Source organism: Danio aesculapii, chromosome 7 (assembly GCF_903798145.1).
Source record: "Danio aesculapii chromosome 7, fDanAes4.1, whole genome shotgun sequence".
In the NCBI taxonomy this organism is placed as follows: Eukaryota; Metazoa; Chordata; class Actinopteri; order Cypriniformes; family Danionidae; genus Danio; species Danio aesculapii.
In genome coordinates this window covers 58387734-58676091 of record NC_079441.1, presented here as the reverse complement: position 1 = coordinate 58676091, position 288358 = coordinate 58387734, and the positions used below count along the sequence as shown (strand labels likewise).

Genomic DNA, 288358 nt, shown 5'->3' with positions numbered 1-288358 from the left:
CGGTGTCTTTGCAGCGCTCCATCAGTCGCACAGGTATCCTCCATATAGCAAAAAACATCATTCTTAAAAAATTATTCGCACAACTGGGGCAGCACTCATATCTTTAATGGAATTTATTTGACTGTATGATTTAGCTTTTACTTATACTGTACTGGTGATGCAGTGGGTAGTGCTGTCGCCTCACAGCAAGAAGATCACTGGTTCAAGCCTTGGCTGGGTCAGTTAGCGTTTCTGTGTGGATTTGCATGTTCTCCCTGCGTTCACGTGGGTTTCCTCCGGGTGCTCCGGTTTCCCTCACAGTCCAAAGACATGCGGTCCAGGCTAAATTGTCCGTAGTGTATGAGTGTGAATAAGATTGTATGGATGTTTCCTAGAGATGGGTCGCGGCTGGAAGGGCATCCACTGCGTAAAACATGTGCTGGATAAGTTGGCGGTTCATTCCGCTATGGCGACCCCAGATTAATAAAGGGACTAAGCCGACAAGAAAATGAATGAATGATTATGCTGTACTTAAAGGGACAGTTCACCCAAAATTAAATTTAACTCACCATCTAATCACCCTCATGTGTTTCTAAACCTTTTTCAGTTTCTCTCTTCTCTTTAACACAGAAGAGGATTTTCTGAAGAGTGTTGGCAGTTGCTAGCCTTTGACATCCATTGTCGGAAAAAAAGATACTATGAAAGTCAATGGTTACCAGTTTCTGACATTCTCCATAATATTGTATGTGTGTGTGTGGATTTCTCAGAAGAAAAAAAATCAAACAGGTTTTGAGAAGTTGAGTGAGTTTACAGTAACAGCATTTTCATTTTTTCAAAATTACCCTAAGAAAGTACTGGTTACTAAATGGGTTAAGGTTAGGTTCTGGTTTAGGAGTAATGATTAGTTATTACCCTGTTTAAGTATATTAGTCAGATAAGAGCATAATATGTGCATGTACTGTAGGCATGGGGCGATAGCCGGTCATAAGGTTTACAGCGGCTTGGAAAAGTCAAGGTTTTAAAACCGCTAAAATGTTATGTTATAGCCTTCCTATGGTATACAGTGGGAGAAATAAGTATTCAACATGTCACCATCCATATCAGAAAATATATTTCTAAAGGTGTTGTTGACTTTCACCAGATGTTGGTAACAACCAAAGAAATCCTTATATGAAAAGAAAACAAATCTAATTAGTTTACAAAGTAAGTGATGTGTAATAAAATGAAATGACACAGGGAATAAGTATTGAACACATGAAGAAAGGGAGCTGTAGAAAGGCAGTGAAAGCCCAGACAGCAGATGAAATCTCTCAGTAGTTCTTCAGCAACCCTCATCATTGTAAATGAATATTAGCTGCTTCAGTCCAACATCTACATTAGGTGGATGATGAAAATGAAACCAGGGTGGACATTTCGGCAAGACAGCGATCTAAAACATAGCCAAGGAGACTCTCGGATGCTTTCAGAGAAAGGAAATTAAGCTGTAGAATGGCCCAGCCAATCGCCTGAAGGTAATCCAATAGAAAATACAAATTAACGATCAGCTTTAATAGATAAGACCCACAAACCCATCTAGATTTTGACACTCTGTTGAAATCTGTGAGAAACTCACACCTGGGCAATGCATGAGACTTCATTCTCCATATGAGAGGTGTCTTTAAGCTGCAGTACCAAACAAGCCTTTTATATAAATGCATTTCAGTAGTTTAGTACGTTCTTCTTGTGTCATTTCATTGTTTTTAAACTTTTTTTCTTTTTTTTTGTATTTTGTTTTATTAAATTTTTATATTTGTATTGTTTTTTATTTTTTTATTTTTTATTTTTTTTTAACCAAAATCTGGTTCAGTTCCTTGTCAACTGCTCCTTTAGAATATTCGTCCCAGAAAAAAAAACATGACGTGTTCAATATTTTTCAATAAAAAATTATATTTTATCATTATTATTTTTATTATTTTTATTTTTGTAAGAATTTTTTATGTTTTTTGTGACGATTTTATTTAGTTTTTTAGGGCAACAGTATCTCCATGTTAAAAGTTACTGGTCCGCACATGATTCAGCAAACATCTAAAAAACAAATCGCTTATGCACCAGCATCCAAGCATGCTATAGCCCAGAACAGTGCAGTGACTGACTTTATATCCAAAGAAAAGAAAGCTCTCCATAGATACCTTTTCAAGTTTTAAAGAAATCTGTGTGTTTGAAACTAATGAAGACAGCAGAAGTCGGTCATTTATTTTAATTATTTAGCCTGACATGTTTACTGTTCTGAAATGTTTGGAATGTTTCTTAAAATGAAAATGTATTTATGAAAAGAACATATTTTCGAGGATTAATCACAATACCATGATCTTTTTATCCAAAGTATACCATTGAAATCTTATACCAGCCCATGCCTATGTGCATGTGAAACAGGACTGCATAAGTGCTACCCTTATCTTTTTACCTGAATTAATTGACAAGTTCACAGCAGTACCTTTTTTTCTGACAGTGTGCTTTAACATACATATTGTAATTAATTGAAATGATGAAAATACAGAGCCTGACTAGTGTGCGATATATATTGTGTAATAGTATGTGTCAACAACATTTAAAGACTCCCTAAATCATTTATACAGTACATATTTTTTTATCTAAAATAGGTTACCTAAATAATTAGAAAACATTAAAACAAGCTAAAAATTCTTCGGGGATCAGGTATTTATTTTCAAAACAAAACACGAATGGAGTTGAGATAAACTTTTCCTGCCATAATTAAACATTTTTGTCTGGATCAAAAATTATTCCAAGACTCAGGAAGATTCATTTTAAAAGATTTTAATGTTTTTTCAGCAAGGGAACAATACAGAAGAAACACAAGAGGTTCCATTCTGGTTGCTCAAAGGGTAGTCCTTCGAGCGCAGTTTTTAAACAGGCATACAAACAGATGATGAAGCATTGTCTTTAATCATTGGTCTAAACAGTTTGTTTGGTAGAATCCTATTGATCATATAATCAAATCATTGTCAGCACAGTATTCCTGCAACTGGCACATTCTAACCATTCAACTGATTGAAAACTACAGTTGAGCATGTGATTATATCAAGAAGCACATACATTTATAACATTACCTTTGGGTTTCTTTAAAAGTATACATATACAAATAGAATATAACGATAGTTTATAGTATAATATAATATAATATAGTGTGTGTCTTAGGGCTTCTTAAAACTCCTTGGCAGTTACGGGTATAAAAACGTGTAGTCTGTGTAAGAGGAAAAAGAACTGTGTCCACCAGATGGCAGTGCTGTTTCAGAAGTACTTCATGCTGTCGATTATGTTGGTGAATGATAGCTTTGAATTTTGTGAAAGCTGCATTAGTGGGAACCAAGTCTTAAATAATGTAATAAAAAAGTATTTAATGACTCTAGTCTGTTGTTTCAGATGCGTCCGCTGTGAAGCCGTGCTCTCCGACAGGTTCTGCTCCCAAACCCAACAGCTTCTTATTCCGCACATCTTCACGCTGCAATGTCAAAACTGGTACACACACACACTAATCAACATAGGAGTAAAAACCTGTAATGTTTTTTTTATTGTCAGTGATATATGTTGTAATTCTCTCTGTGTCTGCGTGTTTATCAGGATCAGGGAACAGTTTGGCAGAGTCTGGCCGCAGTGAATCGCGCTCCACACTCAGATCCCCTCGAGAAGAGAGAACCGACATCCTGCAACTGCGAAAAGTAAAGAGACTTCCTGTATTTTTCTTTTCTTCTCTCTCTCTCTCTCTCTCTCTCTCTCTCTCTCTCTCTCTCTCTCTCTCTCTCTCTCTCGCTCTCTCTCTCTCTTCTCTCTCTCTCTCAAATTCAAACTTGTTTTAATGGCATGACAAATGTTACATTTATATATTACATTACATTAAACAGAAGATTCAGAAACAAATGACATAGTAGTAGTAAAAAAGAGAAAGAAATAACAGTATATTTAACAGTCAACAGTGTAGGATAAAACAATAAGAATAAATACTAATAAACAGTAAGTATTTTTATCAATCAACATTAAATCTATATCCAATACAAATCTATATCTATCTGTTTATCTGTCTGTCTGTTTATCTATCTATCTATCTATCTATCTATCTATCTATCTATCTATCTATCTATCTATCTATCTATCTATCTATCTATCTATCTATCTATCTATCTACCTGTCCGTCTATCTACCTGTCAATCTATCTGTCTTTCTGTCTGTCTACCTGTCCATCTATCTACCTGTCCATCTATCTATCCATCTGTCGGTCGGTTGGTCGACCTCTATTGATCTATATATCTGTCGGTCGGTCGGTCTACCTCTGTCTCTATCTAAAGGATCCACAATTGAATAGAACACACACACTCAAAGTACAATCTGTTTCTTTCAAAAGGCTAAATGTATTCTTAGCCGTCTTTGTCAAAAACTGGTTAAAAAAAAAACCTGGTATTATCAACATCCAAACTAGCAGCTTGCATACAAAGGAATTAACTTTAAAAGATTTAACACATAAAATGGCAAATATCACTTTAGACATACAGTTAAAGTCAGAATTATTAGCCCCCCGTTTATTTTATCCCCCAATTTCTGTTTAACGGAAAGAAGATTTTTTCAACACATTTCTAAACATAATAGTTTTAATAGCTCATTTCTAATAACTGATTTATTTTATCTTTGCCATTATGACAGCACAAAATATTTGACTAGATGTTTTTCAAGACACTTCTTTACAGCTTAAAGTGAAATTTTAAAGACTTAACTAGGTTAATTAGGTTAACTAAGCAGGTTAGGGTAATTAGGCAAGTTATTGTAGAACGATGGTTTGTTCTGTAGACTATCGGAAAAAATATAGCTTTAACTGTTTTTACTCTAGCCGAAATAAAAGAAATAAGACTTTCTCCAGAAGAAAAAAATATTGTCAGACATACTGTGAAAATGTCCTTGCTCTGTTAAACATCATTTGGGAAATATTTAAAAAAGAAAAAGAAAATTAAAAGGGGGGCTAATAATTCTGACTTACTGTGTTAACTGTAATTAACACATTAGCAAATAACAATAGGAACAGTTGTTTCTGATTTTTCTGACCTGATTTGGGAGCTCCTGAAAATACAGTTTTGACAGACAAAGATAGGGACAAAGACACTCCAAGTGAACGTTCCTAAATATATTCCTAAGTTAGGTAATGTTTAACTTTATTTGTTAGTCAAAATCATTAAGATTTAATACTCAAATATTCAAATAATTGTACGAATAAAGTAATGAGAAAAGGATAAACGTTGATTCTTTCTGGGATGGTTTTTATGACAGAAATTTGACCCCATCATGAGAAACTGTAGTTTGATTTGATGTGAAAAAAAATTGGTTGCTCCATATAGGTGGGAGTGACAAACTGCAAGGTTTTTATATCTTTTAAATGTAAATCTACTCACTGTTTTGAGGCACACTAGCTTATAAATATCCTAAAAAATAATAATACTGTTACTAACATCTAAAAAACTTTATTTTAATTTCATGGGAACTTTAAGGGTTATCTGTGTTTTCCTCCTAATAGTTCTATCAGATAGATAGATAGATAGATAGATAGATAGATAGATAGATAGACAGACAGACAGACAGACAGACAGACAGACAGACAGACAGACAGACAGACAGACAGACATTTTCCCAATAATCTCCCTTTTTCCATGTCTCTCTTGTAGACTTTGGAATCTCGTCTGAAGATCAGTCTTCCTGAGGATCTTGGAGAGGCATTGTCCAATGGCACAGTTCTCTGCCAGCTGGCCAATCACGTGCGACCTCGTTCTGTGTCAATCATCCACATCCCCTCACCGGCAGTGGTGAGTTAATGCTTGGATTTAATTCTTATTACAGTTCATCTAAAAATGAAAATGACCCCATGATTTATTCACCCTCGAGCTATCCAGTGTGCATATGGCTTTCCTGATTTACTCCAATACAGTTAATATAAAATCAGGGTTAATAGAGGCCTTCTGAAGTGAAGCCATGCAAGAAATATATCCATATTTAAAACTATAAACCACAATCAGCAGCTGTCATATGTGCGTAAATTAAATTTTTAGGTGTACCGCCTCTTTAAGGCCAAAAATGCAATCTTGTATCTTCTACAACAAGCCCTCTATTTGAATCTTCAAGTGCGATCCTTATTTATCCAAATGCGGAGAAAGCTGATCCCAGATCAACCAGATTAGGCTGTAGTCGATTTGCTTTCTAATGAATGTTTGTGCAATTTTTGTCTGTGTTCAGCCAAAGCTGAGTGCTGCCAAGTGCCGCCTCAATGTGGAAAACTTCATTGCTGCATGTCGCAGACTGGGAGTCCCTGAGGTAAACATAAATTTCATCTTTTATTGTTTGCTTCCTTTATTATACTCCGCATTATTTGTCTTTCTGAGATGTGTTGCTGAGCTGTTTGTAAATGAGAAAGAATCCACTTCACTCTCTGACGTGACCGCTCTGATTATAATGCTTTTTTTAATGTTGTTTTTCAAGTGCTTCAAGCTCGATTTGCTCTTTTTGTTCTCTCTTTGCCATTTTTTTTTATCTTAAAGGGATATTCAGCTCAGGTAGTTCATTACATTTCAGACCCTTCTGACTTCCTCCTTTGGAATTTCAACGTGTAGAAGATTCACAGAATGTCTGAGGATCTCACATATATAAAATGAAAACAATTATAGATTGGCGTGTCAGGCTACTATGAGTATAAAAACACCATAAACTTGATTAAAACATCATATACGTTGAATTATTGTGCAATGTATTGGCCGTTCATTAATAGTCCTACTTGCTGTATAGTCACCACTCACTTGTATGGAAAAGAGGACATTGTTAGGGCTGCTCTATACTGTATATTGAAATAAATAGGCTATGTGATATGACTTTGATTTAATTAAAGATATGTATGGTCTGCTGTAGGGCTGGGCGATAATGATATATATATTTCAATATAAGTTGTGAACGCTTCCAGATTTAAGAGTATCCCAACAATGACTGAAGCCACAATAATTAGAGGGTCCATTAAACGGCATAACAGCCAATAAATTTTCGGTGGCCGAATCGGTACATCTCTATCAACACAGTTTTAGATTCCCATTGTTGCTCATTTCTGCTGTGTGATCGGCTCTTAGATCAAGATAGAGTAAAAAAGTCCAGAGCTTACCATTGTTATTGACATACATTTTATCGCGATTCAATATAATATTGTTTATTGGCACAGCGCTAGTCTGCATTTTTAGAGTTAGGTTTATACAAGTCATAATACACTGTTTTTTGCATCTTGGTTTATACTAAGTAAACCCATATGCTCTGAGGAGTTGAAATACTTTATCATGAACAATGAACAAAATTATGCACTTTGTTCTAAAACTGCAGCGCATATATTTATTTTCTGGTAAACAACAAAAATAAAAGCCTTTTTTAACTATTTAAATTTGAGAACTTACTCTCTAAAAATGCTGAGTTGTAACCCAACATTGGGTTTGTTCATATTTGATCTAATGTTGGGTTACAACAACTCAGCATGTTTTTTAAATTATAGATATTAAGAAATTGTATTTATTTTAATATTTTTTAAGACATCTTAAGCCCTTGATCGTTTTTTTCTTTGTTCTACAATACTATAGAATTGCTGCTATGTGCTCTCATTTGTTTTACATTTTTTTATTTAAAGGTGCAGTAGGTGATCTGGTAATTATCTATTTATTAGCATAACTTTGAAAACACAGTCCCTCCCCTTCCATCCAAAGCCAAGCCTTCTAAAATCATGAACGCACACATTAAAGATGACAGTATCATTCGCCAGTTAGAAAACTTTATAGTACTTTATAATACTGCAACTCTGAACAAAAACTGAATATTATATCTAGCATGTTTTCATTTGTGTAGCAATCAGAACTTACATGCAAGGATCGCTGGTCTCATTCTCTCACGCGCTTTGTCCTAAAGACACTACTGTATTACACTTATTACTAAGCCATACTTGCATGCTATTTCAAAGCGAATAATCAGGGCAGCATGGTGAACAATATAGGGAGCGCGTCACTGGCTGTCAGTGATCAAAAATTACCCAATGTGAATATAAAACAACTTCAGCTCATTAAAGCAGGCTAGGCGGAATAGCGCTGTTTACTGAAGTTTTGTTGGTAAACTAAATAAGAATCTACATTATCAATGCTGTAAAGGGAAACTTATGAAACTGAAAATTCGCTGAAAGATTTCAGTGGCTGAACAACACTTCTGTGCATATAACCCATTCGTAAAAATCTATGAGTGACTAAAGTAGTTTAAAACAGAATATTACCTGTCTAAAAGAAATACATCAGCCATGGTGTCGTCCTTCCTCCAGCATGCAAAATTAACTCCAATGTTGATTCAAGATTTTTAAAACTTTTGATTCAGCTTTTGTTTTTACCTAGAATGATCTTTTTGAAAAATACAGTGTTTAACAAAACCACTTTAAACCACTTGTCATAAGCTTTTTGACAGAATCCTGGAATATTTGTGTTTTCTCATTTATTTCATAATTAGAAATTGTATTAACTTACTAGCAAAAAACTGAAACGATTAAAATCTTCTTGAATTTATATCTTATATGAAATAGGAAATGAATCTATATATGGGCAATATCACACGAGTAGCAGTGCAATGTGGCTGTATATCTGCACTCATGGGAGGCGTGTGTTGACACGAGGCTGCAGGCCAAGTGCCTTAGCATCCCACCAGTGATGATATACAGCCATATCGCACTGCTACTCGTGTAATATTGCGTTTATACAACAGTTTGAATGCATAATCTTATGTATAAAAAAGAAAATCAAACACGGCGAGTTTCAAAACCCTTTTGTATGAGGAACTACAGTACTTCCACTATTTATTCACATCTGCAGCTGATGTCAGAACAGCGGAAACCATTGCTACTTCAACAATGTCACTTTAGAGCTTGTATATGAATGATTCTCTAGCATAATGTCTAAAGTGATGACAAAACAGCTGATTTTGCTGACATTTTAAGATTATAAAGCTGAATGGGATAAAATGCCATCACTCTAGAGATATTTCCCAATATTCATCTGTTGTAATCCAGAGGTCACAATAATTAACCCCGAAAAAGCCAAAGCAGCGCAATCACTACCAGATTACTGTTGTGTTTGCGATAGGAAAAAACACAAATAGCATTTCTTTCTTTCTTTCTCTCTTTCTTTTTTTCTTTCTTTCTTTCTTTCTTTCTTTCTATAACTCAGGGTTATACAAAGAGTGGCCGACACAAAATACATACGTACTGATATATGAGTCTCATCTCACACTCAATACTTTACAATTACTATGGTATAAATACAGCACTACAACTTACAAAAAAGAGAGATTGACTTAGAATATCACTTACCTGTTTAATAATGATTTGATCAGTTAGAAATTACGCTGTTTTCCTCCTCTAAGGACTTATTATGCGGTCTCTGTCGCCATCTTGTGGCGGAATGTCAACCCTCTTTTCTCTGCTCAGTATGACAGGCTGATGGATGGCGATGCACTGAATCTCTGAAATTATAAATATATCAAATAGGCACTATCCTTATAAATAAACTGCATAGCTGCAATCTAAACAACTACATTCTTACCTTAAAAAGACTCAAAAGTACATTATGTTGTCCAACAGCTGCAATATTTGTCAACCTGTAGTGAGTTTACTGATCTGCAGTATCACTCTATGTGAGTAATACAGAAAGGTGAAGAGGCTGTTCGAGTTTTGATATTGCAGAATATTGTACGGCTATCAGCCAATCAGATTTGAGAACCAGACAGAACTGCTGTATAAAATAAAATATATAAACTAAAAAAGTGTTACATTCCGTCATTAAAACATCTATTAAGGATTGAAAATAAATAACAAATAAAATAAATAAAAAATGAATAATGAACAGCTTTACTAATTTTTATTTCTACCTTGAATAACAATAAATGAAATAATTCTTGATTAAAAATCATATTTTAGTATTAAAATACTACTGTGACTAATGAGCTTATAGAAGCTGGGGATTAACCATTACAAAATAAGATATCACTCCAACAAATTATTTTAGCAACTACAGTTAGACTAGAGCAGCTGTGGTTGTCTAATAAATTAGTTGGTGGCCTAATCAATTTAAGCACTCTAAATATTCAAGTAATTTTGTGAAAACTCATGTATTTGTTCCATATTGCAATTCAAATAACAGAGAAACAAAGCATCGTTCGGCCCTAGTAGGTCTCATTTTGTGTTCCATTGAAGAAAGGAAGTCATACAGGTTCTGATTCAGCAAAACAAAATGACGATCACAGAGTTTTTAGATATTTGAGTGAACTATCCCTTTAAATGGTTAAGCTTTAATGTGTTTTTCTTTGTCCAAACATCTTTGTCTGTCTTCTCTGCATTGTCTCTGTGTTTCTCAGATGGAGTTGTGTTTAGCGTCTGATATCCTGCGCAGTAAGTTGCCTGCAGTTCTCCGCTGTGTGACTGGGCTCCTGGCTAAAGCAGGAGACGAGGAGGTGACGGAGGACAAGAACACCACCTCTCCCTCTGTCTCTCCTTCCTCCCCCTTTTCCACCGGCTTCCTGCTCTTCTACTCTCTCCTCATGGCTTTGCTCTATCTGTTGTACTGCAACCTTATAGCATAGTGCGAGCAAGGATCTCTGTGTAAATACAATGGATTTTAAAGTCCATCTTCTTTGTACTGTGTACACTGTTACATACATCGTTGACAAGACCTAGAACCGACAAGATTCTAGTGGCAATTTGTGGCTTTGGAATTATTGAAGAGATGTAACTTCAATATTATGATTGGTTCTCTGGATTTGCTATAATTGATATTGACGTAATTGATGTTGATTTGTGTTTAATAAATTAAAAGAAAATTTGCATTTATTTTTTTAAAAACGACAATTATACTATTATACTATTTGTTCAAAATATTTTTAGCCATTAAATATTGTATATGATCTGGTATTTGATTTGTTTTCAAGAAAAAAAAATGCTCTAAATGATCATACTTTTCTAAAATGCTGGAATTTTGAATGCGCATTATCAGTAGGATGAACATTTTACTCAACATGACAACTATTAAAGGGAAAGTTCACGCAAAAGGAACATTTAGCCTTTATTTATTCCCCCTCAAGTGCTTTCAAACTTTTATTCTGTTGAACACAAAAGTAGAAATTCTGAAGAAAGCTGAAAAACTGACTTCTATAGAAGGAAAAACAAACACTGTTGAAGTCAGAGATGATATTTTTTCCAGCTTTCTTCAGAATATCTACTTTTGTGTTCAGAAAAAATAAAAGTCAGTAAAAAATTAAGTCAGTAAATGATGAAAGAATTTTCAGTTTTGGGGGGAACTATCACTTTAAGAGCAAATCCAGAGAACAAATACCTTTTGAAGTGATCTTGTCATTTCCCCCATAGCTTTGTATATATATAAAATTATAAATCCTTTAGCCATAATGTTCCCCACAGATATTTATATGACTCACAAACTTGGATTGTGCTATAAATACTGAAATAAAAAATAATAGTAATACAGGTTAAATGCAAATATAATAGGGCTTGATCAAATATCCACAAATTTTCTGCACCGCTAAGATATAAACAGCTCATAAATAGCCAAATACTCATCTTTTATATAGAGAACGTGGACATTTTATAGATGTGGACTTTATTCATGAAGGGCTTTTCCACCCGATTGCCTTAGCATCACGGTTGATCCCAGGATAGCTTATAGCCTACGTCTTCTATCAAGAATGACTGTCTTTGTAAGAAATGTTGTTATCCTAAGAGTTTTAAAGGAGCGGCACAAAACTCCATATCCTATTGGAAGGGCTTTAAAATGGCTTGTATTTGCTCTGCACGTCCTCATCAAAGTGCCTCAGAAGCTTGTAGGTTCCTCCTGGTCACACGGCAGTGTGAATTAGCTTATAGCATCCGGTAAATAAGTGAACAGTGTGGTGACGGCACTTCTCAGACGAATTTGGTTTAATTCACACGTTGTAGATATCTGTTAGGGTCATTTTTTCCTGTTTTCTATTCTGTTTTTTCTCGTCTTGTCGACTGTGACCACCAGAGGGCAGTGCCGCTACTAAACTGTCCCACACTTGTTTTGACGGTACTAATATGACTCGAAGCTGTGTTAACGCGTTTGTTTTCGTTTTGTTTTGAAAGCATCTTAATATAATTCTTGTATGTGAACTGTTCAGAATTAAGTTATTGTGTCAATTTATTTATATGTGTTTTCTATGTTCTGCTGAAGTTGCATTTGGTGGAAACAGTCTCACTCATTTGAATAACTGATTCATCCATTAATGATCGTTTTGAGTTGAAAACAGCAAGACTTTTGGAGGACAGTGATAAATATGCATGTTTGTCATGGTTGCAAAATTCTGATAAGCAGATGTTACAAATTACACCTCTTTTTTTCGTTAATTGAAGATGAAATGGTTTGCGAGTTGTGCTTCTCCACAGGCCTCTTCAGCTGCTGTTTTCTGATTTCAAATGTGGCCGTAGTGGTTTTTCTAGTCCTGTAATGTGCCATGAGCACCCATCTTTCCCCGGTGCTGTATGCTGATGTTGCTTTTGTATTCTGTGCCTACTTAATGTGATTTAGGAGCTTTGCTGACAGTTTACTAACGAGCAGCCGCTCATCTGGGGAAAACGATAAGAGGAGAGAGAAAGAGAAAGACTGAGAAGCAAGGGTAGGTGAAGGGATGCCTTATAACTAGTTACCATCCCTCACCATACAACGTCTTAAGCAGTTACTTTGTTCAAATGTATGTAAGAAGGGTTTTATAACATCCTTGATGTGGATTGCTAAAGCTAATCGTAATAGACACTTCATTTAAAATCAATCTGCTCTGATAATGAACTTGGCTTTAGCGTAGATGAACTTCCTCACATCAGTTCTGTGAAATAATAATGAAATATGCTACACGTTGAAGGCTTTTACAGAGGATGACTGACGATTTAACCTTATACACACACACACACTAGATTCAGTTTAGAGGGCACTAGATCTACATGAATGTTTCCGTCCACATGTTACCTATAGTGGAAACTGTTGCAACACACGAAATGTATTTTGTAATATTTATAAAATACTGTGTATTTAAGAAGTTAAGTTTATATTGATATAAAGTTTTTTTTTCTTTTGTCTGTAAAGAAATTATTAAAAAAAAAGGAAACATTTATTTTTGTATGTGTTGTCTGCTGCTTTACATGTGCTTTTGTCCAGTGTTGATCCCTGGCTCATGATTAATTCTGCTTTAGTTCTGTCTCTCTGCTGAGGGTGAAATCCTCACGTCAGCTCGTCTCTGTAGCTTATGAGGCAAGATATTCTGTGCCCTTTGCCAAAAGGTAAGTGTTGATCCTTTTGTGTGGGTGGTGGAAAATGGAGAAAAAGAAAAGCATGCACTGTACACACAATGGGGTCCAAAAGTCAGAAACCATATTTAAAATCCTTTCTTTCTTTCTTTCTTTCTTTCTTTCTTTCTTTCTTTCTTTCTTTCTTTCTTTCTTTCTTTCTTTCTTTCTTTCTTTCTTTCTTTCTTTCTTTCTTTCTTTCTTTCTTTCTTTCTTTCTTTCTTTCTTTCTTTCTTTCTTTAAGGACACCTATTTTACCCATTTTTCAAGATTTTAGATAAGTCTTTTGTGACTCCAGAATGTGTCTGTAAAGTTTCTGCTCAAAACACCCATCAGATTATTTGTTAGACCTTTCAGAATATTGGGATTTTCTGCTCTAAATACAATGGAGCTGTTTTTGTTGCCTGTGCCTTTAATGCAAATAAGCTAGTTCCTCCCGCCCACTGTCCCAACATGCATGTCAGAATGTGCCTCAATCTCCGCCTCTGCTGCGTCAGATAAACAGCACAGTGACAGACATGAAGGAAGCAGATCTCACGTAACGTTTGTGAGAAATACCACAGTAAGAACTTTACCAATGATTATTTGATGTATTTGTTGAATTAATTCAAGCCCTTCTGCAACGAGTCACACACCATGTCTTTACAAAGTTCACGCACACACACATAGACACACATACGCACAGCGTGCGCGTTTAATTGATATTTTTAGAAAGCTATACAATATTTTATTTGTGCATATGCATTAGATTAGTCAGTACTGAAGCCAAATCCAGAGCTTTTCTAACAAAATAACTTACGATAACTGTCCAAAAACTAGTAAACCCATATTTATGTTATAGAGAAATATTGAATACAAAATTTAAAAAGAGGAAAAATCAAGAAAAGCAGAAAAATGGAAATATTGAGTTGAAATTTTGTAGTTTGTAATTTATTTTTGCAATATTTTGCTTGAATGTAATTGTATTATCTTTCAATTTCTAAATATGTTTGGTGACTAAAATGTTATTTTAATAAATATATCTGTTTAATAAACTTTTGAATGCACCAAAATACATTGCCTATTCACTGAGAAATGGAGAAAAATCCTCATTATCAAAATGGGCTGTGCTCAATTATGCTGGGAACTGTACATGTGAAAGATAAAACTAGTTATAAATGTCTTTAATATCACTTTGGATCAACCTTTTAAGCAATTCCTTAAAAAAGAAACAATTTTACGAGTGCAAAAGTATTCACCCCCTGAAGATTTCTTATTTTATGCAGCCATTGATTGATTGATTGATTGATTTTATTTGACAATTCTAACAAAAATATACAAACAAGTCCAGTTAGACCAATTCATACATTATTTTAAAAACTGTCGAGGATAAAGTACACAAAAAAGCCACAGGCTTATTTCCATTGTGGTCCTCGATATTTTTTAAAATTAACGAGCAAATCATAAATGGAATGCAAACATCATCAGCTCAGCAACTCAGCACAGTAAAATTCTCAACATCAACTATAAAACAACCACTTTTTAATTTCCCTTTTAAAATCACTCTCAATTTGCATCTCTTTAAAAATCATGGGCAAAACATTCCAAACAGCAGAGCTAGTACACAAAAAAGAATTTCTACCTGATTCACTCTTAAATCTATATGGATAAATATCCCTGCTACGTGCTCTTGTAGAATGACAATGAACCTCACTAACTAAAACGTAATAATTAAGAAAATATTTTGGGACCATTTTCTTTAAAATCTTAAAAACCATCACTAATTTTAAAAATTTTACTCTATTCTCAACTTTTCAAATATTAAATGTTAACAAGGTAATAGTGGTCATTTTTTTCACAATTACAATTGAATAATTGCTCATTATTCTTTTCAAACACTTTGCCATTTAGACCAAACAGTTCACACTGCTGAAATTTATACTCTGCAGAATTACCCGTGCCATGAAGTGCTCTTCTCAGGGATTCTCACATACAGACTAATCAACACATAAAATGCATGAATGTCATTGCTTCGAGCAATCTGAGTTTTTAAACCATCAAAGTCTTTTTTTTCTCCTCCACACTCGCCAGTGTTACGGTCTGCAAGCACTAATTAGGACACAATATCAGAAGCGGCTGAAATCATGTGAAGCACTTCGTCTGCTGCAGGTGGACTTTAATCAAGCAATTATTTTGGTTACTTCTGAACTCATTAAAGTATCAAAGCAAGAGGGTGAATGCATATGCAGCCATTTGTTTTTAGTTTATTAATTTTAATTATTTATTAATTAAGTGGCCAGCTCATTTTTCACTTTGACACACAACGCGCTTTGTGTTCATGGTGAGAACAGTTGTTCATTAACCCTCTATGGTGCTGCATTGCATCCTAATGGTAGAACTTTATCCTCACTGAACAGAAAACAGCAGAGAAAAATCACTTCTGTAGCCTAGACATTTTTCAAAATAACATTGTTTTGGCATCTCTCTACCATTAAAGAAAATCAATTTTAATTTCAGAATTGTCCTCAATTTTTCTCTTCTATAATTAGTTTTCTTTCTTTTTTTTAAGGAATTGATGCTTTTGTGCATTTGGGATGACTACAAACTCATCATTTGCAGTACTTTTCTGTAGTTAGTTGAATACTACACTTTACTTTGTATCATTTCTCTATAATATGATTAGTTTTTTCAGAACCCATGAATTACATCGTAATTGAGTTCTGCTTCAATATAATTACACTAAAATCATCTAAGCAAATCAATAAATAAATCATTTAAGTAATACTTGATGCCCAAAGCAATAAAGTAGTGTATCACTGTGTTCTGCTATGTGGCTATATTAATACTTTGTTTATGAGATTGTAAACTATATTAGAAAAGGTGAAAATCTATGAACATAAAAGATTCATTTAAACTTCCTAGAGATGCAGCAGAAATACAGATACTGAAGAAACGTAATATTGCAACATGAGCATGTGTTGACCCTCAGGAAACAAGCCTTAGAGAGAGAAAAAAAAAAAAAAAAAAAAAAAAAAATATATATATATATATATATATATATATATATATATATAGTTTAAAGTCAGAAATGTTAGCCCCCCTTTGAATTTTTGTTTCTTTTTCAAATATTTTTCAAACGATGTTTCTCAGAGCAAGGAGATTTTCACAGTATGTCTGATAATATTTTTTCTTCTGGAGAAAATCATTTTTTAAAAACCATTTAAGATACAAATTATTAGCCCCTTTAAGCTTTATATTTTTTTCGATAGTCTACAAAACAAACCATCATTGTACAATACACACACACACACACACACACACATATATATATATATATATATATATATATATATATATATATATACACACACACACACACACACAGGTCAGTTAAGGTCAGAATTATTATCCCCCTGTTTATTTTTTTCCACCGATTTCTGTTTAATAAAGAGAATTTTTTCAACGCGTTTCTAAACATAATAGTTTTAATAACTCATTTCTTATAACTGATTTATTTTATCTTTGCCATGATGACAGTAAATAATATTTGACTAGATATTTTTCAAGACACTTTTGTACAGCTTAAAGTGGCATTTAAAGGCTTAACTAGGTTAATTAGGTTAACTAGGCAGGTTAGGGGAATTAGGCATGCTATCGTATAACAGTGGTTTGTTCTGTAGACAATTGAAAAAAATGCTAAAGGGGCTTATAATTATTGTTATTATTTTTTAAATACAGCTTTTTTTTTAAGCAAATAAGACTTTCTCCAGTAGTTTATTCTGTTGACAGTCGAAAAAAATAGATTAAAGGGGCTAATAATTTTGACCTTAAAATGGTAAATAAATTAAAAACTGCTTTTATTCTAGCTGAAATAAAACAAATAAGACTTTCTCCAGAAGAAACAATTATTATCAGACATACTGTGAAAATTTCCTTGCTCTGTTAAACATCATTAGGAAATATTTAAAAAGGAAAACATATTCAAAGGGGGGCTAATAATTCTGTGTGTGTGTGTGTGTGTGTGTGTGTGTGCGTGTGTGTGTGTGTGTGTGTGTGTGTATATACAATCAAACTATTTTTTTCTTCAAAAATTGTTTTACAAAGTAAGCATTCCTATTTGTTAACTAACTTTAACCTATAAAGACAGATTTGTGATTTCAAATCAACAATGACACATACGTTGTTATTATTATTGTTGTTACTATTATTAGTATTATTATCATTTATTTATTGCTGCTTGTTCAAACTACTAATTTAAAATGAGCTGAATCAAAAAAAAATTGACAACCTATTTGTTTTATATTCAATCCACTTTGTAAAAACGATTAACTTAACAACTGATTTGTGTTGAACACAGCATTTTTCACAGTCTATCTTAAGGTTGTATACAGTAGCACAATAGAGGGTTAAAACACTGTGCATTCTATAATATTCATTGTTTAATCTTCAGTGCTTCTACGGTTTTTTGGATTAAATCAATGTGCTTGCTTATATGCTGTATATAATACAGTATACTGCATGTGTAAAATACAGGCTGAATACAGCAATAAGAGCCTTTTATCAAAGGCAGCGCATCCATAATCTATAGTTAATGTATACCGTTAGGCTTGACTGATCTTAATAATTGGAATGCATGATGGATTTTGAAGATGGTGAAGTGCTGGCTTGTTCTGCTCGCTGACTTGCTGTACTTCACCCTGGGATGAAATAGCATCCTCTCTGTGAAGTGTTATAACTGCATGGCTGCTTCTCTGAGAGACCGTGTCCTAAATGCCGCTGCTCTGCCATACAGCCAGCAATTCAAAGAAATGATTTTGCCATGGAGTGTTACGCTGCAAGCATGTCCTGTGTCCGTGTTTCACAAGTGCCTCTTGTTGCCACTTTGTGTATGTGATCTTTTCTACACCTGGAGAGTGTCTTGCATGTTGGGGTCTTTTTTTAAAGATGACCATCCTCATAGGTGCATGGAAAGCTTTTTATATAGAGTTGCTTGTTTACCCAGAATGCACGTCCACCCTCTTAGTTTTGCAGATTTTAGGGCCTGCAATGCAAGAGCCAATAATCCTGGTGCTGTTTGTGTACACTGTAAAAGTGATTAGTTACTTAAAGTGAGTAAACCAATTGCCTTAAAAGCAACAAGTTGACTTAAGTAATGTAAGTAAACCCATTGTAATTTGGAACTGTTAAGTTGACTTAATTTTTATAATTATGCAAATTGAAGTAAACTAATCACTTTTTCCAATTCACCTTTATTATATTTGTTTTCTTTTTCCAGCTTTTCATATCTAGCAAACTGACATGCAGTACAGTAAAATAAATCTGCTCCTCCAGACTCCAGTGTGTCTGCTAAATTCAAAACAGGCGATAATTGTAGGTTTTATAGACTTAATAAAGCACCAAATATGTAATATTGTGATAATTGCAGTAATTGTTTGAAAACAGACGTGCTAAAATAGTCTGACACTAAAAAGGATTAGTTGACTTGGTTAGTTAGACTTAGATAAGTGAGTACAATAAGCATAATTATAAACATCAACTTGTTGCTTTTAAAGCAATTGGTTTACTCTAAGTAAGTAATCTCTTTTTACAGTGTACATACATTTTTACTTTTATTTTTAAATAAATTTCACGTAGTTACATCTGTAAATAGCTTTTGTAATTACATTTACAATTACACTTGTTGACCCATCCCTTATACCTTTATCCACCCTTAAACCTATTCATACCACCAAACCTGTCCCTAACTCTAAGTTTATTAGCCCCATAAGTCTTCTAAAATATAATATAAACACAATAAGTATTGTACTTATTTTTAGATGTAAATATGCAATGATTTTCTTACTTAGAGATTTTCTCTTGTTTCTAGTCCAAACATCTGAAAATTATTTAATCAAGAATTATATTATGAAAATGTTTTGTTTTAAGGAATAATAAGTTAAAAATTAAGTGAATTGTCCTTGAAAAAGGGATTATTAATCTCCCAGTGGGGTAAGTGAAGTAAATTGACTATAAAAAAGCAGGTTTTGCTGCTTGTTTAAACAACTTAATTAAAAATAGCTAAAACAACACAATTCTGGAGATTTTTTTTTAGAACAACTTAATTGTTTAATGTTCAATCAACTTAAGTTTGTACAAATGATTAAGTTAACTTAACCAGTTTGTGTTGAGACAACATGAAGAAACTGTGTGGAACCCAGCTTTTTTTACGCTGTATTTTACTTATTATTTTCACTTAATTTTGACTTATTATTTCTGAAAACAAAACGAGAAAATGACAAGAAAATGCTTCATTTAAAATTATTTAGATGTTTAGACTAGGAAAAAAATCAAAAAATAAATAATTAAAAGAAAATAAATTGTAATGCAGTTTGTGTTATTGTTTATTTGAGTTTTTGTTTTTTTTTATTGTGTGTAATCTAACTTATGTTGTTTTTTCCCCCCATTCTTCACAAAATCCCCCTAGGACACACTGTGTCCTGCGCAGCTGATTCTGGAGGAAGAGGGGCTCACACGTGTGTCTCAGACGGTTCAGGCGCTGTTGGAGGTGCCGTCAGGATCCCGGCGCTCATCCCGTCAGGAGTCACTCCAAAGCATGACTCAAAATCAAGAAGCCAGCTCATAGTATTATCAAGTGATTATTTACATCACACATTATTGTTCAAAAATATCATATTACATCAAATGATCTCAGTCTTAAAGTAATAGTTTACCTGAAAATGATCATCATTTACTTATTACAAACCTGATTCACTTTATTTTGTTCTGCTAAGCAGTGAAGACAAAAAAAACATTTATTCATTGCAGAGTATGGAAGAATAAAACGGAGTACAGTACTACATTATATGATCCAGAAACCATGACATGTTTTTGTTCATTAGCTTATTTAAAATAAGTTAACCATGTTTTAACTTCATTTTTACATTTACAGCTCCTTAAAAAATGCTGGGTTCCACACAATCCCTTCTTGTTGTCCCAACACAAACTTAATCCTTTTTACAAATGTAAGTGGATTGCACATATTCCAAAAACCTTAATAATTGATAAATAAAGTAAATAAACAACACAATGGGACAACTTAAGTGTTTTATGTTCAATCCACTTAAATTAGTTAAGTTAACTTAAAGGTGCAGTATGTAAGTTTGACACCCAGTGGTTTAACTAGGTCTTGCATTCCTGGATCAAAACACACAGATTGCAGGCGCAGGTTGCCAGACTATCGAGACTAAAAACTGATTTAAGGCTGATTTAAGTTGTGTTCTAAATATTAGCAACGGTAAACGATATAGAGAATATTTTAATGTTCAAAGGAGTTTTTGTCCTAACCAATGCCTGGAAAATATATTTTGCAAAACAGCTATTTTTTGCAGCTGAACTGAAAACTTGTTGACAATAATCAGCTCCGATACACCTCATGTGCTTTATTCAGTGTTTAAGGCTAATAATGTGAGTTTGAAGGCCATTTTACATGACATTTATTGCCATACTATTGAAAGCAGTTCACCTCAGATCTGGACCATCTAAAATTGAAACCATCTGAAATTGAACATTAGAACTGTGACTCAGTGCAAACCAACACATATTAGTGATTCAGCATCTACATTTAATAATGTTAAAGAGCTTTAATATGTATTGATGAGATTATAAACCTTACCATTTCGCTAGAGTGCAGTGAGTGCACAATTCTGTGCTTCTGAATGGCTGTATTTACATTTCTGTCGTGTTTCATCTGGTGCAAACAGCCACATTGATTATCACTCCAAATCTTGTCACGAAGCAGGTTGTTAGGACAAGTGGTTACAATGTAACCTGCTCACCTAATGTTTACGGTCGTAATATTTATATTATTTGGCAAGTAATAACCTTATGTGGAACTCTGAATCTGTGTCTCATTTCGCAGTCTGCTACTGTCCACCGGAGGTCGCATTTTAGTCATGGACACATGCTTTGAGAGCCTATCTGACTGAATGCATGAAATACGCTGTTTTCCTCCAAGGCAACCCGGGGTGCTGAAATATAGTTGGCTAAACGGGCATTGGGTGGGTTAAAGAGACCAAAATAAAGACAGCTGTTCTGGCACGTAACGCACATTTTCAAAGCAGAATATCTGACTTCAACATTGTTTTTCAGAATAAACAAGAATTGTCACTTAGCATGTTTCTGAAATATCTGCAAACATATTATTGTATTTTTGTGCGTTAGAAGAGTCAAGAACTTACATACAGCATCTTCAATAAATTAATAACCTTGCAAAACCTAGTTAAACCACTGGGTGTCAAACTTATATACTCTAACTTTAAGTTAACTTAAATAATTAAAGTGGATTGAACATAAAACACTTAAGTTGTCCCATTGTGTTGTTTATTTATCAATTATTAAGGTTTTTGGAATATGTGCAATCCACTTACATTTGTAAAAAGGATTAAGTTTGTGTTGGGACAACATGAAGGAATTGTGTGGAACCCAGCATTTTTTACAGTGTATTGTCAACACAGCACAACTGGGATTACAAAATATCAAAACAATGCCATATTGTATGGCTTTTGTTTGTAATTTTCAGATAAACGACACCAAAAAGTAAAGCAACGCATGTCTTTACTGTTTACCTAAAGCGATAGAGAAAAGAATGAGAAATGACTTACTGCAAGAGCGCACTGGTGGAGACAGATAAGTGTACATTTAAACCATCAGTGTTTCAATAGACTGTATAAAAATAGGTTTCTACACAAAGGACTACATATTAACGATCTAAGTGAATGGTCTAAACCACGCAAGCACTTAGCAAAAGTGGTGTCAGACACAACCTATCTTAAAGATGGAAGAAAATGGTCTGTATACCTGGCGCATGGTCTAAAAGTGTTGTCCTTATTCTCCCTATGAGTTATGGCTGTGTTTTCAGCATAACCGGCATTAAACCAATCTGAATATTATCCCGCATTCCCTTAAAGAGCGAATTGCAGTGGCGTCATTGTGCATTTGCTATTTACCTGGCAGATTTTGAAAGCAGAAAATCAGAATGCTTTTAACTAACTACCCAAGGTATAGTTTTTTTTATATGTAGACAATAATAACCTTTTATATTTTAATACTTTTCTTTCATTCATTCATTTTCCTTTCAGCTTATTCCCTTTATTAATCTGGGTAAATTTACCTTTATAAATCGTAAACTTATCCAGCATATGATTTATGCAGCGAATGTCTTTCCAGCTGCAACCCATCACTGGGAAACATCCACACACACTCATTCACACACATAAACTACGGTCAATTTAGCCTACCCAAATCACATATACCATGTCTTTGGACTTGTGGGGGAAACCTGGAGCAAACCCACGCCAACACAGAAAAACATGCAAACTCAGAAACCCCAATTAACGCAGCTGAGGCTCGAACCAGCGACCTTCTTGCGGTGAGGCGATTGTTCTACCCACTGCACCACCATGCAGCCTATTTTAATACTTTAATTTTTGATATTTAAAGATGTTTGAGTGTCCCTGTGTGTGTAATAAGCAACACGTAGGCATGTTGTGGAGGTACCTACACTGGAGAAAAAAAAAAGATTTCTGCAAAATTTTTGCAAACAATTTATTTGGGTTGAATTTAAACACAAATTAAATGTAGTAATGTTCAACTTAATTTGTTTGTTTAAATTCAACCCAAATAAATTGTTTACAACCACTTAATGTAAAAAAAAAATAAATAAAATTAGTAAATCCAAGTAATCATATTTCAACCATTTTCTTAAGTGAACAGGTGCATATCACTTCACACTCTCTTTAAATAACAACGAAAACCTGTGGTATTGACCTTAGACCAGCTTTTAGTTGTTCAGTGGCATGATCTATTTCAGCTGCCTCAAAACAACAATGTGCCAACAAATGTGCCTTAAGCCCTTAATGCACCTCCTTCTCAGAACAGAATGCCCATGGGCGCACAAATGGGTGCAAATGCTTTTGCTATTTGAACAGAATAGGCACAGAACGAGAAACTTACACCTGTGGCTGGATGAAAATATATATAAAAATGTCTGTATTGCGCTAGGTGTATGAAAGGGTGCAAGGACTCTAAATGCTCTCTGATATTGAATGCAATTCACACTGAGAATTGACAGGAGTTGAACATTCAGTTTCTTGTCAGTCACTGAAACAGAACGTTCAAGCTTATTCGTGGAGAGATTATTCGTGGTGACTGGTTAGTTTCACTTTGGTCAATAAGTGTCCAGTTTTCAATACATGATTGATGCAGCCATGAAGACAGATGTTGACAAGTGTCAGCATGTTTATTGTCTAGCACAGGGGTGCCCAGGCTTGGTATCCTGCATAGTTTAGCTCCAACTTCTTTCATCACACTTGCCTGGAAGTTTCTAGTATACCTAGAAATAGATTGATTAGCTGGCTCAAGTGTGTCTAATCGGGGTTGGAACTAAACCATTGCTGCAACTCAATTCGTCTACGTATACTACGTTCTAAAAGTACGTACCTTTTGTGAATTAAAAATATATACATTTGAGTGTGTAACAGAAGAGTATGCAAGCTTTGCAACATACTACTTCCTCGTTAACAGATCGTTATGTTGCTTAGTTATGAGCCCTGTCAATTCTTCACATTTCTGTCATATTTAATTTCCTACCTTATTGGAGATTCAGCTGTGTTTTAATCTGCCATTTATGAGTCTTTCATGCAGAGAAATCTCCTCAGCTCTTTGGATACCTCTGCATTCAAATGTTAATGACCAAACACCTCTTTATATAAGTTCAGTATTCTTGTTGCAGATGAAATATAACACAGAAAATGCGATAGAAGCATGTTCCAGTGGGCTAGATGTTAATTAACAGTCATACAAACATCTTTACCAAAGCCTCTCTACTTGATGCTTGGTCTCGAGCGTGTGCCATGTTTGTAGTTTATTTATACTTTTCACCCGTGTTTGTAGTTCTAATCAAATTTATGTCCAACGCGCAATGTATTGTGGGCAATATCAGCGGTTAGAGTATGGATACTTCTAAACATCGACTGTTTCTCAATATTTGTTCTTCAGCGATCGTGCATCCTCGTGTTCTCATGTAAGGTCATAATCAACTGCCAAAGTTCAGTTACAAAACTCAAGACCGCAAGAACGGAGGACGCATAAAAGTTCCCGGATGTGTTCTTGATATCAAGGATGCACCTTGCAGACTTGAGCACTAAACTTGCTTTCGAAGTCCAAGAAAGTCATTAAAATCTGTATATAAAATCTGCACAGTATATTTGCAAGGTTTTTGTGCATGTTATGTATATTGAAAAGGGGAAAAAAAACAGTAAATTATTGTATGAATGCTGTAATGTTTAAATCATTTTCTGTTAAAAATGCTTGAAGGTCATGTGACCATCAGGAAGAATGCAGCATCTCATTTCTCACAGGACACGTTCTCTGTTTTCATGGTCTCCTAAGTTCATTCTTCCGAGGTGACCTGGCAAGATTGGTCTTCACAAGAACACAAGTGTGTTCCCTGCATTCTTGGAATTGAGAAACAGCCTTCGAGCTATCCCGGAAATAGTAAACCATCCTGGAAACTTCGGCATAAACATACTATGATTTGGGACATAATCAAATGAAAAAATGACTGAAAATTTAAACCGAGGGTCACAATGTGGCATCGTATCAGTATTTTACTTTCAGAGTTGTTAAAACAGTAGCAGTCAGTAGCCCACCCAGTGGATCTATTTGTAGTCACGCACTGCTCACCTATAATAATGGCAACCCCATAGTTCACAATAAATGTTGTATCTATTTTGTTTTTTAATTGCGTAAATCTTTGATTGGGTTTCAACTTCTCAACAATCATAACATAATGTTAAAACAGCTATCGTAACATTATTTATCAATATGTGGCTCTTTTTGGATTTCAGAAGCTATAGAAATTAAAAATATAAATCAGGAAATACATTAGGACCATTGCTTTTGTTTACATCCCTCAAAATGGTCTATATGTAGTTCAACAAGTCTTGATATATTTAAGGTGATGTTTAAATAACTTGTATGTAACTTGTAAACTTTTTTATACAAATGTAGACCATAAACAGCCTTTAACATTATAACATTACTACAAATTTGATGGTAGTGAAGACCGGCATTCCTTTGACTAAAAATGAAAACCAAGAGGGTCACAATGTGGCATCGTATCAGTATTTTACTTTCAGAGTTGTTAAAACAGCAGCAGGCAGTGGCTCACCCTGTGGATATATTTGACGTCACACACTGCCCACCTACAATAATGACAACCCCCATAGTTTACAATAAATTTCATTAAGAGACATCATTTATGTTATAGACCATTTCAATGTGGTGAGGTTATTGGCCCATGAACATTTCCTGCTTGTTATCAAACCATTTCATAACTGTAACTAGAGGCAATTCAATCATAGCTTCATGTTAAAACAGATATCATAACATTATTTATCAATATGTGGACACTTTTGGATTCTTTGGATAACCTAAACAAGTCTCGATACATTAAAGGTAATGTTAAAATGACTTGATTCAACTTTTTCATACAAATGGGGACCAGAAACAGCTTTTTCTCTCTTTAAAATATATACTTTTTGCAGTCAACAATTCATACAGGTTTGGAAATACTTGAAATGGTGAATAAATAGAATGATCATTTTCAGGTGAACTGTCCCTTTAAATGTGTTTTGCCTGTTACAATGCATGTACAGAAGACTTTTTGTAAATTTACAGGACAAATCCATTGTGGCTATTGAAGCAGACAAAATAAATCGCAATAAAGCAAATTTAACCGAGAACCGCTTGTTTGCTTCAAATTTATGCAGAATGTCTGGAAATTGATGCCTCGTTACTGAGGTAGTTGCCCGTTCTTGTGTAATCATTTTGTTGGTGCTTCCTCATAATTGAAAATTAATTACGTTTGTAATCTTGGCTTTATTACAATGCAAATTTAATTGGTTTTTCTCAGGTAATTACTCTTGCGGAGCGGCAAAGGTGGCAGTAATCCTGCGATAAGCTAACAACAGCTCTCAGCTCCGATTGTGACATTTTGTGCACATTTGGAGTGTTCAACAAATAACGTGGCTCCCTATAGCTCTGCCACGCCACACTTGTTTAGCAATGGTTGTATGTGAAATGATCTATTTAATTTGCTATGAATTAAAAAGTAGTTTAAGAGTCTAGCTAAAAAGGAGAAACAGCCATTTAACCTTTTTGTGTTATTTCGACTGGAACTAATGTTTGAGGAAATGAATCTCCACACAGTTGGGAATAAAATGAGTTGATTATGTTAAATATCATATTAAACAAAGCCTGAAAACCTAAATTGCTTGATAATGTGATTTCAGCAGTTCAGTTGAAGGGACTTCTGTGGGAAATGACCTGGACACTGATACGACTTGAAAACATTACATTTTCTGTCTTTGAATGATTGTGTTTTATATAATTGCCGTATTTCATGATTCACTCTGTCTCACTTGTGATGCTGGATCACGGTAAGATGTGTTGATTTTCTTGCTATAGTTTGTAATTGATTGCTCGCCTTCACCGTTCAGACCCCGAAACAGCAAAACAACCTGCAGCATGTTATTCTTCTCTTTTAGGATTGCATCACAACTGGGGTTTTAGTACACAGTGTTCAGCTTTCAATGGATGGTGATGTTTACTTCCACTAGAGAGCATGGCATATGACTAATTTTGCTGTTTTTTGAAGTTGCAGATATATTTGCTTCAAAATACCACAAAGATGAAACATCCCATTCTGTTGTCTGCATTAAATTACATTTACAAAAGTATGTAATTTAGCATAATATATACAGCTGAATTCAGAATTATTAGCCCCTCTGTCTATTTTTCAACACATTTCTAAACATAATAGTCTTAATAAATCATTTCTAATAACTTATTTATTTTATTTTTGCCATGATGACAGTAAATAATATTGTACTAGATATTCTTCAAGATACTAGTATTCAGCTTAAAGTGACATTTAAAGGACTAGGTTAAGTAGGCAAGTTATGGTAATTAGACCATTAGTCTAAGTAATTGTATTATGATGGTTTGTTTTGTAGACTATCGAAAAAACTAATATTGCTTAAGGGGGCTAATAATATTGTCCTTAAAACGGTTTTAAAACTGTAAACTACTTTTATTCTAACGAAAATAAAGCAAATTAGACTTTCTCTAGAAAAAAAAAATATTATATACTGTGAACATTTTCTTGCTCTTTTGGAAAATATTTGAAAAGCATATAAAACAAATTCACAGGAGGGCTAAGAACTTTGACTTAAACTGTATATGTGTATATATGTAGAGTTGAAAACAAAACCTTGTCTTGTTCTTATTAAAATATATAAAATAAAAAGTAAACATAATTCAATTTAATTTATGTTTATTTCTCTAGCGCTTTTACAATGTAGATTGTGTAAAAGCAGCTTCACATATAAGATTATAGTAAATTGAAACAGTGTACTTCAGTTTTCAGAGTTGAAGTTCAGTTTAGTTCTGTTCAGTGTGCTATAATTTCACTGCTGAAAGTCCAAACACTGAAATACAAATTTATTGATTGCCAGCTCCACAAGTCCCAAACCAAGCAAGCCACTAATTGACCAAAGTGAAGGAAAAAAAAAAAACCCAGAGAGAAACCAGGCTCAGTTGGGCATGATCATTTCTCCTCTGACCAAACCTCTGTGCAGAGCTGCAGTCTAGATGCCGGAGGCTGGAGAATGCTGGACGTCCATCATGGAGAAGCTGCAGTGGTGAGTAGTTCACCAGCAGGTGTTCAGGCTGGCCGACGAAATGAAACACTCTGAATTCATATTTAATATTAGTAAATATCCTAATGACAATTACGTTAACTCAATTTTTTTTTAAAGATTATTATTATAATACATTGATATTTTGAGGTTTCACTGCAGTCCTGAATATGTTATTAAATGATTCTCTAAAACTGACCTGATAATATTTTTGCTATGCAAGCTATTGTTAGACCGAATTACATTTTGTTAAACATTTTTTGGGAAATCCTTTCTGTCCACAGCAGATACAGCCATCTTTCTAAATATGTATGTTAATAACTTTAATCAAGAGATAATGAATAGCAGCATTAAGACAGACCTATTTACAGTCTTTGCTATTTCTATAAAGACACTATTATGGAAAATGTAGAAAGGTAGGTTTCACTGAACACACACACATACCTGTATAAGTTTAAGAAGGAAATAAGTACAGTGAAGAATCCTTCATTGCATCCTAACAGTCATAATGTACGGTACATGGCAGTACATTGGGTTCAACTGATAATCAGTACTTATTAAAATAAGTGAAGTTTCACAAACTAATTTCGAGAGGAGCACGTGATATGATTGTGATATGATTTGGAACCCCCCCCATCCTTCCCTTCTCCCTCCTCCTCTTTCATGATCGGGCAACACAGTGGCTCAGTGGTTAGCACTGCTGCCTCGCAGTAAGAAGGCCACAGGTTCAAGTTCTAATTGAGCCAGTCGGCACTTCCTGCGTGAAGCTTGCATGTTCTCCCTGTGTTTACGTGGGTTTTCACCGGGTCCTCCGGTTTCCTCCCACAGTCTAAAAACATGTACATAAGTGAATCGTAATACAGTCACAAGCACTTAACGTAGAAAAAGGGGGCACTCGAGAAACACCTGATCTCGTATCCCTCCTAATGCTCATTGACCAGGCGGGAACCTCTGGCTCATCTATCTCCGAGCTCAGGGTTCTCTCCCGGGACAGCATGCCAAACCTGCTATCATAGTCGAGCATTATCTAAGTGTGAACTCTTGAAACCTATTTTATACTAAAAACAAGATTGTTTTATTTACAACAAACAAAATGTTCTGCCCATGGAGTAAGGCAAAACACCTTTGATTTTGACTTCTTATTTCTGAAAAAAAAAAAAAACATTTCTGAACATTATAGTTTTAATAACTGATTTATTTTATCTTTGCCATGATGACAGTAAATAATAGTTTACTAGATATTTTTCAAGACACTTCTATACAGCTTAAAGTGACATTTAAAGGCTTAACTAGGTTAATTAGGTTGACTAGGCAGGTAAGGGCAATTAGGCAAGTTATTGTATAACAATGGTTTGTTCTGTAGACTATCGAAAAAAAATATATAGCTTAAAAAGGGCTAATAATTTAGATCTAAAAATGGTTTAAAAAAAATGGATTCTGGCCGAAATAAAACAAATAAGACTTTCTCTACAAGAAAAAATATTATCAGACATACTGTGAAAATTTCCTTGCTCTGTTAAACATTATTTGGGAAATATTTAAAAAAGAAAAAAAATCAAAGCGGGGCTAATAATTCTGACTTCAACTGTGTGTGTGTGTGCGTGTGTGTGCGTGTGTGTGTGTGTGTGTGTGTGTGTGTGTGTGTGTGTGTGTGTGTGTGTGTATATATATATATATATATATTACTAGAAATTGCTTCTTGATTTAAGAGTTTTTAGATATTTGTAGTGTACTGGAAACAAGACAAAAACTCTGAAGCATTATTTCTTATAGTGTGGACTCATGTAAGGATGATCAGTGGAAACCGCATACACCTGAGCACAATTTTGAGTGTCATGGCAATACTTGTATACCTATTTTAAAATATTTACGTATGCTTAATATTTATTTATTATACATTTTTATTATTATTTTTATTATATAATTAATGTTATTATTATCATTATTTTATATTATTATTTATTTATATATTTATAATATTTATGTTTTATTATTCTTCAAATTTTCAAACAAAATTCTTTCAAGTTGTCATTATGGGGTAACGTTTGTAGAATTTAGAGGAAAGTTAAGAATTTAATTAAGTTTAGAATAAGGCTGTGAACGTGGAAAAATAAAGCAATGTTAATTCTTTCCAGATGTACTGTGTGTGCATGCATTTTCATGTTTTATGTTTTCTCCAAGTAAGAACATTTTTAAGCCATTTTATAAGACACATCATGAAGCCTAGAGGGAGCCTTTGAATGTGCTCAGAAAAAAAATATTTACCAGAATACATACAGTACAGTAAACCTGCTGTTTATTGATGTTTTTACTGAATGGCTTAAGAAGAATAGTTTTTATTTCTGATGTGTGGAATGCATGCAGTTATAGTACTGTAAATGCTGTGATTTTCAACAGCTTTCAACACATTTAAATAGCAGGCAAAGGTAAATAAATATCGTATGTTTAGGCTCTTTTCTCCTGTAAAACAGGTTTGCCGACCAAAGTGATTTTTTTCTCCTCTTGGCATGGATGTCTGAAGATTGTGTCATTTATATGTGGGTGGTAGTTCACTTGCTGAGCTTTAATGCTAATTAATGTTCACCAAATGATATACATTACCTGGTATGAAAATAGAACACAGGGTTTATTGGTTAGCACTGTGTTTTTGAATATTCAAGAATAATTCATGCCAAATGGAGTAAACACAAACTGCTTCATTTCCTTGGCTCCACGTGCAATATAAAAAAGATAAAATCAGAGGTCTTCAGCATAAACTTTACTATGCTCATCCGGTGACAAAATACTTTAATTTTTGAGGATTTGAGCATGATTCATATCTGAAATATGCCTGCGACATTATAGCTTCTAGGTGTGCATTTACTGAATAAAAGCGGAATAACACCTAGAGAAAACACTTAGTTAAGAGGTTTTGAAATGCCAGAGATGATTATATGAACAGACAGTTGATATTTCATTTGAAGTGCCTATTTTGAAATAGTATGTACTTAAATGTGCTCAATAAATATTTTTTTTTCTCATGGATCATGTCTACTGGAAAATACACAACTGATTTTGAGTTTATCTTGTTCAAGTGCTTTGTTGTCAAAAGAATAGAAATTAGCTGACAACCCTACAGTGGGGGAAATCAAATCCGTATTCAACATGTCAACATTATTAATAAAGGGGTGGTCAACTGCGATATCATATTTTAAACTTTAGTTGATGTGTAATGTAGCTGTGTGAACATAAACAACATCTCTGGATATAATATGCTCAAAGTTCAATACAAAGGGAGACATTGGCTTTTACAGAGTTAGCTTAGCAAAGCCTGCTTCGAATGAAGTTTGGGGACTACAAAAAATATATATCTCCAGCCTAATTAGATCATAAACGCTTCAGATTAGGTGCATTCACCAGGCGCATACACCCCGTGCTGCTAAGGGGCGTGGCCAGAGGTGCTATAGTGGTACAGCAGAGAAAGCTAAACATGCCGTCCAAACGCTGCTATTTCCACAGAGCTTCTTCTGTTTCTGTATTTGGGCTTCCAAACGACACAACACAAAGAGAGAAGTGCTTACAATTGAATTTAATTATATTCCAGAGAATTATATAAAATATATAGCTAACATTTGACAAAGGAGAGCTGCCAGAAACTCTCCCAGTTCAGTGCTGGATTCAGCTAAAAACTCCTCAAAGAAGGAGCAGCTTCAACCATAATAGCAGAAGCTGTAGATAGTGAGCCACAACCTATAAGTGTTTTTATTTGTTAAAATTGATGTATTAAAAGCTCAGTTTCTAGTGTAAACTGTTGCAGCAAGGATGTAAACAATGGGAAATGCTGTTTGGCACCGCTAACAATTTAGCTACATGCTCATATTTATCTGTCAAACCCACAATCTTCACCAGCGCAGCAGTATTTCCATGCGGATGCTTTCCCTGCGTTCTACTTCTCAAATAACCAACGATATAAATAACCAAAAGATATGTGATCGTTTCATATTATAAATATGTGAAAGACACAAGAGCAGGAATGAGGTGTCCTCTGATATTTCTGTCAGAGAAAAAAAAAAGTCAGAGGAACTAGGAAATATGACCGTCGTTTTCATGTTAGCAGAATATAATCAAAGTAAGATATATGAAAAAAAAGCATGATTTTTTACAATACACTCTAGACCCCCCCCCCCCTTATGCAGTAATTCCCATGAAATTGTGACCAGATATTGGTAATAACTCAAGAAACATATGAAGAGTTCAGATGTAAAAGCCGCTAAACGCCACTTCCGCCAAAAATGAGCTAATGACATTGAGTGAAGTTTTTAGGCACGTACTATATGCTTAACAAATATTTTTGCTTCAAATCATCTAAATTGTAGCGTTAGTGCATTCAAACAGTGTAACATGCCTTCCTAACGTTTTTTGATGCTACTTTGTGATGCTACTTTGAGTCTGACATTAAACGGCAACACTGTTTCACAAAAGAGGAAGTTAAGATGCCTTTCTTTTATCCCGCATAGATACTATGAGGATAAACACGAGATGAAAAAGAGATCAGGATCTTGAGTATGGTGAGGATGAATGAATCACAGCTTCTAAAAGTGTTTGAGAGGCATCACCTTTTTGCCCAGTAGGCCTACCTTGTGTTTTATTTGCTAATGTAAGCTATTTTTGAAAAAAGATGAATGTAATAAAACTATACATTATTTATATTACCTCATATTACCTATAGCTTTTTATATTAATGGACAATGCACAGATATTGATGTTTCACAATGTTTTTACACTACATTATTTGAATTTAAAAGGACTACAATGTTTGCAATGTTTACATTACTTACATAAAATCTAACAACTGATTTTTAGAATTTAATTAATGTTTTCCTTCTGCTTTACCCCTGGTTTATCAGGGGTTACCAAAGAGGAATGAACCACCACTTACTTGACAGATTTATGTATTTTTATGTTTGATAAAATAATTTCTAAAAGCATCTTTAGTGATTTTTCAGCTAATTACACTGTCTTGTCCCAATAGGTGGATTTTTTTGCAAAAAAAGCACAAGTGGATTTAGCTGGTTTTGATGCAAAAGAAAATCTACCTTGTTAAGAACCAAAGATTTGTCTAAAGTCACATTTTTGAAAAAAAAAAAAGATATTTTATTTACTAGCTAATAACCTTTTCCTTATCTATAAATTGAAACTTCTGAACCTAATCAAAAGAGAAAAATGTTAATTTACAAGAAAGGAGGTCTGATGGATTTAGAGGGTTTTACATCTGAACTTTTCATATACAGATTTAAAAAAAAAATAAAAAGCATAATACAGTTTTTAAAACTGTAATAAAAGTGAATGATGCAGGAAAAAGTACTAAACAAACTAACTGAAATTGTATTTAATAATGGGAAAGCCTTTGTTTGTAGAGGCAGAATCTGGATAAACAAATTAATGATTCACATTGCTTGTTTTGGCACATTCTCATAAATATTTTGTACATCTTAAAAACTTTGTGTGGGCTCTGGAGATTAACTGGGCTATTCTGTCAACTTTGTTTTCTTCGCTGTCCTCTTGGAATGACCACCTGCATCCCATCATTTTTATCCTGCTGTATTCATCTTAAAAAATTCCCAGTACACTCCAGAACGCTTTTATAAAACAGGAGCTTTTATTGTAGAGCTAGAGAAATCCCTCAGTTGACCTTATGAATGCTTATTTCTCCCTGAAAATGCATCTTTACCCCTGTGAGCTGTTTTCATCCACTCTGGGATGATGTTGAGTCTTCATTTTACCACAAATTTCTCTGTTTCAACAAATGCAATGATTTTTGGTGACAAATTGTTTTGACACATATTTTGATAGTGAGCAACATAGTAACATAGTAAGCCTGTTTCAGTAAGGAGGTTCAACCAACTCCTTGCTCTGAGTTTAAACTTGAACTCTCAGTTGACTTACCAAGAGATTAAAAACGAGTTAGATCAATCAAGTCTGACTAGACTTTGGAGTAAAATTCAGAGTAAAGCTGCGGTCACACTAAGGTTTGAGCTTGCGAGCGATCGGTCCATATTTAAAATTTCTGTACTGAGAGGTCATGTTTTGATCTTCGATTGGTCTCACGCAATCACATGATGCGATTTCACAAGTCAGAGTTCACCAAGCTTGATCTTTCCAATGCAGCGAAACTTATCACACAAGCTTGCATTTCCGGTCTGACGCATTCACGTGCGTATGAAAGCAAGTCTATGGAGAGAAAAGTCTAGTGTGACCGCAGCTTTAAGCGCACACACCACGACTATAAAAAGGCGTTAACAATGGAGCGCAACTTGTGGCACAAGCTTGCATTTCCGGTCTGACACATTCACGTGCGTATGAATGGAAGTCTATGGGGAGAAAAGTCTAGTGTGACCGCAGCTTTAAGTGCGCATACCATTACAATAAAAAGGGCATTATCAATGGAGCGCAGATATTACGAGTCACCATGGCAACATCTGAAAAAAGAGATTTTTTTCTCCAGCTGAACTTGATGTGCTCAAAGTTATAGAAAATATGATCATATATTTAAAAAAAACAGAGCAACACCACTGTATCGGCCAAACAGAGACTGTTAGCATGGGAAAATTTTGCTGCTCAAGTTGATGCATAAGTTTGCGTTTAATGTATTTAAAGTATTTAAATGTTGCAGTACAATAAAAAAAAAAAAGTTATGTAATGTAACGTTTCTAGACTATTCACTTGAAAAAGTTGGGAATTGGCCGTAATTTTGAAGATATTTCAGATGTAATAGCATTAAATTACATAAAATACTGTAGGCATCTGCATAGTTTCTACAACAAATCTGACAAAACAAGAATGCATATAACCTTAGCTTAATGTTCAGTGGAAATGTTTAATTTAAAGTTTTCACTTTTACACACTTTGATCAGTTTAAAATAAAATTTCTAAAGTTGAGTTTTTAATAGATGTAAAAGTGCACTAGTGTGTCTGCCCTTATTATTGATCAAGTGGCAGAAGACATTTAGCTCTACTAAAAAATAGTTTTGATAATGAGTAATAATCCTATTAATCTAGTTACAGAACATGTCCCTGTTGAAGGTCAGTGGTTGAAGTGAATTTAACTTTGTTCTTTGTGTGACTGAAATGTAGTCAATTGCCATCCAAATGTTTCCATCCAAAAATGCGAATCAAATTTATTCGCAAAACTGAAATATCGCATAAAAGACGTGCGAATAAAACAGCGTTTCCACCAAACGAGTCAAAGAGAACAAAATCACCACTTCCTGATGAACTGGCGCCAAATATCAACAGTAAAAACAGAATTTGCTGCGGTAGAAGAATCGGCGTGAATCTGTTCTTCATTTAATAAATGACTTGCGCCTCAAAAGACAATGCCGACACACAATGACAGTCCTGGAGTTAATTATTAATACAATAACACTAATACTGAAATGGTTAAGGTGTTTTAGAATGACCAAAACAACACTTTAGATGATTTACAGTGGGTTCAGCCTGCTGGTTTGTCCATTCGCACACATTTTCATCATCACATGGTCTCTTACAACATAATTACATGAACTTTTTTAATGCACATTCTGGAATTTGTTTAGTAAAAGTGTTTCCATCATAGTTTATGCTCTCCTTTTCCTATAGAATAAATCTTTATCCTACTCAGTTATGCGCATATGTTTATTATGCCTATTTTTTAATTTATGCGCATTATGGAATTTCCACACAAGGCTAGGGCAAGAAATACTGCTTTGCCTTTAAAAAAAATAAAGGGGGGGGGGGGGTGTTGACTGACAGAATCTCAGAGTTTAGAGAATAAAACTAGCTTCTGACCAGGTTAGGTTCACAGAGTAAGTTACCTCTGTAACTGACTCGGAGTAAAAGTTACATGTCTTTCAGAAACAGACTTGACCTACCCGGCTTTCTCTGCCATTTTGAAACAGAAAACCCAAAGTTTCTCTTATTTCACGGTTAACACACTCTGACTTTTCACTTACCCTCCTTTCTGAAACGGGGCCCAGTATGTAGTAGCATAGTGTATTCATATAAAATGTACGCACACACACTATAATTTGCTGTGTTACTCCACAGACCTCCAAATAAGAGCCATACTTTTTTTTGCCCATGATCCCAACTGATAATCAACAGTAAAAAGGTAGTAATGTTACTTCTTCCCAACAGAGAAAAGCACCAACAATCAAGAGTGTTAATCTGTGACATGCTGTCACAGATTATAATGGAAGTCAATAGGGCAAAAACAGCCACTAACATAATGAAAAGGTAAACTAAATTTGTAAATTTGAACAATACACAAGTGTTCAACATTACTTTGCCCTAACATAAACAAAAAAAAATAGTTTTGCTTCTTGTTTACTTATTTAAAATAAGCTGAAATTATCACAATTCTTGATTTTTTTATTGCAGACAACCTAATTGTTCTATGTTCAATCCACTTAAAGTTAACTAATTTATGTTGGGACAACATGAACAGTTGTGTAGAACCCAGCATTTTGTACAGTGTAGACATAAAACATAATGCACAACTTTGATTCAGATCTTAAAGAATTGTTGGGATAAATTATTCAGGTCAACTGGAGTCTGTTTCTCCTTATTATGAGGTTCACATGATCTTGGATCTGGCCCGTATACAGAGCAGTTGATAATCACTGATGAATAAAAAGTAAACACTGACTCTTGCAAAGATCCCAGTGACAGACCAGTGCATTGATCATGTTGGCTAGTCTGAACACATGCCTGGTGACATACTGTATGTGGACCTGCAACTTCTCCACAATGGATGCCTATCGTTCTCAAGCCAATGGATTTTAGACAGCAGCTCTGCCCTTTAGGTTTGGCAAGAGGAGAACTGCTCACCTCAGCTGAACCTGGTTTCTCCAAAGGTTTGTTTTTGCCTTCTGTGTATTAGTTTTGTTACCTTACCTCTGTTGCCTCTGGCTTGCTTGGTTGGTGGTGGAGCTGTTCAGTGCATTACCCTTCAGCAGTGACATTTGTACTGAACTGAACTGAATAAGTTTTATTTTAGATAGAACTATATCAGCATTCGAACATAACTCTCTACCTGGTATGCTGAAATGTTCTATAATCTGAAATATTATTATTGCTTCATCACCTATGTTAAGCTGCATAGACACAATCTACATTGTAAAAGCACTACATAAACACTTCAACTAAACTAAATTTCAAACTATACACTTTCAACTCAATTCTTCACATGCTTCTCATTTTGCTTCTCTTGATTTTTTTCTCTTTTTTAAATTTGTATTTAATATTTTTCTATAACATATAAATTTGAGTGTACTAGTTATTGGACCATTATTGTAAGTTATTTTGTTAGATAAGCTCCAGCTTTGGCTTCAGTACTGACTAATCTAATGTATATGCACAAATATAATATTGTTTAGCTTCCTATTAAAAATTTGAATTGAAAAAATAGACTTCTGAGGGGTGTACTTATATATGCTGAGCACTGTATATTGTTTAAACAGTGTTTACATGGTCATACAGCAAGTAATACAACAAGCATTTTGTTTGGGCTAGCTTTTGCAGCTGGACATTGCTTTACAATGCCCTTGATGGGTAAGTGGGGGAGTGCCTTTTGTCTCTCAATGTGAATTATTCATAACCATTGTCATTCACGCCTAGAGCTGAGATCACCCAAAACAGACTTAACAAATTGTAAATCTTTGTAGTGTTTTTTTTATTTTGAATGAGAGAACAAGATAATTTTTACATAATTGTGAAGTAAATATTCTAGTCTTCAAGACTGGTTACTCAAAAGTCTTGTTCAGAAAATTCAGTGTTTTTTTTTATTATTTCAGCTACATTGTGTTCTCCAAAACCTACTAACCACTTACCATATATGTTTTCTAAAAAACGCAAGCATGTACATCAATATTTCTCACAAATTATTGTAGAACAGTTTGTGCTGAATACAAAAAAACATGTTGGCCAGTACTATGTAATAAGTAGCTGAAATAAGCACAAATGCCAGGGCATGTCAAAACATCTTAGGGGCCCCAAAATCACCTCAGACCCCTGGAGGTTAATGATCATTCTGGATTTTTGTTGAAATATGTGCAAATTTTACTGTTTATAACATCAAAGATTCTTCAAAACAACATTTTATTATGCATTCACTACTTAGGCAGGACATGGAGATAAAGAAACTAAAGAAGATACAATCATAATTATTAGCCACCCCCCCCTCGAATTATTAGCCCCCCTGTTTCTGTCTGTTTTTTCCCCTATTTCTGTTTAACAGAGAGACTATTTTTTCAACACTTTTCTAATCATAATAGTTTTGATAACTCATTTCCAAAAATTTATTTTATCTTTGCCTTGATGACAGTACATAATATTTTACTAGATATTTTTCAAGACACTTCTATACAGCTTAAAGTGACATTTAAAGGCTTAACTAGGTTAATTAGGTTAACTAGGCAGGTTAGGGTAATTAGGCAAGGTATTGTATAATGATGGTTTGTTTTGTAGACTATCGTCTTATGATAATTTTGATAACACAATAGGACATTATTTAGTCTGTTTATGTACATTACCTATTTTATTTTTTAGGTGTTTTAAAATCTCTCTCTATATATCCTTTTAACTGCTTGCTCTACCAAACCATTAATCTTGTTTTTACTGCTTTAAATAAATTAATTTAAAGCATGACTGTTTTAAACAATGGTTTACACACAGCAAAAATATAATAATCAAACAAACATAATCCTGTTGCACTACTTGAGTGACATCACTGTCGCTGTTACGGTAGCCTCGCTGCGTGTGTTTGGAGCTGTCACGTAGATTCGCAATTTACATTTTTATCATAAAATACCTCCACATTCACTAAGTATTTGGCTCTCCTACTTAGGGTGAACAAACCCTTAATGCATTTACACAAACAAATCTACTTTATAAACATTCTGTCTCTCGAGCATCCGCTTGTTGTTTGTAGCTTTAGCCTGCTAGCACCGCTAGTCAGCTAAAGCTACCGACATCTTTCATTCACTAATTTTCTCACATACTGGCTTTGCTCTTCACATTGTACAATATCGCTTGTGTGTCTGTCCTTGAGTGCAGGAGAAGCATTGATAGAGGCGTTGGAGCTGGAAGCAGTGGAGTCCCACATTCGCGACCTCGAGATGAAGCGAGCCCAGCTCTGAGAACAACGGGCCTTGCTAAGGTAAGTGTGTGATACAATCACAACACTCCATCTATCTCAACCCCGCATGTTTCTCTGTCCAGGCCCAGCACACTGAGGACGCATTTTGTCCAGGTGTCGTGCAAGCCAACACCCGGTAACCACGGCCCCTGGGTGCAGCCGTGTAAGGTGCTTACCAGGTCCCGGGGCAGAACGTCTCCTCCTCCCATGTTCGAGATCACGCACCACGCAGAACATAGTTTCTAGACCACTTCCTACCTACCGCCGAGGAAATGAAAGGTTCAGTAGACTTTTTGCTCTGAATGAATGGCTATTAACATGGTGTAAAGAACAGAAATTGCTCTTTGCCAATAACTGGAATCTTTTCTGGGAGCGTCCTAGGCTTTTCCGTGCTGACGGGCTGCACCCCAGTCGAGCTGGAGCTGAACTCCTGTCAGACAACATCTCCAGGACGCTACATTCTGTCTGAATAGTAAGTAAAAATTCACAAATTTGACATTTTAGCCATATAGACCCTTGTTCATCCCACTTAAATAACAGAAATGCATATCTAGCTAACCCCATAGAGACTGTGTCTGTTCCTCGTATTGTTAGATTAAGAAATAAACGTACTGTGTGCTCCAGAAAAAATCTATTAAAAATCAAACCAGAAAAAACACTAAAAAGTGAAAATACAAATTTTTTGCTTGGTCTTCTAAACATCAGGTCACTAGCACCTAAAGCACTTATCATAAATGAAATAATAACAGACATCTTTTCTGTCCCACTAATTCGTTCCAAGACCAGAGACGAGATGATCCCAAGGTTTTCTTATCCTGGACCAGGCCATATCCTGAGCATCAGCTGTGATGGTCATGAAGGAGCGGAGAGCATGAGACTCTTCGCTGTTCGCGATTCCTGTGACGCTCCAAGGAAAGACGAGTCTGCGCTGAGGTCCAGCCTCCGGCGCCTTGACTGCAGCTCTGCACAAGACGTTTGGCCAGAGGAGAAATGAGAACTGAGCCTGGTTTCCCTCAAGGTTTTTTAATTCTTCACTGTCGCCAATTGGTAAAGTTTTTTTCCTCGCCACTGTCGCCACTGGCTGGCACGGTTCAGGATCTGTAGAGCTGCGCATCGATGGATTTCTCTTCAGTGTTTGGACTCTCAGTAGTGATTATTAAACCACAATGAACTGAGCAAAACTGAACTGAACTGAACTTAAACACTGAAAACTGAACTACACTGTTTCAATTTACTATGATCTTCTATGTGAAGCTGATTTGACACAATCTACATTGTAAAAGCGCTGTACAAATAAAGGTGAATTGAATTGAACTGATTTTGGTTTTATTGTAAAAAAAACAAAACAAGAAAGCTTGTTAAATGAGAATCTGAAATATTTTGTGGCATACTTCAATAAATAAAGATGATTTAGTGTTCAAAAATGTTTTATTTTGATTATGTTATTAAAAAAATGGTCTTACACTTCATATTTTTAGATTTTTCATAGTATATATATTAATTCCGGTACTTTTACAATAAACGGACATATCTACCATTTGGTAGAGACTGATATTTTAGAAATTATGGGATGTGTTGAAAACAAATGCATTGAGTGTGTTAACTAGTGACATTAGGTTAAGAAATGCAATCCAAACATTTTTTTCTTAGTGGGGCAGTTAAATGGTTAAAGGGCCATGAAACCCCCCTGTCTCAGCAGGGTGTTTTCACACCTCTAGTTTGAAAAAAGTCAGAAAAGTGTCAAGTGGCGAAAGAGGGAAGGGTTTTTTTTTTTGGCTGCTTTACAAACGCATTGGGGAAAACTGCAAATACAAAATGTGTTCTATCTCCTCAAACAAGTGTTTATGTTCTTATATGACGTGGTAAAATTTAAAAATGAAATTTTAAATATAGAGCTTTATTAGCGGATAGCTGCTGAGCGCAATGACTTGCTCTTATGTGCTGAAACACTTAACACTTTCCTTTACTTAAGATCACTGAACAATATGCAACATCCTTAAATAAAGCGAAATTACCTATTAGGTGTCATATAGCCTAGGGAAAAATATATATGTTTTAGGTCTCTCCAGTGTGTTTGACGACATCTGTCAAAGCGAGGATGTTATAAAATACATTTCATACCGACCTATTGTGGTTTTATATTATGGATGGGTGCGCTCACTGCGCTGGGTCCCTCCGTTAGTGGCGAGACCACTCGATGCACGATGCCAACAGTCGGTCGGTGAGTAAACAAATATAATGAATGGAAATATATAGACCTGTGCTTATAGACATATAATGTAATTCTGTACAGTAATGTGTCATTTGTTTGTTTCGGTTGTCTTCATTTTAATCGTTTCATGATAATGCGAAGGTGTGCTTTATCTGCCTGATTCCCACTGAAGTGGGCGGGTTGTGTGACGCTTGATTCGGGGGACGTTCTGGGGGCGGGGTTTGCATGACGCGCTACGAGCTACTAGCCCGAAAGTGGAAACGCGACATGGTTTCGGCCTCACTACTCAACCTCCCGGGCCCAATAAAAGCCCTGGCTCGCACTGGCCCGACAGTGGAAATGCAGCTATTGACTACATTTACATGGACATCAGTAATCAAATTATTTGCCTTAATCTGAATTAGACATTAAAATGATTAAGGTGTTTACATGAGTTGCATTTTGGATGTTCTTTTCATGATCCTGTTTCACATGTCATAGCACATATTATTCGATTAGCATCATTGTCACCACGCTATCCACATTTCCTCTGGAGTTTCTTGTAATTTCGGGTTTTATTCTTAATTTGTTGACAAACTGCAGCTTGGCACTTTCACTTTCATTCAGGGACATTTCATGCATGCCCCCCCTGACTGGAACAGAAACTGCGTCTTTTTTTAAAAGAAGACGAGTGGCAAATCTGGATTTCACTATTTCCATATGTGAAAATGTTGTCAAGTTTTAGCAGACCACTGTAATCCACACATGTGAGTCCAGCTGAGCTTTCAAAGGAGGGAAATGAAAACAAAACCTTTGTTGCAGCACATTTATAAACGCAACACTGACGACCCATGTCTCCAAACAATTCTTCTTCTTCCACTTGTTTTAATCATGGTTGGCAACACAACGTGGTGTCTCTCTGCCATCTGAACAATGCAACCGGTAAAAACAGCCTTCGAAGCTATCTCATACATATTAATGAAGTTGCACCTCATACCCAATAGAGCGCGCTGATTGGTTCGAACCAAATCTTTCTCATGAGTTAATGCTGAAAACTCAAAGACGCCACATTGTACTGGCCGATACAGACATTCTACATGCTGGAATTTACACAAGGATCTCATGGCCGTGACGTAGCTTCAACATTTATTTTCAAACCGAAAGAAGGAATTTGTTTGAATTAATGCAAAAACAACCAATTTTCACTTTTTTGTGAAATGTGTGTATCCTAATAGTGTAGTCCTAATATTTTCAGCAACATATGTCACATATATGACTGTCAACATCTCAAAAAAGTGTTTTGGTGTTTTGTGACCCTTTAAAGCAAAGTCTTGCACCCTATTTGAACCAAAACATTCTTTTATGTGCACTAGTCGAATCCAACATACTCCTTACCTCTATCTTGAAAACAGCCGAAGAAAAAAAAAAACAGTCCTTTGGCAGACTGGAAAGGGAATCTTAGTAAGAAGTGGAAAGGGAAAATGAATCTGAGAAGTGACATATTCTGAGCTGCTATCTGAAGGATTAAAGGTCTGATTCAGTGGCTGGGGAGAGAACAGCAGCTATTGAGATCAATTCACTTCTGCCACTTCTTGAGCGTTTGAGCGAGAGATTTTACGTTTCTAAAAGGCAAACTGTCACTTATGTTCTGCTCCGGCTTTCAAAAGCACATGAATTCACATTTGGCACTGAAGCAGTCGCAGTAACTACAGTGAAACATTGTTGGAAATTCCACATTCCATGCCATTTGATACAAAGCAGCGGTAAATGAAAGGCTGACAGGCTCTATTGTCATCACATGCTTTTTTATACATTCAGCCTCAATTGGAGTCCAAAAGCTGAGCTGTGCCGAGGTAGACACACCAAATTGATTACAGGCGGCCTGCATCAATTATTAATATGAGTACTTTCTTCAAAGTGCATCTTTAATATCGAGCGCACTCTTCCCAGACTCACCTGACCAACATCAGCTCAGACCTAACCGTAATCAGCACACTTTCGCAGGCATATCGCCAGATGTGACCTTGATGATGTTGTAATGGGAAATTTTTGGTCTTGCACACGATCAGCAGGATAAAAGAGCAGCAGTCAGGCTTGATCAATATTTCAACGTAAATCGTAGCACAGCAATGATGCTTCAATACTGTTGATGGTTTCCCCTCAACAAATGTAATTAAATTCAGAGTTAAGTGCCCTGTTTGCAAGCTTCTGAGGAATTACTGCTGTAAAATCTCAATGCGACTGACTTGTGTGAATATCACTTTGCTTCCATTTGTAAGCACCGACGCGCTCGACTCTCATGTCCAACCCAATATGCAGTGACATTTCTACTTGTTCTAGGTTGTAATTTGTTTTACATTCTTGTGTCATGTTCTTTTCCGTCGAATTGAATGCTACTGCGTTACGTTTCAATTACACTTTGTCCTATTGTTCTCTGCTCGACTCCATTGGATTACGCTCTATTGAATTACCTCTTACTCGGTTCGGTTTCAATCTACCCTTGTCTTGGGAAGCTGAAGAACAGACTGTGGCCTATGGCTCTTATGGACTCACCAATGATCTGTTCACATTATCAGGGTCAAGTCTCAGAGCATATGGCTTTCTAGCTTTCTCTCCAAGTAGCTTATATGGGTCGGGGTCTTATTGTTCCTACTTTTGTAAGTGGCTTTGTAGGATTTGGTATGAATTAAGCGGAATCAAGTTTTTAGTGCTAGGTAATGTCTGTAGGCAATGGTTTATCTGTGCTGGGCAGCTGCATCTGTTTAGTCATCAATGTTTTGCAGGATTTTGACAATAATAATCTGCAAAAAAAGTCATGGTGGTACAGCATTCAGATGCACAAATGTTGATTTGTTGTTGCAAAATGCATTAGTTTTATTTGATTAACTATGGGCTAATGCACAAACTTAACAAATGCAGCTAGTTTTAAATGTGTCTGCCTCTTCACAATAAAAGACATAGTGATATTAGTTTGTCCCAGATTAAAAATAATGAGCTTCCTGAGTACTTTTAACCTTTAAATTGAATTTATTAAAGAGCCCATATTTTACATGAAATAGGGTCATATTTTGGTTGTAAGGGTCTCCAACAACAGTCTAATATGCATGCAAGGTCAAAAAACACTTTCATGGTCTTATAATCTGCATTTATCTTTACCTAATTATCCCAGCGACTCCCATATGAATCGTTCAGCGATTCATTTGTTCCCAAACCCCTCCTCAGCGTGAAACTAATCTGCGCTGATTGGACCGATGGCAGCCTGCTGCGATTGGTCAAAACTGACAGCCTTCAGCGCGAGACAGAGTGAAATGCCCAGCAGCTAATCAACAATATAAAAGTAGTCACAGTGCACACACGCTTCATAATGTAAGGCGTGAATTTTGGCTGCCAGTGGGGGAATGTAAATACAGACGATGGACTTGAAAATATAGACGACTTACTATTTTATTGAGCAAAAACTTCAAGAACTGGCGAGGAGATCTCCTATCCCATCACAGTCTACCTGCTCTTTTCACACAGACACACACACAGACACACACACACACACATTACCCTCCACCTCAGAAGACACAACCACAGGGCCGGCGCGTCCATAGAGCGGCAGAATAGAGAGGGCGGCGTCCGCGACAGCTCCCTCGCCACACGAGTCCTCAGCAGTTATATCCATGCCTAGGGTGGCAGAACAGGGAGGCGTCGTCCTCGACACCTCCATCACCACCCGCGTCCTCAGTTATATCCGTGGCATTTGGTTGCCATACCTGATGGATAAATGTCAGTATTTGATGTCAATATTATGTTGATTTAAGATGTTGACTCAACGTTGGATTTTGGTCACTTTCCAACACAGCCTAAAATCAACCAAAATCAACGTCTAATGATGTTACAGCTTGACGCTGTGTGAACGTTACCACTATGGTGTCTATCAGACGTTGGATTTTGGTTGCCATACCTGTGGAATAAATGTCAGTATTTAACATCAATATGACGTTGGTTTAAGATGTTGGCTCAACGTTGGATTTTGATCACTTTCCAACAACACCTAAAATCTACCAAATATCAACATCTAAAGATGTAACAACTTGACGTTGTGTGAACGTTACCACTATGACATCTATCAGACGTTAGATTTTGGTTGCCATACCTGAGGAATAAATGTCAGTATTTGATGTCAATATGACATTGGTTTAAGATGTTGGCTCAACGTTGGATTTTGATCACTTTCCAACAAAACCTAAAATCTACCAAATATCAACATCTAAAGATGTAACAACTTGACATTGTGTGAACGTTACCACTATGACATCTATCAGACGTTAGATTTTGGTTGCCATACCTGAGAAATAAATGTCAGTATTTGACCTCAATATGACGTTGGTTTAAGATGGCTCAACGTTAGAGTTTGTTCACTTTCTGACACAACCTTAAATCAATCAAATATCAACGTCTACTGATGTTACAGCTTGACAGTGACTACGTTTACATGGACACCAATAATTCGATTTTAATGCAATTAAGACAATACTCTGATTAAGAGTCTACCATGTAAACAACAATTTTTTATTAATTTAATCAGATTAAGGTCATAATTGAACTAAAGAGAAATCGAATTAAGACGTGAAGTATGCAGATTTTAGTCGCATTATTGAAGTGCAGTACAGACATGGAAACACCTTAATCAAACTATTACCATCATGTAGGGTTTTTCGTCGAGTTTTGCGGCAGGATAGTGCACACACACACCCACACACACACGGCTGTTTGACACTCTTTGCACCTACCGAGTCAGTGCAGACCACAGACACCTGCATAGTGAAATGCGAAGGTTTTATTTCTTCTATTCAGCATGCGGTATGAACTTCCATTAAAACAACAACCTTCCTGCAGTTTATAGTTGCATCCAATATCTTGTTTGTCACAGGGGGGCCTGCCCGAATGAAAGTGAAAGTGCCAAACTGCAGTTAAAGTCAACAAATTAATAATGAAACACCCGAAATTACATGAAACTCCGGAGGAAATGCGGATAGCAATGACGTCAATCTAAGTATGTGCTATAACATGTAAAACGGGATCATGAAAGAAACATTCAAAAAGCAACTCATGTAAACGCCTTAATCATATTATTGTCTTAATTAGATTAAGGCAAATAATCCGATTACTGATGTCCAGGTAAGTGTAGTCATTGTGTGGATGTTACCACAATGATGTCTGTCAGACGTTGGATTTTTTTTGCCATACCTGATGAATAAATGTCAGTATTTGATGTCAATATGACGTTGGTTTAAGATGTTGGCTCGACGTTAGAGTTTGCTCACTTTCCGACACAACTTAAAATTAACCAAATATCAACGTAATTTCACATCGTTATTGGACATCAAAATAACATGGTCCATAATGTCGTGTTTTGATTTTCTGTCGTGTTTTGTCTCATATAAACAGTCAAATTGCTCATCAATGCAAATATCGTCACGTAGTGTGACACAGGGTTACATTGTAACCTGCTCACCGAATGTTTAAGCTCATAATATTTATATTATATGTTAATTAATAACCTCATGCGGAACTCTGAATCTACATCTCATTTCAGAGTTTGCTACTGTCCACTGGAGATCATGTTTCGGTCACAGACACATGCTTTGAGAGTCTTCTTGACTGAATGAATAAAATACACGGCTTTCCAACAAGACAACCCCGGGTGCTGAAATATAATTGGCTAAATGGGCATTGGCTGGGTTAAATGACCAACAAAGACAGAGGTTCCAGCACGTAACAATTAATTTTTAAAGCAGAATATTTGACTTCAGCATTGTTTTTCAGATAAACAAGAATGTTCACCTAGCATGTTTCTGAAATGTCTACAAACATTTTGTGTTTTTATGCTTTAGAAGAGTCAAAAACTTACATACAGCACATTTAAGCCCAAAGTAAAATTCGTTTTTTATATGTTAATGGTCATCAGAATAGCTTGCATGTACTGTTTGCACACTTCTGGGTTTTTGTAACCACTCATAGTATGTGCAGGTACTTGAACATTTAATTTGTTGATATAATTAAAGTTAGTTTATTCCAAAATTGGCAGCTGTGCCTCAGGGTTTTTAGTTTCACAAAATATCATTCATATATTTTTCTTGGAAAAAAATATTTTTGAAACAAATTTTGTTTGCTATATTTTGTATCCTAATTTTAATGTATATTTTGTTGGTCAGTTATCTATAAACAAGAATAACGAATATCATTTGAAGTGAGCACTTCAAAACAAGTCCGCTGTAAAAACACGAATTGCTGTGAGATTGTGTTGGTTTTTTAAATAAAATGATAATCTAGCCTAAATAAAATTAAAGTGAAATATTCCGTTTCAGAGAAGCCTATAATAAACTGTTTCACTATTAATGACAAATGAATAAGCAGGAAATGCTTTTGCAATGTCTTCGCAGCACTTAACATGTTCCCAGATTACCTTGGAAGAACTCTGTTGGAAGGCTGAGAGAACTCAAAAACTCTTTGTGAGAATGAAGATGTCTGCATATGTGTGCCAGTTTGTCAGATAAAATTGCTTAAAACACCTTAATATTTTAGAAAAGGCAGTTAAAATTGCTTAAAACACCTTAATATTTTAGAAAAGGTAGTTAAAGTTTGCATAACCATTGATTGATCTTATCCACCCGTGACCCACACAAAAGTAAATATGCAGCCTATTTTTTAAATTACCTGACCAGAGCAGGCAGCACCCGCTGATATAACAGAGAAATTATGTGCTCCTATTGCACCAGCCTGATTATAAAGTATTTTACATTTTGTCAGTTTACTGGCTAATTCATACGAATTTGTTCAGTCGTACGAAATTGTACGATTTTTAAAAAGGAGGCATGGCAACTAAGCCCACCCCTAAACCCAATCGTCATTGGGGGATGAGCAAATCGTACGAAAATGTACGAATTAGATCGTACGAATTCATACGAATTAGCCACTAAATCAAAAAGTTACGAATTGCCGTGAGATTTTGTTGATTGCACAGTGACATGCATGTGATGGAACTCGTCGTGAAGAATGAGAAAAAAATTAAACATGCTAGACTTTCTGCGATGGTGTCATGAGGCTTGGTATCAGTTGTCGTGAACTGTGCCACATTACTCAAGAAAAATTTATTAAATCTTGTGTCACGCCCATTTGTCATTTCCGAATCCCCACGACACCCTACGTCAAGGAAATCATGCCAAAATCATGACAAATTCATGTGATCTGACCGAGGCTTAAGACTGTCTGGTCTCTGGTAAAGTAGTAAACAGAGTTTGTTGCCATTTTTTGAAAACTAATTTCACACTCCTCACACATACAATGATTCAACAAATGGCGATTTAATATGTTCAGTCAAGGGGAAACAAACTTTGACCAACAGCAACAGACATCGACAAGAGCAACACACTGATCCAACAAACATTTAGCTCTGCAGTGTGAATTGGCCTTTAATTAGCTTTATGCACAGTTATCTTTGAGGACAAAAATCTGACAAATATCTTGAAATTCAACATCTGAACAATGTCTTTAGGTGTAGTAACAGTAGTACTGTACAGTACAAGCAGAATAACGGACTCTAGTCTGGTGAATTATTGGGAAAGGATGCACAGCAGAGGTATAATTACTCCTCTGCTTCGCATCCTGTAATAATGCATCCCAACCTTGAGTGATTGAATTCTAATAATTCAGTGAAGCATTGTCAAGATTCCTTACTTAATGAAACTTCTAATAGTGTATAGCCATGACTTATTCACAATAGAGCCACGCATATCTTACAGCTTTCTTAATTCCACCGAAATGCCACTGAAATGTTACATTTGTCTGTATTTTTACATTTGTAATTTTGTTTAAACCCCACAGACTGCAGAAGCATTTTAATGTCCTCCTTTATTAAAGAGCGGACGGGTGCTGATATTGAGAGTGGGTGATTCGCTCCTGTTTTCTACTACACTGCTCAATTTCCTCCCCTGACTTAACAGCTCCTTTACCTTTTCCTACATAATTAATCACACACCATCTCCCATAGACATGAGAGGGATGGACTGAGGGCATGTAGGAGAGCGAGAAACTAAATTTAATTAAAACCAATACAATGCAACGCACAAGAGCACAGTGTGAGAAGTGTCTGCTCAGCACCCTGAATATGGCCGCGACTATGCAGGATTCATTTCATGTAAAAACAAAAACTGAGGCGGAAAGGCTGCTCGTCAATTTAGAGCGATGAGGGGTTCTGCTGACAGCATAGTTTCACTTCCTCCCTCCCCTAAAATGTACCAGCCGTAGCTGTCAGAGGAGCTTTATCGGTCCATATGAGGGGGTGAGGCAGGTCTGACTGTGTGTAATGAGCTGCAAATCAAATGGAAATCTCTCAAGGGTTTGAGATTCAGTTGCAGTGAAGCCCTGTTTCATGCCGGTGGGGTCATGTGGTAACAAAAATCCAGCAGCGATTCGCTTCTACGTCTTAATATGGAGCTTGGAATTGCACAGGTTAGAGTCGCTGGGTGGGGAAACTGAATCATTACAAATGTCATGCAGATACAGTCTGCTTAAGAAAAGTATTATTTATATATATCATTTTCAAGGCTGTCTGCTGAAGAGGCTACAGCCAATCCATCAACATTCAAAATCTATAGCTGATTTAGAGTTTTAATGATTTTGGAGACACTCGCCAAGTCAAATTTTATAACCCCAAATTTATAAAACAATACAATAAAGAGAATGTAAGATATTAATTCAGTTTTTACATTTATTTCATTGACTACAGCACAAAGAAAAAAAAGGTAACACTCTACTTGAAGCGAGTGTTCCTGTCATGACAACGTATAATTATGAACGTAAAGAAGATTTTATGCATGCTTGTCATTATTTCAGTTGCTGTAACGGGGCTGTGATGCTGACAACAGGGGTGCGGATCCAAATGCAGGTTTATTAGCGAGGTCAGGTAAGCAATGGTCAACACAGGGGCAAACAGATGTAAACAGGCAATCCAGAGTCGTAGTCAAAATAACAGGCAGATGGTCACAAGGCAGGAAGCAAACAGGAATAAACAATTAAACAAGGCGAGCATCAAAAACATGGCAAAGCAAGACGAAGGAAAATGCATTGTAGTATCACTAAACAGATAACAAGACTCAGCAACATGTGTGTGTTTGAGAGGTGTATAGTCTGTGTAATCAGTCCCAAAGCAGTTTCAGCTGTGAGTGTCTAGGTGACTTGGAGCAGGTGAGTGAGTATGTTTCAGGACTGGGATTTGTAGTCCATTATGAGGCAGGATTGTAGTTTGTGTGAGTATGAATGTTTTCCAGCGATCTCTGGTGGTTAAATCGCTGGTGATCATGACATTTGCAATTTTAAAGCTAAGATGTCTTTTTGACAAGTTAAAATTCCTCATTAAAGTATGTGTCAGTACTGCCCTAATGTATGTTAAGGGTGCTTTTTTACATATCAGCAAGTCGCTGATATGTGGAAAGTCATGACCATTCAAACACACAATAAATGAATATCTGGATGGTCATTGGTTTTTGAGACTGAGAACTTTAAATTATCTCAGCCCAGTGAAGATTACAGAATCAATACAAATACTGAGATGCTCCTTTTTATTCACACTGCAAGATATATCTGTAAATTAGCAGTTTTCTCTTTTTTGTGAATCATGTTTTTATTTTTTATTTTCCCCATTTATTTATGCTTTTAAACTGCTTTATGAAACCTTGATCTTTCCTCCAATGTTCTCCCCGTGTCCACGTGGGTTTCCTCTGGGTGCTCCGGTTTACTCCACAAGTCCAAAGACATGTGCTATAGGTGATTTGGGTAAGTTAAAATTGTCTGTACTGTATGTGTGTGAATGAGAGTGTATGGGTTTTTCCCAGTGATGGGTTGCAGCTGGAAGCGCATCCACTGTGTAAAACATATGCCTGTCTGTTAGGAAGCTGTTGATCCACAGACAGAGGTGGGCACAGAGAGCTGAGTTAATTTGGGCAGGAGAAGTTTTGGGATGATAGTGTTAAACGCCGAGCTGAAGTCAACAAACAAGATCCTCACATAGGTCCCTGGTCTGTCCAGGTGTTGCAGAGCATAATGCAGTCCCATGTTTACTGCATCATCCACAGACCTGTTTGCTCTGTAGGCAAACTGAAGAGAGTCCAGTGAGGATTCAGTGATGTCCTTCAGGTGGGCCAGCACCAGTTTTTCAAAAGACTTCATGACCACAGATGTTAGTGCCACCGGTCTGTAGTCATTTAGTCCTGTAAGTTTGGGTTTCTTTGGGATGGGGATGATGGTGGAGCGTTTGAGGCAGGAGGGCACTTCACACAGCTCCAGTAATCTGTTGAAGATCAGGGTGAAGATGGGGGCCAGTTGGTCAGCACAGGATTTTAAACAGGCTGGTGTTATAAAATCTGTGCCTGGTGCTTTTTTCCTCTTCCGTTTCCGGAAGACCTGGTGCACCTCCTCTTCGTTAAACTGAAGTGCAGGTATGGGGGATGCGGGGTTTTTTCTCAAACCGGCAGTAAAACTCATTCAGGTCGTTTGCAAGTCGTTCATTGTCTACAGTGCTGGGGGATGGTGTCTTGTATTTTGTGATTTTTTTTTCAGATTCTTCCACACAGATGCTGAGTCGTTGGAAGAGAACTGACTCCTTAGTTTCTCAGAATAGTTCCTTTTTGCGACTCCAGTGTGTATTTGGCCTGCGTATACAAGGCCCTATGCCCATTCCTGTAAGCAACCTCCTTGGCCTGACATAGCTGTCTGAGTTTTACAGTGAACCATGGTTTGTCATTGTTGTATGTGAGTTGAGTCCTGGTAGGAATGCACACGTCTTCACAGAAACTGATATAAGATGTTACACTCTCTGTGAGCTCATCCAGATCATTTGCAGCAGCTTCAAAAACACTCCAGTCAGTGAGGTCGAAACAGGCTTGTAGATCCCACTCTGTTTCGTTAGTCCATCTTTTCACAGATCTTAATACAGGTTTGGCTGTTTTCAGTTTCTGCCTGTAGGTTGGAATGAGATGAATCAAACAATGGTCAGAGTGTTCCAAAGCTGCTCGTTGGACGGAGCGGTATGCATCCTTTATTGTGGTGTAGCAGTGATCCAATATATTACTGTCTCTTGTGGGACATGGAACATGCTGTCTATATTTTGGCAGTTCACGGGATAGTTTTGCTTTGTTAAAATCCCAGAGAATGATTAAAACAGAGTCCGGGTGTTGTTGCTCTATCACTGAGATCTGATCAGCTAGTTTCTGTATCGCCAGGCTCGCGTGCGGAGGAATGTAAACACTGACGAGGATGAACGAGCAGAACTCGCGCGGGGAGTAAAAAGGCTTACAGTTAATAAACAGTGCTTCGAGATCTGGACAGCACATCTTCTTTAAAACGGTTACATCTGTACACCACCTTTCATTGATGTAAAAGCACGTCCCGCCACCCCGTGATTTCCGCATTGATTCTTCGTCGCGATCCGCTCTGAACAGCTGATAGCCCGGTAGGTGAAGCGCGTTGTCCGGTATGGTGTTGTTCAGCCAGGTTTCCGTGAAACACAGAGCAGCTGAATGCAGAAAATCCCTGTTTGTCTGAGAGAGCAGAATGAGTTCGTCTATTTTGTTGGGTAGAGAGCGGAGATTTGCCTGATGGATGCTAGGCAACGCGGTCTGAAATCCGCGCTGTCTGAGTTTCACAAGCGCGCCTGCACGCATTCCTCGTCTTCGCGCTTGAAAGCGTTTGAGTAGCACTGCGGCTCCTCATGACAACAATGTCCAACAGAACATCAGATAAATCCAGGTATGGAAAAATATTCCGTGGTGTATGTGCCCGAATGTCCAACAATTCATCTCTGGTGAAACTAATTGTAGGAATATGACTCGAGACAGGACAAACTAACAAAAACACAAACAGAGAGAGAGCATGCATCTGCCATGTTGCTGTGTGTGTGTGAATGAGAGAGAGCGCCTACATCCACCGTGGTGCTGTGTGTCGCTTATTATAGGCTGTCTGGAATCTGTAGCATCCAGCTTTTTTGGGAGGCATATTTAATCGCTATACTGTACATTTTTACATTCTTCCTTGGCCCAATATTTACCTGATATGTGTATAGAAATAATGCTGATATGATATATGAAACACAATCGGTAGTTGGCAAATATATTGAGTGAATGTGTCTGTAAATCTGACTGAAAGAATCAGTGCCTCCCCGGCCACAAACCTCACCGCTCGTCACTGTTTAAGGCAGCACTCATGTCTCATCACAGAGGGGAAAACAAAACTGACATTTAGCCTACAATCCTTGCACAACCTACACTTTTACTTGTTATCTCTCTCTTTTAATGGTACCCAATTTAAACATGAGATTTTGGAAACCCAATCTAAATTTAGTGGGAACGGTCAGGTAGGGCAGAAAATGGGGTGTAAATAAAATAGAATAAAGAGAATAAAACCTGGTGGGAGCGGGACTAAAAATTCAGTCCCATGCCGATCTGTAGATGGAATGATACTAGTCTTTCTGCAGTCAGTGTGGGAAAGGGAAGATCATTCCACCAGCATGGAACATTTAGTGAAAAGACACTATGTTTTTCTAAATTGGGTTGTAGCAGATGATCTTTCATCCAAGCTGAGATATCCACACCTCAACGCGATGTTTATGTGTTTCATTTCAAAGAATTTGCTAGGTTTTTTTTCTTAAAATGCTTTTATGTGACCACACAAAAGGACAAAAACCTAGAAAATGGGGAAAGCAAACAATTCACTCTTAAAACTGCTCAAAAATATACATTTCTCAATGTTTTCCTTGTTAGGCAATAGCATCAACTATTAATTATTGTTATTATTATTATTATTATTATTATTATTATTATTATTATTATTATTATGCAGTAATTGGTTAAACATTTTTTTTGCCTTTCATTGACCTCTTGTTATAAAAGCTGTTGTTTTATTATTCTTTTTTTACACTTTTGAGCCAAATCTTAAAATTGTCCTATTGGGACATAATTGAATAAATTAGGCATAATTGAATAAATTATTATTCATATAATTTTAAAATAAAATCGTAAAATCATTAATAAATACCTCAAGCCTAAGTGTCTGTTTTAGTCAATAACAATCTTTTTTTTTATCCACATATGTCTGAAAACAAAGGAACTTGATATATTTTGTCATATGTTACTGTATGTTGAATATTACTGTATTGACACTATATATGCAAATTTTAAATCAGCAATTCCAATGAAAACTTGAAGTAGTGAATTAGTTGAAGGACCCCAATCGATATCATGTGACTGAAGTCCTCTGGTGAAGCCCATGATGTCCATCTGTTAAGTTTTTGTCTAAACATGCTTTTATTTAACATGTTTTACTTTTTTGGAACCATTATAAAATTAGGTTTTGTTGTCCTTTGGTGTGACACCCATATTTATTGAAAATGTCAAACAAGTCATGGAGAAAATAATAAATATTGTTTATACAGCACTGTGCAGGTGTGAAAAGGCAGGTGTGAAACAATGCTAGTTTTCTATAGGCTGGTTTTCTAGGATCAAGCTAAAAAAGGGTCACACTGGACTTTTCTTCCCAGACTTCCATTCATACCTTCCTTTATAGGCTAGTGTATGATCAACCAATTATACCAAACAGAAGCTAATGATTATCAATGTCACATGTAGGTTGGAACCTGTCCTGAAGTGAAACAGTGTCGAAGGCTTAAACCTGAGTGAGACACAGCCAAACTCTGCTACCAAGTTGAGGTTGTGAAATACAGTTTCATGTCATGGCAAGGCTGAGCACAGCAACAAGAGGTAGTCATACTGCATCAACAATGTCTCTCTCAGACAAAGATTTCAAAGCACACTGGGGTCTTAAGAAGTGCTTTTTAAGCTCTTTTGAAGAAGCACAAAGCAACGGGCAATGTTAAGGATTGTAGACGCAGTGGTTGGCCAAGGAAACTTAGTGCAGCAGATGAAAGCCACATCAAGCTAATTACCCTTCGAAATCATAAGATGTCCAGCAGTGCCATCAGCTCAGGACTGCCAGAAAGCAGTGGGACCCTGGTACGCCCATCTACTGTCCGGTGAAGTCTGGCCAGAAGTGGTCTTCATGGAAGAGTTGCAGGGAAAAAGTCATACCTCCAATGTGGAAACAAGGCCAAGCGACTCAAGTATGCACAAAAATATAGGAACTGGGGTGCAGAAAAATGGCAGCAGGTGCTCTGGACTGACAAGTCAAAATTTGAAGTATTTGACCATAGCAGAAGGTAGTTTGTTCCTTGAAGGGCTGGAGAGTGGTACAGTAATGAGTTTCTGCAGGCAATAGTGAAGCATGATGAAGGTCCCTTGAATGCTTGTGCTGCATTTCTTCAAATGGACTTGGAGATTTGGTCAGGATTAACGGAATTAAGGGATATCTTCAGCATAAAATAGAACAAGTACTGGAAGTGATGACATGGCCCCCACAGAGCCCTGAACTCAACATCATTGAGTTTGTCTAAATAAAAAACGCTAAATTTTGCTATCTATAATCCATAATAATAACTCCTGTACAGCAGTCCCACAACATTCTGACACTCGATGACACTGGAATACCCTGTCAGTAAAGTCTAGTGGCTGGGAATGAGCTTTTTACAGCGTCTGCTATAATATTAATGTTGTTTTGGTGTGTTTACATAGATAAATATGGCCACTGTTTAAATGCGCAGTACAGTTACGATCTTATTGCCACATTAGATCATTATGATAACATAATATATGCCTTCAGTGATCTCATGAAGAAAAATACCAAAAAATAAAACAACTGGAATAACTACAGCAGTCGCCTCATATATCGTCGATCTCATATGAAGCAAGAGATCGCGATGACATATGATGACGTGTGCAAGTGCTGTAGTGGTGTCCCATTTCTAAGGGGTAATTTTAAAGCCCTTTCCCTTCACGATTGGTTATAAGGGCCAAGGGGAAGGCGAAGGAGTAGGGGTACATTGAATTGGGACTGGACCTTACTGTAGTTCAGCAAGGGACAATAACCAGGACTTCATGATTCACCAAATCATTTGTGTCCAATCTGACAATGATTCAGTAAGTTATGCTGAGTTTAGGAGAATGTATTGAATGCATTGATTGGTGAGATCCGCCAGCAGTTCAATATTCAGATCCATTGTGACTGCTTCAAAGGAACAGCATGAATCTTTTTTTAAAAAGCCTATTTATAACATTTTCTCTGAAAATTCAACCAAGGCCATGCAGAGGCACATTTATGGACTGAAGTCAGTGTTCTCCTAAAGAAGTCTTCAGTTACTGTCTTTTCACCACTAAACTAGTTAACCCTGGGGTCAATTTAAAGCCTGGTCAACAGATTCCTGAGATTTCTTATTTCATGTTTCACTGTTCATACTTCACCCAGGGTTAACAGTAAATCCTCTGCACTGATAAACTGACGTTTCATACTGTACATTCCTAGATCCCGTGTTAGCATTCTTTGTTTGCGGGTTCAGTCTTATTGATTGAACCAATGCGGCCCTTGATCATGTTTACAGTACGACTTCAAGCATTCCTCAATGGACATCTCTTGGACTATGAAAGTAAAATGGCATTTACTGTTCCTTTTAAAGGCTGAGTTGAAATTTCTCCTGAGCAGGCTTTACAGGGATAATTCAATCAAAAATGAAAACTGTCAACATTTTCAGTCAGAATTATTAGCCCTCTATACAGCTTAAAGTAATATTTAAAGGCTAACTAGGTTAACTAGGCAGGTTAGGGTAATTAGGCAAGTTATTGAATAATGATGGTTTTATCTGTAGACTATCGAAAAAAATACAGTATATAGCTTAAAGGGGCTAATAATTTTGACCTTAAATTTTTTTTTTTTTTTATTAAAATTGCTTTTATTCTAGCTGAAATAAAACAAATAAGACTTTCTACAGAAGACAAAATATTATCATACATAATGTGAAAATTTCCTTGCTCTATTAAACATAATTTGGGAAATATTTAAAAAAGAAAAAATTATTAAAAAGGGGGCTAATAATTCTGACTTCAACTGTATGTTCAAATGTGAGCTTCTTTTTGTTGAACACAAAGGAAGATACGTTTAAAAAAATGACTGAGTAAATGACTTTCATAGTTTTTCCCACCTATTATAAGAGTTGAAGGTTCTCAGGTAATTTTCATATAAAGTAATTTCCGATGAGGTAATTTTCATATTTGGGTGAATTATGCCTCTAATAATCCCTGATTTTAAATGGGGCAAGCAACTTTGCTTTTTTCTTGGGGTTAAAATGTAATGTTTAGAATGACCTAGAGATAAATGTTTTGGTATAAAAAATGTTGATTATTTTTTTTCATAGTCATACTAATTTTATTATAGTGTAATCCAAAAGCAAAACTTTTTCAGAAAATCAGTTAATTTTAATTTATTTAAAAATATGCTTATTAATTTAATTATAAAATAAATTTATGGAATACACTGGCAAACAAAACCCCCCCAAAACTAGCATTTGAATATGGAAAACATTTGTCATTATTTTTACATAATTAATTTCTGACAGAAACAAGCACATTTAACCTCTATTTTTTTTTGTTGGTTTGTTGATTATAATTATTACAATGTTTCCATTATTTATAAACCCATATATCTCTTTTAGATTCTGAAATTATGGGGGTTAAAAGCTTATTAAGCAATAATTAAGATTTAATTAAATTTTATTTATTCGTTTTCAAACACATTTAACCTCTAGATTTGTAGTTTGTTTGTTGTTTATAATTATTACAATGATTCCATTATTTAAGAAACTTTATACCTATAGATTATGCGCTTATGGGGGTTAAAAACTTCGCCTAAAATTAAGATTTAATTTATTTATTAATTCTGTTTTGTTTTGATAATAAAATGCTGAAAAGAAATAAGTATATTCTTAGCAAGGCTCAATTTGTTTAAGTCAAACCATGGCTGCTTTTTTTTGTTTAGTGTTTTTGATGATTTGTAATAAATGTAATGTATTACTTTAATGTACACAATTTTCTGTACACTGTAAAACCCAGAAGTCAACTTTATCAAATTAAATGAGTGTAGTTAACTCAAAATTGAATGAAAGTTGATTCTACTCATTTGAAAAGAGTTTTGAACTCAGTGTTGAAGGTAATGAGTTAATTAAATACCTCATTACTTCAACTTAAATGGAGTAAGTTCACAGTACTCATTTAGATTAGCTTTTTAACTCAAATGGTTTGCAGCAATCGGTTTCCTCAAACGGTTTGAGTTGCCTTAACTTATTGGGTTTTACAGTACTCAGTTGGTTTGAGTTCTCTTCATTTATTGGGTCTTACTGCTCAAATTGCTTTGTTTACTCAAATGGATTAAGTTCACAGTACTCATTAGGATTCGTTTTTGAACTTAAATGGTTTGTTGCAATCGTTTTCCTCAAATGGTTTGAGTTACCTTAACTTTTTGGGTTTTACAGTTTAGCTATGAACATATCTGGAGCAACAAATCAGCATATCAGAACAGTTATTTTAAACTGTTTGATTTTACCCAATATCACATTTTTTTTCTTCAAATAACCACCTTGATAGGCATAAGAAACCTTTACAATGTAAAAAAATATATAATTTGACCTCCGTAGTTTGACCCAAAGCTTATATTAATTAGACTTGCATGTAAAGTCTGTGACAAAATTCAAATGACAACATTTAGTCTTTACTAAAAAGGTTTAACATGTTTAATGTACCAAACACAAAAATCTCAAATAGCACAGTAGATCAAATGAAACAATCAAGGCAATAAAAAAACAACATCTTTGGCACTTGACAATTAGATGATAGTCGAACAAAAAATGTAAACAAGACAGAGCCATAACATTAAAACGCAACAACAAAAAAGTACAAAAAATTGCAAGGTGATAAAAAGTTGAGGTTTTGGCAATGTGATGGTTTATCCAAAACATTCTCAGTCTGCATGTGTTCATGCAAAACCGCGTCATCTCTGCTGTGCCCGGCTCTATGTGATCGCCGGTTTCAGAGGCCTCATTCATGGCCATAGCACCAAGCTCTTCCATTCCTTGAGAGACACTTCCATATAGTACCAGTCGCCAAGGGTGCTTTATAGTGCAAATAGGCTAGTTGCAGTCTTTCAAAATAAATCCTGCAAGCGTCATTTCCGGAAAAGGGCTGGAACTATGAGTGGTTTGGGTCCAGAAGCAGGTCTGATAAATAAAAAAAACACAAAAAAATCACTCGTTAGTTCCAGAGGCCTGTTTCACAAAGTGAATTGAACAAACTCAAAGTTGCTCAGCAACTTTTGGGTTGACAAAACCAAGAAACTTTCTTTATTTTGTTAAACACAAATGAAGATATTTTGAAGCGTGCTGAAAAGCTGTAACAACTTCCATAGTAATTGTTTTTCCTACTATGGTAGTCATGGTTTGGAAGTCTCCAAAATATCTTCTTTTTTGTTCAACAGAATAAAGAAAGTCATAAATGTTTAGAAACACTTGAGGGTGAGCATGATAGTAATTAAAATAGTACATTTTCATTTTATGGTTTGATCCATTACTTGCCAGAGAATCAGCAATTCACTTCACTGTTGAAGATCAAGTGATATCATTAGAAATATAATGAGTTTAAACCCATTTAAGTTTAAGAAGGCAAAGAAAATATTATATCAGTGCAAATCAATCAACTGATTTTATAATGTAGGTTCACAGCTCAAAAGACATGCAAATATTTAAATGTTAATTTTAATTTAAAGCTATTAATAATATTTGAAGATTCAAAACAATTTGAATATATAATATTGTACATAGCTTTGAATTTTCAAATGATGTTTGAAATTAAATAATAGAAATAATAAATATTTATATAATTATATAATATTTAATGATAGTTATACTTCATCTAATATATGAATAGACATAATACTATTTATTATTATTATTATTATTATTATTATTATTATTTAGAAAATATAAATAAATTATTAGCAAAAAAAGACAATTTTGACTTAAAAATGCTTTTAATGTAAAATTTTAAATTTGCATTAATTTAAAGTAAAAAAAGCATACTGGCACTGTGGTTTTATTGATTTCAGAAAAAAAAAAAAAAAAAATATATATATATATATATATATATATATATATATATATATATATATATATATATATATATATATATATATATATATATATATATATATATATATATATACACATACACACACACACACACGCGCACACACACACACACACACACAGTTGAAGTCAGAATTATTAGCCCCCTGAATTATTAGCCCACCAAAATAATTTCCCCAATTTCTGTTAAGAGAGAAGATTTTTTCAACACATTTCTAAACATAATAGTTTTAATAACTCATTTCTAATAACTGAATTAATTTATCTTTGTCATGATGACAGTAAATATTTGACTATATATTTTTCAAGATACTTCACTACAGCTTAAAGTGACATTTAAAGGCTTAACTAAGTTAATTAGGTTAACTAAGCAGGTTAGAGTAATTAGGCAAGTTGTTGTATAAAAATGGTTTAAAAATTATTATCAGACATATTGTGAAAATTTCCTTGCTCTGTTAAACATAATTTGGGAAATATTTAAAAAAAGAAAAAAAAAAAAAAAACTCAAAGGGAGGCTAATAATTGTGACTTCAACTGTATATAACTGTATCATCTGTATAATCTCTAACCCACAATAAAACATGCTCTGGAGCAGGTTACCTATGTAGCACAAGTTACCATGGTGACAAAACCCAATCAAAACAAACCTTCCTTCTTGAGCCTGAAAACTCAAAACGAGTTTGTTCAAACTAAATGCAAACCTACCTGGGTAAAAAAAAGTTGTGTGCAACAGACTTCAAATTTTTGAGTTAGATTTTCAATACAAGAGATGTGTTCTCTGCCTTTATTTGTTATTATTATAAAATGTTGTTATTATAGTGTTATATCTTTATTATTTTTTATAACTATTATATTTATATAACTATATTACTATAATATAAAATGTCTACCTTACTTTAATGTTCATAAAGTTAGCTGCTGTGACACAATCTACATTGTAAAAGCTCTATAGAAGTAAAGATGAAAAACTTTAAAGGGTTAAAACTGCTATAAAAGCCCAACAGACAGTGAGCGGTTATCTCAGTTTACCTCGCATTTCTCACAAGATCCTTCAAGTTAAAGACGTTATTGTTGGCTGAGTGCTTTTTCAAGGTTGACAATTTCAAACAAACCACTTATGCATCCCTTTTTGTGTGTAGAAAAAAAAACGCACACGCTATATAACACGATACACTGCTGAGCCTGTCAAAATGAAATGCAGTTTTCAGCATACAAGCCAGATTCCTCAGAGTTCCACTGATATGTGTTGAAAATGAATGTGTCTTTTTATCGCAACAATACTAAGCTTCTGCCGCCACCGGGAAGCTGCAAACAGATTTATCTATCTAAGTTAAACTCTGTGCGATTCTGTTGTTCTTAGATTGGAGGAGCATGTCGTGCTGGAGACAAGCAGAAATGGGGCCTGGATGTATGTCGGTGCAGTTATTTCTGAAAATAAGTGCTAGGTGGCTGCTTTTGAGAGCAGATCGAGGACTAGCCTTGATGTGGAGACTCGAGGAGAGAGAGAAAGATTTAAACTTCTTATGAGATTCTACTGGGGCATGTGTAATTCCCCATAAAACCTACCAGTGTATTTAAATGAGTAAAACTCCATCCAAACCTTTGATGTGTAATAAAAATTCATTCCTTATTTACTGTGCTCAAGAGTAGGAAGGGAGGTAAAAGGGAATGCCATAAAATATCCAACCCGCATGGCTCACCACCCACTGTTTAACACGCTTACTTGTTTCTAACAATGTCTCTGATCCGTCTGCTTTGGCGAAGAAAAAACAAAGCATTAAATAATTAGGATTGGCTTTCTTAGAGGAGAGTAAGGCTCAATCCTAATTCTATTTTTGTACCCCTACCCCTTCCCCTTGGCCCTTAAAACAGAGTGAGAAGGGCTTCAAAATTTACCCCTAAGAAAATGGGATAGCACTACAACACCTGCACACGTCATCATATGTCATCGTGATCTCTTGCTTCATATGAGATCAGACGATCCCGACTGCTGTGGTTATTCCAGTTTTTTTTTCCCAGGTATTTATCTTCAGCAAATCACTGAAGGCATCTGTTATGTTATCATAACAATCTAATGTGGCAATAAGATTGTAACTGTACTGTGCATTTACACAGTGGCCATATTCATCTGTGTAAACACACCAAAAACAACATTAACATTATAGCAGACACTGTAAAAAGGTCATTCCCAGCCACTAGACTTTAGAGTATTTGAGTGTCAGAATGTTGTGGGACTGCTATACAGGAGTTATGAATATGGATTATAGATCGCAAAATTTAGCAGTTTTTATTTTAGTGTTTTTTTTTCCCAAGCATGACGGTAAAACACAAACACGGTTATGAATATATTAAAATATGTGTTTGTTTGTTGTAAAAATTCATAATAATGACAAAAAATACTAATTTGCGGCTCTCCTTACTTCCGGGTGTAACTATCCTGTCGTTGTGGCTGGTGTATTCTGGGAAATTTTCTTACCCCTTGGTTTCGACTGTGGTCTTGAAAATTCTTTGTTTGAAGGGCTATTAACCCCTTCCCTTAGCCCTACGCCTTCAAGCTAAAGAGAATTGGGACACCCCTACCCCTTCACGGGAAAGGTAGTGAAAGCCCAGACAGCAGATGAAATCTCTCAGTAGTTCTTCAGCAACCCTCTGCTCTTCCTTATAATAAATAAATAATAAATAAATATTAGCTGCTTCAGTCCAACATCTACATTAGCAGGAGGATGAAGATGAAACCAGGGTGGACATTTCAGCAAGACAATGATCCAAAACACAGCCAAGGATACTTTCAGATGCTTTCAGAGAAAGAAAACCAAGCTGTAGAATGGCCCAGTCAATCACCTGACTTGAATCCAAAAGAACATACAAAATCAAGCTCAGATTTGATAGATGAGACCCACAGAATCATCAATGGTTTGACTATAAGTCAGTGAGAAACTCACATTTGAGCAATGCATAAGACTTCATTCTCCATATGAGAGGTGTCTTTAAGCGGCCATCAGCAAAAAGCCTTTTATATAAAGTATTAAATACATTTCTGTAGTTCAGTACTTTCTCCTTGTGTCATTCCATTGTTAGTACACACACTCTCAGAAATAAAGGTACACAAGCTGTCACTGGGGTGGTACCTTTTCAAAAGGTACAAATTAGTACCTTAAAGGTCCATATTAATACCTCAAGGGTACATATTAGTACCTTAAAAGTACAAAAGTGTTCCTCTTAAAATTTGTAGGTACTAATATATACCTTTGAGGTACCAATATGGACCCTTCAAGTACAAATGTGTACCTTTTGAAAAGGTACCACCCCAGTGACAGCTCGCGTACCTTTATTTCTGAGAGTGCAAAACTCATTTTTCTTTTTAGATATTTCATTTTTTTATGTTTGTAATGTTTGGGTTTTTACCAAAATCTCGTTCAATTCGATGTCAAAAGATCCTTAGAAATATTCTCAGGAAAAAAAAAAACTTATTTCCCCCTCTGTGCATACATATATAGTTGAAGTCAGAATTATTAGCCCCCCTGTATTATTAACCCCCCTGTTTTTTTTCCCCCCAATTTCTGTTTAATGGAGAGAAGTTTTTTTTTTCAACACATTTCTAAACATAATAGTTTTAATAACTCATTTCTAATAACTGATTTTATTTTATCTTTGCCATGATGACAGTAAATAAAATTTTACTAGATATTTTTCAAGACACTTCTGTACAGCTTAAAGTGGCATTTAAAGGCTTAACTAGGCTAGTTAGGTTAACTAGGCAGGATGAGGTAATTAGACAAGTAATTGTATAATGATGGTTTGTTCTGTAGACAGTCGGAAAAAATCTATAGCTTAAAGGGACTAATAATTTTGTCCTGAAAATGGTGTTTAAAAAATTTATAACTGCTTTTATTCTAGCTGAAATAAAACAAATAAGACTTTCTCCAGAAGAAAAAAATATTATCAGACATACTGTGAAAATTGCTCTGTTAAACATCATTTGGAAAATATTAAAAAAAAAGAAAAAAAAAAACTCAAAGGGGGGCTAATAATTCTGACTTCAACTGTATATATGCCAAATGTGAAATGTCAGCCATATCTGTGAGTGTATGCTGCAAATGAAACTTCTCTATGGGGACAAATTAAGTGAACTAACTAGCTAACTAACTAAATAACTAACAAATATATTTTACAGTGTATTTAGGATGTCTATAAATGTGGGACTCTTATTTTGAAAACAGGACAGGCTTTAAGGAAAAGTAAATGATTTCTGTGAAAGCTCATCAGAACGCAAAAATTGAAGCATGAGGTCTGCTTAAATGTATCTTCTGCTAGTTTAATGTGTATAAAAACAAACAGATCTAATCCACCTAACTTAAGGGTTTAATGCACATTTATGCATTGTGTAGAAACTGTGGATATGAATGTGTCAAATTCTCTTATTTATATAATACGTGCATGTAAGGTTTATGAACCAAGCTTTGAATCTTTTTGGCTCGAAACTTCCGGTCTCATTCACATCCATTCATTTTTAGAGGTTAAAAACAGCTCGTAATGCTGCTTTACATTGCAAACTGATCTTTTCTTATTATATTATTCTACGTTTTATGTAAGGATCATTGTCTTGCTGAAATGTCCACCCTGGATTCATCTTCATCCTCCTGCTAATGTGTATGTTGGACTGAAGCAGCTAATATTTATTTACAATAAGGAAGGGCAGAGGGTTGCTGAAGAACTACTGAGAGATTTCATCTGCTGTCTGGGCTTCATCTGCTGTCTGAGACTTCATCTCCCTTTCTTCATGTGTTCAATACCCTGTGTCATTTCATTTTATTTCACATAACTTCATTTGTAAACTATTCAGATTTGTTTTCTTTTCATATATGGATTTCTTTGGTTGTTACCAACATTTGGTGAAAATTTAAAGCCAACAACATTTTCTGAGAAAAATGGTGGCGTGTTCAATACTTATTTTCCCCACTGTACAGCATGTGTGTGCAATGCATGTATGTGTGTATCTCAACCATTTGGTTAAAAAACAAATAAAAATAAAATAAAAACAGGCTTTAGGTATACTCTTATGCTTTTCTTGTACATTTTAAGCAAAGACGTCTCCACTATACTTTAATCATACTATTTAAACTGAACACAAGCACACAAACACAATGTAGTTTTTGTAAAGCAATTGCTAGAATTTTGACATTGTGCTATGATTAACTGTGCTCCTGTTGAAAAGAAAAATGCTATAAAAGATGATGTATTAACCAAATGACTGGATTTTGAATCGGGTTTGCTCTGTTTTTGTATGGTGTCAAAATGGAAATTATTCAGTAAGAAATTTGTATTTATTTTAAAAAGGGCATACAAATTAACCATTTGGCTAACTGTGTGATGTAGGTGTGCTGCTTTGTTAAGAGATTATAAAAAAGTACTTTAAGGATTGTAAACACTTGTTAGTGACTGAGAAAAAAATGTAAATGCATTGTGAATTCCTAAAGCTAAAGCCCATTCCTAAACTCTAGCTACCCTGCAAAGAGTTCAGTTCATCAAATGTTTCCAATCCTGGTCTGTGTAAAGCGCTTACTCACTGGAATGCCTTCAAAGGGGGAACAGCAGTCACCTTCCCCACAGGCTTGGGCCCGACTGCAGGGGGCATCATCACCATGAGCCCCCCGGAGGAAGATTTAGGCTGAGCTCCACGAGCAGGGCTGAGAGGAAGAGGTCTCTGTGGGGGTGTGGACGGGGGTCTTGGCTGTTGTTGTGATACCATCTGTATCAGGACACAAAGGACAAGTGAGTAAGAACTGTGCCTGATTCAGTATTTCTGACAGAGCACTCACTGATTATTTCAATACATATTAAAGGAACGCTCTACTTTTTTGGAAATAAGCTCATTGAAGCTGAAGTTAAACAGCAGAGATTTTTCATGTATTAAATCCATTCAGATGATCTCTGTAACAATACGGAAGTGACAACAGAGGAGAGGATCCAAATGCAGAGTCTTTATTATACAAGGAATGGTTAGGCAGACAAAGGTCAATCACGGGAGCAAACAGTATATGTAGACATACCAAAAGAGAAGTCAAAAACAGGCAAAGAGGTCAGTCCAGGCAGCTAGCATCGGAAAACAATAAACAAGGCAAAGAATCAAACACGGCAGAGCAAGGCAAGGAGAAATGCTTCGTAATGTGTACAGGTAACAACAAGACTCAGCAATGTGTATGTGTGTGTGTGTGTGTGTGCTGTATAAATAGTTCATGTAATGAGTGCTTAAGCAGCTTCAGCTGTGTGAGTTTGTAATCAGTATGGATCAGGAACCGGTGTGTGTGGTGCATCCTTGGTGTTGTACGCCATGTAATGGCAGCTGCTAAATCACTAATAATCATAACAATCTCTGTCTGGAAGGAGCACCTTAAGCTTAGCCTAGGTTAGCATAGATCATTGAATCAGATAAGCACAGGGGTTCTCAACCTTTTTTTTACTTAGGGACCCACCTCCTTCAAAATTTTTTTGAAGGCCCACATTTGACATTTTTTCTTAAACTTATTTATTAGCAAAACATTTATTTTGCTTATACTATTATTATCTTATTTTTCTACAGCATTTTATAAAAAAAAAAAACTGAAACATTATTTATGTTATCATTATATTATTAACATTATATATATATATATATATATATATATATATATATATATATATATATATATATATATATATATATATATATATATATATATATATATATATATATATATATAGTTTATTAAATTATACGTTTTGTTTATTTCTTAAAATACACATAGATTCAAAACTCCTGAATTCTTCAGGTATTTTTACAACTGCAGAGTATTTGGGCCTTTTCTTTAATAAATGAACATCACAGGACAACAGGAGATGACAAACAAATTGCTGCTTTGAATTGGACTGACTACTATTCATCTATTGATCATATCCATTAAAAAATAGACAACAAAAAAAGTAAATATAGTAAAAACACTCCAAGTCTGTTGAAACATCAATCTGAAGGCGGTTGGGTTTTTAGGATATTATTGAAGTTCACTGACAGTAGTGAACAGCTATTCACTAAAACACCACCGCTCAATCCTACTGTATGGGCGTGCATCCATTATAAAACACGCGCAGTCCCTTCATAAAACACTAATTTGGACAACTATGCTGATATTTTGAAGAGTTCACACAAAGAGAGCATGTATAGTTTGTGAATCAATGGAGATGTGCGACTCGGATATTGAGTTGCAGACGTGAGGCAAGCGCGAACTGGTTTCGTTTACTTTAATCATTGTTACCTTAACATTAGCATGACAGGTTTTATTATACAGCTGAGCAAGCAGTCCTAACTGACAAGCAGCGGTTGGAAGTGCAGCCACGGTTAAGTCTGTATTTTACAGTTAGGCTCTTTTTACACCGAGTCCAAAGTAATCAATAACAGCAAATGCTATTACACAAATCATTTTATATAACATATTTAATAATGAAATCAAATAATTATAGTACAATAATTTTGTTAATTTTAAGCTCCCCCTGCAGGATTGTTGAGGCCCACTAGTGGGCCCCGGCCACCGGTTTGAGAATCCCCGGATTAGACCATTAGCATCTCACTCAAAAAAAAAGAGTTTTGATATTTCTATTATTTAAAGCTTGAGTCTTCTATATCTACACTGTAAAAAATCTTGCTGCTTTAATGTTTTAGTTTAATTAAATAAACTTTTCTAGTCATCTCAACTTATATCAATCAAGCAAAAGTGACACTTGATTAACTTATTAAAATAATTTAAAGTAACTTAAAACATTTGTAGTCATGACTTTTTGTCATATCACATTTTACAATGTTCATTGTGTACTAAGACAGATGGAAAATGAAAAGTTGATATTTTCTAGGTTGATATGTCTGGGATCTATACTCCGATTTTGGAGTAATAATCAAGGAACTTTGCTGCTTTACCCTGGTTGTAGCAGGCGCAAAGATATTACATAGCACTATTACATAGTTACGTAGCTAGGGACTATTTTCAGGTGCTGCACCATATCACTACAGCCATGGTACAGCAGCAAAGTTCCTTGATTATTGTGCCAGAATGAGAGTATAGATCCTAGACATAACAGCCTAGAAAGATATAAACCAAGAAGATATTTTGAAGAATGCTGGTTGATGCTACCCAATGACTTGCATATTATTTTTCCTACTATGGAAGTCAGTGGGTGCTATCAACCATTTATTCATTCATTTTTTTTTTCCGGCTTAGTCCTTTTATTAATCTCGAGTCACCACAGCGGAGTGAACCGCCAACTTATCTAGCATATGTTTTACGTAGCGGATGTTTTACGTAGCGCATTACTGGGAAACATCCATACACACTCATTCATACACATACACTACGGACAATTCAGCTTACCCAATTCATCAGTACCCCATGTCACACAGAAATGCCAAGTGACCAAGGAAAGGCTCGAACTAGTGACCTTCTTGCTGTGAGGTGATCGTTCTACCCACTGTGCCACCGTGACGCCTGCTATCAACCAGTGTTCATTATTTTGATGGTCCGTTTGTTGAATTTAAGTTACATTGCATCTACACGCCAACTAATTCTCATTAGATTATAAGTAGACTGTTAGGTTGGAGTTAGCTTTGGGGTTAGGGTTAGTGTAAGTTGACATGTACTTGCAAAGTTTCTTATAGTCAGTTAAATGTCTGTTGAAGGAGCTGTATCAACAGATATTGTGCAGACAGTCTACTAATACTCAAATGGACCATCAAAATAAAGTTTTACCAAAATATCTTCATTTGTGTTCAGCAGTAAAAAAGGATTCTCATTAAGGTGTAAAACCACATGAGATAGACAGAGTAAACAGTGCAGCACTTTTCATTTTGGGATGAACTATCCCCTGAAAACAGGTGTTTTAGCAGCCTTTCATTTGATGAGATTGTGACCTACTTCATCCCCCGCAGTGATTTTGATTACAGTGAGGAATTGGAGAAATCTCACCAGTGGTGTGCGTGAAGGGTTGAGGGGCAGTGGCTTCTTGGGAGGACTAAGTTTCTGAGGTGATGCTACAGCTTTGGGTGTGTTGGGTGAGTTTGGAGGTTTGCTGATGGGTGGAGGAGGCCGTGGTCCTTTCATGTTGCTTAGGGATGGAGATGGAGCCGGGCGGAGGGGACGCACAATATTGACAGGTTGAGGGCCGTTGGTGGCTGGGTTTGGCCTCAGGGGAAGCACCTCCTTACTGGTATGAGGTAGCTAAGGAGGAAAAGAAAAAAAGTGATGGTGATGTTATTTGATCTGATATGAAATATAAATACATCGCTATTTTAAAACATTTTACATCACTAATAAAACATGACAAACCCCATTGTAAGCAAATATCTAAAAAAAAATCTACAAATGCAGACAACTAGGGTTATGGGCTTTATAAATAAGATAAAACTCATCAATGCGATACAAAATTTTTTTTATTCTGTTATCTATAATTTATTATATTACATTTATTATAAATTGCTTTACTTGACTTTTGTTATTGTCCACAAGTGGAAATTTATCTTTGGTTTCACCACACAACCACATCAGCATTCATAGAAAAACAGGCAACACAAATACATTCAATGTCATCACATAAATCATATTAAAAACCCAATTAACCCTATTAATACTTAAAACCCAGTATTTAAAGTTCCAATGGCAGTCAGCACAAAGGACATTTGATACACCTTTGTATTTACTTGGGGTTGCCTAAAATGTCTTTTTGATGGCAAGAGCTGAACTTTTATATATAAGGGATGGGAACAACCTTCAATAAAGACATGTACTTTATGTTTAATTCTTCATAAATAATTTATTATTTAGTTGTGTTTGTGCTTTACCTGCAATTGCTCTTGCAATTATTACTAATTTTGCTTTTTCTTAATTGGCAACAGTCCATACCATACGATCATGTTAAAACAGAACACTTTCAACCAAGTTCTTGTATACCATCTCCAGAACATCTTGACTCACACCAAATTGTTGTAACCTCTTAATAAGATATGATCTCCACATTGCTTATATACATATATATATATATATATACATTATATGAATATGTAAATATATACCCTCTTATTAAGAATGACAAGGAACCACCTTGAGTGCTTTAAAGCACCATTTCCCAGTTCTATTTTTTATGCTAGCTTTTCCCCTCCCTCTTAATTTATTGTTCATGCAAACATGTTTAATTATTGATTTAATAGACAAACTGAAAATATGTATGTATGTAATATGTATGTATGCAAGTATGTATGTATGTATGTATGTATGTATGTATGTATGTATGTATGTATGTATGTATGTATGTATGTATGTATCTGTCTGTCTGTCTGTCTGTCTGTCTATTTATCTGACTGTATGTCTGTCTATCTATCTATCTATCTATCTGACTGTGTGTTTATAGATAAAAAAGTATTTGTAATCACATTCAGCAATAATGTAGCTTTGGCGTCATATGAATAAAATATGGATTTTTTTAACGGTTTTCTGTTTAAATAAAAGCAGTCTTGCCATACATAAGAAACCCAACCAACCAACCAACCAACCAACCAACCAACCAACCAACTCACCAACCAACCAACCAACCAACCCACCAGCCCACCAGCCAACCAAACAACCAACCCATCCATCCATCCACCCACTCACCAACCAACCAACAAACCAACCAACAAACCAACCTACCAACCAACCAACCAACCAACCAACCAACCAACCAACCAACCAACCAACCAAACAAACAACCAAACAAACAACCCATCCACCCACTAACCAACCAACCAACCATTTTACAGAAGAACATTTTACAGGACATTTGTCAAACTTCTCAAAAAAACTTACAAATGAAAGCACATCTTTGACCTGAAATGCAAGTGGCCATACCTTAAGATTAGCATTTCTGTTGGAGGGTCCCACAACCTTCAGGTGGAAAGCAGGGTTTAGATGTCCATTCTTCCCCTTTTCAGTGGAGCTGTCATGTCTAAGAACACATACAATCACACACAAATAGATTATGGAAGTAAATGTCTTTAAGTACACCTAGCATGCTTTTTTCTTTCTCTTTCTTTATTTTTGTTAAACAACAAAATTCAGTTTGAGCACAAGATTCAGATTTTCAGTCAAAACTTGTATAGGAAAAATGTTAGATGTATGCTAACACAAATGTCTAGGTATACAATTCAGGAAAAAATACATAAACTAAACAATGAATATATATTTTTATAAGCATGTGTGTATTTTCAATTTATTGAAATGAAAATCAGTGGTGGAGTGGGTAGCCTTGTTGCCTCACAGCAAGAAGTTCGCTGGTTTGAGCCTCGGCTGGGACAGTAGGCAGTTCTGTGTAGTTTGCATGTTCTCCGCGTGTTCGCATGTGTTTCCTCCGGGTGCTTCAGTTTCTCCCACAGTCCCTGAGCATGAATTGTGTAAGCTAAAATTGTCTGTAGTGTATGTGTGAGAATAAGAGCGTATTGGGTGTTTCACAGTGATGGGTTGCAGATGGAAGGGCTTCTGCTGCGTAAAACATGGAAAAAAAAAGCTGGATACGTTGGCGGTTCATTCTGCTGTGGCGACCCCTGATTAATAAAGGGACTAAGCCGAAAAGAAAATGAATGAATGAATAAAATCAAAATCATTCAGAGCCATTAAAGAGTGTTAATTATGTACTGAATTATCAGTTTCATTGCCATAGTATGTGAATGTTCCCCATTATAACAGTATGTATTTATAATCTGAAATCTGTTATTTTTCATTAGTATTCAGGGCCTGTGTAGCAGTGTATAGCACATGGCAGCAGGAGGTCTTCTTGAAAGCCATTCTCCCAGCTTTGCACACCTGGATTCCTTTTCTTGTTCGTCCTTGCTACTTTGTCAGCATGACTGTGAAAGGCTTGTCCAAAGTATTTCTATGGGGTCATTTAAGCTGGAAAGCTCAAGGACATTTATTGTCCCAAAGCTGTTCCAGCATCATCTTGGCTTTGTGCTCCAGGTCATTCTGACACTGAATGAAGAATCTTCATTTTTTTCTCGACAGATGTTGCGTGCAGATTTTCTTCAAGGATCAGACTATTTTTGGCTTTACTCAAACTCTGTTGTGTTGCCTGCCAATTCTAAAGCCTGTTGCTGAGCATAACCTACTTAGCATTATGCTTTACTTCAGCTATGCTATTCTCATAGCGGTAGTTAGATGGTGCTTTGTGGTGTTATGCATTATTTATTTTTTACAAGCAATTCTTTATCATGTGCAGATCTCAACTCTTAGAGTAAGTCTTATGATCTTTATCAAGACATAATAAAATTGTCTAAAATTGAGCATGAACAAAATGCTTTCTAAATTTAGATGAACTCCCATAAGTAATTCAAGCTATGCCAACTTAGTCAACAAACTTCGGTGCAACAGTTTCTGTATATTAGACTGCCCCAAGATGTTTCAAATCATGGATTGTTCAGACGTCTGCTCATTTGGCTTTTAATCATGTTTTAACCATGTCCATTTAGAGGAACAGGACAGACTCTGAGAATTCAAGTCTTCAACTTTGCCTTAAAGGTGACCTTACAGAAAATAAGTATAGTTTAAGTAGTTTTAGTATAAATATAGTTTAATTTTGTTAAGCATACCTATGCCTGGAAGCTTACCATATAAATTCAGATACTATATTTGAACTTGTTTTAGATTTAAGTATCCTTTTAAGAAGGGTGCGAATTATACATTGACAATCGAAGGGGTCAACTTTTTCGGTAATTTTGTAAAACATCCTTCAGTGAATCAGTTTGTATTTATTTAAATGATATCTAATTTATGAATACAATTTATTTAAGTTTTCAGTATTATGTGAGATATTTTGTGTATTCTGACCTACAGTAACCCATTAGCTATTTTTGAGGTTACTGTAAGTCAAACTATGCATCTAATTTGATTTTTGGGCTATATGAAGAAACAAACAGCTATTTTGCTAGAAAACAGTCTTGTGAACAGTTTCGTTGTCTATTCGTGCTCTAGATCTGCCGGTTTCTGTTGAATGAGTTTTTTTTGCAGACTGATTGGCGCGATTATGCATTCACAGTGGTAAATCCTATATAAACAATGTCACAAAATGTATTTAAAAGGATATTTAATCAAACGATTAAACACATCAAGTCAATTACAGTTAAGAGACTCATTTATACTTTCAAATTTATCTAAATCAAAACAGAGTACAGTATAGAGCAAACACCTAGACTGTCATTATTAATCAAATTTACTAATACTGTATTTACTTAAATAAAATATGTATACTAATAGTACTTTTAACTAAATTTCTCAAGAATGAAACCTTATATTCTTTTAAACCTGTATGACTTTCTTTACTTATTTCTTTTTTTTAGATGATAAAAGAAGATATTTTGAAAAAGGTTTTGGCTTTTTTATAGACACAATCAGACACATTTATCTTGTTTTATCTTTTTACAAGAGAAATTATGCTTTAGACATTTAAGAAAACATGGAGAGTAAAAAATTACAGCTTACATTTTTATGTGTGAACTAACTTTTTAAATACAAATGTTTTCACATCTTTCTCAAAACAACTTACAAATAAAACCACATTTGTTAGTATATCAGTTTTTGGTGTATTAGATTGTGTTTGAGTGGAACTATAAGTGTTTGCATGCAAAACTGCAAGTGTGGAGAATCACATCATTCCAAACATACCCAGGATAATACTTAATGTGAGTTAACCTAAGTGTTCTCACTGCAGCTGCTGTTTTCAGCAAATGTAAAGAATGATCGCATAATCAGATTTCAAAGGACCCAGACAGCTGAACTAATCATAGACTTTAAAAGGAGAAGATGAGAGACACCAGGTATTATTTCATATAAAAGGTCACAAAACAATAGTTTAAAAGCAAATTGTATCTCAGAAACATAGACTGGTAGTCTTTGAAAAAAAAGAGCAGGGAGGATCTTTCACTTACAATAAATACAGTTGAAGACAGAATTATTAGCCCACCTGTTTATTTTTTTCCTCAATTTCTGTTTAACAGAGAGAAGATTTTCTCAACACATTTCTAAACATGATAGTTTTAATAACTCATTTCTAGAACTGATTTATTTTATCTTTGCCATGATCACAGTGAATAATATTTAACTATATATTTTTTAAGACACTTCTATACAGCTTAAAGTGACATTAAAAGGCGTAACTAGGCTAATTAGGTAAGCTGGGGAGGTGAGGGTAGTTAGGCAAGTTATTGTATAACGATGGTTTGATCGGTAACCTATCGAAAAAAAAAATAGCTTAAAGGGGCTAATAACTTAGATCTTATAATGGCTTTTAAAAAATGAAAACTGCTTTTATTCTAGCTGAAATAAAACAAATAAGACTTTTTTCCAGAAGAAAAAATATTATCAGACGTACTGTCAAAATTTCCTTGACTCATTTTAGGGACTTTATTATTAAAGACAAATTATTGTTATTTTTTTTTTTATACAGGAAAATTACTGTATTATTTTTACAATATTTTTTAGTTATTTTAAATTATATTCATAACTCCATAACGAGAACAAACAACATCTGTAAATTAACAGCTTTACTGTTATTTTATGTATTATATAATTAATAACAATTTACAGCAATTAAAATTGCCGTATTATTTACACATTCATTTTTTCCGTTTTTTTTAAGTACATTTAAAATTATGTCAAATTAAAGTAATAAATTGTAATTACTTGTGCACCTCCCTTTATTTAGGTTCATGTCCATGCTAACTATTATTTTTTTTTTAATTCTTGTAATTTTAAAGTTGTGAGAATTTTAATCAGTTGTATCTTGTATGTCTTTTTATTCCAGAATTTTTTGATCCAAAATAAAACTGTTAAATTACAACCTTGAGCAGGTCTTGACATTTCAATAAAGGTGTTAAATCATAATGATTTAGGGAAAATTCTCTTAAATTACATTGTTTTCTCTTGAACTTTTCGTGCTGTCACTTTATTTATGGTGTTTGATCATAATAATCACTGAAAAGTCTGTAAAATAACAGTAATTCTTTGTAAAATTCTTCTTGTGTAACTTTATTGAACGTATTTGATCGTAATAATCTAGGTATAGATTACAGATAAAATTGCCGATATAGACGGCAAGATGGCGGCGCGTTCAGTTCGTGAAGCCCAGCGTCTCTCCAGTTTCTGCAATTTTGCAGTATTATTCCTGCTCATTTCGGGTCTGTTTGTGCAGAACAGTAGTGCCTTTACATCGTACACCCGACAGGACATCTTGGATATTGGTTTGTGCATTCCAGACAGTTTTATTAACAATCTTCGACTCATCCCTGAGATCGCCAGAACACCCGGGCCTGACAGCCCTACCCGGCCAGGCGGAAGTGCTCGAAAGCGGCGCAGAGAACGTAAACAAAGACAGGGGAAGCGCGGCGGGCTAAGAGCTAAGCTAAAGCTAACACCACACCGGCTCTCTTTACCCAGCATCTTTCTCGCCAATGTACGGTCACTGGTGAACAAAATGGAATGAGATTCGACTGCGCATCAACCACAGCAAAAGATTATGGAACTGTAATGTCATGATTTTCACAGAAACATGGCTAAACAGCGGGATACCAGACAACGCTATATCGCTAACGGAGCATCAAACATTCCGAGCAGACAGAACGGCGGATGACTCCGGTAAGACCAGAGGCGGAGTATTATGCATTTATACTAACAAAGCTTGGTGCACAAACTCTGTCGTCGTTGGGAGACATTGCTCTGTTAACCTGGAATTTCTAATGGTTAAATGTAGACCGTTTTATCTGCCACAGGAGTTCACCTCCACCATAATAACTGCTGCTTATATTTCTCCCGACGCTGATGCCAAGCTTGCTATGAATGAACTTCATGCAGCCATCAGCAAACAACAGACTGCTCACCCGGAGGCTGCTTTTATTGTTGCGGGGGATTTTAATCACTCAAACTTAAAGACAGTGCTCCCCAAATTCCATCAAAACATTTTCTGCAACACACGGGGAAACAAAACTTTAGACCAAGTTTACACAAACATGGCTGAAGCATACGCTGTGACCCCCCTCCCCCACTTGGGTCAATCAGATCACCTTTGTTTGTTTCTCACCCCCAAGTACTCACCCCTCGTCAACCGTGTGAAACCATCAGTAAGGACCATCAAAGTGTGGCCAGCGGGGGTGGACTCCACACTCCAGGACAGGTTTGAACACACAGACTGGAGTATGTTTGCTTCCCAGGCCACATGTGGCTCTCACACAGACATTGACAGTTACACTTCCTCTGTTCTGGAATATATCAACACCACCATAGACAGTGTTACAACCCAGAAACAGATCACCACATACCCAAATCAAAAGCCATGGATGAACAAGGAGGTGCGCCTCCTGCTGAAGGCACGCAACACTGCCTTCAGATCAGGGGATGCACAGGCCTACAGCACTTCCAGGGCTAATCTGAAGAGGGGCATCAAAAAGGCCAAGCACTGCTACAAGCTAAAGCTAGAGGAGCACTTTTCCAACTCTGATCCTCGGCGCATGTGGCAGGGCATCCAGGCCATCAGCAACTACAAACCCAGCCAGTCCACCCCCACAGCCACAAATGTCTCCTTCCTGAACGAGCTAAATGACTTTTATGCCAGCTTTGAAAGAGACAATACAGATCCCTACACCAGGAACACTACCTCAACCGACCACTCACCTATCACACTCACCTCCTCAGAAGTCTACACCGCACTGAGTCGGATCAATGTGCGTAAGGCTGCTGGACCAGACGGTATCCCTGGGCGCGTCCTCAAAGCATGTGCAGAACAGCTCACTGGGGTATTCACAGACATTTTCAACCTGTTGCTTAACCTAGCAACTGTGCCAACATGCTTTAAAACCACCTCTATTGTGCCAGTGCCCAAACACTCCAGCCCAACATGCCTGAATGACTACCGCCCTGTAGCACTCACACCCATCATCATGAAGTGCTTCGAGCGGTTGGTCCTGGCACATCTGAAAGACTCTCTGCCATCCACACTGGACCCACATCAGTTTGCCTACCGTGGCAACAGGAGCACAGAAGATGCCGTCTCCATAGCACTGCACTCTGTCCTCACACACCTGGACAATAAAAACACTTATGCATGAATGCTGTTTGTTGACTTCAGCTGAGCATTCAACACTGTCATACCCTCTAAGTTACTGATCAAACTCAGAAACCTGGATATCGACACGTCTCTCTGCAACTGGGTTATGGACTTTCTGACTAACAGACCTCAGAATGTTAGATCAGGCCACATCTGCTCCACCACCGTCACACTCAACACTGGTGTACCACAGGGCTGCGTGCTGAGCCCCTTCCTCTACTCCCTTTTTACCATCGACTGTAGGCCTGTGAACAGATCCAACACCATCATCAAATTTGCAGATGACACCACAGTGATTGGTCTAATCAGCAATAATGATGAGACTGCCTACAGGGAGGAGATACAGCATCTGGCCACTTGGTGCACCGACAATAATCTGCTCCTTAACACCAACAAGACCAAGGAGCTCATTGCGGACTTCAGGAAGGGACGAACAGGCTCGCATGATCCCATCCACATTAATGGGATGGCCGTTGAGCCTTTCTCATCCTTCAAGTTCCTGGGGACCCACATCTCAAAGGACTTTTCCTGGACCACCAACACCTCCAGCCTGGTCAAGAAGGCTCATCAGCGCCTATTCTTCTTGAGGCAACTTAAGAAGAACCAGCTTTCATCAGCCGTCCTGGTGAACTTCTACCGCTGCACAATAGAAAGCATCCTGACCAACTGCGTCACAGTCTGGTATGGAAGCTGCTCTGTTGCTGAGCGTAAGACACTGCAGCGGGTGGTGAAAACTGCCCAACGCATCACAGGGACTACACTGCCAGCCATAGAGGACATCCAGAAGAAACACTGTCTGCACCGAGCACGCAGTATTCTTAAGGACACCTCTCACCCTGCTCACAGACTGTTTTCTCTCCTGCCTTCCGGCAGGCGCTTCAGGCTCCCCCGGACAAAAACCAGCAGACTGAGGAACAGCTTTTTCCCCAGAGCTGTCTTCCTTTTGAACTCTGCCCCTCACTGACTCGTTTGCCCCCCCAATACACCCCCCACACTCCTCTAACTTATACTCCTCACAATCACTGCACTATTTAACATTTGCACATTTTAAGTTTGCACATATTCATTGCACTGATTCATTTACTTGAACTGTACATACCCACTGCACATGGACATTTGTAATTATGTTTATCTATCTTCACACTTCTGATTATTAATAGCATCCTGTACATATATTCATTTATTGTAAATCTGTTCATAGCTAATACAACCTGTATATAATGCTCATAGTACATCCATCTGTAAATATTACCATAGTTTTTCTATAACTGCACTTTATAACTTATACCTGTATCCTGCACTTGCTGCTATTGCACTGCTGGTTAGACCTAAACTGCATTTCGTTGCCTTGTACTTGTACATGTGTAATGACAATAAAGTTGAATCTAATCTAATCTAAAGTCTGTAAAATAACAGTGCTTTTCTGTAAACATTTTAATGAAAATATCTGTAGATATATTATTTTTGCACTTCCTTTCAACAAAGAAATTTTACGGTAATTTTATGTTTTGTTTTTTTTAAACAATTTATATATATATATATATATATATATATATATATATATATATATATATATATATATATATATATATATATATATATATATATATATATATATATATATATATATATATATATATATATATATATATATATAATTATTGATCTTTACTTAATATTCTATCAAAACTTGGTAAAAATAAAAAAAAAAATCAATCATTTTAAGCTTTACAATAAATTTTTATCCAGGGTAATTATAGTATTCATTCATTCATTCATTTTCTTTTCAGCTTAGTCCCTTTATTATCCCGGGGTCGCTACAGCGGAATGAACCAGCAACTTATCCAGCACATGTTTCATGCAGCGCATGCCCTTCCAGACAACCCATGTCTGCGAAACATCCATACACACTCATACACTAAAGACAATTTAGCCTACCTAAATTACCTGTGCTGCATGTCTTTGGACTTGTGGGGGAAACCGGAGCACCTGGAGGAAACCTACACGAAAGCAGGGAAACTCCACACTAGGCTCCACATAGACTCACCAACTGACCAAGCTGAGGCTCAAACCAGCGACCTTCTTGCTGTGAGGCGACAGCGCTACCTACTGCGCTCGTCATTATATTATATTATATTATATTATATTATATTATATTATATTATATTATATTATATTATATTATATTATATTATATTATATTATATTATATTATATTATTAATTGTGTGAATGAACAGAAGAGCTTCAATAAAGAAGAAACACAATCCCAACACATTCGTAAAAACACATTTAGTCTTCAAAGTGGATTTGGTATCTTGGTTTCAGAGAAGAAAAGCATCATGGATCAAAGGAGGATTGACCAATTCAGCCCCCCTCCCCAAAAGTATAATCCAGCAAGTCAGTATGAGCTCCTCCTTGAGCGGAGAAATTCAGATATTGGAAATAGGAATGATGACATTCTTGAGAAACCAATATCTGCTGAAGAAATGTGTCTGCTATTATAATGATATTAATCAGCTGAAAAGTGGCAAAGCCTCAGGAATGGATGCTTTTCCAACTAATTTTATACTACATTTCCGGAAAAGTTCTCTCCTCACAAAAGTCGTGACATTTATATTGCTTTAAAAGAAGATTCCCTGAAGTACATTGTTATCAGCCAGTTGAGAAAGAATGGAAAGGGTTTTGTTCCCATTTCCTATCAACCTTGGCTTGAAAGAGCCCATTTATACTGACTAGTCCATTTCCTTTTATTGATGTTTATTCAATACAAATGCTCCTAAAAGTCTATTTCTATAAAATAAAACAAATAGTGCATAGATATATGCTACTTGAAATGGATGCAGATATCTTTTTTTTCATTTATGAAATATCCAATCTAAAGAAAGCAATAGTTTGAAAGCAAGTCCTGCTTTGAAAAATGCAAAACTAAATTTAAATGTATCCCGAGGTGTGTATCTACTCAGCAGAAGTGATTATTCATGTGCAAAAAAAAAACTGCATTCTGGTATTCGATATTGCAATAGCCACATAATCAGAGGGCTCCAGTAGCAGAGGCAGTTTGTTATCCAAGAGAAATATCCTTAAGACAGATTTGCTTCAGGAAAGAATATAAGAATATGCTGCTGTTGCTTCCCCCCCCCCCCCCTCAGAATCAAAGAAATAAGAACTCTAGAAATCAGTCACACCATCTGCATGAAGAAGAAAATACTGTGCTGAATTGCTTAGCATGTCACAGTAGGTACTAGTCGGTGTGATCAAAATTACTCAAATCAGTTCAGTTATTCTCTCGCTCACAGCATATATTCAATGGGTGATTCAACCCTCCAATTTACCTAAACATCAAGTTTCAGGATGAATGCCTCAAAACTTCATCCTTCTGAAGGCACCAAAAGCCACTGCACCTCTAGCAACGTTGAATGCTCGAGCATGTTTTATGGACACAGACTTCAAAGACCTTTTTGCTTTTTCCGCCGTGCAGTTCAAACCAATACAAACAACTGTACCTTTCTAAAATCATGTTCAATCAAATTCATTTGCATAATAGGACTAAAAATAAAACCTAGAGATGATCAAAAGAAACAGGACATGTCTGAGCTTCATAGAGGGTCTGTATATAAGGAAATATTTTAGTTTTTGAACTTTTATAAACTCATTTAAATGTAATAATGGAAATGTAGAATGGATATGCATACAAAATATATACAAAATACAAACAAACATTTTTGGCTCTATACACCAACACAATGGATTTGAAATGAAACGAACAAGATTGTCAGCTTTAATTTGAGGGTATTTACATCCAAATCAGGTGAACTCTGTAGGAATTACAACAGTTTGTGTATGTTCCTCAAACTTGTTAAGGGTCCAAAAGCATTAGGACAATTGGCTTCTAAGCTGTTCTATGGCCAGGTGTGTGTTATTCCCTCATTATCCCAATTACAATGAGCAGATAAAAGGTCCAGAGTTCATTTCAAGTTCATTTCAGAGTTCATTTTCCATTTGGAATCTGTTACTGTCAACTCTCAAGATGAGATCTAAAGAGCTGTCACTATCAGTCAAGCAAGCCATCATTAAAAAACAAAACAAACCAATCAGAGGGATAACAAAAACATAAGCTGTGGCCAAAACAACTGTTTTGAACATTCTTTAAAAGAAAGAATGGCCCAGTGAGCTCAGCAACACCAAAAGACCCAGAAGACCACAGAAACAACTGTGGTGGACGACCAAAGAATTCTTTCCCTGGTGAAGAAAACACCCTTCACAACAGTTGGCCAGATCAAGAGCACTCTCTAGGAGATAGGTGTGTGTGTGTGTGTGTGTGTGTGTGTGTGTGTGTGTGTGTGTGTGTGTGTGTGTGTGTGTGTGTGTGTCAAAAAGTGTGTCAAAGTCAACAATCAAGAGAAGACTACACCAGAGTGAATACATAGCGTTCTCCACAAGATGTAAACCATTGATAAGCCTCAAAAACAGGAAGGCCAGATCAGAGTTCTAAAAAAGCCTTTACAGTACTGGAACAATATTCTATAGACAGATGAATTGAAGATCACCATGTACCAGAGTGATGGGAAGAGAAGAGTATGGAGAAGGAAATGAACTGCTCATGATCCAAAGCAGTGAAGCATGGTGGTAGTAGTGACATGTCGTGGACATGTATGGCTGTCAATGGAACTGGTTCTCTTGTTTTTTATTGATGATGTGACTGCTGACAAAAGCAGCAGGATGAATTCTGAAGTGCTTCAAGCTATATTTTATGATCATATTAAGACAAATACTTCAGAACTCATTGGAAGGTGCTTTACAGAGCAGATGGACAATGACTCAAAGCATACTGCAAAAGAAACCAAAGAGTTTTTGAAGGGAAAGAAGTGGAATGTTATGCAATGGCCAAGTCAGTCACCTGACCTGAATCCGATTGAGCTTGCATTTCACTTGCAAAAGACAGAACTTAAGGGAAAATGCCCAAGAACAAGCAGGAACTGAAAACAGTTGCTGTCGAGGCCTGGCAGAGCACCACCAGGAATGAAACCCAGCATCTGGTGATGTCTGCATTCCAGACTTTAGGCTGTAATTGGCTGCATTAAAAAATAAAAGTTTGATTTATGATTTTTATTCTGTCCAATTACTTTTGGACCCTTAACAAGTGGGAGGGACATATGCATGCTGTTGTAATTCCTACCGTGTTCACCTGATTTGGATGTAAACACCCTCAAATTAAAGCCAATCAGTCTGCAGTTAAAGCAAATCTTGTTCGTTTCATTTCAAATCCATTGTGTTGGTGTATAAAGCCAAACATGTTAGAATTGTGTCGATGTTCAAATATTTATAGACCTAACTGTATGTGTGTACTGGTTTATGTGGTTTACGAGGACACAAAATTGTATAATGACATAGGTATGGCCTCATTGTACTCTATTAAGGTAGTTTACGAGAACAATCCTTTGTGTTCTCATAGTTCAAAACTCTTAAAAATCATTCACAAAAGGGTGTTTGACATTTAAAATTTGCCACAGGTTTCCAGTGAGGGTTGGGTTTAGGAGTAGGGGTAGCAATTTTGATAGTATAAACCATTTCAATGTGTATATGTCACTGGCCCAGGAACATTTTCTGCTTCTTACCAAACTATTTCATAACTGTAACCAGAGGCAATTTAATCATATCTTAATGTTAAAACGGCTGACATAACATTATTTATCAATATGTGGACCTTTTGGGATTCTTGGAAGGTATGGAAATTCAAAATGCAACACAGGACCAATGTTTTTGTTTACATCCCTTAAATGATCCGTAAAATACACTACACATATGGAGATTCCAATTCAATTCAATTCAGTTCAATTCAGTTCAATTCAATTCAATTCAATTCAATTCAATTCAATTCAATTCAATTCAATTCAATTAATTTAATTTAATTAATTCATTCATTCATTCAATTCAATTCAATTCAACTCAATTCAATTCATTGTATATTCTGTTTGTATAGCGCTTTTTACAATAATTATTGTTTCAAAGCAGCTAATAAAAGGTGTACATTATTGCATTACAATCAAATTAAGTTAATGGGAGTCCTCATAAACCATATATGCAAGTATGTGTGTGTATTTGTGTGTGGCTGCAGTAATACCTGCTGGCTTTGCTCTTCTCTCTCTGTTTCCTCCACTTGTGGTAGTAGGAGTTTTTTATCTTGACGCAGTAGAAGGCAATAAGTACAGCAGGGAGAAGCACTAGAAAAGCAAAGAGCAGCCCGACAACCAATCCCACCTGACCTGAGGACAGATATAGAACGTACAGCTACTGTTATACAAGGGTCAACAGCAAACACAAAGAGAAGTGCTTGCCAAATATCTGCCACTCTGAATAATAGATCTTGTGCGCGCTGTATTCGCTCTGTGCTATAATAACGTCTATGGCTACGTTCAAAATAGCACACCATCACATTACTTTTTTAGTATAGTACTCAAACGACCTGCTGCATTTCTAAAACTGGCAGCACGTAACCAGTTAATGCAGTGCAACTTGACCTTCAATTCCCAGTGTGACGCATGAACAAGAAGAAATATTAGCTGGGAATTTTTATACCCACTTTTTTAACTACTCATTGTCAGACTGCTAACAATAAGCCTTTTATTTTCACAAAATTTTATTTAATTACAATTATATTGGACACCACTAATATTTACACTAATATTTACACTATTTAAATGTTTGGGATCATTTCATTCATTAATTCATTTTCCTTCGGCTTAGTCTCTTATTTTATCAACGGGGCGCCACTGTGGTATGAACCGCCAACTATTCTGGCATATGTTTTACACAGCGCATGCCCTTCCAGCTAAACCCAGTACTCATTTTAATGTTTTTTTTTAATGTTTTTTTTTTAATGAAAGTAGGCTAAGTCAAAGTTTAAGGGTTCTATTTTGACGATCTAGGTCAGGTAGGGACCCCATTCAAAAATCTGTTTCCTTTTGAAAATACAATTAAAATGACCTTTGAATGACCTAAAATGAATAAGAATAAAAGGTTGTTTGGCGCTGTGGACTAGCTTGAATTGCAACACCAATAAAGGGCATGCCATTTACATTTCGATGGTAACCTTGCACCATAAAATTCAAACAATGTTCATGAGTGGTGAAAAGAAAGAAATTCTACAAATTGTCCTTTATTAATACATGGACTTGCTCAACATGTGATGCTTCATATATATCCCTAATGGCTCTTTAAGAAAATACATTTGCCAAAAAAATTAAAATGGTTCCTGACCACTGATCTAGGTGCAAAGTCTAAAGAGCAGGCGCAAAAGCATTAAGGGTGTGTCCGAATCTACTTTTTCCATTTTAATGATGGAAAAATACATTTTGCACCCCGGTGCATTGTCTAACAGGGTTGTGCTTATTCTCTAAATGAGTTATGGGTGTGTTTTGAGCTCAACATGCATTAAACCAATCCGAGCAAAGATTTGTTTCGAAACTATTTCTAAATTGGTCTGAAAATAGAAACAAATCAAGCCAAACATGTCTTTTATAGTACCCTTGTAGTGTTTTTTAGTGTTATCTGTATGCACCCAGTATCACCCAGTAATGTAATTAAAAAACTATATATACAATTTTATATTACAGTTATATTATATATAACTAAAGTATACTTAATATAACAACTATAATATATTTTGAATAATGTATGTTTATATAGGGGTGGCATGGTGGCGCAGTGGGTAGTGCTGTCGCCTCACAGCAAGAGGTTGCTAGTTCGAGCCTCAGCTGGGTCAGTTGGCGTTTCTGTTTGCAGTTTGCATGTTCTCCCAGTGTTCGCATGGTCCAAAGACATGTGGTATGGGGAAATTGGGTAGGCTAATTTGTCCATAGTGTATGTGTGTGAATAAGTGTGTATGGATGTTTCCCAGTGATGGGTTGCAACTTGAAGGGCATGCGCTGTGTAAAACATATGCTGAATAAGTTGGCGGTTCATTCCACTGTGGCGACCCCTGATTAATAAACGGACTAAGCTGAAAATAAAATGAATGAATGAATAATATTTATATATATATTTAGCATTACACTACACATCCTATTTTCTTATTCAAATCTATTATATTACACTTCTATAAACAGTAACTATAAGCAAGTTCACTAACAGTAACTAACAGTAAGTAAACTATTAAAATAGTAACAACAACAAGGTGGGTTATATTTGGTTCCAAAAAAGTACCGTCACTTTAAACTTCATTCATTCATTTTCTTTTCGGCCTAGTCCCTTCACCAATGTGGGGTCCCCACAGCGGAATGAACCGCCAACTTATCCAGCACATGTTTTACGCAGCGGATGCCCTTCCAGCCGCAACCCATCACTGGGAACACCCATACACTCTCATTCACACACATACACTACGGACAATTTAGCTTACCCAATTCAATTGTACTGCATGTCTTTGGACTGTGGGGGAAACCGGGGCTCCCGGAGGAAACCCACACGAACGCAGGGGAGAAGATGCAAACTCCACACAGAAACGGCAACTGACCCAGCCGAGGCTCGAACCAGTGACCCTCTTGCTGTGAGGTGACAGCACTACCTACTGCGCCACCGTGTCGCCCTACTTTAAACTTTAATCATTTAAATAAATATTATTTTACTATAAAGAACCTTTTGTTAAATGGAAAGTTTCTTCATGAAACTGTTGATGGCAGTAAATGAAAAGAGTGAGTATTACATTTTGAAATGCTTAGATTTCCACTTAAAATTTTTCAACACAGCAAAGATATCATTGCTTTGAGTTCTAGGAAGAAAAGCTGAACTGTACAGATTAATGGTCAAGGTGACATCTGATAAGAGGTGTGAGGAAGAAAGGGACAGTGCGAAAGATGGAGAGAGAAAGAGAGAGAGCGCACAAGTGATAAAATCTCAGATAAATCTATCTATAAGACAGATTAAAGAAGAGCAAGAGTGGAGGCATATGTGCAGTGAAAGTTGAAGGTGAACTCACTGTCGTACTGCACAGGTCCACTATCCACACTTCCCCCGAGACCTGGTTTCTCACAGAAAGGGGGAGCCCATCCACGGATACAGTGGCAGTTCCCATTACTGTTACACACCTGCATGCAAAACAACACGTTAGAGATGAATAAAAGAGGATTTACACTGGAAGATTTTGGTGTGACTGCACTGCAGGTCTGCATTTGAATATGCCTACTTATGATATACAGAAGATGGTAAACAGGATGCAAGTCTAATCCCTGCTGAAAAATCCAGTTTAAACCAGCCTAGCCTGGTTGGCTGGTTTTAGCTTGTTGACCAGGCTGGTTTTAGAGGGGTTTTGGCCACTTCCAGGCTGGTTTCCAGCCTGGTCTTAGCTGGTCAGGCTGGGAGACGTCCAGCTTAAACCAGGCTGGTCAAGCTGGTTTTAGCTGGATTTAGCTGGTCATTTTCCAGCCTGACCAGCTAAGACCAGGCTGGAAATAGCTGGAAACCAGCCTGGAAATGACCAAAACCCCTCTAAAACCAGGCTGGTCAACCAGCTAAAACCAGCCAACCAGCCTAGGCTGGTTTAAGCTGGATTTTTCAGCAGGGATATCTGAATTGTTATTAAAGTAGCACTTTATTCTACAAAATAGTTTCACATACATATGTATATGTACGTAGAATATAGTCATTACATAAACAGAGTAATAACCAGGTGTATTTAATACCACTTACTACTACTTTTTGCGATATACTAAAGTGCGTATCCGATGCACGTTACGCTATCCCATGTTGCATCGAATTCATAAATGGGAGTGAAGTGACGCAAAAGTCATGGGATCATGACAAAATGGCGAATAAAGTACATCTGAGTTGTATTCATGCTACTGACATTTATACTGTATAGAACGTACATTTCTAACGGTCGAGTAGTAAATTCAAATTCGATTACTGTACCTACTGAGTAGTAGGCAATTTCAGACACAGGCCATGACTTGAGACTAATAAAAGACAAAGAACGACAAAACGAGACCAACTCAAGATCAAGACTAGTCTATCTTAATAAAATACCACAACGATGATTGTTTTACAATGATAAAACAATCTTTTGAATCTAGATACTTTTAATAACAATACTTATCTTTCAAATTAAAGTGAATCCGCCAAGAAAAACTTTTAATTGGGGAATAATTTATTAAACAAATTATTTGAAATGGCTGATTCTGTAACAAAATTAGCTAAAGTCATTAAAAAAGCTAAGAATTTTTATTTAATTACCAGTTTCCACTATTAACTACTGGCTTAGTATCAGCAAATTAGTAGTTTACTGGGATAAGTCTGAGTTTGAAGTTTGAAGTTGGGGCTGACGCGATCGTCATAGCAGCGTCAGCCAATGAAATTAGTCAGCAATAGGCCACTGCCTGAGCTGGTGTATTTGCATACAGCGATCTGATTGGCTGACGCTTCCGTCGGCGCTTGAAATGTTGAGCAAGTCCCAACTTCTGCAGCAAGCAACACCTCTGAAGCGATGCAGTTCGGCAACGCCTGACGTCACCCATTCAAAGTGAATGGGAAGCGTTGAAGCTGACGCCTCATGTGAATATCTTAATCGTGAAATCTTAATAGTAATTTTCATTCGACATTTGATGTTATCTCAACCGAAACATGAAGAGAGGGTGGGACATAGTGTAGCTCCTCCTCTTTTATTAAACAGCCAATAGTGTTTTGCTTTATCACAGCTCTGCCAGTGGGAGAGTTTGAGCCATAGGGGTTGAGCTCAAGCACATCAAATGTAAAGCCTCTTGATCCATCAGTTGGATGGATATGGATCGAATTTTGTCAATGTTTTTGGGCACACTAGCTTATAGATATGCTAAAAGCTAACAATGCTAATACTAACATCTAAAAACGTTTTTCAATTTTTTTTTAAATACATTTATTTTTAATTTTATGGGACCTTTAATGGGAGTGTTTGCAACACTGACCTATTAATAGTCTATTGTTGGGAGTGCTTTACTCTCATTATGTAGGCTACAGTTTATTACTTATTTTATTTTATTTTACAATAGACTTTTTAGAGAACATGCTAGTAGTTACTAAGCCCCTAATGTGGACAGCTGGTACAATCCTTCCCAGCTGAACACAAGGATGGCCAGATTATTCGTGTATAAAATCCTGTCGATTACAATTCACTTCAAACAACAGTTTCATTTTTTTTGTTTCGTTTTGATTTATACTTTTTCTTAAGTAAGTTTTAGCTTTTCTAATCATCAGTAGTCATTTACCTATACGCACATTCATGCTGCAATAGCAGGGAAGGTTTTTCGTCACGTCTTTTAGAGTATAGGGCAAATACAGAATATACAGCCTTTCATCTTAATGGAATTTCTTTTAACACAGAATATTTTACACGCTTCAATCTAACCCAGAGGCAAGACAGCAACAGTGGAAAGGAGAGAAAATGTGCTGTGCGCAAATACCACAATCACTCACTTTATTCTCCATCCACACTTCCCTAAACCATACAATCAATATGAATCAAATGATAATGCAAATGAATAATAGAAAAGCTCTTTCTGAATCTCTAATCTCCCCGCAAAGACCTGTCGTATTTGGCTGCCCTTTTGAAAAGCCACTGGGTAAATAAGCAAGAAATAAAGAAATAAAAGAAACGCTGACAAAAGAGAGTGACAGGAGGAGGGCAAACGGATTAAGAAAGACAAAATTTGACTTTATACGGCTTTAAGGCTGTTTACAACTGTTTGACTAGAAAATACACAAATCAAATGCTCTAGCTGTGCTAATATAAGAAAGCGCTATTTTTTATTAGTGGCGCAGTATGTGTCTGGAGATGAGCGTCCCAGAGGGCGGTTTTAAAGGATTTACAGGTGTGAAATCCAGTGAATGAGTCACTCTGGGTTAAAGAGAGACTCCAAGTGAAAAGCAATACTAAAATATAGCATTTGTACAGCCAACATTTAGGAGTAGCGACGGCATGTTTAATTTTGCAGCATTTACAGATGTTAAAAACAAATACTGTTACACTGCAAAAATATCAGTACAAATAACTCCACTGCAGCCCCTAGTTTCAGGTATGAACTCATAAAAAAAAACCTAAATCAAATGTTGTATCAATATAGGGTGACGCAGTGGCCCAGTAGGTAGTGCTGCCGCCTCACTACAAGAAGGTCGCTGGTTTGAGTCTCGGCTGGGTCAGTTGGCATTTCTGTGTGGAGTTTGCATGTTCTTCCTGCATTTGGTGGTTTTCTTTCGGGTGCTCCGGTTTACCCTACAGGCCAAAGACATGTGGTACAGGTGAATTGGTTAGGCTAAATTGTCCGTAGTGAATGAGTGTGAATGAGTGTGTATGGTTGTTTCCCAGAGATGGGTTGCAGCTGGAAAGGGCATCCGCTGCGTAAAACTTGTGCTGGAGAAGTTGATAATTCATTCCGCTGTGGCGACCCCGGATTAATAAAGGGACTAAGCTGAAAAGAAAATGAATAAATGAATGTATCAATATAAATTCTATCAATTTACGTATTTTTGATGACTGGCATTCGTTTGATTGATAGGCCAAAAATGCATTGAATTGAAGTATTTTCCATTTGATTCTTATGGGTGCTCATCTTAGGGCAAAGTGAACAGTAAGGTGATTTAGTTTTCAGTTAACATTGTTGGATCAAGTCTTCTTTTATTGTGTGTTCAGATGGTAAACGGACCATGCTATTTCAGACCGAACATTCAGAGTAGGATGGTAAACAATATAGAGGCTGCATAACAGGCTGTCATTGTTCAAAAATGAACCAATGTGAAATATAAAAGCAACTTCACCTCAGTAAAGCAGGAGAGGCAGAATAGCGCTATTCACTGATGTTTTGTTGTTAAACTAAATAAAAATCTACATCATCAATGCTCTGCACCTTATGAAACTGAAAATAGTCACATCAATCTTTCGCCGGAAGATTTTAGTGGCTGAACAACACTTCTGGTCATATAACCCATTCATAGAACAACACAATCTAAACAAGCTTTGCGTGACTAAAATTGTTTTAAAGCATAACATTACCTCTCTAAAAGAAACTAACTCCAATATTGATTCAGGATTTTAAAAAGTTTTGATTGAGCATTTGTTTTTACCGCAGTCACTATCTCTCTCTTGTGCAGGTGAATGCAGCACGCGTGCAAATCTCCGTGATCTGCATTTTTTAGTCTTATGCCCTACCCAGAACATAAAAATACATATAAATACATTTAGATAATAAATGTCCTTAGGGATGCTTGAGGGTTAAAACAAGATAAGCAAACAAGCAAACTTGCATAATATGTGTCTTGTTTTAAGCATAAACTATTTTCTAAATGATGTGAAATATCCAGCTCAGTGCAGATTACATTGTTAGATCTTTAGATGTAGAGAAGAGTCTGTCTTTACACTGTAAAAATTATGGTGATAATTAGTTATGACAACTTAATATTATGTTAATATGAGTTATGCTAACTTATCTGGATTGAATGTGTTGACAACTTATAAATCAAAGTTTTGCATGGATGAATGTATTATACTTAAATAAAAAGAGTCATCTGAAGAGCCAACATCAATATTTACAGTAAGTTCAGCAAACTAAAACCATGTCCATAATGCTTGAATTATAATGTCCTATATATCAACATCATTCTTAATTACAACAACTTATCTATTTAAGTTAACTAAACTTAGACCACGTGCAATACACTTGTATTGTCAAGTCCTGTCAGCTTTAACCTGAGTTAAGACAACTTCTCTATTAAAATGAAGTAAACTTAAAAAAACTTTAAAAACTCTAAAATTTAAGGTAGCACAAACACTTACTTTTTGAGTTTATTCATACTTTTTCTTTTGGGTTTAGTCCCTTTATTAATCAGGGGTTGCTACAGCAGAATGAACCACCAACTTACCCAGCATACAGAGCACCCTGAGGAAACCCACACCAACACGGGGAGCACATGCAAACTCCACACAGAAATGCCAACTGACCCAGTTAAGACTCGAACCAGTGACCTTCTTGCTGTGAGGCGACAGCACTGTCCACTGTGCCACCGGCCCGCCCCTTTTTTAGTTTAAAACTCATAGTTTAAAGCCCCAAACTCCAGACAATAAATGCTCGGGACACAGTTGTCCTGAGCGTATAAAACTGTGAAATATATAAACTCTGAGAAAGATTGCTTTTTATAGCAGACATTAACCAATTAACGTAATTATGTTTTATTGTGAACATGAGACTGACCTGAAGAATGAATGCATAGGGAAGTAATCAATCAGTCTCTCTCACTTATAATAATACACATAATACAATAAGCTATTAACATCAATGAAGTAGCACATTTTTACTTTGAAATTACCTCTAAAGCAATGTTTTTAAATTAGTAATGGAGGTTTACCTTGAGATTTAAATCTCTAGCAGAAAGAAGTAGTTCCTCACACATGGATTTTTTAAAACACTCAGTGGTTGTTTCTTACTGATCAACACACTTGTATAAATGCATACTGGTAGCTTTGTGATATAGCTGTGATTAGATACAGTTTATCACTGTGATCTACTCTTCTTACTTTTTCTCTTGTATATACTGTATATATATTGCATATATACTGCACATATACTGTATATATATATATATATATATATACAGAAGAATTACTTACTCCATGTCCATGGCAACGGGCAATGCAGGATTCCAGTTCAGTGAAAGAGGCATTTTGACATCGCCGATCTTTGCACACCTGAAGGAAAGGAAAACCAGAATAAATCAACACTTCAACGCAAGACATTCATTTTATTAATACATAAATGAAATATTGATTAAATGACACACTGTGAAACATTCTCAAGACATGTCTCCACTGAATAATACACAACTAATTAAGTTTAATATCAAAAGCTAAATGAAGATTTATATAAACTGAATATACATATTGAATCAATAAAAAATGTACTCATTCATTTCTTTTCAACTTAGTCCCTTTATTAATCAGGGGTCGTCACAGCGGAATGAACCGCCAACCTATCCAGCATATGTTTTACGCATATGTTTGCCCTTTCAGCTGCAACCCAGTACTGGGAAACATCCATACACACTCATTCACACACATACACTACGGACAATTTAGCTTATTCAGCTCTGGGTCCTCCGGTTTCCCCCACAGTCCAAACACATGCGCTATTGGGAACTGGATATAGGCTAATTTGCATATGTATGTAGTGTATGTGTGTGAATTAGGGGGTATGGATGTTTTCCAGTACTGGGTTGCGGCTGGAAGGGCATCCGCTGCGTAATAACATATGCTGGATAAGTTGGCAATTCATTCCACTGTGGCGACCCCTGATTAATAAAGGGACTAAGTGGAAAACAAATTAATGAATGAATAATAATAATAATATTAATGCTTGCCTTCCCCTCTCCACACTTGGTGCCCGTCATGACAAGCCCAGGGTCTGGAAGATCGCCCTGCCCATCTTGAGTGCTGTAAACAAAGGTGCCCCGACACTTCACCTCAATGCCGTCTGTCCGGATGGTGGTGTCTATGGACACAGCATTAGTGCCCTTTGGCTTCTTGGCAGCACTGTGGCACTGTATCTTACCGCATTTGGCATCACTGTTGGCAGATTTGACATGAGAGATGGAAAGTTCTCAATCACAGTCATCTTTGCTCGCAGCCATTTCAGCATAAAGTCAGCCATGGGAAAAGCAAATTAGATAACAGTCTGATCGAAAGAAAATCTCATCTTAAAAATCACACTGGTTTTGAGAATGACGAATAAGCTGCAATTTTTTTTTCACTTTTATACAAGTTTGTCAAATGTAAAAACTGCTGAGTCTGCAGTGCTGCAACTTTTTTAGATTATTTCTTTCATTCACTTCTTAATACATTAGCTTGTTCTTTATAATGTATTAGTTTGTTCTTTTTAATGTACAGGTAAAGCCACAAGAGAAATAACTATGCTGTAAGGGGTTTAAAGAAGTCTGAATTGCTACTTGCAGAAATTGCAGATTTCCCTTCAGGTCAGCAAGTTCTTTGACAGGAACTGTATATTGCTTATATATCCGGCTGCTTGAAATACTGAAGTACCACCTCACCTCTTCTCACACTTCATGTAGTTGCCATGACTGTCCTTGCCGCAGTTTCCAAAGGCGTTTCCCGCAGCGTTCACATCTTGAAAACAGGCGTCATGTGCCGGCTGTGCACCTGGACATATCCACTTATTTAGTTAACACACGTTATCTCTGAGAAATGTCAATTACAGTCAGGGTCTCCAAACAGAGCTGTAGAGTAAACATGACTCTACTGGCTTCATGCCACCAGTTATTTCTTCATTAAAGATAATGTAATAAATTCAAGTGGAAATTGTTTGAGCAAAAGTATTTAAAAGGTGAATATGCCACTAGTAGCATTTTTAATATTGTGCTACGTTACAAATAATTAAATGATTTAACAATTAAAAATTAGCTGCTCAATTATTGACTATGATAATATCTGTTGCACGCAGAGACCATCAAACACGTCAACATCCACTCACCCTTCAAATGACAAAGTACATTTGCTGTGATCTGTCTGTTTGACAGCCAAAGAGGCTGACTGGACACGAGCCCAGAACACACTGGAGGTGTACAGCCAAACGCCATGAGCTCTCACTAAATAATCAACATCAAGCACTATTTGATCATCGCTGCTGACTAAACACTGAAGGGTTTATTAGGATTAAAACATTATTCTGAAAGCTGGGTTTAGGGAATTAAAAGAGATATTTGGCATAAGATTCTTTTTGGTATAAATGAGCATTCAATAAGAACGAATTATCAAAAAATTCAATTTAATCTAAACTTTATTGATTTTTATTAATATAAAAAAATCTTATTTTTTGAAACAGAAATAAACTGAATATTATCTGAAGTTAAATGATTTATAATGAAAGTGATCATGTTGTGCCATTATGTAAACAGAATGATACAAAGAACACAAAATTGTTCTTTATTATTATTATTATCATTTATATATTTATTAAAGAAATGTGTTATGCTCACCAAGCCTGCATTTATTTAATCCTACATACAAAGTAAGTATTTACAATTTTAAATAGTGTTTTTTTAATTTAACCCTTGTGCATTGGGCAAATTAACTTCCCTTTTGGTATGTACGTGATGAAACATCTACTGAATTAATAATATGTCAAATGCATCAGTTAAATATTTTACTTTTTTTTTTTTTTTTTGCATAATTCTGTTATTCAACCCCAGCCCTGATCAAAACTACTAAATGTTTTTAAAAATCACAGGATTTTAACTCAACTAGATTTTAATTTATTCTCCCTAATTTACTGTTCGTGGCTGTTTTTGTCCCATTGGACTTATATTATAACCACATTTGATGGTGCATAAATAAACAGTCTTTGTTTTTGTTTACTCCATGTAGTTCTGAGAGCTGAGATGCATATTTTGATTTTCTCAGACACATCAAGGTAAGTACGTAAAGGTCACTCTCATACTCTCACACACTCACAGACCCAACTACACACACTTTATTTTGCTGTTATACTCCATATAAAAATCGAGAAACTAAGCTTTTTTTGCACAGGCCTATCTAAAGGGTTAATGGTGTCAACTGAGGATCAACATTAACAATGACAAATTTGACCTCATCCCAACAAGGAAAACCACCAACAATCAAAAATGCTTGAGTAAGTGGTGTCATGGTCTTGTAATAAAACATGTGGTTATAATGAAAGTCAATGGGGCAAAAACAGCCAGCAACATTAAATTAGGAATAAAAAAAATGACAATTAATCAAAAACAATGCATCAAAGGCAATGTTGTTTTACATGTCTAAGACTGTGATAAAAAGGTTTAAAAAAATCCTGTCCACATTTACTTTTTATATTGAAAATATGTCATCTTGTGTGTTTTTTTTCACCAAATCAGTGACATCATTTATGATTTTAGCTATTTAACAGTTAAAATACTGTATTTTTCAAAACAATTTAGTCGTTTTGATCAGGACTGAGGTTTATTAACAGATTTATGCAAATAATAATAATAATAATAATTTGATGCATTTTACAGCAGTTTAATTCAGTAGATGTTTTCATCCCAAACATAATGAAAGGGTAGTACATTTGTGTCAAAATGTGTGTCAAAATAAAACGTGTCTGCAAAAATCATTCCGCTAGCTAAAACACAGAAAAAGTTATGGCCAAATTAAGACTCAAAGTCATCCCAAAGTGGATGAAAACATCCCCAACAGTACACATTGTTTAAATTGCCTAATTTAAAAAAAATGTATTATCATTTTTTTAAAAACAGTTATAGTGCTTTTAAAACAGTTGTATAACAGCAAAACAGATGTTTTCCATAACATCACATGTCTTTACTGTCATTACACGTTAATTCTAATCTTACTGATTCATTTAGTGCATTTTTGCTGAAAAACTATATTAACTAAAACAAAAATGTTATCACTCTCTTAAACTACTGTAGAGAGCCATTTTCATACAAATAATGTTCCTTGAGGATCAGTTTTGTACCTTTGTAAAAAAAATTGTACCTTATATGGTACAGAAAATACCTCTTATGATATTGTTCTATACCTTTTTAAGGTACACTCTCAGAAATAAAGGTACAAGAGCTGTCACTGGGGCAGTACCTTTTACAAAAGGTACATATTTGTACCTGAAGTGTCCATAATGGTACCTCAAAGGTACTTTTTAGCTACATTTGGGTACTAATATGCACTTTTATAGGTACCACTGTGGACTATTTTAGTACAAATATGTATCTTTTAAAAATGTACTGCCTCAGTGACAGCGCTTGTACCTTTATTTCTGAGAGTGTATTAAAATGAAGGTACACAATTGTTCTCATAAAACATACAGTAAGCGTTGGACAACACCTTTATTACAATATCTATGAAAATATATATGACTGGAAAGACAAAGTGATAATTTCCATATTAAGTCATGATTCATAGTTTAAAAGCATGTTTAAAGAAACTCATAAACATTCATTGTTAAGTTCTATAATTCAAAACATCTGTTAAACAAAACTATAGGTGTTGTAAACTAAACATTTAAGGCATTTTAAATAAATGTTTGGTAAGCATTTTTGACACTGTTAAGGTACAAAATATCTTGTCACTGTAGTGGTACCTTCATGGATCAGATTTGTACCTTTGATGAAGGTACAATATTGTATCGGCAGGTTTTAAAAACCAAAGGAACATTTTGGTTTCCTGTGGTACAAAACATGTTTTTAAAGGTACAAACTGCAATGGTACAAATTAGTTTTTTTTTTGTCTTAAGGTACAATTATGTCCCATAAATAGGTACTGCCCCAGTGACAATGGTTTGTACCTTCTTTGGTACAACATTGTGCCATTTTTTCTAAGAGTTAATGAATCCATAATATAACTTTCAAATGTAATTTCTCTAAAAACTAAAGGCACATGGCCAGACAGCATGTATCTTACCGTAACCCCACAGCTGCAGGCACTGCTGTTCATGGGTCAGACACATGCCATTATAGCAGTAGGCACGACCATACTGACATGATGACCCGTCCAGGAGGTAAACGTTGGAGGGGCAGTAAGGAGAGCCTCCTGTGCAGTATTCCGGCAGATCACAGGCACCGGCTGGTCCACGGCACATGGTGCCGGCTTGCTTCAGCTGTGGGCAGAGGGCACGATAAGTAGACTAGAGGACTTTGATGAAAGAAGAAGAGAGCAGGTGGTGGGCAAACTACATACAGAGAACATAGTGATATGAAAGTGTAGCCGCTGGTGTTTCTCTAGAATGCAGAAACAAAGATGACGACTACTGTAAATGCCTTACTAGCATCAAATCTGTGCAAGAGATAAAGAAGCGCAAGTAAAATGATAAGCATCCTTAAGAGAACATACCCCCTTTAAACATTAGCAGATGGAATATTTGATTTTAATTAAGTTTTATTAAATGTTGAAATTAATATTTGTGTATTCATGTTAGGTAATACAGTATTTTTAATTAACTAAACTTAACAAATGGAACTTCACTGAAAAGTAGGGCTGCACAATATTGAAAAAACTCATATTGTGATTATTTGTTTTTCTGCAATATATATTGAAATGTGCAGGCCTAAAGCCAGGCTGGTGAAAGGGGTGGTTCTTTTTTCTAAAATCGTGGACTTTGTGCAGTTATTCACTTCATTTTCGATTTAATTATGGTTTAAATACTGCATTTAGTGACATTTTAAGTACTATTTTTAGCTGGATTAGCTTGTCAAGTGGTCATTATATCCACACTTTTTGATGTAGTAAAAATATTTCCTAAAGATTTAGAATAAAGAAATATGAAGAAAAAAAAATACTTATTTTTAAAATACAAATTCATTACATCATATATCATTAAGGAAAACACTGAAATATGTTAAAGTTTTAAATTAAAAACTGTAGCCTATTGTCATTTATTAGGCAAATAACAAACTGGCTAGAACATTGAACTTTCCTTGGTCAGAACTTGCCCATTTGTATATTGAACAATTAAAACATAATAATAATAATAATAATAATAATAATAATAATAATAATAATAATAATAATAATAATAATAATAATTATAATTATAATAATAATTATTATTATTATTATAATAATGTAACAATTAACAATATTGTAATAATAACGATTTTTCTTGCCTGTCTTGTAAAAAGTCCATTTGAAAATTCATGGATAACAACATTAACTTGACTAGCATTAAAATAAGGTCCTTTTTTCTTTCGCATTTTTTTCTTTAAAAAAAATAAAGGCTATTCTCTATTTAACAACAATACAGTAAGTCAGTAGTGAAAGATGACTTCATTTACGTCAGATTCTGCTTGGTCCTAAAGGCTTTGATGAATTATTTTCACAATTTATGATGGCTTAGCAGTCAAAATAGGACAAATGAGCTCATATATAAGACAAATTCTGGACCTTTTTCAGTGGGGTTGGGTCTTTTGAACCACCTGAACCCCCCTGGATACAAGGCTGATATGAATATAATTGCTCAAGGGGACTTAAAAACTATTTGCAAATAATTCATAATTGTACATCGATTGGGATGATCGAGCATCTGCAAAAATATAAATATAATAATCCAAAAATATACACAATAAAATTCAAGTGCAGATGAAAACAATAAAACTAAGTTCCTATCATTCGAAAAAAATGATATAAACAGAACTTTATGGTTTTTGGTGGAGTCTAACAATATTGAGAGAGATTCAGTAATTAAATGGGAAATATGTAAATGTTGACATAGCAGATCCTGCGATATGAGTGTTGCAGATTCACATATTGTGATATCGATGCTGAAACAATATACTGAACAGCCCTAATGAAAAGTGTGACCACATAAAATAATGAATTTTATATAATAATGTATGTACAGTGCATCTGGACAGTATTCATATTACAGCCTTATTCCAAAATTCTACATTTTATTCAAAATTCTACACATAATAGCCCATAATGACAATGTGAAAATGTTTTTTTTGAAAAATCTTGCAAATTTATTAAAATTAAAGACCTGAAAAGTCCATAAGTACTGAAAACTACATAAGTATTCACAGCCTTTGCTGTGAAGCTCTAAATTTAGCTCAGGTACATTCTGTTTCCACAGATCATTCTTGAGATGTTTCAGCAGCTTAATTGGAGTTCACCTGTGGTAAATTCAGTTGATTGGACATGATTTGAGAAGGCATACACCTGTCTATATAAGGTCCCAGGGTTGACAGTGCATGTCAAAGCACAAACCAAGCATGAAGACAAAGGAATTGTCTGTAGACCTCCGAGACAGGATTGTCTCGAGGCACAAGGCTGGGGAAGGTTATAGAAAAATTTCTGCTGCTCAGAAAATTCCAATGAGCACAGTGGTCTCCATCGTCCATAAGAGGAAGATGTTCGGAACCACCAGGACTCTTCCTAGAGCTGGCCGGCCATCTAAGCTAAGTGATCAGGGGAGAAGGGCTTCAGTCAGGGAGGTGATCAATAACCCGATGGTCACTCTGTCTGAGCTCCAGCATTCTTCTAGAGAGAGGATAACCTTACAGAAGGACAAGCATCTGTGCAGCAATCCACCAATCAGGCCTGTATGGTAGAGTGGCCAGACGGAAGTCACTCCCCGCCTGGAATTTGCCAAAAGGCATCTGAAGGAGTCTCAGACTACAAGAACCAAAATTCTTTGATCTAATGAGGCTAAAATTGAACCCTTTGGAGTTGAATACCAGGTGTTGTGTTTGGAGAAAGCCAGGCACCACTCATCACCAGGCTAATACCATCCCTACAGTGAAGCATGATGGTGGCAGCATCATGGTGTTGGGATGTTTTTCAGCAGCAGGAACTGGAAGACAAGTCAGGAAAGAGGGAAAGATGAATGCAGCAATGTACAGAGACATCCTGAATGAAAACCTGCTTCAGAGTGCTCTTGACCTCAGATTGGGGCAACGGTTCATCGTCCAGCAGGACAATGACCCAAAGCAAACCACCAAAATATCACTAGAGTGGTTTCACAACAACTCAGTGAATGTCCTTGAGTGGCCCAGCCAGAGCCCAGACCTAAATCATATTGAACATCTCTGCATAGATTTGAAAATGGCTGTACACCGTCGCTTACCATCCAACCTGATAGAGCTTGAGAGGTACTGCAAAGAGGAATGGGCAAAAATTTTTTTGTGGCATCATATTCAATAAGACTTGAGGCTGTAATTGCTGCCAAAGGTGTATCAACAAAGTATTGAGCAAAGGCTGTGAATACTTATGTACATGTGATTTTTTCAGGTTTTTTTAATCTTTAATAAATCTGTAACAATTTTAAAAACTCTTTTTTTCACATTGTCATTATGGGATATTGTGTGTAGAATTTTGAGGAAATAAATTAATTAAATTCATTTTGGAATAAGGCTGTAACATAAAAAATTTGGAAAAAGCGAAGCGCTATGAATACTTTCCGGATGCACTGTATAATGTTGTAATAGCAGAAATCTAATTTCTTCAGTATAAACAGCTAGTTTGAGACTGCGTCAATGAAAAATAGATGACTTTTGCATCCAAATGCTGTGGTTAAGACATAACCAAGGTTTAACAGGGCCAGGGTAACCTGCTAAGCCTCGACCACTTATATATAAAACATACTAAATGAGAACAGAGGACAGAGTTGAAGCGAAAGAGGGAAGCAGCAGGAGAGAAAATAAATAAATAAATAGATAAATAGACAGATAAATAGTTATGCACCTTGCAGCCCTCACAGCAGACCCCGTGGGCACACTGTGCATCCACCTTCAAAGTGCAATTGCTGGGGTGGCAGCAATCATTGGTGCACTCCTGAGGGAGATAGAAAAAAAATTCACATACACACATAAGGCACTTCTAAAAAGGCTACCAAAGCAAATCAACATGTGGCCTTCAACTTACATGGTCAGCCACTCTCAGAGCAAGTAAAATTGCAAGGAAATTGCATATGCACATGCACTCACACACACGCACGCATGCACGCACACATGTGCAAATCTTACTAAAATGTACAATTGACCTTGTACATATTAATAAGAATTAGCCAATCCATCATAGTCACAAATTGCCATGAGATCTGTGTTGTAGTAGCTAACAGATCTGAAAATATTTACCTTTTTTTGCCTCCAAAGCATGATTATATTTCATAATGTTATATTATATTTCATAATGTTGCACTGAGGACAACAAATATTAGATGAAGTAGGTCGTATACTGTTTTTATCCACTTTTAACTAATATTTGGTATGACACACTTCTGGTGTGTAGGATGTTTCTCTGGTACAGTGTCTGTATATTTCCTGACTGAGAACATCAACACTATCAATGTTCTCCCACGACCTCTGCAACTAAAGCCAAAGACTATTCTTTTAATTCTGTAAAAAAACAAGATTGTGTGAAAATGACAGTGAGGTAGGCCTAGCTTCTTGTCATCGATCCCAATTGTAAGAGCAACAAATAATAACTTGACTTCTAGTTGATCATTTAGAAAAGTGGCAGATTTTTCCAAAAAATAATCTGTTGAACTGCATCCCAATCATCACAAATACTGCAGAAGACCTATTGGAACCCACATGGACCCAAGATTCTCATAAAAATGAGTCAAGCTTGGTGAGGGTAAAAATCATAGTTTGGGGTTACATTCAGTATGGGGGCGTGGGAGAGATCTGGCAACATCAACAGCCTGAGGTATCTTATACTTCAGCCTTCACATCAAAGTTCCTGAAAGCAAATAGGGTTAACGTGCTCCAAGATTGGCCAGCCCAGTCACCAGAGGTCAACATTATTAAGCATGTCTGGGGTAAGATGAAGGAGGAGGCATTGAAGATGAATCCAAAGAATTTTGATGACCTCTGGGAGTCCTGCAAGAATGCTTTCTTTGCCGTTCCAGATGACTTTATTAATAAGTGATTTGAGTCATTGAGTCAGAGATGTATGGATGCAGTCCTCCAAGCTCATGGGAGTTATACACAATATTCATTCTTTTCCCACTGCACTATGACTTTATATTCTATACTGGACATTATTTCTATACTTTTGTCTAAGCAAAGTCAGACCTTACTGTCCTAACTAAATCATTCAAAATCAAGGCATGATCATATTTTATTTTGGGAAAATAAGCTTAATCTAGAGGCCTTTGCCTTTCATATAAGCCACTTCTGATAACAAATGATTAACTAGAAGTCAAGTTATTATTTGCTGTTCCTAAAACTTAGATTTTTGTCAGTTAGTGTAGAGTATGATGACTTTATTGATATATTTTTTAATTTGTTGTATGGGTATTCTAATGGCCATTTCAACAACAAAAAAAAAAATCGCCTGAACTGAACTTTTACATATGCCAAGTGTTCTAATAACTTCAGCCACCATTGTATTAGCTTGCACATAGCAGCTATTTGCATGCTATGATTAAAGTGCAAAAATAATCAACCAAAAATAGAAACTGCACAGACACTAAAATGCATTTAAAAACGCTTGACGTGTGACACTGATATACACAGTGTGGAGGTGTCGGATGCCCAATAATTATACCATACAGAATATTCATTTAAAATGAATATAGGAAGGGGAGGATGTGTGTGTGTGTGCGTGATGTTTTTAGGGTGTTTAATGAGGAGGAAACAGTCACAACACACATATATGCTCTACATACACACATAGCCTTTCTCTGTCTCACATAAACACACATACACACACACACACACACACGCACACACACACACACACGCACGCACGCACGCACGCACGCACACACACACACACACACACATCAACATAATTTCTACTTCATACATTTTCAGAGCATCAAGGGCAACTGACAGCTATGATTATCACACTAGAAATAAATAAATGGTGTGAATCAGTGACTATAATTAAATAAAAGACATGCATCCAGGACAGGCCTGCACTGTTAATTCTATTTTTTATGTAAATAGAGAGAGTCGGCAGATGATGGTTTGGATTCAAAGGTCAAAATAAAAGTATACTATAACAGCTTTCAGTTACGTACTGCAAACAAGCCTTTTCTGCAAGGTAACTGGTATTGTTTCACTAAATGTTATATTGGCAGCAGGTAACATCCAGAACTGTAGCCCAGGTGTTTATGTATTGACTAGGAGTTACAGACGCTACCTCAGTCTACCTGCACCAGATGGCAAATCACCCAGCCATTATATGCGCACTGACAGCCTGTCAAACACGGCTTTGCAACAAGGTGGGACGCTCCTCATTTTCTCTCTCTAACACACACACACACACACACACAGACACGCGAGCGAACATAAAAAACGCAATTAGCTTTCATCTGTCACTCTTTGGTACAACACCATTTTTCTGCTATAGTTTTGCTAACATTTATTTGTCCACCTTCCATATGGTAAACGAAAACTTTGAGCTGGTTAGTCAGAGACTGTCACAGTAAAAATAATCAAATAATACATCGCATGAATATATCAAGCATTCCATGAATAAACAATTAATGCGTAGTCAATGGTAATTAATATTAACTGTCAAATTTTGATTTATTACATTTACTTCCTACCCACTACTGTTCTCAGGGAAAAAAATATATGAGTAATTCATGATTGGTCTGATTCAATATTCTCTAAATCAATAAGTAATTTCATTCAATAATTCATTTAGGCACAAATCACCTCTGGTTCTCCACAGTCACACTCCTCCCCTTCCTCTACAAAGCCGTTTCCACACCTCTTGCCCCCGACCAGATCCTTCATGTTGGGCATGTTGAACAGGCACATTCCTCCTCCCTTCTGGAAGTAGTTGTCCAGGTCTTTTTTGCTACAGCGGCTGAAGACTTTTGGGAATGGGTGCCTGCAGCGGATTTTAGAAAGGGTAATATATCATTTGTGTGCATAAAATGATTCAAAACTAAATGTGCTGTAATGAAAAAGAGGGAGTTAAGGTGCAATCAGCAAGTCAAATATCAGTAATACAAAAAGCAAAGATGTCCATTGCGTATAATGCTGAGAAACATAAAAAGCAGCTTACACAAAAGTCACTATAAAACCCAAGTAGCTTTTGTATTCAACCCAGTCTCATTCTGAAAACGTACCGCTATATGCATTTCTGGAGATCGCCACATTTGTCCCAGGAGCTACATTTTTTGCAGTGTTTGTTTTCATGAATCCACTAGAGGCCGCTGTGTATGCTCTTTGATATCTCAGATTTCTCTGGCGAGTGCCTGCTCTTCTTGCGTAAATCCACTAGAGGCTAAATCCACGCGATCAATTCTCTCACACGCTCGCTAGCTCTTCTCTCTGCTCACGCAAAACTTTTTGGATTTTTGTCAGTCTTGGGGCGGGACTTGGTTTAATTGTTATCTCTAACACTATTGGTTACCCTCCCTTTCCAGGGATTGAATGCAAGTTAAAATATTACACCATTAAATAAAAAATATATCTATAGTTTGCAAGTCATAATCATAAGAAACATACTGAGATGCTTTCTAATGACATAATCTCGAGAAACTGTCAAATAATAATGATTAATCTTTTACAATACTAACATTCTCGTAAAAATGACTTTTTGAACCCATTTGATTTGTCCCATACAGCACTTGTCTGGTTTGCTGAACTTTACTTCTATGCTGGTTAACCACAACAAATGTCACCCGTGTGCTCAATTATTTTTGGCATAGAATTGCTGTCAGCACCAATTGACCAGTGACCACCCACATCCCTAAACCCAGCCAACAGTGTTTTAAAAATCAATCCAGAAAAAGAAAAGCCCTCGCCTGATTTTTACCCCTTTTTAGATTTTACTACATTCCCACCTTGTTATTTACTTGTTTATTTAATCTTTTGGCTTTTGTTTTTGTTTTACTTGCTTTCTGCAACCGCTCTTCACTGGATTCGAGCACCATCATTCTGGTAAACTCCTCTCTGTGTCTTAAGTCCCTGGATGTACATGGCGAGCTACCTGGACAAATTGGTAAGAGCGGAAAAGCCGTCCATATGAAGGTAAGTGGTCAGCTGGTAAGCATGAGGAGGAACGGCGTCATACCGCCCCGTAGCGTTCATTTTAAAGACAAAGTGCAGCCATACATACTTCTGGCTTTGTGAATTTGTGATCTCCAGAAATGTTTATAGGGCTACATTTTCAGAATGAGCATATGTTGCTCGTATTGGTCTTGATTCTTGAATATTGGATGAAGAATATTTTGACCATCATATTCAGCAAAGCGCACTTACTATTGCAATTACTGGATTTCGCCTGTAAAATTTCACAGAGCAATGGTAAATATACCTTTACGCAACTGCAGTGATAAGAAATAAGTAAAAAAACAAACAAAAAGTAAGTAAAAATCCTTTCTTGCGCTTTATTCTAAAAGATATCTTATCTTACCATTCTGCTATTGCAGGGGTACTGGGATCAGTAGACCACTTATTCCACTTCAGCCCATCCAAGCTTCAAAACAATTCACTCTACTGAACAACTATACTTCCCATAAATGATATCCTTTTGTCAGTCACTTCTTGATCTCATGCCAGCAATTTTTTTTTACCTCTATTCAGTTTATGTTTTGTTTACTTCTCATCCAGTTAGCTGGAAACTGCTTAACAGTATATTCTCAGCACTGGGGTTCCTCAGGGCTCAGTCATGGGCTCCCCACTGTTCTCCATTTATACCAAATCTCTCAGAACATTTCTCCAACTTCATGGCACCACAGGTGTGCTGAAACCACTTGACACATCTTCACGCCCCTGCCCTTCTATCTGTAAATCAGTGCTTCAAAATGGGTCTCAGCATGCCTTTATATCCACAGAACTTTTAGATCTTTTAGTCTGTATCAATCTGAAATGGTGAAATTTGATCCTGACACTATCATGCAATGACATAAGGGATTTGGTATGTTTACATGGACACCAATAATTTGAGTTTACTACGATTAAGACAATACTCTGATTAAGAGTCTATCATGTAAACAGCGATTTTTGATTACTTAAGGCCCCATTTACACTAATACATTTTAGTTTTAAAATGCATAAGTTTTGCATTCACACTACGCTGGAGTTTTCGAGCGCCAAAAACAGAGCCTTATGGAAAGGCTGAAGAGGCCATTTTCATTTTAAAATGCTGCTGCTCCATGTCAGTGTGAATGGGGGAAAACAGAGATGTCTGAAAACGGAGGCGTGGCTGCAGACATTCACCTATCTGATTGGGGCTTTTTCCGAAAACAAACTCCCGAGGACACATCAGGTAAATCTTCAAAGGGAACAGTGTACTTTATAGCGTCATTCACATCACCCTGGCTACGTTGTTTTCCCTTTTTTAACAATACAATGAAGACATAATATAAGGAACTCCCTATTTTCATTTTGATATTAGCAACTTAACAGACACCAATAATGTTTAGGCGTCGTGTAGCTTCATATTTATATGAGTGTCATCTTCACTGTAGGCATATTTATAACAAAAGGGAGCATATAACATAACCACCTCTCATTTTCAGTGAAAAATACGAAACATACCCTATCTTTTGTTGAATATCAGTTTTAATATTCAATAATGATCATTATAAAAGTATAATGTACAATAAGTTTATACATTATAGGATTTAAATGCAAGCAATCAGTCAAATGTGCTGAATCAGTGTATGTGGTTACATAAATTAATATATTAACTTATCTTTGCACTCAGCCAAAACACGTGACCTGAGAACAAGTAATAGATTCAAAAGACGAAAGTCTGGGAATACATCGTTAGATGTAGACAAGATGAATTAAATATCACGTTTAACAAATATAGTGAGATTAGATCCAGCAGTAGATTCTTGACGAACCTGGGGAGGTGTGCTCAAAGCATCCACTGACTGCCTGAAGCTCAGACACGTGCATACTTTACACTGCAGTGCATGCCAGAGTGTGTGTGTGTGTGGTATTGTGATGTGCGTTTTCAGTGGTATAGTGTGGACAGAGGGCTGTTGAGAAACGTTAGGTAAAACGCCAGTGTGGACATGGATCATTTTCATTCTAAACGCCTTTAAAACTAAAACATATTAGTGTAAACGGGGCCTTAGTTTGACTATGACTAAGACTATTATGACAACAGTATGTCTAACATTATGACTATGTCTCTAACTAAACAGAAATCAATTTAAGAAATGTGGAGTATGCTGATTTTAGTCGTATTATTTATTATATACAAGTGCGATGCAGGCATGTAAACACCGCAATCAAACTATTACCATTGTGAAGGACCTTTCGCCGCATTTTGAGACAGGGTAGTCTATATACACAGCTGGTGGACACTATTCTCTGCACCTACCGAGTCAGTGAAGGACCACAGACACCTGCACTGCAAAATGCAGAGGGTTTTTTCCCATTTGGCGTGTGGTAACAAATTCCATTAAAACAACACTCTTCCAGCAGTTCATACTCGCATCCGATATCTCGTTTGTCAAGGGGGAATGCATGAAATGTTCCTGAATGAAAGTGAAAGTGCCAAACTGCAGTTAAAGTTGACAAATTCAAAATGAAACACCCGAAATTACATGAAACTCTGGAGGAAATGTCGATAGCGTGGTGATGCAATGGCGTTAACCGAACAGTATGTGTTATAACATGTGAAACGGTAATCATATTACTGTCTTATTCAGATTAAGGCAAATAATTTGATTACTGATGTCCATGTAAACGTAGTCAATGACACCTTAACAGACTTGATGTACAGAGTACCTTTTTTACTTGCTTTATTCTCAAATATTGCAAAAAGTCATTCCTTTAGACTTCGGTTAGGTCCTTTAGAAATTATTTTAGTATCTTGGTTCTCAAGATACATTTCTTATTATGTATCCATCTTTATTTCAATAGCATTTACAACGTAGATAGCTTCAAAGAAGCAAATATTATCAGTGCTTAAAACAGTTGTATGTGTTCTTACTAAAGTAAAGAGGTAGTGAAACATCAGATGGTCATCGAATGGTCTGTAGGCGTGCAATTTAAAGTGGAGACTACTAATGCTCAACTGATCCTTATGGACTCATCATTAGCAACTAAGTGTGTACTTGGGCAGTGGCATCCTGACCATGTCTTAGTTCATTAGTGACATGATTAGAAGTAAAAATAATTTGCAAGTGCTCCAGGGTTGTAATTAGCAGGTTTTCTGTAATCACCATGATTTATGTTCTGCGTTGCGGGTTATTTATAAAAGGAAGCATCTGCTAAAGCCATCAATATGTAGAAGAACATTAGTGCTTACCCTGTAGCTGCCGCCATTACACATCCACCTTGCTCAGGGGTGGCCTCCACACAACAGCCCTCATGGTCATGGCTCATGCCAAAGTTATGGCCGATCTCATGTGCCATGGTGGCAGCTGCCCCAATGGGCAATTCTGAATGGTCCTGAAAGAAAATATCATTTAATTTACCAGCCACAACAAACATCATAATAATGCCCTTCTTTCGGAGTCTGTCTAAAATGATGAATTCAATGTACAGGATTAGAGTATTTGCCGCCCTCACTGCCATATGGTAGATTAATTGTATTTTATGCGTTAAATTGGACATAAAGGCTATTTGTAGCCCACAGGCTTCTAATGTTGCTACAATACAGCAGTAGGTAAATGGCAGCAAAAACCCAGAGGACATCTCCGATCTCCAAAGGCATCTTTGTTATGTTACAGTGATGCCATAAATTGTAGAGGATGTTGTTTTTTTGACCTGCAGGTGGTAATTTAAGTACCTAGGCTGGGGCAAATAGAATGGCCTTTCTTTTATCTTCATACTGTGACAACAAGCACACACTCAAACATATTTCCAGAAAAAGGAGCACAAACAGATCGCTCTGGAAAGGGCATGCAGTGTTGATTTTTACAGCTGGCACTGATCGTATCTCCACCGTAACATCACTGTTGAAATATGTCATGCAGTTGTATTACAAATTAATTCTCTTTATGGATTTTCTATCTCCAAAATGTCTCCCTACAGAACCATGCTTTTCTTGTCAAACTGGTCCCAAAGCATTTGGAGGCAGGAGGATGTATAAGATAAGAGTTGCTTTTTCCAACTGTTGTCCAGGACAAGACTATACTGTACATGACGTAGCATGGATTCCAAAAATATTTGTCATTAAAAATTCTACAGTGAAAACCTGCTGATTGTAAATGACCTGTGAATGAAGTGAATATATACAGTGACAACTGACAGTGAAAATTTGCAAATAGCTGTATTTATTTTTACATCTAAAAAACCTAAAATAAATAAATAAATACAAAAGATTTTTAGGAAAGTATTAAATATCATTAAAAGAGAATTAGAATGTCCCTGTGTGACACAAGTTGTTTTTTCCTCATGTTTGTAATTAGTAATGTACAATATTATGCAATATAACGTTATTAGGTTTATTTTGATTGTATAGACCCTTTCACATTTCTGGGTTTCTCAGTAGCGGAGGTCGTCATAGTTGGGAAAACTTAGAGTGAATGGGAGAGTACAAAAAATAATTTTTTACAATCTTATTTGCTCAAATAATAAAAGAAAAACTTCACCATTATCTTATAAAGAAAAGGGAAAAAGGTCATTTGTTTTTTGTAATTTGAAGCAAAGATGATATAATACATCCACAAATAAATATAAATGTTCATACGGATTAAAAAAATATATAAATATTATTAGCTTTCAAGGATTTTAGATACTGATGACCATTAAACGTGTCATAACAGGCTTGTGAAAAAGGGTGCATTATTTTGTGCTTTACTGCAGATTTTGTGTTTTTTAACTATTGGCCATAATTTATGGAAAGCACTTACAATGAACTAAATCATCATTTTGTTTTACCTGTGTTATTATGATGCTTTTCACAAGTTTTTAAGGTATAAAGACACACTGGCACATTACGTAACTTAATGAAATGTCCAGCTGTAAGTTATAAAACATACAAGCAACAATATTTTACTCTATAATACCTGAAACATTGGCAACTAAGTCTTTTTTACAATTAACTCCTGGCAATGGCATTTTTTTTATTTGACAGCATAATTGTTTAAACAAAGTTTGTGTATTTACGTAAGACTAAAATATGCCCCCCCCCCCTCCTTTTGAGGGACAGTGTGAATTTTGGACAGTCTAGCTTATGATGGATTGATCTCGTCACCTAGCAACGTTGACACCTGATGCTGACAAGTGGCAGTGACATTTATACTAACATTTATATTTACACTCACTTTATTAGGTACACCTTACTAGTACAGAGTTGGACCCCCCTTTGCCTTCAGAACTGTCTTAATCCTTCATGGGATAGATTCAACAAGATACTGGAAATATTCCTCAGAGATTTTGCTCCATATTGGTTCTACATGTTGTGCGTTCAGAGATGGTCTTCTGCAGACCTTGGTTGTATCGAGTGGTTATTTGAGTCACTGTTGGGTTTCTATGAGCTGGAACTGGCCATTCTTCTCAGACCTCTGGCATCAACAAGGCATTTGCGCCCACAGAACTGCCGCTCACAGAATATTTTCTCTTTTTCAGACCATTCTCTGTAAACCCTGGAGATGGTTGTGCATGAAAATCACAGTAGATCAGTAGTTTCTGAAATACTCAGACCAGATTGTCTGGCACCAACAACCATGCCATGTTCAAAGTCATTTTAATCACCTTTCTTCCCTATTATGATGCTCGCTTTGAACTCCAGCAGATCGCCTTGACCCTGTCTACATGTCTAAATGCATTTAGTTGCTGCCATGTGATTGGCTGATTAGAAATTTGTGTTACAAGCAATTGGACCGTTGTACCTAATAAAGTGGCTGGTGAGTGTATATAGTGATATTAAACTGTCTGAAAACAAAACAGATATCTAACACTTGTCAACATATGTTCACCTATGGTAACAAAAGTATAAATGATATCTACAATAAATAATTAATTAATTAATCTTAATGAAATAATCATTTTTATAATAATGAAGAGTTAAGGATCAAAAACCTCAAAGTACCTTATGAAATTTTTGTCTAAAATGAGCATTTTTCTCAGGTCGGTCTGTGTAAGTTCAGTAATTTTACTCTTATGACAAAGAATATGTTATTTTCATTGCCGTTAAAATTAAATAACTGAAGATAAACATTGGAGGCTGAGAAAAATGAACATTTTGGACAAAACAGCACAAGATTTTTGCAGCTGAACTCTTCATTTGTTTTATACGATGCAAATAAATTCATATGCAATGCTTACATTTAAAGACCTAATTTAAGATTAAACAGAGACTGACATGACTCTTGGTATAGTCTGAGCCTCGAAGGATCCATCAGTGGAATCCTTAACTGTCTGGGAAACGAAGGATGCATTAGGAGGATGCATTTGATGTCCTCAATTTGGCACAACCTTCATCATTTTGCAATGATGAAATTGGCATTCGAATGCAGCCTTTGAAGGATTTAGCCTTGAAATTTTGACGCAGCTAAAGTCAGAAATAATATTGCTCCCACTTTATTCAAATTCCATGGTTTTGACCCCACGAAAACAATCATGGCACTTACAGAAACTATATATACATTTGAAGTCAAAATTATTTGCCCTCTTGTGATTTTTTTAAATATATTTCCCAAATGATGTTTAACAGAGCGAGGATTTTTTCACAGTATATAGGATAATATTTTTTCTTCTGGAGAAAGTCTTATTTGCTTTATTTCAGCAAGAATAAAAGCAGTATTTTAAAAATATATATTTATAAGCTCCTTTAAGCTATTTTTTTTCACTTGTCTAGAGAACAATTGTTATGAACAAAATGTCTACATTGTTACACAATGACTTGCCTAATTACCCTAACCTGCCTAATTAACCTAGTTAAGCCTTTAAATGTCACTTAAATGCTGAATACTGGTATCTTGAAAAATATCTAGTAAAATATGATGTACTGTCATCATGGCAAGGATTGCGGCTGGAAGGGCATCCTCTGCATAAAACATATGCTGGATAAGTTGGCGGTTCATTCCTTTGTGGCGACCCCTGATTAATAGAGGGACCAAGCAAAGAAGAAAATGAATGAATGAATGACTGAATCAATGAATGAATCAATGAATAAATCATGGCAAAGATAAAATAAATCAGTTATTAGAAATTAGTTATTAAAACTATTATGTTTAGAAATGTGCTAAAAAATCTTCTCTCCGTTAAACAGAAATTGGGGAAAAATCAACAGGGGGGCTAATAGTTTAGGGGGGCTGATAATTCTGACCTCAACTGTATATACAACTATATACAGATAAATACTATACTGTATATATGAAATATAAAACCATATGATAAAATACAGAAATTGTTGTGTGAATGTAACCTGCTGTATTTTGAATACTCAATATCTAAGTTTGGTAGGTCAGCCTTAAAGAGCCCCTATTTTTTTTTTTAATAAAATATTTGACTCGTTTAATAATCGTTTAAATGATTCATTGTTCGTCCGGATTTTTTGTCAGTTCGTATTGATGTCGACACAAAACAATACAACAAATATGAAGTGCTGGATATGGTAAAACGTAACCGTGCCTTTCCCTTCAGACACTAGCGCAGTGCGGTTGTGTGTGGGACTGATAAAGAATGAAGATGAGTGAACATTAATGAGTGAACTGGTGATTAATGCAAAAATCTACAGTGCAACTGAGGATTCATCGGCCGTTTGTTAAAGGAAAGCTCAAAAAGACTATTGATGTGGCACTTTGTGAGAGCTTGACAGGAACTTTATCGTACATAGTTAATGAACAAATTATTTGCTGAGCGAATCAAATGGGAGTGGTTGGGATAATTATGTAAAAATAAATGCAGATCATAAAATAATAAAAGTGTTTTTTGACCTTGCATGCATATCAGCCTGTTGTTGGAGACCCCAAAAATCAAAATATTACCTTTTTAATGCATAATAGGGGCTACTGATAGAAGCTTCAGATTCTTCCGATGTAATATCCAACCACTGTTGACATACATTAAAAAAAGGTTTTCATGTACCTCATTGATCTCAGTATAGGACTAAGCAGGCTATATTGGTGTAATGTAGAATGACCCCCTCCATGTGTAATATCCAGAGGAAACACTTCACCCATTAGTATTCAGCAAAGTGCTCCTCTCGCGCCACACAAAGTAATAGAGCCAATAAAAGGCTAATCAGGTGTGAGGGAGCTATTGATCACTTTATCAAATCCCTGCATGAGCTGTACACAAACGCATACGTGCAGTGTTTACAGCCTGATCCAGATGCAAGCCTTGCACGCTTTCTTACCACGTTGATGCCGCCTGAGTTCTCGTGACTGCACATGCCCTCCAGCGGAGCCATGCCAATGGTGGTGCCCTTGAAGATCACACCACTGCATGGAAAACAACACAAACTTTCAGCTATGATATTAATAAAACCATATGAGACATTCATTACTTCACACGACCAAAGAAGTAAAAAAAAATAAAGGAATAGGTTTTGAAACAATGCCAGCAAGATTTGTGGAGTGGAGTCTACAAAATAATAGTTATTTGACCAGTGCTGAAACACTGCAAATATTTAAAACACATTTAAATACAAAGATAAGAGTCAAACTAATGATGATAAAGAATGTCATATGGTATAATATTAAAACATCCAGGCAAAACCATTTACTGCATTTTTTTCTTCTTTGCTTCTTTTTAAGTAGCCTAATTTTGATATACAAACTGTATTTTGTGGACACTGACCACTGAAAAGCATTTTTCAAAATAGCCTGGTATATGCAGTGCATCCAGAAAGTATTGATAGCGCTTCACTTTTTTCACATTTTTTTATGTTACAGCCTTATTCCAAAATGGATTAAATTCATTTATTTCCTCAAAATTCTACACACAATACCCCATAATGACAATGTGAAAAAAGAGTTTTTGAAATTGTTGCAAATTTATTTAAAAAATTGAATAAAATAAATAACTGAAAAGTCACATGTACAGAAGTATTCTCAGCCTTTGGCGTGAAGCTCTAAATTTAGCTCAGGTACTTTTTGATAACTCTTGAGATGTTTCAGAAGCTTTATTGGAGTTCACCTGTGGTAAATTCAGTTGATTGGACATGATTTGAAAAGGCATACACCTGTCTATATAAGGTCTCAAGGTTGACAGTGAATGTCAAAGCACAAACCAAGCATGAAGACAAAGGAATTGTCTGTAGACCTCCGAGACAGGATTGTCTTGAGGCACATGTCTGGGGAAGGTTACAGAAATATTCCGGCTGCTCTGAAAGTTTCAATGAGCACAGTGGTCTCCATCATCTGTAATTGGAAGATGTTTGGAACCACCAGGACTCTTCCTCGAGCTGGCCAGCCATCTAAGCTGAGTGATCAGGGGAGAAGGGCCTTAGTCAGGGAGGTGATCAATAACCTGATGGTCACTTTGCCTGAGCTCCAGCTTTTTTCTGTGGAGAGAGGAGAACCTTACAGAAGGACAAGCATCTGTGCATCAATCCACCAATCAGGCCTGTATCAGGCACTCCCCACATGGAATTTGCCAAAATGCATCTGAAGGACTCTCAGACCTTAAGAAACAAAATTCTCTGGTCTGATGAGACTAAAATTGAACTCTTTGGAGTGAATGCCAGGCGTTATGTTTGGAGAAAACCAGGCATCACTCATCACCAAGCCAATACCATCCCTACAGTGAAGCATGGTGGTGGCAGCATCATGCTGTGGGGAGGTATTTCAGCAGCAGGATGTGGAAGACTAGTCAGGATAGAGGGAAATATGAATGCAGCAATGTACAGAGACACCTGATTCAGAGTGCTCTTGACCTCAGACTGGGGCAATGGTTCATCTTCCAGCAGGGCAATGACCCAAAGCACACTGCCAAAATATCAATGGAGTGGCTTCACAACAACTTAGTGAATGTCCTTGAGTGGCCCAGCCAGAGCCCAGACCTAAATCCTATTGAACATCTCTGGAGTGATTTAAAAGATGGCTGTACACCGTCGCTTCCCATCCAACCTGATAGAGCTTGAGAGGTACTTCAAAGAGGAATGGGCAAAAATTCCCAAAGACAGGTGTGCCAAGCTTGTGGCATCATATTCAAAAAGACCAATAGTGCATCAACAACGTATTGAGCAAAGGCTGTGAATACTTATGTGCATGTGATTTTTCAGCTTTTTTATTTTAATAAATTTGCAACAATTTCAAAAACTCTTTTTTTCACATTGTCATTATGGGGTATTGTGTGTAGAATTTTGAGGAAATAAATGAATTTAATTCATTTTGGAATAAGGCTGTATCATAAAAAAAATTGCAAAAAGTGAAGTGCTTTGAATACTTTCTGGATGCACTGTACCTGTAAATTAGCAGTTCTCTGTTTTTGTGATTCATGTTTTTTTCCCATTTTTCCCCATTTTATTTTATTTATGTTTTTGATATGTATTATGGGACCTTGATCTTTCTTCCAACAACTTTTAACCATGAAAAAGTGACTAGAAGAGATTGTCCTACGCAGCAGACACACAATGTCATAAGATGTTAATATTAGGTTAGATTTAGGTCACCAGCATCTAAGGACAACGTTATTTGTGACGCGGCATGAAATGACGTTGATATTTTCTTGATTTTAGGTTGTGTTGGAAAGTGACCAAAATCCAACATCGAGCCAACATGTTACACCAATGTCATATTGATGTCAAAGGCTGACATTTATTCTCCAGGTTTGGCAACTTAAATCTAACGTTGAGCCAACATCTTACACCAATGTCATATTGATGTGAAATACTGACACTTATTCATCAGGTGTGGCAACCAAAACCCAACGTCAAGGCAACATCTTAAACCAACATCATATTGACATCAAATGCTGACATTTATTCGTCAGGTTTGGCAACCTAAATCTAACGCTAAGCCAACATCTTACACCAACATCATATTGATGTGAAATACTGACACTTATTCATCAGGTATGGCAACCAAAATCCAATGTCGAGCCAACATCTTAAACCAATGTCATACTGACGTTAAATACTGACATTTAGTCGCCAGGTATGGGAACCAAAATCCAATGTCTGATAGAGATCATATTGATAACGAAAAACTGTAAATTTGTAGGACATTTTTGGTTATTTTTTAGTGTGTTTCATTTTCTCACTCAAAAATTCTCAATCTCTCACATGACTGTAAAATAAGTGCTTTAAACTTTAGTATTGTGAAAGTAAAGTGTAATAATCAATTTAGTTATCAATAATATTTAAACTTTAATCAAAATGTCAACCCAGGATCATTCTAAAAGCGTACCATTTATATACATTTCTGGAGAGCAACAAATATTTCCCAGGAGATACGTTTTTTTTTTTTTTTTTTTTGCAGTTATTGCTTTCACAAATTCACCAGAGGCCACTGTGTACACTTTTTCAGATCTCAAAATTCTCTCGCGAGTGCCATTCACGCCTGCTGTTCACACGTAAATCCACCAGAGGCTGCTGTCAACTGACTGACTGACAGACCAATAAACTGACCCACCCTCCTCATTCCCTAAACCCAACCAATAGTGTTTTCAAAAGCACCAATTGACTGACCTCTTCCCTAAACCTAACCGAGCAATCCAGAAAAAAAAGCCCTCGTCTGATTTTTGTGATGTTTTCAGATTTGACCACATTCTCACCCTGTTAAACACTTGTTTATTTAATTTTTTAGGACTCCTCTCTGTGTCTCAAGTCCACTGACGTACATATTGAGCTAACTGGACAAACTGTTAACAGCGGAAAAGCCGTTCATATGAAAAGGAATGGAATGGCATCATACCGCCCCGTAGCATTCGTTTTAAAGATGAAATGCAGCCATACATACACTGAAAAAAAATTATTCAAAGATGATTCCTTGGATTTACTCAATTGTTTTACATTAAGTGGTTGTAAACAATTTATTTGGGTTGAATTTAAACAAACAAATTAAGTTGAACATTGCTCAATTTAATTTGTTTGTTTAAATTCAACACAAATAAATTGTTTGCAACAGTTTTGCATGCAACACTTTTTTCAGTGTACTTCTGGCTGCATAATTCACGATCTCCAGAAATGTATATAGGGCTATGTTTACAAAATGAGCCTATGTTACAAAATGTGGAGTAAAAGTTTTTACTTTACTTGTTTTATCTTGTTAACTCCCTATAATGGAATTTAGAATCAGAATTAGAATCAGAATCAGAAAGAGCTTTATTGCCAGGTATGTTCGCACATACGAGGAATTTGTCTTCGTGACAGAGCTTCTACAGTGCAACAGGATAACAGAGACAGGACAAAAAACAGATAATAAATATATAAAAAAATAAATAAATAAGTAAATAAATAAATAAATAAATAAATAAATGAATAAATAAATAAACAAACAAACAAATAAAAAAAATAAATAAAAAAAATAAATAAAATAAAATAAAATAAAATAAAAATAGATTATCTATACGTTCTGCAGAATCAGTCATGTATTTTCAATGAGCCAATAGGAAAGTGATTTGTGTGTATTATGATGACTAACGTGAGAAGTTGTGCATTGTCATGTTTCTTGCGGGATTTGAGTTTCTGTCTCCACTGCAGAAAGGACCAAAGCGTGGAATTGGGCTCCTCGTTGATGATGCACTGGTCACGTTCAGTCCAAACCTCTAGACCAATCAGAGGTACGCGAATGTTCAATTCTCTGTAGAACTGTTCGGGTCAAAACAAACATCAACATTAGTATAAAGGGATTATTTTTTGCTAAATATTATAATACAGACATCTCTAAATTTTGCATTCAGAAAACAAATGCGCAGTCTAAACAGTCAACAAAACCTTTGAACCAAAGGAACGCACCCAGGCTTGACATACCTTATCTACATAATTAGCAATTTCCATTATCCTCAGTTTAGTTTTGTCAAGGTCCTTGTTTTGCTTTCTGTACTGTGGAGACACAAAGAAACACCAGGAGGCAAATTGATCGAGACGAACATACCAATGCGTAGACTTTGCTTGAAAAATAGAGAAATTTGATTAACTACATTTCGGCTGTAATGAAATCTTACATAACCCCCTGCCTCTTTCGGCTCTCGGTGCATATTATACAGATTTAATGTAAATGTGTGAAAGAACTTAATCAGAAAACTCAACAGAATGTAACAGCGGAAGATTGTCTGCATGCAACCCGAGGACTAAAAATTAAAGCATTCAATTCCGTGATCGCTCCTTGATAACTCCTTATACGCATAAGAGATCAGAAAGAGGAGTGACAGAAAAGAGAGCGAGAAGGCACTTTCCAAGCAACAATTGCTCAGTGACCACATTTGAATGAGAAAGCCACACCGAGCTTAAAGCGGCAGTTTTAAAGCACAGTTTATATAACTCAGCCTGCATTTGAAGCTTGAAAGCTTTAATTCCTGTGGTGAACTTTGCTGTGTGAAGTGTCTAATTAGCAGAAGTGAGCGTGACACAGGCTTCATTGGCTTACCAGTGTGTTGTCAGCTACTATATACAGTTCCATGTACTTTGTAGTACCCCAGGCAGTTCGTCGAACCTAAGGGTGGGGGATAAATACAGAAACAAACAAACGACAAGCAAAAAAAGAGAAGCGTTAATTGCTAGAGGGCAGGATTTATGGATTTACTTTGCCCCTCTCTTGCTGCTTGCGTTTATACTATAATAACTGTCTGCAACTTCTTGACAAGTGAGGAAGTGTCAGTTGTATTAAATCACACAGTTTAATATAAAATTATTAATATAAATCCCAATTGTTGTTAATGCCCTACTGATAACAAAAGCTCAAATACTGTACAGCACAATATGGTTTCAATGTGTTTATTTTGCACAGCTTGCCTGCTGCTGCTGTTGTTCGTGTTCCGTTTTATTCACATTTAATTGATGGGTTCCATTCACTGTAAAGACTGCTTTGGCATTGTAATCACTTAAGTGTTCCGTCATCCCAAAATGACAGCTAGCACTTTTCAGTAAAGAAGTAGTAAATAAAATCTGAGAGAAACAGTAGAATAAGGGGAAGAACAGAATGTGCGTATAAGTCATCTTCCTTGACAACTAGAGGAAAATAAATGTGGAAGTTGAAAAATGTTCAGAGAAAAAAAAATCAATGCACCGCATGCCAAAACATATCTCATCAGAACGTTTTAAATACTGATCCTCCTGCGTTTTTTTTGGGGGGGGGGGGGGGGGGGGGACTTTTACTTAGAATCCATTGTGTTTTAAAGTTCTCATGGTGGCGCGTCAAGTTCACCACGTGACCCACTAGCCCCAATGATGTATGTATATATCCTATTTTGTCTTTTTGCCCTTTTCTGTAAATATTGACAAATGTTCTACTTATTTTATGAAATTTCTGATATTCCGATTGTCAAATATGTGATGGAACATGTATTTTATCTTTTAAAGAGCTCAATAATCATCATAATAATTGTTATATGATGGGTATTAGGTGCCACCGTTGTTGCTAGAAGGGATACAGCTGTGATCGGAGGTTAATGAGAAGTGTTCGTATTAAATTATGCATTAATTGTATTTTGTTAGGGTCTACCCCTACCTCAACCCTAAACTCAACCCTCACGGTAATGTAAAAATATTATTTGTTGTACAGTGTCAAAAAAATCATGCTACTGTATATTGACATGAGTATCAAGGGCGACATGGTGGCGCAGTAGGTTGCACAATCACCTCACAGCAAGAAGGTCACTGGTTTGAGCTTTGGCTGAGCCAGTTGGCATTTCTGTGTTTTCAAGTTTGCATGTTTTCCCCAGTGATGGGTTGCAGGAGGAAGGGCATCTGCTGCGTAAAACAAATGCTGGATAAGTTGGCGGTTCATTCCGCTGTGGCGACACCAGATTAATAAAGGGACAAACCGAAAAGAAAATGAATGAATGAATGAATGAATGACTTGAGTATCCACAGCTGTATCCTATCTAAACTTCATTGCTCTGCAAGAGAGGGTGAAGTCTAGATACAGCTGAGAATACTCACTGAAATATAGTATAATTTTTGCGACACTGTACACCAAATAGTATTTTCACATTACAGTGAGGGTTGGGTTTAGGGTTGAGGTAGGGGTAGATGCTAATAATAAAATACAATTAATAAATAATAAATAATATAATTACTTCTTATAATTTCTTCACCCGTTTGCACTGGCTGCCAGTTACTGCCCGCATCAAATTCAAAGCTCTGATGTTTGCTTACAAAGTGACCGTTGGCTTGGCTCCTTCATACCTGCTCTCACTTCTGCAGATATATGTGCCCTCCAGAAACTTGCGTTCTGTGAATGAACGTCGCCTCGTTGTTCCATCCCAAAGAGGGAAGAAATCACTTTCCCGAACTCTCACATTCAATCTGCCCAGTTGGTGGAATGAACTCCCTAACTACATCAGAACAGCAGAGTCACTTGCTGTCTTCAAGAAACGACTAAAAACGCAACTGTTTAGTCTCCACTTTCCTTCCTAATCTGCAACTGCCTCTCTGGCTATACCACTAACTGTGCCCTCTCTCTCTCTCTCTCTCTCTCTCTCAAAAAAAAAAAAAAAAAAAAAAAATTTTACTAATGCTTTGCTTCTTAGACTTTACACACCTGAAACTTGTCTATAGCACTTGTTCACTGCTGCTCTTATAGTTGTGTAAATTGCTTCCTTGTCCTCATTTGTAAGTCGCTTTGGATAAAAGCGTCTGCTAAATGACTAAATGTAAATGTAATGTAAATGTTCTATTTAACTTCTGATCGCAGCTGTATCCCTTCTAGCAACTACCAGAGGAGAGATCCGAGCTGCTGGATTTATGTCATGTTTATGCATAATTCTTCCGAAATACATGAAGGTACACAACTGTTTATCTGTGAGATGAAGAGAGAACATATTCTAGTAACATAAAGTGCTGTGTATCTTATGTGAACAAAGTACATCTTCCAGTTATATTGAAAAATAATTATTATTGTCATCTCCATAGACATCAGTATGTATTTTACAAACCTTAAATGGTATGTTTTGCTTGTAGTTATGTATATTTGAATGTCTTAAACCTAAAATAAATGTTATTTGTTTAAAAGCATAAATAAATTGTGATTTATGACAAGCTCTGCACTTCTCTCTGTGTATCAGTGCGCACATCAGATTTGAATTTTAGCAGATGATGATGTGCACTCTGAACGCTCTAATCACACCAGTGTGATGGTTCAGGGACTAGCCAAGGCTGATCACACTGGTGTGATTATATGAATGAAACTTTAGGGATAGAATTTGTGTAATGACAGTAATTTCTTTACATATTTTAAGCTTCTACTTACTCAGTGGGTACCTTGATGTTAAAATCGACATCAAGCACGACAAAACATGTCAAACATGCAAATCGGTTTGATGCCAAAACCTTGACTTCCACACACTGATGTACTTTTCACCACCAAAACAGCAACACAAAATGTATTTTATATAAGTTTTATTCATATGAAAGCCTCAAAGTTGTATGCATTGTATTGTATGCAAACTATTTTGATGTCAAAATATCAAATTGTTTTTTGTCACCATGTTAAATGTCAGTTTGATGTCGTTGTTGACATCAATGTAGGCAATTGATATCAAACTTACGTTTTTTATGTTTTGGCCACTGTAAATAAAGTGCAAAACAAATTAGCTAGAAAATAACAATGACTAATTTAAACAACTAAGCATAAGCATAATCTTAAAAAAAAAATCTGATAAAAATACAAAAAAACTGTCCTTGGCAGCTCACAGATTTTGTCAGTATCCTGCTACTGTACAAACACCGTAAGTAGATGTACCTTTATTTAATTTTTGTCATATAAAGAATATCACAGATTTTGAACTGTGGCTCAGATTTTTTTCATTGTTTTTTTTTTTTTGGAGGACACATTACCACCACAAAGAGACAAGGATAAACCGAGGATAAACAAGCACTTCATTGAAATTCCATTCTAGAAGTAAGAAGGCAAAAATATATATCAAAACGAGACTGTACTCTTGGGATCTGTGTTAAAGTCTAAAATCTAAATAGGGTCATACTATACCACAGTATACAGTATACTGTATGAACCTCAACTTTTAGGAACTTTGTAACCCAATTGTAATACATTATCAATGAAGAGGGAGCACATTAGTCCAAACAGTTTTTTTTATTTATGGACCCTCTAATTCTCATTTGTAAACAGCAGGCCAGTTAGAAGTCTCCACTGTTCAGCTTTAATGAGAAAGCAAGTGCGAGCAGAACAATAGCAGTAGGAGGGCTCCCAACTCCTGCTAATGATACTCAAGAGTTTTATAATAAGCCCACATTATGCACTTCATCAGGCTGAACACTTAACCTGAGCTTAAGATGGCTTTATTTCTGCACTGTAATGAGCCAAAACATTTTTCTTTCTTGAGCACATTATGGGAACAAACGCACAATCTGAAATTGGGTGGAATTGCAGACGCACAATGCAACACAACAGCTTTGCGTCAGTGTTCGCAATGTTCTCTCCCCTGAGTGGCCTTCATTTAGCAATCCAGTCATTACAGCATTGAGGGAACAGAAGATCTTTGCTTTGTGAGAGCGTGCCTTTGACATCACTCACAATCCACTCCTGAGATCAGAAATAGAGACTTTACATACTCAATAATGACAGTAATGACTCTCTGCTATTTCCCAAATGGCTATTATGCTTACAAACTAGTCAAAGCTTCCATTTAAAAAAAATTTACTTTTGTCACTTTTTTGCACAACTAACCTGATCTATTTTGATGAAATTATAAAGATCTACATTTATCACCAAACATGGGCCATTTTTAAACTTGTACCCTTAAAATGTGCAATCTCTCTATATGCTTTAGAGCAATGGTCTCAAACTCAATTCCTGGAGGGCCACAGCTCTGCATAGTTTAGCTCCAACCAGCTCCAACTCACACCTGCTTAATAGTCTCTAGTAGTCTTGAACACCTTTAGTTGATCAGCTGTATTTGATTAGGGGTGGAGCAAATCTGTGCTGAGATACGGCCCTCTATGAATTGAGTTCGAGACCTACACTTATAGACCGATTGCCTCAGATGGCCCCTTTAAATTTAGATTAGGCTTCTCCCAACGTGATGCTTTATAAACAATTTTTTTTTTGGGAGAAGCACGGTCAGATTTGATGAGTTGAATTCATTATTAACAATTATTCTGTTATCCAATCAGCAAGACCAAACCTCTATAAATAGTCAAGCATGTTCTGCCTCTGTTTTCTCTTGACTTCAGTATCCCTCCACTACCCCAACTCCACACTATTAAACCTGATATCTACTTAAGGGTGCTTTCACACTTGGTTCTATTGCCAGGATCTAATCCAAGTTCAATTGTCCCCTGTTGCCACTTTCTCGGCTGGTTTGTGTTTACACTGTCTTTTTTCCTTTTGAACCCAGGTACGCTAGCGTTATCAGCTGCTGTTTTGTGTACAGCTTTGATAGGCTATGAAAGCAAAGCACCAAAATGGAGACGTCCGCATATCACGGTCATTCTGCTTTTACTGAATCTTTTGGTTTTGTTACCAAAATCTAAATACAGAAAACCACTTGAATCTCACTGACGCAAAAAAAAAAAATAAAAAAATTAAAAACTTTCAGAACATCATGTGATGTCTGCAGAAGTCGTTTTTTGGTGGACAAGCAGACATTACCACTGTTTGCACTGGGTCAGTTCCGCTTGTCACCAAGGTAGATAGTACACACACACACACACACACACACACACACACACGCACACACACGAATTAAAGTTATGAAAACTGCAGTTTGTTGTACAGTTGGCAGTTAACTTCCATTATTTGGCCCAATTGCATTCATCTGAGAAGTGGACCATACCAGAGTTTGCACGAACCTTTCCCCAGACCACCTCTTTCAGGTGGACTCGGATATGGGTCAAGGGTGTGCACCAGACTTCACACTAAACAAATCATAATTTGACAGACCAAAAGTAGTAGTGTGAAAGCATCCTAAATCTGAGGGGGGATCCTTCTGAAGCCAGGCTAGACACTGCGCTCTGACCCTATCTCTCTCTATCATGATAAAGGGAATAACACGAGTTAAGGGTGTCTTTCTAAGCTCAGAGCTCAAATATCAAATATCTGTGAGTGTAAACGCCTAAAGGTGGTTAAGAGAGCACAAACACACTGCATGTTAATAAAAAATATGCTAATAAAAAACACTAACAAACTGAGAAAATTAACTTCTCTCAATATGCAAATAAAGAAACGTGCTAAAAATGTTCTTGTTATCAGCACTATTTACAACATGTTTCTCTATTTGCATTTGTTATTGAACTAATGAAGATGTTTCCTCCAGCCCTCTTCACAGCTAATATTAAGATGTGTTTCCATTGATCTGATCACAAGTGGAAAGCACTAAGTACAGGTGTGAATGGGGTGTGAAACTTTTTGAGCTTGTCCATTTTCAACCACTTTCAGATTCCTTCTGTAGTGTGAACGCATATGTGATTAAATATGTTGGAACAACCCAAACACAGTCTTCTCTCTGCCTGCTAAGCGCATTCATAAGCCCAGAGGCTGAAGAGGCTAATGTAAAATTTGTCATTGACAATCTTACGTGTTGTGCTAGAGGTAAAAAAAAAGCAGATCTCATGTAGTGCCTGTAAACTATTATTTTTCATAAGATAAAGCTTTGTGAAAGTTTTACATTTTACGTGTAAAGTCTTTAAAGTGCTATAAATAAATTGTTATTCAAAGCAACATCCAGGGACGTGAGTTTAAGCCTTGAAAACTTTGTATGATGCATGTGTTGGATTATCAGTCTTTTCGCCTGATCAATTTCTGATCCTTTGTTCATTCGCCTAACTTAAATATTTTCAATGTTCTAAAATATTTAGTAAACAAATTTATATATATATATATATATATATATATATATATATATATATATATATATATATATATATATATATATATATATATATATATAAATATATATGTGTGTGTGTGTGTGTGTGTGTGTGTGTGCGTGTGTGTGTGTGTGTGTGTGTGTGTGTGTGTGTGTATGTGTGTGTTAATATATATACAGTTGAAGTCAGATTTATTAGCCTAAAAATACTTTTTTAAATATTTTCTAAATGATGTTTAACAGAGCAAGGAAAATGTCATTCCCTTGTTTATTTTTTCCCCAATTTCTGTTTAACGGAGAGAAGATTTTTTTAACACATTTCTAAACATAATAGTTTTAATAACTCATTTCATATAAATGATTTATTTTATCTTTGCCATGATGACAGCAAAGAATATTTGACTAGATATTCTTCAAGACAATTCTATACAGCTTAAAGTGACATTTAAAGACTTAACTAGGCTAATTAGGTCAATTAGGCAGGTTAGGGTAATTAGGCAAGTTATTGTATAACGATGGTTTGTTCTGTAGACTACCAAAAAATATATAACTTAAAGGGGGTAATAATTTTGACCTTAAAACGGTTTTTAAAAAATTTACTTTTATTTGCTTTTATTCTAGCCGAAATAACTTTCTCCAGAAGAAAAAATTATCATCATTTGGGAAATATTTAAAAAAGAAAAACAAAAAAAACAAAGGGGAGGGGTGGGGGCTAATAATTCTGACTTCAACTGTGTTGGGTTGCAGCTGGAAGGGCATACGCTGCATAAAACATATGCTAGATATGTTGGCTGTTCATTCAGCCGTGGCAACCCCTGATTAATAAAGGGACTAGGTTGAAAAGAAAAAGAATGAATGAATATATACTGTATCATTGAGTTTTTCTTTAATGTCTAAAAATTTAAAAATGCTGTATAAAAGTTAAATGTGAGTTATAGCCTTTTTGAAAGTGGTAGCGGACATTTTACCTCAGATCTTGAGAAAAAATAACTAGCAAACATAGTTTATACATGAACATATAGTTCATACATTAACTGAACTTTATTTATGACATCAGTAACCTCTCCATTTCATTAGGAGTGCAGTGCACTATTCAGCGAACCTGAATGTCTCTGGTATTTAAATATTTCTGTCATGTCAAGTCTGGTGTCAAATAAAGGCTTGTTGCTGGAATTTTGCTGCGTTGCGAGCTGCTTAGACACTTTGTTAGAGATAAGTCTTTATGTATATTTATTTATTTATTTATTTATTTATTTATTTATTTATTTATTTATTTATTTATTTATTTTATTGTCACTTTGAATTAGAGAAGTGCTAAAGTTGTTTGTTTTCTTTTAATAAATAGAAACACAAAAGCGCCTGAGTGAAGAAAGAATTTAGAGTCAAATTTGGTTTGTAAAAATGCTTCTAAAAATTAGTGCTTAAATATTATATTGTAATACAATGTATACTGTTTTCATTATATGTATGATTATAATAATAATAATAATAATAATATAAATTATTATTATTATTATTATTATTATTATTATTATTATTATTATTATTATTTATACATTCGTTGGGGAATGAGCCCCCTAAAATGAGAATTTCATAACAAGATATGACCACATATTACACATTAATACAAATTACAAAATTTCCGACTGACCCTTTGATGCAAAGGTTTAAAGTGTCCACTGAACAGGCTCATGTGTCCAGTGTGATGGCTGTGTCCGCAGGTGCCACTTTTGATAGGCAGGTCTTCAGTGCGATAGAAGGTGTGGTGCAGAACCTCCTGGCCTCTGATTGGCTCCAGGTAGAACGTGTCATTTGAGTTCAAGACAATCAGACCTCTGCGGAGGGAAATTAGACTAATGTTAGTTTACATGCTGTCTAGTTTCAGATATGTTAATAGCAATTAGCACTATCCAGAATAGGCCCTCTTTACACCTGATATTAAATTGTGTTTTGGTCAATCTAATCACAAGTATTCATGGGTGGTAAATGCCTGTGTGTTGTCCACTTTCATTGACTTTTCTGATGATGGAGGATCTATGTCTATCTTCTGATCTTTTGATCTAATATTACAAAAAGGAGTCTGCAATGTCACTTTAGGTGAAGAATTTACAGTTAAATATATTGTGTATTGTGAACCAGTGTTATTAATTACATACAATTACTGAATAATTTAAGTAAAAATATGACATTTATTTTATTTATTTCTTTATTTCCAATTCCAGATCCTAATACAATATTTATACAGCTTTAACAAATGCTTCATTCTATACATTTTAAGACATTTAACAAACATTTAGAAAAATCTAAATTACACTGTAAAAATATCTGTTAATTAACAGTTTTTACTGTATTTTGTGATTCACAAGTGTTTTTCATTTATTTATTGTTTTTTTTTTTGTTTTTTTTATCTCTGCTCTGTCTCCTTTTGATTTAAAAATTACAAAGTGACTTTTATTGACATTTCAGTGGTTTGAAATATAAGGTATGATAAATAATAGAGAGAGAAATACGACTATAAAATAACAGAAAATGTATTGGCAGTTTATTACAAGGTTTCTGTAGCAACACCAACCCAGACAATATGGCACTGCAAATTATTAAATACAGTGCATCCAGAAAGTATTCATAGCGCTTCACTTTTTCCACATCTTTTTAATGTTACAGCCTTATTCCAAAATTGATTAAATTAATTTCCTGGATTAAATGTATTTTCTCAAAATTCTACACACAATACGCCATAATGACAATGTGAAAAAAAAGCTGAAAAATCACATGTATATAAGTAATCACAGCCTTTGCTCAATGCTTTGTTGATGTGCCTTTGGCAGCATTTACAGCCTCAAGTCTTTTTGAATATGATGCCACAAGCTTGGCACACCTGTCTTTGGGAATTTTTGCCCATTCCTCTTTGCAGTATCTCTCAAGCTCTATCAGGTTGGAAGGAAAGCGACGATGTACAGCCATTTTCAGATGTCTCCAGAGATGTTCAATAGGATTTAGCTCTGGGCTCTGGCTGGGCCACTCAAAGACATTCACAGAGTTGTTGTGAAGCCACTCTATTGATATTTTGGTGGTGTGCTTTGGGTCATTGTCCTGCTGGAAGATGAACCGTTGCCCCAGTCTGAGGTCAAGAGCACTCTGAAGCAGGTTTTCATTCAGGATGTCTCTGTACATTGCTGCATTTATCTTTCCCTCTATCCTGACTAGTCTTCCACTTCCTGCTGCTAAAAAACATCCACACAGCATGATGCTGCCATAACCATGCTTCACTGTAGGGATGGTATTACCCTGGTGATCAGCGGGGCCTGGTTTTCTCCAAACGTAACACCTTGCATTCACTTCAAAGTGTTCAATTTTAGTCTCATCAGACCTGGGAATTTTGTTTCTTATGGTCTGAGAGGCCTTCAGATGCCTTTTGGCAAATTCTAGGCGGGGAGTGGCTTCCGTCTGGCCACTCTACCATACAGGCCTGATTGCTGGATTGCTGCACAGATGGTTGTCCTTCTCATAAAGTCATTATTCAAGGGATCACACGTTTTCACCACATGAAACGACTCTCTAACAGAGGCTCTGAAATTGCATTCTTGTAAATTGCTTTGCATGAAATAAAATGATTAACAGCAATTAATTATTTTAATCATGAAATAAAGCACATTTTAGATTACAGTTCACATGCTCTGCAAGAGAGCTGGGATTTGAACAGAATGCACAATGAAATATGAAGACTGAATTTCAAAAATCTTGTTTGTAGTCAGATACAGAAACTGAATAATACTCTATATAATAGGAAGAGTCCTGGTGGTTCCAAACATCTTCTACTTACGGAAGGTGAACACCACTGTGCTCATTGGAACTTTCAGAGCAGAAGAAACGCTTTTTGTAACCTTCCCCAGCCTTGTGCCTCGAGACAATGCTGTCTTAGAGGTCTACAGCCAATTCCTTTGTCTTCATGCTTGGTTTGTGTTTTGACATGCACTGTCAACCCTGGGTACATTGAACATAAAATGTATCGCTTTTCCCCCCTGCATAATTTAAAGGGATAGTTCACTCAAAAATGAAAATAACCCAATTATTTACTTTCTCTTTTTTTCTTTTTTCTGATGAACCCAAAAGAAGATATTTTGCTGGTCGCTAGTACACAAAAACTTAGGAAGAAAAAACTAAGAAAGTAACAAACAAGTGAAGGGTGAGTAGATGATGGCAGAAGTTTCACTTTTAAGTGAACTACATCTATCCCTTGAAGTTATATTTAAATATTTTATGAAACTATAGCATATTATTTATTATTCTGGTATTGAAAGAAGACAACTGAAAAAAAAATACAGAGAACATTGCTTTTTACATTTCCTCCACCTAAACTAAACATATTGTAGAAGATGAATGTTTAAACTCTTCTGGCTAGTGCACTTCAACAACACATCCTATAAACTTTAAGAATGAGGTCAGTATAGAGAGAAGCTAATCCTATGCACTTTTAAATAATTCTGGATGAGGTTAAAGTGGACATGCTCAAAAAATTATAGACCTTGTTTACACGTATTAACCATCACCCACTTCTGATTGGACTGACAAAAACACATCTTAATACCAGTTGTAAACAGGGCCATAAAGACAGCAATAAAGTCGATACTGTAGTTTACTCTCAAAAACATTTCCTGGCACAATTTACTTATCCACTGGTGGTCCCAAACCTGTATACATTTATTTATTTTGTGGAACATAAAAGAAGATGTTTTGGAAACCGAACAACATTGACATTGACTGAAATTATAAGGACAAACATCTTTTATGCTGCACTAAAAAAACTGAAAGTTATACAGGTTATGTTTCCCGAACCATAGTGGTACTAAACTACCACAGTATACTGGATTGCTCTACAAGCAAAGTTGCACATCCATTGGTCAGAATTGTTATTAGTGATATCAGTCACGTACTGAAGTAATCAGTTTAATAATTAAAAAGTCTGAGATCAAATTGATATCAGATTATTACTGGTAAAAATATGACATCAAACATGGCATCCCCATTATCTCACTTAATTTGCTACTGTACATTATACATTATCCAGGTTATAATTAAGCAAGAATTTATATGTGTGTGTGTGTGTGTGTGTGTGTGTGTGCGTGTGTGTGTGTGTGTGTGTGTGTGTGTGTGTGTGTGTTTGTGTGTGTGTGTGTGTGTGCGTGTGTGTGTGTGTGTGTTTAGAAGACATCTATCACAGTCCCAACATAAAAACAAAACAAAAGGCATGAAGCATGTGGACATCATAGAATGCAATGCATACTGTAATTAGAGGAAAAATGAATTAAATGTAAATGCACTGTAAAAACCCAAAAAGTTAAAGGTAACTTTTTTCTTTTTCTTTAACATAACTTGCAACCGATTGCAACAAACCATTTAAGTTCAAAAACTAATCTTAATGAGTACTGTGAACTTAATTCATTTGAGTAAATGAAGCAATTTGAGCACAGTAAAATCCAATAAATGAAGAGAACTCAAACCAACTGAATACTGTAAAACCTAATAAGTTAAGGCAACTCAAACCTTTTGAGGAAACCGATTGCTACAAACCATTTGAGTTAAAAAGCTAATCTATATGAGTACTGTGAACTTACTCCAAGAAAGTAACAAACAAGTGAAGGGTGAGTAGATGATGGCAGAAGTTTCACTTTTAAGTGAACTACATCTATCCCTTGAAGTTATATTTAAATATTTTATGAAACTATAGCATATTATTTATTATTCTGGTATTGAAAGAAGACAACTGAAAAAAAAATACAGAGAACATTGCTTTTTACATTTCCTCCACCTAAACTAAACATATTGTAGAAGATGAATGTTTAAACTCTTCTGGCTAGTGCACTTCAACAACACATCCTATAAACTTTAAGAATGAGGTCAGTATAGAGAGAAGCTAATCCTATGCACTTTTAAATAATTCTGGATGAGGTTAAAGTGGACATGCTCAAAAAATTATAGACCTTGTTTACACGTATTAACCATCACCATCATTGCAACAAACCATTTAAGTTCAAAAACTAATCTTAATGAGTACTGTGAACTTAATTCATTTGAGTAAATGAAGCAATTTGAGCACAGTAAAATCCAATAAATGAAGAGAACTCAAACCAACTGAATACTGTAAAACCTAATAAGTTAAGGCAACTCAAACCTTTTGAGGAAACCGATTGCTACAAACCATTTGAGTTAAAAAGCTAATCTATATGAGTACTGTGAACTTACTCCATCTAAGTTGAGGTTATGAGGTATTTAACTCATTACCTTCAACACTGAGTTCAAAACTCTTTTCAAATCAGTAGAATTAACTTTCAGTAAATTTTGAGTTAATTACACTCATTTGATAAAGTTGACTGTTGGGTTTTACTGTGTGGGTATATAAAGGGGAGCAAACAATTAAAGAGCCCATATTATGGCTTTTTGAAAATGCCCTTCCATGTAGTGTGTCACACAGCTCTAAGTGAAGTGAAATATCCAGCTAAGGCTTAAATCTGTAAGTGTACAGTGTTTAAAACTATTGATTCATCTATAAAAGAGTCGACTCATAGTGCTTCAAACGAGTCGTCTTGATAACGAGTTATTAGGTGTTTCGCGATGACGCAGCCACGAAACACAAGTAGTTGCACGCGCAAGCCCGGGAGATTTGAAACCTGCGGCTCCGCCCACTAACAGAAAAAAGTCACACACACACACACAGAGACACACACAGACACCGGTAGAATGAAGTCACGCTGTGCAGATGGAGATTATTGACAGTTCACCCAAAGATGAAACCTTAGCATATAGCCTAGCCTTGAGCAGATCGAGAGCCTCTGGAAACTACCTGCTTACAAAGAAGACTTCATCAGTTTGTTAAAGGAAGGATCGGTAAAGACTGTCAGAACAAGGATCAGTGGATCATGAATCAGTTTCTTCCCCCATTTCACCAGTGTAAGTACGTGCGATTAAAATTGTTGCCTCGTTTACTCTAGCTTGCAAATTATGCATTTAGTTGTGTTTTGTTACTTGTAACCGCGTGTACTGTATCAGGTTAACTCTTTATATTCTCATATCGCGTGTAAAGCCACGTTGAAAACGCGACGCGTGCCGCTTTGTTTATGGATAGTCAGCTATGTGTGTGTGTGTAATGTGTGTGTGTGTGGCTCCTCTGAGGACGGTCGTTTGTGTGAGTGTCTCCTCTTAGGAGGTTGATGTGTGTGTGTGCGTGTCTCTGAATAGGGTAAAGCTCTAGGCAAAGGGTGATCAAAGGGACCCGTTTGTAAAGTGAGGACTTTAGGGGGTGTCGCGGTTGAAATCTTAGGGTTGTAATCGCGGATGTAACTGAGGACGCGGAGGGGGAGGGAGGTGTCGCCGCCGCGCCGTCTCTATTCTGGACGCGCCGGCCCTGTGTGTGCGTGTGTGTAAAAAGAGCAAGTAGACTGCTAGGACATATCCTCGCCAGTTCTTGGACTTTTTGCTTGATAAAATAGTTAGTCGTCAGTATTTTCTAGTCCATCGTCTGTATTTACATTCACCCACTGGCAGCCAAAATCCACTATGAAGCGTGTGTACACTGTGACTACTTTTATATTGTTGATAATCTGCTGGGCATTTCACTCTGTCTCGCCCTGAAGCCTGTCAGTGTCGTCGACCAATCGCAGCAGCCTGTCATTGGTCCAATCAGCGCAGATTAGCTTCGCGCTGAGGACGGGTTTGGGTACAAATGAATCGCTGAACGATTCATATGGGAGTCGCTGGGATAACTAGGTAAAAATAAATGCATATTATAAGACCATCAAAGTGTTGTTTGACTTTGCATGCATATTAGACTGTTGTTGGAGACCCTTACAACCTAAATATGACCCTATTTCATCTATAATATGGGCTCTTTAACTAAACACGATAATAAAAAACAAGGTGGTGGAGACAATGAAAAACCAAGGCAACTATAACTAATAAGTACAACTGAGGCCATGTCTGCATAAACATTCATTCATTGATTCATTCATTTTCTTTTCGGCTTAGTCCCTTTATTAATCTGGGGTCGCCACAGCAGAATGAACCGCCAACTTATCCAGCATTTGTTTTATGCAGCGGATGCCCTTCCAGCTGCAACCCTTCACTGGGAAACACATACACACTTATTCACACACACATACACTACGGACAATTTAGCTTCCCGAAGCACCCAGAGGAAACCCACGCGAACGTGGGGAGAACATGCAAACGCCACACAGAAATGCCCACTGACCCAGCTGAGGCTCGAACCAGCGACCTACTTGCTGTGAGGCGACAGCACTACCTACTGCGCCACTGCGTTGCCCCGCATATACACTCATATTTTTATAAACAAAGTGTTCTACACTTTTGTTTAAAAAAAATGGTTGTAGTGTTTGCTTGACCACACTGTACCCAGTGATTCAGAAAATCGTCACCCTAGCCAGAGTTTTTAGAAAAATTCAGTTTCAGTCACCCGCTACTCAGTTTTCGTGTGGACAAAAGTGTGATTTTGAAAACACCTGTGTTTGTGTGGACAGGAAAAATTATGAAACAATGATAAACAAAACATCAGAACACACAGATAGTGACTGTTACAACATCTAAAAGACATCCAAACATAGATGTCTTGCCTAAAACTTGGCTGACAGTGTCAGTGAAAGTCTAATAGGTGTCTAAGAATAATTCTAAAGTAGACTACAATAATGACTATACACTACCTGACAAAAGTCCTGTTTTAAAAGTTTTTGAAACTGCAAATAATACCTTGACTTCTAGTTGATGATTTGGCATCAGAAGTGGCTTACGTGAAAGGCAAAGACCTCTAGATTACGCTTATTTTACCAAAATAAAACATGATCATGCCTTGATTTTTAATAATTTAATTAGGACAGTAAGGTGACTTTGCTTAGACAATGAATATTGTGTCTGACTCCCATGAGCTTGGAGGACCATACATCCATACATCTCTGCAATGACTCAAATCACTTATTAATAAAGTCATCTGGAATGGCATAGAAAGCGTTCTTGCAGGACTCCCAGAGTTCATCAAGAGTCTTTGGATTCATCTTCAATGCCTCCTCCATCTTACCCCAGTCATGCTCAATAATATCTGGTGACTGGGCTGGCCAATCCTGGAGCACCTTGACCTTCTTTGCTTTCAGGAACTTTGATGTGGAGGCTGAAGTGCGAGAAAGAGCGCTATCCTGCTGAAGAATTTGTCCCCTCCTGTGGTTTGTAATGTAATGGGCAGCACAAATGTCCTGATACCTCTTGACAACTTACTAATACTACTATTAAACCAAATTATTTAAAAATAATTTTTTTCATGTGTAATGAAATATATTCACTACAGTGTACATTAGTTTGATAATCTGACAAGGTTTTTAAACAAAGTGCTTGGCAAAATAAAGAAGTAATCACAGGACCCTAACCACAGGACACAGTTGTTTGTAAAGTTCATTGAAATTATAGATTTGGAAAACACTGCATGACAGAAACTGATAGAATAGTTAGCTAACAATTATTTTGGGCAATTATCATTTTTTGTTGAAAACTGTTTCATCCAAAATCAATTCAATTTTCACCTTATCAGTCGCATTTAAGAATGCCTATGAGCTCGTTTCATTTGACCTCTCTCTTTTTCTCATAAACACATGCACACATAGATAGTGAATTTTAATTCCTCTTGATCCTTCGTCTGGCTTTAGTATGGTTACCGGCAGTAAATAGTCAGGCATTAACTAATCAGGGGGATCAGAAGCACTGCTGGATTTGAGGTCTCCCAGATCACCTCTGCAGCAGCACTTTAAATTAGACTTCTGTAAAAAGTTTTTAAACGGTACGTGTTGAAAAGTGTTACAAATAAAGTCTATGAAATTGCATGGTGTCCCATTTGTCATTTTAGGTTTTAGATTGGTGTTTTCAAGTCAACCCCTTTGTGACTACAGTGTGTCCACAAAATGCATTTTTGTTGAGTCTGCACAAATGCATTTCCACAGTCGAGCACTATTCAGTGCTATTCAACACACTATGCAGGACTTGGGGCTGAATATCTTTATTTTACAAGAGCATTCAAAAGTTTGGAGTCAGTCAATTTTTTTTTTATATATTTATAAATATTTTAGTAAGTTCACATTAAATTGGTTCTAAAATATTTCAACAGCCTATTTACATTTAAAGTGTTACGAAAAGATTTCAACAATAACAGCTCCATTATTGCAAAATGTTGTATTTACTGTTTCAAAGTTTCACAACTGTTTTTAGCAATGACAATAAGACGCTTGACACACACACATGCACAAGTGCACACACACACACACACACACATGTGCATATACACACATACATGTTTATATATATATATGTATATATATATATATATATATATATATATATATATATATATATATATATATATAAATTAGCAGCAGAACAGCAGAAACCGTTGCTTAAAAACACATCACTTTAGAGCTAGCTAAATTATTCTCTAATGTCTAAAGTGATGCCATAAGTTTACAGAGATATCACAGAAGTTCTCTGTTGCAATCAAGAGATCACAATAATTTACCCCGAAAAAGCCAAAGCAAACACTACCAGATTACTAAGATATAATTACAGCACTACAACATATAAAAGAGAGAGATCAACTTGTCAGTTACCTGTTTTATAATGATTTGATCAGCTTTAGTTTGAAATACATAAAGAAAACACTGAGTTTTTCTCCCCTAAGGCCTTAATATGCAGTCTCTGTCGCCATCTTGTGGCGCAAGTCTTTGCTCTGCTCAGTATGACAGGCTGTCAACGGAAATTCTAAATATTTTAAATACGCACTGTCCTTATAATAAACTGCATAGTTGCAATCTAAACAACTACATTCTCACCTAAAACAGCCTCAAAAGTACATTATGTTATCTAACAGTTGCAATATTTGTCAAACTGTAGTGAGTTTACTGATCTGCAGTCACTCGTTATGGGCGGAGTATTACAGAAGGGTGAAGAGGCTGTTTGAGTGCTGTTATTGCAGAATATTGCACGGCTATCAGCCAATCAGATTCGAGAACCAGACAGAACTGTTGCATAAATATATAAACATATATATATATATATATATATATATATATATATATATATATATATATATATATATATATATATATATATATATATATATATATAATAGGCCTATATATGTAAAATTGGAAACAGAAGAGCATTTACCAATAAAATAACATCTTGTATCAGCAGTGCATCACAGAAGTACTCATGTATTCTAATATAACCAAAATGTTTCAAAAGTTTTATTCAGTGTAATAAAATAAACTACGGTTCCACCCTAATTTCAGTGTTGAATTTGGTTAACTTAATTTGTTTTATTCTTGTTTACAAAAGAGATTTATCGTTATTGGAAATGTGTTTTGTCTTCAAACTATTCACAACTGGTGCAAATCCATTTAGTCGCAAAACCATTTGTTTACGCCCCAGGCGATCCAACTATCATCTTCAAAATGAGGATTGTCATTTTCCCCAAGTTGACAAGAGGCGAGCAGAAATGACTCAAGGTATGGCTTTATAATGGCTCCTGACACCACAACTGTAGGCAAATCTGGCAGTGATTGGATTTGACTTGGCATAACCGTAATGATATTCATGAAAGAAAGGGAAAAAAATGATGAAATAAATATTCAATAAAACCAATAAAACAATCAGCTACATTAGTGTCAAATTTTAAAATGGACCGTTGGCTCTATTAACTGTGGACGATATGGCAGCACATCAGCGCATGACCTCCAACGAGCAGAGGGAAAAGATGCAACAGTCGCCTTGAGGAAGTCGTATGAAAACATATAGTGCTAATTGCGTTTGCTCTTGCAAAATCTTGCAACAGCTGTTCAATGACTTGATCTGTCTTCATAAGGAATTCAAGACCTTTGGCAATATCTAGACGTAGACTCTCTGGGGCTTTGCCCTTAATAACACTGTTATTTTCATAGAACTGAATAGTCGACTAAACATATATTTCAACAACCTCTCTGTATGTCAGAGAAGGGACTTTTCTCATAGAGTCTGTGCACTGAATGAACAGGAATGAAAGCAAACACACTTCAGGGAATGTTGATTCATCCCACAACTATCTTGACTGCTGCTCTCTGGTTTCACACAGTAAACAACTGCTTCATTTTTCATCTAGCCACATTCAACCAATTATATAGCCAGCACATCTGGGGTACTTCAAAATATTTTACCTCTTTTTGTTTTCTGTTTTTTTCTTTTTACTTTTGAGTTTCTGTGGTGTACTTTCATGACCTGGTATGAGCTCATATCTTTCAACAGCATTTGAAAAATGGTATATCTGGACATCATAATTACAATCAAAAATGGATGTCCATTACTGTTCAAACATTCGGGTTGTTTGCAATGTCAGGATGCATAACAATAATATACACTGACCGGCCACTTTATTAGGTACAATTACTAGTACTGAGTTGGACCCCCTTTTGCCTCAATCCTTCATGGCTGAGATTCAACAAGCTACTGGAAATATTCCTCAGAGATTTTGGTCCATATTTACATGATAGCATCACGCAGTTGCTGCAGATTTGTCATCTGCACATCCATGATGCGAATCTACCATTCCACCACTTCCCAAAGGTGCTCTATTTGATTGAGTTTTGGTGACTGTGGAGGCCATTTAAGTGCAGTGAACTCATTGTCATGTTCAAGAAACAAGTCTGAGATTATTGGCACTTTATGACATGGCGTATTATCCTGCTGGAAGTAGCATTCAGAAGATAGGTATACTGTGGTCATAAAGGGATAGACATGGTCAGCAACAATTCTCAGATAGGCTGTGACGTTGACACGATGCTCAATTGGTACTAATAGGACCAAAGTGTGCCGAAAAATGATCCCCCACACCATTAAACCACCACCAGCAGCCTGAACTGTTGATACAAGGCAGGATGGACTCATGCTTTTATGTTGTTGATGCCAAATTCTGACCCTACCATCCGAATGTGGCAGCAGAAATCAAGACTCATCAGACCTGGCAACATTTCTCCAATGTTCTATGTTCCAATTTTGGTGAGCCTGTGTGAATTGTAGCCTCAGTTTCCTGTTCTTAGCTGACAGGAGTGGCACCCGGTGTGGTCTTCTGCTGCTGTAGCCCATCTGCCTCAAGGTTGGACGTGTTGTGTGTTCAGAGATGCTCTTCTGCAAACCTCGGTTGCAACGAGTGGTTGCCTTTCTATCTGCGGGAACCAGTCTGGCCATTCTCCTCTGACCTCTGGCATCAACAAGGCATTTGCGCCCACAGAACTGCCGCTCACTGGATGTTTTCTCATTTTCTGACCATTCTCTGTAAACCCTAGAGATGGTTGTGCGTTAAAATCCCAGTAGATCAGCAGTTTCTGAAATACTTAGACCAGCCCATCTGGCACCAACAACCATGCCTTCTTCCCCATTCTGATGCTCAGTTTGAACAGCAGCAGATCGTCTTGACCATGTCTGCATGCCTAAATGCATTGAGTTGCTGCCATGTGATTGGTTGATTAGAAATTTGCATTACCAAGCGGTTGGAAAGTGGCCAGTGAGTGTATTTGTGCATATACATTAGATTAGTGCATCTAATTCATTGACTAATTCATCAAAAAATTTATATAATCAGTGCAAAAATGAGTACATCCAATTTAATATGTTTGCGGAAAATCAGGAAAAATCAAGAAAAATTTAAAATACTAAAATTTTGTTGTAATTTTGTGGTAATTCATTTGAATTTAAATATATTTTTTTTCTATTCCTAAAGATGTTAGATGTCCATCTAAACAAGGTTCAGTTAAACTCATTTAACTTAAACAGAAATATTTGAGAACATTTTTCATAAAGTGATAGATGTCTTCACTGTCCTTGCAAAAGAAAAGCAAAAATGTATATTTACAGTATATTAAACTCCTACTGACCCAAGCTCATAAACTAAGCTAATTGCAACATAATATACTAATGACTATTCACATGACATTCCCATAATGAAAAAAAATATTATGCTCGAATCACGACCTTCATGCTGTCTTTTTCAAAGCTCACTGGTGTAATAAGCATGTACTAAACTGAAAATAATCCTTTATTTAGTTATATACTAGCAAAACCTTGGCATTTTGTGAAACTTTAATATAGTTGCTTAGGCTACTTTTAAAAACACAGATGTTTGATTTGTATCTCTAGGTAAGGGATCCTCAATTAGCTTTCAGTAAGAGCTAAATTCTGTCAACTAGCTAAGCTAAGGGCCAGTGATTCACTCATTCAGATGAGAGTACTTCCCAAATCTAAGACATCGACAAAGCACCTGTTAATTCTATATAATAGCATTCTATATAATAATTCATTTTTTTAGATTTAGTATTGCAATACATGCACTCATTTTTATTTTATATGCATAGTTTATCCACATATAAAATCAACACCTCAGCTTAGTGTGCATTGCATAGTATTCTGGCTTATTGTTCAGTAGCCTATCACATTTGTTTGATTCATAAATTATGTATTTTAATCAATGGACTTTTGGTAAATATCAGAATGAAAAGGTTGTTAAATGATTTGTTGGTTGTACACTTAATCATCACAACTATATCTGTTGTGTTTATGATGGAGTGGTGGTGGAGCATGCTTGGAGCGAAAAAAAAAAAAAAAAAAAAAAACATGACACCATGACATTCAAAAAGTCCACTCTGGATTTTGGCCAAAATTACACTGCTCTATTCCTCTCTCTGCTCACATACTCTGCTTCACTGTTTAAACAACCAAAGCTTGAATGACAATAGTTTAAACATGAATAGCGATGTACAGTGTGCACTTATTTCTCATGCTCTCAAAATATAAGACTTTACAAGGAATAACTCTTTTAATCCTCTGCTTCGGGTTTGTGTTCAGGCTGGTTTGTTCAGCTTTTAATACTGTGTTTGTGCATTTGCATGGGTGAAATTCAGAGCACATATTCCTCTTAATTACAAGTTACTTTCATGTCAACTTGTCACTAAATTCATTGACTGCACATTGCACATTGAATACACATTCAAACATGCAAAGAACCAGTTCAGAGAGCATGTGGAAGTGGGGAAAATGCTTTGATTTGATAGGACCAGATCCTCTGTCACACACATTGGTGCGAACCTAATGTTTTTTCAGCCAGTGGACTAGGAAACCTAATCACAGTAAAAGGCACCATAAAAAATTTGCAAAACATTTATAACAACAACATTAGGTAGTCTGCAGAGAAACTTGGCATTCACCACCTGTGGACATTTCAGCATGATAACAACCCAAAACACAGAAAAAGTGGCGAAGTAATGGTTAGCAGACAAAAACATTAAAGTTTTTTAGTGGCCCATCCAGAGTTCTGACTTAAATCCAATTGAGAATCTGTGGAGAGAGATAAAGATCAGGGTGGTGGCAAGTAGACCCTCCAAACTGAAAGTGTTTGAGCTCATCGGTAAAAAAAAACTGTGGAAACATGCAAAAAGCTGGTCAGCAATTATGGCAATCGTTTGATTACTGTTATAACCAATAAAGGTCTTTCTATTGATTATTGAAAAAGATATCAATCTTTTTGGACATGCCACTTTTTGTTCAAATGTAAATAAAAACTAAGAAATATTTTTTAGTTTTTCCACAATGATAACTCTTGTACATTACCTTATTATCTTTTGGATTATCTTAGAAGCCTCTACAAATAACAGCACTCGTCCAGCCTCTTCAACCTACACCCTTGTGTATTACTCCATTAGTATCTCACATATCAGGAATGTATGTATTTTGTGTTGGCCACTCTTTGTATAACCCTGAGTTACTTTATGGTTGGCCATCTGTTTGTTTCTAATGAGTCTCCTATTTTCGTTGTCCAGACTAGTTCAGTAAAAGGAAAGAGAGAAGAAATGCCTGCATGTGTTTAGTGTTTTTCCTTATCACAGACACAACAGTAATTTGGTAGTGTTTGCTTTGCTTTGGCTTTTTCAGGGTTAATTATTGTGATCTCCTGACTGCAACAGAGAAATACTGGGAAATCTTTTTAGACTGATGGCATTTTATGCTGTTCAGCCTTATAATCTTAAAAGGTGAGCAAATATATTGATATACAGCTATATCACACTGCTACTCATGTGATATTGCATTTATACAACAGTTCGATGGCACAATCGTATTTATAAAAAAAGAACTCAAACACAGAGAGTCTAAAAACCCTTTTGTATGAGGAATTACTTTCTTACGCCATTCATTCACATCTGCAGCTGACGTCAGAACAGCAGAAACCATTGCTACTTCATCAACATCATTTTAGAGGTGGTATTGGAACAATTCTCTAGTGTAATGTCTAAAGTGATGACAAAACAGGTGATTTTGCTCACATTTTAAGATTATAAGGACGAACGTGATATTAAAATGCCATCTGTCTACAGAGATATCTCCCTACATTATTACAGTCTACAGTATTTATCTGTTGCAATCGGGATATCACAATAATTAACCCTAAAAAAAAAAAACACTACCAGATTGGTGTTGTGTTTTTAATAAGGAAAAACGCTTAACACATTCGGGCACTTCTTGCGTTCTTTCTGCCAACACACATTCCTGATATGAGAATCCCATCTCACACTCAATACATTCCAATGGCAAAAAAATAACAAACAAGGGGGCTAATAATTCAGGGGGGGCTAATAATTCTGACTTCAACTGTATATATTCGTACGTGTCCTGAGGGCCACCTATTGGGAAATCTTGCTCTGGGCATTACGCTGAAATTCACCAAGACCAGACAGAGCCCAAATGCAGTTTCAAGGCTGTTTCTGGATATTGTTCATACGCAGAAAGGAAGCTTTTAGTGCTGAATGAGGACAGAGCACAACAAACTATTCGCATTCCGGTAGGAACACAGTATTAGTCATCAGTGCTTATTCAATAACCTGGCCATAAAATTTCCTCTCCTCACAAATGAAAAATGCAGAATTGTGTTGCATATGCAAAAATGAAGATGACCGACTTTTTGCAAGCACAAATGAAAGGTATCAACAAGATTGTCTCTCTTTCCATGGGGCATTTTGTACTTTATTACTTCCATGCAAACTCATAAACACAAACAAATGAGCACAAAGTCTCATTAACACTGCTAAATGAAAAAAAAAAAGTTAAACAACATGATGCTCACAGGATAATCATACAATCGAGCAGTGTGCATTGTATCACACTAAGCCTTCCTCAGACATGTGACTGGGTGAATTGAATGTATTATGTGCATGGAGCACGGAGAGAATCCAATTATGCAAGGCATGACATACCTCATTCCCAAACATGTGCTCAGAGCGACCCACGAGTCAGCATGACCCCTGACCCTGCCGTGATAGAAGCAATGATCCTGAAGATGGAAGGAGAGAAAGAAATTAGTGGACGCAGAGCAGAGGAGAAAGCGAGATAAGAGGCAGCAGTTTGCTCAGCAGACAGGCTGTGGAGTTAATGTTGTTCATAAAATGGGCGAAACCGAGTTAATGGAACATCTATCTAATTAGTAGTAAAAAGGCTACATCTGTAAATCACAATTACATTTGTTACATTTTTGGCTTTCAGGTTTATTGGACTTAATTAGTCTGCCTCTTTTTGATTGCAGCACCGGAAAAAAAATCTTCCCTCAGGAGTTTGCCGTTAACATTTGGAAAATAATCGCTCCATTTAACTCTGCTGAAACAGATCCAAACCATGTATAAGTGATATTCTTTCAGCTATTCAAAAGGCTTATATGAACGGTCAGACCGTGAAATTAGTTCATTTATTTGAACAGACAGAAGCAAAAGAGGGATGGTCAAGCAGGACAGACACACAAATCAACAGTCTCCCAAGATAATGTGTGACAGTTTATCCTTACTTTCCGTATCTCCCTACCATCCACTTTAGTTTTTAGCTAGGAAGTAGGATGCCTGATTTATTCACAGGGGTAACAAAATAGTGGAATAACAAAGTGCAGTAAACTGTAAAACTGTTCACGCTACAAACCAGTATGTTAATAATTAAGACACTAGAATAATATGATACAAAACACCAGTCTGCAATATCAAGCAGCAAAAACAAGCTGTTTTGTGAAGCTAAAAATAAATGTAAGCATATAAAATTGGAAACCAGACACATTATATTAACAAATAGCTGGGCAAGTTTTACAAACAAATTTCAAGAGGAGAACGTGATATGATTGATCAGGGCTGGCCTCTCATCCGTAATCAGCAATAATCCAATCAGACTGATTCAAGCTTACAATAAATAGACAGTTATCGTCCTACTACGTTATCTTTGTTTTGAAAGAATACTCCCTTCCACCCCATCTCCTCCTTTTTTCTCTATTACCAGGGGAGCTCTCAAGACCTACCTGATCTCGAACCCTCTTAAATGCTTATTGACCAGGCGGGAGCCCTGGGTTTAGTTATCTCCAAGCACAGGGTTCTCTCCCAGGACAGTATGCTAAACCTGCTAATAGCATCAAGCAAGCTCTAAGGGCGTACTCACACTATGCTATCCGAACCATGCCCAGGCGTGTTTCCCGGTTCGTTTGACAAGTGCAAGTGCTCCAAATCTGGCCAAGGCATGGTTCAGTTGGTCGGGCCTGGCCTGGTTGGAAGAGGTGTGCCAGAGCACGGTTTGGTGAGGCTTTGGCGCGGTATGCTTGTAGTGTCAGTGCAAAGCGTGCCTGAGATAACGCAACATCACTTTTAAGAGATTGTTTCGTATGGCTTTATTAATCATTCTTACTGTTCAATGAATGCAAACTGTCGTAGTTTATTAAAGACCCAAACCCCTCACTGCACGTCAGCTGCACCTCCTAATACCTGCAGCACGAGGATTTTTTAATTATTATTGAAATTATTATTAAAATTTGTCAATCTGTTCGGTGAAATATTTGACTGTATGTCACTGCATCAGAAACCACTAAAATGATATAACTAAACCAATCGCCACTGTTCAGAGCGAGAGTGCTTCTCTTCCTTTTCTGCTTCGGCACGGTTCAAGGCAACTGTACCTAAAATGAGCATGCTCTAAGTGTGAACTCTTGAAAGAGTCTTTAGTGGCCAAAAGCAGTACGTGAAAAAAACATGTAAGGGCATACTCACACTATACCATCCAAACCATGCCCAGGCGAGTTTCCCGATTCCTTTGAGAAGTGTGAGTGCTCTGTATCGGACTCAGGCACGGTTCAATTGGCGGGCTCTGGCCCGCTTGGAAGAGGTGTGTCAGAGCGTGGTTCAGTTGGGGATTGACGCGGTACCCTTGTAGTGTGAGTGCAAAGTATGCCTGAGCCCGAAACTGAAGATGAGACATGACTTTTAGGGGACTGTTTCATATGGATTTATTAATCATTCTTACTGTTCAATGAACGCAAACTGTCATAGTTTATTAAAGACACAAACCCCTCACTGCACGACAGCTACACCTTCAGCAAACCTCCTAATACCTGCAGCATGAGGACTTTTATAATCATTTATGAGCGTCAAAAGGGGTGGATCTGTTCGGCAATGTGTTTGACTGCATGTCACTGCATCCCAAACCACTAAAAATAGTACAAAACGATATAACTAAAGCAATCTCCACTATGCTGAGCGAGAGCACTTCTCTTCCTGTTAAACTGAACAATCGCCTCATCGATGATGCAAGTGTGCTCAGGTCCGGTAGGTATAAAATGCAATGTGTGTGCAGGCCGAGAGGGAGAGGGGATGGGGACTATTGCGCTTTGGCACGGTTCAAGGTAACTGTAGCTAATGTGAGTGCGCCCTAAGTGAAAAATTCCTCGCTAGTCTTATCCAGTGTATATCTAATGGAAACGTTACTGTCCCACAGGACACAGGAGAGGATTTATGAAGGCCAATGAATCAATGCTGATGCTGTCAAGTTAAATGACAACATAATACGTAACATATTTCTTGATGAAGTGAAATGTTACCTACCCAATCATGTACACTGTGATTTTGTAGTTCATTTATTTATTTTTCTTCATCTTAGTCTCTTTTAGAGGTCGCTACAGCTGAATGAACCGCAAACTATTCCAGTATATGGTTAATGCAGCAGAACCCAGCCGCAACCCAGTACTGGAAAACAACCATACACACTAATTCTCACACACTTAAACACTACGGCCAATTTAGCTTCTTCAATTCCACTATAGTACATGTGTTTGGACTGTGGGGGAAACCGGAGCACCCGGAGGAAACCCACGCCAACACAGGGAGAACATGCAGACTCCACACAGAAATGACAACTGTGCTGTATACAGTATATAGAGATAATATATTGCCTTAAACAGTGCAGTAACTATGCAGACAATTACACTGACGGAGATGTCTTCAAAGTTTTTTAACACTAGTCAAACATGTTGTTGGTACTGTAGATTAGTGGTTGTGTTTCTCTGAAACAGGACAAAATTGAACCAGGTGTCTATCACAAGATAGGAGACATGCCACAAATCCATTTTAGGCATCAATTTTGACTCAATTTTAGCTCCGTTTGGGCCAAATGTGTAGTTGCTGCGCTTTGCCTTTGGCTGACAGTTGCACGATTTCATACACATATGAGTGCAGATGTTGCTTTTGTTTATGCTCTATTAACGTGTAGCTGTTATCATTGACTATGTTTACATGGACATCAGTAATGGAATTATTTGCCTTAATCTGAATAAAACAATAATATGATTAAAATGATTACATGAGCTGCTTTTTGAATGTTCCATTCAGGATCCAGTTTTACATGTCATAGCACATAATTCGATTATCATCACTGCATTTTCATGCTATCCAGGTTTCCTTCAGAGTTTCATGTAATGAAATGACAAAACCGTGGAGAATTTATTCACAGATCCTGTCATGAAATGACATGTTTACTGATATTTTAGTTTGTTCTGCTGAAAACAATTAATAACCATACAGGCTGAGGTAATTTTGGAAGAAAAAAAAGATCTTTTCACATATAAGATATAATTTTACTATAAAAACACAATTTCAACATTTTCTTGTTAGTTTAAAACTGTTTACATTAAAACCAAACTACCAAAAAATAACAACTATTATTCTGTAAAAGATATGGACGTAGTATCCATGACGTCACCCATAGGTTTCTGAAGTACGCAAAAGAAGCTACAAGTAGGCGTGGCCACCCGTTGCCATTTTGTTCGCACGTCATCGCACTGACCGGGGGGATACCAAACAAGGGCAAAGAGGTGGAGTGTGAGCAGAGCTACAGACGCCTGCTGGCATTTTGTTTAGATGGACTTTTCTTTGGGAGAAAAGCTTAATACTTCATTACCTGCGACTCGTTTGTGTTCTGACCACATGTGCTTGGTTGTGTACTATATTAATAAAGTGTTTAGACTTTTAAAAACACTTTGTAATACATTGAGCCACTAAGCATTGTTCTTATGGCGTTTTTCTACAGAAGGAAAATGCGAATGACTTCCAAACACTTCAAATATAGTGTGTTAGTAAATGCAAGGATATTTATGAAATCCAGGCATAACACTGTATGACAAGGTTTCAGATGAATGTTCTAGATCAGATTCTGGAGTGCATTACAGTTCTAAAGAAAAATATAAATGATAAATAATCTTAAAACAAATACATTTGTAGAGATGGTATATGTATATAATTTCACTCACCTAGGAAATGGAGGCCACGTGAATGGATTTTGAGCAAAATTAAGTGCACACAGCAGGCCATATTATCTAATAATTGTGAGAAATAATTCAAAAGAGCAATTGACTGTGTAAAGCCACATAAAACTAAACAAAAATACAATGTATATGCCAAGTTCAGCGGCTAATCAGCCGGAATTAGCTGAGGTGAAGGACGGCAACCAGCGAGACCTAGCTGTAACTCAAGTGGCCACGCCCTTAATTTTGCAGACTTCATAAAACTTAACATAAATGAAACGAATGAGTTATATTAAAAAATTCACCCCATCACAGTTGTCATAAAGGGTAATATTAGCTATATGAACCAAAACCATTCCCTGTACCAGGCTGTAAACACCTTTTTTCTGCTGTAAAGTCAGCCATTTTAATATTGGGCTCAATAGAAATCTGCTCTATTATGGAGCCAGGACTAGCGGAATGTCGATAAATTGCAGTTTTAGTTACTTCCGTATTTGCTTCACAAGGGAGAGGGGGAGGTTGCCGCTTGGGCAAAACCCCACCTACATAGAAGATCATCAGCACCTGCATCTACACAAATGTGCATGCAGTAGGTACTGTAGGTAGATAATACATCAAGAAAGTACTAACCTACTGATTTTGATAAAAAATCAAAAAGGCAGTACATGACCCCTTTATTAACGATATTATTATGATCAAGCCTTTGCTAGCAGCTCTAAAAATATGTTTTGGAAGTAGCAACAGAGAATTTGGATGGGATGTATAAAAAACATTTACACACTTGAGCATTCCAAGTTGAATAACTGGCTTCAGTCTGTTAAGCTAATATATTTTTAAGCACATATTTTTCAAGGTTCATTCAAGGTCATGCTGTAACGACTACATCATAGCCTTGGATGTGCATTAAATTCCAATAATTACTGTAAATTTCTTGTCAACTTATTCATTTATGTATAAAAATATTTCTATATATGCTAATAATCACTATTAATCTTTTGAAAGCATTGCAGTGTGGTATAGTGTGTTGCTTGTCCAGCCCTTCTACTTCCTCTTCTTCCTGCCGGAACTACCTCTTCTTTGTCTTTATTGTTGTCAGTAGATCAAAACCGTGCAGAATTTATTCACAGATTCATTCCATGCCATCATTTCACGCCATCTCAGGGAATATTTTCATTTCCAATAACTGGAACTGAGACATAAAACTGATTTGCTATAATGTGAAGCCTGCGCACTGACAGTTTAATCTTCCCGCTGTAGGACTCATGAATATTTGATTTTCTTTGATTTGATAGGACTAAGTTTGCTTAATGACTTTTTTTATGAAGTTATAAATAAAACGCTAATTAAACCTCTGCAACTACTGTATGTGTATGTGTGTGTGGTTGCTAAAGAAAAAAAATCAACCTGATTGTAATGCACGGTTAACCAGCAGGCTTAAGGATCAGCCTCTCTGTCATATTTTCCTTTGCAGACGCTGGTTGTGGAAAGAAAGACAGAAAGAAAAAGTAATCCGTGGTGATTTTGCTCAGATTGAATTACCCCGTCCATCACAACAGGGAGCGAGCGGGTGCTGTGATCTCTGCGGTAACTAAAGCGAACTGCTCATTCCCTTGAAAAAGCTCTTTGTGTGTTTGCACCCAGTGGTGAGATGTGCGCCCGTCCTGCGCTGCTCACTCGAGGGGCAGCTGGAAGCTGTTAAAAGAGCTCAGAAATAATCAGGGGTGTGACTTCACTCCCATCAGCCCCTGTCAAGTGATGGAAACGCAATTACAACGCTCAGAGCTTGAGCAGGGACTGCGAGTGGATTTGGGATCCCTCATAACAGCCTGAGAAGAAAGTTTACGGCTGAAGAAATATGCTTGCGGTTTTGTATCCTTCCCTGGCTGATCAATAAGTCGGATTTTGAGGATGTGTGGAGCAAAACAAAACTGCTTTGCAATGAACAGACAGCGTGAAAAATCCAGCAATTTTACCTTATATTCCGAGTCACACTTTTTGATATCACATCGCTCTCTTTCTTGATTGAACCAGGCACTTCACACCTCAACCACATTCAACGGAAGCATATAAGTGACAAGTTTTCACAACTTTCTGCAAGAGTTAGCAATAAATTACCTGCACGAAATCTGCCTTCTGCAGCTAAAATATATCATCGTGAGACCTCCGGAGTCCTTTTTTTTTTTGCACGTTAACTGAATGCATTGCAGGAATCATAAATAAGTGAAGAATTATTCATGACAAAAACAACAACATCCTGACTGACTGCATTAGACTGTTTACTGGTTACCTTGTATAAGGTGTTTATTTGTGATTTGAGTATGTTTATGGGCCTTTTTATCTGCTGTCATTCGTGCAAAGTTTGCTAAAAATGTACAATCAGATTTACTACAGCACACCACTAATCTGAACTAAACTTATAAAAGAAGTTTGGGCAAAAACTATGAAATAATCAGTAAGAAAAACCATAAAAATTAACACGTCAAAGGTAGAACACATTAAAGTAATGAAAAATATACAAAGAATAATAATGACAATAACATCACAGTGCTTCATTACATATAGGGCTCTATTTTAACGATCTAGGCACAAAGTCTAAAGCGCAGGGAGCAAAAGCATTAAGGGCATGTCCGAATCCACTTTTGCTATTTTAAGGATGGAAAAATACGCTCTGCGCTGCAGCACATGGTCTGACAACGTTTTGCTTATTCTCTTAATGAGTCTCATCTCCCATTCCTCGGTTGCGTCGCGCCAGGGCGCATTTGCTATTTACATGGCAGACTTTGTAATTGAAAAAGCTGAACGCTTCACTAGCGAGTAAAACAGAGCATCTGCAGCAAGGATAAAGAATGAGCCTCCTCCATTCAGCCTCTTTAGTTTCACTTTCTTTTTCTGTCTTTCGTGGATAAAGAAATGTGTTGTACACGCAAACATCCATTAGCCTACATAATTAATTTTGTTTGTTAAGCGCAAAGATTTGTTTCAAAACTCTTTTAAATTCAGTTATAATTTCCAGCAAACAAATAACTGAACAGTAATAACGAAGTGTGGTTAAAAAACTGAGTTATATCCAAACACACATGCTATGCCCCATATGGTCCAAAACTTGACAGGTGGGCAAATCTAAGCTTGTTTTTATAAAACAAATATAAATATGCATATAATAAATAATAATACAAATAATAATAGAATTATCCAAAGCAAGTTGTCATGAATAAACTTAAAAAAGCCCCCTGATATGAAGAAGGTATGGAGGCAGTGGTTTTTATATTTATGTAGTAAGTAATAATTTTTGTAATATTTTAATCCTTTAATTCTTTTTCATTTGTAAAGATATTTGTGTATTGCTGTACATCCTGCGTGTATTAAGTCTTATTGCACCAGGTGTGTGATAGGGCCCATATAGTGAGAAAGTACTAACCTATTGATTAGGATACAAACCCAAAAAGGCAGTTCATGACCCCTTTATTAACAAAATTTTTAAGATCAAGCCTTTGTTAACAGCTCTAAAATTAAGTTTTAGAAGTAGCAACAGAGAATTTGGATGAGATGCATAAAACCATTTACACCCATGAGAATTTTAAGTGCAATAATCAACATGATCACACAGCAATTCGTAACTATTGGATTTAGTGGCTAATTCGTATGAATTTATCCCATCTCATTCATACAATTTAGTATGATTTGCTTAACCCCAATGACGGTTGGGTTTAGGGGCGGGGTTCGGTGCCACGCCTTTTTTAAAGAGTCCCTATTTTTAATTATAAAATTTCATATTTTGGTTTTGAGGATCTCCAACAACAGGCTGATATGCATGCAAGGTCAAAAAACACTTTCATTGTTGTATAATATGCATTGATTTTTACCTGATTATCCCAACAACTCCCATATGATGTGTTCAGCAATTATTTGTTCCCAAACCCCTTAGTGCGAAGCTAATCTGCGCTGATTGGTCTGATAACCTAGTCTTTTGTGATTGGTCGACTTCGTTCAGAGCGAGACAGAGAGAAACGCCCACCACGGCTATGAAATCGTGCGGCTATGAAATATATGCTAATAATCATTATTAATCATTTGACGGCAGTTTTGAAGTATGATTGAGATCTTTTTTTGTGAGACAAAGGGCCCTATCAGAAACCTGGCGCAATGCAGCGCAAGGCGCGACGCAAATGTTATTTGCTAGTTTCAGTTGCAAAAGTTGCAAGTGTCATTTTGACGTTTTGCACCACGCTGTTTAAATAGCAAATGCATTTGCGCTCTTATGTGTGCCCATAGGGGTTTTGGTCTAAAAAAGGAGGTGTGTTAAGGTGCATTGCTGGCGCGTTGCTGTTTTGAGGGACTAAAATAGATTGCACAATAGACCAGCTGAGAGAAGGTCTAAACTCCAGCACAGAGCGCATTAGTTGTGAGCCTCCCTTACACATTGCTTAATACACACAGGATGTACAGCAGCACAGAAATATCTTTACAAATGAAAACAAAAATTAAATGAATAAAACTATTAAAAAATTGATTATTTTCTATATAAATATAAAAACCACTGCTTTCATGCCTTCTTCACCTCGGGGGCTTTTTTCAGTTTATTCATGACAATTTGCTTTTGTATGATGTTATTATTATTATTATTATTATTATTATTATTATTATTATTATTATTTATTATATGCATATTTATATTTGTTTTACTAAAAACAAGCTTAGATTGCCCACCTGTCTGGTCTTATACCATGTGGGGCATAGCATGTGTATTTGGATATAACTTTTTTTGAGCACACTTCATTTTTACTGTTTATTTATTATATATTTATGCTTGCTGGAAATTAAAACTGAATTTAGAAATAGTTTTGAAACAAATCTTTGCGCTTAACAAACGAAATTAATTATGTAGACTAATGGATGTCTGTGCATACAACACATTTCCTTTTTCACGGAAGAGGGTGAAATTGAAAGTAAAGAATGAGGAGTCTCATTCTCTCATTCTTGTTCTGCAGATAATCCGTTTAACTTCTTACTAGTGAAGGGTTCAGTTTTTCCACAAAGTCTGCAATGTAAATAGCAAATGCGCTATGGCACGACGCAACTGACTCCCAAAGGGAATGGGAGATGAAACTAACTCATTAAGAGAATAAGCTCAACCTTGTTAGACCATGCGCATGAATAAACGGATTATCTGAAGTGAATTTTTTCGTCCTTAAAATAGCAAAAGTAGATTCTGACACACCCTTAATGCTTTTGCGCCCTGCGCTTTGGACTTTGTGCCTAGATCTTTAAAATACGAATCCATAGAGGTAAACAAATTATTTATTCATTAGAACAGTCAGCAGTTATCCTGCAATGACTGCTCATGTAATAATCCAAGTAAAAAAATTATCCCTATTATTAAGAAAAGGCAGAATATGGAGATAATTAAACATTTTTTTATTTAGCGTAGAAAAATAAAAACTACAAATAAAGTGTCCTTATAACTCAATATAATGTTCATTTTATATGCATGCTATTGAATATTAGTTCATCAGTGATCCGCATTCCACAGCAATAAATTTTTGCTTTTATATTATATTTTAATTATAGATGTTATAAAAGTAATCATATTAAATGAATGAGTTTCATGGCCAGTTTAACATTTATACAAACCCTGTACTGTTTTTACAATGTAAATGAAGCTTTGAATGCCATGTGAATAAAACATACTTGAAGTCTGAGTACTGAGCAGTTGGCACAGACAGACAGACAGACAGACAGACAGACAGACAGACAGACAGACAGACGTACGCACGTATGCACGTACGCACGTACGCACATACGTACGCACGCACGCACGCACGCACACACACACACACACACACACACACACACACACACACACGCACACACACACACACACACACACACACACACAGACAGGTCTCAGTGTTGCTTACAGTGTGATGGCTGGTTTGGGTGATGGGAAGGCCGTTCTCATAGTGAGTTTCAGTGAAGTCATGACCCAGGAGCTCCCTAAGAGAGACAAAAAAAAAAAAAAGAAAAAGGAAACTGTCACTGTGATATTACAACACACACATTAGGTGAAAGCTTTTCCATTTCCACCACAATATTTAGTTTTCACAAGCAAAGCTTTTCACATGTAGATGCAGGCAAAATAAGTTTGTATACTGCATTTATTCAATCATTTTCCTTCGGCTTAGTCCCTTATTCATCAGGGGTCGCTGGGGCGATGGGGGAACAGAACCTTCTTGACAGTGCTAAACCCTGAGTCACCATGCCACCATATAATATACTGTATATATTATTGGGCTGAATTAACTAATGGACTAGTTTAGTTATTTTACAGTTGTTTTTTTTTTACTGATTAACTTGGATGACCTGCTATTAAAACGTCAAGATTTTTATAATTTTTATCGCATAAATGCAGAAAGAAAAAATGTTTTAGATAAACAAGACAAATGTAAAACAGAGACCTCTGTGTGCGCTTTTTCAGATCTCAAACTTCTCTTGTGAGTGCCATTCGCGCCTGCTGTTTTCACGTGAATCCACCAGAGGCCGCTGTCGACTGACTGACTGACTAAACTGACCAAACAACCCCCCACCCACCATTTTCCCCAAACTGACAGTGTTTTCAAAAGCAATCCAAAAAACAAGCAAAGCCCTCACAGCCACCTGATTTTTACCACATTTTCAGATTTTACCACATTCTCACCCTGTTATTTACTTATGTAATTTTTTTGCCTTTTCATTTTGTTTTACCTGTTTTCTGGGACTATTCTTCGTTGGACTCTAACCCTGTCATCGCAGTCAACTCCTCTCTACATCTTAAGTTTGCTGACGTACGCGTCAAGCCACTGGGCAAACTTGTACAAGCAGAAAAGCCGTCCGTACGGAAGTAAGCGATCAGCTGGGAGCGGGAAAAAAACGGAAGCCATCAGCAAGTCATACCCTCCCGTATCGTTCTTTTTAAAGATTAAATGCAGCCATACGTACACTGCAAAACCCAACAGTTAACATTATCAAATGAAATGAGTGAAGTTAACTCAAAATTTACTGAAAGTGTATTCTACACATTTGAAAAAAGTTATGAACTCTTAATTACCTCATTACTTCAACTCAAATGGAGCAAGTATTTCTCCAGAAATCTCATTAATTCTCATTTATATCTCTCTCCAGAAACATATATGGGGTTCCGTTTTCACAATGAGCCAGTGTTGCTTTTTAAAAACAAAGATTTGTTTCAAAAACATTCAGCACTTTTAAATATTTTTTTTTTTTAATTCTGGGAATAAAAAAAAAAAAACAAACAAACAAAAAAAAAATTACTTTTCAATATAAAAAAGACAAACACACAAAAATACAAGCAAATAGAAAAACACTCAAATGTTTGGGCTCAGTAAAATATAAAAATAAAATTAAAGTAAAATTAAAATAAAATAAAATGTATAAAGATAAAGTAAAATTTAAAATAAAAGTATAAAGTAAAAAATAAATTCACAATTTTATTCAAGAAAGGACATTTTGTTTCAAATAAAATCAGCACTTTTAAAGATTTAGTTTTATTCTGGGAATTATAAAACCTACTCAATACAATGGATTTCCAATTGAATAATAATTAGAATATTAAATCATTATATCAAATAATTTCTGAAGAATCATCTGGCACTGATGACTACAGTATGGTGCATAGATTGAGATAACTTAATAGCTATAAATATATATATATATATATATATATATATATATATATATATATATATATATATATATATATATATATATATATATATATATATATATATATATATATATATGTGTTCATAAAAACATCATTCTATTTACAGACTCTCTAAATAAAAAAATACAAACAAAAAGTGCCAAGTCAGACTGCAGATATTTTTCCTGTGAAAGCCTTGCATGCTTCAAAGCAACGGCTCAATGGGAACAAATAGAAACATATGATCTCAACTAGCCATCAATCCTGCTCTATCCCATCATTCCTTTCAGAAGTGAATCTTTCTTCATCATACCATCCTCTATCAGAAAATATCAGGCTGATAAGAGGCCAGGCTTCAGCTGGAGTGTTATTGCCGGTCAGAGGCGTGATCCCGTCAGGGAGGGAGTCTGTGATTAGAGCCGGATGTGAAGACCGACTCTATAAGCTAGTCTATCCACGAGGCCATGCACACAAAACACACAAAAACACACACATGTAGAGGGGAGCTACAACATTTAGAAGGGCAAAGTCAAGTGCTTGCATTATTTGTATGCCACTGGCTCTCTGAAAATGGAGCATGACTACAGCCCACAGCACATTCGGCATTTCCTCAATCAGACCATGAGATACGATACTTAAAGGTGAAGTGTGTAATTTCAGGGCCACTAGAATCACTGAAACAAAATTGAAAAAATAATTACTTTTTTTAAAACAGGCTTCCCTTCCACATTTGGTCAGGATAATCTGACCTTCTGTAAATAATAAATAAATAAATAAATAAATGTGACAAAACATGTCATTTTTAATCATTCAGAAGCATAAAATTCCATCTCTAAACTGAACAGTTAGTGAGCCATCTGCTGACTGTACCAAAAACATGAATGAGACTGATGAAAATTAACCAACAATTCACCAATAAACATGGTTCAGATTCAATTGCAAAGATTTATTTTTAATTTGGTACAGTTTAACAGTTTCGTTTTTGTATCTTGAAATAAATATTTTTTTGTTCTGAATCACTGTCGTTCATTTCCCTTTTCTAAGATTTAACTGAGCCTTTAATTCTCATTAATTCTCGTTTACAGCCTTTGCCATGAAGCTCTAAATTGAGCTCAGGTACTTTCTGTTTCCACTGATCATTCTTGAGATGGACCAGCAGCTTAATTGGAGTTCACATGTGGTAAATTCAGTTGATTGGACATGATTTGAAAAGGCATACACCTGTCTATATAAGGTCCCAGGGTTGGCTGTGCATGTCAAAGCACAAACCAAGCATGAAGACAAAGGAATTGTCTGTAGACCTCCAAGACAGGATTGTCTCGAGGCACAAGGCTGGGGAAGGTTACAGAAAAAATTCTGCTGCTCCGAAAGTATCAATGAGCACAGTGGCCTCCATCATCCGTAAGTGGAAGATGTTTGGAACCACCAGGACCCTTCCTAGAGCTGGCCGGCCATCTAAGCTGAGCAGTTGGGGAGAAGGACTTCAGTCAGGGAGGTGATTAATAACCTGATGGTCACGCTGTCTGAGCTGCAGTGTTGTTCTGTGGAGAGAGGAAAACCTTACAGAAGGTCAACTATCTATGCAGCAATCAACCAATCAGGCCTATATGGTAGAGTGGCCAGACGGAAGCCACTCCCAGCCTGGAATTTGCCAAAATGCATCTGAAGGACTCTCAGACCAAAAGAAACAAAATTATCTGGTCTGATGAGACTGAAATTAAACTCTTTGGAGTGAATGCCAGGCTGGACGTTTGGAGAAAAAAAGGCACCGCTCATCACCAGGCTAATACCATCCCTACAGCGAAGCATGGTGGTGGCAGCATCCTGCTGTGGGGATGTTTTTTAGCAGCAGGAACTGGAAGACTAGTCAGGATAGAGGGAAAGATGAATGCAGCAATAGACAGAGACATCCTGAATGAAAACCTGCTTCAGAGTGCTCTTGACCTCAGACTGGGGTGACGGTTCATCTTCCAGCAGGACAATGACCCAAATCACACCGCCAAAATATCAATGGAGTGTCTTCACAACAACTCGGTGAATGTCCTTGAGTGGCCCAGCCAGAGCCCAGGCCTAAATACTATTGAACATCTCTGGAGACATCTGAAAATGGCTGAATGTTGCTTCCCATCCAACCTGATAGAGCTTGAGAGGTACTGCAAAGAGGAATGGGCAAAAATTCCCAAAGACAGGTATGCCAAGCTTGTGGCATCATATTCAAAAAAGACTTGAGGCTGTAATTGCTGCCAAAGGTGCATCAACAAAGCATTGAGCAAAGGCTGTGAATACTGATGTACATGTGATTTTTCAGGTATTTTATTTTTAATAAATTTCCAACAATTTCAAAAAATCTTTTTCACATTGTCATTATGGAGTATTGTGTGTAGAATTTTTAGGAAATAAATAAATTTAATCTATTTTGGAATAAGACTGTAACATGAAAAAATTTGGAAAAAGTAAAGTGCTATCAATACTTTTTTGGATGCACTGTATTTCTGAAAAGTAAGATGCATAAACGTTCATTTGAATAGTTTAATAATCATTTTCTTGCTTAGGTCACACTTTATTTTGATGGTCCGTTTGTTGAATTTAAGTTACATTACATCTACATGCCAACTAATTCTCATTAGATTATAAGTAGACTGTTAGGTTGGGGTTAGGGTTAGTGTAAGTTGACATGTACTTGCAAATTTCTTATAGTCAGTCAAATGTCTGTTGAAGGAGCAGTATTAGCAGATATTAAGAAGACAGTCTACTAATACTCAAATGGACCATCAAAATAAACAAAATAAAGTTTTACCCTTGCTCATTCTAAATAATTTTAAACTGATCTAAATGATATTAACATGTATATTTGTATTAATATGTAGACAATACAATGATTAAGAACATATACAGAATATGTGCTTATAAGTCAATAAGACAGCATATACTGTAGTTATAAACTGCTTACTAATGTCTATTAGGTTAAATATATAGTGTGTTCATAGTGTGTAGTTATTATAAAGTGTTACCCTAATATCAACATCCACTGTTTCTGTGTTACTACAGTTTAATATATTATGGATTTAAGCAAAATTAACTGTTTATTATGGATTTAATGAAGAATGAGTGAGCCTTTCAGGCATTGTGTTTACTTCAGTCAGCTTTAATTTTAGAACCATGGTCTTGAAACTTGTATGGAAGAAACACTGATGCCTGCCTATCTGTATGCAGAAGTGAGTTGTTTCTCTGATTATATTTAGAATTTTTCTGTTTCTGGTATGGATAACACTTGCTATGCTTAGAAGCTATCTTTTATACATTATCTTATGCTGAGATATAAGTAGATGCATTTCTGAGAAAAAATATCATGTATATTGTTAAAAATAACACATCATGAGAACACTTTCAGTGCCTGTCTTTATTGAGCTCCTCCAGAAAAAGGCTTTTATAGTATACCAAAAAAATCCACTTCCATTTACTGGCACTGTCAGAGACTGTGGGGAAACCTGAAATTTGATCATTTAATGAGTAAGAAATTACTGACGATGAGATTAATTGGATGGAATTACTATATTTGTAAAAAAAATACACTCAAGGTGGTTTACTGAAAATGCAAGTTTACTGGATGGATTCACAAGTAAAAGGTATAGTTGAAGTTAGAATTATTAGCCACCTTGAATTATTAGCCCCCTTGTGTATTTTCACCAATTTCTGTTTAACGTAGAGATTTTTTCAACACATTTCTAAACATAATAGATTTAATAACTCATTTCTAATAACTGATTTATTTTATCTTTATTTTTCAAGACACCTCTATACAGCTTAAAGTGACATTTAAAGACTTAACTAGGTTAATTAGGTTAACTAGGCAGGTTAGGGTAATTAGACAAGTTATTGTATAACGATGGTTTGTTCTGTAGACTATCAAACAAATATATAGCTTAAAGGGGCTAATAATATTGACTTTAAAATGGCTTTAAAAAAATTACAAACTGCTTTTATTCAAGCTGCAGTCCAACTTTAACTGTTTAGCTTCCATCCAAGGGGGAAAAAAGATTATTTGGTTAAATTGTGTTCCTGTGTCACATGTCTGTCTGTGTCTGTGTTGTGTCATGTGATGTTATGTTGTGCTGTGATCCACGTGCTTGTGTTTGTCATGTGACTCCTTTGTTATGTTTCCTGCTGTTTCTTTATGATCATGAGTTCCCCTATTTGTCATCTGTGTAAACGTGTCCTGTGTATTTATACCCCTGCTTTGGAGCATGCCAAATTTGCAATTTATAAAAAATAAATAAATAAATAAATAATATTAATAATACAAAAAATAAAAACAATATTATATATATATATATATATATATATATATATATATATATATATATATATATATATATATATATATACAGTTAAAGTCAGAATTATTAGCCCCCCTGAATTATTAGCTCCCTTGTTTATTTTTTTCCTCAATTTCTGTTTAACGGAGAGATTTCTTCAACACATTTCTAAACATAATAGTTTTTATAACTCATTTCTAATATCTGATTTATTTTATCTTTGCCATGATGACAGTAAATAATATTTGAATAATATTTCAGCTTAAAGTGGCATTTAAAGGCTTAACTAGGTTAATTAGGTTAACTATGCAGGTCAGGGTAATTAGCCAGGTTAATGTATAATGATGGTTTGTTCTGTAGACAATCGAAGAAAAAAAATGCTTAAAGGTGCTAATAATATTGACCTTAAAATTGTGTTTAAAAAATTAAAAACTGCTTTTATTCTAGCCGAAATAAAACAATAAGACTTTCTCCAGAAGAAAAAATATTATCAGACATACTGTGAAAATTTCCTTGCTCTGTTAAACATCATTTAGGAAATATTTAAAAAAGAAAGCAGAATTCAAAGGGGGGCTAATAATTCTACAACATTTCAGCTAAGTCTTCAACTGTATGTATATATATACATGAAATATTTACATTTCATGTGGTGGAAATGCGACTTACATCAGCCAGGATGCATTGAGGTTGGAAGTGAAACATATCATTGCTAAACTTCCCACATACAACTGTGTCTGGAATTTATACCATATATAGCATAAGGGGCCATACACAGAACAGATCTTTGTGTCTTATAAATTGATGGCAGTCCCAAGATTAGTGCCACAGTCAAAGGTTTTTAACTTGAAACAGTGTCTAAAAAAGTTGCCGCTTACATGAGTGGCATGTTTTAAAAGACACAAGACGCATGTAACAGTCATGTTCATCCGTATGCACGTGTTTAATTTGGGGAAAAAAATTTAAGTAGCATATTGGGATAGAATAATATATTCTGTATATTATATATATTTCATATAAATATCATATCTGATAATCATATAAATATCATATCATATCATATAAATATCAAATATATAAATATCATAGATATTTACGGTCATGTTCTGTGTAAATGGCCAAAGACTGCCATGTTGTTCATGTCAAAATTCTATGATCCATGAAGTGCCATTAGACAGTCAAAAAGCATCATGACAGGGTATTACAGTCGACTATAGTCTGTACAACCCTTACTCCATGCTTTTAGTTTAATTAAAGAGTTATTGAAGAGTTAGCTTTGCGTCAGGCTGCTAATAAGCCTATCAGGCTTTATGTTATAGGAATAAAGTACATCTAGGCAGTTCGTATCACAGAATAAAGTCAGATAGGCTTATTGACTGTAAAAGCCTAAATGGCTTTATTCTGTGAAAACAACTGCTTGCCACAAAACATTGTTCTGCGCCATGGTTGATTTATTATTTAATTAAAAGCAAACCTGACAAAAACAAAAGCGGCTAAATGAAGCATACACCAACCAATGTATTATTCATTCACAAGATGGCGCCAAGTAATCAAGAACAGGGGTTTATTCAGTGGCGTAAATAAGTATTGAACACGTGATTTTTTTCCTGGGAATCATATTTTCAAAGGACCTGTTGACATGAAATTGAACCATATTTTTTTGTAAAAATGAAAACAATACAAAAAAAAAACAAAAAAAAATGATAAATGAGTTGTGTAATAACAATGAAAGGACACAAGAAGATAGAACTGAACTACTGAAATGTGTATAATATTTTATATAAAAGTTTTTTTTTTGGTGACACCTCTCATATGGAGTCACATGCATTCCTCAGGTGTGGCTTCTTCACAGACTTCAACAGAGTGTAAAAATCTTGATGGTTCTGTGGGTCTCGTCTATCAAATCTGAGCTTTATTTTGTATTTTCTATTGGATTCAAGTCAGGTGATTGGCTGGGCCATTCTACAGCTTGATTTTCTCTCTCTGAAAGCATTTGAGAGTTCCCTTGGCTGTGTTTTGGATCATTGTCTTGCTAAAATGTCCACACTGGTTTCATCTTTATCATCCTGCTAATGTAGATGTTGGACTGAAGCAGCTAATATTCATTTACACTAAGGGCAGAGGGTTTCTGATGAATTACCGAGAGATTTTAGCTGCTGTCTGGGCTTTCACTGCCATTCTACACCTTCCTTTCTTCATGTGTTCAATACCTTGTGTCAGTTCATTTTATTACACGTTACTTCATTTGTAAGCTAATTAGATTTATTTTCTTTGCATATATGGATTTCGTAGGTTGTTACCAAAATCTGGTGAAAAGTTCAAGTCAACAGTATCTTCAAAAGTATGTTTTTTTCTGAGAAAAATGGTGGTGTTCAACACTTATTTTCCTCACTGGAAATATCAATGTGAACATATTCGCTGACAGTCTAGATGATTACAAATAATCGTATGAGCCTGAATTATTGGTTTCAGCATTTGTTATCTGGGATTACAATATTTGGAATGTTTTGTCTGACCAATCAGAATCAAGCATTCCAGACTGCTGTGTAATAATCTACGATAACAACTGGCTGGATAAACATTCTTCTTTACATATACTGAGATCAGTGAAAGTATTTGAATACTAATTTGTAAAATACACTTCAACATTGAGAACCCACTTCACATAATAAATGCATGGTATTAAAGACCCTCTTGTTCCTCCTTTTTGGATGATTGTTCTGGATATATAACAGGCAATGTAAGGCCACTTATAGATGCCTTATTTTCAGGCCACTTATACACACACATGATAGGTAACCTACAGAAGCTATGGCGAACAGGACACAGAGTAACCTTGAGAAATGTGTGTGAGAGACATTCTTTTATATTCAGAAGATCTGAATCCAGCATTTTCTTGTGAATGATATTGCTTCTTGAGTTTCGTGCTTTTAGAAGAGGTGAAGCTCTAACATGGCAATACCACCAAAACAGAAGCGGTGAGTCATAAAGACCACCATTTGGAAAGAGCTGCTGAGGAGCGAGGAATGGGCAAGGAAATGAAAAAAGAAAAAGTAACAAGCAGCGAATCAGAAAGATGACCTTTCGCATCCGACAAGAATGAAATGATGGCACATTTTCAATCTAAAGTTGGTGTGGAGACCGCCGCTGAGATGGAGGAGACTGCTGTGTATGTGTGTCCATAACATTTCAATGAGGGAACACAGCTGGCAGTTTGATTTGTGTATTATTACTGAGAGAGCGCCATTATCAGCGCATTCATAAATTACCTCTATGGTTTTTTACAGTTTATAAGACCCCGATTCCCCAAACTCTAGCCATAATAACTCATAATAAAAAGACTGAAGTGTACTAAACCCCTCAGTGTACTGAACCTTTCATATGGCCCATCACCTTTTACTTAGAATGATCATCATTTAAAAAGGTAAACACTTTTTACAGCATGGTGAGAAATGCACTCTCATTCTGTATTACAATCAACAAACAACACAAACCTGCCTATTAGAGAAAGTCACATTTACACATAAACACTATCCACTCCAGCAAATCGCTGCTGTGAGCTACACACTCATTACCTCTTCCACACTCAGCCACAATGACACAGTAGCAAATATTAGTGGATTATGAGAAGAAAATGCACACACACAAAATTAATGTTATCATCTAGCCATGACTCACATCATTTTATTTTATGTTAGGAACTACAATGCACTTACTGAACTAACAGCTATTCTGGCCAAGCGGTGGTCTTAATGATTAAAACAGCCTTTAGGATATTGGCCTGTGACATATATAGATTACTTAATCATTTTGCACCAACACTTCAGTGTTTTTTATTATTATTTCAGCTTTTGTGTCCAGTAAATGTTCATGTACAAATTCACTTAGTTTGATGTTTAAAATCCAGAATAAAATTATGTTGTTCCTCTTAGACAGGTACGCTTTGTTACTGAGAGCATTATGGGCAATAAGCAGTAATAGCTGTTTTAGCCAGAAATGTAATCAGTTTATCGTGAGAGGCAATAGTAGGTAATATTTGTGCTGTATATCTAAGTTAAAGGAATGTTCAGGGTTCAAAACAAGTTCTATTAACAGCACTGGAGGCATAATACTACAGGTACCAAAGAAGATTTTTTTGCCCGTCCATTATATGAGAAGCCTGAGTTTTCTCACTTACACAAATGATTCTGTCCAAACCTGTTTGTATGTTTGTTTGTTTTGTAAGACAATTGGGTCACATTATATTTTAAGGTGTCCCTGTTACAGTGTTACATATACTTACAATATGGTTTGGGTTAGAATGTGAGTTAGGGTTTAGGGATAGTTGCATATAACTATGCATAATAAATTGTAAACACAATTACACAGAACACATGTAACAAGGGAAATTAAACAAAAAAGAATAAATACTTTGAGTAACTTTTTAAAACTGTGTTATTTTTTGGGGCTGATATGAATTAACAATAATGAAATGCTTGTAAAGCATGTATTATTCATTCATTTATTCAATTTCTTTTGGGCTTAGTCCCTTTATTAATCTGGGGTCGCCACAGCGAAATGAACCGCCAACTTATCGAGCATATGTTTTGTGCAGCGGATACCCTTCCATCTGCAACCCATCACTTGCAGCACAACATACACATTCATTCACACACTACGGACAATTTAGCTTACCCAATTCACCTATAGTGCATGTGTTTGAATTTGTGCTAATAGACAACACTAACAAAGACAAAACTATATCCTAACAAATCCGCTGAATATTGTATGTGGAACATTTTCTACTTAAAGCTGTCTTCATGGAAGCCTTATGTTAAATGAGATCAGAAAATAATTAAACTGAAATGAATATTTTGTGGCCAAACAGTTATTAATGTGTGACCAGTCATGTAACAAACAGAATAATGTACTTCCAGAAGGTTATCACAAAATAAAACCCAAAAGGGTCATATAATCATCATGACATTTTTCTTTATTATGCAATAATACCTGCTGGATTTTCATTATCATTAAATTATTATTTGACTGAAAGTCCTTAATACTAAATAGCCATGGCATCTAGTGGTTTGTAGTCCACAATAACAACTGGTTAGAAATTGATGAGACTGGCTAATTCAACTGCACTATATATGCTGCAAATGTAGCTTAGCTTTGCATTTGCCAAGCCAATAATTTTTTTATACAGTGGGAAAAATAAATATTGAACACGTTACAATTGGTCTCAGCAAACATATTTCTAAAGGTGTTGTTGACTTGAACTTTTCACCAGATGTTGGTAACAGCCAAAAAAATCCATATATGCAAAGAAAAAAATCTAATTAGTTGACAATATTAACAAATTAAGTTATTAATTTATTAACAAATTAACAACAAATTAAGTTATGTGTAATAAAATGAAATGATTCAGGAAAAAAGTATTGAACACCTGAAGAAGAGAGGTGTAGAAAGGCAGTGAAAGCCCAGATAGCAGCTGAAATCTCTCAGTAGTTCTTGAGCAACTCTCTGCCCTTCCTCAGTGTAAATGAATATTAGCTGATTCAGTCCAACATCTACACTAGCAGGATGATGGAGATAAAACCAGGGGGAACATTTTAGCAAGACAATGATCCAAAACACAGCCAAGAAAATCTCAAATGCTTTCAGAGAAAGAAATTCAAGCTGTAGAATGGCCCAGCTAATCACCTGACTTGAATTCAACAGAGAATACAAATTAAAGATCGGATTAGAAAGACGAGGCCCACAGAACCATCAAGATTTTCACACTCTGTTGAAGTCTGTGAAAACCTCACACCTGAGCATTTCATGTGACTTCATTCATAAAAAAATACTGATACTATTTACTTAATATATAAAGTATTAAGTAAATTTCAGTAGTTCAGGACTTTCTCCTTGTGTCATTCCATTGGTATCACACATAACATTTTATTTGATTTTTTTCAGATTTATTTGTTTTGATTTATTATTATTATTATGTTTGTATTGTTTGGGTTTTTAACAAAATCTGGTTCAATTCTATGTCAACAGCTAATTTGGAAATATTATTACCAGGAAAAAAAAACATGACATGTTCAATACTTTTTTCCCGGCTGTATATCTCACATCTCTATAATATGTATTAACGTAATTGGATAATTGGATATCAGTATTATTTAATATGACGATTACTTTGGTAAAAGCAAAGAAAACAAACAATGCTGTGCATTAAGTACCATATCACTTACATCTTTGTTAAAACTGCTTTCTAGTAAGAAGCTTCATGTTCAGTGAGATCAGAAAATATGTGTATAATGTTTTGCTATATGTTTCTGACATAATTCTTTTGAGTGAAATACAGTATATAGTGCTTTACAGTCAATTTGCAGTACATCAGATTGTCATGACTACAGGATTTTAAAAAATCTGAATTAAAGTAAGTATATCTTGTTAACTTGTCTCACAATTTTCTGTCGATTACAACAGGGTGTGTTTTCATATAAATATACAAATACAAAACTCTTGTCACCTATCCATATTTTAGGAACAAAAAAGAATAACTTGACTTCTAGTAGATCATCTGGTATTACATGTGGTTTATATGAAAGGCAAAGGCCTCTAGATTATGCTTATTTTACCAAAATAAAATATGATCATGCCTAAATAGTGGATGATTTCGTTAGGACAGTAAGGTCTGATTTGTTTAGACAAAAGTCTTGTCACTGAACAGAAATAATGTCCAGTATAATGTCCAAATAATGTCCAGTATAGAACACAAAGTCAAGGTGCAGTGGAAAAAGAATTAATATTGTATGACTCCTATGAGGTTGGAGGACTGCCTCCATACATCCATACATCTTTAATGCCTCCCCCTTCATCTTACCCCGGACATGCTCAATAATGTTTATTTCTGGTGACTGGGCTGGCCAATCCTAGAGCACCTTGACCTTCTTTGCTTTCAGGAACTTTGATTTGGAGGCTGAAGTATGAAAAGGAGACCTATCCTGCTGTTTATGTTGCCATCCACTCTGCAAATCTCTCACACGCCCCCATACTGAATGTAACCCCAAACCATGATTTTTCCATCACCAAACTTGACTGATTCTGTGAGAATCTTGGCTCCATGTGGGTTCCAGTAGGTCTTTTGCAGCATTTGTGATGATTGGGATGCAGTTCAACAGATGATTTATAGGAAAAACCTGCCTTCTGCCACTTTCCCAAATGATCAACTAGAAGTCAAGTTATTATTTGTTGCTTTTACAACTGTGATCCACGACAAATATATATACATATACAAAAAAACAGTTACACATATTTTCTATGCCACAGATACTGCACACACATTCTATCATGCACTAAACCCAAACTTTCCAACGAGCACAACAGGCAATACTTTTTGATAACTCAAACATTGTCTCAGTACTTGAAAATTTCAGCCAAATATATTTCAGTCAAGCATAGCATAGACAAAAGATACACCACACAAAGGTACTGCACTAAATAAATATATATAAGGTTAAGGTTCAACAACTGGAGAGTTATTAGGCAATAAGCTTCAATAGCTCTGTTTGTTCCATCTCTGAGATTCTAGTGTGAGGAATGATGTGCATAATAATGTGTCAGTCTTATTTGTATCCCTTTTTTCTCAAAAGAAGAGATAAGCACTGGGATTTAAGTTTCTTTGAAAAGTTGCAAAGAATGAAGTACTTGAAAGATTACAGTGACATGGCATCATTAAATGTCAGTTATGTGGATATGTAAAAAAAAAAGTCAATTTTGGTGAAAAATCACTCTAGGCTAATGTGAGTGCAACAGCCTTCAAATAATCTGATTATAATCAGTGTATTTGTGATTACTATCATCCAACTCAAGTGCATACATATTTTTTAACATACTGTTTTAAGCATACATATTTTTCTAAGACACATATCTGATCATTGTGTTCGGGGAAAAGTCAACATTTGTTTTTTAGCTCTATAAAGTGTCTATCCATTAAAGTGAAAACTATTTTACAATACTGTTTTACATTTGATCTTCTGTTGAAAATATTTAGAAATAGAACAGAGCTGTCTGTATGACTGACTCATTAAATTATTCACCTTAATAATAAACTGTTGATTTTAAATGAAACAAAATATTTTCTTTTGTGTTGAACAGAATAAAGAAACTCATAAAGGTTTCAACTTTAGAGTAAATCTTTTTAGGATGAGTCTTTTATTGGATGAACTATCAATTTAAAGGGCACCTGTGGTGAAAAATCTACTTTTCAAGCTGTTTGGACAGAAATGTGTGTAAGTATAGTGTATAAACTGTCATATTGGGGTGATATAAAAAAACCCAGTCCTTTTGTTTCAAATTTAACAACTTAAAAACGGTGGACCAATTGGATCGGTTTTCAGATCGACTGCAACTTTACGTAGGAGTGCGGTCCCCCCGCCCACCAATATTGATTGACAGCTGTGCGCATTAACAAGTCCGTTAGTCACGTGTATAATTATATCAACAAGAGAGGACGAGCGCAAAGCAGCCGGGAATAAAAGGTGTGTTTAGTTCTCTAGGATCATCAATCATCATCAAACGTGATCAAGAGTGAGTTTCACAAGTTTAAAATGTTTTAAAACAGAACATTTTTGTAATGAATTACAGCGATTCACTTAATCAGCACAGCTGCGTGTCAGAACAATTATAAAAGAAGACGCTTCAATCCCGGTTTGTGGACGTTAAATCGGGTTTATTTTGTACATTAACATAACAGATATCCATACAGCAGTGGATATTACCAGTATCATGTCACATATGCGTGCAAAACGAGTGCAAAGCTTAACGCGCTGTCTCTCTCTCTCTCTCTCTCTCTCTCTCTCTCTGTGTGTGTGTCTGCTGCGCTATGTGTGTGTGTGTGTGTGTGTGTGTGTGTCTGCTGCGCTATGTGTGTGTGTGTGTGTCTGCTGCGCTATGTGTGTGTGGGTGTGTATGTGTCTGCGCTATGTGTTTGTGTCCTCGCTGTGTGTGTGCGTGAACTTTGTAATGACATTGTGTGTGACTCATTGTTGCAACGCCACAAAAAATGCATCAAATACTGATTGTTAAAGTTCTTACTGTAAAATTCCTCACAAACAATACGTCAGATCTGCTTCCCAAGGCAGCCGAGGGCGACGATTGCTGACAGGCACGTGGGAACGGTGGGCGGGGAGGACTAGCCTTAAAGGGCCAGTACAAAAAAACAGCAACAACTTTTTTTCCAGCTATAATATAGACACTTCAAACAGCTATAATAAACAATCTGATGCGTGTTTTGAGCTGAAACTTTACAGACACATTCTGGGGACACAAAAGACTTATATTAAATATGAAAAAAGGGGTAACCTATGCGCCCTTTAACAGCTGTCCATATCTCATGATCACTGCTTCGTCAAAGTGGCTTTTGTCTATAAAACAAAATATTCTATAAGAAATAATATATTAATCCACAAAACACCTCATTACCCAATTTTGTACCATCATTTTCAATACCAACCCAGACAATATGTCATTTAAAACTAACAGAAATGTCAATAAAAGTCATTTAGTTGTCAGACTAAAGACGAAGGTCTCAATCTGCAAGCATAAACCGAAAACACCCATGTGGTGAAATTAATAGTAATAAAACATGTTTACAGTGTGATCTTAATAATGATTAATGTAAGCACTATACGTGTATATCCAGAGCTCTCATAAATGGCATAACAATGCTCTGGTCACTTGCCTAAATGGTGCTGAGAGAAAAAAATAACTTAGCAAGAAGACATCTGACTGGCCAAACTGGCTACAATTATTATTAATGGATGAAAAAGAGACAAAACCAATGGGATTCAGCTAATGTATTCCTACATTGAGAGAAAATTGTTAAAGGGTCATATTGTGTGACCATTTAATGTTTTCACCCCTGAGGTCCACTTAAAATGATCGTGAAGAATTTTACTGCAGAAACAATCATTATTTCGTTTTCTGCGACCTTTTCTCTGACCCTTAGAATTAAACAAGTTTCTCAACAGATTTCAAAAAAGTTGTTTTATTTTGCTGCATGGTTTCCTTTTTATGAGCTGTGAGTGAAGGTTTCAATTCTGAAAGCTACAATGTATTTTTATATCTTTATATTTTAGGACTAATACCAACACAGGCTCTTTGTGAAAACGTACCCCTGTATACATTTATGGAGATTGTGAATTATGTAGCCAGAGCTATGTATGGCTGCATTTCGTCTTTAAAACAAACGCTACGAGGTGATATGATGCTGCATACGTTTTTGTTTCTTTTTGCACCTCCACATGGCCCCTTACTTCCATGTGGATGGCTTTTGCCTAGTAGCCTGCCGCGTATGTCGGCAGACTTGAGATGTAGAGAGGAGTTGACCACAACAATTGGGTTCAAGTCCAGCGAAGAACGGTTCCAAAAAGCAGGTGAAACAAAAACAAAACGCAAAAAATAAAATAAACAGGGTGAGAATGTGGTAAGATCTGAAAACATAGTAAAAAATTAGACGAGGGCTTTTCTTTTCTGGATGGCTTTTTATAACACTATCAGTTAGGTTTAGTGATGGTGGTGTAACAAACAGTCCTGAGGTGAAATTCCATTGTTACCCCTGAAAGGGTCTGGGTTTGTTCTACATGAGTTTATGACACCATGTGTCAGCGAGTCTGCCGGTGAAAGTCACTCAGTGCCATCTTCAAAGACATTCTAAAGAAAAACACCCTCCATCCTGGCACCCTCACACCCAAAGACACACACTATTGAAATGGACTTATAGAAATCTCAAAATTCAGCCCAAAATACATTTAATGTGTTTGTAACCTATGTATTCTCGCTCAATTCGTACACCGATATATGCCCTTTTAAGTCATTGGACAAACTAAGAATTTATGAATTATGTTTTATGTATTCCTAAAATAGTCATGTTTGGTGTCATTCTTCTACGTACATAACTCTACAGCTCATGATCGAGGACACAGAATGGTAACTTATATGCTTGGTGTAATTTCAAACCATGAGTTAAAGTTTTGTCTATCTGTTTTGGGACGTATAGACCAGCTAGGAGAAACAAAGAAAGTTTCCCACGCGACTTTTCCTCTCATGCCACTGGTCAGTCAGGAAAACACTGGGAATTCATCTGTATTTCTCTAGCGCTTTTACAATGTAGATTGTATCAAAGCAGCTTCACATAAAAGGTTATAGTAAATTGAAACAGTGTCAGTCCAGTGTTCAGTGTTGAAGTTCAGTTTAGTTCAGTTCAGTGAGGTTTAATATTCACTGCAGAGAGTTCAAACACTGAAGAGCAAATCCATCGATGCGCAGCGATCTACAGTACGTCGCAAACTCCATGCAACAACAAAGGACTTCTTAAAAGACTTTATCTTCCAACCATCAGAGAAAGATCACAACACGAGAGAGAAAGACCCACTTAATACAGATATTTAGTTGTACGTTTACGCTGTGCCCTTTTTAATGTGTTTACATACTTGGTGGTTCTAAATAGTTGTGTGGGACTGAGTTAGATTTGCCTCCTTTTATCTAAACTTGTTTTATTTCCTCACTTTCTTTCTTATCTGTGTTTTTGTTGTTATGTTTTGTGCATTTGTTCGTTTTATGTTAGACTAGTCAATAAATCAAGCTATAACCACGTTGGGTTGTCTTTGTTTTGCTTCACAGAAAAGGTCACTTTAATGGTAAAAGACCCTTGCTACCAGCTTATTAAAGTTTGTTAAAACTTCTAAAATTACTCTACTTCTCAAGAAGTACCTATAATTCCCTTTCTAAATAAACAAATAATTACAGAGCAAAGTCATTGTTATATTTATTTAGTTAAATTTACTATAAGTTAATTCTGAATATTCCTAATTAATAATAACTTGTTACTATTAATCATTAATATTCACAAATTGAGCTATTTTCGCTACAGTGGTGAGCACTGGTCAATCTGTGCTTTTGAAAACACTATCGGTTGGGTTTAGGGACGGTGGTGGGTGGGTTGGTGGGTGATCAGTCAGTCAGTCAGTCGACAGTGGCTTCTGGTGGATTTATGTGAGAAGAGCAGGCATGAATGGCATTGTGAGAGAAATTTGAGATCTGAAAAGCATACACAGCGGCCTCTGGTGGATTCGTTAACACACACACACGCACGCACGCACGCACGCACACACACACACACGCACACACACACACACACACACACGCACGCACACACACACGCACACACACACGCGCACACACACACACACACACACACACACACACACACACACACACACACACACACACACACACACACACACACACACACACACACACACACACACACACACACAAAAACTGCCAAGCAATGTACCTCTTGGGACATATTTGGCACTGTCTAGTAATGTACACGTGGTATGTATCAATAATGAATCAGGGTTGATTAATAAGACATCAGTGAGAGCATAAAACCTCTGCAAATAGACATAACACATTTGGCAGCCTATTCCTGGAGGAGGGGAATATTTTAAAAGTGGAAAAAGAAAATTAAATACATTCATCCCAAAGTACCACTTTTACAATTGTGCACCATAAAATAAAAAAATAAAAAAATGATGAGCTTTATTTTAATTAATTTCACAAGGTCCCTGTGGTCACAGAAGCACTGAACTAAAACCACTTATTCTTTCTCCCAGAATGAAAGCCAAATCACCCGTTAGTAGTTCTGAGCATGTAAACTCAGGCAGCGGCACAGTGGTCTGTGCAGCTCAATCAAGCTAGAGCTGAACACCGATTCATTTCTAAGGTGGAGACCCAGTAGGTGAAAGATAAGAGAGTGGACGGGAGCGGGATTTCAGACAGACGGCTTCCCGGCAGGAGTTGTGCTGGTCATAAAAGCTGCACAGAAATGCTAGAGTAACCATCACTGCAGAAACAGTCATTCAACATGAACTCTCTTTTTACGCTAAAAGAAAAGCAAAAAATAAAAGAGAAATAGCATTAACCTTTCTCAAAACAGAATATAACTGACACACTCAGATTCACTGAAATGTGCTTAAAATTCCTAAATCAACCCAGCATTTTCTGCATATTCGTGTTCTGCATATGTATTCAGAGTACCCGCTTCTACATTATATTGTGCAAAGGTTGCCTGCCAAATGCAAGCAAGTGCACATCCATCTGCTTCCTGCAACTAATGTAGCACATCCATCCTTTTGCTCCCACTGATGTAACACCCTCCAACTGTTATCTGTCTGAATGAATAGCTGGCAAGAGAGAATGTGAGACTGTTTAGGAATCAAGTGTCGCCGAGATTATGCAATTCCCTTTAAAGATGAAGTGCGTAATGGTTTTTGATGTTCAAATACTTTCTCCTATCCCGGCTTAATGTGCTGAGACAACAACATAAGCTGTTCGTAGGCTGACTTCCAGAAGAAAGTAAACAGTGTATTAATTAACCAAAAGCAATGTACTGGAGAGGAGCTTGAATTTGAATCCTGTTCTGAAATTCTGAAATATAGTCTAACACCTCTGCATCACTCAATTTCTCATTGTCTGTCAGACTGTCAGTGTTAGTGATGACTGAATAATTCTGGATCAGTTTCTTAAATTCAGTTCAAAGAGAAACAGAACAAGCTCACTGAAATATTCACTTTGATAATACACTGTTGATTAATTTTGGAATAAAACAAGTGAAACAGCAAAGTTTTAAGGAAAACCCCTGGTAATTATCTACAGAACAAAACCAAAACATTTACAGAGAAACACTGACAAAACCTGTTACCTTTTCAAAATATATTACCTAAAAGCTCTGTATTAGTACCCTAAAGGTACATATTTGTACCTTAAGTGATATTAGTAAATTTTTCATAAGGCACCACCTTAGTGAGAACTTTTGTAGCTTTATTTATGATACTGGAGGTACACCAATATACGATTGGCACAAAATTTTTAGCGCTAAATGTCAAAGTTCATTTAAAAATTACAAAGTGTCTCATTCATCAAGACTTACAGTTAAAGTCAAAATTATTAGCCCCCTATGAGTTTTCTTTTTTAAATATTTCCCAAATGATGTTTAACAGAGCAAGGAAATTTTCACAGTATGTCTGATAATATTTTTTCTTCTAAAGAAAGTCTTATTTGTTTCATTTCGGCAAAAACAGTTTTTGATTTTTGGAACCCATTTTAAGGTCAAAATTATTATTCCCTTTAAGCTATATATTTTTTGATAGACTACAGAACAAATCATCGTTACACAATGTCTTGCCTAATTACCCTAATCAGCTTAGTTAACATAATTAATGTGGTCAAGCCTTTAAATGTCACTTTAAGCTGTGTAGAATGTCTTGAAAAATATCTAATCTAATATTATGTGCTGTCACAGGGGGCTAATAATTCAGGGAGGCTAATAATTCTGACTTCAACTGTATATGTTTTGTCATCACTAAACCTGGAGTCCACACAACTCCTGTATCTTCAACCTGCAAAAACGTAGTGTTTTGAAAATGCTGAAGACTCCATTTTAGTGTGGAAATGCTGGTCTTCCGTTTCAGATGAACTGAAATGCAGACTTTTTATAACGGAGGCGTGGCTGTCCAGAATCACTCTCTGATTGGTCTTCTTCAATTCTGTATTGTTCTTGATTCATGAATCCACTCTCATTTCACCATAACGCAACCTGTAGGCTGCAAGTATGAATGCCAGCAAAATATGTACATGCCCAGTAATCGAGAATGATCACATATCATGAATTTAAGCAGTATAGTGCGGATGGAGACAGTTTTTCTGAAACGCAATAAAATGCTAATATGGACGAGGTGTTTTCCTTCTAAAACGCAATTTTAAAATGAAAATGCACTAGTGTAAATGTAGCCTCAGACAGACACAAAAAAGTGACAATCTTTTTAAGTGTGCCAACAACTCCATTCAGCAGTTCACACCTCTAATTCAGAAATCAGACAACATTACTGTTTGTTGCTTAGAGACGCAAATATAAGCTGTGTGTATATAAAAAAAAGAAAAGTGGTGTTGACTTTGACTTCAATAGCAGGCTTTTTGTTGCAGACTTCAAACATGAAAGCATAATAAGCGTCGGTCCTGTGGTGCATGTGCTCTGTTGTCCTTTTCCTGCCTTTTATGCTAATGAAGTTGATTGTGATTGCCCAATCTAAGATAATAAGAGAGGATTTAAAGAAAAAAAAGGTCACAGGAAGCTGTGTTGGTTCAATTCTTCTTTTGGACACGAGACAGAGAGGAAACGCACTACAACGACTTACAAAGAAAGCTTTGCAGTGGGTGAGGCACAAAGCGCAGGCAGAGATAAGTGAGTGTGAGTTTGTGTCTCATTACACTTCTATTTTCAACCACCAGAGTCTGGGATAACTGTCCAGCGGACTTCGCCTTAGATTAATGTGCTTGTTTTATGCACAGCTGGGTTAGAGGAACAAAAAGAATTGGACTTGTCTCTCTCTCTCTCTCTGTGTGTGTGCGTGTGTCCGTGTGTTCCACTGAGGGAAACAGGTGCAATTCAGCAATCAGCAGTAGAAACAAATTACTCATAGCTCTTAGTTGAAAGGTTTACTTGAACAAGCTTGGAAAAAAGAGAGGCCATCTCAGTCAGCATGTCTCCACACATCATTTCAAAACCATTTATTTATTTATCTGTACCCACGTTCATGCATAATATCTATCACACTTTCAGTTATTTTTCCAAAAATACAAGAATATAAATGGCTTTAGCTAAACTTTGAATTATCATGTTCAATTAACCAGTATACATAGTATCTATAACCAGGGCTGAGGTGTAACAAAATACATGTAATTGGGTTGTAGTATGTACAGTGCAGAGCATTGAGTACACCCAGGGGCGGACTTAACCAATAAGCGAGGTAAGCAGTCGCTTAGGACCCCGGGGAATTAGGGAGCCCCGACCAATAATCATATACTGTAGCTCTTTTATACATTTTCTATCATATGTTGTAAAATCTTACTTCACTCAAAAAAATATTTTGTTTTGCTCGTTCAAACTACTTGAGCTGAAACGACACAATTCTTGAGATTTCATTGGGACAACTCAATTTTTATCAAATGTTCAATGTTCAATTCACATAAATTTGTTAAAAGTGTTAAGTTAACTTAATCAATTTGTGTTGGGACAACATGAATGAATTGTGTGGAACCCTGCATTTTTTACAGTGTATAACTGTTAAGATTTTAACATTATTACTTCTTTAAAACAGGGGGCCCCCATAAACAATGGAACTTTCCTTCCGTACTGCACATGCGTGAGATGCAAGTGCTTCCATCAAAAACACTGCCAGCCAGACTGACTTTTCAGTCCCCCCAGTGCCAAATTATCAAAAAGTGACTAGCGAATGTTTTTAGGGGTTACTGGAGATATTTTAGAGACGCTTTTGTGTCCGTGCTGTACCGTTCCTAATGTTACTCTTCGCAACGAGCTGCGGGTGATGCCGTCTGCCTCTCCCCCACCTTATAGCACTTAAAGGTGGCACAGTGTCACACAGCCGTCTCTCACCTCTGCATATCAACAGCAAGTGTTGTAGCACCGGGAGCATGAGGTATTTCCCTGGTACGGTCAAAGTGATCTGCTTCTCTGTTTTAAATGTAATAATTTAACTTAACTGTTTATTATTTTCGTGCATTTTGTAATTTATTGCTTTTAATACCATAGGAAGATAAAGGTTGCTTTAAATTTTTAAATATACTTTAAATATTCTCTCTCTCTCTTTTTCTCTCTCGCTCTCTCTCTCTCTCTCTCTCTCTCTCTCTCTCTCTCTCTCTCTATATATATATATATATATATATACTTTTTAACATGCAATTTATTTTTCTAATATTTGAAAATCCATTTCAATGTTTTTTGGTGCATTTAAACAAATCTGATTTATTACACAGATATATTTATTACAATAATATTTTAATCACCAAACATGGGTTTAGTCACCAAACATTTAGAAATTGAAAGATAATACATTTAAATTCAAGCAAAATATTGCAATAAAAAATTACAACATACAAAATTTCAACGAAACGTTTCCATTATTTTGTTTCTCTTAATTTTTCCTCTTTTTTAAATTTGTATTACATTTTTTTCTATAGCATATAAATTTGAGTGTATTAGTTTTTGGATCGTTATTTTGTTAGATGAGTTCCAGATTTGGCTTCAGTACTGACTAATCTAATGTATATGCACAAATATAATATTGCAGAACTTCCTATTAAAAATATTAATTTAAAAGATAGATTTGTGAGGGGTATGCTTATATACAGTATGCTGAGCACTATATTTAAAAATCAAAATATAAGTTTTGTTATAAATAAACTTAATATAGGTAATCAAATAAAAGTTACATCTGAAAAGTACTTTATATTACCAAAGTGATTACTTTGAATTTTAATGTAATTTCTTCATTTAACATTAAAATAAACATGGCAGATTTAACCAATAAAGCAACTCATTTTTGAGAAAATCTAATAGTGCTCATCATCATCATCATCATCATCATCATCATCATCATCATCATCATCATCATCACAGTATATGAAATGGACGACACAGAAAGCTATTTACAGAATGCATTGCTCTCATGAAAATACAAAAAGTAATTGACTTTATTTTAAACATCTCAGTACATCGTAATCTATGTATACCTACAACAAAACATTTATCAGCAAAGAAGGATTCAAGATACAAAAAGGTATGAAGTTTTTCTTGGTATTTTAGAAACTCAATAAAAAGTAACTTTTGTCATATTTTGAATGGTAAATAGTTATTATTAACGTTTAATATCTCAATAATTTAATTGAAAAACATTTGATCCTTTATTAGTTCCATTCATTTCTTCATATAGAGGATTGTCATAAGCTTTGATTCATTCATTAAACAAATCTATTGTGTAACTTGGAGAACTCTGGCCATTGTTTTGGCTACTTTTATGATATGTTCGATTTGTTTAAATTTACATTGAATCTTGTAATGCAGCATGAAACAGCACAGAATCCCACTCATTTCGTTTTCATATATAGCACATTTCAAAGTATTCATTCATTCATTCATTCATACATTCATTCATTTTCCTTCAGCTTAGTCACCTAATTCATCAGGGGTCGTCACAGCGGAATGAACTTATACAGCAGCAGATGCCCTCTCTAGCTGCATCCCAGTACTGTAAAAATCACATACACACTCATTCACACACATACACTACGGACAATTTAGTTTATTCAATTCACCTATACCACATGTATTTGGATTTGGAAGAATTCAAAAGTATTTAAATCACTAAACAATCTAACAAATCTAACAATTACATTTTTAAAGCATGCATTTTGTAATCTGTACTGAAATACATTTTAAAGGTAACCTTCCCAGCCCTATCTAACACCGCATTGTCAAATCACCTTTTGCTTGGTTTCTATGTGTAAAAACAGGTGTGTGCAGGATGTTTGTGATGAATGTGAAGTCTGAAAGCTGGTTAGCAGAACATGAAACCCTTATCTGTCATCAAGGTCCACCACAACCCAGGATGTGTAACCGACACTGAGTGGTTTGTGCACTTCAGATGAGATTCTCACAATCAGTGAGGTGTAAAATCTTCAGGCAGCATTACTCAAATGTGGAGTATTTATGGTACAACAAATGCCTTAACGTACGAGTTAAACATGTAACAACACTTATTGTAAACCAAACAGGGCGTTTACTAGTGTTATTATTAAACTGCCGAATATTCATTTCATAAAAAAGACTTGAGTCTTATTTAGAAAGCAAAATCTATCACAAATAACTGGCATGGGCTTAAATGAAACACAAGCCAGAATATTCTAGCAGTCTCCATGCAACATAGACCTACAACCCCTTTTGCAACTACAAAAAAAAAAAATAATAAAAATTATATACAGTATACACTCAGCGGCAACTTTATTATGTACACCTGTCCAACTGTTGTTAACGCGAATTTTTAATCAGCCAATCACATGGCAGCAACTCAATGCATTTAGGCATGAAGACATGGTCAAGACGATCTGCTGCAGTTCAAAGCGAGCATCAGAATGGGGAAGAAAGGTAATTTAAGTGACTTTTAACATGGCATGGTTGTTGGTGCCAGACAGGCTGGTCTGACTACTTTAGAATCTGCTAATCTACTGTTATTTTCACGCACAACCATCTCTAGGGTTTTCAGAGAATGGTCTGGAAAAGAGAAAATATCCAGTGAGCAGCAGTTCTGTGCCCCCCAAATGCCTTGTTGATCCCAGGGGTCAGAGGAGAATGGCCAGACTGGTTCCAGCTGATAGAAAGGCAACAGTAACTCCAATAACCACTCGTTACAACTGGGTAACACTCCTGTCAGCAGAACAGGTAACCGAGGCTACAATTAGCACAGGCTCAACAAACTTGGACAACAGAAGACACATTTGTACCAATTGAGCATCGTGTCAACGCCACAGCCTACCTGAGAACTGTTTTTGACCATGTCTATCCTTTTATGACCACAGTGTACCCATCTTCTGATGGCTACTTCCAGCAGGATAACCCATGTCATAAAGCATAAATCATCTCAGACTGGTTTCTTGAATATGACAATGAGTTCACTGTACTCAAATGGCCTTCACAGTCACCTGATGTCAATCCAATAAAGTACCTTTGGGATGTGGTGGAATGGGAGATTCGCATCATGGAAGTGCAGCTGACAAATCTGCAGCAACTGCGTGATGCTATCATGCCAATATGGACAGTGTGTGTATATATATATAGCTTAGTTTGAGTAAAGTTCAACATTTTCAAGAATACTGAAATCTACAGCTAAGCTTATTTCACTTGCAAAACCAAAAGAGTTGGACTACCTTTTTTACTCTACAACTTTTTAGACAGAAAGATACAAGCGTCTGTTTAATATTTTACACCCTCAAAGAACTGCTCTTGAATAGTATTTTCTTTTATTCCGAGCACAGAAGATAAGCAGCAGCATCTCTCATAACAGCTGTTAGCATGCTTTAAAAAAGAAAATCAAATTTCCTTCTGCTCCTTATGATCCAATAGACTGTAAAGTGTCAAAGAGATTCACAACTACCATCTGATAGAGGCAGACTATCAAAACATGCCGCAGTTTTGCTCAAGGTCAAGATGGTGCAACATATTGGAACTCAACGGTATGTTTTCTGCCGTCTACAACCCTTTTTAAAGTTCTTCCTGTCTGTAAAACTGAAGGTGTTTACAGTTTTTTAAAAACGCTGAACACAAAGTGTAGCAGAGAGAACAGCTGAGTTCACAGCACAGGAGAGACGGCTTTGTGTTTTATTATTTATCTGATAGGAATGAGACTTTTACACGCAATCAGGTAGTGAACAGTGTAGAGCGGTGGTCAAAATTGAGCAGAATGTGGGCCAAATCATTTAACACAATCAATATAATTAAAATCAACATACTCTGCAGACAGAAAACAGAGATTCAATGATTGTCATGACAACAGAGAGTCACCTCAGGCATCACATCTCTACTGGAAGTAAGCAGAGTGGTGCAACTCCACAAATCTAAATCACTTCATTTAGAACCAGTGGAGCTTCCTGCTTATTCACTTCATTTCCCTCTGTCTGACCTGAATAATTTAAAAAGTCTGTGTTACATACTGTATTATGTGTTCTTACTATAGTAATTACAATCAACTCTTTCCATGCCGTTGATAAAATAACTTGTCAATTAAGAGACAATGATTAACAGCTATTTACAAGTTTTATGCAATACATGTTTTTGGAATATTACAGTAAGGAATGCCCTAGTGCATGTCCTGAATCAGCAACATTTGCAACACAGGCTCATTGTGGATACGTGCCCCTGTCTATATTTCTAGAGAGCATGTTTTATGTAACCATAGGTACGTCTGGCTGCATTTCATCATTAAAACGAATGCTATGGGGTGGTATGACGCAAGTGATGGCTTCTGTTTATTTTAGCGATACCAGCTGACTGTTTATCTCCGTATGGACAGCTTTTCCAGTGTTACTAGTTTGCCCAGTGGCTTGCCGCATTGGTGGACTTGGGACATGGAACGGAGTTGCTTGTGATGATGGGGTTCAAGTCTTGTGAAGAATGGTTCCAAAAAACAGATAAAACAAAATAAATAAATAAATAAATACATAAAAACATAAACAACCGGCTGAAAACATGGTGAAATCACAAGAGGGCTTTTCTTTTTCTAGATTGCTTTTGAAAACACTATTGGTTGGGTTTAGGGAAGGGGGTGAGTGGGTGAGTGGGTCAGTCAGTCAGTCAACAGCAAGCTGGCCTGGGGTGCATTTCCCAAAACCATCGTTAACCAACTAAGGTAGCAAGTTGCGTCGTTACAAACATAGTTTGTTGATTTTGGCGTTTCCCAAATCCATCGTTCCAACGAACATTCGCAAACTGCAGCACAAACTTGTACACTTGCAACTACACCTCTGGAGCTGTAGTTAGAAACATAGTTCCTGGCTGTGTACTATTCCCACTTATTGGAATGATTAAATTTTATCTTTAAATTTTATCTGACTTTATTATTAAAGTCATCACTCTTAGGTGTAATTTGCTTTCAAAGTATTTTTACAGTTCAGTTTTAGCCATTTTCATGTTTACAATTATGCTCCCTTCGCATTTTGAACAGCCTCATGACGAAAGCTGTAGGTGACCTATTATTTAAAAGTGGAAAAAAAGCTTGTGAAAACAAAAAAACATAGCATACATTATTAATTTTAATTTATAGTGGGTTATTTATTAAGTATCTGTACTGTATATGACATGGGCCTGTTGGTTAGAACATTTCTGCAGTGGTTTGCATGTGTCAAATTGTAAAAGTAGACTTTTAAATAAAAAATAAATAAACAATATCCTACTTAATAATAATAATAATAATAATAATAATAATAATAATAATAATAATAATAATAATAATAATAATAATAATTGTCATCATCATCATTAATGTTATTAATATTATTATTAAAGTAGGATTTCCGAATAAATATTAAATTACATTTCTTAATAAATAGCCTCATTAGTTATTTATTTATATGATTTACATATAATAATAGAATATGTGTTAGTTTTTGTAAGTGATTTTAGAATAGAATATGTCATATTCTCAATAATATTTGTAAAGGAAACATAGGTCTCATGTGTGCTATTTACATATATTTTAATTAATATGGAAAACGAGTGCATGTTATTAGCAAAACTAATATTGGATTTAATTTTAAATGCGTGTTTGTGTAAAACAACATAATTGCACAAAAAAAAATATGGGCTTCTTCTCTAAAGAAGTAGTTACTCCACACCGTTTAGAGCATCATAGTGGGCGTTTTACATTACAACTAATGTGCTTCAAATGATGGATCTGCGACAGAGAAACTACAGGTTTTGGTAAACACTCGTCACTACATTGTTCTTTTCCCAACTGATGCATCGTACTATGATAGTTTAGCCGCAAGTTACACCGTTGTTTGGGAAACGCACCTCTGGTTGGCTGAAGTGTATATTGCGCCCTCTAGTGGATTTATGCAATAAGAGAAATTTGTGATCATCAAAAAGCATACACAGTGGCCTCTGGTGAATTTGCAAAAACAAAACAAAAACGGCAAGTAGATGTACCCAAGGTTACATATTTCGCTGTCCCCAGAAATGTAGACCTGGGTATGTATTCGCAATCAGCCTGGGATGAAAATATAAGATGATCAGAGAAAGTGAAAGTCAGATTGTGTGTAAAAATTAAGAATAATCTAGTCCTTTAGCTATGTGTGCATGTCTGTGTGTGTGTGTGTGTGTGTGTGTGTGTGTGTGTGTGTGTGTGTGTGTGCACAAATGGCAAAGTACAGAATTTGCATCAGAAATACGAATGTCATTTTAAAATGAAAGGTTCAATTTGTTGACATTTAATGCTTTCACACCATGCAAATGCATGCCATACAAAACAGCATTATGGTGTTTTAAGGTACTATGAAAGTATCAATATTTTAAAGTGTCACAAGACATGTACATGCAAAAGGTTAATGCCTATTAAAGTATAAACACATTAGGTTTGTCAGGAATTGCACACTTATGTTATTTATACATGCAAAATGGTGTAGAATTATGCATACTAGGCATGGGACGATAACCATTTTCAAGGTATACTGCAGTTTGGAAAAGTCAAGGTTTTAAAACTGCCAATATTTTCTGTAATACAGTTCTCAAGGTATGTGTAAAATGTATTTATTTACGTTTTTTGTTTTTTTTAGGACAACAGTGTCTCTGAGAGAAAAGATACCCAAAGATGCTGTTATATATTGTAAAGAAATCTTTTTGAAACTAATGAAGACAGCAGAAGTCAATGATTCCTTTGTATTATTCAGCCTGACATGTTTACTGCTCCAAAACATTTTAAATGTTTCTCAAAATAAAATATATTGTGTTCAAAGTTTACAAAGTTGTTGCTTTTAACCCAGACAATTGAAAAGAACTTTTTTAGAGCAGTAATCACAATACCGTAAAACCGTGATATTTTTATCCAAGGTAATCATACCGTTAGAATCTTATACCAGCCCATGCCTAATAAGTACTGGACTTACACATTGAAAAATTATAAAAAAGAAAAAAAGTGTACTTTAAATACCCAGATAATAAACCATTCAAATTGTTAAATAGAAGTATTAAAAACTCAGCAGTCACAGCTTTAATTATGTATAAAAGTGGAGGAACTCATGACCACAGAGACCATGAACATTTGATCATAGACCACATTCCTACTCTCACCTATGATCATGAGCTTTGGGTCATGACTGATAGGACAAGATCTCGGATACACCCTTATGCTGAGGAGCTCTGTCACCAGTGAGGAGCTCAGAGTAGAGTCGCTGCTCCTCTACATCGAGAGAATTCAGCTGAGGTGGCATCTGTTTTGGATGCCTCCTGGAAGCCTACCTAGGGATGTTTTCCAGGCATCTCCCACTGGGACGAGGCCTCGGGGACGAGCCAGGACACTCTGGAGGGACTATGTTACTTGGCTGGCCTAGGAACACCTCTGGAACCCCCCAGAGGAGCTGGAGGAAGTGTGTGAGGAGAGGGAAGTCTGGGGTTCTCTTCTAAGACTGCTGCCCCCACAACCCAACCCCAGAAAAGCGGATGAAAATGAGATGAGATAAGGGGAGGTGCTAACAGGCAGTAAGGTTGAATTACTATCTTTATTTTGGATTGTGCAAGCTAAATTATCTCATGAAGACTCTTATTGCTGCCTTTAGGTGGTGACTGTGGCTTTACTCCTGAGTCATGACTCATCTTAATTTGTTTCACTGGTTTGGCTTTGTGGGACAACGTTAAACATCATTGACTGGAAAACAGTTGGAATTTCCAGTTAGTAAATTAAAAGTTAGTGGCCCATTTGGGATAAAACTAAATTATGTTGGCATTTCTGTGTTGAGTTTGCATTTTCTTCTCGTGTTTGTGTGTGTTTCTTTCAGGTGTTCTTTCCCCCACAGTACAAAGAGATGTGGTATAGGTGAGTTGAATAAACTAAATTGTCCGTAGTGTTTGTGTGTGAATGAGTGTGTATGGGTGTTTTCCAGTACTGGGTTGCAGCTGGCATCCGCTATTTAAAACATATGCTCGATAAATTGGCAGTTCACTCTGCTGTGGCGACTCCTGATGATTAAAGGGAGTAAGCCGAAGGAAAATGAAAGAATGAATGAAAACCTCTGACCTACACAGTTAACTGTATAAGTGCATATAGTACATGCATAAATTATAGTGCGACATTTAAAACTCAACTACAGAATAAAGAAACCTTGCTATCAGCAACACCAGAGGCCAATAAGTGAACAGCAGCTAGAAGAAAGTGATTTAATGCCTTAGTACACACTCACACTGAGTTTCTTTTTTTTCTTCACTCATTATAAGTAAAAATACGCTGGAAATACCTTTGCAATTGTATGCTAATAACAAAACACCCAGATGCTATCCACACTGCGGAGAATGTTATTTAGATGCATATGGAAATATCTAATAAGCTCTTTCCTCTTTTCACAGTGATATTATGGATATTCACTCACCAGCCACTTTAGTAGGTACACCTTACTAGTACCGAGTTTGACCTGCTTTTGCCTCCAGAACTGCCTTAATCCTTCGTGGCAGAGATTCAACAAGCTACTGGAAATATTCCCCAGAGATTTTACTCCATATTGACATGATAGCATAACATAGTTGCTGCAGATTTGTCAATAGGCCAAATGTGGCAAGAAAATATCCCCCACACCATTATACCACCACCACCAGCCTGAACCATTGATACAAGGCAGGATGGATCCATGCTTTCATGTTGTTGATGCCAAATTCTGACCCAACCATCCAAATGTGGCAGCAGAAATTGAGACTCATCAGACCAGGCAACGTTTCTCCAATCTTCTATTGTCCAATTTTGGTGAGCCTGTTTGAATTGTATCCTCAGTTTCCTGTTCTTAGCTGACAGGAGTGGCACCTGGTGTGGTCTTCTGCTGCTGTAGCCCATCTGCCTCAGGGTTGGACGTTTTGTGTGTTCAGAGATGCTCTTCTGCAGATCTCGGTTGCAACAAATGATTATTTGAGTTACTGTTCCCTTTCTATCAGCTGGAACCAGTCTGGCCATTCTCCTTTGACCTCTGGGATCAACAAGGCAATTGCTCCCAAAGAACTGCCGCTCACTGGATATTTTCTCTTTTTCGGACCATTCTCTGTAAACCCTAGAGGTGGTTGTGCATAAAAATCCCAGTAGATCAGCAGTTTCTGAAATACTCAGACCAATTCTCTTATTAATTCTTATTATTTAGCTATTTGCTTAAAAATCTGACATTGCTGCCAACTTATAAAACTACTAGCATAACAAACATTCACACTGACACCTATTCTGTGTTGACCTTTACATTTTATCTTCATGTAAAATGTCACTATTGAAGGTTTTTGGGAGTATACCAAATAAATCAGCTGTGTGTGTGTGGATGAAAGCCAGAATAAAGAGAGAGAGAGAAACTGTGGCCTAGTGACCTACTGAGGGCACTAAATTCCTTGCCCTTTTAAAGCGGCACCATCTGTTACCAATCACCTCATTCAAGCCAGCAGTACTGTACTACAGGCTGAGAAAAGGAGAGAGAGAGAGAGAGAGAGAGAGAGAGAGAGAGAGAGACAGAGAGAGAGACAGAGAGAGAGAGAGAGAGAGAGAGAGAGAGAGAGAGAGAGAGAGAGAGAAAGAGAGAGAGAGACAGAGACAGAGAGAATGAGGAAGGAAAAAACAAAGGAAATGGGGGATGGGTACAGAAAGAAGGAAATGAAGATCTGAAAAAGTGTATGAGAGATAGAAAAGAGTAAGAGAAGAAATAAAATAATTTATCCTCCACTGTGTACATTTCTGGGGATAAGGGACTCAGTACATGGCTAAATATTTAGGGGGAATTCGGTGGCTATAAATATTTCAGTGCTAACAATAAACGACAGACGCTCAATTGTACGTCTGCTGGCTTTAAGCTAATACAAACATACTCAAGCGTTCCCCTATAAGGACTGTAGTTCAACACTGGATTGCTGACACTTCTAGCAATAGATCTGCCAAAGATGAACTAAGTTTCAGGAAATGAAGTTTCAGGGTTTAGGCGAGAAACACATACTCATAACTCAAACAAGCTCATACACAAAAATGGAAATGGGAAGGTTTACCTCATGCACAGTCTCATATATATAAGTTCTGTCATGAAATGCAGGCTGATCCTCATCCAATCTGCTTCCAATTACATCATCTACTTAGCGTACTGTAGATGATTGGTTGCTGTCGCTTCAGCTGCCTATGAGCCTACCTTGCAACTTTCAAATACTTTGTAATGTTTGTACTAACAATTCGGATACCCTCCTCCACCCTCACTCCAACAACATATAGATCTGACATGTAGGTTTTATCTACCGTATGCTATGTCTGAAGAAACATGCAGAAACATGTTGACTCAGTACATGCTCTTCACCAATAACAAAAGCAAATGCAGCAGCGTAACAGATCTATTCCACCAAACCAAACACAGAAACATTGCTTTTAGTCAAACCCCATATTATTCATAACCTTGGCAATGACACAGGCTTCTCTAAAAAGATAAGGCTATGTACAAAAGTCATCATTGTGGAAAAAAATATTCCTCAGCATTCATTTACATTTGAACATTTACTTTTCAGTTAATTCATGACAATTTGCATCTGTATAATGCTATTATTATTAGTATTATTTTTTATTATATACATTTTTATATATGTTTTAATAAAAACTAGTTTAGATTTGTCTACCTGTTGGTTTTGGACCATATGGGGCATAAGAACAGGGCGTGTGCTTGGATATAACTAAAGTGTTTGGACCACACTTCATTATTATTGTTCATTTATTCCTTTGCTGGAAATTAGAACTGAATTTAGAAATAATTTTAAACCAAATATTTGTGCTTTACAAACTAAATTGAATATGTAGGCTAATGAATGTCTTCAGTGAAGTGTGTACAACACCATTTCCTTATCCACCAAAGTAAAGGAGTAAAGAGTAAAAGTAAAGTAAAGAGAAAGTAAAGAGGCCGAATGGAGGAGGCTCGCTCTTTATCCTTGTGCTGCAGATGGTCTGTTTAACTGTTTTTGCACTAGTGAAGCATTCAGTTTTTCCACTTACAAAGTCCGCCATGTAAATACCAAATGTACCATGGCGCGACGCTTAAAGGGAAAGGGAGATGAGACTCTGATTGGTTTAATGGAGGTTATGATCAAAACGCACTCATAACTCATTAGGAGAATAAGCAAAACCCTGTTAGACCATGCATATTTTTATATAGTCCTTAAACGGCAAAAGTGAATGCAGACACACCCCTTAATGCTTTTAGACCATGTGCTTTAGACTGTGCAATTAGATCGATAAAATAGAGTGAAAATTTGTCAAAGGTATGAATAATTTCGGGCTTGACTGTTTATACTGTACATTTTCCCACCCATACTAATCTCAGAGACTTGTTATAGAAATGTATAAATTTCCCAATTTTGCCATAATAACAGCAGTGCTTTTACTGTTTATAGTATTTATTAAATAAATGTAGTGTAATGACATATGTCAATATACTTACTTACTCCCAGAGCTGTTTATATCGAAGTTGATATTTAGCCACACCATGTTGGTGTTTTGTGACATCTAATTTTTACGAGGTGGGTCATTAGCACAATGCTCAACCCCCAATCTGGAGGAGCAGAACATACACAGACATACACTATGAACAATTTAGCTTACCCAATTCACCTATAGCCCATGTTTTTTGGGGAAACTGAAGCACCCAGAGGAAACCTACACCAACACAGGGAGAACATCCAAACTCCACACAGAAATGCCAACTAGCCCAGCCAGGATTTGAACCAGCGACCTTGCTGTGAGGCAACAGCGCTACCCACTGTGCCACCGTGCTGCCCATATGTCGATATACATGATTAAGACAGTGTATTTTATGGAAAACATAACAATAAATCACAAAAACATCAGCATAATTAACTGAAATTATTTACATTTAAGCCAAAGTATACTTAAGTATTTCAATTAATATTATTATTATTGTTAATGCATTTACTGCTATTCTTTAAAGCAATGAATATTGGACTAATATGTCCCACATCAATTTATAACTACAGTTCTTTCTTCAAAAATCTGCCCCTGGTTTGTATGAGCATGTTTGCGCTCACCATTTAGTTTTAATCAATTTCAAAAATTAATTGTAATGCGTTTAGTAATAGAGAGTATAAAAACTCAATCATGTATCATATATAATGTCAACAGAGCACAAACAAATAAGTAAGATCAAAGTATTTTAACTAAGTTAACAGTGCATCCTATGATGAACAAACATGTAAATAAAAAGTCAAGCTAAAAAGATTAAATAAAATGAAGGGCACAAACACTAACACTTAAACTGAATTGCAGAGAAAAAATGTGAGAAGGTAAAAATACAAAGATAAAAGGTGCGCTCGACTTCATGCAGTGCTGCGCAAATCGGTCGAAATCTGTCTTAAAATGGTGCATATGCTGGTTAGAAATTTTGTCCGGATTGACGCTGCGCGGATGCAACGCAACTTTCACATGTGGCATCAAAGTACTGCGACAGCACTCCAAGATCAGACGATTGATTCAGCCAGAGCACCATCTGAAGAACGACTGCGGGTGCTGCGATGATGACACCGTTATAACACGAGTTCACCGCATGACGACAACCAGGTGTGTTTCAGGTTTATTTTTGGACAAATTCAGATTCACAAATTTCAAAACAAATAACTTTTCTAACCCTCTCTATCTTGTATATATCATGCTTATGAAAAGACTACAAATATTTTACTGAAATAAATATTTTAAATATTTAATTTTCGACCTTTTTTATACCTACTATTTACTGCATTTAGCTCCATTAACAATTTTAATGATATATTTTAGTGAATAACCTTAATATTAACTCAAATAAGTATTACAGACTTGAAATAAAATAATTATCACCATTGATCCTGCCACCCTAAAGGTTTCTTAACAAGTTAAGTTAAAGAACTATTTTATTAAATAATTATAAAATGATAATTATTTAAAATATATATTTCCTGTCTAGCTGTTTATGCACACGTTTTAAAAGTGACATTGATGTACCTGCTCTTTCTGGCAAACTTCTACTTAAAGTGTAGCTCACTTATTTTAGGAATGTCCTTTTGTTCAATCTTTTTTGGATGAAAGTGCTTTTTAAAAATGCTTTCATTATAAAATAATCTTAATCGTTGTTTAAGATTTAATCAAAACACCTTGTTTTGGGTTTTACATTAATGTATATTGGAAAGTTTTATATCTATAAATGTAAATAAATGTAAACCGAATGTAAATGAATATTTAGCATATTCAAATAATAAGTATTAGCCTAAAGAGTAATGTTTAAATTCCTAAAATTTGTACTTATTGCTTTGTATTTAATAGGCCTATTCATTTTTATGTTTATAATATCCTCTCGTTTCCCCTTATTTCTCTCATGCGTTTGTTATATATTTCATTCATAATTCCCTTATTATTTAAAATTTAACTATGGTTTGTAGAGACTATATTAAATTTTATTTGTACTGTAAATCTTTTGTTGCTATAAATAAACAAAAATGATGATGACGCCATGTGATCAAGTCATCATGACTGCCGCATCTTTGAGCACCGAAGTGTCCGGCTGTTCGGCTTGACGGCTCCGTTTTCAACTCCACCCCCCACGAACGCACCTAGTATGTCAATCAAAATATAATTAAATATCATAAAAAAGACAGCAAGCATTAAAGTTTTTTTCCCCTGCCAACATGATATGTTGTGAGAATGTAGTGATTTCAAACTTACGGAGGTCTTAGAAACCTTAGAAACCTTAACTTTCCAGTCAAGTCAGTGGGTTTTAATGCAATGTTGTTGGGTCTTCTTGTTTTACACCTCAAAAACATTGCAATAAAACCCACTGCCTTGCTGGAAACTGAAACAACAAGACCTCCGTAAGTTTGGAATCACTGCATTCTCACAACATATCACTGTACTGAATGTTGGCAGGAAACAAAAAAACCTTAATCCAATACAGCTGTGCAGCTCATTCCAATTCAACATCTGAGTCGCTCCCCATATCAAACCAGCAGCCTGTTCCTGCCATATCACAGTCACATTAAATGCAGCAATAACAGCAATATTTCCACTGTAATCAGCAAGCATTACCAACGCTCATTTCTGAACCGAACGCAAATATGAAATCATCACTCTCACTAAAATTTCCAGAGCAGACTGAAGAGGGAAGGCTTACTTAATCTGGAGGATGCATGAGAGAGCAGATTACACAAACACTGGCTGCTTGTCAGGAAGAGAACAAAACAAGCCTTCTGCAGATGGGACTGCGGGGCAGTGAGTCTGAGAAATGCATCGGGGGTGAATCAGAGTTGTGTTCAGGCAGCATGCGACCCTTCTAGAAGAAGCTGCAGATGGCATTCATAAATGCATAATCACATCATGCACAATTTAGCTCTGTGTCTAATTGCGAAAGAATGTTGGGCTCTTGTGAGTTGCTTTTCTGTGGAAGTTCTGCGCTGCTAAATGCAGTTCTGGTTAGCACCTGTGTGCAGAAGCCATGACTTCCTTAGCTCTAAGTGTAGCTTCATGTGTGAAAGTTCAGCTGCATGTTTTTGAATATTAGAAACCTCGCTGTCTTGAAGGTTACAAAACCCTTGAGAGCTTCACTTCAGCAAAAGTGATTTGAGAAGTGGCACATGTAATGGAACACACCTGGCAGACAGAATTTACTTTTTAAATAAACTTTTATGCACAAGTCTAAATTGATTCAATTAAATCTCTATAAAAAATAGCACCCTTTTATTAGAGAGTGAAGCAGAAAATGATTAAATTAATTACAGAGTGCACTATATTATTTTTTTTCAAACTGTCTGGGGTGCATTTTTCTCTACAGCATTATTGGTCAAATGTTCAGTTGTTATAAATATAGTTCAGTGATTCAGCGTTTCCCAAAACAATGTTACCACAAGCATTTAGAGACTTAGTGCGGTTGGAACCTATTCTTAGAAGCATAGCTTCAACTGATATGTCACTGTGTCAGATGATGCAATTTTGAAGGCTAAATTTGGTACCACACACACACAAAGACACTTCGGCCAATTTAGTTTTTTCAATTCACCTATAGAGCATGTCTTTGGACTGTGGGGGAAACCGGAGCACCCAAACATGCAAACTCCACACAGAACACCCACTTCGAATGTTATCACTCGATTGAATGGGCGATATCAGTGGTTTTCACCTGATAGATATGGGCCAGTAGGGGCCTTCTGCGCCTTCATGTTTGCGTGGGATTCCTCCGTGTGCTTCGGTTTCCCAAAGCAAAATGATACTATGATTTAAGATTAAAAACATTGTTTTTGCTAAATAAAAATCTACGTTGTAGACGTTCAGTGTAGTCCCTCAAGGAAACACTGTTAATGCAGGAAGTCATCCTTCCACAATAGCTTAGTTCATTTCCCAATTCCTCCCAGCAGCATACTTTCTCTCTTCTTTTTTTACCATGTCTGAAAGTTGTGTACAGACTAGATTCTGTGCTGCTATTGGTCATATCACAGATGTGACGGAAGCTGTCAAGCAGGAATTAAACATGCTCTTCGAGTGCCCCAGACACTTGATGTTATTACGGAAATGCTGTAAATATTCATCCCACAAAAGGGTACATGATTATGCTAGCTTTGGGAGTGTTGATGAACTCTGTCCACTTGATCTTTGTTTTGATCATCTTTCTGTTTCTAAGCCGCTTGTAGTCTCTGACAAAAAAAAAAAAAATTCTCCTTTTTATGACAATTACACAAATTCGAAGGCTGATAAAAAAGAAAGACAAAAGATTTGTCAAGTTAAACAGAGAGAGAGAGAGGGGAGGGTAGAGAAAGAAGAGGTTCTGAACAGACACACTTGATGTTAGCTCCTGTTATTTCACAGAAAATACTGCTGCTAATTGAAAAAAAAAAAAACTTGTTAAACTTTGTTTAACGCTTATATAGAAATCTATATAAATACAGAACCAAAGTGACAACTTTATTAGAGGAACCATAACTGCATTTTAAAGTGGCTGTGGAAGTGAAAGAACAATCATGAATACAATACAACATCACAAAAACAAGAACAGATGGAGATACTTCAAGACGGGACATTACAGTGCATTTTCAAAAGATTTATATTTATTTATTATTATATATTGTTTTTATTAGCTGTGTCTCATTTCAGATGCTGCATCCTCCGAAGGATACATTCGAAGAGCACTATGTCATCGCGGCGCAATGAAAGCAGCCTCAAAATGTATCCTATATTTCCCAGTTTTCCTTTGCACCCTAAAACATCCCAGGATTCATTGCGTGCTGATAATGGCAGGATGTTTTTAAAAGAAAACTCCAGATTAAATGTATGAATTAGGTTTATTTTATTTGGATATCTAAACACGTTATAAACAAATATGTTTGTATGACAGGAGTATGACATGTCTTACTAAAAAGTGATTTTATAGACTATAAAGCTTGCTTTGCCTTCAGATTGCTTAAATTAAGATTTAAAATCACCTTGAAAAAAATCATTTAAAATTTTATTAGCGCTTAATAACGGAAGCTGTTACGGTTGCCTGGTGACAAGATCTTTCCTCTGCAGGCTAGATTGTCTCATTTCAAAATGCTCGGTTTGGCCTGTGTGGACTTCGAAGGACTCACCTTTGAAGTCTGCATCCTTCCGAGGAAGCAACCTCTGAAATGAGACAGCTATTATTGCAGACTGCTAGCATCTTTTAAATCTCAATGGTCAATATGGATCAAAGACTGTAGAATATACAAGACGTGTCACTCGTATAGTTTTGAATGGGGAAAAAAGTAATGGTCAATATGGCGAATGAAGCTCTGCCTACAAGTACAGGAGTCAATCATCGATCGCTTTGAGTGACGTTTATCTGGGGGAAGCTTGGCATGAGAAATATATCCAGATAAAGCTTGAAATCTGTACTTTTAAATGAACCAAGTGCACTTGAAAACAAAAGTTTTCTCATTTTGTAATCGGTATAAAACGAATGTGAGGTATAGTCAATCCTGTCAAATGCACATCACATGACAGCAACTTCTCAAACTTATAAACAAAGAGTCGCTGCCATTTCTGGAGGAGATTCCCCATCAAGACCAAGTTGTGGATTACTGCAGAAGATCAGCATGATCAGACAATCATTATCCAGAGGATGATTATGTGTAGAACGGCCATAAGGTTGGTGTTGTGATCTCGTTCCATTTGAGTGCGCATGCGCATTAGCTCAGGCAATGTGAAAATATTCTGATTTTGTTTGATTTAGATGTTTAGAAACTAAACTAAAGAGACAGATGTTGTTTAATTTTATTGGTGGTTCCAAATATCTAATGTAATCATAAGCTTGGCAAACAGTTTTGGAGATTTTGATGTTTCCCCATTTAAACAGAATGCCCGAGAGGCATTTCAAAGATGGCCGCTGAGTGAAATGACTTGCTTTTAAGGGACTTTGTATGAATGTATCTTCTATATAGAGAGGAACAATTGTTGAAAAAATGCTATAAACAAATATTTCCCCTAAGCTAAAAAGAAAGGAATCTGTAAAGCATGTCAGATCTGCATTTTTGAATCAGTTGATCAATCATCCCTTTTCCAAACCATCTGTGCAACACTGGAATAGTTGAATGGGGGCTGGGGGGTTCAATCTTAAATTTGTAAAACATAATAAGTTAACTTATTTCCTTCATGTTGTCCCAACACAAATCGATTGTGTGGAACCCAACATTTTTTACAGTGCATGCATAAAGACAAACAATTAAAAATTATACATTTATAATCTGCATATTGACATACTGACAGGATTGCTGCGGGCCAGTGGCTTTATTTTCAATGATATAAAAATAAAACAAGCTATATCGAATATAAACCACCAATGTTCTAAATTGTATTAATATATTTTAAATTAATATATTTTAATATTATTTATTTTCTTGAAAATAATTGCAGTAATTATCATAACATCATATTATTACCAATTTGAAAAAACTTGATTCAAATGACAGGCTTAATTATTAGTTATTCCAAAGCACCTCGAGCAAGGTTTTAAAAGTTCATGAGTTATGAGTGTGTTGAATTATACAGACAGCTGTTGGTTTAATCCCCAACATGTGCAGCGATTCCATAAAAAATATAGATATTTTTAAATATCATATCCTCTGGGATGAATATATTAAAATATTCATACAAAAAATATGTAGGTCAATCACTTCAGCTCTAATGGGATATGTGGTTCAGCTCGCAGGACTGCCATTGGATCTAAACCACAACCACCTGTTTGGACTCTTCATTTCATCTACCTCTCCTGTTTTTTCATCCCTCTATCGTCTGTCTTCTTATCACCACTCTCCATGCCCTAAACCCCTCCATGCTTCTTTATCCCTTTCCCTTCACACCATCAATTTATACTTCTCCAATCACATTCTTTCCTGCAACACTCTCGCTCTCATATTAAGCAATATAAAACTTATAGTTATCTCCTACACCATGATTTCCTCCCGTCTCTCTATACAATGAACATAAAAGCAACCTTTTCACAAACCACTTGACCTTAAAGAAACCCACCATCTACTCCACAATAGCTATGTTTCCATCCACCTATTTTATTAGCAGTCACACTTGGGGACACCAAGATGCACATCATTTTGGAAAATGCGCATAAAAAACGTAATGATTGAAAAAAAAAAAAACTCAGATGGAAACACATTCACACATAAAAAAAAAAGCTTTTATAGATCATGTGATAACAAAAGTAGGCACAATGGGATGACATTAAATGGACAAACCAGTGAACTAACCACATTGAATTGTTGTTTTGATCATTCTACAGATCACAATAAGTGTGTCTTCTGTTAACACTTTAGTTTAGGTCACAATCCCCTAATCAAACATGCCACAATTACTTCAAGAACGTTTGGACAAACTGATATTAACAAGCTATATACTGAAAAGAAACACAATGAGAAAACATGATCTAGATGTATGGACAATTTAAATAGTTTTTCGGCTTATCAGTTCTCTTATTATTAACAACAACCCCTCTTAGAAAGGTTAAAACAATCTGATTTGGTGTGGTACACAAGAAAAAACACCACTTGATGCAATTTTAATGGTCTAATGACAATTATGGTTATGACAGATTTATGACAAGTTATGATGTCTGGTTAATGTCATGACAAAAACATTGACAGGTTTTGTTGTCTATGACAAAAACAGGTTGTGATGCATTTTGATTATGTCAAGTTGTCATAACAAGAACATCTCAAACATCTCAGACCATTACTAACACTACTAGCTACTAATTAGTTGTTTATTAATTAGCTAATTAAGGTTTAACACTTTATTTTAATGGTCCAAAATAATGTATTATGTATTTATTAACACTGTATTAATGTCATTTTAGCCTTAATTATTAGCTTGTTTTAGTCAATAAACTTAAATATTCCAAAATTAGTGCCATAATTAATGAAGATATAACTTTCACTGTTGAATAGGGGGTCAAATTGTTATCAGACACACGTTGTAGTTCCCATGAAGGGGAATGTCCCGGTTACATACGTTACCCACATTCCCTGAATAGGGAACGAAGATGTGTGTCTGATAACAGACATTTGGGAGATCTTATATGTCTGTTGTCAGATACACATTGTAGCTCCCATGAAGGGAAACTATGCTTTATCCACAAATGTTTTATGTGCTTTCCAGTTTTGTGTGTAAATCTAATTTGCATCTTTGGATGAAAACATAGCTAGTGGCATCACTAAAAATGACATGACCAACATCATCACTGCAGTCTCTTAAAATATCAAATGTTAAAGGACAAACTTCTGCATAAATCAGCTATTTGTAATTAAAAAATATGGTGAGATCCTGCTTGAATGAGATTAAAACTCATTACTCTGGGTTATAAACACTGCCTAAAGGATGCCCGTCATCTGCCTGTGTCTGTTCATTTACTCTCTTTAAACTGTCCATCAGCCTTTCAATTAAATAACAGCTAAGATTCAAACACCAAACATGCTCATTTGCATCACAAATAGGTTGGCTGTGCATAAAATGGCAAAAACCTTACACTTATTGTGAATATTCTGGCAAAAAATTACCTATTTCTGAATGTTATTTGTATTATGAGAGTCTCTTTGGTATTCTCATGGAGAAAAATAGCATGGTTCAGAGGAGCTATACACAAGGGGCTATTCAAGTAAATGGTGTCATAAGTCAAATTGAAGTAAATGAAGTTCCATAAAAAGGAAACACAAATATATGCCTGGAGGTTTTCAAGAGGTTGTTACGGTCACGTTATGGATCACCCATAATGCAACACAGCCATAAGACTAGTGACCCTTAACCTCAGCTGAGAGAGGTCAGAATGCCAATCTAATGTTAAACCAAAATGTGTTCAGGGTTAAGCTACCAACACTGCCTGTGCCAAACCTTTCATTTATTTGAATGGAGAGTGTATTAGAGCTGCAAGATAAATACATGATTATGGTGGCTCCAATATAAATGTCCTTATTTCAGTTTAAAATTTCAATCTCCTTCCATTTTACCATTTTGTACTTTGCAGCAGATTTGTGTGTGTAGTAAAACATGTATCTGCTCTGGTGGTGAATGCAGATTCATGGGCAATTTGAATAGTCTTTAAGCCTTTCGGTTCCCTTATTAGTAACAACAACTGGTTCTAAGAAATGTTAAACAATCTCTTTCACACATCCATGCACTGTAAGCAATTTAGGTTGTTTTCACACTATACAGTACCACTGTTTTTCTCAACAGTTTCCATTTAGATTTAGTTGTTTTCACACTGTTATACATTATACTTAACAGTTCCATTCTGTGTATGCAGTATACAGTATGTTGCTGTAGATTTAGAGTGCATTCGGGGACATTTATATTTATTAGTCACTGTAGATCTAAATACAGTAATGTAAAATAAGTTGCAGGCTAGGTAAAATTGGTAGTTCACTATTGCAACATAAAAATATTTTCAGAAATGAGTGATTAATTATATTAGATTACACACACACACGCACGCACGCACGCACACACGCACACACACACACACACACTCAATATTTTTTATAGCTGTATATAGTATGATATGGTTGATTTCATACTGTAGATCAACTGAATGTATTTTAGAATTTTAATTTATATTTTGGATTAAATACAGTAATACTACTTGGCTGACAAATTAACCACTATTTTATTACTAACATTTCAGTTATGTGTGCATTTGCCTTGATTTGCCATGTCATTCAGCACATTTTTGACATAAATATTTGGTTAGTGGTGAATATTTTTATGCAATGTTCATGTTTTGGGTAATGATTTATAAAATGGATAATTGATAATGGTCAGATAACATAAGCATTATATTCTGTGAGTCTGTTAAGTGCTCGACATGAGTTCAAAACACATTAATCCACTAATCAAACATGCCAAAATTACTTTAAGGAATTAACAATGATGTTAAACATTAACAAGTTATATGTTAAGTGTTAGCATGAGATATATGGACATTTTAATTAGTTTTTAGGCTCATCAGTTCTCTTATTATTAACAACAACTGGCTCTAAGAAAGGTTGAAACCATCTCATTTGGTGTGGTACACAAGAAGAAACAACACTTAATGCAATTTTAAAGGGCCTAATGAAAATTATGTTTATGACAGGTTTATGACAAGTTATGATGTCTGGTCAATGTTAAGATGTCATGACAAAGACACTGACAAGTTTTGTTGTCAATGCTAAAAACAGGTTGTGATGCATTTGTTTATGTCAAGTTGTCATAACAAGGACATCTCAAACAATATTACCAGATGAGCAAATGACAGTTGCTATAAGCATGTACAAATACCATTCATTTTCTTGACATGTGTCATGTCATAAATATAAAGGTGTCATGACAGTCTTATACCCCCTTCAGCAGTGACACTTGCATTATTCTGATCAGAACTAAACCAAACAGAACTTCAACAGTGACATTTATATTAAACTGATCTGAATCAGTTTCAGTTTAATTAGAACTACACCAGCATTCTACACTACTCTCCTGCCTACCTGATTTGCTGGAATATCGAAATATAATGATTGTCACTTTTTTCAATTTAACTCAACTCAACTCAACTCAACTCAACTCAACTCAACTCAACTCAACTCAACTCAATTCAATTCAATTCAATTCAATTCAATTCAATTCAATTCAATTCAATTCAATTCAATTCAATTCAATTCAATTGAAGTGCTACCATCTTATCTAAAACTAACTTCAACAAGCTGAAATGTCCCAGGTCACTGAAATGAATAGCTCAAAACTCCACAGGTAACCAGGGTATAACTGACAAAAGTTGTTAAAAATGTATTTAACCCTTGTGCACTGTTCAAATGTACTACCCTTTTATTATGTAAGGGATGAAAACATCCACTGAATTAAACGGCTGTAGAAATGCATCAGATTATTATTATTTTTTTTTTGCATAAATTTGTTAATCAACCTTAGTCCTGATTAAAACTACTAAATATTTTTATATAATACAGGATTTTAACTCTTTAATTGACAAATTCATAAATTATTTCACTGATTTGGTGAAAAACACACACAAAATGACGTATAAAAAGTAACTTTATACTGGATTTTTTTCTACCTTTTCATGTCTTGGACATGTGAACGATTAGTAACAACATTAGCTTTGATGCATTGTTAGTTTTTCATTTTTTCCTCTAATCTACTGTTGGTGGCTGTTTTTGCCCCATTGACTTCCATTATAACCACATTTGATGGTGCATAAATACACTATAAACAATCTATAAAAACCATAAACCTAGCTTTTTTTTTTGCACAGGTCTATGTAAAGGGTTTATGCTGCCAACTGATGATCAACTGTAAAAATTACAAATTTGACCTCTTCTCAACAGGGAAAATCACCAACAATCAAAAATGCATGATTATATGGTGTCACGGGTTTGTAATCAAAACAGTTTGGATATAAAGGAAGTCAATGAGGCAAAAACAGCCACCAATAGTAAATTAGGGAGAAAAAAATGAAAATCCATCAAAAACAATGCATCAAAAGCAATGTTGTTTCACATGTCCAAGACTGTGATAAAAGGTTTAAAAGAATCCAGTCCACAATTACTTTTTACATTGAAAATACGTCATTTTTTGTGTTTTTTTTTCCACAAAATCAGTGACATCATTTGTGAATTTGGCAATTAAACAGTTAAAAGCAATTTAGTAGTTTTGATCAGGACTGAGGTTGATTAACAGATTTATGCAAAAAATATAAAAAAAATATTTATCTGAGGCATTTTTACAGCAGTTTAATTCAGTAGATGTTTTCATATAACAATAAAAGGCTAGTTAATTTGCCCTGATTGTGTTGTTGAGCATGTTCTCAAAATATGTGTCAAAAAAAGATTTGTAATCAAAAATCATTCTGCTAGCTGACACACAGATCAAGTTATGGCCAAATTAATGCTCAAAACCACCCCAGAGTGGATGAAAACATGCCCAACAGTACATAAGTTAAAATTAGATAGTAAAGTAAAATTTAGACTTTGTTTTTTATAATTTTTTTTTTTACTTGATGCCATGAAAATCCCCCCTTTGAAGTATGTTGTTTTTCAAGACCTAATAATCATATAGATAGTGCAGTTTTATTATTAATTTGAACCTTTTTACATTTACATTTACTTTTGTAATTAATAAAATAACCATGTTCACCCCATGTTTGCATGGGTTTTCTCCATGTGCTCCGGTTTCCCCCCAAATCTAAAGACAAGCGTAATAGGTCAATTGGGTAAACAAAAATTGGTTGTATCCGTCACATAAAATCTATGCCAGAATAATTTGTGGTTCATTCCACTGTGGTGACCCCTTATAAATCAGGGACTAAGCCACTTCATACTTCATATGTACTCTTGACAAAACTTTTCACAAAACAGACACCTCCCGCCCTTCACTCTGAAATTAACCTTTACATGTCTTTAAGCTCTGCTTCTGTTGTGTGTTTAAAGCACTTCACTGCAAGACATTCAGTGTAAAGAAGCAATTAGTCAAATGACATATACACTCAAGCTGTGCACCTTCTTATATCTATTATAAGAGAGCTCAGTCTATAGATTGAGTGCATTCATTAAAAAGTCCTCAAGCTATCCTCCATTTCCTGGGCCCATTTCTATGCGGCTTTGATCTAGATTCTATGCCAGTCTTTTATATCCCGACTCCCATTTTCTTCACTTCGACCTGCTTGGAGAGTACTTTGTCTTGTAAAAACTCAAAAAAAAAGTCTGCCGGACCGCTCTGGGGGTTCCTTGGAGCCTCAACAATACTCAGGAAGTCGGGCTGCTCTGTGTTTATGTGTGTCAGTGCGTGTGTGTGTCCTTTTTCTTCTGACCTACATTTGCAGAAGCAGACTGGCCAAGACTGCGAGGGAATGCAAGGTTCATATGTGGATAAAATAAACATTAACTCTGCCAAGTAGCATTAATGTGCTCCTGCAATTCCTAAGGAGGAAAAGACAACTCATTCCCCAAGGCTTTCAGTACAGTCAGGCTCCAACCATGACTCTGAGGTTCCACTCAGCATTTGGCAGAGCAATCAGTGGGTGATGGAGATACCTGTTCACCATCTCTGCCACTCAGGTAATTATTCAAGCACACTTCCACAATGTGAAGCAGTTTCCCAATTGTAGATACATTCAGCACAACCAGCACGGAACTTTTACATTGCTGATATGGGAATAGGGAGGAAAAACTAATCACATTCATATGAAAAGTTTTTGAAAAGCTATATAATTAGATATATATAATTATATATAATTATATATACCCGCAACATTTCAACTGTTAAACAATTATAAATGTTTGCTAGATTTTTCCTAACCTCAGTATTTCGGCAGTAATTCATCCAATTAAAAATGTATCTTTCATTTCAGTTTAATATTATTTGTTTAATATTATTTGTTAAATATTATATATTTTAAGCTTAAAACACAGTTAAATATAAATGTTTTTGATTAAGAAATATTTGTTTTGACTAATGTAAAAATTTAAGGCTACTCACACAGGCCAGTGCATGCGTATTAATCCTGGTGTGCGTTTCCAAAAACCATCGTTAGCTAACTGAGGTCGCAAGTTCCATTGTTACAAACATAGTTTGTTGATTTGGCCTTTCCCAAATCCATCTTTCCAACGAACATTCGCAAACTGCACTGCAGTTGCTTGCATGCTTGTATGCTTGCAGCTACACCTGTGGAGCTGCAGTTAGAAACATAGTTCCTGGCTGTGTTCTATTCCCAGTTATCCCTCCTGTGCCCTATTCATTTAGAACATTCTAACATTTAAACTTAGAATATTTTTTTTTCAAAAAGCATTAAAGTCATCACTCTTAGGTGTAATTTGCTTTTAAAGTATTTTAAAGTACAGTTCAGTTTTAGCGATCTTCATGTTTACAATTGTATTCCCTTCGCAGTGCACTTTGTAAACATTTATATAATTTTGAACACAGCCGTGGCTCATGACGAAAGCTGACCTATTATTTAAAAACGTAATTTATGTTACATCTCCAAAGCTTGTGAAAACAAAAAAAAAAAAAAAAAAACACAGCATACGTTAATGCTTTTAATTTATAGTAGGTTATTTATCAAGTATCTGTACTGTATATGACATAAGCCAGTTGGTTAGAACATTTGTGTAGTGGTTTGCATTTTTAAATTGACTTTTTAAATTTCCTAATAAATAATAAATATTAAATTTCATTTCTTAATAAATAGCCACGTTATTTATTTATTTATATGATTTATATATGATATTAGAATACGTGTTTGCTTTCGGAAGTGATTTTATATTTTAGAATAGAATATTGAATATTCTTAATAACATTTGTAAAGGAAACAGGCCCTATATGTGCCATTTATAAATATTTCAATTAATATGAAAAGTGAGAGCATGTTTTTACCAAAACTAATATTGGACTTATTTTTTTTAATGTGTGTGTGTGTGTAAAACAATATAATTTGCACAAAGAAATTATGGGGTTCTTCTCTAAAGAAGTTGTTACCTCCCCATTTAGAGCATCATAATGATAGTTTTAAGTTATAACTAACGTGGTTCAAATGATGTCACTATATCGTTCTTTTACCAAACGACGCATTGTCCTATGATAGTTCAGCTGCGAGTTACATCATTGTTTGGGAAACGCACCCCTGGTTTATACTCGGCGTGTTTGCTAGTTCGATTGAGTTCGCTTTGGGTGCGCGCAACATAATTTCGGCTGGTGGATTGGAAAAAAGCGTCTGGAAAGGGACTTTTCAGGGAGCAAATATTTCAGTTTTTAGCAAACGTTTACGATTCAGAAAGCACTTAAAATGACTGATGCTGTGATCAGGCCATGCACTACTGAACAAGGGTGCTGATTGAGATGCACCCTATGCGTCTAATTATATAATGGGCTATATGTAGATACAAACACAAGAAAAACTATTTTACAAAAATGAATGACTTTGCATTGACTGCTTAGCTTTATTATATAAAGATTATAGAGATGGTCTACTGTATATTTATAGTCTCTATTATTTTAATTATTATTATTATTATTATTATTATTATTATTATTATTATTATTATTATTATTATTATTATTATTATTATTTAAGATATTGATCAGAGTAAACTATTTTTACCTTTTTAAAGGGGTATCCTTATTTTGATCAAGCATTAATTATGGGGGTCAAACTTCACCCCCCTGTAATTACACATTGAGAACAACACCCAAATCTCCACATTATTAGCTGCCTCTAGATGCATTTCCATGCTAATTATCATGTATTCAACACAGCAATTTGAAATGCAGTTTGCAATAAAAATCTGTCAGCGGTTTATTAAGATATAAAATGATTGGATTGCTTAATCTAATACGCTTGCTCATTACATCTTCAATAAAGGCTTTTTATTTGCCAGAAGTAGTCCAGTCATGACTGATGAGATGGGAATTATGAAATCCTCCAATTAGTAATTAAGAAGGATGAAAGAAACATAATAACCAGTCATATAATTTGCAACTGTGTGATTATATCCGGATGTGCTGCAAAAGTCAGTTCATCAGTGGCTTGTAATCAGATTCAGATCGGATCAATTATGTGTATGAGTCATTTAAATTGGTTACTTACTGATTCCGTTCAACTTGTAGAACCAGCTTTAAGTCCTGTGCTGAGACCAGAATCTCCCCACTCTCTGGAAACTTGTCCTGATGAGACAAAAAATGACAACTTAAATTTTAATTGACATCCATGACATTCCTGAGTTTTACTTACTCCCAGGGCCATTTATATCGAAGCTGTTCCATAACCTCCAGTTTTTATGAGGTGGGTTGTTAGCCCAATGCTCAACCCCCAATTTGGAGGACCAGGACATACATTCAGATACTTTAGCTCACTCAATTCATCTATACCTGGAGGAAACCCACGTGAGCACGGGGAGAACATGCAAACTCTACATAGAAAAGCCAACTGACCCAGCCAGGGCTCAAACCAGCAACCTTCTTTCTGTGAGGCGACATCGCTATCCACTGCGCTACCATGTCACCATTTATATACAGTTAAAGTCAGAATTAAAAGCCCCCTGTTTATTTTTTCCCCAATTTCTGTTTAACGCAGAAAAAAAAATGTTCAACACATTTCTAAACATAATAGTTTTAATAACTCATTTCTAATAACTGATTGATTTTATCTTTGCCATGATGACAGTAAATAATATTTGACCAGATATTTTTCAAGATACTTCTAAAGCTTAAAGTGACATTTAACGGCTTAACTAGGTTAATTAGGTTAACTAGGCAAGTTAGGGTAATTAAGTTATTGTATAACGATGGTTTGGTCTGTAGACTATCAAAAAAATACATAGCTTAAAGGGGCTATTAATTTTGACATTAAAACGGTTTTAAAAAATTTAAAACTGGCTTTATTGTAGCCGAAATAAAACAAATAGGACTTCCTCCAGAAGAAAAAATATTATCAGACATATATATATATATATATATATATATATATATATATATATATATATATATATATATATATATATATATATATATATATATATAAAACAGTTCTATCTGGTTCTTGAATCGATTGGCTGATAGCCGTGTGATATTCAGCAAATAACAGCACTTGTCCAGCCTTTTAACCCTTTACCCTTGTGTATTATTCCGTCCACATACAGCGACAGGCAGAGGAAACTTAACAGTTTGACAAATATCGCTGCTGTTGGACAACATAATGTATTTTTGAGGCTTTTTTAGTCATAATGTCGTTGTTTAGGCTGCACGTATGCAGTTTATTAATAAGAATATTGCCTATTTTAAAATATTTATAATTTTGGAGCATCAGATTCAATGCATCAGCCACCATCAGCCTGTCTGAGCAGACCAAAGAAAGTGACAGTTGACATTCCGCCACAAAATGCTGACAAAGACCGAATAATAAGTCCTTAGGGGAGAAAAACAGCATTTTCTCAGCGTAAATCTCAAACTACAGCTGAACAAATTGTTATTTATCAGGTAAGTGACATTATGAGTCAATCTCTCTCTTTTATATTTTGTAATGCTTTATTTATACCACAGAAACTGGAAGTGTTTACTTTGCTCTGGCTTTTTCGGGGTTAATTATTGTGAAAAACCAATTGCAACAGAGAAATACTGGGGAATTTTTGTAGACTGATGGCATTTCATGCCAATCAGCCATGTAATCCTAAAATGTAAGCAAAAATCACCTGTTTTGTCATCACTTTAGACAGTACACTGGAAAATCATTCAAATACTAGCTCTAAAGTGACGTTGGTGAAGTAGCAATGGTTTCCGCTTTTCTGACGTCAGCTGCAGATGTGAATGAATGGTGGAAGAAAGTTGTTCCATGTACAAAAGGATTTTTAGACTCTCTGTGTTTGATTGTCCTTTTTATACACACGATTATGTAGTCGAACTGTTGTATAAACGCAATATTACACTTGTAGCAGTGTGATATGGCTGTATATCATCAATGGTGAGACACTAAGGCACTGAGCCTGCAGCCTCGAGCCAACGCACGCATCCCATCAGTGCCAATATACATATTACGCATATATATATATATATATACACGCATATATATGTTATACTGTCAACCTGTTAACTCAATGAGTTAAGTATGTCAAGTATCTATCTATCTATCTATCTATCTATCTATCTATCTATCTATCTATCTATCTATCTATCTATCTATCTATCTATCTATCTATCTATCTATCTATCTATCTATCTATCTATCTATCTATCTATCTATCTATCTATCTATCTATCTATCTATCTATCTATATCTGTCTGTCTAATTTTACACTGTTTTGTAACACTGTGCATTAAATGCTATTATTTAAAACAAAAGGCTTGATTTGATTACATTTTATAATAATTTATTCAATAAACATTGTTACAAAAAAATCACAGGAATGCTATTCTTTTCAACTTTCTATTTGTTAAAAAATACCGAAAAATACTTTCCACAAAAATAAAAAGCAGCATGACACAGCTGATAATAATTAAATAAAAAACTCTCGATCAGAATATTAGAATGATCTTTGAATAAAACTGTGCAAATATATGCTGTATACATCTTCAAAACGTACGCAATTTACATGCTGCTATTATTTCATCATACATGCAGCCCTGATGAACTTTCAAAAACAATAAAAACTAATATCCCTCTTGAAACATTTGAAGCATTATAATTTTTGGATAATGTCAGTTTATTTTTCAAAGCTTCAAAAATATGGAAATCCTAAAATCCTCAGTAAAGAGCCCTTTCCAAAAAATCCAACTGTGTCACCCAAAACAAATGCGGCCTTTTTGAAAGGAAAATTAGCTCTCACTCTTTTTTTTTTTTTTTTTGATTCTGCTGTGCACTTTAAGCCTGCCTTTAAAGGAAGGCTGTGTTAAAGTCAGCAGGCCAGAGCTAGCGTCTAGCATGTGTTTGCTCCTCATGCGCTGCTTGTGGTTAGCTGTGCTAGCAGATAAAACAGGTAGGAGGCTGAAAACTTTGATCTGCCATGTAAACCCTTTCCAAGAAGTCAGACATCAGTAGACATGAACTCCTCCCTCCAGCCATCAAAAGTCCTGTGATACAAATGGAAAATCTCTAAGTCCAGCAGCAACCAGTCAGTCAGATGTTTTACCAGCCTTGGGGAGAACATTGTATAAACACTACCCCTATAGGGACCGCACATGAAATGACTGAAGGAGCTGTGAAAATGAATGATTCCAAATGTGAGGCATTTTGCTGCTAGCACATTTCGAGAAAGTAATTCGATGGTGGCAGTGTTTGTGAATCAAATTAAGCTAAAGGATCATCAAAACAGTATTGAATGCTGACAAGAATAACAATCAAAAAAGCTTGATGGAGAAATGTGTGCTATTACTTCTCTAAGTAATAATCCAATTTTCATTTGGCGGATGATAGAATTGGTGGAAAAAAAAGAAGCAAAAAAACGTATGTTAAAAAACCAAGACAGAAATGAAGCAATCCCACAGAAACACCCTTAGCAACTGCCTTGACATCCACCCAAGTAACCACTCGTATCTGCTTTAGAAAATGTAGCAAGCACAAAGCAACACCCTCAGCAACACACTGGCAACCACATACAACACCCTAGAAACTGTTGTACATGCAATAGTAGGAACCTCATAGCGACCACATCAGCAACGCCCTGGAAATCCCCATAAGACTATTGACTTTATGATATTGTAGGCCAACACCAGTCATAGGCTGCGTCTGAAATTGCCTGTACTACTCAGTAGGTACTGTATTTGAATTTAAATGTACTACTTGACAGTACGTTCTATACAGTATGAATGTGAATAGTATGAATGGAACTTGGTTGAACTACATCCACCATTTTGTCACGATCATGTGACCTACTCACATCATTAGCGCACGCTTCACCCCCATTCATGAATTCTCTTGTGGTGCATCATAGGATCATGGGATTGATACTGTGAAAGCTAGCACAATTTTCAATAACTGAAAAAAAATAATCTTATTAAAAGTATCAGATTGATTAAACACACTTTATAGGCTAATTTATTAAAATAAATTACATGATATTATTAAGTGATATGTTTTATTTTTTATCAACTCCTATTACGCCTTCACACTTTATTCTGTTGTATGGCTTTAACATGTAGGCCTATATATTGGGTTGTGTTTATAAAATTCACATACACATATTTTAGAACATCGAAAGTAATTAAATTTCGTGCCTTAGGGGCGTCAGGCGGCGCAGTGGATATAGCACAATTGCCTAACAGCAAGAAGGATATTGGTTCGAGCCTCGGCTGGGTCAGTTGGCATTTCTGTGTGGAGTTTGCAAGTTCTCCCCGTGTTGGCTTGGGTTTCCTCCGGGTGCTCTGGTTTCCCCCACAGCCCAAACACATGCGCTGTTGGGGGACTGAATAAGCTAAGTTAGCCGTAGTGTACTGTATGTGTGTGAATGCAAGAGTGTGGTTTTTTTTTTCCAATGTTGGGTTGCGGCTGGAAGGGCATCTGCTGCGTAAAACATATGCTGGATAAGTTGGCGATTCATTCCGCTGTGGTGACCCCTGATTAATAAAGGGACTAAGTCAAAAAGAAAATTAATGAATGAATGAGTTTGAACTGTATAAGTGAATGACGAGCACAGATAGAAGTAGTACGTACACAATGAAGAACTTTTGACCATTCATCATCTGAAAAACATGGTTAACATCTGATTGCCAGTCTAATTTCATCTTCGACAAAGATGAAGATTCTGACATTATAATAAATGAGAAAATTGTTTTATATATGTTAGAGACAGCACCCTTGTAAACTTATTTCCAACATTTGATCAATCTCTTGTTTAAGAGGTGCATGGGGAAGTAAGAAAATGTATTTTTTATAAAATCAATCAACCAATCAATCAGTCAATGTTGGAATCAACAACTACATGGCAACAAACATCGAATTTAATCCCCAAGCTATGTTTGCATGGGCAAGCACTACTCATACTTTCTTTGTAAAATGTAACAACAACCATACACTTAGCAACAAAATAGAGAAATTACCAACCTACGTCACACAACGTTTCATGGGTTGAAAAAAAAAGACCGGTTGCAATAGCAAACATGTCGTGTTGTGCGGTAGGATGCCAAATGCGAAAGTCCAAAAATAAAAAACGTAACTTTAACTGTACACCACACTGCTTTTAATGCCAACCGCAGACGTCTTTTGCTAAAAGGGAGGTGAATAGAGTGACAACCTAATTAAAAATGCTTGACTTGCAGTTCTCATTTTATATCAGGTAAGTTCACGCTACGCTGAATCATACACATTACTCATTTTTGATTGCAGCAATGATTTCAGCAAAAACAGTTAAATATGTTTAATTAAACTGCGGACACTGAATGCTTAGAATGAAATGTAAACATGTAAGTGGATGGACCTGAGAACGCCGCAACATTAATTTTGCTGAATAACTGCTTATCACTGGGTGACAAGCTGTTATAATACGTTGAAAGCATTATGTAAATAATATATATAATATGTAATCAATATAACTTATCTCTAATACAACAAGAAACTCTGTATGGCATCGGATGTCATTCCCTCTCTGTAAATGCTAGCACTACCGGTTTGTTTCTGCAACCTCGTTGCGCAAGCATCCTGAATGTTTACAAATCGGTAATTCGTCTATTAGAACTGGCAAGGTTAGTACAACCAAATGACAATATATATTTCGAACCACATTGCAACTGCATAGAAACACCCTGGCAACCTCCTAAAACTCCCTAGTGATTTGGCACTCATGTTTTCTTGGAGAAAAAAAGAAAAACTAGTTTCTGATGAAACCAAGAGAGGATTATTGGAACATTAAGACATGCTTTCTATGTGAGGAGAAGAACTACATTAGAAACCTCTGGACTACACATACAGACATCTGTCAGAATGTTCTAGGCTGAGGGAGAGATTCGCTCCACAGGATAAAGGAAGACATTCGAGACAAGTTCACTTCTCGCAAATCAAATGGGGGAAGGCTGAGATAGAAGCAATGAGGAGCTGCAAAGGGGGTCAGTCTTCCTGAACATGCAATCACTTACCAACCCCGAGAGCTTCATGCCACTGTCAAAGAGACAGGTGAAGGGACGAGAGATGATGTCAGAGGACAACCAGAAAAATGGATGTTAGAAAAGGGGAGCTAAAAAGATAAAAGATGAAGACACAAAGACAGACTGCTTGAAGTGATTGGAGATGACAGAAGTTGCTATAATGTTCTGAGTCAAGTCTTGTAAGTAATGCTTTTGGAATACAGATCCCCAGTCTTAGAAGTCAAAACATGACGGCACACCCTAAATCTGTTAGCGTTTAACATTTCATTCTTGTCAAATGCTTGATTTGTGCTGGTTTTGAGTCAAAGGCACAGATAATTAAGTCTAGGCCACTCTGGGAAACTAAAAAAACAACAACAAAAAAGATTATTTGCTGAATAATAGATTGAATAAATTGTACCTATTTCCCCAGACACCTTTTTGCTGATGACCATATCTTGCCTTTAAAAAAAAATGTAGATTAAGTAAACCCTTTCGGACTCCTCTCCAGACTCTTCATCACCTCAGTTTAAATATTTATTTGAGGGGAATCATTTGTTCCTCTGTTGACATGATTACATCTGAATGATAAATGAAAGAACAACTCAAAGCCAAGGGGAGGTGGGCACTGAGGCGTGTGGTACCCGCAATCCCAGAGCTCACGCTGGGTTGTAAGCTTGTAGTCTTGTGAAAGACTGCACCATACTGGGCCTTTACGTTTCTGCCAAAGCAAGCGAATCAGTGTTATATTTTCATCCATAACAGAACATATTAAAAAGAAATTTTTTTTTTTACAAAAGAATAGCTGCTCAGTATTATGATTCAAAATCTTTTTGAATGTTTATTATTGTCTTCATTTATTTATTTATTTTAGTGCATGTTCCGCTTTATACATTACTGTTGCAAAAAATAGCAATATGTAAAATAGCTGTTATGAAGCGGACAGGAGACAGAGGTAAGGAAACGTTAGGGTGTTTATTAAATGACAACAAGGAGCACATGAAGGATAGCCAGGAGGATCAGGAATGATGTTGGGGTCTTTTCCTCCGTGGCTGGGTAACAGGAATACACGAGGATGGACAGCACACACCAGATACAGCTGACAGAGGATGACACAGACTTGGAAGGACTGGAAGACAGGACGATTCGGGAGGACCAGGAAGACTAGGAGGAATACAAAGAGAACAGGTAAGTAAATCGTTTGTTTTAGCTGAGGATGACTACGCTGAGTGGTCGCTCAGTTGTCCGCTTTCGTCGAGACGAGCCCGGACAATGAGCGACTGGAGTGCTGTGCTTTTATCTGGTGCTCGTGAATGTGATGCAGCTGTGTGCTCATTAGAAGTCAGGTGATGGTGATCTTCGTGAGTGGGGGTCGTGAGAGCCTGACCAATCCATGACAGTACCCCCCTCCCCAGGGCCCGCTCCTGAGGGCCGACACCTCCGACGCCGTGGTGGTCTCCCTCTGCCTCTAGGCGCTGGGAACTCAGGGTGGCTCTCATGAAACTCCACCATGAGACTAGGATCGAGAATATCAGCTCTGGGAACCCATGTCCTTTCTTCGGGGCCGTACCCTTCCCAGTCCACCAGGTACTCCAACTGGCCACCACGACGTCGGGAACGCAAGATCTCCTTCACTGCGTAGACGGCTCCTTCTTCTAGGAGCAGTGGAGGAGGGGGTTCCTCTTCGTGGTCAGGCTCTGTGGAGGGAAGAACAGGATCGTGATAGGGTTTCAGGAGTGATACGTGGAATGTAGGGTGAATACGGTAGTGAGAGGGTAATTGTAGTTTGTAGGTGACGGGGTTAACCTGTTCCACGATGGTGAAGGGACCAACAAATCGGGGACTTAACTTGCGAGAGGGCAGTCGCATGCGTATGTCCCGGGTGGATAGCCACACCTTTTGTCCGGGTGTGTATCTGGGTTCTTCAGACCTTCTCCTATCGGCGGTTACCTTGCTTCGACGGACTGCCCTCTGCAGATGTTGATGAGCCTCGTCCCAGACTCTCTCGCTCTCCCGGAACCAGTGATCCACTGCGGGGACATCAGATGGTTCGCCATCCCAGGGAAAGAGCGGTGGTTGGAAGCCCAGGACGCACTGGAATGGCGTGAGTCCGGTGGAGGGTTGCCGCAGTGAATTTTGGGCATATTCTGCCCAGCCCAAATACTGGCTCCAGGAGTTCTGGTGACCACTGCAGAAGGTCCTCAGGAACCGTCCCACCTCCTGAATCTTCCTCTCTGTCTGCCCGTTGGTTTGGGGATGATATCCAGAAGAGAGGCTGACGGCCACACCTAGGAGCTTGAAGAAGGCTTTCCATAGACGTGAGATGAACTGTGGACCTCTGTCCGACACAATATCTTCTGGAATACCAAATGACCTGAAGACTTGATTAAAGATATTGTCGGCAGTTTCAAAGGCTGTGGGAAGACCTTTCAGAGGGATTAGTTTGACAAACTTTGAGAATCTATCTACTATGACTAGAATACAGGTATTACCTTCTGACGAAGGGAGGTCAGTGATAAAGTCCACTCCTAGGTGTGACCAGGGACGGTTCGGAATCGGCAAGGGATGGAGCTTTCCAGCGGGTAGATGACGTGGGCTCTTGGATTGGGCACAGTCCTTACAGCCCTGAACATATTGCCTCACATCCCTTGCCATGTTTGGCCACCAGAATCGTTGGGATACTAGCGAGAGAGTATTGTTGATCCCTGGATGTCCAGTGCCTAGCGAGGTATGTAAGGAGTGGATCAGATCTACCCGGTGTTCAGGTGGTATGAACTGCCGATGAGGAGGGCATCCCGGCGGAGCAGGGGCTTCCGGAGTGGCAACGACTGGAGGAGCGTTCCAGGTGATCGGACAAATGGAGATGTGTTCGGGAAGAATCTTCGTTGGGAGTTCTTCATGATCGTGATGCTCGTGTAAACGAGAGAGAGCGTCTGCTCTTAGATTCTTGGGTCCTGGACGATAGGAAATGGAGAAATCAAAACGTGAGAAGAAAAGTGACCATCTGGCTTGACGTGGACATAGTCTCTTGGCCTCTTTGATGTATTGGAGGTTTTTGTGATCTGTGATCACCTGGAACGGATGTTTGGCTCCCTCCAACCAGTGACGCCACTCCTCCAAGGCTGGCTTGATTGCTAGAAGCTCCCTGTCTCCTATGCTGTAATTCTGCTCCGCCGGGCTCAACTTCCGAGAGAAATAGGCACAGGGATGCAGTCGGGGCGGTGTATCATGATGTTGAGATAATACTGCCCCGACGCCGGTGGTGGATGCGTCCACTTCCACCACGAAAGGAAGATTTGGGTCAGGATGAGTCAGGAGTGGGGCCCTTGTGAACTCCTTCTTAAGAAGGCGGAAGGCTGCGGCTGCTTCTTTGGTCCACTCCAGTCCTTTGGGTTTACCCTTGAGGAGATTAGTGAGAGGTGATGTAATCCTGCTGTAGTCCTTGATAAACCGTCTATAAAAGTTAGCAAACCCAAGAAACCTCTGGAGCTCCTTAATGGAAGTGGGTTCTGACCAGGATAGAACAGCCTCAATTTTCTTCCCATCCATACGTATACCGGTTTGGTCAATGATGTATCCCAAGAAATGAATCGACTTCTGGTGGAATGAGCATTTTTCCGCTTTGAGGTAGAGGTGATGTTCTCTCAATGTGTGTAGGACCTCCGCAACGTGTTGGCGATGTTCGGCCTCACTCCGGGAGTAAATGAGGATGTCATCTATGTACACTATTACACAGTGGTGAAGAAACTCCCGGAGGACTTCATGAATGAAGTTTTGGAATACGGAGGGGGCGTTGACCAGACCGTAAGGCATGACCTCATATTCATAGTGGCCAGTAGGGGTCACGAATGCTGTCTTCCATTGGTCCCCCTCACGTATTCTTATCAGATTATACGCGCTGCGGAGGTCCAATTTAGTGAAGACTTTAGCTTCTCGGAGCTGTTCCAAAGCGGCTGGTACCAGAGGAAGGGGATATCGGTATTTTACTGTACCGTTATTTAGGACCCTGTAGTCGATGCATGGACGCAGCCCTCCGTCCTTCTTGGCCACAAAGAAGAAGCTTGAGGCGGCTGGTGATTTTGAGTGACGTATGTACCCCTGACTCAGAGCCTCCCTTATGTAATCTTCCATTGCCTGATTCTCTGGAAGCGAGAGCGGGTAGATCCTACCTCTTGGCAACTGGGCATCTGGAACTAGGTCGATCGCGCAGTCCCATGGCCGATGCGGCGGTAGCTGGGAAGCTCTCTTGGGGCAGAAGACATCATGAAAGGAGCTGTACTCCTTAGGAATGTGGATAGACTGCTTCTCAGGAGGGCTCTCGACCGATGTTGCAAACAAAGAAATGGGGTTCCGACCTTGAAGAGGGAGATTTGGAAAACAGGCAGGTGTACATCCAGATCCCCATTTCTTTATCTCTCCTGTGCCCCAAGAGATGATGGGATCGTGCTTCACCAGCCACGGGCGCCCTAGAATGATGTCCATATTTGCACCCTCCAGAACCAGAAATTGAATCCTCTCTTGATGTAACAACCCCACTTGAAGAAGGATGTCTTCGCATTGTCGATGGATACGGGTCGAAGATCGAGTGCACTGGGTTATCGGTTGTATCTGGTATATATGCGAGGACGCCTCAGTACGGAGGTGGAGTTGACGACAGAGGGATTGGGAGATGAAGTTCCCTGCTGACCCGGAGTCGATGAGGGCTGTGACAAGGAGAGAAATAGAGGCAGTAGTTATTTGTACGGTGGTAGTAAGTGGTTTACATTGTTCAATATTCGTACTGAATACACTCACTGAAGTCCGAATGGGACGAAGGGGACACTCCATACGGGTGTGTCCACTGACACCGCAGTATAGACACAGACCCCGGGTCAGCCTCCTCTGTCGTTCCGCTGATGTCAGTCTTCCAGACTCTATTATCATGGGTTCTGGTTCTGGAGAGGCTGTTGACTCAGGCGATTGGAGGAGTGCAGACGAGGGGGTGATGGTGTCCTGTTGATAGGAACGGAGACGATCGGAACATCGGAGAGAATGTTGGATGAATCTCTCCAGACCCATTGTATCATCTAATGTGGCCAGTTGGATTCGGAGCGTGGGTTCCAAGCCGAGCCGGTACGTGGTCAACAACGATCTCTCATTCCATCCACTTGCAGCTGCTAGAGTGCGAAACCGGAGAGCATATTCCTGTGTAGATAGAGTACCTTGCTTTAGATGATACAGCTGCTCTCCAGCGGCTACTTCCCCATCAGAACGTCCAAACACCTCTTTGAAATACTCCGTGAAGGTAGTGATGGAATTCATGACCGGCCCGGCTTGGTTCCAGATCGTCTCAGCCCATTTAAGTGCAGGTCCAGAGAGTAGAGATACGATGTAGGCGATCTTCGACTTATCTGTGGGATATAGAGAAGGTTGCATTTCGAATATGAGGGAACATTGTAACAGAAAACCATTGCACTCCCCCGCTCCGCCTGAGTAGGGCGCTGGTCGGGCCATGGGACTGGAAGGAAGGGCCGAAGAAGAAACTGTGGAGGCGGAAGTGCTCGGTGCTGGTGGTGCGTTGGAAAGTGGAGCTGGTGGCTGTAGAATCCGCTTCAACTGGTCCACCAGCTCTTGAAGGTGATCGGGGGTGCTCATGTTGTCGTCGTTAAGGTCCGGGCTTCTGTTATGAAGCGGACAGGAGACAGAGGTAAGGAAACGTTAGGGTGTTTATTAAATGACAACAAGGAGCACATGAAGGATAGCCAGGAGGATCAGGAATGATGTTGGGGTCTTTTCCTCCGTGGCTGGGTAACAGGAATACACGAGGATGGACAGCACACACCAGATACAGCTGACAGAGGATGACACAGACTTGGAAGGACTGGAAGACAGGACGATTCGGGAGGACCAGGAAGACTAGGAGGAATACAAAGAGAACAGGTAAGTAAATCGTTTGTTTTAGCTGAGGATGACTACGCTGAGTGGTCGCTCAGTTGTCCGCTTTCGTCGAGACGAGCCCGGACAATGAGCGACTGGAGTGCTGTGCTTTTATCTGGTGCTCGTGAATGTGATGCAGCTGTGTGCTCATTAGAAGTCAGGTGATGGTGATCTTCGTGAGTGGGGGTCGTGAGAGCCTGACCAATCCATGACAATAGCATCATGTACCGTGACATTCTGTGTTTGAATATGCATGTTTCTGAATGAGTTTAGATTGCTGCAGTGGAAAAGAAGACATGTAAATATATTCAGCTTGATATCACATGGCTTCAGAGGAATAATGGGCATACAGTTGAAATCAGAATTATTAAACCAGCTTTGAATTGTTTTTCAAAGACAAACAGAGCTGGGAAATTTTCACAGTATGTCTGATAATATTTTTTTTTTCTGGAGAAACTCTTACACGTTTTATTTTGGCTAGGATAAAAGCAGTTTGTTTTTTTGTACCATTTAAGGTCAAAATTATTAGCTCCTTTAAGCTATATTTTTTTCGATAGTCTACAGAACAAACCATCATTATACAATAACTTGCCTAATTACCCTATCCTGCCTAGTTAACCTAATTAACCTAGTTAAGCCTTTAAATGTCACTTTAAGCTGTATAAAAGTGTCTTGAAAAATATCTACTAAAATATTATTATTGTCATCATGGCAAAGATAAAATAAATCAGTTATTAGAAATGAGTTATTAAAACTATTATGTTTAGAAATGTGTTGACAAAATCCTCTCTACGTTAAACAGAAATTGTGGAAAAAATAAACAGGGGGGCTAATAATTCAGGGGGGCTAATAATTCTGACTTCTACTCTAGATCATTTTACATATATCTGTGCTGAAAAACTATAGGAAATTATTGTATTTAAAAGGGTACTGCATCATGATGTTTAAAAATTAGGACAATAGAAGTGATAATTGCCATTTTAGAGAATAAAAAGTTCAACAGTCCCAGTAGGGCCCAAGTATGAGTTGAATGCAGAAAAGTTAAACAGTGGAGTCTAGTCAGGAAATTAAAAATCACACTATAACATTGACAAATGCAGTAATGTGATAAATCAACAAGGCAGACATTTGTTGCTTGCTCATCTTTATTTGTTCAAAGAGTTAAGATACTATTTACATAGTGGCTTAGTAGTTAGCATTGTCACCTCACAGCAAGAAGGGTGCTGGTTCGAGTCCCGGCTGGGCCAGTGGCATTTCTGTGTAGAGTTTGCAATGTAATATTTTCTGCCTTTTAATAGATATAATATATGAGAGACTTGCATTTTTACCAAATAAGTGGATCTGGTTGTATTTGCACTGTAGATATTAAACATTAAAGTTAAAAACGTGTTATTTTCATTTCATAAATTAAGTTTAGTTATTATCATTTTTTTTTTACAAAATTCTGCTCATAAATAGCATAAAATGTCAGCAGATTCTGTCTGGCCCTACTAATAATAAATGTTCATGTACAATACTTTTAAATAAAAATATGCTTGCCAACATTCATTATTGTAGGTTACTTGACCTAACAATATAATTAATAATAATAATATTAATAATAATAATAACAATAATAATAATAATAATAATAATAATTATTATTATTATTATTATTATTATTATTATATAAACCTCCACTCTCAGAAATCAAAAGATAAAAAAGCTGTAACTGGGGTCATACTGTTTTGAAAAGTTGCATGGGTGTACCACACAGCACAATCGCCTCACAGCAAGAAGGTTGCTGGTTCGAGCCCCAACTGGGTTAGTTGGCATATCTGTGTAGAATTATTCTCCCCGTGTTGGCATGGGTTTCCTCTGGGTGCTCCAGTTTCCTCCACAGTCCAAAGACGTGTGGTACAGGTGAATTGAATAAGCTAAATTGACCGTAGTGTATGTGTGTAAAAGAGTGTGTATGGGTGTTTCCCAGTGTTGGGTTGCAGCCGGAAGGGCATCCGCTGCCTAAAACATATGCTGGATAGGTTGGCGGTTCATTGTGCTGTGGCAACCTCTGATAAACAAAGGGAACATCCAAAAAGAAAATGAATGAATTAAATGAATGAAGCAAGTATTACATACAGTATGTTACAGCAAAATTTCTTCCATTAATCTTAATAAAACTGTTTTCAGTTCGAATGGCTGGTTATTTGTCGCTTATAGTACCAATTTAGTATCAATACTGAGTTATTATTCTGGTAAAGTGAGGAATCAAACATTGTTTATATCAAGCCAACCTTAAAGGTCCCGTAAAATTAAAATAACAATTTTTTTAGATGTTAGTATCAGTCTGTTAGTTTTAAAGATATCTATAAGCTAGTGTGCTCCAAAACAGTGTCACAGTTTGTGTTTAGAAAATATAAAACTGTTATAAACATGATAAGTTTGCAGATTGTTCCTTTCGCCAAGATGAATCAACTATTCGTATCAACTATCGTCAACTATTGCCCCGCCCCCTTCAATACGCTTACATTTGGTTTTCATTTGATGCACGTGATCTCAACCACTTTTACTGGCAGACCTGTGAGAAAAACAAAACACTATTGGCTGTTTGTTAAAGGGGAGGAGTTACTATAGCTGTGTCTCATTTCAGAGGCTACATCCTCTGAAGGATGCATTCAAAGGGTGCTTAATTATTGCGGCATGGCGAAGGCTGTCATTTTTTAAAAATTCAAAGGCTCCTTCAAATGCAGCCTCAAAATGTGTCCTTTGTGTCCCAGGTAATGAAGGGTACAACCGGTGGATCCTTTGCAGCCTCGAATATGCCAAGATTCATTGAGCGCTGACAACGGCAGGACATTTAAAAAAAAAAAACTCCGGATTAAATGTATGAATTAGGTTTATTTTACTTGGATATCTAAAAACATGTTAAAAAAACAAAAAGAGTTTGACATGTCTTACTAAAAAATGATTTTTTATAGAGTTTACAGTTTTATTTGTACATGTCTGGATCAGAGGAAATTTATTTTCAGCTTCTGTAAACCTCGCTTCGCCTTTAGATCGCTTAAAATAGGTTTTAAAATCACTTTTAATATTATTACTGCTTATTAACAACAGCTGTTACGGTTGCTTGGTGGCGAGATCTGTCCTCTGTAGGCTAGATCGTCTCAATTCAAAATGGTCTGTTTGGCTTGTGTGAACTTTGAAGGACTCACCTTTGAAGTTTGCATCTTTCGGAGGATGAGACACAGCTTATATGTCCCACCCTCTCTTCATTTTTCAGTTGAGATTATGTCAAACGTCGAATAAAAATGCACATTTTAAAGCACTTCATGGAGATTTAAAAGCTACATTTTGTCATTTACTTTCATTTTATGTAAAAGAGCACATGCGCCATTTTGCTAAACTTTTCCTTGTATTTTTAGGAAGAATATCAAAAGTGTAAACTATGGATAAACTGCTGTATCCTTTTAAAAACTCTATTGATTTTAAAAGGACTTTCTTTATGTTTGCTATTACTCTTCAAATGAAGTAATGATCTGTATCAACGCATTTTAGGTCAGGCAGACCCTCACTGTATTAATATATTATGAATGCAGCAGCAAAAGCTGGAAGAGATGAAAATAATGTACTGCCATGTGAGGTGTTTGAAAAATATTGAAAGTATAGAGATGCATTCAAATTTGAAATGTTTTCGCACTCTCCTTTTTACACAGCCTGCTTCATGGAACGTCAGCTTGCGCTTTGCTTCGCTTAAAATTCTGATAGGTTTAGAAACATGACATCTCTTTTCAGAGATGAGGCCATGATAGCACATAATAGTAGACTGGGACCACAGAGGAACCTCATGAAAGTGTGTTTACATCAGCCAAGGGAATCAAAGGAAATGTAATTTCACATTAAATCCACTTGCATTTCAATGTGACAAATTGTCCCAGTTTCACATTCACTCAGTAAGGAAGCTAATTCTCCATAACTGTGGTTTTTTTTTGTGTGTGTGTGAGTGAATTTTCCTTTGAACTTACAGGACACATTTTGACTAATGGAGGTGAGAAATTATCGAGCTTCCCGACGCTATGCATATGAGAGCTTTTATAGGGGAGTTATCAGCTTTCGCAGACAGACGACTTTGAGAGATGTGGAATCGGCTATAAGGACAATCTTTTTAATATAACCTGTCTGCCATTAAGGGAGCTGTGTGCACCAGATCAAATTTACCACAGTCTCCTCATGACATCCTATCCTGAAGGACTCATCATCGCTCATTCTTTGTATGTGACTGTGTCGAAAAGGAGTCACACAGGAGATGCAGGAAAGATGATTTGTGGGAAATTAACTGTGGCTTCAGGCAGCTGGCCACATCCCGATGGTTCAAACTAAAGGCTCCAGGCCATCAGATATAGAAATTTGATAGAGGTTGCTATTTTATTCAAGATTTATTCAAGACCTCAGACTTTTGACTGTGCAGATCAGGTTTTTCAAGCCTAGAACCATCTGTTTAGATAGAAAGAGTCTGACCACTCAAAGTTGTTTTGGTTTTACATACCGAGGCATGTTTATCGGAAATACAGCATCTGAAAGTTTGTGGTAAATAAAACTTTGCAGAAAATGTATGCATGTCTTGAAATCTTAAAATTACATATTATTTAACCTACATAAATATCTTTAGTAGTCATGGTTAACATGACATCACTAATCCAGTGATTAATAACACCCAAAGTCTATATTATACCACTTGATTTTGAGACAGTCTCAAGCATCCCGACTCCTAAAAGTTACTTAGAATCAGCCAATCAGATTACAGTTTGCCAGCCTGACAAAGTGCTGTCTACTTTTTGGATTTTGAGATTACATTTAGACTTCATTTCATTTAGCAGATGCTTTATCCAAAGAAAATTGCAAATGAGGATTAATGTTATCAATGTTCTTGAACAGTGTTCAACAAAAGCCAAGGTTTTAATTTAGAAAGTTGATGAAAATCTTCTTAAGGAAGAAAAAGATGTTCTCAAAGGGTTAGTTCACCTCAAAATAAAACAATTCTGTTATCGTTGATTAAAGTCGTTCATCTCCGAAACTTCTTTTTTTGTTCTGTTCCTCTGCTAAAAATATCTTTTTCTGGTGCTTCGAAATGTTCATGAAGATATCAAAAAATAAATCCAAAAGAACTAAGAGAAGAGTAGGCCTAAAGGTGCTGTGTGTAAGTTTTTGTCTCATCTAAAGCATAAAAATACCATTATATGTTTGCAGATATTTAAGAAACATGCTAAGTGAACAGTCTTGTTTACCTGAAAAACAATGCTGAAGTCAGATACTCTGCATTGAAAATGTGCGTAACGTGCCGGAACATCTGTCTTTGTTTTGGTCTCTTTAACCCACCCAATGCCAGTTCAGCCAATTATATTTTAGGTTGCCTATGTGGAAAACGGCATACTTGATTTATTTAGTCATGAAGGATCTCAAAGCATGCGTCCATGACTGAAATGCGACCTCCGACGGACAGTAGTAGACTCTGAAATGAGATGCAGATTCAGAGTTCCACATAAGGTTATTAATTAGCAAATAATATAAATATTACGAACGCAAACATTAGGTGAGTAGGTTACGTTGTAACCGAGTGTCATAATAACACACTTCGTGATGAGATTCGCAGTGATAAGCAATTTGGCTGTTTGCACCAGACGAAACATGAGAGAAATGTAAATAGTCATTCAGTAGCACAGAATACTGCATTCACTGCACTCTATCGAAAGGGTAAGGTTTATAATTGAATTAATACATATTAAACCTGTTTAACTTTATTAAATGTAGATGCTGAGTCACTGATATGTGTTGGTTTGCACTAAATCACAGTTCTAATGTTCAATTTCAGGCGGTTTATTTTATTTTCCTGATCTGAGGTGAACTATATGCTGCGGCTTTCCCTAGTATGTCAATAAATGTCATGTAAAATGGCATTCAAACTCACATTATTAGCGTTTAACACTGAATAAAGCAAATGTGGTGTACCAGAGGTGATCATTGTCATAGTTTTCTGTTATTCAGCTGCAAGAAATAAAAGCTGTTTCTAATATTTCAATTCGAGGTGTTGGTTAGGACAAAAACCAAAAATGTGGCATTTAGTGTTAATAGACTTTGTAGCCTTCAGTACCTTTATATATACATCACAGTTTTATACAGTACACTTCATCTACACTCTCAGAAATAAAGTTACGTGAGCTGTCACTGGAGTGGTACCTTTTCAAAAGGTACAAATTTCTACCTAAAAGGTCCATATTAATACCTCAAGGGTACATATTAGTACCTGAAAAGTACAAAAGTGTTCAACTTAAAATTTTTAGGTACTAATATATACGTTTGAGGTACCAATTTGGACCCTTTAAGTACAAATGTGTGCCTTTTGAAAAGGTACCACCCCAGTGACAGCTTGCGTACCTTTATTTCTGAGAGTGTAGAATACCTGACACTGATATATTTATTTTTGTTATTATATTCAAATATGTTTCAATGTCACTGAGAAAAAATGACATTGTAGTGTCTACCTGGCTACAATGCAGACAACTGATGAGACATTAAAATACTTTTTGTATAATTCACATTGATCTTTAATTCAATACACAGTTGCTCACTATAAACACACACACACACACACACACACACACACACACAGAGAGACTCATACCCATACTCTCAACTAAATTTAACCTTGGCAGAAAAAGCTGAAAAATACTACAACCTCTTAATTGCAAATGTTTTCCGCATTCCCATGACAAAGATCGACTCAATCTTTAAATGTCGGCCTTTTGGAGCACATGTCCAGACAGTTTTGGTATGGAAAATTTGACTCACAAGTTCACAACATAATAACTGGCTATTACTTGAATAAATACTTTGATGTCCTCCAAAAGAATCATTAAAATGAATATATTTTGGCCTCATACACGTCCTCCTCTCACAAAAAAAATTAATCATCTGTCCAACAAAACAACACAGGATGTAAAAAACCTAAACAAAACATTATTAAATAATGAAACTGTCCATGCCTCCGCTATTTTTTTGTTTGTATGCTGCTTTGTGTGCTGATGTTTGTGTGTGCATGCGTCTGAGCATTCAGTGCTGCTTTTCTAAACTCCCTGCATCATTTTATATAAGATTTGCTGAACCGTACAAAAGACGACTTTCAGCTGGAGCATAAGGATTCTGCCAGACTGTCTTATTATGTGCCTTATCAATTCTTTAGCACACCTACCTAACTTCAGACTGGCACACACACACACACACACAAAAACACACACTCACATAAAAAGCCTATTAAACCAGTTCATAAAAGTTCATAATTACGTATTCTTTACATGAGAAACATATTCACCTACTAGGGAGAATGACTTGAATGCCAGAGGAGTTCATTTCAGGGAACTTAAGCCTGAGACAAATGACCAAATGCCATCATAGCTGCAAATTCAGCAGCACATATGGGACTTCAGACCAAGGTTAATTTAATTTAGTCAATGAAAACTAAGGCCCAATCCCAATTCTATTTTTTTATCCCTACCCCTTCCTTTTCACCTTGGCCCTTGAAACGGAGTGTGAAAGAGAAGGGCTTCAAAATGTACCCCTAAGAATTGGGACAGCACTACAACACCTGCACACGTCATCATATGTCATCGCAATCTCTTGCTTCATATAAAATCAACAATCACGACTGCTATAGTTATTTCAGTTGCGTTATTTTTTGGTTTTTATCTTTAGGAAATAATTGAAGGCATATAGCATGTTATCATAACAACATAACGTGGCAATAAGATCGTAACTGTACTGTGCTTTTACACAGTGGCCATATTCATCTATGCAGACACAAGAAAACAACATTAACATTATATCAGACACTGTAAAACTCATTTACAGCCACTAGACTTTTCTGACAGGGTTTTCAAGTGGCATCGAGTGATAGATGTGAAAGTATGTTGTGGGACTGCTATACAGGATTATTATTAGGGATTAAAGATCAACTTTAACGTTTTTTATTTTAGTGTTTTTCTAAAAAGTATGATGATAAAACATGAACACCGTTATGAAAGTATTAAAAGATGTGCTTGTTTGTTGTAAAAATTTATAATAATGATTAAATAATAATTTATATATAATAATTAAATAGAACTGTTTTAACAAAATAAAAAAATATATTTTAAAAAAACATTAATGAAACAAATTAAAACTAAACTGAAATGTACAGCAAATTTTAAAATAGCATCAATATAAAATTTAATTTAAAAATAACCATTAAAATATAACCTTGCTTTCAATTGAAATGTTGGCTTTATTTCTGGAGGTCAAAAAAAATGCCAACTTTCAGTGCTAAAATCGGAAACAACAGGAGGGCAGAAGAAAAGATGTCTTTGGAGGCAGAGAAAGGACAGGGACGAGGGAGTGAGAGGGATAAAATAAAAAGATAGAGCCATACGGAGAGTGACTGTGATGGAGTAGCGAATGAAAGGGAGGAGGGAATGATTGAGAGTGAAAGCCTGGGAGAGATCGAGGAGAGAAGAAAGAAGAACGTAGGGTGGGGGAAAACAAATCTAATCCCTTGCAGGATTGCTGGTGTCAAACGTGCTTATTTTTGTTTCATCGCTATCCTCCCATGCAACTTTCCACTTCTGCCCTTTCGCCTCTCGCTCTCTGACTGAACTCTGAAGATATTCTCCATCTTACATGTGTGATACACCATTGTGTATTCACAATATTAATGCTTGTTTCATTATTAATGTATTTATTCATTTATTTATATACTGTCAAAAAGTAATTTATTATCACTACTAATGACTGTTTGAAACAAAATAACATCGGCAGTTGAGAAAGCTTGCGCTTTGGGTTACCATGGCGATACTCGTTGTGTTTACTTCAGATGCTACTTTGCTGCGCCTGGGGAAAGACACTGAAGTCTCAATGTGATTTTGTTTCTCCTGATAATTCAGGTATGTTTTATAAAAAAAAAGTCAATGTGTTTATTATAATTCATGTAAAAACATGTGAGTACACATTTCCTATGTGTTTTAAAGTGAATAGCTTAATTACAGTTGTTTATTGAGTAGCGTAGTTCAGATGAAGGTACCGGTAAAATGACAGTTGGTTTGAGTTATGTTTGTTATAACTGACTCCCCAGTAAATAATATGGATTTTACTCAGTATGTGATAATTGAACAGAAAATGACTTATTTGTATATACTGGTTGTATATTTGCTAATGTATAAAGTTTATGAGAATAGAGAGTAACATTGGGAATTGGTGTCAAGTGTAACTGTTACAATTTAAATGATACAAATAACAGACGCATGATTGTTCTGTGAGTTTAATAGTTTTATGGTAAATAGTTATAAACAGAGGTATTTGCAGAGAAAGAAAAAGGAAAAAGATGGTTGAAAAAGAATTTAAAGTGTATTCTGTATCATACTGATAAATATACAGAAGGTTTAATATTTATATGTGTTAATGATAAGAGTCGTACAGAGTGTATAAGTATTTGAAGAATTCATTGTGGTAAAAAAAAGAGAAAAACAAAGAGAACAAAACTGAATGTTTGATTAATTGAAACATGATTTGTGAGGATATATTTTCAGTACATGATTTGTGAAGACATGTTTGCTATAATATGACTGTTAATAAACAGATGCTACTATGCTGCGCCTGGGGAAAGACACTAAAGTCTCAATGTGATTTTGTTTCTTCTGATAATTCAGGCACTTTTAATCTGCCTACGAGTTCCGCTGCCGGGACCCGAAACACATGCTTTATTTAAACAAAATTTTACCATATATAAAATGGCTTAACAATTACAATTTCAACTTTTACTTTTTGTTTAAGGTTGGAAAAATTACATGCTCTCGGGTGTATGACTTCATATCCTCCCGAAATCCAGGAATAGAGTTTGTCCACTGCAACGGACATTATATATTACTACATTTATCTGATAGTATCTCAGACTATTCTGCACGTATATAAGTGTACATTTCTTGGTTTTTAAAAATGGCTATACATATGAAACAATGCATTGATACTGGGACACCAGGCCTAAATGGAATCTGAGCATTTTTGGACTGAGCATCTGTGACAGAATATCAGACTGAAAAAGAAAAGTTTGCGGCGTTTGTTTCCCCCATATTTTTTATATAGTCTTTTTGCCCGAGTGTTTCTTTTCCTTCCCCTTCTTGTTCCATGGACCACCTACAGCCCTAACTTTTATCTCCTCCTGCTGGAGCAAGGGGAACAATGCCTTGAAGACCATACAAGACTGTATCTTACCATCACGAATAACACCAGTTATCCGGACGACGTGCTCTATGGGTTCTACAACTCCAGTCTGAACGCTGCCTGCAGAGCACTGTTGTCTAACAATAGTCCTCAAAGCAATTTTACCACATATGTGGAATGGGCACTGGTAAGGAACGGATCATCGTTTACCGTCTGTGAGGTGGAAGACCTCATGGTTGCCACTCCAGACCCAGTGACCAGCCCAACACCACCCATCTACAGGGAGCGCTTGCCAGAGGCCACCGCAGACGGATAGCCACCTATGGTGTATGAGTAATCGCCAGCAAGAGTAACAGAGCCAAGAACAACATCACCTGGTGGACATCGATGGGCATGAGAGTCCCACACATCTACCCACTGCTGAGGGTGAGTTGCTTCTGGACACTGTATTGCTATTCATCGAACTCAACACTTCCCCCCTGTTTCCTGTAAGCAAAAGTCATATTCGAAGTCAGATTCGACTGTTCCCAGACAGTCTCCCAGCCCCGTTGATCCCCATTGACCTTAGGCCTAGTGTCATGAGTAGCATCCCACCCAATCTTCCCTCTCCACCTCTGCTTATGCCAATGTCTGCAACCAGTCAGCCAGCTACAGCACCGCTACAGTTAGCCAGCCCCCCAGCTCACCCTCAAGCTCCGTCTCTCTGAGGGCCTGCCTGCCTGCATCACCATCCAGACGGTGTCACCCGGCAACATCACCTCCGTCCTCTGAGCTGCAGACTCTGCCTCGGTCCTCCGACTCTAAGGCTCCATGTTGGTTCCCTCGTCTCCTCCAAAGGCCGTCAGCCCACTAGCTCTGTTAGGCTCTTTCATCCCTCCGGCTCTTCCTTGTCAGTTGCAGCCCTGCCTACACCTCTGGACTCCACTCCTCTGGCTGCGCGCTGTCCCTCTGTCCTGCCAGCTGTGTTGACCTTGGCCCTCCGGGACCTCGGCATCACCTTTGCACTGCGGCTCTCTGTCCCTCCTTGGGCTCCACCTACATCAGCAGCATCTCCCTCCGTTGGTCCCCTGGAGTCGGAGGCCACTCCTCCTTCATGGTGCCTCCCTCCTTTGACTTCGCCCTGGGCCATCCTCCTTGCTGTGTCCTGGGTCCTAGTGCTCCTGCCCCAGCTCCCTTCCTGCTTCCTTCCTCTGGTGTCTCCTCTCTGTCCTCCTCCTTTTACTCAAGCTCTTCTCCTAGCTCCTCCGTCCTGTCTCTCCTCCCTGGCCACATTTTCCACTCCTTGTCTTCCAGCTCCTGTCCTGGGTCTGCCCACCTGTGATTCATTGCATAGTCGCACCTTTAAAAGGGGGGGTAATGTCACAGTCTGGTGTCCTCGTTGTGTGTTTGCATCTGCTTGTGTTTATGTCATGTGATTCACCATGTGCCGTGCTCCATATGCTTTCTGTTTGTCATGTGATTCCTTTGTTCTGTTTTCCTGCCATGTGGTAATGTTTCAGTATCTCTACCTGTGTTTTCCCCCAGTTTGTATTCAGTTCAATTATGTCTTGTGGATTTATACTCCTGTGTTCTGTTCAGTCTGAGTCGAGTATTGTATTGCCACACTACCTGTCAAGCATTTTGATGTTCCTGTTGTGATTGATGTTTCCACTTCCAGTTCCTTGTTGTGAGTGCAAATAATGTAAATAAATATGTATTTTTTGATAACTCCTGCAAGCTGAGCATTTTTCGAGTGAGCATCTGTGACACTCCCATTATTATTATTTTGTTATAGCTTTCATTACATTCATTGTTTTTACTTATCTTTTCATCTCATTTTTTTAAACAGTTGGTACTGAAGTCTAATTGTTTGTTTTATAATTAAGATTTTTTAATGATTTAAGTTTATAAGTATATACGTTTTTGCTCTAAAACAACCCTGAACTCACAAAACCTTTTTTGCAGGTCTTAAGAAGACTTTCTTTCTTCCCTTCCTCTATTCATCTGTACTATTCATCTTCAAATTTACTGGGAATATTGTTTATACTGTAGATCAGAGAAAAGATGGGTTATAACTGTTCTTGTAGTGAAAAATACTTAATACCAATATGTTTTTTAAATATTTTTTTGTAAATAAGCTTGCAATTTAGTTTCTCAATAACAATAATTCAAAATAATAAATCTCTTGTAGTTAAACTATATGGAGAAGGCAGTGATGTGTTCACATGAACAGGGCATGTTAAATAATCCAGTGGAGCAGAAGAAAGCACTCGTGTCTGTTATTTTGACTTTCATAGAAGATAAATGAGAACATAATGTGTGGGATGTGCTTGGTAATAAAAAGGTTATCAACTGTAATTATTAATATTCATGGAAAAGATCTCAATGCATACTCCTCTTTCAACTGGCACACAATCCTGAAATATCTTCTGTTATTAATATTTGTAACGCTCGAGGGGTGGCACCAGAATGTAGATTTAAATGCAAGCTTTGATTACAATTTATTGATTTAATTAAAACATTTTTTAAAGCTTTTTTGTTTATTTTGTCAAAACAGGTAAGATTGTGTAACAGCAATATAGTATGCCTCCCTCTTAGCGTAGAATAATTAGCCCATTCCAATCAAACTGCACATAGAAAAATCACATCAGACAGTCTTTTTTGCTTTTATGGTTAGACAGATTTCACTCCGCATGTTCATGCACAGACCTGCTTTCTGTTGGCTTATTACAGGTACATATATTAATGAAATGTGTTTTTCAGTTTAAATTTGTCTCACATTTTAAATGTATAGTCCATGAATGGCAAATAATTGGACTTAAACTTAAAGGGCACCTATGATGAAATCTTTTGTAAGCTGTTTAGACAGAACTGTGTGTAGGTATAGTGTGTCTGCAGTCTTATTGGGGTGATATAAAGACAATAAGTCTCTTTTTTTTAATTTCCTGATGTTAAAATAGGATACAAATCCCAGTGATTTTGAGGCCCACCACAACGTTACGCAGGAGTGCGGTTATCCCGCCTACCGAAATGATTGACAGCTGCATATTAACATGTCTCCGTAGTAATGCATATAATCATATCTACAAGACAGGAGGTGCGCAAAGTAACTGTGATTAAAAGATCAGTTTAGCTCTCTGTGATCATCAATCAATCATCAAATGTGATCAAGAATGAGTTTTTCAAGTTTAACACGTTTTTAAAAGTGCATGTGTGTAATGAATTATAGTGATTTAATTCAGCTTTACTTTACCACCACAGCCACATGTCAGTACAATTATAAAAGAAGTAAAAGGAAGTGCAAGTTCAATCCCGGTTTGTGGTTGTTAAATCAGGTTTATTTTGTACATTAACATAACGGATATCCACACAGCAGTGGATATTAATCTGTATCCTGTCATATTTGCTGTGTAAAAACAGTGCAAAGGTAAAGCTGTGTGTGTCCGCTGTGTGTGTGTCTGTGTGTGTGCGTGAATCTTGTGATGACATTGTAGGTGACTCATCATTGCAGAAAGGCTTAATTTAACTCTACAACAAATACATCAAATACTCATTGGTAAAGTTCTTACTGTAGTATTTCTCACAAACATTATATGAGATCTGCTTCCTTCATGTCTGTCACTGTGCTGTTTGTCTGACGCAGCCAAGGCCGAGATTGAGGCACGTGGGAATGGTGGGTGGGGAGAAATAGCTTACTTGCATTAACGGCACAGGCAACAATAACAGCTCCATTGTGTTTAGAGCAGAAAACTCCACTATTCAGAAGCTATAATAAATAATCTGATGGGTATTTTGAGCTGAAACTTTACAGACACATTCTGGAGACACAAAAGACTGATCTTAAATCTTGAAAAAGGGGTAAAATAGGTGTCCTTTAAAAGAAAATGTGGAATATTTTTTACAGCTTAATAATGACTACACACTATATTTGAGCACTTTTAGAAGGGCTATGTTTAGCTCATACTTTGAGTAGTATTTAGAACAGATACATTTACTCTATTTGCACTTCCTTTTACTGATGTTAATTGCTTTGCAATAATAATAAAAAACAAATAAAATAAAATAAAATAAATAAAATAAAATAAAATAAAATAAAATAAAATAAAATAAAATAAAATAAAATAAAATAAAATAAAATAAAATAAAACAAGGGTTAAGAAACATCAATCAGATTATTTACGCTTTGTAATACACATTTTGAAGTAGGTATCACATTTTAGAAGAGCCACTGGATCAGATTCAACACCCAAAGGCATCATTCCATTATGGCATGCTGTGGTACCATCATGCTCTGTGTTGGAAGGACTGCAAAATTTGTTGCCATCAAGGGCGGTGTGGCTCAGGCCAAACATGGCAGGTCCACAACAATATTTCCCAGCAGAATACAGTCCCACAAAGCAAAAAACATAAAATATGAGGGGAAACTGATGAAAAAGGTTTTCTGAATATTTTTCTAAATATTTTCCTCAAGACAAGGAATCATGGTGTCGCAGTGGGTAGCACAATCTCCTTCCAGCAAGAAGGTCGGTAGTTCGAGCCTCAGCTGGGTCAGTTGACATTTCTGTGTGATTTTTGCATGTTCTCCCCGTGTCTCCTCCGGGGGCTTTGGTTTCCCCCACAGTCCAAACACATGTGCTATAGGTGAATTGGGTAAGCTAAATTTGCAGTAGTGTATAAGTGTGAAAGATTGTGTATGGGTGTTTCCCAGTGTTGGGTTGCAGCTGGAAGGGCATCCGTTGTGTAATACATATGCAGGATAAGTTAGCGGTTCATTCCGCTGTGGTGACCCCTGATGAATAAAAGCACTAGGCCAAAAACAAAATGAATGAATGAAAAAATCTAAGACTGGAACAGTTACAGTATTCTGTATACTGACCTCATGAATGTGGTGAATGTTAAGTGTTAGATGATAGTGTTGGACATTTGTTATGTCAGATATCAAATAAAACTAATCTTCCTTGGCTCTTGTTGGTGTAATAATTATAAATCAACCCAGACTCATTGGAAAAACATGCCTCAGCCTGCATTTTTGCTAAACATAAAATACGCTGCACCAGATACTTTTACATTAGAGTCTACATGTCCACATTTATGTGAAAGTGAAATACATAAAGTATTTAAGGTATGTTTTGATATATGTATCTTTTACATGTTTGTAGACCTTCATGAGAAGCTGAGGCTTGCCGTACAGATCACCTCACAACTGACTGACCTAAACCCTTTCCTTAACACAACTAATAGTGTTTTCAAAAGCAAATGTTACTTGACAGGTTTAAATGTAGTTATACCTAATGTAGATTTTATACTGCTTTTACCTGTTTTGTGAAACTGAAACTAGGGCTAGACGATATTGGAAAAAATCTGACATTATGATATTTTATTTTTCTTAAATATACTGTATATAGCGATGGGCGACATGGTGGCTCAGTTGCAAGCACTGTCGCCTCCCAGCAAGAAGGTTGAGTCCCGGCTGAGTCAGTTGGCATTTCTGTGTAGATTTTTGTATGTTCTCCCCGTGTTCTAGTCAGTTTCCTCTGGGTGCTCCGGTTTCCCCACAGTCCAAAGACATGTGCTATAGGTGAATTGACGAACTAAATTATCCGTAATGTATGTGTGTGAATGAGTGTCTATGGATGTTTCCTAGTATTGGGTTGCAGCATGCACTGTGTAAAACATATGCTGGATAGGTTGGCAGTTCATTCCAGTTCAGTTCGACCCCTGATAAATAAAGGGACTAGGCCGAAGGAAAATTAATGAATATATTGCGATATGAAAACAAATTCAACAGATGGCCTGAATAGATCTATTTTAAATTAAATTATTAATTTAGATTGACTGGATATTTTTGTAGCAGAGTAAATCCAACAAATGGCAACCATTAGTAAGGTTTTGATGGATAAAACAAAGATAAACGTGTAATAAGCAGTGCTTTATGGTTCTCTGGAGAGTCGAGCATTCATTCATTCATTTTCTTTTCAGCTTAGTTTCTTTATTAATCTGGGGTCACCACAGTGGAATGAACCGCCAACTTATCCATCAGATGTTTTACTTCCAGCTGCAACCCATCACCAGTGGTGTAAAAGTAACAAACAACAAATACTCAAACTACTGTAATCGAGTAGTTTTCTCAGGAATTGTAATTTACTAAGTAGTTTTAAAAATGTGTACTTTTACTCTCCCTTGCGTGCATTTTTAGTGTGGTATTGGTACTTTTACTCCACGCATTGACCCAGAGACTGTTTAGATGTATGTCACTCATGAGTAGATGACGGATGTTTACTCTATGATGACTGAAATGGCCTCAAACACCCAGCAGGCACAGGACGTTAACATGATATCAGATTGATGTTGTATTGCAGCATTGTAGGGACGTTGCATTTTGTTTGGAAATAAAAATCGGGTTGACGCCAGAACCTAATATTAGGCAGAGGTCAATGTCCAACGTCCAACCTAAAATCAAACATATATCAACGTTTAATGAGGTTGCGTGGATGTTACCACTATGACGTCTATCAGAAGTTGGATTTTGGTTGCCATAACTGATGAACAAATGTCAGTATTTGACGTCAATATGACATTGGTTTAAGATTTTTGCTCGACGTTGGATTTTGGTCACTTTCCAACACAACCTAAAATCAACCAAATATCAACGTCATTTGATGTCATTATTGGACATCAAAATAACGTTGTTTTTAGATGTTGGCTAGACATTGAATTTTGGTCACCTGACATCACAACCTAAATCTAACCTAATAATAATGTCTTATGACGATGTGCCTGTTGGGCAATCACTAAATGCACTTGAATGTTACGTTTACACACATCCACAAATTACATGTGAATGCATCAGCTTTTTACAGCGTAAAACTTTTAAAAGGGCTCCTTTTAACTTATTCTTTGAGTAATATTTACAACAGATTTACTCTGCACTACATTTTTAGGCAAGTAATGGTACTTTTACTTGAGTATGATTTTTCAGTACTCTTTCCACCACTGCACATCACTGGGAAACATCCAAACACACATACACCATGGACATCTAAACCATCACAATATATTTCGAATAATCAAATGTAATGTAAAATAACACTGTACAGTCTTTATTCTTGATAAACTATAATCCCAGCTCAACACTGCAGACACTGCATTGTGACTATTGTGAATTCACACATTGCTTTATCGTTGCTGAAACAATATATTGTGTAGCCCTAACTCAAACCCAAGACTATCTGCAACAAGTGCAACAACGTACAAGGTAAGCTACAGAGCAAACTGACCATTCCAGTAAAGTTATCAATATCTAGATAAACAGGTAAGGCAAATGTTTTCAATTATTTTAACGTTGTTTTGTGGTGTTTATTTGGTGTTGTGCAAAGGACTAGATGAAAAAAATCATGATCCCTTATTTGTTGATGATATGTCCATGTAAATATCATTAGTGTGAAAAGGAACCGGGCGGCATGGTGGCTCAGTGGTTAGCACTGTCGCCTCACAGAAAGAAAGTCGCTGGTTCGAGTCCAGGCTGGGTGAGCTGGCATTTCTGTGTGGAGTTTACATGTTCTTCTCGTGTTCACATGGGTTGCCTGTGTGTGCTTCTGTTTCACAGTCCAAATATATGCGCTGTAGGTGAATTGGATGAACTAAATTGGCTGTAGTGTATGAATGTGTGTGTGAATGTAAGAGTGCATTGGTGTTTCCTAGTACTGAGTAGCGGCTGGAAGGGCATCCACTATGTAAAACATATGACAGAACAGTTGGCGGTTCATTCCGCTGTGGCGACCGCTGATAAATAAAGGACTAAGCTGAAGGAAAATGAATAAATGAATGAAAAGGAACCACAGCTGTTGCCGTTTTACTGTACTGTAGCATTAATTTAACCTAGAAACAGCAGTCAAAGGTATGTTGAAGTATGTTTTTGCACTATAAGTTGAAGTACATATTTCCAATAAGCCTGTGTTCTTATAAATCATTCAGTGTACTGCCTGAAAAAAAAGAAACACATTTTGAACATCTTGGAATCTGATTTACTCAATACCAGACAAGATGCTGAAATACCCGTCTGGACACTGAAGTGACACTTAAAATGCCTGAATGCCATTGCATTAAACCCACTTCTCAGCTATAGAAAGTCAGCAAGAGACATATTTGAGAGGGGAATTTGGACAAACAAGATGGAAATACTAGACCATATGCTCAATGCTTGGTGAGCCACAAAGAACCAGAGAGTGATTTTCGTTAGCTATAAGTAGCTAAGATTTTTCCTTCATACACTCTGTGTTTCTGGCAGGCGGTTTGTTCCCCTGCCCCCATCCTTAGGGAAGAGTGTCTGTGTGTGTGTCTTTGTTTCAGCGTATAAAATTACATCCGCCTGACATGCATTCAGCCAAGCTCCAAACAGCACAGCGACTCATTACATCATCACCAGAGGAGCCAAAAGTTCAATCAAACGTCCAAATTCTCAGAGCCTATGAGTGAGTGCACAAAACATGTGTTTTTCTGTCTATTTGTGAAGTCAACTATTAAGTGAACATGTGAGTCTGTGAGAGACACCAACAGTGAGGGTGAAGCCACAACGCTGCATTCAAGCTGACAGCTATTTAATCACTAGAGATTGCAGAGACTTTGAGCTGTTGGTTTCAAGTATTTGCTCGCTCTCAGTGGTAGTTGTCACTTTGGTCCTCATCTGCATAACATTGAGATCTGTTTTTGCTGCATTTGGCAACAGTTGCTGTGGTGCAAAGTGTTACAGGAAATCACCAACTCTTACAAACAATGAAGGATATCACAGCTATTTGTTGAGCTGCATGAAGCAATTCATGCACTAGTAAATTGACTAATCGTACTATTTACATCAAATCCAGCAGTGTGATTGGTTGTTTCTCTCTACAGATGGTGACATATTCAGAAGCTGGACCTAAATGTCAAGAAGCTGCCATCACATCAATAATCAGCACCAGTGGCAAAACAACAGCTGACACCCTCTGTTTGGAGAGTCAAAAGCATCATGTTTTAGGTTACTGAATGAAAGCAAAGATAATTAATAAAAATATGATGCTTCTCTTAAATTTCTGTCAGAATAATTTCTGCAACGGTTTAATCTACTTACAGTTTGGTATCATGGTTTCGGTACGGTACGGTTTGTGCTATGGTTAGAAAAAAATGCCTACAGAACAATTCAAAGAACAATAAACATATGTATTGGTTAACAAACACCTGATAATGCAACAGCTTCACACACATGACTGTAGATTTGCACGTTCACGCATTAATTAAATAAAAGTAGAGCATTTTGAAAATTGAATGTTCAAATAAAATGTTTAGGCAAAATAAAGAGAAAAAGCTTAAATTTCAGCTTATTTATTTTACATCTCGACTCGACCAATTATGCGGATAAAAATTATGTCAACAAATCCTAATGATTGAGTACTTTTAGTATTGATTTCTTCTGTTGACATTATGCTTGCATTACCAAGACAACAACACATTTATATTTATGATTTCATTATGATTTTATTATGATTCCAGAGAGCTCCGTTTCACTTAGCACCATTATAGTTAATGAAACTTAAGTAAAGAGAGAGAGCATTTGGCTCTTCTCTCTTAATTCAGTGGTAACAGTACATCGAGAAGAAAACTGTTCTTAGCAGACTGCGGGTAAACAGAGTGAATAGCGGGAGTGATCAGGTGCAGAAGAACACCCAGCAGGAGCGGGACTGAAGTAACAAACCTGCTGTATGTCCGCATCCATATAGGATGCTTCTGGGTCTGGACATGGACCTTGATCTGCCTGTTAGTGACCACTGATCTAGGCTATCTTTGCAACAACAACAAAAACAACAACAACAAAAATGGCATTCGTTATGTTTTTTGTCTGTCTGAAGTTACATCGAGTTGAAACATTGACGGTAATGTGTTGTGATTTGGCCTCACCTGCGCATTTGCGCTGTTTCTCCTTCAATTGCCATGCTGAAACCCACAGAAACTCAACACGCACATACCGACACATGAGGAAATGTGATGTCAACAGATTTATATACTAAGAGGTGATTGGACCGGTCTTTGCACATGCAATGCATGTGAAAGTTAATCGGAAGCGTACAAAGGCGGAACTGCTTTGTTGCAGTTGTTTTTATTAACAGACCAATATTAATAATGCACATTCTGAACTGCGGATTACAACCGTGGATCTAAACCGTGGGAGGACAATGGGACGACACGTGTTTTTACAGTTTTTTTACCTAGTAGGTAAGTAAAAAATACAACTGAATGTAAAATAAATAAATAATCATTTAATGCGATCAAGTTGCATCTTGTGCAGATTATTTGCTTAATCCTATATTAATGATGATGATAATAAGTCGTATGTATACTTATTATTTTCTTTTTTCTCAATTTCAACCTGGTATACTCATCCCAAGACTTCTAGAGATTGTGCAGCGCTATTGATGTGATCTAAGACCTGTGAAGAGATGATGCCAACTATTGATGACGTCTAGAGGTATCCATAATCTTGGACCAGGCCGTATCCTGAGCAGATGCTGTGGTGGTCATGAAGGAGTGGAGACCATGAAACTCCAGTGACAGATGAGTCTACGCATTGATCCTGTGGGCTAGTTTGAACACCCGTCGGTGACCTCTCACACCTGCAGCTTTTCCACAGTGGATGTCCAGCGCTCTCCAGCCTCCGGCACCTAGACTGCAGCTCTGCACAAGATGTTTGGGCCAGAGGAGAACTGGTTTTCCCCAGCTGAGCATGTTTTTTTCTCAAGGTTTTTTTTTCCTTCACTTTGGTCAATTAGTGAAGTTTGTTCGTCACCTCTGTCACCACTGGCTTGCTTAGTTTGGGACTTGTGGAGCTGCGTATCGATGGATTTTGCTTTTCAGTGTTTGGACTTTCAGCAATGAAAATTAAACCACACTGAACTGAACTAAACTAAACTCTGAAAACTGAAATAACACTGTTTCAATCTGCTAGAACGTCTATGTTAAGCTGCTTTGACACAATCTACATGGTAAAAGCGTTATAGAAATAAACATTAATTAAATTGAATATTACTAATAATAATAAGATGAATCAGAAGATAGAGGACACTATACTGTCCGTGCCAAACCAACTGCTGAAGAATGACAAATATCCTTGACAAAAATAAAAATATAAACTACTGATTTTAGATAAATACAAGATATTAAGAGTTAATATGATGCTAATTAAAAATGCATCTCAAACAGCAAAAACACAGGACATCTAAGAATATTTTAAAGCTAAAATATGAAGAAAAAAAATTATTATTGCATGTTCGTAATTATTCTCATGAAGGTTCAACTGGCCTGAATTTGAGGCATTTAGCTTGACATTTGCAGGCTGTCTAAGAGTTTCACAACAAGCCAAGCAGGTCAGATGCATCCGAAGGGCACTGAGGTAGAGACAGAGCACGGTTGTCAATATTACAGAAAAGAGGGCTGAGAAATCAGACAGAGTGCACAAGGATATGCGCTCATGTCTTATAGAACATGTAACACTGAAACACTATTCAAGGATAGCAACAATCCATTAGAGTGGAAAATTCTAGTAGAGAGAGCTGAGAATTTGAATCAGCCAATGGGAATAAATTGATCTGAGGGGGTCAAGCAATCTCACTAGAGAACTTCATTGATTATTTATTTTTTTATCTAATATTTATGTGGCGTTCTCAATGGTCAATACAGAAAACATGTACCGGTAGAGTGGGCGGTCAGTATATATGATGTGATAAATATTATTCATGTGGTTTTTAATGACCATCCACAGAGTGGGCAAACAAGAAAACGTAGACAGAACAACACACCAACAGCAGAACTGTCAAAAACTGAATGCTTTTCCTGCAACAACTGGACACAGAAACTAAAATCAGGATGAAAGCAGCTGACTGAAACCCCACTTGATTTTTGTCATTGACTTGAACAAAAAAAGAGCCTCGTTTAGATCCTGCAGAAGGCAGGAGGTCTCCTATAATGCACAGAATCATCTGGCTCCACCAACAGGACCTTTTTAGTGGCTTGTTAGAAACTCTGAATGTTAGAACACCTGCGGAAGCCAAATGCCAAGATCTGTCTGGATTTCAGACCTTCCTCATAATGGAAGAGTCTAAAGTATACACCAACACAGCACCTCTACAGGCTTTCATAACTCTTATAACAAGATCCAAAACCCTGGGGTGCTTATCAGGAGCTGCTTTCTGGCACTGATGCAGACGCTGCCAGCTGCAAAAGGGAACAACTAAGTACCCAGTGGACTGGCTTGTAAGGCACTGGCTTGACCGCCTCATGAAGAGAAAGCTCACTGTGTTGACCTTAATATTACATTTCATGAAAAACCTTTGCCACAATTCTCCAAGCCAACAACATCCATTCTTGCACAACTTACCACATTGTTTGGCAAAGTAGCAACGTACTGCTAGAACAAAAAGGCTAAGCGTTTACTTGACAATTCTTAATGGACAGACCTGATCTTTTGCCATTTTACATTCAATTTACACCAACTCAGCCTCACAGCCTCGCAAATCTTAAACAAGTCTTAGCCTACATGTTTTTTTGTTTCAGATACATGCCCTTCTTGTACGCACCCACGAGAAGGCGGGGTTTGTGGTACAGATCACCTAGCAACCACTAACCTAAACCTAACCATAAACCAAACCAAAAGCATTTTCAAAGGCAAGTGTAAGAGAAAAGCACACTGCGACTCTAAAGTTTTGCCTTTGTAGAAGCACGGTTCCACAAAAAAGATAAAAGCTATGTAAAATACATTCTCTCCTTCACTGCACTCAAATCTTAGTAAACTCCATACAAAGTGAGCTACCAAACAAAATGACAACACCATAAAAGTTGGAGACAGATAGGTAAAGGAAGTGTATTCCATTACAAATCATAAAAATAGTTGAGTTGTTTTGTGGGACAGTATTGTTTTGGTGATGTGAAAAGAGCTGAACAAAAATAATCACTTTATCGATGATTATATATCCCTTTAAACATTGTTAATGGTAAAAGGAACATAAGTTGCTGGTGCTATACTGTCTTGTAGCATTCATTTTATGTGTATGTTCTTGCAGTTTTACAAAAATATAGAAGAATGTTTGAAACTGTAACCACTGACTTCCATAGTAGCCTATTTGTTTAAAGAGCTCCAATTATGAGTTTTTGAAAATGACCTTCCATGCAGTGTGCAACACAGCTCTAAGTGAAGTAAAATATCCAGCTACAGCTTAAATCTGAAAGTGCACCCTGTTTAAAACTATTGATTCATCTATAAAAGAGTTGACTCTTGAGTGGTTTAAATGAATTGTCGGGGTAATGAGTCTTTAGCCATGTCAGTGTGATCTCAATACGGAACTCAAGCCCCGCCCAGGGTTATTGAACTCCCCCGCCCGCCGGCCCTGCCCACAACCAGTGTAGAAATAAAAAGAGGAAGACAAACACTGTAGCAGATCCTGGTTGAATCATGTCACAAACACACTGCGCTCTGAAGTGTGAGTGAAAGTTAGTGTTATTTTCCCTACCCAAAGATGAGGCTGTGAAGAGTCAGTGGTTGAAGTTTATTTTTACAAAAATACCTCAGCATTATAGCCCAAGCCTGTGTTCTCGTCATTTTTCTGTCAAGTGCTTCAGCAATCTATACGCTTACAATAGGGGATTCATCGGCCGTTTGTTAAAGGTAGGATCAGAAAAGACTATTGATGTATGGGACTTTGTCAGAGCTTGACAGAAACTTTACAGTAACAGTTCATGGATCAGCTTCTTCCTACATTTCACAAGTGTAAGTAAGTGTGATTAAAATGGTTGCCTCCTTGTTTTCTCTAGCTTGCAAATTGTGTTTTTAATTGTGTTTTGTTACTTGTAACCACTCCATGTGGCTTGTTCTATATCTGGTTAACTCTTTATTTTCTCATATCGCGTCTAAAACCACTTTGAAAAAGCAACACATGCCGCTCTGTTTAGGGATTTAAACGCGCTTGTGAGCTTGCAATCCTCTGCCGTTTGTCGTTGCTATGGCCACTGTGAGCTGTTTCTACATACGTGGGGAGGTCAAGTTTCAAAACATGTGTTATGGTTAAAAATAGAGCAATATGTTGGTGTTAAACTGCATTTCTTGAATGCACTCCTGCATTGGGTTCACAAATACATTCTGCACTCTGACTACTTCAAAATTAATGATAAGCTATGGTGGGTGTTACTCTCTGTCTTACGCTGAACGCAGACGACCAATCACAACAGACTGGGTCATAAGACCAATCAGCGCAGATTAGCATTGTGCTAAGGAGAGGTTTGGGAACAAATTAATCACTGAACGAATCATATGTGAGTCATTGGGATAATTAGGTAAAAATAAATGCATATTATAAGACAATGAAAGTGTTTTTTGACCTTGCATGCATATCAGCCTTGGAGACCCCCAAAACCAAAATATGGCTTTTTTAATGCATAATAACGGCTCTTTAATACACTATGGAAGTCAATAGTTAGCAGTTTCTAGCTTTTTTCAAAATATCTTATTTTGGGTACAACAGAACCAAAAAAAAAAAACTTGTTTGGAACAACCTTTGTTTGAACTACCCCTTTAAGTTAAAAGCTGTCATGGATGTTTGCTGTGCAACATGTATATACATATATATATTCACAGTATGTCTGATAATTAAATTTCTTCTGGAAAAAGTCTTCTTTGTTTTATTTTGCCTAGAATAAACCAGTTTTTTAATTTTTAAACACAATTTTAATGTCAAAATGATTAGCCCCTTTAAGCTATATTTATTATTCGATAGTCTACAGACCAAACCATTGTTATACAATAACTTGCCTAGTTACCCTAACCTGCCTAGTTAACCTAATTAACCTAGTTAAGCCTTTAAATGTCATTTTAAGCTGTATAGAAGTGTCTTGAAAAATATCTAGCAAAATATTATTTACTGTCATCATGGCAAAGATAAAATAAATCAGTTATTAGAAATGAGTTATTAAAACTATTATGTTTAGAAATGTGTTGAAAAAATATTTCCGTTAAACAGGAATTGGGGAAAAAATAAACAGGATGCTAATAATTCAGAGGGGCTAATAATTCAGACTTCAACTGTATATATATATATATATATATATATATATATATATATATATATATATATATATATATATATATATATATATATATACAAGGGAAAAACTGTACTTAGTTCAAACAAACTGTACGTCATTCAGACATGAATCTTTGAGAGCTGGCAGCACTTGTCTACAAGTCAGTTTCAATTCATGTTCACAGGATGCAGAGATGCTAAAGGTGGCTGAGACAAGAACGAGAACATACATCCTGTGACTATATGAAAGGATGCGCCCTATGTGACCTATGTGCAAAAAAAGATGAAGAAATTTCCATACCCCCATGTGGCAGTAGTCTGTATTGTCATTCAACAAAGAGAATCCAGAACTAGTGCTGCACACATACAAACAGTGAAGTAAGCAGCAATTAAGTACTATTTTACTTACTCACCACAGAGGGATTTGCTCATGCAAATATGTCTGATAATTTGATAATCCAAATGGTTTTCAATAATTTAAAAAAGTTCTGTCCCAGCGCTCTGATTTGTAGCTAAACAGCCAATCAAAGTGCTCTCTTTCACCAACTGAACTGGGGAAAACTCCCATTGATGTGGGCCCGACAAAAGATGACACATGGAACACACACACCTAACCAGCTAGCCTGACAGATGTTTAGAGGAGACCGTCAGCTTGGTGTGTCCCAGCCATTAGACCAGGCTGACAAAGGCCGAGCAGTACAAAACTTGCTGGGCCTGATTTTGAACCATGGCACAAGAGGTCAATTAGAAAAAAAATTATAGTAATTGGCCACAAGCTGGAAAATCACATCTTTAATCACATAATAGATTACAAACCATCATCATATCGTCCATTAAGTATTTGAGATTATTTGAAAACCCTAAATTTACAAATTGTATCAGTTAAAAAAATACTGCCAAACATATGATATGCCATAAATTTTATATCAAGCACTGCAATAACAATCCAGTGACGGGCTCTTAAATATTTGCTTTCTTCCAAATAGTGACTTTTTTTGGCTGAGCAGTGTATATATTATTATCTTCGCCTTACCTTAAATGCTGTTTCAGGCTCTTGCTGTGCTGTACTGTGAGAGATCCAGTGCACTGTCACTCTCTGTCCCCTGTCTGAAAAGACAGACACAATCAGACCATGGAACCATTTCAGTTTTAAGAGCAGTGTGACGTGATGTCTAGGATGGGTGGATGGATGGACGGATGGATGGATGGATGGATGGATGGATGGATGGATGGATAACCAAACACACTTGAGAAATATAATGCACATGGATGGGCAGTATTTATGATACTTGTATTTCAAATATGCATTTTAAATACAAAATAGTATTTTGTAATTTGTATTTGTTAGGTTTGATGAAAATGGCTTAATATTTTGTATCAAAATACTTTAGTGTCTTGTTTTTTGTACTTTCAAAATGCTGTAAAATACTTTGTAAAAAGTCTACGGTACATAATGACATCTTAAAAATGAGGCCTTTGATTGGTGGTTTCTCAATTATTTGCCTAAGCTTGAGATCAGAACAGAATGCTGATTTATTTTTAAGAAGGTTGATGGAAGGTATGGACGGAAATTATGCTTAAAGAATATAACAGACAAATGCTGAGAGTAGATTCAGGTGCAAGTCAACAACCATTGAAAATAGTATACTGAGCAAAGACTAGAAATATATAATGGATGTACAGTGTACAATTCAGCATCTTTACTTATAATGGGATGGAATAAAATATCAGTCCTGAAGAACAAGATGAGGAGCTTCAGAACATCATCAATCTCAGTCTCAATGCTGCAAGTGGAAATGCAGAGGAACTTTAGAAATATACTGCCACTTTGTTCATCTTTAGGAGGAAGTTGTGGCCTAATGGTTAGTGAGGTTGAATTGTAGCTCAAAGAAAGTTACCTTTGGGTTACAAATCCAACTTACCAACCATTAGGCCACAACTTCCCCCTATAGGTGAACAAAGTGGCAGAGAAAAGTTATCAAACATTGTTTACTTCAATAAGTCAGTTTAATGGTGAAAGGATTGATCCAATAGGCCTATTCATGGATAGTTTGCGAAGAAATGACATGCTCCCTTGTAAAAGTATTTTATAGTATTTTCAACATGTAAAATTGATGTATTTGGTATTTTTCAAATTCAACATGTTTACTTGCTTGAGATGCCTTGTAGTCAGTTTATTTGGAGTCAATCTGGGGCCATTTATACTTGTAAAATAAAATAAAGTTTAAAAAAATCGCAAAGCAAAAATAAATTTTTGAGAAATAAAAATTCATTTTGCTAACAAAAATAAAAAACTGCAAAGGGAAAATTAAGTTTTGAGAAATAAAAATAAAATTTGCAAACAAAAAAATTATTGAAAAGCAGTGCAAAAAAAATGTAAATCTTTGCAATAAAAAAATATATATATAAGCAAAAAAAAATTATAGCATTGCCTTGCGAAACTAATTTTAATTAGCTTTTTAGTCAACCATAGGTTTGTGATGCTGTTTTCACTTTGCACTTTGAACTTCCACTTCGTTTCTATGCATTTAACTTTGTGGCCCTGATTTGACAAGAGAGCAAAGGGACTTGGGCATTTACGGCAGGCCCGGACCTACAGAGCTGTAAGACCACCTTAGTAATACTGTGTCTCCAGGTGATGATGTCGCTTAAATGGAGAAAGGTTCAGGCCTACTGTAAACGCACAAGTTCCCTTGACTCCGCCCCCGTGTGAAATTAGGGCCACAAAGTGAAAGGTGCAGAAACGTAAGGTGCAAAGAGAAAACAGAATCGCAAATTCACAGCAAATCAAAATGAGCATTGCAATTGACTGGACAGGTTTTATAATGCAATGCTATAAAAACGTTTTGCAAAAAAAAAAAAAAAAAAAAAAAAAAAAAATATATATATATATATATATATATATATATATATATATATATATATATATATAGTTTTTTATTATTATTGCAAATATTTATTTATTTTTGCACTGCTTGATTTTATTCAAAGTTCTTTTTTTGTTTGCAAATTCTATTTTTATTTCTCAAAAAAAAATTTTTTGCTTTGCAGTTTTGCATTGATTATTATTTTTTTTTTTGCTCAATACATTATTTTTTGTTTGCAAAACTTTCTTTTATTTTGCTTAAGTTTATATGGCCATAGATTGACTCCATAAGTTTAACCACAAATAATAATATAGGAAAAACTGCTTTGTCCTCATAGGAATATACAGTATTTGTGTGTGTAATTGTTATGTTTAGCTTACAGTATTATTTCACAATATTACAAATTTTTATGATGGCTGAGAAAGCTTAATATGCTGCAATTTAAAAAAACATGAGCAATTACAAAAAATACCAGCAAACTAAAAAAAGATGCTGCAAAAGATGCTGCAAATCCTCAATGCATAAACATTAAAAAATGTGCTGCATTTTTCTAGAGGGCAAACAAATGAGTAAAACTGCATTTTATGAAATGAATAAAAAAATTTATGAAACAATTTACGTTGCATTTTCTCACAACACAAAAAGAACGGAAAAAAGGGTGACAGACACCACAGTGCCGTGACTTTTGCTCAGTGAAGTTGTAAGTGATCTTTGAAAGGTGAGGTTTTTGTTGTTTATTTTCACATCCTGATTCCCTTGTATTTAGTATTTTATTAGCCTAAACAACCATAACCTAAATAGCCAGGTCTGTCACATTTTAGGGTCTCCTTAAAACATTTTTTTTGTGTTGTGAGAAAATGCAGTGTGTTCTCGTAAATTGTTTGCTTTGTGAGAAAAATCAGTGTGTTTTTTTAAATGTGTATGCGTTGTGAGGATTTGCAGCATGTGTGCTGTCAAATGGATGAACATCTTTTCTCAATTTGTTGGTGTTTTTTGTAATTGCATGTGTTTTCTTGAACTGCAGCATGTTAACCTCTCTCAGCGACTGTACTTTTAGCCATTTTTATACAGTATTTTGCTAAATATCAAGATATGTTCATTGCTCAGTTATTTTTTTTTAAGAAAAGTTTTGAGAGGTTGTACCATATGACCTTTCATTTTTTATCACTTTCCACAAGAAAAGCTAAACAATTTGATATTCTTTTAGACTTATTTAATCTGGATGATCAGACTTCTGTGTGTACCCCAAAACGAAATCCCACAGTCACCCTGAACTACTAACCATGTTTGTGCTATATCAAGCCTGCAACCTTCTGAAGGTTCAGCACGAACGTGTTTCTTATGACAGCACAATATAGTCTGGCAATCTAGGCCTGGTATTAAGTTAATCAACTCTAGAGAGGCGGCTGAAAGTGGCCAGTAGGTCACACTATTAATCTCCCTCAATCACTCATGATTAAGAGGAATAATCATCCTCATAAATCATTTGCTATGTCTCGGGTTTCACGCACTTGATTTAAAGCTCTTGAGAGATCCAAAATTAGACAGTAAAATTACAAGCTTTTACAAGCTGATTATCAGCACAGCAAAACTGGCTATTCATTATCCTCGATAAAGGACAGAGATAGGAGAGGTAATGAAAGATGCGAGGGTTTCTCTTACCTCCCTCTCTTTTTCAAAACGATTGCACTTTTCGTTGTGAAAAGAAACAAATAAGCATCCCCCTCTCAGCTTGATCCCAGACATTTGGGGCCTCACACAGAGCTGTCGTGCACGCAAATGTGGAAAAATAAGATCATTACTGACCTCGCATATCCATTTATGGCTGAAGTTTATAAAATATGACACACGCTAACAGAAAGCAATAGAATTGATCGAGAGGGCAGTATGTCGGCATGATCCTCGCAAGACCATCCTATTTCCAATTTTCTCTCCATCTCCAAATTGTAATGGTCTCATCTCTTCTAATGCTAAAATATCGGACTCGTCTGAAGTCAGCATGATCTAAATCACTGAGGCCTGTCAATCAGAAAGCGACGTATCGCACAGTCCATTCTGTTTGTAACCCTGGTGCTTTCCCACAACAAACATCATCAAAGGCCAAGTTTGAGTTCTGGGAACGTAAAATAATCAGCCTGTCGCCTGCACAACATAAATCCAGAGAATCCATCAACGCAGACTATAGCCCTCTAGAGAAAACCATTTTCCAAAACTAATAGGTTTAGAGAAGGCATTAGCTGCAAGCCAGCCTAAGACATTGTTCCCGAAGAATGATCTAAGAAGGCCATAGCTGGCTTGAGGGCAGTTGCTCTTCAAACACAGTGAAATTGACCTTCCTCTGGTTGACAATTATCTGCCCGTCAAGTCATTCAACTGCCATGGGGGTCCCAAAGAGCCTCGCTTTTTCCACTTCCTCTCTTACCAGGCTTTTTAGGAACAGACCTCAGGAGAAAAGTGGTGGTCTGATAGGGAAGAGGATTAGTAATCTTCCTCTTTTTGCTTTCTGTTCACTTTCCTCTATTGCTTCCCCTTGAAGCCTTATTAATCCAAAGGAAGAAAAACTGAAGTGTGTTATTTTATAGTTATAGATCATTCAAATATTAATGTATGGTGTTGCTCAATTCGTAGCCAACCCCGGCTAATCGGAAATGCGTGCTTCAGGCTACATTTATACATTCATTTTCTTTTCGGTTTAGTCCCTTTATTAATCTGGGGTCACCACAGCAGAATGAACCGACAACTTATCCAGCAAATGTTTTATGCAGCGGATGCCCTTCCAGCTGCAACCCATCACTGGGAAACACCCATACACTCTCATTCACACACATACACTATGAACAATTTAGCTTACACAATTCACCTATACCACATGTCTTTGGACTTGTGGGGGAAACCAGAGCACCCAGAGGAAACCCACGCGATCGTGGGGAGAACATGCAAACTCCACACAGAAACGCCAACTGACCCAGCCGAGGCTCGAACCAGCTGTGAGGCGACAGCACTACCTACTGCGCCACCGCATCACCCCAGGCTACATCCGGATACATTTCCTTGCAACCTCTGATATCTAATGTACTACAGGGTGGCATCTACAATTTTTCAAATTTAAAAAACAGTGGCCCCTTGTTATGAAGCCTAATTTAAACTCGACACGTTTGCTAATTCACTTAAGTGCATGCAACGAATGTGATGTCAATGTTTGCAGAGGTTTGCTTTGGGTGTGCGCAACATGATTTCAGCTGGCGGAGTGTACAAATTTTTTTGAGCCTCAAGCGAACAGTTCACACATTTGATTTGAGTAGAATATGAATCACTTTGAAGAGATTTTGTCTGAAACAGTAAGTAGTTTATGATCTGTCCATGCGTGATCATCGGGATGACCAATAATTATTGGTTGGAAATTGCAACACCAGTGGGAAAGGAGGACAGTTTTTGTTAAATAGTTTGGAAAAACTTGAAAGATAAGTTTGTTAAAGCCAAAAAGAGAGGCCATGGCAAAAGTGGAGACCCAGGTGGTTTTAATACACAATTAAATAATATGTTTTTGCACTATTCATAGGTTTTACGCTGATATATATATAAATATTACAATTTTGAATTTAAAAGCAACAAAACTAAAATGAATTTAAAAATATTTAAAAATCGTTTTTTAACATTTACTGATGTCCTGTTTTTCTAGGCTTTATTGGTGAAATTGGTCATGAATGTTGTACCATTATTGCCTTGGAAAATAAGCAAAAGACACAAACTAACCAGAAAGTAATGTATGAATTGTGGAGCGGGCTAAATACATGAAAAATGTCAGTATATTTAAAAAATTGTACCTTTTTTTGGCTTTTATTCTTGTTCTGTTGTCATTGATATTTAACTTTAATAGGTAGAACTGAGATAAAAGCAAGGGATGCATCAAAGTTTGATTTAATCTTAAACCTTTATAATCATTCAAATAAATAATAAAAAATAATTAGCTAAAAAATCTTGAACGATATTAATGATATGACGTACTGTAGTTCCGGTAACTTCCTAATTCTCTGTTTATCCGTCTGATTTTACAAGGGGTTTCTTTAGACTGCCCCCTGTAATTTTAAAGAATATCACTACGGTGAACGCCAAGTATAGAAGCCTCATCCGTTTTGTGCGCACAGTTAGCGGAGGTCCATGACGCGACGCTAGTCGAAAGTATAAATCTGCCTTAACTTGGTTCACCTTTTTCAGCCTCACAGTTTTTGTGTATTTTTTGTGTAATTTGACATGCTTTTTCTACAGCACATTGTGTTCTACATCCTGATTGGCTGTAGACCACTGTCAATCAGTCTCCTCCGTGTCTCCTGTACAGTACAGAATCCATTCAGCTTGCCAAATTGACATAAATCTTCAATCACTAGCAGTGTGACTCTGAACTGCTGTACTGTATGTTTGCAAGTTTTCTCCCCATCATACCCCACAATGCCGACGAAACATTCTGCACCATCAAAGGCACCTGTGTTATCACCCAAAAGGCAGAGGAAGATGCTTACCATCGCACAAAAGTCTGGGCTGCGTCTGAAATCGCCTACTACTCAGTGGGCACTGCATTTGAATTTACAACTCGACCATCAGAAAAGTACGTTCTATACAGAATGAATGTCAATAATATGAATGGAACTCGGACGTACTACATTTTCCATTTTGCCATGATCATGTGACCTACCCACGTCAGTTGCGTTGCTTCACTCCCATTCATTAATTCTCTCTTGGTGCATCATGGGATCGGATGCGCACATCAAAATTTTGCCGGAAGTAGTAGGTCATCCGGGTACTTATCACATACTGTTTTTCGAATTCTATGACAAACTAGTTCTACTAGACATACTAGGAAGGTAGAAGTTACGTGGCACTAGGGCGCCATTATGGAATAAATGAATCTTCAGTTCATTAGATAAAGAAGGAAGAAAATAACATAAGGACGAGAGCGCCTATAAGTTTCAACAAGGATGCAAAAAGAGTAGTAACTGTCCGCAACAAGACCATCTAGCTTTGTGGATCAGTGACTGCAGCTGGTTTCAATCTATTATAATGTTTTTATTTTTCTACGAAGGTTTTAACTTTGATAGTGTTTAAACAAGAGAGAAAAGTGTGAAAACGTTAATACCTGTCTGAGAAAAGTGTATAAAGTGTGTAGTGAGGGGTTTTACAGCTTTAAAACATCTATAACATCTGTAAAAAATAAAGCAGACTACTTTGCAGATTTTGTCTGTTGCAGGTTATTTTTAGAACATAACACCCGTGATTAACTAAGGACCACTGTACATTACTTTGCCTGCATTTTGTTATACATGTCATTTACACATCCTTATTGCCAATGGTATTTTTAAAAGCAAACTTGTGAGAAAAGTGCATTGTGACAACATAGTTTTACCTTGATTTTACATTGCTTTTACCTCTTTTATGGAACCGTGCTTCTCAAACCCAAGTGGTCTGCAGCATCACAAGTACAACACCATACAAAGTGAGCTACTGTACAGAGCTAAACCAATCACAGCTGAAAAGTTTTGCATATGGAGATTAACAGCTGAGGCTAACGTATTCCATTACAAATCATAGACATTGTAAGTGTTTTTGTGGTATTTAATTAGTGTTGTGCAAAAAATTTCATGAAATTAATCATTTATTCATTGATAATATGTCCCTTTAAATACCATTAGTGTGAAAAGGAACAAAGTAGTTGCTGTTGTGATCCCTCGTAGCATTCATTTTACCTAGAAACTTCTGTCAAATGTATATTCAAGTAAATTTTTTTTGGTTTTGCAAAAATGAACACTGAAGCATGTAATTCCAGTCAGCATGTGCTGCATGTAGTGCATAAAAAGGAATATTAAAAGATGATTTTCTCATATTTTAACACCTTCACACAGGCATGTGTGTAAAATCTTCAATTTCCTGATTCTCACGCCTCATTACTGCGATGAACAATACTGGGGTCGGCCCTGAGGATGGGATAGGTTGAGTGCAAATGACAGATTTGAGCAGATGTCAGATTTTGAAATGTCACAACTGAAACATTACACCAGATGTTACAAAAGCAGGTCACCATTTTTTGTGTCCTAAAGTATCCAGATGTATTCAGACATCCAGCACATTAGGCCTAAAAGAAGTCTAATGTATCCACATATCCAGCACAGATGTAAGAAAGCACGTAAGATCTATAAAGCAACATTGCTGTTAGGATTATGTATCGATCACTCAGTGAGGACAGAATACAAATAGAGCGGAGAAAAAAAACAGATGAGATGGTTATGATTTCCTGTCACTGCTGCATAGGAGAGATAGTAAAAGAGAGAGACAGATGAAAAGGGTATTTAAAATTAGCGACAAAAGAGTGGCCAATGGCCAATATGGTGCCACTATAATGCAGATCTAATGCAATTACAGCGCCAAATAAAACCTAAATAGCTTTAAAGAAAAATACAGAAAATGCTATTTTTTTGCATTATATTAGCTAAAATCAATGTTTTACACTGAAGTAAAATATATTTAAGAATTCACACTTAGCTCGTGATTTAAACATAGCTTGTTTGGTTTGCTGTCTCGGGAGAAAGCCCTGAGCTCAAGGGATCCTCGGGCTCAGGGCTCCCACCCTTTCGCAGGGTGAGGAGAGATTGAGCTCTGGTCGATCTCAAAACTCCCCCACTGCTGAAGCTAACGTGAACTTCCTGAGAATAAGACATTTAGCAAAAGATTTAGGCTTATTTTGTCTATAATATAAAGCATATTTGGATGGTGGGAGGAAACCGGGGAACCCAGGGGAAACCCACACGGACACTGGGAGAACGTGTAAACTCCGCCCAGAAATAGCGGATGGCCCAGCAAGGACCCAAAGCCATTGGTATACTTGCTGTGAAACAACAGTGCTAGTCACTGGGCCACCGTGCCACCCATTCTGGATAAAGGTGGAAGAAGGGTAGGAGGGGGGGTTTCTTCCAGATGAAGATAGTTGTAGAAAGGAAATGAAGATCTATCTAATGACTTGGGATCCTTTGATTAGAGGATCGTATGTGCATGTGCTCTTCTTGAAATTAGTTTAATATTAAACTTCACTACATTACAAATACAGCCTATTCAATAAATAACTAATTTGCCAAACTATTTATTACAGTACACTACCTGACAAAAGTCTTGTCGTCGATCCCAGTTGTGAGCAACAAATAATAACTTGGCTTCTAGTTGATCATTTAGAAAAGTGGCAGAAGACTGTTGAACTGCATCTCAATCATCACAAATACTGCAGAAGACCTATTGGAACCCGCATGGAGCCAAGATTCTCACAGAAATCAGTCAAGTTTGGTGAGGGAAAAATCATGGTAAGGGAATACATTCATTATTGGGGTGTGCAAGAGATCTGCAGAGTGGATGGCAACATCAACATCCTGAGGTATCAAGACACTTTGTGCTGCCCAGGAGAGGGCAAATTCTTCAGCAGGATTTTGCTCCTTCTCATACTTCAGCCTCCACATCAAAGTTCCTGAAAGCAAAGAAGGTCAAGGTGCTCCAGGATTGGCCAGCACAGTCACCAGACATGAACATTATTGAGCATGTCTGGGGTAAGATCAAGGAGGAGGCATTGAAGATAAATCCAAAGAATCTTGATGAACTCTGGGAGTCCTGCAAGAACGCTTTCTTTGCCATTCCAGATTACTTTATTAATAAATTATTTGAGTCATGTATAAATGCAGTTCCCCTTCGGATGGGGAACTCCAATGCTATGTGGAAACTTCCACTATGGGGATTTCATCAGAAACCAATCATCTGAAAGAGTATAAAAACGGGCCAATGAAATGCCAATGAGTTGGCAGCGTCAGCGTGCACAGCTGGCGTCAATGACAATCAGTCATGCTATAAAGACGCAGCCAGTGCCATGCTCGACATCCTTTTCGCTTTCAGAGCCTTTCACGAAGCTTCTGAGAGAGTCTTTGAGGGTATCTCCAACCTGTGTCTACAGAGAGAGATCGAGAAGCAGCTTTTCTCGGTCCAGAGCGCGTATACGCAGTGGCAGATGGTCGAGCTGGGTATTTCTCCCTTGCCTGGCGTCCTTTGGGTCCGGTCTTCCAAGAGCGGTTTGTATATAGGAAAAAAGCTTTCCTAAAAGAGCAACACGGTCGTGCAGCGCGTCTTTTTCAAGACGTCACTCCGACCGTGCGTTTCTGGATGCGGTGGTTTCCTATCCCCGGATGATGGGCACGAGCACACCGTTTCATGTCTGGGGGTCCAGCATGTTAATGCGGTGCTCGCGGGCAGTGCATGCCATCACTGATGTCATGTCTGTTGCGCAGTTAGGATCGAGGCTCGCTCTTGCAAAAGAGCCACCCACCCCAGTTGTCCCCCGCATTGCGGTTGGCACTCGGGCAGATCTGAGGGTTTCAGTGGGAGTAAATCCGCCGCCCCCGGGCCACGGACCTCTCGCTCCTCCACGCGCTCCATCCAAGCTTCAGGTGAAGAGAAGCGCTCCGTCCTTGGATGGTCGCTCTCTCACCTGATGACACCGGGGGTCAGATGTCCATCACTGCATCGGAGGATGGGCTGTCATTGTCTGATGAGGATGCGAGCCCGCTCGCTCCCTCCCTCCGGGGTGGAGAGCGCGGCGTTGGCATCTAAAAAGCAGACGTGATGGCCGTGCTTTCTCGGGCTGCTTCGGCCGTGGGTCTGGTGATGGTTTATCCCCCAGCCCTGCGGCCGGACCGACTAGATGGGTGTGATGTGGAGGATATAAGGAGGCAAGACCTTCAAAGCCTCCCGTCCCCTTCTTCCCGGAAGTGCACAGTAAACTCACGCAGTCCTGAGGGCACTTTTTTCTGCCCGATCTGCGTGCGCTTCCATCCTCACCATCCTTGGAGGTTGGGCTGTCAAGGTCTGACGAGGATTCAGAAGCAGTCGAATCCAGAAGCAGACTTTGCGGCTGTGCTTCCCCAGGCTGCTTCGGCCGTGGCTCTGTAGATGGTTTATCCCCCAGCCCCGCAACCGGACCGATTAGAGGGGTGTGATGTGGAGGATGAAGGCGAGACCTTCTAAGCCTCCCCATCCCCTTCTTCCTGGATGGGCACAGTAGGCTCACGCAGTGTGCTGCGTGCGCCTTCCCCCTCACCATGCACGCTATGGCCACCTACCAGCGCTACCAAGCGCAGGCGCTGGCCCGGCTGCGTGAGGATGGTTCTGACCCAGGACTGAGCATGCGCTCCGCACCGCAACCGACTATGCTCTTACAAAAAAGTCGGCTGTGTGTGCCCTGGGAAGGACGATGATCACATCCGTGATCCAGGAATGCCACCTCAGGCTAAACCTGGTGATGTGCGTGACGTTGACAAAGTTCGCTTTCTTAACTCACCCATATCCCAGGCTGGCCTGTTCGGCGACACTGGCGGTGAATTCGCCCAGGAATTCACGCCAGTGATAGAGCAGTCGGAGGCGATGGGCGAGGTCTCTATCGGCGGGATTGGGCCCCTGGCCCAACCGGACCTGGATATCAGAACTCTCCCTCCTCGCGACGCCCCCCCTGGCGAGTCCCTTTGAGAGAGGACCTACTCTCTCAGGGACAGGGCACCATCTGGCACCCTCGTTTAGTTCTGTGGAACCTCCACGTGGGGTCCATAAGACGCGACGAGGAAGACTTAGGTAACCTACCGTTGGCGGTGGTTAATACCATCACTCAGGCTAGTGCACCCTCTACGAGGCATGCCAACGCCCTGGAGTGGAGTCTATTCACTGAGTGGTGCGCTTCTCGCCGAGAAGACCCCCGATCTTGCCAGATCAGTGTTGTGCTTTCTTTCCTTCAGGACAGGTGGAGCGAAGGCTGTCGCGCTCCACACTGAGGGTTTTATGTGGCCACCATCTCCGCTCATCATGATGCGTGGATGGCGGCACCGTGGGGAGGCATAACCTCATCATCCAGTTCCTCAGAGGTGCGAGGCGGATGTTTCCACCCCGCCCCCCTCTCATACCCTCTTGAGATCTCGCGGTAGTGCTACGAGCCTACGTGGGGATCCCTTCGAACCACTCGACTCAGTATCCTTGAGATTTCTGTCCTTGAAGACAGCTCTGCTGGTCGCGTTGGCATCGGTTAAGAGGGTTAGGTACCTGGAGGCATTTTCGGTCAGTGACTCGTGCCTAGAATTCGGGCCGGCCTACTCTCACGTTGTCCTGAGACCCCGGCCCGGCTATGTCCCCAAGGTTCCTACCACGCTGTTTAAGGATCAGGTAGTGAGCCTGCAAGCGCTGCCCGCGGAGGAGGCAGACCCAGCCCTTTCATTGTTGTGTCCTGTTCGCGCTTTGCGAATATACAGTATGTGGACCACACTCAGAGCCTTAGATCCTCTGACCAGCTCTTTGTCCATTACAGTGGTCGGCAGATGGGAAGTGCCGTATCTAAACGGAGGTTGGCCCACTGGATAGTGGATGCCATCTCCCTCGCCTTTGGGCCAGGGTGAGCCGTGTCCCCCGGGGGTGAGAGCGCACTCCACTACGAAGCATAGCATCCTCCTGGGCGTTAGCACGCGGCGCCTCTCTGACAGACATTTGTAGAGCTACGGGTTGGGTGACACCCAATACACTTGCAAGGTTACAATCTGCCAGTGGAGCCGGTTTCCTCAAGGGTATTAGGTAACCCTTGGTGATTTAGGAAACGATTCGGTTGAGGTGTCGAAACACGCTTGCTGCGCCACTCTCCCTAAGCCGGAGATACGTGCGCTTTTTCAGCTTTGTCAGTTAGTTCCCCATTTCTTTGGCAAACCCTGCAGAGTTCCTCCGAGGCCCCCAGCACCTGACTCAGCGGAGAAGTCAGGTGTTGGCCTGTTACGTTGTCGGCATGCCCGCTGGTCAGCCCGCGTCCTGGGTATAGGTGTCTGTTATGCGTGATCCCCGCTGGTGATCCCATACGTTCACTCAGCCACGGTATAGTCCCCCCTTCTAGGGCAGGCTCGTGTCTTTCCTCCCCGCTAACCATCCTTATGCAAGGACTCCCCATCTCTGGGCTAGTCCATAGGTTGTCACCAGGTCTCCCCTCTGGGTAACAGGTGAGCTCCGCAGCGTCCTCCCTATCGGGACTGAACGCTTTCCCAACGTACTGTCGTATCAAAACCTATTTTACTGGGTTATTGCGACTCCCCGAAAAATATAACTGTTTCTGAACAGGTAAGTGAGGGCCAGGGGACACGTTGGAAGACTGTGTCTCGGGGCGTTGTAGGTGCGCTTGCTCTACTGCGTGGCACACCCTTCGCCAGGGACGCAGTAAGGTTCTTTCGTTGTTGCGTTTTCCATAGATTTCCCCATAGTGGAAGTTTCCACATAGCATTGGAGTTCCCCATCCGAAGGGGAACGCTACGGTTACTAAAGTAACCCTTCGTTCCCCGAGGGGGGGAACGGAAATGCTATGTTCCTTCACCACAACGATTGTCCCTTAGCTGTTGAGCGTGAAAGTCTCTTCAGCTAGAAAAGGATGTCGAGCATGGCATTGGCTGCGTCTTTATAGCATGACTGATTGTCATTGACGCCAGCTGTGCACGCTGACGCTGCCAACTCATTGGCATTTCATTGGCCCGTTTTTATACTCTTTCAGATGATTGGTTTCTGACGAAATCCCCATAGTGGAAGTTTCCACATAGCATTTCCGTTCACCCCCTCGGGGAACGAAGGGTTACTTTAGTAACCGTAGCGTTCTCCAAGCTCATAGGAGTCATTCTTTTTTTCTAGAGGCCTTTGCCTTTCATACAGGCCACTTCTGATACCAAATGATCTACTAATCAAGTTATTATTTGCTGATCCTAAAATTTGGATAGGCGACAAGACTTTTGTGTATTTATTAAACTTTGTTAAAGTTACTTAACATAGTTACTTCATTGTTTGTTGAGTGCATTAACTAATGTTAAGTCAAAGTTGGATTCTAATCACACATTAGTAAATGATGAAATTAATTATGATTAATAAATGCTGGAGTATTGTTCATTCATTGTTCATGGTAACTTATGAAACCTTGTTGTAAAGTGTCACCTCCTCACTTACTGTAAGAAGAACATTCTACTGTAATCTCTAATTGTATTGTTTAAGACCTATGTTGAACAATTATATTATTGTGTTAATTAGTATAAATTCATTATTTATATTGCAAATTCATTACGTAAATAAATATATAGGTTATGTCAGGTTTCCTCTATCTAACTATGGAAAAAAATATCTTCAGAAATATATTTAATTAATAGCAAAAACAAAAGCAAATAAGTAATATAAAAACAGGACAACATAATCTATGACAGAGTCTGTATGAGTGTGCGAGGACTTCCACAAACAGCACAGCCATCATCTGTCTGACTGACCAATTTATAGAAAAAAGAGAGACGAGGACTAAACAAAAACATGTCAATATCAGATTGACAGGAAGCATCTGCAATTTAATAAGTCGAAAACACTCTAAAAGATGCGGCGCGGTGCAGCTGACGGACCACGATTATGTGTGTTTGTGTGTGTGTGTGTGTGTGTGTGTGAGATAAGCTGGCACAAGATTGAATGTTGCTTCTGTGTGGGGGATCTCTTCTCTGAATTGTGCCTGGTGCGTGTGTGAGAGAGACTGGAGACAGAAAGAGAGAGAGATAGAGCGCTTTGAATGAAACTGTTTCTATCAGTGTTTCCAGGGTGCCGTTTTAAACCAAATGCAATCACAAAGCGCTGCAGGGACCGGCCGTCTTCAGTGACAGCTCTAAACAAGAGGCAAACTCCTCCTTTACCTTCCAACTAGCTTTTTGTATCTCTGATTCTCTCTCTGATTACCTTTGTGTCTTTGTCTTTCTTCTTATCGCTCTCTCTCACATACATTCTCTTTCTCTCTCACTCATTATATAGCACCTAAGAATGTCAATTTATAATGCAATCTGACTCATACAGCCTTCGATATTTTTTTTGTTCAAATGCCATGAGCGTTGCTTGTGTAGAAGTGCACTACATTCCCCTCGTATTTCCAACTGTTCCAAGTTGGAAGTACATTAAGTCTTTATCAAAAAAAAGTTTGTACTAGTTGATAGACACATAAAGCAGGACTATTGTTCCAAATGCTTAAAACATGTACATCATTGTGAAGAGAAGTTTACTTTAGTATTTTTTGTTTTAAATTAGAGCTTATTATAGAAATAATCTTCCAATATGAATTTAATCCTGATTTGCATGATATTTAGCATCAAAAGAAAATGTAGTTTAAATTATATATTAAGTGCAAAAAGTTAAATATTCTCAACAGACAAACAACATAATAAGATGTTAATATTAGGTTATATTTAAGTCGCCAACATCTAAGGACAATGTTGTTTTGACGTCCAATAACAACATGAAATTACATTGATATTTGGTTGAGTTTAGGTTGTATTAGAAAGTGATCAAAACGTCGAGCCAACATCTTAAACCAACGTCATATTGACGTCAAATACTGACATTTATTCATCAGGCATGGCAACCAAAATCCAACGTCTGATAGACATCATATTGATAGTGTCCAGTATTGATAGTATTGAATCCATATTGAAACTGTTGTTACATCATTGGACGTTGATATTTGGTTGATTTTATGTTGATTTTAGGTTGTGTTGGAAAGTGATCAAAACCCCATGTTGAGCCAACATCCTTAACCAACAACAAATACTGGCATTTATTCATCAGGTATGGCAACCAAAATCCAATGTCTGATATACATCATAGTGGTAACATCCACACAACGTCAAGCTGATCCATCATTAGACGTTGATATTTGGTTGATTTTAGGTTGTGCTAGAAAGTGACTAAAATTCAACTTCGAGCCAACATCTTAAACTAACGTCATATTGATGTCAAATACTGACATTTATTCCTCAGGTATGGCAGCCAAAATCCAACGTCTGATAGACGTCATAGTGGTAATGTCCACGCAACGTCAAGCTGTTACATCATTAGACGTTGATTTTTGGTTGATTTTAGGCTGTGTTAGAAAGTGATCAAAATCCAACGTCGAGCCAACATTTTATACCAACGTCATATTGACGCTAAATCCTGACATTTATTCCTCAGGTATGGCAATCAAAATCCAATGTCTGACAGAAGTCATAGTGGCAACGTCCACACAATGTCAAGCTGTTACATCATTGGATGTTGATATTTGGTTGATTTTAGGTTGTGTTGGAAAGTAATCAAAAATCCAACGTCAAGCCATCGTCTTAAACCAACGTCATATTGACGTCAAATACTGACATTTATTCATCAGGTATGGCAACCAAAATCCAATGTCTGATAGACATCATATTGATGGTGTTCACTCAACGTCACGCTATTACATCATTGAATGTTGATATTTGGTTGATTTTAGGTTGTGTTGGAAAGTGATCAAAATCCAATGTCGAGCCAACATCTTAAACCAACATCATATTGATGTCAAATACTATTTATTCATCAGGTGTGGCAACCAAAATTCAATGCCTGATTATCCACACATAATTTTTTGTAATATTTTAATCCTTGTATTCTTTTTCATTTTTAAAGATACTTGTGTATTGCTGTACATCCTGTGTGTATTCAGCAATGTATAAGCGAGGCGCACAACTAATGCACTCTGCACTGGACTTTAGACCTGCTTGCCTCTGGTCTATGTAAGTCTTGTGCCTTATTGCGCCGGGTGTATGATAGGGCCCCATATCTCTAGCATATCCATTTCTGCTATTTATATTTAATTTACTGTATTGAGTGCAATTAACATCTTTTTTTCCTATACAGTATCATTACAGTATAGAACCACATTTCTGGGTTTTGCTTACAACCTCTGTGAAGCAAGAGAGAGTGAACCAGTGAACAAGTGCTTTTCAAACATTCAAGTGTGATAGCATACAAAAAATAACTTGATTCTGTACAAAACACCCACATGCAGAAAGCCACTTCAGAGACAGCACTCCATCACTGAATTTTGATTACAACTTACAGAAAAATGGGATTTATGGGTTATTATTTTTAAGCAATTAACAAAGTATTTATGGTTAACCGAGACACAATTGCAAATGATGTACAGTACATTGGAACTTATTTTAAGTAATGATATTGAAATGTAATCATGGATATGTGTATTTACATTTATTATGCACTTGCTTTGCATTTTAGTGCAATAGATTACTTCTGTTATTCTACATCAAATACATTACAGACATAATAATAATTAAGTACTTTACAGGCACTTCAAAGAAATTTCCCACTATTTACTAACCCTCAAGTGTTTCCAACCATTTATGAGTTTCTTTATTCTATTACACACAAACAAAGATATTTCTAAGAAAGCTGAAAATTTTCTACGATAGTAAGAAAACAAATACTATGGCAGTCAATGTTTACAGGTTTCCACCTTTCTTCAAAATATCTTTGTGTGTGTATGTGTGTGTTTTAGGACTAAACAATATTGTCACGATCACCAGCGATCATACTCCCAGGTCGCTGGTTCTCTCACACATGGACTACAAATCCGCCATTCATGGACCACATATTCATACATGCACTCCGTTCACACACCCATGCTTCCTCATTTCCATTGATTAGACTCCCACAGCTGTTGCAACTTCCAAGACTGATTACACACACTATTTATACATCTCACTCACTCCATGCCTTTGCCGAGTCTTGTCTACTGTATAGTGACTTTACAACGCGTTTCCTTTGTCTTGTTTCACCGTGTGTTTACCCTAGCCTTGTCTACTGAGTTATCCTTGTCTGCCGCCTGCCTTCCGACCTCTCGCCTGTGACTGTTTACGATTCTGGACTGCCCATATACATCTGTTTGCACCTGTGTTGACCCTTGCTTCTCTGACAACGAATAAACCTGCACGTGGATCCTACCTCAGTTGTTTCTGTCACTCCCCGCGTTACAGAAGACTCGGCCACCCAACATGGATCCAGCGGGTATCGCAATAATGCGTCTTCGTCAGGAAGCCCGGTCTATTGAGGAGTACGTGGAGGAATTCATCGAACTGGCACACCTAACATCAATGAGTGAGTTGTGTTTGATGATTTTCTTTCGTGGAGGACTTTCAGAGCCCCTTTATTCCACGATGCCTTTGCATGAACCCCAAGGGACTTTAGAAAAATACATTGATCTTGCACTGCAACTGAGTGGGTCCCCCTTCACCGTGGGCGAGGTGGAGGAGACCCCTAAATATTTTTTGGGAGGGGGCAATGTACAGCAGGACCAGAGGACAACAGGGCTTGCTGTACATCCCACGGACACATTAATGCTGGCAACACCCATACTCCTGTCTCCAGCTCACAAGATGGCCGCTTCTAGTCCTCCAGCTCACAAGATGGCCGCTTTCAGTCCTCCAGCTCACAAGATGGCCGCTTCTAGTCCTCCAGCTCACAAGATGGCCGCTTTCAGTCCTCCAGCTCACAAGATGGCCGCTTCTAGTCCTCCAGCTCACAAGATGGCTGCTTCCAGTTCTTCGGCTCACAAGATGGTTTCCTGTTCCGAGTCTGTTCCTGCCTTTGTTCCTGCCATAGTTCCAGTTCCTGAAAAACCATCGCCAGAGCCACTACTGCCAGAGCCACTGCCTGAGCCACTGCTACCAGAGCTGCCAGAACCACTGCCAGAGCCACTGCCACCAGTACTACCAGAGCTGCCAGATCCTCCAGAGCTGCCAGATCCTCCAGAGCTGCCAGATCCTCCAGAGCTGCCAGATCCTCCAGAGCTGCCAGATCCTCCAGAGCTGCCAGATCCTCCAGAGCTGCCAGATCCTCCAGAGCTGCCAGATCCTCCAGAGCTGCCAGATCCTCCAGAGCTGCCAGATCCTCCAGAGCTGCCAGATCCGCCAGAGCTGCCAGACCCTCAGTCACTGCCAGAGCTGCCAAATCCTCCAGAGCTGCCAGATCCTCAGTCACTGCCAGAGCTGTCAAATCCTCCAGAGCTGCCAGATCCTCAGTCACTGCCAGAGCTGCCAAATCCTCCAGAGCTGCCAGATCCTCCGTCACCTCCAGAGCTGCCAGAGCCACTGCTGCCAGTACTGCCAGAGCTGCCAGAGCCACTGCCGACAGAGCTGCCAGAGCTGCTGCCAGAACCACTGCCGCCACTGCCACCTGAGATTCCTGAATGGCTGCCACCGCCGCCTGAGTTTCCTGAATGGCTGCCACCGCCGCCTGAGTTTCCTGAATGGCTGCCACCGCCGCCTGAGTTTCCTGAATGGCTGCCACCGCCGCCTGAGTTTCCTGAATGGCTGCCACCGCCGCCTGAGCTTCTTGAATGGCTGCCACTGCCGCCTGAGCTTCTTGAATGGCTGCCACCGCCGCCTGAGTTTCCTGAATGGCTACCACCGCCGCCTGAACTTCTTGAATGGCCGCTGCCGCCTGAGCTTCCTGAATGGCCGACGCCTGAGCTTCCTGAATGGCCGCGACCGCCGCCTGAGCTTCTTGAATGGCTGCCACCGCCGCCTGAGTTTCCTGAATGGCCGCCGCCTGCGCTTCCTGAATGGCTGCCGCCTGAGCTTCCTGAATGGCCGACGCCTGAGCTTCCTGAATGGCCGCGACCGCCGCCTGAGCTTCTTGAATGGCTGCCACCGCCGCCTGAGTTTCCTGAATGGCCGCCGCCTGCGCTTCCTGAATGGCTGCCGCCTGAGCTTCCTGAATGGCCGCCGCCGCCGCCTGAGCTCCCTGAATGGCCGCCGCCGCCTAAGCTCCCTGAATGGCCGCCGCCGCCTGAGCTCCCTGAATGGCCGCCGCCGCCTGCGCTTCCTGAATGGTCGCCGCCTGCGCTTCCTGAATGGCCGCCGCCGCCTGCGCTTCCTGAATGGCCGCTGACGCCTGAGTTTCCTGAATGGCTGCCAACTCCGCCTGAGCTTTCTGAATGGCCGCCGCCTGCGCTCCCTGAATGGCCGCCGCCTAAGCTTCCTGAATGGCCACCAGGTTCATATGACCCGCCGATGTCTGCTGAAAGTAAGGCTCCAGGCTCTCTGCAGCTCCATGCCCCAGACCCTCCGCAGCTCTGTGCCCCAGGCCCTCCGCAGCTCCACTCTCCAGGCCCTCCGCAGCTCCACTTTCCAGGCCCTCCGCAGCTCCATGCCCCAGGCCCTCCGCAGCTCCATGCCCCAGACCCTCCGCAGCTCCACTCTCCAGGCCCTCCGCAGCTCCACTCTCCAGGCCTTCCTCAGCTCCACGCTCCAGGCCCTCCGCAACTCCACTCTCCAGGCCCTCCGCAGCTCCACTCTCCAGGCCCTCCGCAGCTCCACTCTTCAGGCCCTCCGCAGCTCCACTCTCCAGGCCCTCCACAGCTCCATGATCCAGGGCCACTTCAGCTCCATGCTCCAGGCCCTCCTCAGCTCCATGATCCAGGGCCTCCTCAGCTCCATGCTCCAGGTCCTCCTCCTCTACATGGTCCTGGCCCTCCATCCCTCCCCCTCTTCCGCCTCTGCTCCACCTCCCGCCTGATCAGTTTTAGGAGTGTCTGGAAGCCACTCTTAGAGGGGGGGCTCTGTCACGATCACCAGCGATCATACTCCCAGGTCGCTGGTTCTCTCACACATGGACTACAAATCCGCCATTCATGGACCACATATTCATACATGCACTCCGTTCACACACCCATGCTTCCTCATTTCCATTGATTAGACTCCCACAGCTGTTGCAACTTCCAAGACTGATTACACACACTATTTATACATCTCACTCACTCCATGCCTTTGCCGAGTCTTGTCTACTGTATAGTGACTTTACAACGCGTTTCCTTTGTCTTGTTTCACCGTGTGTTTACCCTAGCCTTGTCTACTGAGTTATCCTTGTCTGCCGCCTGCCTTCCGACCTCTCGCCTGTGACTGTTTACGATTCTGGACTGCCCATATACATCTGTTTGCACCTGTGTTGACCCTTGCTTCTCTGACAACGAATAAACCTGCACGTGGATCCTACCTCAGTTGTTTCTGTCACTCCCCGTGTTACAAATATATTGCAAAATTATCGTCATTGCGATAACAGTATGCATATATACTGCAGACACGTGTGATAAATTACAGTTTTTTACACCATGCATTTGTTGTTTATATAAAGGTGTGACACAGTGGCTCAGTGGTTAGCATTGTTGCCTCACAGCAAGAAGATTGCTGGTTTGAGTCCCGGCTGGGTCAGTTGATGTTTCTGTGTGGAGTTTGCATGTTCTCGCCATGTTGGCGTGGATTTCCTCCGGGTGCTCTGGTTTCCCTCACAGTCCAAACACATGCCCTATAGATGAATTGATGAACTACATTGGCCGTAGTGTATGAGTGCGTGTGAATGAGTGTGTATGGGTGTTTCCCAGTACTGGGTTGTGGCTGGAAGCGCATCCGCTGCATAAAACATATGCCGGAATAGTTGGTGGTATATTCCGCTGTGGCGACCTCTGAAATAGAGACTAAAGCAGGTTGCACACCGGAAGCGCCGCTCGGTGCGCACATGACAGTTAAAAGTATCACACACCAGACGCGGACCTTCGCATGATATTTAACATGAAACTAATCAGATGGTGCTCTGTGCCGCAGCAGAGATATGAACAGTGTCCTGAGTTGTGGCTGGGCGCCGCAGACACCCACCGACTTGCGGCGCCGGTGTGTGTACCCTGATAGACACCTATGTTTAGAATTCTGAAATGTATGGCGCTGCGTGGCGCTATGCGGCGCGCTGCCGAGCGGCGCTTTTGGTGTGTGACTTGCTTATGCCAAAGGAAAACAAATGAATGTTTATCTAAATTTGACCAATCAGATGGGGCCTTACTATCTTTTATCAGGACAAGAATATCTGCTGAGGCTTTCACTCATTCATAGTGTTTCAAAGACTAGGGAATCTATTTTAATGATCTAGGTGAAAAGTCTAAAGCGCACGGCACAAAAGCATTAAGGACACGTTAAATACACCCTGCCTGCGGCGCATGTTTTAACAGGGTTGTGCTTATTCTCTTAATGAGTTCTGGGTGTGTTTTGAGCATAACGTGCACTAAACAATCAGAATCTCGTCTCCCATTCCCTTTAAGAGTCAGTGTCACGCCATGGAGCATTTGGTATTTACATGGCGGATTTTGTAAGTGGAAAAATGTAATGCTTCACTAGCAAGAAACCAGTTAAACAGAGCATCTGCAGCGTGAGAATACAGAACAAGTCTCCTCCATTCAGCCTCTTTACTTTCTCTTTACTTTAGTTTTATTCTTTACTTTACTCCTTTACTTTCATGGAGTAAGGAAACAGTGTTGTACTCACTCCACTGAAGACATCCATTAGCCTACATATTTAATTTAGTTTGTTAAAGAGAAAGATTTGATTTTAAACTATTTCTAAATTCATTTCTAATTGTAATGAGGAGGCTGATGCAGAGGGATCCATTTGCAGTGTATTTATTAAGCACAAGTGAAACAGAAACCACCAATAAGTGATATTCAAGACACTCACATGAATGACAGGCATAAGTAGGACGGCAGGCGGCAAGCATTCGTTGGTCGGTATAACAGGCATAGGTCGGGGCTGGCAGCGAGGAGAACAAGGTCTAGAGCAGTCTGGGTCGGCAACGAGAGATCAAACAGAGTACAAGGAAATAACGCTCAGAAATGTTGACAGGGCAAACAAGACTTCGCAATGAAGTGAGCGTGCAAGCAGCTTATATGGGTGTGTGTGTGATCAAAGTCAGGTGCAGTGCAATCAGTGACAGATACGGGGCTTCTGGGGGATGTAGTGTTAATAGTCCGGGGAGAGCGACCTCTGCTGGCCAATGAGGGGATTTATTGGGACCGAGTTGGTGACAGAACCCCCTTCCTGCGAGCGGCTCCTGACGCGAGGAGGCAAACGGCGCCGGGGTCTTCCACGTGGGCGAGGGGCCGGCATCTCCGGATGACGTTGGTGAAATTCTCTCAATAAGTTGGGATCAAGAATGTCAGCTCTATTGATCCAGGACCGTTCTTCCGGACCGTACCCCTCCCAGTCAACCAGATATTGTAGGTTTCCACCCCGGCGTCTGGATCTCAGAATGTCGTGAACTTGATACGCCTCCTCGTTGTCGATGATGATGGGTGCTGGTCCCTGTTCACCAACTGCCAACTCCCTCTCCACCTCAGTTGGACCAGCAGCCGGTTTTAACAGGGATACATGAAAAGTGGGAGAAATACGATAGTGGTTAGGTAGGGTAAGACGATAGGAAACAGGGGTTATTTGTCTTTCTATTCTGAATGGACCCACGTACCTGGGACTGAGTTTCTTGCATGGGAGTCTGAGACGAAGATCACGGGTAGATAGCCAGACCCATTGCCCTGGAGAGTATTCTGGATTTTGGCGACGCCGACGATCGGCCTGTTCCTTGAAGCGTCGTATGGCTCGTGATAAGTGGGTGTGAGCAGAGTTCCACATGTCCTCGCTGCGTTGAAGCCAGTCATTAACGGCTGGAAGTTCGGTGGGTTCTCCAGACCAGGGAAATAGTGGTGGTTGAAAACCTAATGTACATTGAAATGGAGTTATGCCCGTAGCAGTTTTCCTAATCGAATTTTGTGCGTATTCCGCCCATATAAGGAATCTGCTCCAATCCTCCTGATTCTGTTGACAGTATGTACGTAGAAAACGGGTTATTTCTTGATTCAGACGTTCCGTTTGGCCATTGGACTGTGGGTGATAACCGGAGGTTAGACTGACGTTGATGTTAAGGCTTTTAAAGAATGCTGACCATACCCTGGATGTGAACTGTGGTCCCCGATCCGAGACAATATCTTCTGGCATACCATAGAACCGAAATACATGATTGCAAATTAGTTCTGCTGTCTCCAGAGCAGTGGGTAGTTTGGCGATGGGTATGAGTCTGCAGGCTTTTGAGAATCTGTCAATTATGGTTAGAATAGTGGTTTTACCTTGAGAGGGTGGAAGATCTGTGATGAAATCGATAGCTATGTGAGACCAGGGTCGTTGTGGGATGGGTAGTGGTTGTAATAATCCTGCTGGTCGATGATGTGAATGTTTGTGCATATTACAAAGAGTACATTTGTTGATAAATTTTATGGTGTCGTTCCGCATAGTGGACCACCAGTAACGGTTCTGAATGAGATCAAGGGTGCCGTTTATACCTGGATGACCGGAGCTGGGATTGGAATGTATTTGCTGAATTAATTTTTCTCGCATCACAGGGGGAACAAAAGTCTTTCCTACAGGGCAATCCCGAGGGATTTGTTGATTCCTTACTGCCTGAGAAATTTCGGTTTCTACATCCCATGTTATGGGAGCCAAGATGAGAGATTCCTTTAGGATAGGTTGATCCCTATCCTCCATTGGGTTTTCCTCGCATAGACGTGATAATGCATCCGCTTTAATATTTCTAGAGCCTGGAATGTACGTGACAGAAAAGTCAAAGCGGGTGAAGAATAATGCCCATCTAGCTTGACGGGGGTTGAGTCTCTTTGCAGAGCGGATGTATTCCAGATTCTTATGATCCGTGATGACAGTGAATTTATGTTTAGCTCCCTCCAACCAGTGTCTCCATTCCTCCATCGCAGCTTTCATAGCCAGTAGCTCTCGATTCCCCACATCATAATTGCATTCGGCCGAGTTAAGTTTGCGCGAAAAGAATGCACATGGGTGAAGTTTGGCTGGGTCTCCTTGTCTCTGAGATAATATTGCCCCGATGCCTGTGTTGGATGCGTCGATCTCTACAATGAAGGGTAAATTAGGATTAGGATGACAGAGAATGGATGCTGTGGAGAAACGTGTCTTGAGCTTGGTGAAAGCGTGATCTGCTGCATTGTTCCAGTGAATTTTTTTCTGTCCTCCTCTGACGAGAGTAGTGAGAGGTGCGGCTACAGTACTAAAATTTCTAATGAAGCGTCTGTAAAAATTAGCAAATCCCAGGAATCTTTGTAGTTCTTTCAGTGTCTTTGGTTTCGGCCAATTGAGTACCGCATTAACCTTGCTCTCGTCCATAGCCACGCCCTCTGTTCCGATCACATATCCTAAGAATGAAATGGATGTTTTGTGGAATTCACATTTCTCTAGTTTGGCGTAGAGTTTATTCTCAATTAGTTTCTCCAATACTGCTCTTACATGTTTAGTATGTTCTTCTAGTGAATCCGAATATATTAAGATATCATCAATGTAGACAATCACCCATTGATTTAGCATATCTCTGAATATCTCGTTGACAAAGGCTTGGAATACAGAAGGACTATTTGCTAGTCCGAAGGGCATCACTAGATATTCATAGTGCCCATTGGCTGTAGAAAACGCCGTTTTCCACTCGTCTCCGCCCCTTATTCTAATGAGGTTGTACGCATTACGTAGATCTAGCTTGGTGAAGTATTGGGCTGACCGTAATTGTTCTAGAGCTGTTGGAACCAAAGGTAGTGGGTAACGATACTTCACTGTGATTTCATTTAAACCTCTGTAGTCAATACAAGGGCGTAACCCACCGTCCTTCTTCCCCACAAAAAAGAATCCGGCGGATGCTGGTGATGTGGAAGGACGTATGAACCCTTTTTTCAACTCTTCTTGAATGTATGATCTCATGGTTTCGGTCTCTGTTTGAGACAGAGGGAAGATTCTCCCGCGAGGGGGCGCAGTGCCAGGTAACAGTTCAATGGAACAATCATACTCACGGTGGGGAGGTAGTTCTGTGGCTTTCTGTTTGTTAAATGCTTCTGATAAATCGGAATAAATAGAAGGGAGATTTGGGGTTGTGAGTGAGTCGATAGAACTTGAGATGGCATTTAACTGGATTGGGACCACAGATGACAAGCATTTTTTTAAACATTCATCACTCCATCTTTCTATCTCACCCTCCTTCCATGAAATGCGGGGATTGTGATCCTGAAGCCAGGGTAGTCCGAGTATTATTGGGTGTTGAGGAGAATCGATGATGTGGAAGTTGATAGTTTCTTTATGAAGCCAGCCCGTCTTGAGAGAGAGTTTGGTGGTGATGTAACGTACAGTACCCTCTCCTAGAGGGCGTCCGTCTACCGCCGTGACTGCCAATGGAGAATTACATAAGATTAGTGGTATAGCATTCCTTATAGCGAACTTGTGATCCATGAAATTACCAGCTGCACCAGAATCCACCATAGCAAAGTCATAAATGGGAATTTCGTTAGTGTACAAGGTTATGGGTATTTCAAAATTCTTATTGTTGATTGAAAAAATAGTTGAACTCACCGACAAGAACTTTTGAGGTGGTCTGACGGGGCATTGGGCTTTTACGTGGCCAGGTTTGCCACAGTATAGGCAGAGGTTATGTGTAAAGCGTCTCTCCCGTTCTTCAGAGGACAGTTGAGTACGACCGATCTGCATAGGCTCATTCATGACATGGGGTGAAGTGGGTATATTGTGTGTGTGATTGACTGAACCTGCTTGTAGTGGTTTCCGTGTGCGGAGTAAATTGTCCAGACGAATGGATAATTCAATTAATTGATCTAGAGATTTTCCATCATCCCGACAAGCCAGTTCGGTCTGTAGTTCAGAATTCAGAGCTTTCCTATAGAGGGTTTTTAAGGGATCATCTGTCCACCCGGTTTGTGCCGCTAAAGTGCGGAAATGTAGAGCGAATTCAGATGCTGGTTGATTACCCTGTTGTAAAGTTAACAATTCCTCTCCAGCGTGTTTTCCTCCCTCTGGGTGATCAAATACCACACAAAATCTTTGTAGAAAATCCTTGAATGTGGTGAACGTGGGAACAGAATCGGGCCAGATGGCGGTGGCCCAATCGAGGGCTTTTTCCGAGAGTAGAGAACATACAAATGCAATCTTACTATGCTCGTCAGTGAACAGGTGAGGTTGTTGAGTGATAAACAGCTTGCATTGTAGCAGAAAACCTTTGCACTTCGTGGGATCGCCGTTAAATTTTTCCGGAAGTGCCAGACGTGGGCTGGCAACATTGCATGCGGTACCTGGTGGTGGGTTAGTCGGGAGAGATACGGCGGGGGATGGTGCAGGCGAAGTGATATTCAATCCTTGGAGAGCCTTTACGAGCTCCTCGGTAAGGTGAGTGAGGTGGGAGAGTTGTTGTTGATGTGTAGCGAGCACATGAGCTTGTGCTGTGATTTCCGTGGTTAAAGCTTGCATGGCTGCTGGATCCATGTTTGGCGAAGTCTTCTGTAATGAGGAGGCTGATGCAGAGGGATCCATTTGCAGTGTATTTATTAAGCACAAGTGAAACAGAAACCACCAATAAGTGATATTCAAGACACTCACATGAATGACAGGCATAAGTAGGACGGCAGGCGGCAAGCATTCGTTGGTCGGTATAACAGGCATAGGTCGGGGCTGGCAGCGAGGAGAACAAGGTCTAGAGCAGTCTGGGTCGGCAACGAGAGATCAAACAGAGTACAAGGAAATAACGCTCAGAAATCAGTGCAATCAGTGACAGATACGGGGCTTCTGGGGGATGTAGTGTTAATAGTCCGGGGAGAGCGACCTCTGCTGGCCAATGAGGGGATTTATTGGGACCGAGTTGGTGACACTAATATTCAGAAAAGGAATAAATGAACAATAATAACGATGTGTGGTCAAAAAACTAAGTTATATCCAAACACACATTCTGTTTTTATGCCCCATATGGTGATACAGACGTCTCCAACTAATAATAACATTATAATAAAAATGCTAATTGCAAACTGAAAAAAGTCCCCCAGACATGAAGATGGCATGGAGGTAGTGTTTTATTATATCTGTGTAGTAAATAATAATTTTTGTAACATTTTATTTTTGTTATGTAAAGATATTTGTGTGTTGATGTACATCATGTGTGTATTAAGCTTTTGGACCTGCGCTGGATTTTGCAACAATGCACCTTATCACACCTGCTTTATAGACCAGCACACCCATGAGTCCACAAAGTGGAGGAAATGGATTTGCTATTTAAACAACGTGGTGCAAAACGTGAAAATTACTGTTGCACTGGTCTAAAAATAGCAAAAAATCATGCCAAACATGTCCTGCACCGTTTTTGCGCCGCGTGTATGATAGGGCCATTAATGTCTGCACCTTGACACATTACCCGATTATTTTAATATTATAAATTAAATAAATTGTTTAAAAACATAGCTGATAAAAACATCTCCCTGGTGTGTTTAATATAAGAAATAAGCTCATCAAGTCTTGAAAAAAGTAAAGGGTTAATAAAAGATATTGGGTGAACTATTGCTTTAAGTATTTCAGTCAAAACATCAAATGTGTATTTTTTATGCATGTGAATGACAAGTCAATCAGAAAAATAATTTAAAGTGATTTGATCTGGCATAAGCAAAAGTGTGTCAAGACAAGTCTCCATTTTTAAACATCCTTAATATTTCAACTTCTCTCTACAAATTCAATACAATTAAGCACACTTTTTTTGCAAAGGCATCATGCAGTATAAGAAATAAATGAAATACAAGTGTTAATAAAAAAGACAGCGTACACTCAGCCTACTGCTTCAGAAAAGAAGATGGCGTTATAATAAGATTCCATGCCACAAAAGTCGCTTTCACAAGGAAAAACAACCATTATCTTTTGTGCGAGCCAATTTATGAACGTCATTATCTTGATAGAAAAACTGTAGTCCAGGGACTAATGGAACATTCCAGGAACAAGAGGCTTTTTAGACATACTGATGAAACCCAAAGTCATCCATCTTCCCTCTCACTGCATAAACATAAGGCATATAAATGAATAATGGCGATATAACTAACCCATGCAGCTGTGGAGAGCACATATCGCTGTGGAGAAGACCACTCCAAAAAAAAAAAAAAAAAGAAAAGGCTGCCTTATTTATACCTCCTGTGATATTATGTGCATATTTCCAATAGGTTTACAATCCATGAACCCATGCTTTCCTCAAAGTGAACAGTTCTTTTATTTCTGTACTGTTGAGTTTTGACCGTTATTATCTTCCAGCATTCATACTTATTTTCAATTTGTAAGCTTTCATATTATTCTGCAAAAAACAGCATAGTATTCTGAGAATACAGAGGCTGATCTTCAGTCGAAATCTAACAATTAGTCCTCTGAATAGTACTGAAAATGATTTACTGTGTTCACAAGACAACATCTCTTTTTCTTTTTCGTACAATTTTCTGCAATTAATTCAGTGTGAACTGCTTGAAGTACAGACCCCTTTCAAAGTACTGAACAAGGTCAGGCTACTTCTGCTGAATTACAGGTAATTGCAAGTAATTGAACTTGCTGGCTATTTTCTATCACAACTACGATATATCAAAAAATAAATTATAGGCATTTATAAGTACGTTTCATGTGCAATGTATGATTATTTTGTCATGCGTTCAATCATGTGAATGACAGATTGTATTAAAGTGAATAATAAATATCCGGCACTCTATACATATATCTGAGTGACTGTCAAGGAAACCCGTATTTTGTTTTGAAATGGAAAAGGAAGAAAAAAGCACCCAAACACAGGCAAATAAAGCTTTATGTTGAGCATAAAAGTAATTGTGAACCCTCCAAGGCCAGCTTTACCACGGTCGATATCTGTTTTGAGATGAAAGATGGCATCAATTAACAACCTGCATTGAATGAAAGGAGAAAGATAGAAAGAGAGAAAAGAAAAGATTTTCAGAAAGTTATAATAATAATTCCTTAAGATACACAGCTAGGTTTTGTAGCCTCTCTGTATTTAAGAAGTGGTATAATGTTTGCTTTGATGCCATTTTAACGATCGCGTTTTAAATCTCATTTAAATAAATCTCTTGGATCTGAAACCTTTGCTGGCCTTTTCCTCACTGCATAAGAAATTAAGCAAGGGACTCAAACTGCTTGTTAACAGCACTTTTTCCTTTAAGAAAAGCTTAAAAAATTAAGACGTTGTAAAAATATTAACAACACCATTGTGTTCTGCCCACCAAGGCTGCATTTATTTAATTTTATAAAATAAAAATAAAAAAGTTTTAAAAAAAGCACACAATAAAAAACATTATTTAAATTTGAAATAATTGATTGTCATATGTTTTACGCAGCGGATGCCCTTCCAGCCGCAACACCCATACACACGCATACACTACAGACAATTTAGTTTAATCACCTATTCTGCATGTCTTTGGGGGAAACCAAAGTAAACCCATGCCAACATGGGAAGGACATGCAAACTCCACACAGAAATGCCGACTTGTCCACCCAAAATTTGAACCAACGACTTTCTTTCTGTAAGGTGAATGTAATGAATTATTCTAATATGTTGATTTGAAGCTCAAAAATATTTTTTTCAATATCATCGATGTTCTACTTTCACCTATGGTCATGAACGAAAGGACAAGATCTTGGATACAAGCGGCCAAAATTTGTTTCCTTCGCAGGGTGGCAGGGCACACCCTTATAGATGGGGTGAGGAGCTCTGTCACCTGGGAGGAACTCAGAGTAGAGCCACTGGTCCTCCACATCAAGAGAAGTCAGCTAAGGTGGCTCTGGAATTCGTTTCGGATGCCTCCTGTGTGCCTACCTAGGGAGGTGATCCAGGCATGTCCTAACGAAAGGAGGCCTTAGGGAAGACCTAGGACACGCTAAAGGGGGTATGTCTTACGGCTGGCCTGGGAAGGCCTTGAAATCCCCCCAAAGGAGCTGGAGGAAGTATCTGGGGAGAGGGAAGTCTGGGGTTCTCTACTAAGACTGCTGCCCTTGCGACCCGGCCCCGGAAAAGTGGATGAAAATGAACGAATGAATGAATGAATCATCAATGTTGGAAGCAGTTGTGTGGCTTAGTGTTTTAGAAAAAAATATACAGTATTACCTGGGCGATAAAATCGGTATCGATATTTATTGACAGAAAACCAAAAAAAGTTCAGTATGAAGGCTATAGTTTTATTAAATGTGGCTGCTGAGCGGGCGCCTTGGATGCAATGCCAATAGGCTTAGAGTGTGATAAGTTTGTAATTTTCAATGTAGGTGCGCGACTTGCTTGATGCGCATGTAGGAGTGACGGACACATGTTGAGCAAGCGGTGCACACATGACCCGTGTGCATTTTCCAGCCACATCTAGTTAAAAACATCTGAACTTTTCCGAATGTCGAATAACAACACATCTTAAAAAGAGTGCCGTTTAGCAGCAGTGAGAAGATTGTAAATTAAAAAGGATGTAAGGATGTCACCAGAGTGGCTGTTTGGTTTCTTTTCTTGTGTATCCCAGCCATTAGTTCCCCATCTGAAAGTTTTTTTTAGCATATAGGGTAATGGTTCATTCAACTTCACAATTTGTAATTTTGTAATATTCAGCATATTTGAATAATGATGGTTAGTTACTTTACTTGAAAGCTCAGATTTGATTATAAGTTTAAGAGTCTCTTTAACACTTATGTTTATATTATTATAAAGAGATCAGATATTTAATTAATTTTTTTTTTATTATTAAAACTATTTGCCTTGGTAATGTTGGTCAATTAAAATACAGTGGTTAAATAAAAAAATCCTAATATTCCTAAATGTATTGTTAAAAGATATTCAATAATTATCGATATTGAATGATATGAAACATGATATCGTGGTTTTTTTTTGCAATATCGGCCAGCAGCATTACCATTCAAAACATCCATTTAAAGCCTGTAAGTTATTGTTGAATAACTACTTTTATTCAAGCACATATTCAATTGGTAAAAGAAAAAGTGGGAGAAGACACAAAAGTTACAAAAAAATATTACATATTTGAAAATAAAAATATGTCTCAATATCCAAAAGTCATTGGCTTAACATAAAATAAAATGAATAATAGCAATAATACTAAGAATAATACTTACTGTATGTGTGATCAAATAAATACAGCCTAGGTGAGCAGAAGACATTGCTTTCAAAAACCTTAAAATCTTACTAATCCCAATCTTTTAACCCTTAATGTATATTTATATTTAGGCATAGGACGGTGTACCGCAGTTTGGAAAAGTCAAGGTCCAAAATTGTCTGGTGTACCGTTCCTAAGGTATGTGTATGATTTTTTATTATGCTTTTTTTGTTGTTGGTTTTTAGGACAACAGTATCTCCAGCAGAAAAGATATCCAAAAAATTTATTTTAAATTGTAAAGAAATCTGTGTTTTTGATACTAATAAAGACAGCAGAAGTCAATGGTTCATTTTTATTATTTAGCCTGACATGTTTACTGCTTCAAAATATTATAAACGTTTCTCAAAATAAAATATATTGTGTTCAAAGGGGAAAAAAGTTTTTTCCTAGACATTTAAAAATAACTTATTTCAGAGCAGTAATCGCAATACTGTGAATCCGTGATTTTTTTATCCAAGGTTATCATACCATCAGAATCTTATACCGACCCATGCCTATATTTATATTATTATGTCACCAGACTTTCTTCTAATTCAAGTTAAAGTAACAAAAGGCTATTGTGCAGCATTTTAATCCACATGTAAAAGCAAGCAATAACATCGCAATAACACTCTCAGCTCAGCAGAATATTTGCTATAGCTAATAGCTCTTGCTTGTCGTAGATAATATCGCTGGCCTTGTTATAAATGCATTAAAGGTCTGTCACGCAATATGGAGACCCAAGCTTAGAGCAGGTCCCAGAGTCCCCGGTCAAATCTCAAAGAGATGTAGCAACTTCTCCAAACATGCAGAACATGTGGAGAGCTGGTGTCGCATCTGTTGGAACAGGACTGAACTTGATATCCCGAGACCAACAGCCTGTTTGAGTTTCTTAAATGACAGGGAAGGAATCCTTGTGATGAAATATTCTGATGGAAAAAAAAAATTCTGATCTTTTTCATCGTTTGCTCAGTGAGAAACTGGGGTGTGATATAATGAACTCTTTAATGCTGACCTGATCTTGTGGTTTATAATGTTATTAATGATTTACAGCATCATCGGCATTGTCTGCTTTTCACAAGCCTGTTATGACGCATTTAACGGTCATGAGCATCTTAAATCCTTAAGAGTTTTTAATATTTAATTTTTTTTTTAAACTATAAACATTTGTATATATTTATGAATGTATTATATCATCTTTGCATCAAATTACAAAAAAGGTGCGAGGTGTTTCTAATGCAGCGTCTATGGGACAGGACAGTAAATTTAATGTTATTCTCTCCTCGTCATCAGTCTCACACTATTTTCCGCCTTTTTCTGAAAGTATTGATAATACCATCGTGGTGTTTTTCTTTTATTATTTCAGCAAATAGGGTTGTAAAAAATATTTGTTGTACTCTCCCATTCACTGCACTCCTAGTTTACCCAGCTATGACGGAGAGAAGATTTTTTCAACACATTTCTAAATAATAGTTTTAATAACTCTTTTCTAATAACTGATTTCTTTTAATTTTGGCATGATGACAGCAAACAATATTTTACTAGATATTTTCAAGACACTTCTATACAGCTTAAAGTGACATTTAAAGACTTAACTAGGTTAATTAGGTTAACTAGGCAGGTTAGGGTAATTAGGCAAGTTATTGTGAAACGATATTTTGTTCTGTAGACAATCGAAAAAAAAATTGCTTAAAGGGGCTAATAAGTTTGACCTTAAAACGGTTCATAAAAAATTTAAAACTGCTTTTATTCTAGCCGAAACAAAACAAATAAGACTTTCTTCAGAAGAAAAAATATTATCAGACTTACTGTGAAAATTTCCTTGCTCTGTTAAACACCGTTTAGGAAATATTTAATAAAAGAAAATCAAATTCAAATGGGGGGGCTAATAATTCTGACTTCAACTGTATATACAAGAAATGAACAAAGCAATTTGCTCAGAGCTCTGACAGCATTTGCTTTCCAAGCTAGCATCATTGTGTCCCCCAGCAGAAAGTAAATCACTGTACAGGTACTGTTTTCTTATACAAGTTGTGTTTCTCTTTTCATGTCACAGTTATGATGAATGCACAGGTTATATATTGTTGTAACGTGTCCTTAAGTTTGCGTTATCTGAGTTTTACAGATTAACAGTAGCCTAATATGGGTTTAAATGACAGGACGAAAATAACACTGTTAATTTTACACCAGTGCTAATTCCTATATGTAGTGTAAAACTAAATTAATCATAGTTTAATATAAGCTCTGGACCCTATATCTCAAATGTAAGGAACACGGAAGGTGACTGAATGGAATAATAAAGTTTGTGTTTGGGTATTAACATTACTGTTGCTTCTCTTTTGCTTGTTTTTATATTAATATTTTTTATATTTACTTTATATTGTTTGCTTATTGATTTTATTATTTATGGATTTATGGATTTTTCCATTAATGTTAATTGTTTTTGTTGTTGTTGTTGTTGTTGTTGTTGTTGTTGTTGTTGTTTTTAATGAGTTAAGTATGTATATTTTATTACTAAGTAATGCATTTTCACTTTTGGCCAATTATTGTTCAGTGTTGTTTCATTGCAGGGTTTCTGCTTTTGGAAAAAATAAAAGCTCAACCTAGAATCTTTAGCTATAGAATCTTCAATCTGTTTGCTAAATTAATAGAATATGTTTTAAACACTCCAGAAGGACGCACAGGAATCGCTGGTGCCTTTACTAAGATTGTTTTAATTCTTCATTTTTGAAGCTGTTAGTTCACAAAAATAGTGCTGTTTTAAAATGTGCAATTCATTCAGACAATTATTAAATAGAAGAAATCAGACTTTCTTTTTCCATTTCATTGACTGTATTTAATAGGCAATAAAATCATTGTGCGCCGGCAATGACAATACTGCACCATTTAGAGCAAGGTAGGGCCCCAAAATTATTCTGCTTAGGAACCCCAAATGTACAGGGCCGGCCCTCATTAAAAGTGAAATTATTCTGAAGTTGTGATTGACCAATGGAGATAATCCACAATTGTGAGTTAGTAACCAAAGCAAAAATATAAATTCATGTCTGTTTTTTATTTATTTATGAAAAATGGTTCATCCGTGCTCTTTCCTATATATGTCATTTGGAAGTTCTAATATATTTAATATGCTGGCTCAAGAACTATAGGCTATGAGGTATGCCATATAAAATGTAGCAGTTATATATAAATTGTAGCCCATTACTGTATGTTTTAAATACACTATTTCAGTGTTTTAAAATTATCTAAAAATTTTTTACTCACCAGTCCTAATAACGATATATGTTTTTGTAATTTGCAACGTATGATGCTATTTCGTTATGAATTCACTTTTAATTTGTGGTTATTTGACTCAAAAGTAGCAAAACATACACAAATAATCCCATGGGATAATTTGGACAGCACCGGTACATTACGGTACTGTACAGTATATTTGGAATTCGCCAAACAAATAGGCTCAAAATGTCCATTCACTTGGGAATCAGACTACATTGCTCGAGCTGCATGTTTTTGAATTGCTGCATTACATTTGACCCACCCGTGTGTTACTTTCGTCCCCATTGATGTGTATTTAATGTGTATTTATGCTAAAAGTGAAATTATTCTGAAGTCGTGATTGACCAGTGGAGATAATCCACACTTATGAGTTAGTAACTAAAGCAAAAATATAATTTTCTCTCTAGAACTTTATTTATTTATTTATTTATTTATTTATTTATTTATTTATGAAAAATGGTTCATCCCTGCTCTTTCATATATGTCATTCAGAAGTTCTGATATATTTATTAAGAATGCTGGTTCAAAAATGAGGCTTTAAAGTATGTCATATAAATTGTAGCAATTATAAATTGTAGCCCATTACTGTATGTTTTAGATGCATTATTTCAGTGTTTTGGAATTATAAAAAAATTTTCACTCACCAATCCTATTAATATTTATTTTATTTTTTTGCAATGTGTGATGCTTATTCTTCATGGATTCACTTTTAATTTGTGATTATTTAATTCAAAAGTAGCAAAACAAACGCAAATAGTCCTATAGGATGATTTGGACAGCACCGGTTACAGTACAGTACAGTACATTTGGAATTCGCGAATCGGCTCATACACTCGCTTGGGAATCGGACTACATTGGTCGAGCTGCGTGTTTTTGATTCAGCAAAATGGTCAGATAAGAGTAGATAATTCGTTCGGGAATCTCTTACTACAATGGGCGGCGCGCTGCGCTGTTGTTTCATGCTGTAGATTTAGCAGGCTACTACGCGTTTTGAATAGTAGGTATAAGAAGTGCTTCTAGCGATGCAATAATTGCCTATTTTCTTGTTTGACTGCATGCGCCGTTAGCCCAATCTAAAGTCACAAACATCAGTTGATTCATGTCTTAAAAATGGATTCAGCTGTGAAAACGAACCGGTTTTTGGATGATTAACTTTTATGTCTCAATTACAGTAGTACCGTTTGCTTGAACAATTCGAATTTTCAATGTCAAATTTTCATTCTGCAATTATATTTCAGGTCATTCTTAAACTGCTGACATGTCTTTGACTGTTCATTAAGAGCGTTTAAAACAGTGAGAGGATAGTCTTGCATTATCATCATGGAAAGAAAATCACTGATGAATTACTTCTCAAATGCATTTGTTTACACATTATTCTAAGCAAACGACACGTATGTGCAACAAATCTACACTTTTCTAAACGCTTCAAATGCGTTTTGCCCTCAAAAAAACTTCTTCACGAAAGGGCGCAACTGGTTGATAAAAGAGAGCAACTTTCCAAGTAAGAACGCCGCGTCTTACCTTCTTCCCGAGGATTTCCGCCTACAATTTCCAGTAAACCGTTGAACAGAAAAACAGATAGCATTACAAGCACATATCGTGTCGATGAAATGTGTCCGTTTTTCTGCCTGTGTTTGGTATACATCCCTGTGGCGGTCGGTGCTGTTCTCCGTCTCGCCTCGCGCTGTGTTCACTCGCCAGCGTGAGAGGAAACAAGAAATGGATGGAACTGAACTGAGTATGCTAAGCTCTGCCCTCTCGATTTGCGCGAACCATCATATGTTCGTTAAACTGTCCTACTAAAGAGCAGATAAGCAGGAAGGATGAGGATCGAGAAGCCTTGGGCACTTGAAAGCACGCGCGCATTGCCAGGACTTTCCTCCCGGGCATAGGGAATTTATGACTCATTGATCACTGTATTCAGCAGACCCCTGCTGAGAGAGGAGAAAAAACAGCTTAAAACAGCCTAAACTGGTTTGTTAGTCTGAAATAGAGGGTCTCCCAGCGTGGCGAGGCAAGATTTATAGGTTTATATGACTAAAACATATGGAAATCTATTTCCACAAAATAAAAATAAAAAATAATTAGTTAATCATAAAGTCGTCATAAAAGCAAAATTATGACATACACAGTAAAAATGCAGGGTTCCACACAATTCCATCATGTTTAAAAACAAATTTATTAAATTAACTTAATCTTTTTAAAAATTTAATTGCACAATAAACAAGGTTGTGCCCAAAACAACTTTAGAATAGTGTTAAAATTCATTTTAAATAAGTAGTTTGAGCAAGCAGCAAAATCTCTCTTGAGTGCAGAAACCCAACTTCTTTTTATTTAAAAATTATGTGATAGAAATTACAACATTATGACAGTAAAGTGAAAAGCATTAGTTTAAAAGTCAAAATGGTAACTATATATGAGTTAGTGTTAACGTTGACCTCAGCATGTCCACTTTTATGTCATAATTATGACTTATTAACTCATTATTTTCAAGTGTTTCTTCCAAGAAAGCTCTTGTAAACCAGTTTAAGGCAATCCTGGCATTGAGGCTTTGAGAAAAAAAAAATGTGACTTCATCATACTCAGTGATCAGAAAATGTTTATGTCATTCAGATTATATACAATACCATTACACATAGCAGACAAAGGTATTACAACACTCACACAAAAGCAGGCCTTCTGCATCTTTTGTATAATCAGTCATCAAAAGAGAATGTTTAGAACCAACCAGCAATCCTGTGGGAGTTCAAATTTGGCCCAGCTGCCTGTCATTTTTTGGCTAAAAAAACATACAATACTGTAATATATACTTTTGGCTCGACGGTGCCATATGCTCTGCCACGTAAGCTTTGGGAGCACAAAACAAGCCACAGAGCTGGATCAAATGGCCAGAATTCTCAAACGTTAATGCACAAAACAGAACATTTGTGGATGGTGCTGACTGCTTGTTCACATGCACACGAAAAAAATTCAGTATGTGTTTAAAAAAGTATATTATGTTATATTATATTATATTATATTATATTATATTATATTATATTATATTATATTATATTATATTAATTCATTTTCTTTTCGACTTAGTCCCTTTATTAATCTGGGGTCACCACAGCGGAATGAACTGCCAACTTATACAGGATTTGTTTTATACAGCGGATGCCCTTCCAGCTGCAACCCATCACTGGAGAACACATACACACTTATTCACACACACACTACGGACAATTTAGCCTACCCAATTCACCTGAACCGCGTGTCTTTGGACTGTGGGGGAAACCGGAGCACCCGGAGGAAACCCACACGAGCGCAGGGAGAACATGCAAACTCCACACAGAAACGCCAACTGACCCAGCCGAGGCTCGAACCAGTGACCTTCTTGCTGTGAGGTGACAGCACAACCTACTGCGCCACTGTGTCACCTATATTATATTATATTATATTATATTATATTATATTATATTATATTATATTATATTATATTATATTATAAATTTTAGTACCTCTACATTATTTACTCTTAAATGGTGCATATTAGTACATTTTTGGTTCTTAATTTGATTTAACATGGCATAATTTATTTAAAAAAAAATATTTATCCATTTGAGTAATTTTTTAATTCCCTCATGCTCTCATAATCTTTAATCCTAATAACTTCCCTCCTTCTTGCATTGAATGCTTTCATGATATGAGGGAACTGATGCGAAGGACAACCTGTCACTAGCAATGTTTTTATCAACATTTTTTATGTGCATTTAGGGATCGCATGAGAGATGTTGGCAGGAAACACCAAGATGCACATAAATTCTTTAAAAGACCATAAAAGTCTTATACTCTCATTTGGGGCCTATCATTTTTTTATGCATTAAGAAGACACACAATTAAATGATATGAACTATTTTATTAAACAACTTATTAAGAAAAGAAAACTAATTTGACTTGTTCAGATGATCTTGTGACTATAACCAGCAGGCTAGCTTCAGTGTGCAATGTTTTAAATTTTGGCTGTGCTTGAAATAGCATGTCTTCAAACTGTACTTATTTTGAATAAGTAATTACTTTGTGGCCATTATAAAGTATGTTCTATGTAATAAAAATGTGTTCATAAATCCTCTCCAGCAGATTTATGGGATTGTGACATGTCTAACAGATGCACACTTCAGAATCAATCATCAGGTACTTTGAGAGGGGTCTGGCATATGTTTTCAAGCAGGGGATGCCCTTCCAGCTGCAACCCATCACTGGGAAACATCTATACACACTCATTCCCACACATACACTATGGACAGTTTTAGCTTACCTAAATCACCTGTACCGCATGTCTTTGGACTTGTGGGGGAAATCGAAGTACTCGGAGAAAACCCATGCCAACACGGGGAGCACATGCAAACTCCACACAGAGCCAATAACTGACTCGAACCAGCGACCTTCTTACTGTGAGACTATTATGCTACCCTCTGCGCCGCCGTGATGCCAACATTTTTATTGTCTAAATATTAGTAATTAGTAAACAGAACTCAAAAAAATGATGTAACTGTAAGAACAGATAAATTAAACAGTTTAAATTACAGTGTGCTGAATTCTTGCCTTTTCTTATTTATTTATTTCTATAAATTAAAGGCATTATTGTGTTCGTGTGTGATTGTAATTAACACAAAGCTTTTACAGTATTTTGCTGTTTTTTTTTTCTTTTTCTTGATTTTACAAAAAATACTGGCAGCTGTGGTTGCCAGTAATCTGCTGTTTATAACATTTAACATTCGTAAATTCAATTTACAGAATATTCCAATTAAAAATACATTTCACAGTGTGTATTTTTTATCAACACGTTTAACTCCTTAAATCCCACAGCAAAATCCATAATAGTGTCCTCACTAAAAAGTATAAAAGATTGTTTTATTTTATTTTATTTTTAATTTGTTTTGTTTTGTTTTATTTTATTTTTGACATTTTGAAATGCCTTAGCCAAAGTCTGTCATAAGAGATAGTTCAGTGATGGGTTTTTTCTGGTTTCCAACATTTTTCAATAAACGGAGGGGAGTATGTATTGCTGTCGCCTCACAGCAAGAAGGTCGCTGGTTCAAGCCTCGGCTGGGTCAGTTGGCTTTTCTGTGTGGAGTTTGCATGTTCTCCCTGCATTTGCGTGGGTTTCCTCCGGGTGCTCTGGTTTCCCCCACAGTCCAAAGACATGCGGTTCAGGTGAATTGGGTAAACTAAAATTACCCGTAGTTTATGTGTTTATGTGTGCTCTGCGAAAAACATGTGCTGAATAAGTCCATTCCGCTGTGGCGACCCCAGATTAATAAAGGGACTAAGCCGAAAAGAAAATGAATGAATGAATAGTAAAGCAAGTTAATCCTAACTGATGCAGAAAGAAGCTTCTCATTTATTAAACAACCATTAAAAGATGTTTATCATTTCAGAAAGGGTCAAATTACTGGCATACACCATAGAGATAACATCAGATTAGCATATTACTGAAATTACTAAAACATTACTGTGTTGAGCACTGTCTAGCACCTAAAGTAAGATAGTTAGTTGAAGGATAGTGGGGAACCATAATGTTTTGAGAGAAAAAAAATGTGGTCAGAAAAAAAAACTGGAATGATCAAGATTTGTGATCACCTACAGTAATTTTATGGTGAAATCAAGTCATAAAAAAGCAACAGCAGAACTCAAGTTAGACCATTATACCACACACACTATATTAAGGGAACTCAAGGAATTGCAAATAAAAGCTATGCTGCCTTAAGAAAACCTCTTATCAGAGACTAATCTGAAAGACAAAAATGGTTATTTTTGCCTAGCAAGGATAAAGATTGGACTCTGGGGCAATGGAAGAAAGTCATGTGGTCAAATGAGTCAAGATTTACCCTGTTCCAGAGTGATGGGTGCATCAGGGTAGGAAGAGAGATGGATGGAGTGATACATCCATCATGTCTAGTAAAAATGTGGTTCACGGTGCATGAGGCACCATTTTTGTATTTTTCGTAAATTGGCAACCCCAGAGTCCAAACCTTAACCCTATTGAGAATCTTTGGATGAGCTGGTTGTAGAAGACATTGTGCAGGGGTATGACTCTCTCATCATCTTGGCAAAAAATGATTGCATCGCTGGATGGGAATAAATGTTGTGATGTTGTAGAAGCATATTTAAGTAACGCCATGGTGAATGTGTACCTGTGCCATTATTAAAGCCAAAAGGGATGCAGCAAAATATTATAGTGTGTAACTTTAGTTTTTCATGTTTTTGCAGTGCATCTTCTTATGTGTTCAATGGAGTAAAAAAAAAAAACATGTAAAGGTTTGGAATACTTGAGGGTGAGTACATTTTCATTATTGCATAAACTATTATATGGATAAATTACCTCCCAGAACTGTCTCACAAAATTGTTTTTCATAGCATCCCCCTGCAAACACAAGATAACATGACAGTGTTTGTTATTGTGTGTGTCACCCGCACGCTCTGAGGTACAAGCCATTCATTATGCAGGGAAAAGAGCTGCAGTGGTTTCACTGGTTTTTATTATACATCATTATACAACAATTTTCATTTTTATTATACATCATTTGTGTCAGTTTCCCAGAAAGTGCTAGTCTCATTCTCGTGAACACATGGGGTGGAAACAGGTCTTCATCTGCAAATGATTTATGCAAGTTAAAGGCTTTATTCCAGTTAAATTTAAAACTTTGAATGAATATATGCTCACATGAGATCACAGCAGTACCAAATGACCATGATTCAACAAATCAATCAGTTCCTGATGGACAAAATCAAGACCAAATTATGATATGTCAGTATCAATAGGAAAGACCTCTGTGATTTTTAATTTTTTATTTTATATACTGACATAGTTTTTTGAACATTTTTACACAGAGGTTCAAAAACAACAATCAGCTTTCTCTTCTACTTTTACAAGATGTAAGATAAGACTTTGGTGCCTCCAGAATATGTGTGATTGTGATTGTGTGTGTCACGGCTCTGAGGAACAAGTTCAGCTCAAAATACTTATTAGATAATTTATTGTAGCCTCTCAGAATCGGCATATTTTGGTGTCTGATCCAAGCGCCAACCTTCTGCAATTTCTCGTGAAGCCAATACGGAAGTTACTAAAACTGCAATTCATCGACTCTCCTTTGGGGGTTGGCTCCAGATGTTCACTGACTGCTATGCTGAATTGGCTAATTTTACTGCTGATAAAAACATGTTTACAGCCTGGTACAAAAGATAGTTTTTGTGCATATAGCTAATATTACCCTTCATGACAACTGTGAGGGGGTGAATTTTTTTATAACTCATCTGTTTCGTATATATATATTAAGTTTTATTAAGTCTTCATAATTAAGGGCGTGGCCACTTGAGTGACAGCTAAGTCTCATTACTCGCTGTCTCATCTCCTTCGCTGATTCTGGCTGATTATTCGCTGAACTCGGCATATACGTCTTTTTTTTTTTTTATGTGGCTTTACACTGTCAATTGTCTTTTGGAATTATGTCCTACAATTATCAGATAATATTGCATGCTGTGTGCCATTTATTGTGCTCTGAAACCATTCAAGTTGCCTCCATTTCCCAGGTGAGTGAAATTCTTATATAACATTACTTATATAACATACATGTATTTGCTTTATTTAAGATCATTTATCATTTATAATTTTCTTTAGAACTTGAATGCACTCCAGAATCTGACAGATTGATTAGCTGTAGGTTATAGTACAATCGTCTGAAATGATGTCATACAGTGTTATGCCTGGATTTTATCAATAGCCTTGCATCTACTAACACAGACTGTATTTAAAGTAGCAAAATGCTAGGAGGCGTTTGTAGCTCCGCTATTGCTCCGCCTCTTTGCCCTTGTTTGGTATCCCCCAGTTGGTGCGATGACGAATGGCGACGGGTGGCCATGCCTACTTGTAGCTTCTTTTGCGTTCTTCAGAAACCTATGGGTGACGTCACGGATACTACGTCCATCTTTTACAGTCTATGGTTATGAGCAGTCAGTGACAAAGACAGACTCGGATGAAGCTGAAATGCAGCTTCTTAGTAAAAATACCAAGTAAGTTTATTTGATGTATTTGTGGTGGAGTCTATCCAAGCCTTTCTGAAACGATGAGTCACACACAACTGCCGTTTGCAGTTCACATACACATATGCACACTTACTGACACCATACGGCCATGGGGATTATATCGGTTAAGAATTACACAACAATTTTACTGTCTTCATTACAAACATGCTCTGTTTTAAAAAACGTTTTAAATGTGTAAAATTAATGTGCAGCTGAACACAGGGAGTTGTAACATATGTTTTAATCCCAGTTTCTTTGCAATTAAATGTTCTGTGGACATGTGAGTATGTGTCATTATAGAAACATGGTGTCTGTCAATCAATTCGGTGGGCAGGGAAAACCGTCCTTTGTCACGTTGCGGTGGGCCTCAAAATCACTGGGATTTGGATCCCTTGGATTTAAAAAAGAGACTTATTGTGTCTATATCACTCCTATATGACTGTGGACATGCTATGCATACAGACAGTTCTGTCCAAACAGCTTACAAAACATGATTTTCATCATAGGTGCCCTTTAAGTAATTTGAACATAAAACAATTAAGTTGTCCCAAAAAAATCTCCATAATCATGTTTTTTCAGCTCATTTTAAATAAGTAGCTGGAACAAGCAGCAAAATCATTTTTGACTGTATAAAGACCAAGACAATGCATATCTTTTTGTGATTTAATATTAGGTATATTCTTAAAAGGGTGACTTTTTTCCACTCTTAAGTGTGTATATTATTGTTATGTAGTATGCAAATGGGAAGACTGGACTAAGATCGCTGACAACTGTGAGCAATATCCCATCTCCTAAGTTCATGCCACTGAACACAAGATAACTTAGCCACATGATAAATATTGCATTTGCACACCGATGATAAATGATTTATTCCTGACCCTGAGTTGTGTCTTTCGTAAACTTATTTTGGGATGGCTTGTTTAATGGAAGAGCTTGTAGAGGTCTGGTGAAATAGAACTGAAATTAGAACAGTAAATCTTCCCAACGGGTAATTTGGGTACTGGGCTGTCAGATGTGAGCTAGGATATAATCTTCTGGCCCCGACACTCTGCTGCGCCTTAAAAGCCAGGTGGGTTTGTTCATTGATCAGAGAGGGCTTTAATCATAACTCAACGAGAACGTCTTGTTGACCTGTGAACTAGAGGAGTTCCACATGTAAATGAGCACAAATAATCAACATTCATGTTGCTATCAAGGTCCTGGACAGCCTGAGTGAGTCATGCTGTTTTGTGATTATATGTAAATGTGAGTTATTATGAAAAAGGTGTAAAATTATTTCCTTTTGTTCTGATAAGATTATCAAAGTCGTGAAGTCTCATTAATTAGAATGCAAATGGGAAATGATGAGCTTCAAAATAATGCATAATGTAACCTTTATGGATGAAATATGCTCTAATTTTTATAATAATTTAATATTGATATCATCTATTATACCCTCATGTTGTTGGAAACCTGACTTTCTTGTTTATTTTTTACTTCAATCATTCAATTCAATTCAATTCAATTCATGATTATTTTTATATCGTTTTTACAATGTAGATTGTTTCAAAGCAGCTTAACATAGAATTTCTAGTAGATTGAAATGGTGTCAATTCAGTTTTTGTAGTTGAAGTTCAGTTTAGTTCAGTTCAGGGTGGTTTAATTTTCACTGCTGAAAGTCCAAACACTGAAGAGAAAATCCATCAATGCGCAGTTCCACAAGTCCCGAACCATGCAAACCAGTGACGACAGTGGCGAGGTACAAAAATTGACCAAAGTGAAGCAAAGAAAATCCTCAAAAGAAACCAGGTTGATAATATAGCCTAAACTACAAACAAAAACTTAAAACAAAGACATTTCACAAAATGTTTTCATTTATAGTGCACAGTAAAATAAAAGATGTTTGTATGAAACAATATTGGTTATTAAATAATTTCCATTTGATGGAGAAAACAACAACACAAAAACAAACAATCCAAAACACATATCTCATTTCTCATGTTTCTTTAAGGAAAAAAAAAGTTCTAGACAACTTCTACAAAATTAATTGATTTTGCCCACTTGTTTATTTTGCACAGCTGTAGGCGGTGGAGAAATATGTCTACACTGTAAAATCCAAAAAGTTAAGGTAACTCAAACCGTGAAAACCGATTGCAACAAAACATTTAAGTTCAAAAACTAATCTTAATGACTACGGTGAACTTAATCCATTTGAGTAAATGAAGCATATTGAGCACAGTAAAACCCAATAAATGAAGAGAACTCCAACCAACTGAGTACTGTAAAACCCAGTAAGTTAAGGTAACTCAAACTGTTTTAGGAAACCGATTGCAACAAACCATTTGAGTTAAAAAGCTAATCTATATGAGTACTGTAAACTTACTCCGTTTAAGTTGAAGTAATGAGGTATTTAATTAACTCATTACCTTCAACACTGAGTTCAAATCTCTTTTCAAATGAGCAGACTTAACTTTTAGTCAATTTTGAGTTAACTACACTAATTTCATTTGTTAAAGTTGACTGTTGGGTTTTACAGTGTATTAATTTTTGGGTTGGTGACAGCAACATACTCAAGCTAATCAAAATAAACCAATGACAATTTATTTGAAGCCTTTATATAATCATTTCAATCTTTTATTAATAATTACAAACTTTTGATGGATGAATTTTGTCACAATGTAATGCCATACAGGTTTACATGTAGGCTAATGTTTTGCCGCCATCTAGAGTATATTAAGAGAAGTTGCAATATCAGTGAATTTCTGCACTCCAAACCTGCAGGCGGCAATGATGTTACTGTACTATCAGAAATCCCACATTTCTCTGTTTTTTATGCTGTGGTGACTCCCTAAAAGCACACGTTTAGGATTCATTAAACATGTTGAGCTTTATATGTACTTAAACGTTATTTTGGCTAGAAACCGCTGACACCGTAGCGCTGTTTATAACTGGTTTAAAGTGTCGGAAAGGCGAAAAACATGACTGCCAATGAAGACCAGGAGGTGAGACTGAGACAGCTAACGTTAAAGCTAACGCACATGAACTTTAAAGATGCCGAGGTTTTATGAAGGCTGTGTCTTAAATCTAATTAACATATTCACACGCTTAGCCTAATAAAATGTAACATTTTGAACAACAAAAAAGTACAGTGTTTGTATTACTGACTTTTCCATTACATGTATTATGTGGTATTTCCTTAAAATATACCATGTCCAAAACATAATATGTTGTGTTGACTGTGAATTGTTTGTGTGCAGATGGAGCTGGAGGCTCTGCGCTCCATCTATGAAGGAGATGACTGTTTTAAAGAGCTCAGTCCTGTTTCATTTCAGTTCAGGGTAAGACAACTTTCTCATAGCTAATTTTTACATTTAATCCATTAAAATGTATCTATTTTCATGCTTCTATTCCTTACTTGTTAGATACTAGTATTTCTTTCATCAAGTAGAAGTTATTATTTTAAAATATTCTAATATTTCTTAATCTAATACTAGACGAGTTCATACTAGTACTCATTAATAAAATACTATATTGGGGTAAAGTTGGTTGTATATTCACACATTCAGACTTTCACCTTAATAATATAATTACAGAAAAGTATTATTTGCAAATTCTAAATAGTAAAATCATATTAGCTGCCTATGACTATGAAAGTACAACATTGTTCACAGTCAAATAAATAGTGCTAATGTTGTTTTAAAGTCATACTTGCATATGATTTCAGACCCAATATTCAAAGTACCATGGTAAACAATATAGAGAGCATGCCACAAGTTGTCACTAAATGAATGTGTGAAAATAAACCAATATTACCTCAATAAATGCTAGTACCTGTTACTTGTTTACTATTACTTATTCACTAGATACTACAAATTTTTGATCTGTCATTGAGATATTAACTATTTATTTTTGACTAGTCTCTAGTAGTCTGTATTACAATCATGACTACGTTTTATGTATTCGTTGTGTAATGTTTATTCTAGTTCCTAACATTAGATACTAGTACTATGATCTATTTGACTAATATAGAACTATTTTACTAATAGTACTTTTTGGTTATTTAGTACCTGTTAAATATTTAATAGTACTTATTCACTATACTATACTAGTAGATACTACAAATCTTTGATCTGTCACTTAGATAATATTTATCTTAGAGTACTTTCTTGTAGTCTGTATTGCAATTATGACTACATCTTTAGATACATGGATACTATTTATTATGTACTCATATACTTGTTAAATATAGTTTAGTCCATTTAATATACATGGTGATTCAAAAAGAATACCACAACTTTGCAAAGTTTTTAAAAACTTCAGAGCTTCCTTAAATCAACGACAGAAAGAGCTTGGCTCTCCATTTCTTCTTTGCAGAGTTCTCGATTTTTCAAAGTTGTGGTATTCCTTTTGAATCACCCTGTATACTAGTATTAATTTAGTCATTAGGTGCTAGTGGTTATTGATTAGCTACTTGGACTTATTCAGTAGATACTAGCCTACTTCATGTTTATTAGAAACTTATTAGAAAAGCTACTATCAACAGGTTTATTTTATTTCATTTTATTTGGAACATTTTAATGTCTTGAACTCTACAGTGGTAATTCTGACTTGTCATAACATGTGACAAGTGGAAAAAAAAAACAGTTGTTACTAGTGAGATAAGAATGTTTTAGTAGTCATTAAAAATACACTCGTTTCTAATAAAAGGTACTAGTAAAAAAGCACTTGAACAGAATTCTTGAAATAAGAGTAATTATTCTTAGAGTAATAAGTAGAATACAAAAAACATCATTTAACATTAAATACAGTAGGTGAATTGGCTCTATGCACAGCTAGATTTTTAAAGCCAATGATAAACTT

At 37.0% G+C, this 288358-nt stretch overlaps 3 protein-coding genes across 4 annotated transcripts in view; 2 read left to right on the top strand and 1 right to left on the bottom strand.

Annotated features, from left to right (window-relative positions):
* lrch4 (leucine-rich repeats and calponin homology (CH) domain containing 4) overlaps nucleotides 1-26136 on the top strand; it is a 92793-nt gene extending 66657 nt beyond the window's left edge. Inside the window, exons 13-18 of one of the 2 annotated variants that reach the window (XM_056462268.1) lie at nucleotides 1-33; nucleotides 3400-3495; nucleotides 3598-3695; nucleotides 5682-5819; nucleotides 6247-6324; nucleotides 19818-26136. The exon at nucleotides 1-33 is cut by the window's left edge and continues 31 nt beyond it. In XM_056462268.1, the coding sequence (XP_056318243.1) occupies nucleotides 1-33; nucleotides 3400-3495; nucleotides 3598-3695; nucleotides 5682-5819; nucleotides 6247-6324; nucleotides 19818-19976 (602 nt within the window). In that variant the 3' untranslated portion in view covers nucleotides 19977-26136. Of the gene's footprint in view, nucleotides 34-3399; nucleotides 3496-3597; nucleotides 3696-5681; nucleotides 5820-6246; nucleotides 6325-10422; nucleotides 13459-19817 lie in introns of those variants that run through there. The other variant, XM_056462267.1, reaches the window with a different exon arrangement.
* A 32982-nt stretch (nucleotides 26137-59118) lies between these two features.
* adam19a (ADAM metallopeptidase domain 19a) lies at nucleotides 59119-277301 on the bottom strand. Its single transcript, XM_056462266.1, has 23 exons — nucleotides 276977-277301; nucleotides 240627-240700; nucleotides 202423-202499; nucleotides 152565-152640; nucleotides 142307-142383; nucleotides 126640-126823; nucleotides 118589-118654; nucleotides 117973-118044; nucleotides 117644-117810; nucleotides 113413-113497; nucleotides 108412-108554; nucleotides 103845-104022; nucleotides 100915-101004; nucleotides 97138-97333; nucleotides 93756-93864; nucleotides 93069-93273; nucleotides 92323-92400; nucleotides 86671-86779; nucleotides 83818-83959; nucleotides 71457-71553; nucleotides 69543-69794; nucleotides 66123-66304; nucleotides 59119-59631 (listed from the first exon to the last, which is right to left on the bottom strand). Exons 1-23 carry the CDS (start codon nucleotides 277098-277100, stop codon nucleotides 59580-59582), a joined length of 2835 nt encoding a protein of 944 aa, XP_056318241.1. The 5' UTR covers nucleotides 277101-277301; the 3' UTR covers nucleotides 59119-59579.
* A 9001-nt stretch (nucleotides 277302-286302) lies between these two features.
* rwdd (RWD domain containing 4) overlaps nucleotides 286303-288358 on the top strand; it is a 7942-nt gene continuing 5886 nt past the window's right edge. The window contains exons 1-2 of the mRNA XM_056462265.1: nucleotides 286303-286500; nucleotides 286756-286836. Of these exons, the coding sequence (XP_056318240.1) occupies nucleotides 286477-286500; nucleotides 286756-286836 (105 nt within the window). The 5' untranslated portion in view covers nucleotides 286303-286476. The remainder of the gene's footprint in view (nucleotides 286501-286755; nucleotides 286837-288358) is intronic.

Bases quoted from the DNA above. Each gene is read 5' to 3' on its own strand.
- adam19a (XM_056462266.1), bottom strand. From the start codon at position 277,100: ATGTATACCAAACACAGGCAGAAAAACGGACACATTTCATCGACACGA. The intron at 97,334-100,914 runs GTGCATAACTAT...CTCTGCCCACAG, and splicing joins TCTGCTGTGAGGGCTGCAAG to CTGAAGCAAGCCGGCACCAT. The intron at 69,795-71,456 runs GTATGGCCACTT...TTTCCTCCTTAG, and splicing joins ACAGAAATGCTAATCTTAAG to CTACCTCATACCAGTAAGGA.